The sequence below is a fragment of the Halichoerus grypus genome, chromosome 12 (genome assembly GCF_964656455.1).
Source record: "Halichoerus grypus chromosome 12, mHalGry1.hap1.1, whole genome shotgun sequence".
In the NCBI taxonomy this organism is placed as follows: Eukaryota; Metazoa; Chordata; class Mammalia; order Carnivora; family Phocidae; genus Halichoerus; species Halichoerus grypus.
The window spans coordinates 44,359,337-44,647,694 of NC_135723.1; the positions used below are offsets into that span (position 1 = coordinate 44,359,337).

The 288,358-nt window shown below is 35.7% G+C and overlaps 2 protein-coding genes across 11 annotated transcripts; one reads left to right on the top strand and one right to left on the bottom strand.

The window, feature by feature from the left end:
- Positions 1 to 4,281: 4,281 nt before the first annotated feature.
- Positions 4,282 to 11,713, bottom strand: COXFA4 (cytochrome c oxidase associated subunit FA4). The gene is made up of 4 exons (XM_036098215.1): positions 11,530 to 11,713; positions 10,376 to 10,464; positions 8,837 to 8,897; positions 4,282 to 4,498 (listed from the first exon to the last, which is right to left on the bottom strand). Exons 1-4 carry the CDS (start codon positions 11,569 to 11,571, stop codon positions 4,442 to 4,444), a joined length of 249 nt encoding a protein of 82 aa, XP_035954108.1. The 5' UTR covers positions 11,572 to 11,713; the 3' UTR covers positions 4,282 to 4,441.
- Positions 11,714 to 11,967: 254 nt separating this feature from the next.
- Positions 11,968 to 232,023, top strand: PHF14 (PHD finger protein 14). Of its 10 annotated transcripts, XM_078059312.1 has the most exons (21): positions 11,968 to 12,119; positions 20,978 to 21,084; positions 29,830 to 30,021; positions 30,596 to 31,172; positions 34,635 to 34,745; positions 42,963 to 43,759; positions 50,866 to 51,010; positions 67,353 to 67,512; positions 72,169 to 72,280; positions 75,511 to 75,648; positions 88,691 to 88,837; positions 89,490 to 89,760; positions 90,076 to 90,182; positions 91,308 to 91,403; positions 93,249 to 93,352; positions 95,462 to 95,593; positions 107,293 to 107,461; positions 128,365 to 128,415; positions 128,541 to 128,662; positions 174,657 to 174,774; positions 231,822 to 232,023. In XM_078059312.1, the coding sequence occupies exons 4-21, from the start codon at positions 31,151 to 31,153 to the stop codon at positions 231,894 to 231,896; spliced, it is 2,877 nt and encodes a 958-aa protein (XP_077915438.1). In that variant the 5' UTR covers positions 11,968 to 12,119; positions 20,978 to 21,084; positions 29,830 to 30,021; positions 30,596 to 31,150; the 3' UTR covers positions 231,897 to 232,023. The 10 variants fall into 10 exon arrangements, 7 of the variants coding, with proteins under 7 accessions (XP_077915438.1, XP_035954096.1, XP_077915439.1 ...); XM_036098203.2 differs by lacking the exon at positions 29,830 to 30,021; XM_078059313.1 differs by lacking the exon at positions 20,978 to 21,084.
- Positions 232,024 to 288,358: the final 56,335 nt, after the last annotated feature.

Consider the following 288,358-nt stretch of genomic DNA (forward strand, 5'->3'; position numbering starts at 1 on the left):
AAAGAATTCTTCCAGTATCAGGCATGGATTAACTCATTATCATTTTCAACCTAGAAGAAATGACCTGAATATCAAGATTTTAATTCACTGAGTCATAAGGCAAACCAGAGAAGGTGGAACATTATTATGTCATGCTATGTGGGTAGGCAATGCTTTAGCAAACCTAATTGTGAAACATAAATCACACCACTTCTTAAGTCTTACAGCTCTGGTATAAAGAGTGGCCCACATTGTCCACATGTTAAAATCAATGATATTTATAATAGAGGATCTTTTGATCAAATTGTTGGTAGTTGAATAAGCTTTTATAAAGTGTTATATAATATGGCTTTTATTAGTTTCTCATTAAAGTTTCTCATGGAAGGAGAGGGAGAAATAAACTCCAGAGTTTATAATTACAATAGCTTGTAACTTAAGTAATGCTTATCCTGCCAGGAAATAGACTAAACTTCTTACATATATTATCTTATTTAATTCTAAAGACAACCCTATAAGACAAGTCTAGAGGGTTCAGAGAATGAACTCTTAGGTCAAATTCCTTGGATTCAAATCCTGGCTCCACCACTTCCTAATCATGTTTGACCTTGGGCATATTTTTATGTCTTGGTTTCCTTATTTGTCAAAAAAAAGGGTGGGGATATCTAAAACTAATGATGTAATGTATGGGGATTAACATAACAATAAAAAAATTAAAAAAAAAAAAAAGAAAGAACTTCCAAAAAAAAAAAAAAAAAGGGTGGGGAGAAGTAAAGAGTCTGCCATACAATGTTGTAATTAGTAATAAATGAACACATGTAAGGAGCTTAGTGTGGTGCCTAGCTGAATAATGTTATCTATTATTATTAGTTCCATCCTGTTAGAAGATGCCCTCTTATAACCCTTTCTTGGTTTCATTACGGTCTACATAACCAAGTGGAGATTTCCTCCAAAAATGAATTCCACCAACCACCCCAGAGGAAAGGGACAAACTGGTACAATGGGAAATGTTAAAGGGTAGTAAATGTACATATAATTAATATGTATAATATATATTTTTCATTATTGTATTTCAATATTCATTAACATATATGGTCTGTTTTGCTTAACGGTAACTGTTATTTGTTAAAATAATGACATTCTTTTTTTTTTTAAGATTTTATTTATTTGCGAGAGAATGAGAGACAGGGAGCATGAGAGGGAGGAGGGTCAGAGGGAGAAGCAGACTCCCTGCTGAGCAGGGAGCCTGATGTGGGACTCGATCCTGGGACTCCAGGATCATGACCTGAGCCGAAGGCAGTCGCTTAACCAACTGAGCCACCCAGGCGCCCCTAAAATAATGACATTCTTGAATGCCATATTTGAGCATTTTTGAAAAAGTGGTTACAAAATAGTATCTAACATATCCTCTACACCACAAAAAAACAAGCCTTAGATACGTATTTTCTGTGAATCTATTTTAACTGTGCTGAGCATGCATTGCTTTTACAACTGGAAACAAAAAGGAAACAAAAGAAAATGTATAGTTTTGGCAAGGACTATGGTACTGGGGACTCAAGGACTTTTTTTTTTTATATAAAAAAGAGATCTATCTGGTTTTGTGCCTATACTTTTCTTTTTTTCATTCAGATTCATCTTGATTGTAGTTTGTGAAAGAAAATAACCTTGAAACTCCAGAACAGTAGATACTATTTTAGTACAAACATAATGTTCTAGTTGAAAATTTTAAAAACTTACTAAAAATTATCAACTGGGAAAAAAATTATCAACTGGGGGCAGTGACGAGAGAGCATAGCTTAGAGTTCTATTGTAAAAGGTGTTTCACCATCTCCAATTCTGATTGACTGCCTCCATTAAGAGTCACCTGTACCGACTTAAGACTGGATACTCTGTTCTAGATGCTTAATGAACTGACCCTTTATTTAAGTATCCATTTAACAAGTATTTATTGAACCCCAACTATGTGCTAGGTACCATTGCAGGTGTTATGGATACAACAATTGGACAAAAAATACTTGTCCTCATGGAGCTTAACTTTTAGTGAGGGGAGATACTTCAAACAAAATAAGTAAGCTAATTACATATTAGGACAGTAATAAATATGGGAAAAAAATAGTGATGATGGTGAAGCAGGGTGCAAAATTTGGGACAGGGAAGGCCTCATTGAAAAAGGTAACACTGGAAAAAGACTAGAAAAAGTGAGAGAGCAAGCCATGCCAGTATTTGGGGAAGAGAATTCTAAACCAGAGATCAAATCCCTGAGGCAGGAAATATGCATTGAGGTGGAAAATCGAGGAAATCCACTTGGTGGAGGTGTGTTAGCAAAGTAGAAAATAATACAAAGTAGAGTCAGAAAGTTGAAATATCTGGCTTTTGAACAAAATGGAAAGATGTTAGTGGGCTTTGAGCAAAAGAATGTCATATTCTGACATACATTAAAGATCATTTAGGTTGCTGTGTTGAGAACCATAGACAGGGAAATGAGAGGTTAAATAACTGACATTAGCTGACAATGGCTTAGGACCATGGTGACAGGGGAGAGAAGTATTTGTTGAAAACAGTGAGATTCTGGGTATATTTTGAAGGTTAGAGCAAACATGACTTACTGATATATTGGGGTATTAAAAAAAAAAGGTTAGGGACACCTGGGTGGCTCAGTCATTAAGCGTCTGCCTTCGGCTCAGGTCATGGTCCCAGGGTCCTGGGATCAAGTCCCACAACAGGCTCCCTGCTCAGCAGGAAGCCTGCTTCTCCCTCTCCCCCTGCTTGTGTTCCCTCTCTGTCTCTGTCAAATAAATAAAATCTTAAAAAACAAAAAAAAGTTGGGGCACCTGGGTGGCTCAGTTGTTAGGCGTCTGCCTTCGGCTCAGGTCATGGTCCCGGGGTCCTGGGATTGAACCCTGCATTGGGCTCCCTGCTCCGCGGGAAGCCTGCTTCTCCCTCTCCCACTCCCCCTGCTTGTGTTCCCTCTCGCTATATCTCACTGTCAAATGGATTAAAAAAAAAAAACCTTTAAAAAAAAATAAAAAGTTAATGAAGACTCCGAGGATTTTGGCCTTAACTCTAAGGATGATGTTCCTATGAACTGGTATGATTGAAGATAGTGGGACTGAACATTGTAGATACGGAGTCTGAGAGGTTCACAAATTCAGAATTGGACATGTTAAATTTAAGATGCCCATTAGACATCCACATGGAGAGGATGAGTGAACATAGATATATCCATATATAGTAGGTGTATATGTATGTATATATGTGTATATGTATATGTGTGTGTATATACACACACATATACATATGAAAAAACATTTGGTCTGAAAAATTTACCTAGGACATCCACATCGTATTTGAAAATATGAGACTGGATGAAGACTGCAGATAATGAAGAGGTCCTAAGTGTTTTTTCTTTGGGGTATTCCAATATTAAAAGATCACAAAGATGAAAGTGCAGAACCAAGAAACTGAGTAGAAAAGCCAATTATGTAAAAGAAAAACAAAGTATGTTGTTCTACAGACTACAGGATTAAAATGTTTCCAAGAAGAGTTAGGTCAACTGTGTTAGGTCAAAATGAGTACTGATTATTGACTTTTGAATTTAGAAACATGGACATAGGTAACAGATGACCTTAATAGAATCATTTTTAGAGTAGTAAAGGTGAATTCTGATCAGGGTGAATTAATAAAACTTTAAAGAAGTGAAATTCAGTGTAATTTTTGCTTGGCTCTTTTTTGTTTCCTTTTCAAGTACCTACTGGGAAGCACTTGCAAATTCTGAAAACTGCAACTTATCAAATATACATAAATCCTAACCCAAGACATCAGTATTTAAATGCAGCTTTGCTTGGTGACCTCATTAAGGAACAAAGTAGTCCGTTGTGATTAAATCAGCACAGTAAAAGCATAATGGCCACTAACTCAATGAACTAGATGGACTCAGATCCAACTACAATCCGGGATAACCTTGAAAATCTCCAGCATGGAGTATGCCATGGTAAAAATCACTGACAACACGTTTCAACATCAGTCAGTAGCAGAAATCCAAAGGCTTCCACTTTGCCAATGCCAGACACCTGAATACTCTTCCCGATCTATCTTTGCATATTTCCAGTTCCAGTTGTTAAATATACTTAGTGAAGTTACCAAGTCCTATACAAAAAATGAAAAGTGTTTTGAGCAGCTTAAAGTCTTATTTTCAAATTATACAAATAGATGGAAATTCAGGAAATTCCTTAAATTCTAAGTTTATTTCTTATACCCTAGTTATAAAGTTCAGAGCAGATTTTCAGAATTAAATAGTGACACATATCAAGTTTCAGATATTTATTATTCAGTGTAAACCCCAACACAATACACCAACATGATTTCGTGCATTTAGAGGGGAAACATTTCCTGGATAAGTGGAAAATTGTGCGGATGGCTTCTGGAAGACCTTCATTCTAAGCAGCTTTATAGTGAAACATTTCATTTAGAAGTCTGGACCTTCTTTCTTCAGTTTGCTGTAATCTACATTCACTGAGTAGAACTTGGAAAAGAAAAAAGATATTTTAGATAATCTATCAAACACACAGAGATGATACAGAAGTTTTAAAATTATTTTTATTCAGCTTTCTATAGTAACAATTACAGACATGAATTTTTTATTATGGATATTTAACAATATAAAAGTCATCCAAAGAAAGACACTAAAATTCCAGTCCTTTAATAATGATTTTGGTAAGGTAAAAATATTCAATCTACCTCAGAAGAACAGTGTTAGTATGTTCCCTCAATTTTCTAAATCAAATTGCATCAATATCAAAGTGACTTCTGACCACTTCCGGTACAAAAGTTTTTAAATAATACCGTATTTTTGCTTCTAAATAATACTGTATTTAAATCATAATGCATGTTTGGAAACCTGTAATTTCTAAAAATTTCCAACTAAAATTAATTTTAGAAATCTATGATTGCTTTAGGAAAAAACTGCCTCTAACTCTCAACATCTTTTTTTTTTAAATGATTTGTATTTGAAACATCTCCAGAGTTTCTACTGAGAAAACATTAGGATTTATACATTAAGCCCAAGGCTATAATCTTGGGTTTACAGAATCTTGTGCCAAAGAACACTGAAGAGGTTGTGATATAATTACTTGAAGACTATGTTATTTTAACTCCAAAAGAACTAAAACTGCAGAATCATCATCAACATTTTCTTCAGGGTTTTTAAGAAGCTCATAAATCTCTATCTATTATTTTTCAAATCCTTTTCTTTATTTTTCCAAACATACCCTAACTTCTTTATCTCTAACTGAAGAATTCAAAATTATTTTACTTAAGTTTTAAAAAAAGAAAAATTCCCACGTTGTAAGGCTTATCCTTGAGTTATACACAAAGTTGCATAGACAGAGAAGTACAAATAAGCCAAAGAGCAGTAATCTTTGTTCTGACATTGTTCTTATGAAGCAATTGAACCTAAACAACGAGATTTTTGAAAATAAACTAATTTGTGCGACCTTAACATGTTAACAAAATTAGAGGGACTATTTATAAAAGAACTACAGGCTACATATTAAGAAAGTAAACACTGATTGGGTTCTTCTAATGGATGCCAGACACTGTGGGCATAATGTTTTATGTTTATCTTAGTTATCACAGCCTTACTCATTCTTACTTTATAAAAGAGGCAACTGAAGATCAAGTTACAAGATTCGCCAAACACTGAATGAGAAACAGGATCAAGCCCTTACACTCATGCAGAGTGGAAAGGTCACAGTATCTTTGCCAATTTTGTCAAAACTAAGCAGGCTTCTGATGTATTTGCTTCTATTCAGTTCCATGTGCCAGAATCAAAATTCTCTGAAGTAACGAAGTAATTTTCGAATCTGTTTTATTTTTCAGCTTCCATGTCCCCATTCTTTTTCTCAATTTAATGGTGGTTACCTGGAAGGCCTCTGGAACAACAGTTGGGAAGGCACACATATTCTGATCGTGGCTTTGGGATGTTTTATTCAGTTGAGAGTGTTGCTGGGCCTTTAATGCTTAAATCCTATTTTAGTCCTCTCGTTTGTCTTAACTTCGGCTAGATTTGCAAAGTGGCAACAATCCCCAAAATTTAGTGGTTTACAATAACAAAGGTTTGTTTTTCACTCACATTACATGCCATCTGTAAGCTGACTGCTCCATGTTCTCTTCATTGCAATTCTGGGTTGAATGAAAAACCCTTAACTGTCCATTTTGGTCTCAGGACAGATGAAATAGAACAATGGAGGAAGCACACACTGGTTCAGAAATGGCAGGTATCATTTCCCCTCACTTAGGATTTTCCAGAATAAGTGATGTGGCCAAAAATAAAAAAAAAACAAGTATCTTAGGTGACAGGTAGTGAATGATAAAAATAATCTTGTCTGCCTCACTGTTTAGGTTTAGAAGCAGTAGCAGGCTTCATTCACTCCAGGCTCACAAGTTTCTGGACTTGGTTCCCTTTTATTTCTGCTTACAAATCGCCCAATTCTTCTACAAGTTCATCTCTTGGCAAATACAGCCAATAATAGTCCACTAACATCCTGTTTTCCAAGATCTTTTCCTATAACAAGCTCTTTAGGCACATGGTCTACCTTCCAAGTTACAGCAGGTGATACTTATCATATGTTTTATATCAAATATGATTCATCTTTCCAATCTCTAAATCAGTGTCATAGCTACTCATCCCATTCATGCCACACAAATTAGATTTTTGTTGCAGCAACATTCCATTTCCACTTCATATGTCCTCATACTGGCATGTGTTACCATAGTGCCAGGGCACTGGTTAATTGCCTTCATTATCAGAATCACCTAGGGAGCTTTTTGAACTACACCTACCCAGAGACTCCAATACACAATTTGGTGGAAGGATCAAGGCCTGTTTTTTTCCCTTTTCTTTTTTAAAGTTTACTGGATGTGGAATCATTTTCTTTAGAATGTACTTAATTTAAACAATCTTATAAGAGAGGAAAAATAAATCAGGATGCCCCTTTACCATTTTTTTAAGTTAAAATGTAATACACAGGTTAGGTGGCTCATTTCAGCTTTGCCAGCACATTTTTATCTGTTTCTTGCAGGGACATCCATTTAGAGATTTGGGAGCCCAATTATGATCAGACAATTGAGTGGAAAGCTTGGAATCAGAAAAAGGCAATAATTATCTTAAAAGTTGCTCTTATCAATAATGGTAGCAGCCATCTCCATCTGATGTAGATCTGCTAAGGGTCCTGGACATTCATTGGTCAGAGCACCCCTTCTTGAAAGTGCTTAAGCACACTGCTATTTCTCTTTTGATGAAGCACCTTAGTACACTGGAAGTGCACATGGTGAGTTATACACTTTAAATAGGTAAATTGTATGCAATGTGAATTATACCCTAATAAAGGTGCCCTGGTTTTAGCATTTCCAGAGATTCTTTGTATGCAAAATTTTTACACATAAGGAAGGTTCTTTTAGGGAATTAACAAATGGTCTCAGATTTATAACAACATGGATGGGCTTTAAGAGCATTATGCTAAGTAAGATACATCACACGGAGAAAGACAAATACTGCATAATATCCCTTATATGCAAAATCTAAAAAAGCTGAACTTGTAAAAGTAGTAGAATGGTGGTTACCAGGGGCTGGGGGGTGGGGGAATTAGGGAGATGTTGTTTAAGAGTACAAACTTGCAACTAGTAAATAAATAAATCCTGGAGATATAATACACAACACAGGAATTATAGTCAACGATATTGTATTATAAATTTCAAAGCTACTAAGACACTAGGTCTTAATTATTCTCAACACACAAAAAAATAGTAATTATGTGACACAGTAAGAGTTAGGTAATGCTAATATAGTAATCATCCTGCAATACATAAATTTATCAAACCAACCTTGTATACTTTACTCTTAACATAATTTTATGTGCCAATTGTATCTCAGTAAAATAAATAGGGGCGCCTGGGTGGCTCAGTTGGTTAAGCGACTGCCTTCAGCTCAGATCATGATCCTGGAGTCCCGGGATCGAGTCCCGGATCGGGCTCCTTGCTCGGTGGGGAGTCCGCTTCTCCCTCTGACCCTCCCCTCTCTCATGCTCTATCTCATTCTCTCTCTCAAATAAATAAAATCTTAAAAAAAAATTAAAATTAAAAAAAAATTAATTAAATAAATAAATGGTCTCAGTCCATAAACTCATTCTGTGAAAGCATAGTCGCACAAACCACTTTTCAGGTAAGATGTTAAAAAGTTTAGTTAGAAGGCTCATTGTAAAATTTAAGTTCCAAGTGACTTTCATTTCTTCCTAATTACCCTCACCTGAAATATTTCAACCATACCAACAAGAAAGAAGAGCCAACCAAACCATCCACTGAAATAGTACTACTCAAAGTGTGGTCCATGGACCAGCAGCATCAGCATGACCTGAAACCTTGTTAGAAATGCAAATTCTTACTCTCCACAACAGCCCAACTAAATTAGAATCTCTGGAGATGGAGCTGAACAGTATGTGTTTTAACCACCTGTCCAGGTGAGGCCTATGTACACTGAAGTTTGAAAACCACTGCACTAGACTATTCAAGATCTAAGAAAATGGTATATGATAGCTATTACCACCTCTCCTTTTTTTACTTAGTCAAATCATGAAAACATTATCTTAATCTCACATCCAGAGTCTAAAGTCTGTGAATAAAATCCTTAGAAAAAAATATTTGCTAGGGAAATATGCCATTTTAATTTCATATAACAATCTAGCAATTCCTCCAAAGTTCATCATAATGGAATTTTACATGTATATCCAATTAAAAAAAAAAAAAAAAAAACCTACTACATGAGTATTATACTTTCTAGCAATTCTGAAACAATTTTGTAGCTTACCTTGTATTGATCATTGGGACCCAGTTTGTTCCAGGGTTCTGGGTTATTCTTCCTATCCCAACTAAAAGGAACAAACATTGTAATTGTTATAAAAATAAAACTATTTAAAATATTTTTGTACTTCCTAAGAAGCTAGTATTTTGAATAGATCTCATTTTCTATTAGAATAAGTATGGTGTTGTTTTCATTAGAGTTGAAGCAGACACAGGCTCTATAATTAGCAATTCCATGTAATCAGTTAGAAAAAAGGGTAGAGCACTATTGGGTATTTACCCCAAAGATACAGATGTAGTGAAAAAAAGGGGCACCTGCATCCCAGTGTTCATGCAGCAATGTCCACAATAGCCGAACTGCGGAAGGATCTGAGGTGTCCTCAACAGATGAATGGATAAAGAAGATGTGGTTCATAAATACAACTGAATATTACTCAGCCATGGAAAGGATGAATACCTACCACTTACATCAACATGGCCGGAACTGGAAGGTATTACGTAAAGTGAAATAAGTCAATCAGAGAAAGATAATTAACATATTGTTTCACTCATATGTGCAATATAAGAAATAGCACAGAAGATCGTTAAGGGAAGGGAGGGAAAACTGAATGGGAAGAAATCAGAGAAGGAGACAAACCATGAAAGACTCGACTCTGGGAAACTGAGGGTTGCTGAAAGGGAGGTGGGTCGGGGGATGGGGTAACAGGGTGATGGGCATTAAGGAGTGCATGTGATGTGATGAGCACTGGGTGTTATACGCAACTAATGAATCACTGAACACTACACCAAAAATTAATGATGGTTTGATGGTATGATGATAATGATGATATGTTGACTAATTGAATTTAAATTTAAAAAAAAGAAAAAAGAAAAAAGGGTAGAACACAGGGCCTCTGGGGCAGTGTATCTGTCCCTATCCCTGTCACCAGAAACTTTAAACTTGGCTTTTACTAAAGAAGTGATATATAGAAAAGTATACAGAATAACAATAAATCTCTTTTTGTTGCCTGTTGTTCTCTAACTTCAAAAAGAAGCATTCCTGGGACACCTGGGTGGCTCAGTCGGTTAAGAGTCGCCTTCGGGTTAGGTCATGATCCCAGGGTCTTGGGATCAAGTCCAGCATCAGGGTCCTTGCTCAGCAGGGAGCCTGCTTATCCCTCTGCCTGCCACCCCCCTGCTTGTGCCCGCTCTCTGACAAATAAATAAAATCTTAAAAAAAAGCATTCCTTATTGAGGAAAAGCAGGAAAAACCATTTACATGTATGAGCAACGCTGATTAAGTATTTTATAAAAATACTTATCTCAATTCTCACAAGATTACAAATAGATATTAGTAGTTCTACTCTACCCACGAGAAAAAAGAGACTCAGAGAAATTTAGACAATTTTATGAACCAAGTAGATGACAACAGAACTAGGATCTGAACTTTCTATATACGACTACAAAATTTTAGGCTCTTTCTACTACTTGATGTTGCCTCCCTGAAGACTGTGGCTCCTAAACCAGCTTTAGACCACTAAAGTTATAAATATTTTTAAGTACTTACCTGACATCTGGATTGAACAATGCCAGGCGCAAGACATACAGCGCTGCTCCAGTACCTCCTGCCCCAATAAATACGAAGAGGGGGATCAACTAGAATCAGACACAAAACAGACAAGAATTAACAGACAGCTTCAAATACCTAGCTGCTGAAAAAAAGAAAGGCTACAGTAGTTCCTACACACTAATTCTGAAGTCTCAAACTGCTATTTTTCGGTCTTGTTTTAAAATTTGAATAAAGATAGACCTTACATTGAGGTAAGATCTCTTATAACTGTGTTCAAAAGAAATGGAATTTCTGAAAGATGTGAAGATGAATCTGGTTTAATGTAGAAAAACATATTCAAATTTTTAAATTTCCAGGAAAATATATCCAATCGTCACCTAATATTTATACATTATTCTCATTAAATTTCCCAGCCTCCTTTATCTTGAGGCTTGTAAAACAACTTCTTGGTCTGTCTTATAAGCGTTTTGAGAAACACAAATTCTGTGAAATTAAGAGTTTGAATGAGCAAAAACAAAAGCACGCCCATTACAGACATGGGTTACATGCATAAATCTCTGAAAACATACTGCTACCAATGCTTAAAGCGTAGTTACGCAATGCATTTAAGATAAAAACTGCGTAACTGAGTTTTAGGACCACAACAAATTGATGTGCTTGGGAGAAAATTAAGATGAACTTAACCGCGAGCCACCTCTGCGCTACCGAACTCCCCCAAAATCTCAAGAGGTCAAGACGTCTCAGAATCCTCAAGATTACAGACCTTTGTAATTGCCTGGTGGTGCAATGCAGTGAGCACTAGATCTTTGAGGTGGCACAACAAATAGGAAACCTGACCTGCTGGTCTCCAACCCACACGGCGCACAACTACCCCTGGGTCGGACCAACATACGAGAGGGTGCAACCACCAGACTGTTCCAACATTCACCAGTTCATTTTCCTCGAAGGTATCCCTCACCTTCCGCCTGCCAGCCTAAGCCCCTCAATACCTGGCGTGGTCAGAGCTCAAGGGCCTGGGTAACTAGGACGACAAAGTAAGTGAGGCAGAGTCCACCCCAAGGTGAAGGAGGAAGCCCGCAGGGAGCTGAGGAAGCCGCAGCCGGACACAGGATGGACAACTAAAGACACTGCTAAAGGGGTCACGAACTTACGCTCGGATGCTTCTTGGCCTGACCCACGATCTGGCGTAACATGGTTGCTGCAGAGGCCTCCCGTCCAGAAGGAAAAAACCAAACGTGCAAGGCCCGGGACTAAGTAATCCCTACACCGAGGATGAACGGACGTCCAAAGTCACCCAGAACCTCCTACCTAAAGGACCCCTGGCTCGGAGGGCAGTCTGCAGCAGGAGGGCCCGGATGCGGCTGTCCTTAACAGTGCCTGCCTTGATCCAGCGCCTCATGCGTCCGCTCTAACCTGGCCAGACCCTTAGCGTTCCAGTCCCAAGCGAAACATTCTCATTCCTGTCCTGTATATGCTTCTGACCGGTAAATTTTTGCGTCGAAACTGGAACACTTTGATTGACTAGACAGGCACTTTCTCGGGAGGACTCGCGTTGAGAAATGGAATGGGTGGGGTCTTCTTGGGAGGCGCCTGCAAGCCTGTCCGCGCGCTCTAAGGCGCTGAGGGCGCGCGTGCTGGGCGCGCGCCTGCCGGCGCTGACGGGCGCTGAGGGAGCTACGCGGCACCTACGGCTGCTGAGCGTCTGACGCCTGGAGAGCGGGTCGAGTCTCTTGCTACTAAGGTCAGCGACTGCGGTTTAAGAGGACTGCAGCTGCTTCCTGTCTTAGACTGTCGCTTATGGGCAGAAGTTAAAAACTAGTAAATGACTTGAAGATGGCCTCTCAACGTAATCTCTAAATCCCCAGGTCCTGGCTCTGGATTTAATGTTCAGTGCCATACCCTTGTACCCTGTCCCGGGACCCAAAATTGCATTTTTTTTAAAGGTTTTATTTATTTATTTATTTATTCATTCATTCATTCATTTATTTATTAAGAGCGAGCGAGAGAGAAACGGCATGAGAGGGGAGAGGGTCAGAGGGAGAAGCAGGCTCCCCGCCGAGCGGGGAGCCCGATGGGGGACTCGATCCTAGGACTCCGGGATCATGACCTAGGACTCCGGGATCATGACCTGAGCCGAAGGCAGACGCCTGACCAACTGAGCCACCCAGGCGCCCCCAAAATTCCATTCTTAAAATGTGTTTTGAGAGCGCCTGGGTGGCTCAGATGGTTAAGTGTCTGCCTTCGGCTCAGGTCATGATCCCAGGGTTCTGGGATCGAGTCCCGCATCGGGCTCTCTGCTCCTTGGGAGCCTGCTTCTCCCTCTGCCTCTCTTTCTCTGTCTCTCATGAATAAATAAATAAAATCTTAAAAAAAAAATGTGTTTTGAGTGCCTCTGTGCCTACACATACCTTATAGTATTCTAACACAATTTTCATTTATCTGTTGTTTTTATTATTTTTTTTAATCTGAAAGTTGTAACATGGGACAGGCTTCAGGGGTCTCGGGACAATCTGAACCCTCTCCCATCTCCTACGTAAAGCATTAATCGAATCATCACACCAGTGACTGGGACTGCGAAGACTAGGAAAAGGCTCCTCCAAAAAAGCAACGTTAGACCTAAAGGAGAAGTATACATTAACCAAGTCAAAACGGGTGATGCAGGTGTACAAAATAGTGGTAGTAAGTGTGACAGGCTGAAACTGGAGAGATCCTTTTGAAGAGCTGAAGGAGGTCTGGTATGGTTGCAACTTGAAGGGAGAGCAGGGTGGGGATCAGATCTACTGGGCCAGTGACCACTTACACATCAAGGGTTTTATGCTGAGAGCATTAGTAAGTTATGCCAAAAAAAAAAAGTTGCTGTGGTTGTAAATGATTGCTTTGTCTATGAAGAATGGATTAGAGGACATAAGCATGAAAGGGGAGTAGACGGGTCATGGGGCACTGTAGTAGTCCTTGCGAGAGATAATAGTAGATTGGACTAGTGTGGGCAATGTGATGATGTAGAAAGGATTCCAGACATTGGTCGAATGTGAGGAAGTGAGGAGAAGAAGCCCAGGATAATTTCAGAGGTTCAGTTTTGACCGGCTGTTTGGATGTTGATGCCATTATTGAGAGAAGAAACAATAGAGAATGATGGGATATGTATTTATGTAAAATACAAGTAGAGCTCTGTAAGGGCAGAAGAGAGATCTAGACTAGAAAAATATAGTTAGGACTCAGTTTATTCATGGGAAATGAAGCCATATGACTGAATGAGATTGCTTAGGGAGAGAAGGTAGAAGGTAACGAGAGACAAAAGACATGGAGGTGAGGAATTCCAACATGCAATGTTTGGGAGAGGAGATAAGTTCAGCAAGAAATAAAAAATAAATAAGTGGTGATTATTAAGATGATATATCATGAAGCTTGGAAAGATGGTGTCTTTATAATTCATTCAGTAAATCTTGCATTAAGTACCTACTCAGCACCAGGCCCTGTTCTAACTTGGGAGAAAGCAGTGAATGCAAACATTGTTCTATCCTAATGGAGATTACATGGAAGTTGGGAATACACACATAAATAAACAAGATAACTTTAGATCATGATAAACCAATAAAATATGATAGAGAAGGACATGCGGGAGTGGAGAAAAGAAGATTACTTAAGTGAAAGTAGATAAGGAAGGTCCCTCTGAGGAGGTAAATAAATAAATTTAGCCATAATATCTAAATAAATTAAGGTTACCACACTTAAATAAGGTGGTAACCTGGTGACAATATGGGTGAAGAATGTTCAATTTTCAAGAGAAATGGTTTTGAGATTGAAAAACAAAACAAAACCCAAGGCCAGTGTGGCCGAGCCATATCAAAGGAGAGAAGAAATTGTGATCAGGGAGGTTGTAAAGGACTCTGACATTGACTTTACAGATGATGGTGAGGAATGTGGCTATATTTTTAAAAATCAGCACAAAGATCATGGAAAATACTTAAAAGTGAACACAGAAACCTAACAGCAGTAAGTGCAGGTGAAAGTAAAGAAATTAGAAGGAAGATTTCTTCTTGTAATATTTTATTTTTAATGATAACAAATGATACTAAAATAAGTGATTGGGTATACAGGAATACCACTGTTGATAAGAAAGTAAAATCCAAAGGCTTACCTTTTGGTTATTGACCTAATTTCTAGCAGTAACAATAATACAGGTAGTCAAGTGATGCCTTTGGAAATGTTAACGAAGCAGGGTTGCAGAATATAAATTTCATTAAATATTAACCAGAATGTCAAATGATAAAAGTTTGAATTATGCATATTAAAGTTAGGGGAAAGACCTATATTTTAAGCAGGGATTGGAAGAATAGAAGAGACAATCAAGGAAAAGAAGCCATAGTAGAGGATGCATATTGTAAAAATACATTTTAGCTTTACAAGTGGTTTTTGTATGTGTGGTAGATTATATTGTATACAAATACCTGTTGCCTGCCCCTGGAAGGGGATTATCACTCACTTGCCTCCATGTCAGGCTTGATAAGATGACTTGCTTTATTAGCAAATGAAATGTGAAACGTAACCTGTGTCATGCACAAGCAGAAGCTTTAAGATCCAATATGTGCCATGTTTTTTATTTTCTCTTTGCCACAAGATCAGCAGTGTTCTAGATAGAGGTTTGGGTGTCAGGGTGAAAATTACTTGGAGCAGAGACATTGCTGACCTACAATGAACATGTATTGAGAATTAGAAATAAGCATTTATTGCTGTAAGTCACCAGATTTAAGAGTGGTTTGTTACTGCAGCCTAACTTAGCTTACTCTTATAAAGAATTTGGCACTGAAAGTGTGGTGGTATATTACCATAATAAAAATCCTAAAATATCTGGCATTGGATTCAGGTCCCAGCAACAGGTCACAAGATAACTGTTACCAGAAGCTGGAAGGATAGCAATTATGTTATACAGCGTTGGAACATTTGATGAAATTGTTCTCAATGGAAGGCAGTTAATGTCCCTCATAAATTCATAGGTTTCAGTGAAATGGCAGGCAAAGGGTATGTAAGCTGCATGTGTCCGCTACTATTGGCAACACTTGACAAGGTAATACAATATAGAGATGGACTCAGAAAATAATTGGTCCGTTTGCAAGCTTCAATGACAGGGAATGGAGCATTTAGAAATTTAGAGACTTGCAGAGTTAGAAGATATGGCTGATACTTATCTTCAGCTGTACAAGATAAAACGGAGATTGATGTTTAATCAAAAAGATCAATTAAAAATCTCAAGCTAGTGACCCAATCATGAATGTAGCCATCACACCTTTATTGAAACATCTCAATAAATTAAGGTGTCTTAGTAAATTCTCTAAACTAAACAATTTGAAAGTCTGGACAAAGAGATAAGGGTGTAGCTCTCTCACCAAAGCCTGGCAGGATCAAGGTGACTAAAATTAAATCTCAAGAAAGAAGGAGGTATACTAAAGGTATACACTAAAAAGAAATGTGAGTATAGCCATTGATGGATAGAGTTGACTGGAATAAAATAAAAGAGACATAGACTAAGTACTGATTTAAAAAAAAAACCAAAACATCAGATTTGGTTAAAGACGCTGTGACTAATTGAGATGTGAAATGACACTTGGACTCCCAGTGTTCTGGAGATGAAAAGCAGGTTGAGAGATATACTCATCCTCCAAGGAGAGCCTATTCCTCTCTCTTTTTTAAAAATATTTTATTGATTTATTTCTTGGAGAGAGAGAGAAAGAGCACGTGAGCACAGAGGGAGAGGCAGATTCCCTGCTGAGCAGAGAGCAGGACATGGGACTCTATCCCAGGACACTGAGATCATGACTTGAGTCGAAGGCAGATGGTTAACCATCTGAGCCACCCAGGCGCCCAAGAGCCTATTCTCTAATGCCCCCTTTAGATAGATCTAGGGCAAGACTTCCCAAAAGGTGAAACAGGAGCCACAGAGAAGAACAGACTAGAACTAACCTCCAAATAGCAAATTCAGGACCTACTCAATATTCCGCACTTTCAATCAGCAGCAACTTCTACTTTGTGAGATTTCAGGACCGGTGTGTGCCTCCCATTCTTTCTTTTTCTGAATGGGATCATTCATGGTGGTTATCCAGTCCCTGTTCTACCACTGCATTTTGTGTGTTGTGGGGCAAATAACTTGCCTATTTCATAGGTCTCCAAGTTAAGAGGAGACATACCTAGAACAGAGACTACAGCATCACTCATAGATCATGGGCTTTGAGTTGGAAATAATGACAGTATAGGACTTTTAGGTAATTTCCCTTGGTGAGGAGGGTGAAAGAGGAAAGGAGAAAGATCTGAATGATTGTAATCAGAAGGGCCACTGTGGTAGATTGTCTTTTTGATCACAAATATTTAATGTCCTTACTGGGAAAAGATTGTCTTTTATTTCCCTGTTGATAAGCTTTGTCAGATGACTTGATCTGAGCAATAAGCATGCAAAAGTAAAAATACTGATAAAACAGAAGGAAATAAGACTTTGGGGCCTATGAAGAACTTAATGAAGACTATGATCTTTGTGGAATGATCAGGCCAAAAAAGAGGAAGATTTGCATTCCATATGGGTGAAATAAGGCAGAAGAAATAAAAGTTCATAGTGTAAGTGCATAATATGTATAAGAAATTGAGATGAATTCAGTGTGTTGGAAGCTTAGATTGCATAGGGAGGGGTTCTAGAAAATGAAACAGAAAAGGTTAACCCAGATTTTTGAGAATTTTAGATTTGTAACTTGATCCTTTAGGTAGTGAGGATTCATAAAAGCTTTGTATCTAAACACAGGATAAAACAACTACAAGACATAATGATGAAGGATAGTTGGAAGGCAGGCAGGCAGGGACAAGGGGCCCCCACCCTAAGAGGAAACCACCCTTAAAAGGATTTTACACTATCCTGGAAGGAGTCCTCCACCCTTTCCCATATTATAGATAGGTGACAAAAATCTGATTGGATGACAGGAAAGGGAGGGTTAATCAGATTAAAACAGCCCGCTAACAAAGCCCATAAAAACCCCTAGACTTAGAAACTCCCGGTAGCCGGCATCTGGGTGGCTCAGTCGGTTAAGCATCGGCCTTTGGCTCAAGTCATGATCCGAGAGTCCTGGGATTGAGTCCTATGTCAGGCTCCCTGCTCTGGGGGGAGTCGGCTTCTCCCTCTACCCCTCCCTCCTGCTCATGATCTCTCTCTCTCTCATCCTCTCTCTCTCTCTCAAATAAATAAAATCTTCAAAAAAAGAAAAAAACTTGCGGCAACCCCTTCCGGGTCCCCTCCCTCCTCAGGAGCTTTGTACTATCACTTTGCTATCGCTCAATAAACCTTACTTTGTTGCCCACCACTCTGTCTGGTCTACCTCTTCATTCTTTAAAGCAGCATGACCAAGAACCGCTGGCACCAGGCGGGGGAAAAAAAATCCTGCAACAATAATATCTTAATAAATGAATTGGAGCTGTTTTTTACCATTTAACTCTGAGACTTGTGCCCTCTAGATTTCTTGTTCCATTGTTTGATTTAATTTTGTGAATAATTTTAAAATACAAAAATGTATAAATAGGAGTTTTCTAAATTAAATGTAAGTTGTACTATGAATAGGTCTAAAAACTAAGAGTATATCAATAGCACACCCCAAAGGTGATTTCTCTTGCAGAGTTTCTCTGAAAATTCAAGCCTAGAAAATTCTGGAAGGTATAGTGATTATGTGTTGTTATTAATGTGTGACAGTAAAGAAATGGCTTCTTTAGAGAGGAATAATTTGATAAGTGAGCCGTGGAATATGATAATGCAACTGAAGGCAGAATCTTATGTTTTACTGTTTGCATTTGGGCATTTAATTATTTTTGTAGCAGATATATTGAGAACTGTAGTTGTTTTTCTGATAACGCAAATACAAATTATACCTTCACTTGTTAATGAAGATTCTGCAGCTATCCTTAATCTAAAAATAAATATGTTCTTCCACTAGTATTATAGTTACTTAGCATAAACTGTATTTAATTATAAAATTTCTATAAGAAAAATTAGAACATATTTTCGTCTGTGAAAGTTTACTTCCACTGTTGTAAATCTCAAAGCTTCACATACTGTCATTAATTTAAATTAAATACCTGAAGAACTTTATGTACAAAATTCAATGAATACTAAAAAGCAAAGAAACTCTAGCAATGTATTTATTTATTTATTTAAGATTTATTTATTTATTTGAAAGCGATAGAGCACACAAGCAGGTAGAGGGGTAGAGGGAGAAGGAGAGAATCTCAAGCCGACTCCCAGCTGAGTGTGGAGCCTAACTGGGGCTGGATCCCACAACCCTGAGATCATGACCTGAGCTGAAATCAAGAGTCTGACATTTAACCGGCTAAGCCACCCAGGAACCCCAAAAATCTAACAATTTGAAATACTGACACTCATTTTCACTGAAACCTTCTGGTTAAACAATATTTTAGGAAAACTGCATATTTACAATTTTTGGAAAATTATACCATACACCTAGATCTTCAAATTAGAAATTTTTTTTAGAATAGCTATATTCTATTACTCTTCTGTTGTTATTTATCTCTCTGAAATTTCTGTCTTCTCTATGAATCCATTCATTAAACATATATTAAGTGCCCACTATATATTGCTCCTCATGCTGAGTGCTTAGGATAAGAAGAATAACACATTGCTATCTTTCTTCAACATCTTCAAGTCTAGTGGGGCTAGGGGTATCATTATTACAAAGCTTTCTGATAAGTGCTACAATAGACACTGATATATGAGTTAGGCTACTCGATATATAGTGTCCCAACCAAGATCAAGAATATAAATTCATCTTTGGAAATGTTAAGTCTGGTATACCTCCAAAATATCCAATTAGAGATGTTCTGAAGGCTGGCAAAACATCACTCTTCAGCTCAGAGAGAAGTTTGGTCTAGAGGTACAATTTAAAAGGAAAGGGGATATAAGTGACAGTTATTGGGAACTGATGAGCTTGTCCATGAAGAATATGTGTGAAAGAAAGTGTAATGAGAGAAGAGGGTTAATGCTAAAATCCTAAAGAATATGAACAAAATGGGGACCAGGCCAGGAAGGAGGAACCAGAACAGCAAAGTTAGATCAAGTCAGAAATGGAGGCAGATAAATATTTTATACCAGTCAGGGTTTAGCCAGAGAAACAGATCTTCTAGGAAATATACATACATAATAAGGAATTTATTACAAGGAATTGACATTATACAATTGTGGGAGCAGTATCTTATTGCAGTCTGAAGTCAACAGGGGAGGCAGTAAGGGAAGAGGAACATGTCAGAAGCAAAGATATATTAGAACCTGTGGGGACAGGTGGAACCCATGAGGACAGAGAGACCTTATTTCTAGAACCCTTTGTCACGGAATTAGATATAAATCTAGTTCAAGAATATAGAAACTAAAGGAGGAATTTGACAAGAAAAGGAAAACTAAGAGATGCCCCATGCATTACAGACATATTCCTCCTTGCCTTCATTGAATTGTAGAATTCCAATTTCCCCTTGCTAATCAAAATCAACCACCCAGGCCAATAGAGTAATAGAATTTTCTTTCCTTGAAATTATGACTTCCAGACCAGCAAAGCTACAGTTGCAGGGATGGTAAGTCATAATTTTACTAGTGGATCACTACAGAAGGTAAGAACCACTTCCATATTGTCTCTCATTGCTGTCCTTCAGAGTCAATCCAGAGTGGGATTATAGTGCTACAGCTGTCTACTTTGGAATATTGATAGCATTTTATACAGAACCATCTGTAAAACAGGCTCAAATATGTCTTTCTTAGTTAATTGGCCATAGGCAATGCTCCATACCATAGGTTCAGGTTGAGAGGGGAGTATTTAACATGGGCATGCAACTTAGGCTTTCAGGACCTGCTCAAATCCATCTGGTGATGGTTTCCATTTGGTGGTGAAATGCTGCAGTGTATATTTAATCTTATAGCTTTGTTCATCAGATAAGACCCAGTTCATGATAGATAACTGAGGTAACATGGTAATTTGCTTCCAGCACCAACAGATCTGCTAGGTTATACATCTCAGGTTAAGAACAATTTGCATGGGGGAAGCCTGGGTGGCTCAGTCGGTTAGGCATCTGCCTTTGACTTGGGTTGTGATCCCAGAGTCCTGGGATCAAGTCCTGCATCGGGCTCCTTGCTCAGTGGGGAGCCTGGTTCTCCCTCTGCCCCTCCCCCTGCTCTTGAGCAAGAGCTCTCTCTCTCTCTGACAAATAAATAAAATCTAAAAAAAAAACAAAACAAAACAATTTGCATGGGAGCCCAGACCTGTTGCAGGACCCTGCCCAAAACTAGCAACTTTTCAGGTTGCTCAGTAAATGGATCAGGGTAGCATACACAGATGAGGTAATTGTTGCCTCCAAAATTCAGAGGCCCACAGAGTAGAAAGCATCTTTGTGATAAGAGGAGCCAAATGCAATAATCTGTCCTTTACTTTCAAAGAGCTATGTTGACATGTCCCAGACCACTGGAACCCTAGAAATTTCACTGAGGTGGCAGAAACCTGATTTTTGGTCAGATTTACCTCCTACCATCTGGCTTACCTATGTCCTAAGTAGTTGTTACTTCTTTCTTACTAGGTCCAGTTACCATGATGCCATCAATGTAACTGACCAAAATGAATTTCTGTGGAATAGAGATGATCTAGGAACCTGTAATAGGGCTGCAGAGTTGATGTATGCATAAGGTAAGACAGTCAAAGTGTGTTACTCATCTACAGAAAGCAAATTACTTTTGTTGGTTTTTCATAACAGCTATAGATACGGAAAGCATTCACTGGTCCAAAATTAAGGTGCCAGCAGACTTGGTCCCTAGTGAGAACCCTCTTCCGGGCTTGCAGATGGAGGCCATCCTCACTTGGCAGAGAGAGAGAGAGCTCTGGCCTCTCTTTTTCTTATGAAGATACTAATCCCATCATGGGGACTCCACCCTCATGATCTCATCTACACCTAATTACCTCTCAAAGGCCCTATCTCCAAATACTGTCATATTGCAGGGTAGGGCTTCAACATATAAAGGTGGGGGGGCACACGATCATTCAGTCCATAATAGCTACCAAACCTTCAAGGTATAGATAATTCTCATGCTATTAAATTTGTCCCATATCTTTGAAAAAGAAATCTTCAAAATTCACATTACAAAATAAGCATTAACCTCATAATAAAACTTGACAAGAAGAGTCCACCCATATTTCCTTTAATTCCAACCAGTCTAATAACAGTTTCATCAAAGAAATATCAGATCCCTCAAAATGTGGGGCCCTAGTGAAATATTAGTTAAAATTACTTGATTTAGAAACTTCATAGACTTTCATTTCCAAGATTGGCAGATTACATTATTCAGACAATGCAGACTCTTTCTCTGTTCAAAGACATTGAAGAGTGTGGAGGGTTGAATAATGTCCACTGACATTATTTGTGAACACCTGGAACCTCAGAATGTGAAGTTATTTGGAATTAGGGTCATTGTAGATGTAATTAGTTAAGGTCATACTTAATAGAATTAGTTAAGGTCATACTTAATTCGAATAGGCCCTAAATCCAATGACTGATTTTCTTATAAGAAAAGACACACACAGAAGTCCATGTTAAAACAGAGACACAGATTGGAGTTATGCTACCACAAGCCCAGGAACACCGGGAGCCACTAGGAACTGGAAGAGGCAGGGAAAGATTCTCCCCTACAGTTTTTGGAGGAATTGTGGCCCTGTCAACACCTTGATTTCAGATTTCTGACCCCCAGAACTGTGAGAAAATAAATTCCTACTGTTTTAAGCCACCCAATTATAATAATTTTTGTGGTAAACTTCAAAAACTTAGGCAGATTTTTATACCAGAAGTGAGTTGCTCCTATAACAAATACCTAAAAAAGAGGAAGTTCCTTTGGAATTGGGTAATGGGTAGAGGCTGGAAGAATTTTGAAGTGCATGATAGAAAAATCCTAGATTGCCTTGAAAGACAATTCATAGAAATATAGACATCAAAGGCAGTTCTGATGATGGTTCTGTTGGAAATGAGAACACAGTAGAGAAAGCTTCTGTCATCTTAGAGAATACTCATATTGTCATGAATAGAATATTGGTAAAATTATAAATATTAAAGGTGCTTCTGGTGACAGAAAGAAATGAGGCCAATGTTACTGGCCATTGGAAGAAAGGTGATCTTTGTTATAAGTGGCAGACAACTTGGCTAAATTGTGTCCTTTTGTTGGGTATAAAGTAGAACTTGTCAATGATGAATTTGGATATTTAGCTGAGGAGATTTCCAAGTAAAGTGTTAAAGGTACAGCCTCGTTTCTCCTTGCTACTTATAGTAAAATGCAAGAGGAAAAGAATAAAGAAGTAACTGTTAAGCAAAATGGAGATAGTGCAAGAGACATACGCGATAGAGAGCATCCAAGATACATGAAATTGAAGTCCTGAAGAAGACTAAGATTTTAAGGCAAAAAAATTGGAGATATAATAACAAAGATTGTTTCAAATCTGATGTAGGATATCAAACTAAAGATGCAAAACTCTCGTTAAGTATCCTATAGAAGAGAAGAAAAACAGACCTAAATACATTGCTGATGAGAGTATAAATTGGTACTACACTTTGAAAATCTGCTTGACTTTTTGTACCAAAATTGAATATTTGAATATTATATGATCCAGTAATTTCACTCTGAAATATAAACCCAACAGTAATGTGTGCTTATGTGCATCGAGAGACACAAACAAGAATGCATATAGAATCATTATTTATAATAGCTTTGAACTGGAAAGAGCAAAAATGTTTATCAAGGGCAAATGAATAAATAAATGTAGTACATTCAAGCATGTGATTCCATATTGCAAATGAACTACAAGTACACACAACAACATAAATGATTCTTACAAAAACAAATTGTTCAAAGAAATCAGAAACAAAACAACATTGTGTGAGTCCATTTATATAAAATTTTAAAATAGGCAGACACTTAACCGGCTGAGCTACCCAGGTGCCCCTTTACATGGTGTTTGGAAGGATGTTTGCTTTTTGATGATCCTTTGATCTGTACATTTGTTTATTTTTCACTTTTCTCTGTTATATTTTCCAATAATTTCTTTAAACTGAATTGTTTAGATTTAGAACAATGTTAGGGAGTTAGCTTATGATTGTCACTTAAAGATCTGATGGATTAAAAAAAAGAACAGAAGGTGTCATTTGTGCATTTTTGTTTGTTTGAAAGCTTCTCTGCAGCTTTTGAGTTGATGACATGAAACTTGTCTCTACTAATCTTATTTGTCTAACATCCAATATTGTACATTTTATGATGTTGCTTCACTGATGCTGTCTTTGCCCATCTGCTTTGCTTTCTTGGGACTTGCCCCTTGTGAAACACAGCTCCTAAGACTGCCATTCATATGCACCGAAAAATAATTAAATACCTTAGCTTGTCTAAGAGATCTGTCTAATAAGCAAATATTGAAGTACTCACCTCTTACTTTTATTTTTTCTTCATACAGAACAAATACTGATAAAATTTCACAGTATCATGTTAGTTTTTAAAAAAGCTAAGTTATGGGGCGCCTGGGTGGCTCAGTTGTTAAGCGTCTGCCTTCAGCTCAGGTCATGATCCCAGGGTCCTGGGATCGAGCCCCGCATCGGGCTCCCTGCTCAGCAGGAAGCCTGCTTGTCCCTCTCCCACTCCCCCTGCTTGTGTTCCCTCTCTCGCTGTCTCTCTCTCTGTCAAATAAATAAATAAAATCTTTTAAAAATAAATAAATAAATAAAAATAAAAATAAAAAAGCTAAGTTATGGCGCTCCTGGGTGGCTCAGTCATTAAGCGTCTGCCTTCGGCTCAGGTCATGATCCCAGGGTCCTGGGAGGGAGCCCCACATTGGGCTCCCTGCTCAGCGGGAGGCCTGCTTCTCCCTCTCCCACTCCCCCTGCTTGTGTTCCTTCTCTCGCTTTGTCCCTCTGTCAAATGGATAAATAAAATCTTAAAAAATAAATAAATAAATAAAAATAAAAATAAAAAAGCTATGTTACTATGTGAATGAATCATGAAAACACTGTACTTGATTAAAGAATCCAGACACATGAGACCAACATTTTTTATTGCATTTATATGAAATATCTACAATAGGCAAATCCATAGAGACAGAAAGTCAATTATTGATTGCCAGGGACTAGGAATAGGGGAAATGTGAAGTAACTGCTAATGAGTATGAGATTTCTTTCTGGTGTAAGTAAATGTTCTAGAATTAGATAGTGGTAATCATTATACAACTTTTGAATATGCTAAAAACTGAATTTTACACCACAAAAGGGTAAGTTTTATGGTATGGGAATTATATCTCAATAAAGCCATTATAAAAACTACGCCCTGAGCTAAGCAAGTTTTTTAGTTTTTAGTTTTTTAAAGGTTTATTTATTTATTTTAGTGAGAGAGAGAGAGCAGACCAGGGGGAAAGACAGAGGGAGAGGGAAAGAGGAAGTAGACTCTGATGGGGTCAGTTTCTAGCAGATCATGACCTGAGCCAAAACCAATAGTCAGATGTTTAACCAACTGAGCCACCCAGGCACCCCAAGCACCTTTTCTAAAAAAGTAATCTTGTTATATCTAGAGAGATGATTGACTGGCTAAGGTACAAAGATAAAATAATAATTTATTTTCATGATACTCTTTTGTGCATTTAAAATTTTTGTACTATATATACGTACTAGCTGTGAGAAACTAACTTAAATTCTTTTCAATATTATTCATTTGTTAAATATGTAGAAAGATTTTATTCATGTAATACTAGAGTAGATTTTTGCTGCCTAAATACTTGAAGAAAATACTGTAGTCAGTATATTTTACATAATTTGAAAAGGATGATTATCAGTGAACCCTTTATTACAAAACATTGAAAGAATTTTATTTATTTATTTATTTATTTATTTTTAAGATTTTATTTATTTACTTGACAGAGAAAGACACGGCAAGAGAGGGAACACAAGCAGGGGGAGTGGGAAAGGGAGAAGCAGGCTTCCCGCGGAGCAGGGAGCCTGATGTGGGGCTCGATCCCAGGACGCTGGGATCATGACCTCAGCTGAAGGCAGATGCCCAACAACTGAGCCACCCAGGTACCCCAACATTGAAAGAATTTTAGAAGTTCCCAGACATCCAAAGTTGTAGTTAAGAATTCTGACTTGAACCTGATTCCTATTCCTTTGTAGATATTCTGTCTTTTCTCTAAAGGAACATTTAGAATTCTCTTGAAGTTCAGAAATTTGAGCACAATCTTTTCTTCATCAATATTGTTTTCTCTTGAATATCTCTGAAGATATTAACTTTTTTTTAAAGATTTTATTTATTTATTTGACAGAGAGAGACACACAGCAAGAGAGGGAACACAAGCAGGGGGAGTGGGAGAGGGAGAAGCAGGCTTCCCGCTGAGCAGGGAGCCCGATGCAGGGCTCGATCCCAGGACCCTGAGATCATGACCTGAGCCAAAGGCAGATGCTTAACAACTGAGCCACCCAGGCGCCCGTCTGAAAATATTAATTATGGCGAGATAATATGAGCTATGGACTCTCTGCAGGGGATATCCTTAAAGGATTGTAAATGATGGCTAGCTGCTGGCTTGTGCTGGTTCCAATGCAGTTAAATATTTCTTGTTTTCATCTTAGCATTCTATCAAAACAAATACTTGCTACAAAAAGCTGGCCTTCAACAGGCATCTTATTCCAGGTGATCACATGTGATAATATAAGTAACTCTTTTATCATGCATGCCTTGGCTTGCCAATATCTTATTTTCCACTGGTAATAAAATCACCACTGTCTTTTGACCCACACCAAGTTAAATAATAAATCTTAAATTCCCATTTTGAGGTTTTATTTATTTATTTTCTGAACACCTTTCTGCACTAAACACTGTATCAGACAAGGTTTCAGTAGATGAAACAGAAACCACTCTAAGTATGTTATGCTGAAAAGAAAGTTGGTGCATATGAAGTCATTTGAAAGGCTGGAGGAATGAAAGTCAGGGATCCAATGAGACTTTTAGTTTGAAGATCATACACTTGTAGCTGTGATCTAGAAGTCAGAAAATGAGTGCAGCTATTGCCGCTAACCTTTTCCAGAACTGTTCCTCCAACATAACCTTATACCTTTGAAGCTGGTGAGTAGATGCCAGAATGTGGATTCTACCTTCACAGTTTATGGAGCTTGTTTTGATGCTGCTGCAGCTGAAAGTAGATGGCCTTGGCCTCCCTTTTACCTTCTAAATCTCATGATGTACATAGGAGCCCTGATATATCTGAATTATATAATTGTTTTAAAGATTTTTAAAACTTTAGTTCCTCTCATGTTGTTAGTTTACTTTAATATTTAATGAAACTTGGTTGCCTATATATATCTTTTTACATGGATTGCATGGTATTGGTAGCCAAAATTTATATACCTTGCCTAAATAAGAAGCCCTGTTCACTTGGCAAATAATGAATGCAGGTTCTGTTTATAGACATCCTTGCTTCAACAGTCATAGTGGGTGGGAAGAAGGTTGGTGGTATGGGGAGGGTGCATGTGAATGAGTAGGCTGTCCTTTATGGCTTATGAGTAGTTTATAATGCTAGATTTTTCTATTTCTTGTGGCAGTTGATCGTCACTGGGCTCACTATCATTCGTTCTCTTATAACCTAGTGCCCATTCTGAAAATTTCTGGAGTCAGACTTCCCACTTAATAGAACTGAACTTGAACTTTTTTTCTGGAGAGAAAGCTGAAAACAGGATTGTTGTGTGACTTTTTCCTTTTAATGAATCATCCAGACTGTTGTCCTAGTCTTGGCCCTTTTTACAGGCCTTATTATCTCTCATCTGAGGGATATGCAGGCACTTTGTAGGAAAATCTCACTTCAGTAACTCCTTTTTCACCTGGATGAAATTATTAGCTCCTTAGTTTGGTGGGTTTTGTTGGCAATCCGAGCCTACCTCTGTAACTATCAAAATTCCTCAATAGCCTTCACAAGTTTGTTGGTGACACTCCTCCTGGGTTTATAACAGTACTATGGCTTTATGGTCTTATTTCTATTTTTATATTTATTATGTGACTTCAGTGAAATTTGGGGAGGCTAGAAAGGTAATTCATGTGTTCAACTACCCTTTGTGAACCAGATATATTATCCTTAGATTTATAATAAATTGATTTGTACTTTCCTGGATTAAAAAAATTAATCAGGATCTACAGCTTCTCCCTTGAACCATATAAGAGAATTCAATTTTTGTTTTCATTTCTCTTATTTTACTTTCCCCATGCTTCCCATCTTTTTACCTCCAAATCTCTTGGATTTGGTTATAATCTTTTAGAATTATGGCTCTTCTGGTTACCTATCCTTGCTTAATAATTGTATTAAATTTCACAATTTCATTATCAATAATTATTCATATTTAATTATAACTTTTTTTCCTCTTTTCTTTTTACATCATTATGTGCATTGCATGTTCTTGGGTTTTGTTTTGTTTTTTTTTTCTCCCATTTTTCTGGAGTAATTTTGGAGATAGAGTCCTTTGTCATCTGCTTCTTAAAACTTCTCATTTAACTAGAGAGGTTATTATTATCATGCCCAGATTCTAAATGAAGAATCAGAGGCTCAAAGAGTTCAAATTGCCTTTTGAAGGTCAAACAGAAATTCAGTGGCAAAGCTTGGACTCAAATTCAGGTCTGCAGACTCTCTGTTTGCTGTCTTTTTTCAGTTTGATTCTTTTTCATATAGCAAGTGTCCATACAACACTATGCTGCTTACTTCACCACCTTTTGTAGGAGTAGTTTGAAGGACCATATCTAAATATAAATCTGCTTTTTATACTTGTTGTTGATGATACTTGTACAGTCATGTTCAGCTTGATTAGTTGGAGAGAATTGTGAACATTAAGAGTATTCTTTGACAAAATACTACGTTAAGGCTGTCTGTGGTTGCAACTATTAGGAAATAATTATTCTCCTAATATGTGTACTAATGCGTGGATACCTTGAATCGAATAGAGAATAAAAAGAAAAGCATGCGGGATTATATAACACAAGTATTTTAACAAGAAGATGGCATATCGTTAGGAGATGCAAATTTTTCTGAGTTAAGAATGCTCACAGTAATTTACAATATGTGCCTTCAAGACACATAGAAAAATATTATAGGAGATGCTAATATAGCAGTTCATAAACAATGAAGATTCTTTATATGACAGAAAAATAGTAGCAAAGCAACATCCCTTATGAACATACAAGCAATAATACTCAACAAAATACTAGCAAAACTGAATCCAGTAACATATACACCATGACTAAATGGAATTTGTACCAGTAATGCAAGGTTGGTTCAACATGAAAATCAATGTACTACACCATACTGACAAAATTACAAAAGTATAAAAAACCACATGATTGTTCCAATATATACAGAAAAAGCATTTAATAAAACTCAAAACTCTTTAAAAATGAAAACAATCAGCAAACTAGAAACAGAAAAGAAGTTATTCTTTATGAAATAAAAGCATCTATGAAAACCCACAGGTAACATCAGACTAAAACAGTGAAAGATTGAAAGCTTTCTTTCTAAGATCAAGAACAAGACAAGGAATTGTACCCTTACTACTTTTATTCAACAGTGTACTGGAAGTTCTAACCACAATGATTAGGAAAAAAAAAAAAGAAAAGAGGGCAGAAAAGTGAGGAAATTGTACATACCTTTTCAGCTAGCATCCCATTGGCCAGAACTTAATTATGTAACCACATATAACTTCGAGAAAGTTAGAAAATGTAGTCTCGATTTTTTTTTTTTTAAAGATTTTATTTATTTATTTGAGAGAGAGAGAGCGCAAGAGTGGGGAGTGGGAGAGGGAGAAGCAGACTCCCTGCTAAGCAGGGAGCCCGACGCAGGACTCAATCCCGGGACTCCAGGATCATGACCTGAGCCGAAGGCAGTCGCTTAACCAACTGAGCCACCCAGGCGCCCTCGATTTTTTTTTTAAGATTTTATTTATTTATTTGACAGAGAGAGACACACAGCGAGAGAGGGAACACAAGCAGGGGGAGTGGGAGAGGGAGAAGCAGGCTTCCCGCTGAGCAGGCGCCCCATGCGGGGCGACCTGAGCGGAACGTAGACGCTTAACGACTGAGCCACCCAGGCGCCCCTGTAGTTGCTATTCTTGAAAAACTTGTGTCCAGTGGGACATCTGGGTGGCTCAGTCAGTTAAGTGTCAGACTCTTGATTTGGGCTCAGGTCATGATCTCAGGGTCATCAGATTGAGCCCAGGTTGGGCCCTGTGCTGGGCTCTGGGCTCCTCCCCTCCCCCTCTCCCAGCTTTTTCTCTCTCTCAGATAAATAAATAAATAAAATCTTTTCAAAAAAGAGAAAAACTTGTGTCTAGTTAAAATTTGGGGTTTTTATTTTTTTTTTAATAAAGATTTTTATTTATTTACTTGACAGAGACTCAGCAAGAGAGGGAACACAAGCAGGGGGAGTGGGAAAGGGAGAAGCAGGCTTCCCGCGCAGCGGGGAGCCCGATGAGAGGCTGGATCCCAGGACCCTGAGATCATGACCTGAGCTGAAGGCAGACGCTTAACGACTGAGCCATCCAGGTGCCCCTGGGGCTTTTATTTTTGAAGACAAGGATAATAGGTATTGGGAAACAACTAGCAATTTCTTCCACATTTATTAAATACAAATCAAAAAAGCAATTCGCTATTTAAAATTTTTTTTCTCTCTTTCTCCGTTTCTTTCCTTCCTTCCTTTTTTCCTTTTTGTCTTTTTTTTCTTTTAACTCATGTATTACAAACGTTAAAAAGATTGCTAATTTAAATGCGACATGGTCCTCTGGATTGGATCTTGGAACAGAAGAGGACATTAGTGAGAGAACTAGTAAAATCCAAATAAAGTTTCTGGTTTAATTAATAATATTGTACTAATGTTAATTTCTTAGTTTTGTAAATGTAACATGGTTATGCAAAATATTGACATTAGTGGAAGCAGGGTGAGGAGTATATACAAACAGTATTATTGGTGCATTCTTTCATAAATCTAAAACTACTTAGAAATTAAAAGTTAAAAAAATGATTTTTAATACTCAATGGCCAGGGGTTTGGAAAGAATTCTCATGCACTCTTGGTGATAATATATATTAGTACAGCCTATTTTTAGAGAGCAATTAGGCAATGTTTATTAAATATAAATGTGTTTATATTTTTTTATTCAGAAAATCTATTTCTATCAGTGGCCCATGGCAGCAAGACGGTGGTGCAGATTTCCAAGAAGAGGAAGTTTGTTGCCAATGGCATCTTTAAAACTGAACTGAACGAGTTTCTCACTCAGGAGCTGACTGAAGATGGCTACTCTGGGATTGATGTCTGAATTACACCAACCAGGACAAAAATCATTATCTTGGCCACCAGAACACAGAATGTTCTTGGTGAGAAGGGCCAGCAGATCTGGGAATTGACCATTGTGGTTCAGAAGAGGTTTGATTTCTCTGAGGACAGTGTAGAACTTTAAACTGAAAAGGTGGCCACAAGAGGTCTGTGTGCTATTTCTAGGGCAGAGTCTCTCCAATACAAACTCCTAGGAGGACTTGCTGTGCAGAGGGTTTGCTATAGTGTGCTGCGGTTCATCATGAAGGGTGGGGCCAAAGGCTGTGAGATCTTGGTGTCTGGGAAACTCCTAAATCCATGATGTTTATGCATGGCCTGATGATTCACAGTGGGGACCCTATTAACTACTATGTTGACACTGCTGAGGCATCAAAGTGAAGATCATGCTTCCTGGGGACCCACGTGGTAAGATTAGCCCTAAGAAGCCCCTGTTTGGTCATGTGAGCATTGTGAAACCCAAAGATGAGATATCGCCTACCACCCCCATCTTGGAACAGAAGGGTGGGAATCCAGGGTGGCCTGCCATACTGCAGCCAGTACCCACAGGATAACAGGGTCTCCTTGGCAGCTGGATCTGGAGTCTGGATTTTGCCATGTAAAGACCTTTAATAAAATCTTTGAAGAAAAAAAAAGACAATCTATTTCTAGGAATTTCTCTTACAGAAACTTGAATGCTAGCTTTTGGAGTGTCTTTTCCCTTTTAGATAATTCAGCATAATTCCTCCCAATGAATCTAGGAGGAGAGTGGAATGTTTGGTTCTCTAACCTCAGAAGTAAAACAATCCTTAGTATGGTTCATGTTTGAAATAGAATGGAAATTAAGTTCCTGAAGTGGAGCTGGTCAAATAATTAAGTTGCTAGGCTTTTAACTGGAGGAATAACAGGTCTGAAGGCCAGTGGGGAGTATTAAGGATTCGATGCCACCTCTGGATCTTGAGAAAATGAGGTGTGGGAGGCTGAGTGGCCTCCAGTTGAGAGGGCTGCAGGGTAACTTTCCATTTTAGACAAGGAAGTACATGAATGATCATTGAAAAGGAAGAGGGTTTACTAAGAAGGTTGTAAAATTTTGGAATTTAAGTTTCTACAGCACTGTAGACGGTTTGAGGGGGCACATAGCAGTGGTAGTTTGGATCAGGGGACTAGAGATTCTTAGAGATTGGAGGAGTTTACATTTTTAGCAGGGATAAGGAACACAGAAAGATGAGGTTGCAATATAATTTGTACAACTACTGTTATGGTGGAATGTCCTGGGACATTGAAGTAGTCTAGCTTTTGGGGAATTTAACTAGCCAATCCTTCTTAGCCCTGAGCATTTGCACATGACCTTTCCTTGGTCTGGAACACTTCTGTCTCCTTTTCTCCCTTTCTCAGGTCAGTTCAGACTATGTTTGGCTCTATCACTTTCTCTAGGAAGCCTTCCCTGAGTGCCTTCTCTCCTCTTAGCATGTGTACTCTTTCTCTGGTAGCCTGTCTAACAATATACAGCAATTGTCTTACCTGTTTGTATCCTTACCTGTACCTTAAGTTCTGGAAGGGAAGAGAACTATCTTGCAGGCCGTCCAGCCTCCATGTAATCATTCCATAAATTATACTACTTTGTAGTAAATATTTGCTATTTTGTCAAATTTAATATTATAAAATTCAATTCCAGTTCACAAAATAATCTAACACGTTTCTTTAAAGAGTAAGCTTCACTAAGGCATTATATGATTTGATTCCTACACATTTATTTTCCCATGTTACAAACACTGCCACTCCATGTTTATGTGTGGAATAAACTAATGAACTGAATCAACTTCATCCAAATCTTTCTCAGTCCTTGATATATAAATTTTTGAAAAGTATTAATACTAGTCAGATTCTAACATTTTAATATAATTTAAATAAAAAGTATTTAACCTGTATGTAAATAAATGTGGTGTTTGAAACTGTTGAAGGACTGCCATATCCAGTTGTACATACTGACCTGAGTTTTTATGGATTTAAAAATTCATCTTAAAAATTAAATTTCCTAAGTCAATGCAAGGCATTATTTCACATTCATGTGGACACACACCCTGAGGTAATACACGATATACTTGTGAAATGGAATATTTTCCCCTAGATGTATTCTCTCAGTAAAATTAAATACTGTATTTCATTTATATGAAAATGTCTACCCACAGTACACTCCTTGTACTAATAGTTAATATAACTAAATTAATGCTTTTTTCCCTCTCTTACAGTTGTAATTTTCTTTTTTTTTTTTTTTTAGATTTTATTTATTTATTTGACAGAGAGAGACACAGCAAGAGCGGGAACACAAGCACGGGTAGTGGAAGAGGGAGGAGCAGGCTTCCCGCGGAATAGGGAGCCCGATGTGGGGCTCGATTTCAGGACCCTGGGATCATGACCTGAGCCGAACGCAGACGCTTAACAACTGAGCCACCCAGGTGTCCCACAGTTGTAATTTTCAAAGCAGCAATCAAAGTCTAATGCGATTCTCACATTTCCCTCTTTCAAGAAATAAAATACTCGCACGTTCCAAGGTATTTAAAGCGATGCAATTTGCAGAGGCAGCAGGTAGAATGTTGCTATCGGTATTATTTATGTTTTTGGTAGTAACTTAAGCTAGCAACGCCTCTTTCTGTAAAGTGTTCTCCGAGTAACTCCTTAAGAAACAAACACCAGGAACAAACACTGGCCTCCCACGGATTTGGGCGGGGGGTGGAGCCTCAGTGATTTGTGGGAAGAACCGCTCAGGGCCTGGGAGGGCTCTCTGCTCCCGCTCGTCACTACTCGGCTCCGCTCGGCTCCCTCTCGGTTCTCGCTCGGCTCTGTTCGGCTCCTCCTGCAGGAGAGACAGAGAGCGCCTGCCACTCCGGCGCACGCGCTCAGGCCTCTTGCTGCTCTTAGGGGCCCGCTTTGCCGTGTGTTTTCACTTCCTTCTCTTCCGAGCTGTATCCGGGTCGTTGCTTTCTCTATTGTTTCAGGCAAACGACCTCGGACTTTGCAAATTCTGGGTCTTTTGTTGCTTCTGGTGCAGGCTAATAAAGTTTTTCTTTCTTTTATTTTTTTCTAACAGTTTTAACGGAGGAAATTAAGTCCCCAGAGCTGCCGGGGCCTGAGGGAGCCTCTGGCACTGGAGCGCCGTGGGAAGGGGCGCGAGCGGCCGGGGCCGGTTCGGCAAGGACTAGGGGGCGGGGTGGGGGGCGGGAGGGGACCTCAGCGCTGCTTTCTAGGCGCCCGGGCCCGGTCGGAGGCGCCGCCGATTTTAAGTAGCATCTTTCGGATTTGTTCCCGCGGTATCAGTCCCAACTTCAGCGCTGCCAAGGCTCTCGCAGCCTCTCCCTAGGTCTCCTCCAAACGACCACCTCACGGATTCCTTAGTAAGTGTGTTGGAGGCCTCCGCCGGGAGAAAGGTGCATTTCAGCCCTTCTAGAAGTCAGGGCCTGTGGGAGCAGGGTGGGGGTGGCGGGTTTCTGCGGGAAGCTGGACCTTTCGTGGGCGCTTCCCTTCCAACAGTCTGCGGGAATGAACAAGGCTTCTTTCATTACCTGGGCTTAGCGTTTTCTTTCTGTTGACTGTCTCCGTGTCTGAGGGATTATGAACGAGTCGCAGAAACATAAGAGGATGTTACGGGGGTCAGCTTTGATTTTGGTTGGCCTGGGTTCGCCTTTGCCACACCCCAGCCTGGAGCCGCCTCTGCTGCTGGCCAGCCCTCCCCAGCCCGTGTGCCCACCCCAAGCAAGCTTCCTACACTTTTTGCTGAGAACTGAATTAGACAGATTCCGTGCACGAGGTCATCTGTATCTTCCCTTAGCATCACAGCTGTCCTCTGTGCTTGGCGTGATTATTAATGACAATGTAATGTTTTTCTCTTAACAGTGGATCGCAGCTCCAAGAGGAGGCAGGTGAAGCCTTTGGCAGCTTCTCTGCTAGAAGCTCTCGATTATGATAGTTCAGATGACAGTGATTTTAAAGTTGGAGATGCCTCAGGTAAATGTTTCCTTTTCTTCCCTTTTCCCAGCTTTCTGGAGGTTGGGCTTATTTTCAGACCCTTTTAAAAAATCGGCTTTGATTAAAATGCCAATTTAAAGTTAAAGCACATAAACGTCATTTATTTTGTCCATTTGATTTCTCACATTTCCCGAAGATCCTTTCACTAGATCCTATCATTGCTTCTGTTTATATTGATACTCAGATAATTAGCAGGCAGAAAAGAACTTATACTATAGATACCAAAGCGTTTTCTCTGTTCTTTACTCAAAAATAATTTAAGCTTATTTTATGGATAGAGGAAAAAAACAAATATCCGGAAGTCAAATAATATCCTGAGAGTAATGTGAGCCATGAACAGCCCATAAGCAGGGTTCTTCTCTATTCAGATCACTTGGCACCCTCTGAGGGGAGTTTTGCTTTTTGTCTATTAGCTCCCTTACCAGAATAAAGGTGACCAGAGTAAAAAGTTGTACTTTGTGGTGGGTGTTGGACTTTGTGGATTGAACTCTCTGAAGTACAAAGATACATGTTTACTCATTATATTTTGTGATTTTAAAAACAAACTTTTAAAAAGGTCATACGTTCACATTGTACAAGATTGGAAAACAGAAAAATACGGACGGTTTTCCATGGTATCTTCTGTTTATTTTACTTCACATATATAGGTATATACATATAGTTTTAACTGCAGGAATCTGAGAATGCACATTTTATGTGACAAATACTAAAACACACATGTACAATAAAAATTACTTATAATTTTGCCCCTTCTGATGGAAGTTTAAATAAAGACTTTTCAGTTTCATCCCTTTAATAATTTTAAAGTGTTCCCCCAGAGAGTTTTCTGTGCTTAGTCATAACTTTCCTTTCCCTTTTTTTTTTTTTTAACTTCTGCTAGGGATGGTAAGAGATGAAATAAGGTTGTGTTGCGCTTCTGTTATTTAAATAGCATCAACAAGTAGAATTTACACGGTGATTTACTGAGAACTTTTTATTTCCATAATCTCATTTAACTTTTATAATAGCTTAGTGAGGGAGATATTATTTTACAGATAACAGGGCACTTGAGTTCAAAGAACTTGCATGAGGTCACTTAGGCCATAATAGATGTAAATCCTTGTCTTTTGACTCCAAATTTAACAGTCTTTTTGCTGCAGAAATCCTAAAAGTAAATAGATGTAATCTTAAACTGAAACTACTTGGATGTTGTGACTAATTGAGGTCATTCCCAACAATAAAAAGTTAAGTTTATCTTGATTAATTGTCTTTTAACCTTTGCTTCTCAGCCAGTTTCTCTCCCTTTTATTAGTCAATTTACTGATGTTTGGTACTTCCAAAGGAGGAAAGCAAGGGAAGGAAAAGGAGCCAAAACTTTTTAAGTTCTCTTGGTGAAAATCTTGGTAGATAATATTTTTGGTTAGAATGTAGTTTTGGTCCAGATTGTTAACAGTTACAGTAGTTACTGGGTTTCAGAAGTTACGACTCATTTGAATACCACTATGAAAAAACTCTGAAGCTTAATCTTTAAGTATTCCGTAATTGTTTCTGTGACAATAAATCCTGACTTTGTAGATTTTTTTTTCTTTTTGTTTACTGAATTATAGTCATTCACAGGTATCACTTCTCTTTACAAAGGTTAAAACAATCTAATGATACAAACTGCTTTTTTCAAGATAATTTTTGGTATCAAGCTAAGTGGAGATTCCTGACCTTGTTAATCTTAATCAGAGTTGATGGGAATTATCAATTATGTGTGAAAAGTGGGAGGATGAGTTTTGTTAGGCTGATATTTTTTTTTTTTTTTTTAAGATTTTATTTATTTATTTGAGACAGAGAGAATGAGAGAGAGAGAGAGCACATGAGAGGGGGGAGGGTCAGAGGGAGAAGCAGGCTCCCTGCCGAGCAGGGAGCCGGATGCGGGACTCGATCCAGGGACTCCAGGATCATGACCTGAGCCGAAGGCAGCCGCTTAACCAACTGAGCCACCCAGGCGCCCCGGCTGATATTTTTTTTTAAAAAATCTCTTCAAAGCACTAAAAAATACATACTTTCTATTCCCTCTTGCCATCATAGCTAGTCTGCTCTATTTGTAATTTACTTCCTTGGGCGCTGTGTAGTTCTTGTTATGTTACTGCAAGGGAGATTATAGTAGTAAATGATTTTGTTTAAAATAGTTAATAATAGAAATTGAATCCTATTTTCCATTCTTGGTTAAGGTGCATCGGTGTCCTCCGTAGCTAACACGGTGGCTTACTGTAGATTACCAATGTTCCCTGTTCGAATCCTTTCTTAGCCTGAGGTAGTTGGACTCTTACATGAAATAAAACATTAGACTTATCACTGGTTTTCAGTCATGTTAGAGTTGTGGAATCCCAAACCTACATGTGACTAGATTAAACTGGAGGTGGAGAAATAGTAGCTAATCATCTGTCTGAGCAAAGCTTCTTTCAAAACAATGTCTAGAAATGACTTACTGAATGAACTACTGACTCTCTTAGATTGGTTGGACTTAATTTTTGTTGACAAGATTCTGTGCATCAATTTCTTCATTTTGAAATCAGAAATTCCGACTACAGAACTTCTACTTCTCTTCGGCTTTAAGAATATAGACTTCTGAAAGATATTCAACACCTTTGCAGATAAACATAATTTTATTCGTGTGTTTCTCAGATAATAAAATAGAAAAAGATAAATATTGCTCAAAAAATGACCTGCCAATAAGATTGTCAAGTGATTGATTTTTGATGGTTAATAACTAAAAGCCTCTGACTTTAGAAAAGTACAAACTGAAAATAGATCATCTTTTCTTTCATCTTTAATGTGAAATTAGAGTTAGATTTCTCATTTTTTTAAAGATTTTTATTTATTCATTTGAGAGAGAGAACAAGCTGTGAGAGGGGCAGGGGGAGAGGGAGAAGCAGGCTCCCTGCTGAGCAGGGAGCCCAGTGTGGAGCTCGATCCCAGGATTCTGGGATCATGACCTGAGTGGAAGGCAGACTCTTAACCACCTGAGCCACCCAGGTGCCCCTAGATTTCTCATTTTTGACTGAGGACAGAGTACAACCATATTAGAATTATGGTGATAGTCACCAGAAGAACATTATGTGGAGATGTTAAATTGAACCATATGAAATTACCAATTTTAGATTATTGGCAGTTTCATCATTCGACCTAGTTTAAGTGGTTATATTTGAGACTTGGTCCTGGAATTGGGGTTAGGATAGATTGCATTTAGTTATCTGATATATAAGTGGAATGGTTTTGAAGATGAGTGCATATATGACTTTTATTAAATAAGACAAAATAGCAGTGCTGTGTCCCCTCTAACCTGCTGGCCAAAGTAAGATGATTAACTTTAGATCTTGATCCATAGTTAGTTTAATTAGGCCAGATCGCCAGAAAATTAGCTGGAAAAGTCACGCTGAGACTTTGCTTTGGTAGTATTTTGTACTTAATCTAATTTTGACTAAGTGGATCAAGATAATGGTCATTGATGATCTGTAGTTTTGTTTAAGAGCACTTTGCTGGATATTATGGTGAATTCACAAAGAAATATGATAATATCAGAATAACTAAATAAGTAAAATAACAGATAATACAAAGCATGATTGATTATTTGTATAGTTCAAGTCTAGGAGATAGGACTACTTTAGACTGGATTTATCTAGAACAATTCATTGAGGAGGTAACAGTTGAACTTAGGAACTGAAAGAGAAGCAATCTAGGTGAGGGAAACAATATATTAAGTGTTAGAAGTGTGGAGGCTGGAAAATATTTATACTTTGGAATCAGGATTGAGTAAAAGAATAAAAGAGATGCATCTGGGCAAGTATAATGAGGTCAAATTAAGGCCTTAATTGCTAGACCAGGGTTTCTCAATCTCGGCACTATTGGCATTTGGTGTTGTATAATTCTTTGTAATGATGGCCTGTCCTGTTTACTGTAGAATGTTTAGCAGCATCTGTTTTCTACTTACTAACTGCCAGTATCATCTTCCTTTCCTGCCCCTACCCCCACCTTCATGGCAATCATTCATTGTCTAAACATTGCCAGTGTTCTCTTTAGGACAGAATTCAAAATTGTTCTTACTTGAGAACCACTGGTCTGGATTTATTCAGAAAGTGTTAAATGACACAGTGGAACTAGAGATGATGAGTAGAGGATGAGTTGTGTTGACTGATTGGCTTTTTAAAAAAGAGAAAATACAGGATTAGTCAAAATGGCCCCAAGGTGATAACTGAATAACCAGTAGACTGGTAATCTATTAGGTATTGTGTATATTTATAAATACTAATTACTATTGCACTAGATCAATGAATGGAATTGTTAATTAAGGTTGATAGACAAAGGTGATTATATTGCAAAGCTAAAATAAAACTGAAATACTATTTTATTGTTTAATATTTATCATGGGGAAAACTTAAGCATTGAATATTGTGAAGGAATTCTTGAAGATTGTTTTTTTAATTCTGTATCTAAAAAATTCCCTAACTTCTGTTAGTTGAAATAGCTATTGCTTGGAGAGATTTTGATATATTGTATATTTGAGAAAGATACCTTTTATTTAACTGAATAGGAAGGAGGGATTTCAATTTTAATTTTTTTTCTAAAGAAAAAATTTTATTGTAGAGTTAGAATTACCTTTTTTTAAAAAGATTTTATTAGAGATCGAGAGCATGCGAGCAGGAGCAGGGGGAAGGTGCAGAGGGGAGAGGGAGAAGCAGACTCCTCACTGAGCAGGGAGCCTGATGTGGGGCTGGATCCGAGGACCCTGACCGAGATCATGACCTGAGCCGAAGGTAGATGCTTAACCAACTGAGCCACCCAATCGCCCCAGAATTACTTCTAATGCTAAGAAGCATCTGACTTATTTGAAGTATCTGACTTATTTCTCTAGTCTATTACCTTAAAAAAAAAAAAAAAAAGATGTAAGAGTGATGGATTTGGAACATGACACAGAGTCAGTTTGAATTTGTAATAATAAAGACATTTTTCTTTGTAGCCTACAAAAATAGAATTATAGACAGCCAAAGACTGATTTTTTTCATTGTCATTTTTGTCAAGCTATGCTTGTAACTAAATATTGTTTATCTCCATCCCTCAAGTGCATATGTGTCAAAAAGAAGTGATGACTAATCAGATGAAGTTATTTTTCAGAAATCAAAGATAAAATTTGATATATTCCTGATGCCTGCAGTTGGAGTATGGATAATGTATTATATTTGGAGAATGAAGGGTTGGGTAAGCTACTAGGATTTGGATTTGTGGAAAAATTTCAGATTCATCTAATAGTATGTTAACAGATGTAAAGCATTTAAATATTTTTTTCTTTTCAGATTGCTTCTATTCAGATATGATTACAAAACAAAAACAATCAAAGAGTATCAGTTTCTCCATACTTTTTTTTTTTAAGATTTATTTATTTTTTTGAGGGGGAGAGAGAGAGAGCATGCTCACATGTGAGTCAGGGGAAGGGGGAGTCAGGGTGAGGGAGTGAGTGAGGGAGTGAGAGACTCACAGGGTGAGTCAGAGGCAGAGGGAGAGGGAGAGAGAATCTCAAGCAGATTCCCCACTGAGTGCAGAGCCCCACGTGGGGCTTGATCCCCTGACCCATGAGATCATAACCTGAGCCTAAATCACCAGTCAGTTGCTTAACTGGCTGAGCCACCTAGGTGCCCCCCACCCCCATACTTTTAAAAATGATTGGCATTGGCAACAACAACCAAGACAAAATCGTAACAATTCTTAACATTTTGCAAAATTTACCAAGTAATAGCGAAGTTGGATTGGTCTCAGTTTTGATTAGGTACCCACATTTGTGCCCCAGTTATTCTAACTTTTATATCTACTGTTATTTTCATTGGTAAAAATTATAGAAATAATTATTAGAAAAAATTACTAGAAATAATTTTTAGGTACTTTTATTTTTTTTTTAAGATTTTATTATTTGAGAGAGAGAGGGAGCACGAGCAGGGTGAGAGGCAGAGGAGAAACAGACACCCTGCTGAGCAGGGAGCCCGATGTGGGGCTTGATCCCAGGACCCTGGGATCATGACCTGAGCCGAAGGCAGATGCTTAACCAACTGAGCCACCCAGGCACCCCTTTTTAGGTACTTTAAAAATTATCTCTCTTAATTATGCCATTGCTTCCAAGATGTTCCAGTCTTCTGTAGTCAGTATGCATAGAGACTCTTTTTGCCTTAGAGGTGTTTGGTCGACTCTGCTTATTATTCATTAGATTCTTATCTAAAAAATATCTAGAAATTGTTGATTATTATTTGTTTTTTTTTTTACCAGAAGTAGTTTTTCTTGGTCGGTTGGGTTTAATTATGAGTGGTATTAAAAAAATCATAATTTTCTTAATGATTTGTATAACTGTTGGACTGAAAAGAAGTTACCTAGTTGTGGGTGATACTGGATTCACACTCTGAAATTCAAGAAGCTTACAAATCCAAAGATGTTTCCTAAGTTTGGTACAAACTTGTTTTTGGTAAAACCTAACTGGAAATGATAGTTTATTTGTAGTGTTTCCTTAAATATTTGTAAATATTTATACTTTTCACTGCAGAAATGTGTTTGATTATAGGATAGTGCCATAGATCTCACTGGAGATTTTTAAGTGTAATATATTGTGTATATACCATGCTTCCCTTCTAAAATCTGAAAACAAAATCAAAATTCTGAAAGATATCTGGCTCCATAAGTTTCAAATAAGGTATTGTTGACCTACATGATATTGTTCTCATGTCCTGTCTAAGATTGTTTAGGATGAGAGTGTTTTTTCACAACAGTTTTGAATAAGCTGTGGGTTCCTGCGTGGTAATCTTGAGATTGACAATTATTTTGTAGGGCCAGTCAATATCTATTGTATGTTAGTCTGTATTTTTAATCAATTTAACTTGCAGGATTTTTTTTTGTCTTTTAGCCATTTGTAAAGGATTTTTAGGATATTTTAGATACCAGATACTAATTGCAGCTTTCTTTACTTTTTTTTTTTTTTTTAACTTTCTTTACTTTTAATGTCCATTTAATTATAGTAGCTAAGGCTGGTTGAGTTAATAGAAACTAAAATGGTGTGGAAACAATAGACTTTCACCATTTTATTATTATCCTTTTCTTAGTTATAGGCTCAAAGAATGTATCACCCTATAGGTTTTACTATAGTTGTTGACCATGACCTGACTGTGACTAGTTGTTTCTTACTTCTTTAAGCTCCCCTTCCTTTCTTTTCTCCTTCTTATTATTTCAGATTTTAGATTTTTATTTATTTGATTAGGTGTAAAGAGGATCAGAAGGTTACTGAGTAGTGTTGGGCCAAGATGGCCTGCGCTGCCCTAGGCAGGAATGGAAGAAACTTGCTGGAAAGCTTGTAGTTCTGCATGAACTTTTTAATAGTCTAAGCCTATCTTTTTAGCGACTACCGTGGTTGCTCATTTCCAAGATGGATTCGTTTTTTAAAAAATTATTAATTTCTTTCATTCCTGGGGGCTGTCGTAGTTACTGCCTAGAATTTTTGAAAGTTTAGGTGGCTCTAATTGATATGAACAGTATCCTGATAGCAGGAAGATTGATAACTGCTCTTGCAACTTCCATTTACTGTGCCACTGCTACTGTCTCCTTTCAACCTGTGAACTTGATACTCCTAAAATTGATTAGTATGTAAGGGATGTTGACTATCATAAATAACCTGTGTTCATTTTTGCTGGGTAAAGAGTAAAATAAATGAGACCCAAGTTTTTGGGCCAGGTTTTTCTTGTTCTGAATGTGACTCAACGCTTGTAAGTTCATACAGTTTATGAAACGAAGATGAAGAGAAGAAGAATTTGGTCTGTATTATATCATTAAGATAAAATCAAGTGCCCAATTTAAAAAGAAGCACCTTTACTTTTAGAAAAAAAAAAATTGTTTCTAGGGTACCAAATATAGCATGAGCCATTTGACACAAAATAGTGCTCCTCTTTTTAAAGCATATTTTAATTTAGAGTTACATTTAGTCATCTTCATTAGTGCTATATTGAATTAGAACCATTATACCAACTTCATTGATTTATTATTTAATCAGGTTGGGAATGTCTACCATTCTTTGACTTAAATTTGTTTATATTGTTTTGCAAGTTACTCACAAATTTTGGTGGTTTCATTTGTGTCAGCGTTGTGTGTGTGTGTGTGTATGTATATACATATGTGTGGTTTTTTTTCTCATATTTTCAACAGATTCTGAAGGGAGTGGTAATGGAAGTGAAGATCCTTCAAAGGACAGTGGAGAAGGTTCCTGTAGTGATTCTGAAGAAAATATTTTAGAAGAAGAACTGAATGAAGACATTAAAGTAAAAGAAGAACAACTTAAAAATTCTGCAGAGGAAGAAATACTGTCATCAGAAAAACAGTTAATTAAAATGGAAAAGAAGGAGGAAGAAGAGAATGGAGAAAGACCTAGAAAGAAAAAGGAGAAAGAGAAAGAAAAGGAAAAAGAGAAGGAGAAAGAAAAGGAGAAAGAGAAGGAGAGAGAGGATAAAGAAAAAGCAACAGTATCTGATGCTGTGGCTGCTTCTGCTGCTTCCACCACACCAGCCACAAGTCCTCCTGCTGTTAACGCATCTCCTTCAGTCCCCACTACGACAACCACTACAGAGGAACAAGTCAGTGAGCCAAAAAAGTGGAACCTTCGTCGAAATCGACCACTTTTGGATTTTGTATCCATGGAAGAGCTGAATGATATGGATGACTATGACAGTGAAGATGACAATGATTGGCGACCTACTGTAGTAAAGAGAAAGGGGAGATCTGCATCTCAGAAAGAAGGAAGTGATGGAGACAATGAGGATGATGAAGATGAGGGAAGTGGGAGTGATGAGGATGAGAATGATGAAGGCAATGATGAAGATCATAGCAGCCCTGCCAGTGAAGGGGGTTGCAAGAAGAAGAAGAGTAAAGTTCTTAGCAGAAACAGTGCTGATGATGAGGAACTGACCAATGATAGCCTGACACTATCTCAAAGCAAGAGTAATGAGGTAGATCAACCCAATTTTTATGATATCTGTCTGTCTGGGGAAAAGGGAATTCTTCTCTAAACCATTCTACTCATTATATTAAGTAGCTTCCTTGAAATCCTATTTATAGACAGCTGTGGGAGTGAATGAGCGCCCTAACTGTAACATTTATTCATTTGGTCAACCAGCCTTTATTGAGTATCTACTATTTGTCACCGTCCTCAAGGAGCTCATAATCACCGTCCTCAAGGAGCTCACAGTCTTTGTAGTTAGAGAAATATTTTTATATCCATAGACTAGGAATATGGTAGTTTTCCTTTCCTTTCCCCTTTCTATCCTCTCACCCCATTCTTCATAGGACTGCTGAATGGTGCTGAGTGGAGTATGAAAACAAAGGTCACCTTTATTTCAACTTAGCTATGTCCACATGAAAATTTAGACTTCTAGACTACTTTAGAGCAGGACAACAAACAGCTTAATGATTGCTTCAGACTTTTAGAGATTGATTTTAAGGTTAATTCCTTTACCAGTTGTAGCACTCATCATCTGAATAGTCACCAAGTCTTTGCTTTAGATGTATGGGAGTAAATAAGAACTATATGTTTACATATATTTAGTGAATAAGTTCTCTCTACAAAGAAATGAAAAAGAAAAATCAAACACTCCTATCATAAGACAAACATTTCTTTCCTAAAACTACAGTAATGACTCAGTTCTTCCACTTGAAGTTCTACTACCGAAAGTTAGGTTTCTTTGGGCCCAAGATGCAACATTCAAGATTCTTCAGTCAAACACATTTGTGTCTCTTTGTCTGTGTGTTTATGTATATGTTTTTCTTCAAAAGCAAGATTGAGTTGTCGTCTTACATGTAGATGTACCTGTTACATCAACATGTAGAACTATAATAATTAAGTCTGTCATTTCTGTTAATGCATTTGTTGTCACAGAAATTCAGTTCTTTAGCAAGCACTTATTTTTTGTTTTTTTCATATCATTGAAAAAGGTTAAACTGGTAGAAGGATTTTCCTTCTATGCTGTATTCTTTTACATTTCTTCTACTTACAAGTTTTACATAGCAGTGATTACCTATTTTAAGTAAGTTTCATTTAAAAACTTGGTGATTTTTTTCTTGCCAAAATAATAAGTAACAGGCTCTGAGGGGCTTATATGTCAGTAGTGATGAAACAGCAGGTTATAATAAATATATATATTATAAACACTGGTTAACTTCTAGGTTATCCACTTTCATATGAAGAATGTTGCCTGCCTCCGGTGCTATCCATCTAAATTCTTATCTTTAGGTAATGGGAAATTGTCATTTGGAATATAATACAATATTTATATGCTGTAGCACAAACAGTTCCATATTCCCAGTGCCAATTTAGGGAAATAGAAATACGGAAAAATCAGTTGTTCATATGTGATGTAGGCTTGTATCCAGTTTATTTTATAGCAGTTAGTAGTCGATATCTACTGAATAAGATTACCTTTGGTAGCATTACTTTCTTCATTTTTATTAGCCTGACATTCACAAAAGTAGGCTGGCTAATGATAAAGGCAGAGTTAGATTTTATGTGATGGTGTGGGGAATACCTGCAGATGTTTAGGAATTTGCCAGGTAAAATGTATACATATTATCCATTTGTTAATAATCTGTAATACATAAAATATTGCTTAGGAGGTTGTAGACTGTCCTTTATGATGCATTGGAAGGCCACATGTGCTGTTTAGGTTTTTTTCTACCAGGAGAGACTTTAGTAAATAATGGGACTTCATATATTTAGGTTAAGTCCCAAAGGAATGTGATTCCAGAGCATTTCTTGGAAATGTGCCTCCATAAAGTTGTCAAGAACTTTCTTCTTACAGTAGCTAAATTAATTTCTCTTGTTAATTTATGTTAATTTTCCTTTTGTTCTACCCTATGCAGAAATGCAGAAGAACTGATAGAAAGTTAATTTTAACTCAATAATATTCTACCCAAAATCTTGGTAACTGTTTTTCCCCAACACCAGTAATTTTTGATGATTCTACTTCTATTTGTCACTCAAATTAGATGACAAATTTTAATAAAAACTAATCGGGATTATTATTTTATCTTACATTTCTAAATTTCCTGTTCGTATGCTCTTGATTTTGTAAAAAAGATGACTAACGGTAATTCTTGTTGCTTTATGGCCATTGTTTGTATCTTAATCTTCCTGGTCATTTTAGGTAGATACTTTGGCATTAAGGTATCAATTATCTGTTAGTTAATACAGATATATTTGATTATATTTGAAGTTTTATTTTTCTCTTTTACTTTAGGTTTTCAAGTACTGCTTTGTAGTAGAGATAGCTGAAAGTGTGGTTTTAGAAATACATAATTGAATTATATTTAGTTTATAAACAGCAAACTTTCTTGGCTGTTATGTCAAGTGCTTTTGTAGGGAAATGATGTTGGACATCATGTAAGTGATGTCAGAAGCTTTAATAATTTTGAAGTTTTTTTGGGAATTTGATTTTTTTCTTTTGAGCGGGGGGCCTTTTATTGACTCTTAAGGGACTCAATCCCAGGACCCTGGGATTATGACCTGAGCCTAAGGCAGATGCTTAACCATCTGAGCCACCCAGGTACCCTGTAGGTTATAGCTTTTGTTATTTACCATTTCAAATTAAAACTCAGGAATTTCAAAAATTAAGACATACAGAAGCACACAGGTTGTCAGATTGATGACCCTATCCCCTGTTGTATAGTTCTGGAAGACTACATCATAAATGCATGAGAGAGAGTGAAAAAGGCAAACAACCTTAGTATTAGTATGAAAATAGCCTTTAGCTTGTGGACCCTATGAAGCAGAGTCCTATAGACCACACCTTGAGAACTACTGTTCTACAATTGGACATTTGATAAACCTACATTTTCTACATATGGACACTTTCCTTGGCCTATAGAATTAATGACATTTTTTGAATTCAGTGCAGTCTGAACAATCCCCTTGGAGTATCATTATATGCCACTTTCAAACTTTTATCTTGATGCTTTTGAGATTAACTGATGTTATATTGCTTTTTGGTTTTCTGAAGTAAATCTTTTGGGGATGGGTGTGTAGCATTTTCAGAGAATGGTTCACATTTTCTGAAGTAAATCTTTTGGGGATGGGTGTGTAGCATTTTCAGAGAATGGTTCACATTTTCAGGACTTTGAAACTAGAGCTTTGGTTGAGGATTAATATTTGATGGAAGATAATTTAATAGAAATTTTCAGGTGGAAGTTTTTTGGTTTCTTTTCATAAAAGGCTCTCTTATGTTAAATGGATTATTAGATGTTAAATGGATGTGAAGAAATGGCAATTGTCATCTGATTTTTGGTAATTAAAATTTTTGCCAAAATTTATAAATAGCCACTTCTATTTGGGGTTTCTGACTTAAGTATCAATTGCTTTTTATACATTTCAAAATAAAACAACTGCTTTTTTTTTTTTAAGATTTTATTTACTTGAGAGAGAATAAGCAGTGGGGAGGGGCAGAGGTAGAGAGAGAGAGAGAGAGAGAATCAAATTCCCTACTGAGCAGGAAGCCTGATGGTGGATCCCAGGACCCCGGGATCATGACCTGAGCCAAAGGCAGATGCTTAACCGACTGAGCCACCGAGGCACCCCAGAACTGCTTTTTTTTTTTTTTTTAAAGATTTTATTTACTGGAGAGAGAGTGAGAGAGAGAGCACAAGCAGGGGGAAAGGGTAGAGGGAGAAGCAGACTCCCTGCCAAGCAGGGAGCCCAATGTAGGACTTGATCCCAGGACCCTGGGATCATTGACCTGAGCCGAAGGCAGATGCTTAACCAGCTGAGCCACCCAGGCGCCCTTAAAACAACTGCTTTAATACATAAAAAGACAGTTCGCAATATTGTACAAAAATTACTTCAGATTCTTGAGAATTTAATTTTCTTTAAAAACTTGGAGACCTATTGCTCAAACTTTTTGGTGTACTAAGTTTTTCTCATATTCAGAGCAATAGGATTCTTTTAATTCTAGTTTTGCATGAAGTGTTCAGGAATTCCCTTTTATTAAACACACATAAAACTTAGAATTTACCCTGTTGTATATTATTATTTATAATCATCTTTGTGGATTACATAAATAAACACTAAACCCATGGAGAGCATTGGACAATATCATTTTAGGTGTAAATTTTAAATCCCAAGGGAAAAAAATGAATTAGTTTACTATAGTCATTGGTTTATTACTATAGTGCCCCATTTATTCTTCTAATTGCCCTTAGATTCCATTAAGTTATGACATAATATTAAAGTTCTATCCTAGGTGATACTCTTGTGCCATTCAAAACCTACTTTCCCAATTTCTATTTTTATGTAAAAACCATATTTTCAAATAATACATTTTTTGGTAAAAACTTTAGCTTGACTATTTTGCCCAGAAGCTAAAAAAATGATACACATCTTCAGAAATATGCTGATAAAAATTGTTAATAAATTTGCTTTTATATTCTGATAAGTGTGCTCAAACCCTTATTTGATGTATTAAAGACAACTTAGAGCATAATTTTTTAAGAGAATATGTTACTAAGATTTTCCCACTGAAGCATTATCTGTCAATGGGGCTCAGGTTCCCCCCATTTCTCTCTCTTTGCATTACATTTCTGGTAAGAGTCTCAAATGATGGGGATCCCAGAAATACCAGTTGATTTTGTTTTCTCTGCCTCTAAATGATAGTATGTGTAGAGAGAAATTGTACAGATACACAATTTAGACATTTATTGTTTTTTCTGAGCGAAATGGAAGAACAGGGAAATAATGGAATTAGAACTACCTATTAATGCTTGTTTTTCTGATCCATAGAAATTTACTTGTTCCCCACATGGGTAAACCTTTTTTTAAGGGCTCATTAGTTGTAATTCCACCATAAAAGTATTGACAGAACCCATTTTACACGAGTAGCCTGTCAATCATCAAACTCTGGTTATTGGCTAGATCTTTTTCTAGTTTGTGATTTTTTTTTAACCTAGATGTGGTATTTTGGGAAAAAAGTCTTTTGGGACTTAGCATAGGAAAATATTTAAAGTAGCAGTACTTATTGAGGGTCACAACTTTTGGCGGGATTCCAAGGAAGATTCCTCAGTATAATAAATGGTCAGCTCATATTCCTCTTCTTGAACCACCTACAAAGAATTAGGAAAGGAGAATGGAAATGAACATTATTATTGAGTACCTAGTATATCTCAGGAACATTTTTACCATACAGTTACCTTAATTTTCACAACAGTCTCATCAGGTTCGAGGTTCAACAGTTATTAAATGAGAACTGAGAATGAAACCCAAGAACATTAGACTTTAAGTCAAATGCTTTTAAATTTGAAGCATAGCTAATGGGGTGAACATTTGGGTAGATTTTCGTTTTGCTCAATGTACGAAAGTACTATAAACCATGAGTTTTCTTTTTAGGAAGTTTTTACCTTTATTTGGTACTCATGTCCAAAGCTCACAAACTACTTTGGTTTTTTAACAAAGAGGAGCAAAAAAAAAAAAAAAAAAAAAAACCCAAAATATACAATTTTATTTTATTTTTTTAAAGGTAAGTATTTTTTTTTTTTTCTTCAAGATTTTATTATTATTTATTTGACAGAGAGAGACCCAGCAAGATAGGGAACACAAGCAGGGGGAGTGGGAGAGGGAGAAGCAGGCTTTCCAAGGAGCACGGAGCCCGATGCAGGGCTCGATCCCAGCGTCCTGGGATCATGACCTGAGCTGAAGGCAGACACCCAACGACTGAGCCACCCAGGCACCCCAAAGTACACAATTTTAAAGTACTAGGATTCTCTAGAGCAAGGACACCGCCTCCTTGTTGACTTTGCATTCTTTTCTGATTTGTTTTACAGATAGCTGCAAGTTTAGATGTATAACACAGAATTTAAAAAAAAATGTTATTGATGTGACATTCAGGTGTCATTCAGATGTCATTTACAGATTGCTATGAAATGATGACTCTACATGTTACCTGTGGATATTGGTCCTTTTAAAAGAATATAAAAAAAAGTGGTTAGTTTCTTAAATGAAAACATAAACTCAAGTGCTATCTTATATAATGCCCAGTCTGATAATATAAGAATCATTATATTGTTAATCATTTAAAGTTTAAATCTGTAATGCAGTTTAAACAAAGCAAATTCTTTTCCTTCTTGAAATTTTATCTTTATTATGTCTTCCTTTCTCCTTTTATATTATAATTAGCTCAGTGTCTTTATTATCAGTTTATACTAGATTTTTTTTTTAAGATTTTCTTTATTCATGAGAGACAGAGAGAGGGAGGGAGGCAGAGGGAGAAGCAGGCTCTCCGCGGAGCAGGGAGCCCAACGTGGGACTCGATCCCAGGACCCTGGGATCATGACCCAATCTGAAGGCAGATGCTCAACCGACTGAGTCAGGCGCCCTATACTAGATACTTCTTGATACAAACCTAATAGAGTACTTCACGCTTTAGCAACTAGACAACTGGATCCTTTTTTAGATGGTTTTCTGTACCTGTATATACAGATAGGCCTTTGCAGGCTCTCTCGGATCTATCATCCAGTAGTTTGATGACGGAAACTTCTGAATTCCTCAGCAGTTAAGGAGTATAGAGTCTGTAATTATGCCATCACGTACATATTTGCTTATATGTTATCTTGGATTGATTTTTTCTTGTTTGATATATGTGTGTCTTGTCTCCCTTAAGGCAGGATTATAAGCTTCCAAAGTGTAGGAACCATGTCTTATACTTTTTAAATCCATTGTAGGATTAATCATTACCTGTGGGTTAATTTTTCCTTTCTTCTAGTTTAAGGGTCAGACTATAATCCAGAATGGCAAAGCAGATGAAGAGTCGTCAGTTGTATGCTTGCTCTTTGATTTCTTAAAGGAGGGAGAATATGGAACTTGCAGAGAAAATGAAAAATTAAAGGGTGCTTAGAGGGTCATTTGACAAAGAGATGGACTTTTCAAGTGTTTTGAAATTACTAAATTTCAAACTAAATTACTAAAATAATGGAGAATGCAGCATAATTTTAGAAATGCATAAAACAACTTTGAGGATTATAGTTATTAAAATTATTTTTTAATTTAAATATGTGATTTTCTGGTATGTTTTAATATTAGGACTCGCTGATTCTTGAGAAGAGTCAAAACTGGAGTTCTCAAAAAATGGACCACATTCTGATTTGCTGTGTTTGTCTTGGAGATAATAGCGAGGATGCTGATGAAATAATTCAGTGTGACAATTGTGGCATTACAGTCCATGAAGGTAATTTTGCTTTGTTTTGTCTCCTTTTTGAAACAGCTAATTGACACTGAATATAAATAAGTAAAATCAGCTCTTTTACATTTGTACTGTTGTAAAGTTTTTCTATAGTATTTCATGGTTTTTCAATTGAAGTAGGACATATTGAATCCTCAAAGTATCCTGGGTGTTATTTTTCGGGTTATGTTAATTTAAAATGTGTTTTAAATAACTGAAATAGAAATATTATATGGAAATCACAGTATTTCTTTGAAAGTCAGTGTTATGATAGTTTCCTTCATGGCATTTGTTTCAAATGAAATTTAGATACAGGGAAAAGTCTAGTATGTTAGCCTGGTAGATAATGTATTTAAAAAATTACATTCTGAATCTAGTGATACATAGTTTTTTCTTTTGTGTATATAATTTTTAATTTTAAACTTGAGTATTTAGAGAGATTATCTTTTAAAATCTGAAATAGAAGCTAATATATTGAAAATACTTTTCCCAATTATTTTTGAACCTTTTTTGTTAGGTTTTTTTGCTTGTTTTTTCACTTAAAAATTTTTTTTATTTTGACATAATTTCTGACTTACAGAAAACTTTTTTAAGAGTACTACAAAGAATTCCCATATACTCTTCACTCAGATTTCCCAAATGGTAACGTTTTGCTGTTTTATTTTCTCTGATACAACAATTTCGTTTTCAACTCTTATGAGAATAAACTGTAGACATAACGTCCCCTTCTACCACTAAATACCTCAGTGTGTATTTCTTAACAAGGGCATTTTCTTGCATAACCATATAATTATCAAAGTCAGGAACTTAGCGTTGTTTGAATTCAACTATCTAATCTAATAACTCTGTTCACATTTTGCCAATTATCCCTATAATGTCCGCTCTAGCAAAATAAAATCCAGGTTTATGCATTACATTCAGTCATTATGTCTATTTGGTCACCTTTAATCTAGAATATTTCTTGAGTCCTTGTGTTTCATGCCGTTGGCATTTTTGAAGAATACAGGCCAGTTCATTTATAGAATGTTCTTAATACTAGTTTTTTCTTTTCTCATGGTTAGATTCAGGTGACATGCTTTTGGCAGAAATGCCACAGAAGTTATGTTGTGTTTTCAATGTATCCTATTAAGAAGCATATAGTACTTACTTTTCCCATTATTGGTGATGTTACTTATCACTTGGTTGAGAGGGTATCTTTCAGGTTTCTCTCTGGTAAAGTTATTATTTCTTCCTCTCAGTTAATTTTTTCCTACAGGGCCACGATCACCACAAAACAGTTTTTCTATGGCCTTGTCCTTACCTGCTCTTTTGGTATTACAGCCCTTCTTCCAAATAGTTCTGGGAGTCTGCTGGGCTTATGGAACCTGCAGAGTCTGTGCTTCTTTAGCCAGTACCCTCTTGCTGTCATATAAAGCTGCACTTCCTTGCTGCTAAGGCTCACTATAGAAATGTCTCCTATTCATCCTACTCATTCACTTATTTTTTTCAGTAATGTTTGTTGAGTACCTTCTATGTGCTAGGCATTCTGTAGATTTTAGGCAAGTAAAATAAATTAGAAATTGCTGACCTCATGGAGCTTAATATCTAGTAAGACAGGCAATGAAAAAATAAAACAATAAATAAATATATATCAGGTCATAGTCTGAACTATGAAGAAAAATAGGGCAGGATAAGCAGTATTGGAGATGCTGTGGGTTGGGGTGGGGAGGTTGAGTGGGCAGGTGGAAGTTTGTATTTATAAAAGATGAAAAGGAAAATCCTCTTTAATAAGGTGATATTTGAGCAGTGACCTGAAGGATGTTAGGAAGCAAGTCATGCAACTCTTTGGGGAAAGAGCACCCTAGGAAGAAGGAGTAGCAAGTGTAAAGATCTTGAAGTGGGAACACAGTTGGAGTGTTTATATCATGGCAGGAACTAAGTGAGCAAGCTGGTGAGTGGTGGGGGTAGAGATGGGAGCAAACCAGGTAAGGCCTTGCAGGTCATAGATTTTAGATTTGACTCTAATGGTTGAATTTTGGGCAGAGGCTTAATATGATTTGATTTATGTTTGGGAAGGATCACTCTGCTGGGTTGGGAGTGGACTGAAGTGGGTCTAAGTTGGGAATCAGGGAAACCATTTCAGAGACCATTGCAATGATGTAAGAGAGGAAAAGGTTTTGAGGTAGATAGTAAAAGTTTGGTTTTAAATGGTCTGGAGTTTAGTAATGTTGGGACTAGAGATAAAAATTTGGGACTCATCAGCCTGTAGATGTTATTTAAAGCTGTGAAACTGGATATGCTATCTAGGGAGTAGTAAGGTGGTTCTAGCATTTCAGAGGAGATGGAAATCACATGGCCAATGGGATAGGAGGAGAACCAGGAGTAATGACCCAGAGGCTAAGTAAGGAAAATGTTTCAAACAGAGAAAGTGAGTAACTGTCAAATTCTGTTTCTAGAGTCAGATAAAGACCTATGTCATGTGGCAAATTTTCCTAATGCAGTGGTAGACTCCTGAGTATACTACCAGGCAAGCCATCCCAAAGGTTGTAGGAGAAAAGGTTCATGGACAAAATGCTTATATTACATGGTTTATTAAATAAGAGTAAAATACATGGAGAAAAGCAAGGGGAAAAATACGAGATTAGTTAACATGCTTATGATAGAGTACAAGTTGGTGGAATGATCACCTGAATCCTGGGGTACAGAGTTTGTATTGTATGTCCTGCCTCTCTCTGCCTTTTCAGCCTTCCCTGCTGAAGGTATGGTTATGAGAACCAGAGCCCACATAGGCAGTACCCGGGGCCAAACACGCACTCTCTTGGACAGATCCAGAGATAAGTATGCCTGGTTACAGCTTTAGTTCTCCACTTAACCTACAGAATAGCCATGGGTTTTGTGTTTCTTAGGCTGTGGACACATGGAGCCAGAATAGGTGTAACTGATGGGTGGCCATACTGAGGCCTCATGATCAGAGAGAGAAAGGGATAGAAGCAGTAATATGAGAGAGCTAGTGTCTTTTGTAACCTAATTTGGAAATATACACTGTAATTTCTGCATATTGTTCACACAGACCAATCCTACTTAAATTTAAATGTAGGAGGGCACATTCTAAAACTGTTAATACGAGGGGCACTGATCATTGGGGGCCATCTTAGAAGCTGCCTATCACAGATGCAGAGATTATATAGCATGTTAGTATACTATACTAACAGGGAAGTGACCAGTGGAAAGGGAGAGTTGACAATTGAGATAAGGAGAGAAAAGGAAGCAGTTGCTGGAGCAAGGGCTTTGAGTACAAGGCTAGAGGGGATGGGATCCAGCACCAAGTGAAGAGATTGAGTAAATATAAGTAGCCATCGTAACCAGAGGGAAAAGGATATATGGATACAGATGTAGGTAGGTTGTTAGATGTGGTGGTCAGAGCATGTGCAACTTAGTTTTGAATGCTTCTTGTTGTGTCGGTGAAATGGGAAGCAAAGTCATTAGCAGAGAGTGGAGGTGGGGGAGATGTTGGGAGATTGGGGAAGAGAGGTTGGTATAAAATAGTTATTTGGGAGAATGAAGTGGACTAGGGAAATATTGGCATAATATTGTATGTGTGTGTACATATATATATATTTTATTGACAGACAGCTATAAAGGACCACTTGTGATTAGTGGTAATGAATTAAACAGACCAGTCAACATGGTTGTGTGTATGTCTGGTTTTTTTTGTTTTTTGTTTTCGCCCCGCATGGTTCAAATTCCTTGGAGCAGGTGCAGAATAGGTAAACATCAAAAGCAGCTGCTGTGCTGCTGATGTGTAGCTAATATGTGGAATAAATAAATAAGGAAAACTAGGTGGGGAAACTGAACAGTTTTCTACATCTTTAGGAGAATCTTTATGTTGTGGTATAATTTCTTTGTTGGTAGTATTGGGAATTCTGTGAACTTCAGATAAATTGAAAGTGCAAGTATAAATCAAAAGTAAAACATAAATCTTGAGAGTTTTTTAAAAAAATTATGTTACAACTTTTTCCCTCTAGTATAATTTCCCATTTCCTTTGTTAATCTTGGAGTTTCTGATGTGTAATTGTGATTATATAATTTTCTTTTTTTTTTTTTTTTTTCCCGTGGTTTCTTAGTAGAGTTAGAGCTAATAGCTTGAAAAATTCCTAGTTCTGGTGATTTTTAATTATCTGTTTTGCTTTAAGGGAGAACTGTTAGTTATTTTTTTAAAAGATTTTATTTATTTATTTGAGAGCACAAGCCACTGTGTGTTTATGTGTACTAGTTGCGGGGAGGGGCAAAAGGAGAAGGAGAAGCGGACTCTCTGCTGAGCAGGGAGCCTGATTCAAGGCTCCATCCCAGGGCCCTGGGATCATGACCTGAGCTGAAGGCAGACGCTTAACAGACTGAGCCACCCAGGCGCCCCAAGGGCAAAAGTGTTATTAAAGATTAATGTATTTCTCATAAATACATTACATAAATACATTTTTCCTTTTAACTTAATTTCCTGTAGGTTATGTTTGTCTGACTAGTCTAAAAGATTCCTTTACCAAATATCACTGAGTACTATGTTTGAGAAGGGGTTGTTTTGATAAGATATACTCCTGACTCTCCATTTAAGTGTTTTTGGGTAATACTTGGGTAGTTTCAGAAAGAAAGTATATTGATTAATAGATCTGTGAAGAATTTTTCATCTTCCATTGGCTTTATATCAGTTGAGTCTACTAATAGAAAAATAAAAATAAAAACAAAAACAAAAATCCTGCTTAATATTCATTGGTTAGATGGTTGATTTTCTCTTCTGGTTAAGTGTAATGATGGTAATTCTTAGTATAATAATGTGTAGCCTGATCAGTATATAATTTTCTGGTCCCTTTTTGGGTCATCACACTGTTGCCAGCCTGTGTTAATTAAAGCCTGGGTTGAAAAAATAAACAGTGACATGTGACTTGGTCCAAATAATTTAGATTTTTTGTTTTTTAGTCTCTTTCTAGGTGTACCATGTTCGTAGTCCTTTTTAATTTTTAGTTTTGTTTTTCTCTAAAATGGGGTCAGCAGCTTGTTAGAAGTGTCAGTTCTTCACTATCCTAATGGGAGCTTTCATGACTGCTTAATTATTTTAATTTTTAAGGTCTTTCCCCCTATATAACTGAACTCTTGCTGCATCTAAAGTAATTGGTAGATAAATAAGTTTTTAAAAATGTTCAACTCATAGTATTTATTTATTATTTTTAAAAGATTTATCCATCTATTTTGAGGGAAAGAGAGCGAGCGAGCACGCACACGCGAATGAGCAGGAAGGGCAGAGGGAGAGGGAGAGAGAATCCCAAGCTGGCTCCATCTCAGGACGACCCAAGCCAAAACCAAGAGTCAGAGGCTCAACTGAATGCACTACCCAGGCGCCCCCACAACTCATAGTATTTAAATTAAAATGTCAGTCTTACCTATTTCAGTATTTTTTTTTTTTAAAGTGTTGCTACTCAGAGTAGGGTCCATGGATCCACAGCATTAAGCAGTAGCATTTATATAACCTGGGAGCTTGTTAGAAATGCAGAATCACAGACCAAGTCCCTTCTGAATCAATCTATTTTGACAAAATCCCAAGATGTTTCATATACACATTAAAGCATTAGCTCTGTTGATAATACAAAGAAGTAGCCCTGCAATGCTTATCAGGGTAGCTAAACTTGAATATTTTTAAGATTATCATTGGGCCCATTTAGCACCAGTTTATTCAGAAGGATAGAAGAACAAAATCACAGCTTGCCACCAAGGTAACCTCATGCCTTCCTTTTTGTGAGTCTTTGTAGTAGTCCCTACAGCAAGCAGCTCACAGTCTTTTGGGAGCCATCTTCTTTGGGCTATGTCATTCTCCCCTACTTATCCCCATTTATTGTTACTCTCAGTTCAGATGCAGTCTGCCAATGGGGTCCTTTTTACCATAAGCAATATTTCCAAGTAACACAACTGATACTCTTTATCAGGTTCCCAGAGTAACAAAGGAGAAACTTAAACAAAAATCAGAGTCTAATGAAGCAGGGGAAAGGGTTAACGGAATCACTGGGGATCCTACTAGTTCTCTATACTGAGGACTAAGAGACAAAGGGCTCTAATGCATGAGTCCCTCTTGGACCTACCTTCTGTTGACCAAAGCAATAGCTATTATGTACATAAACCACTGGAAGTATTGAAATTTCTTTTTTGTATCCCGCGCCCCCCCCGCCAGACTTCCCTGTTACTGTCTTTTGAGTCATAGGTCCCATCAGCATTTCTGTCTCTCTAGTGTTGCTCTTTTTACCACCTAGAGAGGATTGAAGAGAGATTTGGTGAGCACAACTTTCTCTGTGATGTTGATGTAAACATTAATTACTATTTAAACGAATTTCTTTTGTTACCTTGATTCTATAAATATTTAAATGTAAGATTTGGTGCTAGCAAACAGGAGGATGTACCAGATATAGTCTCTGCTGTTTTTATATAATAGGGGAAAGAAAACATGTAAAATAAGAGCAAAGAATAACGTTTTTTAAGTGAGTTATAAATTCTTTGCTATGGGTGTATTGAGTGCATCATACCTTATTGGTAAATCTAGGTGACTTGTGAGTCAATTGCATGTTCTCTTTTTGTAGCTGATTTCGAGGTTCATTGGTGCATCAAATGCTAGTGGATACATCATATGTTCAAAAAATGGCAGAAAGCTCCTCCCACAGGAGAAGATTTTAGTATTATAATGAGCTAAGGATAACTTTATGATAACTCAGGGGGCTTTTGTGCAGGTCCTCATCTCCAACCCAGCTCAAACTGGCTCTCCTAAGGAGCTGTCAGGTAAGACACACCTGGCAAGACACACCTGTCAGGTGAAACACCTAGTTGGGTGTTTCCTTGGCTGGAACTGTCGGTTCTGCAAAATAAAACACACTCCTTCCCTGCTTTTGTCCCTTTTCCTTCCTTTCTGCTGGTAGTGTTCAGCCCTCTTATTTGAGTAACTTTCTGTTGCATCCTAGCTAACATTTTGATAAGCAAGCAGTAGGCTGCTAATCCTTGCACTAGAGAACATGCAATTGACTCACAAGTCACCTAGATTTACCAATAAGGTATGATGCACTCAATACACCCATAGCAAAGAATTTATAACTCACTTAAAAACTCACATATATATTTCTGAATATATTGTATTTAGCTTACTGCTTTTTAGTTCTGTGAAATTTTAAGGTATTTATGATTTTTACCACATTTTATACTACTAGATTTATTTATGGGCTATTAATGCAACTTTTTCTTTGCATTTAGAAATCACTTTTTCAAGGCTCCTATTATGTGTTTGCTTTTTAGTGTTATGCTCCTGTTCATTAAAATAAGCTCATCGAGGAACTGGAGGGTATTATGCTGAGTGAAATAAGTCCATCCGAGAAAGACAATTATCATATGGTTTCACTCATATGTGGAATATAAGAAGCAGCACAGAGGATCATAGGGGAAGGGAGGGAAAACTAAATTGAAAGTAATCAGAGAGGGAGACAAACCATGAGAGACTCTTAACTCTAGGAAATAAACTGAGGGTTGCTGGAGGGGAGGTAGATGGAAGGCTGGGGCAATTGGGTGATGGGCATTTAAGAGGGCATGTGATGTGATGGGCACTGGGTGTTATATTGCAACTGATGAATTATTGAACTCTACATCTGAAACTAATGATGTACTATATGTTGGCTAATTGAATTTAAACAAAATAAAAAAAATTAAGCTCATTGAAGCAGAGATTACTTTGTGTTTGTAGAGACAAATTATACTTATGAAAAATATTTTCAGCACAGAATCATAAATTTTGTTTATTTTTAGAAATGGGTGTAAGACAATTTAGAGATATTTTATATATGCATAAAAGTATAATCTTATTTATTTTTTTAAAGAGAATGTGAAGTAAAACCTTGATGAATTTTTTTTTTTTTATTCTGTGGTAAATAATCAGTGGCAAATACTTTTGTCTGTATATCTGTATGCACATGAGAAAGCAAGACAAATCTGGAAGAATACACATCAAAGTTTAAAGTATGTTTATCTCTAGGTAGTATGATCATGGAAGATGTTTTCTTTAGCTCATTTTGTTGCCAACTATGTGAATTAGGGATAATAAGTTGGTTAGAAGTATAGTCTTGAATGATTGAAGCCACTGTACCTATATAAGGATTGGAATCTGAATATCTTGTTTAACAAGTTCCTGTGTTTTTTACGTAGAGTCTAAATCTCCTGTATGTTTCTGTTTCTGCCATGGTTGTGGCTGATATTTGGTGTATACAAAATAAATATTAATGCTTTTTAGAATACAGATAATTGTCTGATGTTCTCTCCAGTGGTCTCAGATTTTATAGTGGAAAAGATTATCACCTGAGGTACTTGATTTTTTTTTCTTTTTTTTTTTTTTAAGATGTATTTATTTTAGAGAGCACGTGTGCGTGCTGGAGGGAGGGGCAGAGGGAGAGGAGAGAGAGAATCTCAAGTAGGCTCCCCGCTCACCAGAGATTAATGCCCCGCTTTATCTCAAGATCCTGAGATTATGACCTGAGCTGAAATCAACAGTCAGTGGCTTAACTGACTAGCCACCCAGAAACCCCCTGAGGTGCTTGTTTAAAACAGATTCTTGGGTACTACTCCTAGTGATTCCCAATTCAATAGGTCTGGGGTGGGGCTCTAGTATCTACAGTTTTAAAAGGTGCGTTGGGATTCTCTTGCAGAAGGTGGGGAAGATCATCCTTTGAGAGACATTGGTTTAGAAGGAAGTAAAATTTGAGAGAGAAAAAGAATGGGTAGGCGGTTGTCATGCCGGAGCTTAAGACAGCTGCAGATATAGGTCATGGAAATGAGCCAGGGCAATGTAGAGTAAAGTATACCTTCTGGTATAAGGTGGGTAAGACTCACAATAAGATTTTTAAAAGTTTAGACTTTTTTATTTCTTATAGAAATGGTTGGGAACAAGGCAAGAAGAGATAAAAACTAAACTCTGAAGACAAAAAATAATGGACCAAGACGGTAGAAGGTTGAGACTCGAGGCAGATGGGAGCTAGGGTGTAAACTTCTAAACAGATGCACCTCTTCTTGCTCTGGTTCTCCTACTGTCTTCAGGGCTGATTTTTCTGAAATTCACATCTGTTCATATTATTCCCCTATTTAAAATTATTTTGTCCCTTTAGATTAAAGTTCGCACTCACAGCAGGACTCTTTTAGATTTCATAACCTGCCATTTGAATGACTTTTCCAGTATTAGAGGGCTTTCACTTACACTATTGCCTCTATCCAGATGCCTTCTATTCCACAAATATAATCTAAATGTATAGGTGTTAAATTAGCGTTTACCATTGTCTTATCTTGTTAGGAGATTTGAAAAATCATTTTTTATTAAAATATTTCCTATTAAATGTAAGTAGCATATAAACACAAAAGTTGCAAATATAAAAGTACGTAAAGTAGAACAATGAATTACTGTCCTTTATCTGAATTCTTCTTTTTGCATAGGAAATTACCGTTAATAGTTTGGTCTGTATTCACATCTTTCCCTCTCTGGTACTCTCTAACCCCAATACAGGTGCTATTCATTTAACTTTATTATATTACATGAATACATTTTCATTGTAGAACATATCAGTATATATGAACTAAAGAAAACATCTTCCATGATCATACCACCTAGAGATAAACATACTTTAAACTTTGGTGTGTATTCTAGACTTGTCTTGCATTCTCATGAGCATTCAGATACACAAACACATTTTTAAAAAATTTAATGGCTGGTAATATGCAAACTTTTTTTTTTCCAAGATTTTATTTGAGAGAGAGGGAGAGAGAGAGAGAGAGCGCATGCACATGAGTGGGGGGAGGGGTAAGGGGAGAGGAGAGAGAATCTCAAGCAGATGCCGAGCTTAGCATGGAGCCCGATGTGGGGCTCGATCCCACAGCCCTGAGATCATGACCTGAGGCGAAATCAAGAGTTGGTCATTGAACTGACTGAGCCACGCAGGCACCCCTATGCAAACTTTTCTTGTGACCTCTATACCTCTGTTATCACTGTGGTATTGCCCTGCTCCTGATCCAGGATCCATTCATGTATTATGTGTTGCTTTTTGTGTCTTAGTCTCCTTTAACCTAAAACAAATTTTCTGTCTTTTTGTGTCTTTCATGACCATGTGTTGAAGAATATAAGCCAGTTTTTAGAATAACTTGTAAAATTTCCCTCAATCTAGATTTGTCTGGTTTTTTTCTCATGATTAGATTTAGTTTAAACATTTTTTGGCGAAAGTACTATCTTGATGATGTTTACCTCCCGTTATACCACATCAAAAAAGTATGATGCCAGTTTATTGAATTTTTGGTGGTAGTTAAGGTGGTGTCAACTAGAACTCCATTTTAAAGCCATTTGTTTTTCTTTTGGTAATTAACAAGTAATCTGAGGTAATAACTTTGAGACTTTGTTAATATTCTGTTCCCTAATAGCTTTTTGCATGGTCGTATTAGGGTTCTTGTCAGAATCAGTTATATATGTAGCTCCAAGATGGGGATTTTTAATTCTGTCATTCCTCTACATTAATAGGCAGCATTTATTTTGTAGAGAACTTCTCCCTTTTTTCCTTTTCAGTTATTATTGTGCTCTCATATGTTATCATCTATTACCTGATTACTCTTTCTGATACTTAAATTGTCCAAATTTGACCAGTGAGAGCCCCTTCATGTAGGCTCCCATGTACATATGTGAACACACACATCACATATGCATATGCTCATGCTCTCTGTCTCTTTCTCTAAATAAATGGGATAAATACCATGGGACTTTTTTCCCCGTTACTTGCTGTATTTCACTCATATGTTAACCTGTTAATATTGAGATTCTTTTCATATGAGTACAAGTGGGATATATTATTCTTTTTAATGGTACATAGTTAGCTATAGAATGGTTCAACCATGATATCTTTATTTTTCTTTTTGTTTCTAGTTTTTCACTTCTACATAGTACTAACAGATAGGTGTCATATATATTCATGTAATAACTTCTGTGGGATAGATTCCTAGAAGTGAAATTGCTGAATCAAAAGATAAGTGCGTTTTAACTTTTAAAAAGACAGAATTGCCAGAATGATCTTCAAAAAGATTGTACCTATTGATATTCTTACCAACAGTGTACAAAGTACTTGATAACTGCATATTAGCAAATTTTCTTTTAATCTTTTGGAAACTCTCACTTTATTAAAATATGCGTTCACGTTATTATGAGTGAGGTTTGGTATCTTGTGGCCAGTTGCATTTTATGTTCTGTTACTTGCTGTGCATTTCCTTTGTCATTTCTCAGTAGGTTTGCTTGTCTTTTTCTCATTGATTTACTGGAATTCTTTTTGTTTTAATGTTAATCCTTTCATTGCTATATGTGTTACAAAGATTTTCCATCCTTGCAAATATTTTTTCCAGCCTTTCATGTACTTTGAAACTTTGTGGTATTTTTCATTGTTTATATAATGTTCATTTTTTATACAATTACAGCTGTAGATCTTTCTGTACTACTTTTTAAGTTCCAAAATGAATTTTTATATAAAATTAATCCAGAGAAGGGGAAATTTTCTAAAGCATAGTGGGAAGCTAGTATTGCTGGTTTCTTTTTTTTGTTTGTTTTAAATTCAGGTGCCTAAGTGACAGACTTCCATATTATTTATTTGAAGAAACAGAGAGAGCACAAGTTGGGGGGAGGGGCAGAAGAAGAGGGACAAGCAGACCCCCCGCTGAGCGGGGAGCCCAATGCGATACCGCAGGGCTGGATCCCAGAACCCTGAGATCATGACCTGAAGTCAGATGCTTAACTGACTGAGCCACCAGGTGCCCCTTCTTTTTTTAAATATACTTACTCTTAAGCATAATAAAGAGAAGTTTTTAAGTTGAGATTTTGCTAAAAGATAGTATTTGAAATACTGCTTATTAAATGTATAACTGTCTAATTACTTTTCAGAGTACTCACTTCATCTAAATGTAGATAAATTTCTTTTTGAAATCAAAGGGTTCCAACTTGTCACTTAGTATAAACACCTTAGTGACAAAATCTTATACTGACTTGTAATAGTAGGGTACCCCTGACTGTGATGTCAGTTATTCCTGATATACTGATTGCACTGTGTCTGAAGAAAAATGTCACATAGGTGTCATAGTACACGATAGAGCGAGCATTAGGTGATGCACTGCCCTTTCCAGCAGTTACCCTTCGGTTTAGCTGTTGTGCATGAAATGAGATAAGGTCTACTAAGAGATGCTTTCCCCCCATTCATTTTCAGTCTGCTGTTAACTAGCCATAGACCATTTTTATTTCGTAGTATATGCAAAAATATATCCTTATGAATGTTTATTGAGTAGTAAAGAATGTTCAAGTTACAACCATTTGAACTTTATAAGTCAGCAGACACTTTGGTTCTCTTACACTTTAGGATATATTTGTTACAGGTATCATACATCTTTTCTCACGAACAACAGTATTACTTTACAATCTTTTTTTTTTTTAGTGAGTAAAAATCAGAGGTCTTAGTGATAGGATGTTAAGAACAGAAAAAATGTTTTAAGTTTTTAAATGACAACTTTTGGGTTCCTGTTTTTTTTCTATACTGAGAAATAATTTAGGAGAGATATTATTAAATACATTTGTAGGTCATTTTAACTCAGCCTCAGAGATGTGGTTTGTCCAAAATTACATAACTCTAAAAGATGGAAGACTGCAGGTCTTTTGCTCCCCCAAGACAAGTTGAATGGGGAAAATTTCCACTGATTTGGATTATCCATACCCTTGTATAATTCAAAACAACTGTTAATACATTTTATATCATTTTTCCTTAAATGTGATTTGTGTAAGTTGCATGTGTTACTCAGAGATTGATGCTAATCAGATGGCCATAGAAACATATTTTTTCTGTTTACACATTGGAAAACATGAAAACACTGTATGAAACAGGTTTTATATGTCTATAATTTTATTTTATATGGGTACCCAAATGAAAAATATTTTTCGTGATCTTATTGAAGATGCAGTTTTGCATCTTCTACTCAGAATTAGGTAGGTAGAAGGAAATAAAAGTTGCTTTTATGTTTTTAAAAAGATTTTATTGATTTTATTTGAGAAAGAGCGAGCACGAGTCAGGGGCAGAGGGAGAGGGAGAAGCAGACTCCCTACTGAGCAGGGAGCCCGATCTGGGGCTCGATCCCAGGACCCTGAGATCATGACCTGAGCCTAAGGCAGATGCTTAACTGACTGAGCCACCTAGGTGCCTGGAAATAAACATTGTTTTATGGTACTTTAAATTCTGTTTTGCATGGAGGAAAGAAAAAGATCTTAAAATGTATTTAGTCATTAATTAAAAGGTATCAGAGTGGTTATAATATGTTATAACTTTGGTCCTGAGGTCAGTAAATTCAATAGGTATGGTAGAGAAATACTGGAAAAGTGGCAAGTGAAGAACTCTATAAAGGTCATAACACTGTGAATCATCTTTCACGGGCATTGAAGCTGAAGAAGAAATACTTAATGCACCTGCTGGTTGCTCTTTGAACTTACATGATACCGATCTTCTAGGTTACAAAGTAGGGATTTCCTAGGAGAATTGCTCAAAAATAATTCTTCAGGTTATTTGTAGGTTTAATCTGTGTGCAGATTTTTGCCATGTGTATAGAATATTCTTTAAAAAATAGAATTGAAATTTTGCTTTATTGTAAAAAACTGCTGTGATTTACCTTGATTTTGGCAAATGAAGTAAATAAAATAGCCCCATGGGGGCTTTGTTATTTTGGTAATTGCCTACTTTGTGTGAATACAGATGAAAGAATCCTTTGAAGTAAAAGGAACATTATTTTGTAAAGAAAATAGATTTTTTTCCTTGTACTATTGCATAAACCTTTGAGAAAGCAGATTAATTTTCATTTTTTTGTTTTGTGATTTTTCTTTGAATACAGTATTTTGCTTACTATTGCGTTTACTGAAAAATTCTTTTTTATTGGTGATAATAACTGCTCCCAAGAAGAAATTTGTATTTCCTTTCATTTTAGGATTTGTCATCTAAAAAATGTATATCTAAACAGAAGTGAAGATAATGATTACCAACCCACAAATTTAATGATATTAAAGAAATTAAAAGTTTTGATTTCTTTGCTCATCTTGTGTACTATATAGTCTAGCTCCTTTGAAATCTTTTCTTTGGCATCCTTTTGTATGATTTTCAGATTACGTTAAGGTTCACTGTTATAAAGCCTTTGAATGGCATAAAGGTGACAATTAATGGCATCTGCTTCAGGCAGCTTATGTAAGTCATAGTTGCAAACCAACTTTTTAGTTTTATTCCTACCAGGCTATTTTAATTATAATCTATAGTCCCTGGTAGCATTGTGTGACTAAAATACTTACACATGACTATTGACCTATTAATGACATCTAGTAAATTAATGTTGATGCTTTAAAATTATTTACTAGTTGTGTATGGTTCTTTTTCTTTCTGGGTGATTTAACTCAGTATTTATATAGTTATTTATTCATTTTAATTTGAGTATTTTTGGTGTTTGTGAGAAGACACTCTCCAGTTTAGGCTCCAATTGTCTGTTTAATGTGTAACCAGTTCAAATAATCACATCTTACATTGGATGCATATAAACTTACCTGTGGGGTAAAGCCTTTTGAGAGATGAGTGTTGCTTACATATGCTTCTCATATAGTGTTTTTTTGTTTGTTTGTTTTTAATGTCTTCAGTTTATTGGAGGTCACTTTGGATGCCCCTTAGAATTTGGGACTTAGATTCTTAGAATAAACCTGGTCAGAAGATCCTGGGGTGGTTGATATTTGGCTATCTGTAGAAGCAGCCTATCTTGGAGAGGTAATAAATGTGTCTTAGGAGATCAGAGAAGTGCCCCAGCCTAAAGATGATGAGGGTGTACATCAGGCCTAGAATTAAGTTGTAGTTTATTTCTATTTATGCATTAATTTTTTTTTCTCTTCAGGATATTTTTATCATGAGGGTGGTGTTGTCTAGGTAATATGAAGTGTTGCGTCAAGCATCATTTAGGAAAAAGAAAACTATTTAGGAGTCATGACTATTGTAGTCGTTATGTAAGTCATCAAGAGTTCAACATGTTTTTTATAGTCTGGGTGAAATGATCTCTGAACTTTTCAGTTGCCCTTTATTGGATTCTATATTTATCAATACTGTGATGGTGCCAATACATTCTTCTTGGTATTTTTATACTGAGAAAGAATTATTCATGATAATGGATGTGACATAACTTTCTAGTGAGGTTGGTTTGTCAGGCACAAAGAGCCTCATCAACACCGAGTTCATTGACAAAATTGAGTTTCAGGAATTTTAATGAGAACCTGATCTTACCAAAATGTTGACAGTGATATTTTGCTTGAATTTCATGTTGGTGTTCATGTTTCACATCTATTAAGTTCAAAATCAAGGAAAATCTTTTTAATTTTATAAAAAGTTTTAACAAATCTGGAAGTGCAAATAGTAACTTTAAATATAATTTGTAATTGCAGATATGTATATTTGCATAGATAAGGAAACATTTTACTCTTAATAATTGAAAGGTAGATGAAGTATAACATGACCTACTCTAAAACGTAAAGTTTGCAGTGAGAATCTTTAAAAATTTTTATCACATTTTCTCATTAAATAATTTAACTTCTCTTAGAATATTGAGTTAAACAGAAAAAGAGTAATCTGTTTTTATTAATTTCAGTTATGGATAAATTTTTATAGAAGATAGAATCATAAATGTTTAAAAAGATCAAATACCTCCTAGAGCTAGAAGTTGGCTCAGTTGTGAATGGAACTCAGTTTGTCTAACTCTAGTCTGAACTATTCAAATTGTCCTATAACCTTAATTTATGTCTGTGTGGGTTTATGTATTTTTCTTTTACTAATACTTAACTTTGTGTTTATGGTTATATGAATTTGTGTTTTATCTGCCATCCCCAAAGTTAGAGACCTTTTTGATTATATGTTTGTTTTGCGTGAGCATGGTCTTAAATATTTAAGTGTCCATTACAAAAGGAGCTCAATGAATGTTAATCAGTAGTTCTTAGATACAATCTGATTTCTTTTTAATGAAGATTCCTATTTTTATGTAATTTTTATTCCCGTAATGCTTTTCCAGTAGACGTAAAATTATTTTAAAAGGTCATTTGTTTCATTGTGCATACTATGGTAGGTGAAAAAGTACTTTTATAAAATGATTTCACGTACATGTTTTGACTTTAATATCATTCTTATAAACCATTAGGTTTTCAGATTTGTTCTCTACTTCCCTTTTTCTTTTGTAATTTTATAAATGAGTTAAAAAATAAACTAATCATACCTTTTTTTTTTTTTTTTTTTAGGTTGTTATGGAGTTGATGGAGAGAGTGACTCTATTATGAGTTCAGCTTCTGAAAACTCCACAGAACCTTGGTTTTGTGATGCCTGTAAATGTGGTGTTTCCCCTAGCTGTGAACTCTGTCCCAATCAGGATGGAATTTTCAAGGAGACAGATGCTGGAAGGTTGATGTCATAATTCTGATGGGTTTATATGTCTGCTTTATAATGTGTCTGCTTCTATTATTTTTTCAGTTACAAACTTTTGTTTGATTGTTTCTTTGTATTTTTTTTGGCATAGGGTAAATGGACGGTAGGCTACAGATCAGGGGAAGGAGAAAAGACTATTTATTGGTTATCTGCATTTGCCTTTATAGCCATAGTCCCATTTAATCCCAGTGATGACTCTATAATGAGACAGTTGCTAAAGTTTTCCATTTTGTAGGTGTAGTACCTGAGCCTTAGATCATTAAGTAATTTTAATTTGATCAAGGTCACAAGCAGGTGAATAGTCAGATTTGAACCCAGATCTGTCTGACTTCAAAAGTATATCAGAAGACAGAACCCATACAGTGGTTTTAGAAGGGGACTTTACAGAATTATTAAGCTATGATAAGAGTAACTGTGATATCACAGCCTGTACCCCTGAAACAAATAATATATGTTAATTAAAAAATAATTTAAAAAAAACTAATGATGTACTACAAGTTGGCTAATTGAATTAAAAAAAAAAAAAGTAACTGTAATATAAAAGAACTCTAAAGGATACCCTAAGGCCGAGGGAGAGTATCCAGGGAATGACAAACTTGGAAGACCCCTCCCCAAGGCTGGAGTTCAGACCTTATTGGAGAAGGTGTAGTTGCAACCTATTGGATGGCAGAGATGCTTACTGGTTTGCCTGGGCCAGAACTGGTCTTTAGTTCTTGGCAAGTGGGTGTCTAGGCACAAGTTGCAGAAGGTACTGGGGCACCAGTATGGTGTCTGGAGTGTGTGGGTCCGTGTTAGGAGGGCCACAGAAAAGTGATCTCCAGGCTGGGCTTGCGAGGGCACAGAGTTGGTAGTTGGTGTATGTGGCTGGGGCAGAGCCCTGGCAGATGCTCTTCATCATCCCTGCTGAGAAGTGCTTTCCTCCTACAGTGCTCTCTACCACTTCTACTAAGACAGCTTAATATCGTGCTCACTGTAAAGGAGAAATGCTGAAGGGATTTTCTCCATTATTGCATAGCAGATATTTGAGGTGGATTTGGAGCTGAGAGGCAATAAATTGATAACTGGCACAAAGATCTATGTTTTTTTCACTACACTCACACTAATCTTTATTATTACATTTGAGCAATTGTCATCATAATAGTGTTGATATTTTTCATGTTTTTGCCCAGGAGACTACCATCTGGGTAGTTTAAGAGTAGTTCCTGCCCTCTTATATTTTATGGATCATTACCTACCCGACCTCCCCACCGCCCCCCCCCCAATATGAGTACTAAAATATATTAAGTTTTTTATTTTGTGATGAAATATTTCAGTATTTTTAAAAATGTTTAATATTGGGACAAATTTTCAGCATTATTTTCCATATTTTAACATTGAAAAGGATAGGATACATTTTATCCCAAAGTAAAGATAGTCTTTAAAATTTAATACATGTTACTTTAGTAAAGTCAGAAATATTTTTCTAGAAGAACCATGAGAGACGATGGACTCTGAAAAACAAACTGAGGGTTCTAGAGGGGAGGGGGTGGGGAGGATGGGTTAGCCTGGTGATGGGTATTGAGGGGGGCACGTTCTGCATGGAGCACTGGGTGTTATGCACAAACAATGAATCATGGAACACTATATCTAAAACTAATGATGTAATGTATGGGGATTAACATAACAATAAAAAATTAAAAAAAAAAAAAGAAATATTCTTCTTATATGTCCCTTGGTTGGTGGAGAGGCCCTTGAGAAATGTTGCCATACAAGGTTGTTGGGATAGCATAGAATCTACCATGGAATCTTGGAGAAGCCTGTGTGTTGATGTCTAGGAAAAATGGCTAAAAATCTTAGCTCTTCTTCCTCATTGCACATCCAAAAAGATGAAATAAAATACAAGGCATAACAAATGATTTGATGTATTGACATGAACCTTTAGTCTCTGTCATAGACCCGGGCATTATGTCATGTTTGGACTGACTTGGGCCCAGAATTAGGGAATTGAGTGCAGCATTAAAAGTGTGTGCTTCCAAGTTGGACTGCCTATATTTGAGTTCTGGTCTTTTTTTTACTAACTGTGATTATAGGCATTTGATTTAACCTTTTAAAACCTCTATTTTCTTAGTACTTTGGAGAGGAATGAGGTGATTCCTATAAAACAGTACAGTTTCTGGAGCATAGCAAGTGGTTAATAAATGTCTCCTTATTTCTACTGCTTCTTCTGCTACTGCTGCTCCTAATGGTTTTCTTACTACCAGTATTGTTCTATTTCCTTAAGGTGATCATAGAGTATCAGCTGCATGAATTCCTTCTGGTAACTATTTAGTCCTGACAGTTGAAATTTTTGGTGAGAAATTGTGAATAAGTAAGACAACTTTGGAAAACACAGAGCTTCCTCTTAGGGAAAATAATTTGTTTTAACTCTTTTCTTGTTCATAATTTAAAAGTTCTTTTGAAAAACTATAAAGTACCTGTCTCTTCACGCTATTATAATCCACAAAATAACTTGTAAAATTGTTTCTGAATGGAGAAAAGAGAGGCCCCTTTAATTAGATTCACTGAGAAATATTTGTACTGACTCCTGTGGATCTTACCTCTACAGACACTTCCCTTGATGGTACAGCCTCGCAGAAGTTCTTCTATAGTATTTGAACATTTTATTTGCATTGAGGCACACACTCATCTGTAGGCTATGGTGGAAATTATAGGTCTTGAAATAGTTTGAAGGATATAGTTGAACCTTGATATACTTTGATACAAGGCAAAAAAAAAAAGTCAAGAAAATTTGGCAAGCCATTTGGTGTTCTAGCTTCAAATGGTAAATGGGGGAAAAAAAAGAACAATGTATGGAAAGAATGAAAAAGGTTTTGAAACTGCATATCACATAGGCTAATTAGACTTTTTCCCCCTCTGTTTCTGATGGGAGCCGCAAGTTCTACATCTAGTTAGTTTGCTCTATTAAAATATGTGAGTTTAAAAGGATATATTAATAGTTTCCATGCTAGAATGACAATTTTGACTCTTCGTTTTTTGGTGGTTTTATGTGGTGCTTGATTTCTGTTTCATTTCCCCAGTCAACATCTGTCCTTATAGCTCTAAGCAAAATGGACGTTAACATAGCAAAGATTGTTCCCTTTTGATTTCTCCATGTCTTAATTACAGAGTTCTAAAGTATGTACAATTAAACAAATGAACAAAAAATTATTTACAAAAGGTATTAAAAAGGAACAAAATTGTCTCAGCTGTTTGATATGCATTTTAATAAAGACCCAAGTTGACATCCTCACATCAGTGGTTGGGGAAATGATACACTTGTGTGCCAATCACACTGAAATGGCAGTTTAAATCTGTAGTACTTGCATGACTTGTACTAAAACATTTTCAGAAGGTCAGTATGAAGCAAGCAGCCAGCTGTTGGGTTTATCAAAGATAAACTCCTACAGAGTACAGTGGCATTTAATACACCAGTGGAGCATGAAAAAGCTGCGCAAATTAAATTGAGAAAGCAGCTGCTTGTTGAAGATGTGTATCTTTATATCGAACTCCACAGGATGCATTTGGGAGGTTGGATTAAAACATTTTATCAAGAAAATCTCAAAATCTTGGATTTTCTTCTCAATAAAAAAGATAATTTCTAAAGATTTGTAACTGTTTTCCCCAGTGCCTCTATAAAATGATTCTTAGTCTTACTCTTTTAAAATGTATAATGTGTCACAAAACACAACCATATAGCAGTCGTAGCCTCTCGAGCTGTGATAAAGCAGAATTTGTTGTTAATATAGTCACAAGGTTAAGAGAGATTTGCTGTCTCATTTTTACCTTCTTTCTTACAGAAGTGATATAGATCTGTTTAAATTTCGAAATCCGGTGATCCCATATATTGTGTGGTTGTATGTAAACAGAAAGGGTTCCTGATGCATTTCAAAAGTTTCAGCGCAGCTTTTAAAAAATGAAATTAGAATCAACTACCTTTTTTTAGTGTACTGAAACTTCGAGCATTCTTTATTTAGTGTTACGTATCATTCAGACTTAATACATGTGGGGCATATAAGTTTTAGTACAAAGGTTGTATGGTGAACAGATGAGTGAAACAGGACTTCCTTATATTTTATAACTGTTCTGGACAGTCTTCGAGAATCAGTTTTAACCTGGGAAGAAAGAAAGGATGAACATTAAAAATTGTTTTAAAGTGTTCTGAAGGACTATTCCAACAGCTTTTAGAAAAAAGTAACAAGGAAGAATAATTTTACCTAATTACTGCAGAATTACTTCACAGTTCTTAAATTAGATCCTTACTTCTCAGAGTGCTTAAAGTAATGAATGTGAATACCTTTCCACGCATAAGAAAATGATGTTTTGTTTCATTTGAATAGTGGTTTTGTGCAAATATTTAAGAAAAACAGGTGAGTGCAAAATGCAGTGAACTGAAGTGACAGGCAATTATAGTTAACTTTCAGCTTTGGCTAAGTGCTAGAAAAGTGCTTATTGCAGTTGTGCTTATTCGATATTCTTCAGTTATGTGAGATTCTGAGATCTGACCATAGAATTCTTTCAGTAGTTATTTGAGATGGCACATATTTTATGTTTATTTTCCTTGTGGGCATTTTATGAAAGGGTTTGATGGCAAAATCATATTTTCTCTCCTTATAGATGGGTTCACATTGTTTGTGCCCTGTATGTTCCTGGAGTAGCCTTTGGAGATATTGACAAATTACGACCAGTAACACTAACAGAAATGAATTATTCCAAATATGGTGCCAAGGTGAGACAAAGTTTTCTTTATTGTCTAAAAGAGAAAAATTTTACTTGTTAGTTTGTATGGCTTTTTACTAATACCATATCATTGTTGAGTACAGAAATGCTTATTCTTATTATACTAATTTGTAGAGTAGTTAGCACTAAATCATCTATTATTGATAGTAATTTTCCCAGGAAGCCCATAATTTATAAATTCCTTCATGTATTCTTTAACTTGTGGGGTAAAATGATAATTGATTCTACTTACATTTCTGTGCCATTTAGCACACTCCCTAGCACATATGAATTCTCAGACTAGTTAGAACAAATACAAACCTAATTTCTGACTTTACTTTTGAAATGGAATTTACCAAAATTACGAAAAGAGTATAAGAAGCACCTATTATTTTACTTAGACTTCAAGGACTGTTTTTTGTTTTTTTTTAATGACTACAAAACCTGTCTAGCAACTGATTCTGAGCCTCAAGTTTATAAATTGGTTTTTATTGCTTGAGCTTTAGGATTATAAGTGATAGAAATACACTTATTAATTTAAATTTAGTTACATGATTACTACAGACATCCCTGTAATATTAGAATGAATTAGGCACTGATACATTCTCTTCCATTGCTGTCTTTTGGGAAATTGGGAAGGAAGACTCTTGAATAGCATTAGTAACACATTAAGGTGGGGTGGGAAGTTTACAGATTGTTGGAAAACTCCGATATTGAAAATTCAAGAATTTGACAGTTTCTGCTGTTATATCCAGAATATCCTCCTTAGGTTCTAACCACCATCTGCATCCCTCACGCTCCAGCCTCACTCCAAAACTCTTGTGCTTTAGTTTGGGTAATTTCTATTGAATTATCTGTAGCATCCCTCTCCAAAATTAGCTAAAGCCCCCAGGGAGAAAAACAGACCCAAGCACCGAACTTACTTTCCTGGTCCTCAGGTAATTCTATACTATCTTTTTATCTCTCTGCCTTTAAGCAATAGTTTAAAAAAAATACTTTGTCCAGATTTTCTAGTTTCTAGCAGGATTAATACAAATTACCTAGTGTACCATTATTGGGAGTGAAAGGTACTGCTTTTTGATAACAGCTTCATAATTCATAAACACAGAGCCTAGAAGGGACTAACAAGTAATTTTCAGTAGGCACACAGTATTATCATAAATATAAATCTACAAGCAATGAAAAACACAGGAACCAGATATTACTTCATATATCTGAAACCAGCAGTGACCTCTGAACCGAAAAAGAGAATCATTAAATATGCAATTGTGAGCTGATTTTTCATTATCACCTGCTTTTGTTTTGAAGTGTGATTAGGAAGTGGGGTAAAAAATTATGCATTCTCTAGCTCATCTGCAAAATCAGTGATGTGAATTATAACTGGGACAGCTCTTCTAGACCTGTCTATCCATTTACTAATCCTGGTTGCTTTCTTTCCTGTGTTCTCAGTTGCTTAGTTCCCTAGCATTTTAAATGATTCAAGCAATTGAGGAAGATTCTCTTTTTCTTGCTAGATTGTTTTATAGTCTTCACAGGACCTTATGGTCAGGAAATTATTTCTTGTATTCACTCTGAAATCTCTTGCTCAACTTCATCATATTACATTGAATTAGTTTGGGAACTATCCTAAACAATTTGGTTCTTTTTGCGCTATTGACATTCTTGAAATAATTTAATTTCTTCATTTCTCTCTCTCCCTTCCTCTTTTCTGTCTCATTCTTTCTCTCTCTTTTTGGTTTCATGTTTAGATTACTATTTGCTAGTATTTTATACCGTACGCCTTCTACTGTTACTGGAAAAAGACATTTAACCAAGCAGTAGAGTGTCAGGATTTGGGTATGTTTTCACATCTCTGCCCAGAGTCCTGTTCTTGCTGTTTTCATTCATTGCTGATGTGACAGTTTGGTGCTGTCTACCTAGTAGATAGCCACTAACTGTTAACAGTGTTAAAATGACATTTTTAGTGTCTGTTGAATTTTTTTCTTTATGTTTCCCTTATATTTAATTTACTTAGAATATATTTACTATAAACAGTTCTTCTTTAATTGTCTCTTGGCAGTCTTTCACAATTTAGCAGGTTTTTCTTTAAGGAAGATTACTATCACTAGTTTATATTTTAAGACTAGATTTTTTTTTTTTTCTCTGTGGTTTAGATAGTGAAAAGGATAAAAAAATAAATTTAGAGGGATTGGGAGTAATTTCAATACTTTAAACTTCTAGTTTTACAGTTTTTTCCTTTGTATTCAGAAAGGATGTAGTTGGCTGTAATATCTTTGACAGCAAATTGTTTACTTAAGATTACTTTTAATTCTCCTAAAAGTATTTCTCTTTAATTTAATTTAATAGTATTTCTCTTAAATGTATTTTAAAAATACATGATTTCTTTGGCTGCAATGCCTAGATTTTTTGGTGAATTTTTTCTGGCTTCTTACTTATTTTCTTAAATTTTCCAAGCAGTAGTATATTGTTCAAATCAGTATGGTTGAATGGTTAAGAGCATGGACTTTAAGCTAGATCACTGGTCTAAAATTTAAAAAATCAACAAGCTTAAAGCTTAAAGCTTAAACAACTTTAAGCTTCTGTGAATCTGGTTTAAATACTGACTTGACAGTTACTTTTTGTGTTATTTTGAGATTTCTTAGCCTGTCTTCCCCTCAATTTTCTCATGTGTAAAATGGAGATAATACCTCTTCCACATATTAGAGTGGAAGATTCCACAGTATGGTTGCATTATATTAATATATGTAGAGTGCTTAGAATAGTGCCTAGCACATAGTAAACCTTCAAATTATTATTATTATTACTGTCATCTATTATATCAGTGGAATTTTGGTTTATTAGAACTGTAGAGAGAATTAACTTTTTTATTCTTTTTTAAAGATTTTATTTATTTATTTATTTATTTGACACACAGAGAGAGAAGGAGAGAGCAAGCCCAAGCAGGGGGAGTGGCAGGCAGGGGAGAAGTAGGCTCCCTGCTGAGCAAGGAGCCCAATGTGGGGCTTGATCCCAGGACCTTGGGATCATGACCTGAGCCGAAGGCAGCCGCTTAACTGACTCAGCCACCCAGGGGCCCCTAGAATTAACTTTTTAATATAAACTCTTTTCTTGCCTATAATTATTGTTTCTATTAATATGCTACTGATTCACGATTTGTATTTTATGGATGCTTTGTATGAGAATGCAGTCTTGTTCTAGAGATATTTTTATTCTGAGAGTTTTCCTTTTATTCCATTGTAGGAGTGTAGCTTCTGTGAAGACCCTCGTTTTGCTAGAACTGGAGTTTGCATTAGCTGTGATGCAGGGATGTGCAGAGCCTATTTCCATGTGACCTGTGCCCAGAAGGAAGGTCTGCTTTCAGAGGCAGCAGCAGAAGAGGTAGGTTTATTTAAACTCATCGTTGGTGAATATGTTCATAAGATGTCTCATGACTGTAAATGTCCCACAACAGGTGTGCATTATAAAAGAAATTAACAAGCTTATTTTAAAAGTCTTTGCCTAGATCACTGGTCTAAAATTTAAAAAATCAACAGTGTATGAGTTTTTTCAGTTGCAAAGCTAGTTAGACATTTGGAAAACATGTTAAAAATTCTTAGAGTGAGATCTGACAGATAAAATGAAACATAATCCAGGTTGTTTTAAAGCATTAAAATGTCAGCATCTTGGATAACCTCACTCTGTTTCTGTAAATAAAATCATTACCTCTTCAGTATCTGTATTTCTATCTCTTTACAATTGTTTTTAATTTTATAATTTTCCTTCCAGGTTTATTGGCTTTAGATTAAGCAATCAGTTGTTTTCAAAATATGTTTTGGGGACTCCTTAATATTCTTTCAGGGGGTTTATGAGGTTAAAACTATCTTTGTAACAATATGAAAGTGGTATATACATTTTGTACTCTTAATTCTCTCATGAGTAATAGTGGATATTTTCAGAGATTATATAACACATAACAATATAACATATTGAATGTGGTAGTTTTGAGAATCCAGCTGTCTTCTTTTATGTGGGCTGTCTAGATGTTAAAGAGATTTGCGAAAATGTAAAACAGTGCCACTCTTCTCACTGAATTTGTATATAGTATTTTTTTATAAAAATATTATTTATCTTAACATGTAATGGGATTATTATTTTAAAATGAGTAAATATATTAAAATTTTATTATTTTAATTTCTAATATGGGGACTGTCTATAAATATAACTCACATAAGCTCTTGCGGGCTCTAATAATTTTTAAGACTTAAGGAGTCCTGAGACTTAAGTTTTGTTGTTTCTTTAAGTTCTTTATGTAGATAGGTATTTGAGTGTTTGCTTGGTAATTCTTACTGTCTATTCATGTGGATCTGTGGTATATCTAAGTCTCTTGTGTTTCTTCTTTTACTGGCTAAATTTTTAGTGTCATATAAAAATGTTTATTATATTGGGTCTTTATCTTATCCCATTTAATTCATAGACAGGAATCAAGTGAAAAAGATAATCTAATGAAAATTGGTTGAGTAGATTTAGAGTGATATATTTTTTTTTAATAAATGAATTCTATCACAGTTATATGTTGGTACATGGTTTTGTACCAGTCTCTGATTCCTATGAATTGTACTTTGATTAACTGATGAAGGGTACTGTGTAAACACAACATTTTCACAGCTCTTAGGCAGACATAGAGGTATAATTAATTATATAATAGGGTTGTGTGGATTAGTTATGACTACAGCTCAGGATGGTGAGTGAAGTGCAGAGGGGCAATACAAGTAAGACTTAGAAGACTAGGTAATCCCAGGTGAATACTTAGATCACAGAATCTGTTAGGTTATTACTGTACCGTGGTAAACTTTGAGCTTTTGCAATCAGGAAGACTCCTTTGTAGCCTTTTCTTTTAGAACTCATTGGGAGCTTTACCTTTCATACTGTGGTAGTTTGGGTTCCTATATATAGCACCATTCATTCACCATTTTTTTTTTGGGGGGGGGTTGACAGTAGGTAACGAAAATGTGTGAAGTTGGGGTTCCTGGGTGGCACAGTCAGTTAAGGCTCTGACTCTTGGTTTCAACTCAGGTCGTGATCTCAAGATCATGAGATCAGAGGCCATGGCTCCACTCAGTGCAGAGCCTGCTAAAGTTTCTCTCTCCCTCTCCCTCTGCCCCCTTCCCTGTGTGCTTACGCAGGTGCCCGTATATGTGCTCTAAAATAAATAAAATCTTTAAAAAAATAAAAAGAAAATGTGTGAAGGAGCCATATCCTGTTCCCTTTTTAAGTGTACTTTTTTTGGGGGGGGAATGATTTAAAATATATTTGCATATGTTTCTGGTGTCTTGTTATAAACATTTATAGAATTGGAAATAAAGATTTCTAAACAATGTTTTAAAACCCAAGAGTTTTTATGAATCTATATCAGTGAGGTTTGCTCTTGGCAGTCATCATTCTGTTAAAAGAAGTTTTTGGCTACTTCTTATGGTTGTACTTCTATAAGATTCATGTAATATAATAGTATATTTAATTAAAAAACAAATTTTAAATTAAAACAGATCTATTTTTTGTAGGCATATCTTCTGTTTCAATTTTATATGACATTCTAGAAAGCTTCTTTTTCCCCTTTTTTAAAGACTTGTTTGTTAAGTGGGATTTCTTCTTTTTTTATCTTTTTTTAAGGTTTTATTTATTTATTTGACAAAGAGACAGCGAGAGAGGGAACACAAGCAAGGGGTATGGGAGAGGGAGAAGCAGGCTTCCCGCTGAGCAGGGAGCCCGATGGAGGGCTCGATCCCAGAACCCTGGGATCATGACCTGAGCCAAAGGCAGACGCTTAACGACTGAACCACTCAGGCGCCCCAAGTGGGATTTCTTCTTAGTGGCTGTTTTATATAGGCAGTAAAAGAAAGGTTGAAAAAGAATTAGTACCTCAGTTTTATCCAGTAACATCATATACCTTACCATATTCTAATGATTTTTTATAGCCTTCTGACAGTACTTTATCTCATTGGTGAGGATCCATTTGAAGTTTCTATTGTTTCTGATCTACTTTGTGAAAATTCCAGATTATTTAGAATATTCAAACCATGTTATGATACAACACATTTATTATTAAAACTGAGCAGTAGTACAGGTTCAATTATGCTGACTGAAATTTATGTGATTATGTTTCACACCATTTAGTTAGCCTTAAGGTTACTTACATTTCATGTAAAACATATGGTAGTTTCTTCTGTGATAAAGTATGATTTGCCACATTCCGTTATCATGTAGAAAATTTTCTTTGAAACAATATAAGATTATAGATTTTATTGATTCTTTTTTTCCCATAACCTTTGACTTAATGGACTGAAATCATTCATGGATTAATGTCAAGAGCTCAAATTAGATCTTTAGCTATTGAACTGATGCCTTAATATTGCTGGGAAAACCAGGATTGGTAGGAATGGGCTCTTGGTTGATCAAATAATTTTTCATGAATTCATCAAATTACATTGCTTAAAACTAGACATTTTATATGAGATCTTCAGCAATACCTTTATGTGGCTGTTAGGCATTTGGTAACTTACATTTTTATTTTAAAAAGTATTTAGTGTTTATATATATATATATATATATAGTAAGGCTATAATCATTTTTTACAATTACAATTTTTATTTTAAAAAGTACTTACTATATAAATATAGTAAGGCTACATTTTTATTTTAAAAAGTATTTAGTGTTTATATATATATATATATATAAATATAGTAAGGCTATTTAGTGTTTATATATATATATATATATATATATAGTAAGGCTGTATCTTTAGAATATGTCTAGAATATGTCTGCTTCTTAACAAATTCATTGCTGCTATCCTAGTCTCAGTAATCCTTTGTCACCTGGATTAATAACATCCTAACTCTTTCCCTGCTTTTCTTTGCCTTTTTAAGGACAGAGGGTGGCAGTTTTTTTTTTCTCTGAAGAGCCAGATAGTAAATATTTTAGGCTTTTTGGGCCTATTGTTTGTGTCACAACTATTTAACTTTGCCATTGATTGTGAAAACTGTCTTAGACAATATGTAAATGAATAGCTATGGCTGTGTTCAAATAAAACTATTTCCAAAACAAGGTGGGCCCACATTGGACTCTCGAGTCATAGTCTACCAATCCTTTTCTAGAGAACAGAGGACCTTTTCAGTAACAACTAATACTGTCCCATTAAGATATAAGTCAGATCTGGTCACTCATCTGCTCAAAACCCCTTCAGTGGCTTTCCGTTGGATTCACACTAGAGGCCAGTTTTGTTTTTTTTTTTTTTACAATGATTATAAAGCTCTGTGTGATCTGGGTTCACATTACCTTTCTGACCTCATCACTTCCCCTCATTAAATCTCCCTGGCCTTTTCCTTGCTTCTGTAATGAATGTGTTGGGTAAGCTCCTACTCTGGGCCTCTGTACCTGTTTCTTTGCATGGGCTGCCCTTCCCTCACGTATGCCCTCATGGCTCATTCCCTCACTTTTTTTTAAATCTTCACTCCATGTCTCCTTCTCACTGTGGACTTTCCTGGTCACCCTGTCTAACGTTGTAACACTTTCCCTCCATGATACTTTCTAATCCCCTTTCCTGCTATTTCCACCCCCCCATCTTTTTAATACCTAACCACTGTCTAATATATTGATCTTTATTTATCTTGTTTATTGTCTCTCACCTTTATTAGAACATGGATTTATGAGGAGAGGGTTTTTTTGTTTTCTCTTTATTTTTCACCGTGTCTTCAGTCATTAGAATACCAGTTGAGGGAGCGGTCCTTTCTATCAGTCAGCTTTTGTTTGATCAGCTCTTTAGCATTATTGGCTTTTTTGGGTAAGATTTTATTAAAAAAATAATTCTAGGGTAAAATTAGTTTTCAAATCATCATTTTGTGTTGTATTTTGCACATTTCCTTTCCCATTTATTTGTTTTGATTTCCTATTTATATAAAGGCATTGCCTGGGGGTATACCTTTGGCATACTTTTTTGTGGTATTGGAATAACTGTTTATTCATACATGTGTCTCTTTATCTCTTTGGTTTACATGAGATGATGTTTCCTGCCATCCCAGCTCAGGGAACTGTTAAAGCACATGTTAGCAGATAGATCACTTTCACTTTGTTACTTTTCTAAGGTAATCTTATTTAAACCTTTATTTGAAGTTTAACTGTAAGAAGTATGATTTATTTGGGGTATATGCAGAAGTATCAGTTCCTCTAAATAGTCTATATAAGCTTTATTATTAGACACAAACCTGGACAAAATTATTTTGATCCTTATGATTATTCCTTTTGCTGATACATGCTTTTTACATTTTGATGTTACATTTTTTATTGTTAAATGTTGTCTTACTGATTTTTTTCTTTTGTATTAACCTGGGAATATTGATGAGCCAATTTTTTAGTACATAGTGTTCTTTTTCTTAGTTCTTAATACTAGGTATAATTGCGAGTTTGCTTATGAACTTATTTGGGTTTTTTTGTTGTGATTTTGTTTGTTTTTATCTTTTGACCCCCTTCACCCCATTTCTCTTCTCCCCTCTCTTCCTCTGGCAACCACTGGTTTGTTCTCTCTATGAGCTTGTTCTTTTCTGTGTGTGTGTGTGTTTTGGTTCGTTTGTTTAAAGATTCTACACTTAAGAGGGATCATACAGTATTTGTCTTTCTGTCTTATTTGACTTATCATGATGCCTTTGAGTCTATCCATATTGTCGCAAATGGCAAATTTCATTTTTTATGATTGTATAACATATATCACAATTTCTTTATCCATTCATCCATTGTTGGACACTTAGGTTCCCATATCTTGTTTATTGTAAATAATGCTGCAGTGAACATGAGGTTGTATATATCTTTTTGAGTTAGTGTTTTCATTTGCTTTGCATAAATACCCAGAAGTGGAATTGCTGGATAAATGGTAGTTCTACTTTTAATTTTTTGAGGAACCTCCATACTATTTTCTATAGTGGCTGCACCAATTTACATTCCCAACAGTGCACAGAAGTTCCCTTTTCTCCACATCCTCACCAGCACTTGTTATTTCTTATCTTTTTGATAGTAGCCATTCCAACAGATTGAGGTGATAGGTCGTGTGGTTTTGATTTGCATTTTCCTGGTGATTAATGATGCTGTGTGTCTTCCATATACTGGTTGGCCATCTGTATGTCTTCTTTGGAAAAATATTCGTATATTCTGCCCATTTTTTAATCAGATTGTTTGAATTTTGTTTTGTTTTGCTGTTGATTTATATGAGCTGTTTACGTATTTTGGATATTAGCCCCTTATCAGATACATGATTCACAAATATCTTCTCCCATTCGGTAGATTCCTTTTCATTTTGTTCATGGTTTCCTTTGTTGTGCAGTCTTTTTAGTATAATGTAGTCCCACTATTTATTTTGCTTTTGTTGCTTTTGCTTTTCCTGTCAGATTAGAAAAAAATCACCAAAACCTTTGTCAGGCAGTTTTCTGCCTATTTTTTTTTTTTTTCTAATTTTATGGTTTCAAGTCTTATGTTCAAGTCTTTAATCCATTGTGTAAGATAGTGATCAGGTTTCATTCCTTTGTGTGTGGCTATCCAGTTTTCACATCATTTACTGAAGAGACTGTCCTTTCCCATTGTATATTCTTGGCTCCTTTGTTATAAACTAATTGACCATACGTGCATGGGCTTATTTCTGGGCTCTTTATTCTTTTTTTTTTTTTTTTAAGATTTTATTTATTTATTTGTCACAGAGAGAGCACAAGTAGGCAGAGCAGTGGGCAGAGGGAGAGGGAGAAGCAGGCTCTCCGCTGAGCAGGGAGCCTGATGTGGGGCTATATCCCAGGGCCCTGGGATCATGACCTGAACCAAAGGCAGACGCTTAACCGACTGAGCCACCCAGGCACCTCTGGGCTCTTTATTCTGTTCCATTGATCTGTATGTCTGTTTTTATGTCAATCTGTTACTAGTTTTAATTACTATAGCTTTGTAATACAGTTTAAAATCAGGATACATGATGCCTCCAGCTTTGTGTTAGCTTATTAACTGGTTTGGGTTTTATCTTATAAATATAATGAATTATGTATTAACTCCTTTAATTTTCTGGAAATTTCAGAGCCACATTTGTAGTCTAATACCAATATGCATGGGGCCTTTAAGATATGTTTTGGCTGTTCATCTTCTTGATGTTGCATCTTACCTAGGCTTTTAGCAGCAAGTAATAGAACATTTACCTGCAGTGGCCTAATAATAATGTATTAACTATCTCATATGACAGGAGGTATAAACATAAGTAGTTCTGGGGTTTTTTTAGTGGCTTAATAATCCAGTCTCTTTTATCCTTCTATCCCATCAACATCTTTATGGTTTCCTTTTTTGTTGTTGTTGTTAAGCTTGTTGGTCTCAATATTGTTGGAATGATCCTAAGCACTTCATTTTAGAATTCAAAAGAAGAGAACAAAGGTTCTCTTCTTATTAAAAATGAAAAATTTTCTCATTTTCACTCCAGTAGATTTTCCCATTATCTTATGTCAAATAGTTGACAGAAAATAGAACTAAGCAAGCATTTGTGGAATATGAATATATAGTCCTTATTGAATTCATGTTCTAAAACCCAGTTATGTGAAGAGGTGACCTATGTATTACTTAGCAGTGAAATGTATATTCAAAAGTAACTTTGTAGCACTCAGTGAAGTCAGTCAATCATGATTGAGGGCCTATGCATATGTGCAAGACAGTAAGCTAGGTACTGGGGTGGAGAAGTCTGTCAGGGAGCATGAAAATAGCTTTAAGGCACAGTATTCACCTACGTGGGGGATAAACAATAAACACAGTGAAATGTTAAACAACCATACAGGATGATATTAAAAGATGTCACAAGTGTCTAGTATGGACAAGAAGTAATATAAATACAGAAAGCAATTTCCCAAGCGCTGTGAATTGTGCAAGACTGTTGAATTTCAGATCTGTACCTCTGAAACAAATAATGCAATATATGTTAAGAAAGAAAAAAAGAAGAAGAAGAATGTAGCAGGAGGGGAAGAATGAAGGGGGGGAAATCGGAGGGGGAGAAGAACCATGAGAGACAATGGACTCTGAAAAACAAACTGAGGGTTTTAGAGGGGAAGGGGTGGGGGATGGGTTAACCCAGTGATGGGTATTAAAGAGGGCACGTTCTGCATGGAGCACTGGGTGTTATGCACAAACAATGAATCATGGAACACTATATCTAAAACTAATGATGTAATGTATGGGGATTAACATAACAATAAAAAATAAAAAAATAAAATAAAAAATTTAAAAAAAAAAAGAAAACAAACACTTAAAAAAAAAAATTTCCCTGGAAGAATCAGAAACTTCTATTTTTTTTTTTTTTAATCTTATCTATAAGGACTTACTGTTTTTTTTTTTTTTTTTACCTTATCTATATTTTACATTTAGCTATTTAAGGATTACAAATTAATGTGTTTTATTCTCATTTATTCAGTATATTTGTTCAGCAGATATATTGACCTACTGGTATTAGGCATTGTTACAGACCCTATACAGATGGCATTGAAGAAAACAGACAAAACATATGTTCTTTAAGGTGGCTTACATTTGAGTGGCAGGTGGGGAGAGGACAGCAAAAAAAAAAACAAAAAAAAACAACAACATTGTGATAAGTACTGTGAAAAAATACAAAGCAAGGCAAAGTATTTAGAGAGTAAGGGAGGTAGGGTAATGCTGGTGAGATTTTATGAAAATATGTAAGGAAGGTGGTAGGGAACATATATTTATTTGAGAGGAGAGCATTACAGGCAGAGGGAACAGAATGTGCAGAGACTGAGATAGGAACATGCTTTGTTTGAGGACCAATAAGGAGACTGGTGAGGCCGGTACAGAGTTAGGGACTAGGGTTGGTAAGAGGGAAGGAAGGCGGTCATAGAATATCATGTAGGACTTGGAAGAACATGGGAAGGACTTTGGAGTTTTTTTTTTTAATGGTAGCAGGGTTTTTTTGTTTTTGTTTTTATTATTATTTATTAGAGAGCATGAGCAGGGCGGAGGGGCAGAGGGAGAGGGAGAAGCAGATTCCCTACTGAGTAGGGAGCCCGACATGGGACTCGATCCCAGAACCACCTGAGCCAAAGGCAGATGTTTAACTGACTGAGCCACCCAGGTGCCCAGGACTTCGGATTTTTACTGTGAGATGGAAAGCCCTAAGAGTTTTTCATAGAGTACATGTGAACCAACTAATGTCTAAAAGGACCACCAATTGTGCTGAGACCATAGGAGGGAAGGGTGAAAGTGGTTGGTAGTAGTCATGAAAACTTGGGAGTGGAATAGAATTAAAGATAGCTAATATGGACAGGCCTTTAGAATTTTACTTTAAAGAGGAGTTTAGAAGTTGAACAGCATATGGGAGCCCAAAGAAGATCTTTAAAGCTTTAAAAAAGATAATTACAGTATGTTTTGTATGCTGTATGCTCAAATATGCTGAAGGGAGTGATCCAGTAGAGAGAAAAAATGCAGGAGAGAAGTTGAATTGCTAGAGGAAAGAAAGTTAATCTTAAACAAGAACAATGGTCAGTTTATCCATAGTAACAGAAGATCAGGCAGAGGATATGGATATGGGTGCAGATACATTGATGTATGTGGTGATTGGAGGATATGGAAGTTGTCATTTTGTTGCTTTTTTCCTCCCTTCCCAACCCTCTCCAGTGAAAAAAGAAACAAGGTCAGCATCTGCAAGTCAGGAATAAGGAGGAGCTATTAAAGATCTAGGGGAGAGATGAAGTTATTCAATAGTTATCTATGAAAATGGAGAATAAATTAATTTGAGAATGTGTTCAGCTGCTCAGGTACAAGTGCAAAGTACGGGGGAGAATTGGAGTTACCTGTGCTTCAGGTTTTGTTAAGTGAAACTAGATGAGGACAAGAAAGAGTCACTGCTCCATGCAAAAGAGTAATTAACTGATGGAATAGTCAGGTAAAGCGGGCAATCATTTGATGTGCATGGGCTGTAGGCAGTCAGGAGGTAGAAAGTCAGTACATTGAAGATCCAAATGTGTTAGAAACTTGGGTCTCAGATGGAGTGACCAGGACAGATAAAAGGTGATGCTCAGAGAATGATATTTTAGGCATTAAATTTTGGAGAGAATGCAGAATGTAGTTACAGTCATGGCAATTAGGTGGTTGAGGTGTGGTAGACAAGAGCATTGATGGTGTTATAACTGGAAGACAAATACGCTCCTAACTTATTGTAGTATTTACACTTTTCTGGTTTCAATACATACTTCAGTTTTATTATCAAGATACCAATAAAGCATCTTTTACTTTCTTAAAAATACACTGTTTTTAAACTTAAGGAGCTTTGTTAAAAAAAAAAAAATTTTTTTTTAAAGATTTTAGACCAAATCATGCAATCCAGAGGCCCACAGACTAAATTTGACCTGTGGATAGATTTTGTTTGATGGGAGGTGTTATAAAATCTTGAGTATGAATGCTTTTATAAGTGGGACATTCCAGTTTGCCACAAGCCCTACAGTTCTCATATCCTCATTATTTTCCCCTTTCCCCCCAACATCATTTACTTTTGTCTTATAATTTTATAGCTTCTTTCAAGCCTCCTTTACTCATTTATGTTTATTGGTACTGTTTCTCAAAGCATTCTTATTTAAAACCTTTGCCTTAGACTTACTGAATCAGAATCTCCCAGAGTTGGGCTTCACTCATCTCTATTTAGAGAGCTCCTTAAGTGCATCTAATCAGTCAGGTAGTGGTTAAAAAAGAGATCTTACTTATTAGCCACAGATCTTGGGTCAGCAACTTAACCTCTCTCATTTTCAGTTTTCTATCCATAAAATTGATACTAAAATAATAACTTATCTCAAGTGGTAGTGATACAGAATAAATGAGATAGTATGTTAAAAGGCACCTGTGCCTGGCACATAGTAGACATTCAGATAAATGTTTTTATCTTTCCCTTTTCCATTGGGAAACTTTCTTGAAAGTTCCATTTCTCTAAGCAGTTTGAAAGGATATTCCAAGTTAACCAATACATTAATCAGGACACTATTTCAACTGGTTTAAAAAACCCAAATAATTAGTGGTTTAAAGAACGAAGAAGTTGAATTAGCTCTAATACAAGATTCTAGACTGATTTGATATTCAGGGGAGTCTGGTTCTAGGGATTAGGTGCTTTTATTGTCGTCTCATCTTCCTTTAGTCTGTTTTACTTTCTTACACGTCAGAGATGGTTTATCTCTACTTTGGGTTCCACCCATTGGAAGGAGGAAAGAGAAGATTAAGAGTAGGCAGTTCCCTTTCAAGGGCATAGTCTGGAATTTTCACCCCTCTCATTTTCCAGAACTTACCACATGCCCATATCTAAATGCAAGGAGGCTGAAGCAGAGAGTTTCTGGCAGGGTAACCATTTACTCAGTAAAAACTCAGAGGGTTCTATTAAGGGGAAGATGGGGAGAATAGATAGTGGAAGACAGTGATTTCTGTCATAGTTACTTGCTTGGTATATCTGTTCATTCTCTGAGCAACATTAATTCCTTGGTCATTCTGGCCTTAGAATTAGGTTTATTGTCCTCCAATCCCAAATTAATTAATTTAAAAAATTACCTGGGTTACTTGTTCCTTTTCAGCTATCTTTTAGACCAGAGATGACTGGTCTTTTTCCTAATTCGGTGTCTTGGCCCTAAGGTTTAATTCACCTATGTAAGCATGAATCCTACTTCTGATAACTCAGTTTCAACCTTACCTACTTTAAAACAATAAAATACTTCTCTAGATCTGGCCATTTTGGCTGAGGTTCAATATAATCTTTATTTTCATTTATCATCATCTGTCACCAAGATTTAGAACATTTCATGAGAAAGCAGCTGTGTGCGTATGTGTGTGTGTGTTAACAATCTCCTACCTACCTTTTTGTTTCTTTACTTTTATAACTATACGAAGTAGTTATTATTAAATCTATTTTACAAATAAGTTAAGAGACCCAGAGATGTGTAGCAACTTGTTTGAAGCTGTAAAACCCATAAATTTTGGAGCTGACCGAAGATTTGCAGGCTTTTGTGTTTCCAAATTCTGTGATGTTATCCACAGTGCTATATTGTGACATCTGTGGATATCACACTACAGAATTAAATCATGTACTTTTTTTTATTTTAAGGATACTTTGGGCGCCTGGGTGGCTCAGTTGGTTAAGCGAGTGTCTTCGGCTCAGGTCATGATCCTGGAGTCCCGGGATCGAGTCCCGCATCGGGCTCCCTGCTCAGCGGGGAGTCTGCTTCTCCCTCTGACCCTCCCCCCTCTCATGTGCTCTCTCTCTCCTCTCATCCTCTCTCAAATAAATAAATAAAATCTTTAAAAAAAAAAAAAAAAAGGATACCTTAAATTTATTGTTGTTGTTGTTATTATTATTATTATTATGTCCCTTTCTGTTCTTTTTCATTTGCTGCTTTTTTAGTGTCATCATTTCTCTTTGGGTTGTAAAACCCCACCTTACTCTAAGACACCCTTTTAACATAACTTATATAAAAACTATATGGAGAGCTTATCTGTATTTCTCCTCCTTAGGACAGATCTAAAGAATGAACTCGCTGTTATTTTGCTGGCAGTTACAATGCAGTTTACATGTTTTGGCTATTTACAAATTATTTTTTTGATAGAGTAAATTTCTTTTCTTTTTTCTCTTCTCTTCTCTTCTTTTCTTTTTACTTTTCCCTCCCTCCTTTCCTTCCTTCCTTCCTTCCTTCCTTCCTTCCTTCTTTCCTTCCTTCCTTCCTTCCTTCCTTCCTTCCTTCCTTTCCTACCTTCCTACCTTCCTACCTACCTACCTACCTACCTACCTATCTACCTACCTACCCTACTCCTTATGAATAAAAAGAGTAACCCATTAGGTTAGTATCATGAGAGATGGGTGTGAGAGACCTCTGTTTTCCATTTGAGGTTTTACAGTTATATAAAGAGTTAATGGTGATACTTAACGTGTTCAGTTGTCCTGGGTGGAATATGTCTATGCATTCATTGCTAGCCAGTTAAAAATGCTCCACTTATCTGTTTTGGCTAGTCTTGTATTTTCTGGATATATTGTCTTATAATATTAATCTGTGTATGCATAACTTTAATATTTAATAATGGCCTCTACCTAAGATTATTAAAATCCTATTTGTTTTAAACAGTGATTATTTTTTAGGTACACAAGGTACAATACATAAGATTTGATTTCTCTACAAGGCCCTTTAAAGAAAAAAGTGGTTGTTAATTTGAGGTTGATATACAAGATTAAGTTTCAAAAGTAGCAATTTTTATCATTATGGGTAAAAATTACTTTTGTAATTTATTTTAGAAATATCAACACTGTAGGAGATTCTTCAAAAAGGAAATATTATCTCTTGTGTTAGGTTGTTTATGACCCTTTGTAGTAAAAATGTTCACTCCCCCCCTTCTGTTTTTTGGTATAGGATATAGCAGATCCATTTTTTGCTTATTGTAAGCAGCATGCAGATAGGTTAGACAGAAAATGGAAGAGAAAAAACTACTTGGCTCTACAATCCTATTGTAAAATGTCTTTGCAAGAGAGGGAGAAGCAACTGTCACCGGAAGCACAGGTATGGGATTCATGCCAAAAGTCATGTTTTTTCTTTCAAGGTTATGCATTTCAGATCTTGTGTGTGTGTGTGCTAATGACATGTGAAGTAAAGTTATGAAATGTTAGTTACCTAGGAAGTGGATTGTAATTAAGGTAAATGGTGAGTGTAGTTTGTAGCTGAGGAGTATCCCTCATCTAGTCAACAGAGCAGCCTTTTATGAAGCATATTTCCAAATACATTGAAAAATGTGGCTTAGAGGAAATTATTCTGTCAGTGCAATATATTGGACGTATCTTTTTTTCAGTCTATTCCATTGTTTGTTTATGTAAAGGATCTGATCAGTTTGCCCATCTTTTAAAATGTATTTCTAGGTAAATTAAGATGAATTTATAGAGACTTGGAGTTACTGAGAAGAGAAATTTCAGTTTAATCAAATTAGTTTCTGACAACTCTGATCACAGATTAGGACATAGAATAGTAACTAGGAGTAGACCTACTTTATTGTAACCCAAGAATAATATAGTATATCTTAATAACTGTGGATAGATATAACTTGCCTTGATATAGGAAATTCTGGTTATCTTTACTTTCTCTAAGCATGCAAGTAGAAATCATAGGGAATATGTTACATTTTAGTATCTTTTAAAATTTGTATGCATTTCTTTTATAGGCAAGGATCAATGCCCGGCTTCAGCAGTATCGTGCCAAAGCAGAACTAGCTCGATCTACCAGACCCCAGGCCTGGGTTCCAAGGGAAAAATTGCCCAGACCACTCACTAGCAGTGCTTCAGCCATTCGTAAGCTGATGCGGAAAGCAGAGCTAATGGGGATCAGTACAGATATCTTTCCAGTGGACAATTCAGATACTAGTTCTAGTGTGGATGGAAGGAGAAAGCATAAGCAACCTGCTCTCACTGCTGATTTTGTGAATTATTACTTTGGTCAGTATAGACACTAATATATGCACATTGTCAATGAGAACAATTTGCTATTGAAAATATTTGTTATACTGTCAATTTTTAGAAATTTATTAGCCATGCTAAATATATTAAGGAAAAATCATGTTTATTTTCCTAGTAAGTTGTGGGTTGTTATAAAAATGCTGAGTTCCTGTATTTGTGAATAGGGTTAAAAGTGTTGTAAACAATGTAAGATTATCCATGTGATCATCTTTATGGCTAGCTTCTTCCTTTGTGTGTTTTGTAAATCAGCTTTTATTTTCTACTAAAGTAAAATTGGATATTTAATTTAAATAGAGAGAAATATGCGCATGATTCAAATTCAGGAAAATATGGCTGAACAAAAGAATATAAAGGATAAATTAGAGAATGAACAGGAAAAGCTCCATGTGGAATATAATAAGGTAAGTTGGTTACAAAACAACATAATATCATAGACCTATGGATGATGTCATTTGTTACTTTAGAGATTTTCTATTTATGTCTCATTTTGAAATTCTTATGAAGTGTTTAGGCCCTTCTCTACACTTCCTATTCTTACTGTCTTCATTATCATTCATAAAACTAAGTACTTTCTATGTGCTAGGTACAATTTGGGCATGTTACATATATTAACTCATACAATTTTCACTTCAGTTTTATAATGTGAGCTATAATTATGGCTCCCATTTTTAGAGGCAAAAACTGAATCTAAGGAGGTGAAGTTACTTGCCCAGACTCAACGTAGGTAGTCAAGTCATAGAGTTGGGGTTTGAGGCCAGTCTGACTCCATTCCTTGTTCCTAACTAGTGTACTATAGAACTTCTCTAAGTTTGTAGAAAACTTAGAAACTTGCTTTAAATTACTGTTTTTATCTTGAATTATTTTGCAATGTTACTTTTGATTTAAGAAAAATACCTCCCAATTTAAATTTCCATTCTGCATCTTCATTGTAATGATGATGGAGATCAAAACAAATACCCTATAAAAGCAAGATGTGGCTAAAATGTTAGGTAATAAGTAACACGAGCATATAAGGCCGATACTGACTTATTGTTAGATAACATTTTAAGTGATAAAAAATTAGTAAGAGGTACGTTTCCAATATCAGCCACACTGTAGTGAAAGAAAAGAGTACTGGGATTATATTCAGAAGACCTGGGGATTCTTGCTAGTTCTATGATCTTGGTCAAGTCACAGAAACCCTATGATCCTTAGTTTTGTCATTGAGAAAATGGTTGAAATGCATCTTTAAAAACTCAAGGATTAATTAGCAGAATGTGTTTGAAGTTATGTAGAAAACTATAATGGAATGATAAATATAGATATCATCAGTAAAAATGCTAACATGAAACAAAATGCTTATATCTTATTGGTGCTGCTTATTCAATAACTGGATAGCCTCCTCTCAGGGTATCATGACAAAATATGTTAAAAATATGGACTATCAATACAGATACTCTTGGACATTTGTTGATAAATTATTTAAATTTTCCCATGTTTTACTATGTATTTTAATGGTTTACTGATTTGGATTATTTACATTGTAGCTCTGTGAATCTTTAGAAGAACTACAGAACCTGAATGGAAAACTTCGAAGCGAAGGGCAAGGAATTTGGGCCTTACTAGGCAGAATCACAGGGCAGGTTAGTTTCTTTCCAATTGCTATCTCCTATTCTTACTCTCTATATTATTTTCAAAGATCAGATTTCTGATACAATTTTCCTAACTAAAAAATTCTGTTTGATTAGGGGCAACTAATCCTCTGGGGTAATGATAATGCCTGAAATACATCTTGAGCATTGAAAACTGCCTACTGAGAACCTGTAGCCTAATTTGGTTGTTTTAACAGCTCTCTTGTTTGCAAAATTTTTTCATTGGTTCTAACTGATCTGTCATTTGTGATGAAACTAAGATTTGAAGCATGAATTACTCCTATCAAATAATTCTAATCTCTAATTTAGCAGTTAGATTCCTTGCCACATTTTTTTTTCTATCCTCTTCTTCTGTTATATTTAGTTTTCTTTTTCTTTAGATGTAAAATTTAAAAAGCAAACTAGAGAGATTCGTTTTTGTGTTGATTTGGTTTTGAGCTGTGTAAGAGATGGGTTTTGAAACTTTAATGTTAAAGTGTAGTTTTTCACCTTCAGTAGATATCACTGTGGTAATGACAAAAATTACTTTATCCTTGAGCATTTTTACCCGGTTAAAGTTCTTGGTGTTGAAAAGAAGAATCATTGCCAAATAGATTTCTTTGAATGTTTTTTTTTTTTTTTTTTTTTTTTTTTAGTACTGTGTATATAACACATAAATTAATTCATTCGAATAATTTCAGTTATATTTTAGAGGATGATGGAGACTCATTGTGGTCCTTTTACAATGAAAGTAGTCTTATTTGTGAAGGAGGCTTATCAAAGAAGAGAGATTTTTCATTGTACTTATTTCGGAGGTTTACGTAGGGTCAAATTTATCATACAATTCGTGTAGACTTAGTAGTTTAGAAAGTAATACATACTGAAATGTATTGTGCTATGCTAGCTTTGAAGATGCTTTTTTTTGTGAACAGGATGTATGTGGCTTATATTATAATGAATAACATAATTTAAGAAGTGAGAATGAGCAGTCACCTATGAAGAGTTGGCCTTTCTTCCTATTGATAGGTTGTTGATGGATTTTTGGAAGATTATGGTGTTTTATATTTAGAGAAGTTAATGTTGAGTACAAGACTATTATTAGTTTATTTGCCAAGCTAGCATTATCTTTTGGATTGATTTGCAAGATCGTCTCGTAAGAATCTCCTACTTAGTGTAAAAAATTATCTACCATAAAAGGGTGTTTTCATTTATTACATGACTTTTTAACAAAAGTTCACACATTTCCTTGTGCAAATGTAAAATACACAGAAGTAGAAATCATTTGTACCACTTGCATGACACTTTTTTCCAGTTGGTTGAACAGATGCCGGCCCACCGGGCCACTGAGAAATGACTTTGATAGATGGTTGCTGTCTCAGAAGCCAGCATACTACAGATTAGTAGAAAACCAAAAAGAATCTCATTCACTTTATGGAGAGTTTGGTCCAATAAGATAATTTTTCTAATTAACCTATGGAGCACCAGTGTAGCTGGGATGTTGAGGAAAATAAACTGCTTCAATATTCGTTTTGTCAAGTGTATTGTGTGTGTTTTTTTTTTAAGCTCTTAAATGCTTGTCCTTGTCTTTCACTTTTTAAAGCCAAAGTAGAAGTTTAATTTTCATAATATTTTAGTGTTCCACTGAAAATTGATGAAAGTATGTAAATATAGGTTTCTAATGGAAGTAACTATGAGACAGAAACTCATTTTAATTCTTTTTGCTGGTATAATAGCTGGTAAAACATTTCTCCTTCACAATTCTAGCATATTTAGTTGACTTGAGTGGCAAATAGAGGAGAATGTTGCTTTATATTTTTTCTTTAAAACAAAATAAACTGCATTTGTTCAAATCAATAGAAGTTGAACATACCGGCAATTTTGCGAGCACCCAAGGAGAGAAAACCAAGTAAAAAAGAAGGAGGCACACAAAAGACATCTATTCTTCCTGCAGTACTTTATAGGCAAGTAATAAAATGATAACAGATTAATATTGTGTTTTTTTAAACTCAAACTTTTAATAACAAGATGCTTCAAATATTTGTGAATGAATTATGTCCATACTAGAATTTATGTTAAATGCATTTGAAATTCATTTTGTGAATATCTTCATCAAAGATGCTTTTTAGGTTGAATGACAGAAGAGATTTTTGCTCCTCTTTTAATGATAAGTGACTTATATCCTTTAAATAGGTGGAGATGTATGTCCATAAGTTCCATGGAAATGAACAGTCAGTCCTCTTTGGGGAATTGGAAAGTGACTTTAAATAATGTAGATGGTTATTTTCTTAAATAATTAAAATGATATATAAATGTGCATTTATATTTTATTTTACTTTAATGAGTTTTAGATCTTTTCATGTGTTTTTAGGTAGTGATAGGTATCATAGACAGTGAATTACTGTCTTTGTACAGTGGTGGATAATGAAGGTAAGTTCTAGATTTGAATCTGTTTTTTTCTGTGCTCAGATGTAATTTATTTACAGAAGTGTTTTTGTTTTTTACTTTTTTGTCTCAATAGTTTATAGTGGTCACCATTTATAGTAATTTTACATAGCCAAGACTTCTTTCCATATATGAATAGGTTAGGATCTTACTTTTTTAATGTAACTGATCATATTAAGTGGGGAAAGTTATATACACATACAAATGTATATATTCACATACATACCTATATATATTTATGTAAATATATAAATATTCTCCCCACAACTTCTTCCTTTCTCAGAAATAGCAGGAATAACAACAATATCAATCTCCATAATTACTTTCCATTCTTGGCTGGAGGCTCCCTCCGTAGGTAATAGCAAATGACTTCCTTGAAATGTAGGAAAAGCCCAGTAGTGTTTTAGTGTGCAATATGAAGACTAGCACATTCTCAGTCTAGCTTTTCTAAACGAAGTTGGTTCGTTTGGAACCATCACACATATCACAGTGCTTCTGACCTATCACTACAGGTCATTTGTTTCAGAATGTATTTTAGGTGATTTTCCTTTTTTACTCTGAGCAACATTGAGACCAAGTACTAGTTGTAGTTGCATTTATATGATCTTTTTTTTTTCTAGGATAACTTAAAAATTCAAATATCATTGTTGTTTCTGTACATGGATGGATGGCTCTTATAGATTCTCAGCTTTTCCTTCACTCTTTATGTTCCCAATACAAAAAAGACCCTGGATTTTCAGGTCGAGGTGCTTGTGCTCTAGGAGTAAAGTTGCCTTTTTTCACAAGAGAAGTTGGATTCCTTGAAAACAAACAAAAATCAAAGTAACAGTAACACCAATAGTAAAACGCCCCATTCTTTGCAATAAATACCAATTGGTAGGGGCACCTGGATGGCTCAGTCGTTAAGTGTCTGCCTTTGGCTCAGGTCATGATTCCAGGGTCCTGGGATCGAGCCCCGCATTGGGCTCCCCACTCACTGGGAAGCCTGCTTCTCCCTCTCCCACTCCCCCCTGCTTGTGTTCCCTCTCTCACTATGTCTCTCTCTGTCAAATAAATAAATAAAATCTTTAAAAAAAAAAAAAAAAACTTGGTATATTTTTAAGACTTAAAGTCAGATTTCGAAAAGTCTTATTTATAAATTTAGCTTATTTTTATGTTCCAAGACTCTTTGAAATGTTTGTAATTAATGGTAGAAAATAAACTGAATTTTGTTTGTAAATTAACTTCTTTTATAGTTTTAGAGTAGTAGAAAATTGGAAAAATTTTTTGTTCAGTAGTTACTTTTCTAGAGAAAAATTAAGCTAATATTAAATGAGTTTTAAGTGATAATTAAAATTAAGATAGTGATGATGTTGAGAATACTATCTTATAGATGCCTTTCTCTGAAAAGTTTGACTCTAGAGCAATATTTATATTAGATCCAGCTATTTTTCAACAGTCTCAAAAATATTTAGAACTAATAAGAATTGATGTTATAAAAAAGCATGTGTTATGAAAAGATAATTGATTTTAACAGAAATTTTAAGTTAATCAAGGTGAGATTTTGAAATTTAAAAAATATGCTATGAATAGCTGTTTCACTGAGATAATTATTATTCTAATCCTTTATTTGCTGCCTTTATTCAAAGTTGTGGAATTTGTAAGAAGAACCATGATCAACATCTTCTTTTATTGTGTGATACCTGTAAACTCCATTACCACCTTGGATGTCTGGACCCTCCTCTTACGAGGATGCCAAGAAAGACCAAGAACAGTTATTGGTAAGTAAAATGAAAGAGATTTTAATGTTAGAACCGGTTCGCTCTGTTTCAGCAGTGTAAGATGAAGTGTTATATTGTATGGCTTCACAATAAAGTTTTCAGCACATTTTTTAAATTTTTTATAAATATTTTTCCAGCTTTGTTGAAGTATAATTGACAATTAAAAACTATATGTATTTAAGATCTACAACTTAATGATTTGACATATGTATACATTGTGAAGTAATCACCATAATGAAGCTAATTAACATATCCATCACTTCGCATAATTTCCATTGTCGTTTTTGTGGTGAGAACACCTTAGTCATAAATATTTATTATAATATATGAATAAACCTGTAATAGTTTTTTTTGGGAAATGAATTTTTAGTTAATTGAGGCTATTGCGGTATCTTAGCAATGGTTAAAGCATGAATTCTGTCTCGTGTGTTAAGTCTCTTTTATTATAAGAATTTCTCAAATGCTTTATTTTTGTTTTGAAATTGAATGAATTTATCAGGAATTTGCCTCCATATTCATCCTTTTATTACTTTTGGTATTTTTCATTTGTGCTAGTTATATTTATGTTTAACCATTCTTTGCAAATCTAGAAACATTTGACATGTTTCTAAATTTTTTTTCATTAACTTAGGTATATTACATTACTACAGATGTTTGATAAAAGCTTATGTATGATGAATTTTATCCTTTCCTTAATTTTAGTCCAAGGGAGAGACAAGTGCTCAAGTTTTAATAGGCTGATTCGATATAGGAAGAATTTAGAACACGGAAAACTTTGGAATAAACCTGTGTTCTTTTTAGGCAAATTACCTTTCTACTTTTAGAAAAGAGTAAACCCCAGGTTCTTAAATGGTAACTTATACGAAAAGTCGTGTTTGTCAAACACATTAAGCATGTTTTTTTGACCTCATTGTTTTATCTCATAAAGCAGTCTCTGTTCATTTTATTAGGAAGCTTACATTCTTTAACCATTTTCACAGGATTGGTTTTTCATAGTGTTCTTTTTTTTTTTTTTTTTTTTTTATTTGTCAGAGAGAGAGAGCGAACAAGCAGGGGGAGTGGCAGGCAGAAGGAAAAGCAGGCTCCCCACTGAGCAAGCCGCCTGATGTGGGACTCGATCCCAGAACCCTGGGATCATGACCTGAGCTGAAGGCAGACACTTAACCGATTGAGCCACCCAGGCGTCCCTCATAGTGTTCTTTTATCAGTTTGTCTTGAGACAGTCCTACTAGTCTGCCCTTTTCAATTATAATGGAGTGTGTATATATATTATATATTATATATATATTATATTATATATACATTTTATATATGTGCTTTTGAAGCCAGAATTTACTAAAAAAATGCTGTAGCTTATTAGAATGTCAGCAGTGTTAATAATCATCCTAGGTGGGTATTTTTTTGCCTTTTTAAAAAAGATTTATTTATTTATTTGAGAGAGAGAGAACGTGCACACGGCAGGGGGAAGGAGTAGAGGGAGAGAAAGTCTTTAAGCAAACTCCACTGAGCACAGAGCACGATGTGGGGCTCAATCCCATGACCCTGAGATCATAAAGTGAGCCAAAACCAAGAGTCAGACTCCCAACAAACTGTGCCAACCAGGTGCCCCATAGATGGGTGTTTCTAAATTGAAAGCCAGTTTGGTAGTCTCCGGGGCCAGGGTACTTAGTCATGATCTTTGACATGGAGATACGCAGTTCTCTCCTTAAATGAGGTTATGAACTTTTCTAATATTGCTCTGCCAGCAGAACTCTGGTTTCCAGTATGTAAGTTTCTGAAAGAACTTCACATACACTGCCTTGCTTAGACTGTTTTAGAAAGCTGTCCTAAAAAGACCTAAAACTACTTAGGGTCCTATGTATTGGTTACAGTGTTTTAAAGTAAAAGAAGCTAATATTGTGGCAAAGTGAAGTCTTCAATATCTTCTTGTTTTTAGTGATCAAATTTCTTTTGGCCTCTGAAATTAACTTAGTTTTTCTTAGCAATTAATTGAGTATATGTTTTGGAGTAAGTTTTATGGAATTATATTTTTCTTTAGTGTATCTCAGTTGGGAGAGGCACTTTATGCTTTTAACATTTTCAGTTTAATTTTGAAGTTATATTAAAGATAATAAATATTAAAGCAATTTCACTTCCCAAATATTTTGTTATTACCTATACTCTTTGCCTAAGTCTATTATATATGTATGGTAGAAAAACTGTAATGGTATGCTACTATGCATCTTTTCCCCATTCTGCATTCTCTGATGCCATATTGGTATTTTGAAATTGACCATGGTTAGTAGTATGCATAATGCGGAAATTGGGAAGTGCTACGAATAATGGCTTTTTCCATAGAGAATTAGGTGTTAGATTAGCACACTACTGCCTAACCTCTGCTTAGTTTCCATTTAGTTCTTCTTAGTGTTTTTCTTAGGAAAAGAGGTCCTAGAAAGGTCCTTTTGTCTTAGGGAAAGGGTTCCTGGACCCTAATCTCATGATTGGGCCCATTATTGGCTTAAATTTATACAGAACCTACTGGTACACATTTCTGAATGTCACCAATTACTCCTTTTGCTGTCTTTATGCTATGTGTACTTGGTAACACCCTTTCTACTTATATACCCCTTATGTTCATTGCTAGCTAAAATTACTATGCAATCTTCCCTTCTCAAATACCATGTTCTGCTTGATAGACTGTTCTAAGCACCTCCTGTCCAGCTTTTTTTTTTTTTCTTCCAGTATCAGCACTGCTTTTGGGAGATACTAGTTTGAGATCTGGATGCTTTCTGTTTGGTCCGTACCACAACAGTTCACTGCTTATTCTGGACTGATTTAAGACATGTGACAGGAAAGAATAAAGATTCAGAGGTAATTATTTATGGAGAGTAGGGAAGTTGAATAAGTTCACATTAGACAAGCTCTGACTTTTCAGTGAAATAGTAGTCTGTGGAAAGGGAAAGGAATTGGGATGATGATGGTGGCTTAAGAAGACAGAAGATAGTTTCCAGTAGTTATTTTGGAAAAAAAAAAATCACAGATGACTTGCTGAGGCTATATACCAAGAATGTTCAGTGAATTGGTTTATTAAGTGTGATTAATTGATTTTTCTCCAGTAATGCTCAGCTGTCCAGGAGCAAGAGAGGGAAAAACCCAGGGACTTCTTAGGTTGGGTTAGGAATGGTCAAATCAGATGAGAATGCTAAGTGGGTGAGGAATTTGGCAAAGGATAAAGAGGCTAGTGAAGGTATAATCTAGGTTCCATTTTGTTTGTACTTACTCCCACTGTTTGAAATGTATTTTGTCTTACTCTTAGTTTATGTTATCTTGGTTTGTTTCTTTCTAAGTATATAATGTTGCACACTGCCTTACATTCTTCTCAGACAAGCCTGATGTGTATAAATTAAATAGTAAGGATTTGATTTATGAGAGTAGCTCACATAATAGATACTTCTTTTAATTTTGGAATAATCTTATGTTTTTATCACTGATCAGAATTTGTCTTGCCTTTTCTAATTAAAGAATATTCTGAAAACAAAAATCCTGAATATTCTGAAGAGTATTATTTGAAAGATAATTGAGTAATATTTATTATATCCTTTTATTCTTTGGATATACCTTTGTTTATTCTTTTAAGAGAAAAGAAAATCTCTAGCACAAACCCTTCAGTGAATAATTTACAGGTTTCTTCCCCTGTTTTTCTTAATAATTTATCCTTCCCTTCCTCCGTTAACTTTTTCTTTTTATTGAGAGATAATTCACATATAACCTTGTATTAATTTTAGGTGTACAACATAATGATTTGATGTATGTATATACTGTGAAATCATTACCACAGTAAGTTTAGTTAACATCCATTGCAGCACATAGTTAAAATGGTTTTTTTCTTATGATAAGGACTTTTAAGATCTATTCTCTTAGGGGCGCCTGGGTGGCTCAGTTGGTTAAGTGGTTAAGTGGCCAGCCGACTCTTGATTTCAGCTTAGGTCATGATCTCAAGGTCCTGGGATGGAGCCCTGCATAGGGTTCCACACTTGGGGGTAGAGTCAGCTTGCTTGTGCCTCTCCCTCCCCCCTCCCAACCCACTTCATGTGCCTGTGCTTGTGTGCGCTCTCTCTCTCTCAGATAAATAAATAAAATGTTTAAAAAAAAAAAAAAAGATTTATCTTAGCAGCTTTCAAATATACAATACAGTATTAACTATAGTCACCATGTTCTATATTACATCCCCAGGATTGATTTATTTAGAGAGAGAGCGTGGGGAGAGGGGCAGAAGGAGAGGGAGAGAGAGAGAATCTTAAGCAGGCTCCACCTTGGGGCTCCATCTCACCACCCTGAGATCATGACCTGAGCTAAAATCAAGAGTTAGATGCTTAACTGACTGAGGCACCCAGGCATGCCCCCCTTTTAATTAATTAATTAATTAGGACATATTTATGTTTTAACTGGAAGTTTGTACCTCTTGACCACCCTTAACCTTTTACACCACCCCCCCAGCTTCTGGCAACCACCAATCTGTACTCTTTATTTATGAATTTTTGGGTTTAAAAAAGAAATACTCCACATATAAGTGAGATCATACAGTATTTGCTTTTGACTTATTTAGTATAATTCCCTCAAGGTCCAGCTATGCTGTTGCAGGTAGCTAGGGTTTCCTTCTGTTTTATGGCTGAATAATATTCCATTATATATCTCTACCACATTTTCTTTACCCATTCATTCATCGATGGACACAGGGTATTTCCATGTTTTTGCTCTTATAAATAATGATGCATGAACATGGGGGTGTAGATATCTTTTCAAGATAGGGATTTTGTTTCCTTTGGATATGTACTCAGAAGTGGAATTGCTGGATCATATGGTAGTTGCATTTTTAATTATTTTGGTTTTAAAGATTTATTTATTTATTATAGAGCGAGAGATCGTACCAGTGGGGGAGGGGCAGAGGGAGAGAGAATCCCAAGCAGACTCTGTGCTGAGTGTGGAGCCTGACTCGGAGCTGATCCCATGACCCAGAGATCATGAACCAAGCCAAAATCAAGAATCGGATCCCCAGCCAACTGAGCCAACCAGGAGTGCCCTATTTTTAATTTTTGAAGAACCTCCATGCTAGTTTTCATAGTGGCTGCACCAGTTTACATTACTGCCAGTAGTAAATGAGCATTCCCTTTTTTCCACATCTTCTCCAACACTTGTTATTTCTTACTTTTTGATGACAGCCATTCTAACAGGCTTGAGGTGATATCTCATTGTGGTTTTGATTTGTATTTCACTAATGAAGTTTTATATAGGCACCTGTGAAGATTTTCCTTGGGGGAAAACATGGAAAAATCTTAGAGATAAGGGAAAAAACACACTATGCTATGGAATCTTTGAAGACTGAAAGCAAAGTAATTTGTAAAGAAAAAAAAAAAAGCAAAACATGAATTTTGTATAATATTTGAGAAATAAAAGTGTCACTGGATTTATTACAGTTAAGAAATCATAAAATCCTTTTTTCTCTAACATATACAAGTAAATTTTTCTATAAACTGAATTAGTGTACTTGTCTTAGCGTTATTATATAATGAAATCATTTTTCCTTAGTAACTGAAAAATTTTAAACCCCCTTCTGAACTTAAGTTGTGATGTATGGTGCAGGAGATGAAGAAGGTATAGCAAATGAGAAAAATCTCTTGGTATTTCATTTCAGTATGAAGGTTGTTCTTTTGCTTAAGTTCCTGACATCAATTTTTATTACTTATACTTTAAAAATTCCTTTTTAATTAATTGAATATTTTGATTACTTAAGGTTATTTTTAATATATTGCATGGGAATTATAAATTATAGGATTCTCTTCCCTTAGTAGAATATATTACGTAAAAATACACAGGATTAAATATACAAGATAGCAGCTTAGTGTGTTATTAGAAGAAGCCAGGTATGTGTTTTGACATTATGAAGATAATTATTTTACCCCCAAGTATTACTTAATCCCATTGAATTGGACAGGCCATAAGCTTTATCCTAGATTATTATTCTTAGGATCTTATGTACTGATTAATGTAGTAGAGATGCTTTTTCACATCTTAAATGATACATAAAAGATAGAGACTATAGTATTTAATAGATTGTTGAGAAAGTTTGAAGTAGTGTGTCCATCTATGTCGACTCTGTACTGTAACTATCATATGGCAGTTTTGAAACAAATAGATAAATTTCTGCACTGGTGGTTACATTTTGTTTTGATTTTCTGTGTTCAATGTTTTGTTGTGGAGTTCAGGGAATAACAATTTTTTTTTTTTTTTTTTTTAAGATTTTATTTATTTATTTGACAGAGAGACAGCAAGAGAGGGAACACAAGCAGGGGGAGTGGCAGAGGGAGAAGCAAGCTTCCTGCAGAGCAGGGAGCCCGATGCGGGGCTCGATCCCAGGACCCTGGGATCATGACCTGAGCTGAAGGCAGACGCTTAACGACTGAGCCACCCAGGCGCCCCCAGGGAATAACAATTCTACTGTCAGAGGGCGCTTTGTGACCTAAATGTATTACTTTTGGTGAGGATGAGAATGAGCATAAGAGGTTAGAGAATGTCCTGACAAGGGTTATTGTTACAAAATGAGAAACAAAAGAAAAAAAATTCAGGGGCGCCTGGGTGGCTCAGTTGGTTAAGCTACTGCCTTCGGCTCGGGTCATGATCCCAGGGTCCTGGGATCCAGCCCCGCATCGTGCTCCCTGCTCAGCCGGAAGCCTGCTTCTCCCTCTCCCACTCCCCCTACTTGTGCTCCCCCCTCACGCTGTCTCTCTCTCTCTCTCTCTCTCTGTGTCAATTAAATAAATAAATAAAATCTTTAAAAAAAAAAATTCAATTAAAAAAAAAAAAAAGCCAAAACAATGATTCATCCTAAAAAGGTACTTGTTTCTATATCCAGAAATTCATGTATGTTAAAAATGGATTGGAACTGTCTGAGAAACTTTGATTACATTTCACTTCAACTGGTAGAAATGATCACTTAAGGAAATAGTCCTTTTCTGTGATATAATTTGATATCTTTCTATAGGCATTTCTGTTTTGATTTTGTTGCATTTGTTATTTACTAACAATATCTAACATTTGTGGGTTTTTCACAATTTAGGATTGCCAATAGATTGTTTCAAAATATACTCATTATTTAAATTAGGAAAACTGTTAGGTGTTTATTGCTCATATTCGTCTTTAATCTTTTCATATGGGACAAACAGGAGCAGTTGGGTGTATTACACTTTATTTGTATTTTAATTTTTTTTTTAAAGCTTTATTTATTTTAGAGAGAAGAGAGCATGCGAGCAGGGGAAGGGGAGGGGCAGAGGGAGAGAATCTTCAGGCAGACTCCCCAATGAGAGCAGGGCCCAACATGGGCTTGATCTCACTCCCCATGAGATCACAACCTGAGCCACAACCGAGAGTTGGGACACTCAACCGACTGAGCCATCCAGGTGCCCCTGTATTTTAGTATCAGTGGCCGTCTGTGAATCCAGGGGATAAAGTGCTTGGTTGTTCTACCAATAGACATATAAAACTTTTTAAGAAACACATGGCAAATTACTTCCTTGTTTTTTTTCCTTATTGGTCATTTTTTTAGTGTTAAAATTTTTCCTCAACAATTTTGGTTAAATGAATGGGTATTTTTAGATATTAAAATCAAAGCCTTAAGTATTAATTTGCATTTTAGCAATTAATGTACATGTCTTATTAACACAAATGGCATGTTGCATTTAACTCTGTTACTGGAATTCAGAATTTAAAGTTATCACTTTTAAAAAATAATTATTAGTTTGATAATGTTTATTAGTGAGAGATGTGAATTTTGATGGAGTATGACTTCAAATGATAAGAAATCTTTGAAAATACTTGGTGAGAGAATTCTAAGATGCATTCAGGGGTACTTATATAAACTAAGTACTGATATAAACTAAGGGTACTGATATGTAAACTAAATATCAAACAATTTTATCTACCGTAACTATTTTTGTAAAGATAACACTGTAAGTTAGACTTTTAAAGAATTACTTTCTGATCATTCTTTTATTTTTATTTTTAAAAATTTTATTTATTTGACAGAGAGAGACAACGAGAGAGGGAACACAAGCAGGGGGAGTGGGAGAGGGAGAAGCAGGCTCCCCGCTGAGCAGGGAGCCCGATGCGGGGCTGGATCCCAGGACCCTGGGATCATGACCTGAGCCGAAGGCAGACGCTTAACGACTGAGCCACTCAGGCACCCCTGATCATTCTTTTAAATTTGAAGAAAATGTATGAAAAAAATTTACTTCTAACAGTTTCTCATGAATTTTTAAATGGGCCTTTATAACTGGCAATATCAAGGTTTTCAACAATCATTTTGTAGACTTTTGCTGTCCAAGTGTTAGCCACTAGCCATATGTGACTCCTTGAATTTAAATTGATTAAAATTAAAATTTACAAATCAGTTCCTCAGTCACACTAGCCACGTTACAAGTGCCCAGTAGCTGTATGGCTAGTGGCTGCTGTACTAGTAGTGCAGTTACAGATAATTCTAACATAAAATTCTACTGGACAGTACTGATCTGATTGAAGTTTCAGTGTTTAATTATCTTTTAATGTTACTCTTGTTTTTTTAAATGTTTTGTTGTGGCAAAATACACATTACATAAAATTTATATCTTAATCATTTTTAAGTGGTACAATTCAGTGGCATTAAATACATTAATAATTATTATATTATTGTATTAGATACTATAATAATCTATCTCTGTGGCATTTTTCGTCTTGTAAAAACTGAAACTCTCTATGTATTAAATAATAACTCCCCATTCTTCCCTCCCCTCCAGCCCCTGGCAACCACCATTCCACTTTCTGTCTCTATGATTTTAACTACTCTTAAGTACCTCATGTAAGTGGAATCATGTAGTATTGGTCTTTTTAGTGACTGGACTATTTCACTTAGACTAATGTCTTCAAGTTCATCCATGTCATAGCATATTGCAGAATTTTCTTCTTTTTTCAAGCTGAATTAATAGTCCATTGTATGTGTATACATTTTACTTATCCTTTTATGGGTCAGTGGTTACTGGGGTTGCTCCCACAATTAGTCATTGTGAACAATGCTGCTATGAACGTGGGTGTATATCTCTTTAAGAATGGATTATATGGTAATTCTATTTTTAATTTTTTGAGGTACCACCATACTGCTTTCCAAAGCAGCTGTGCTATTTTACATTTCATCAACAGTGCACAGAGTTCCAATTTCTCTGCATCCTTGCGAACTTACTATTTTCTGCTTTTTGTTTTGTTAATAGCCATCCTATTGGATGTGAGGTGGTATCTCATTGTGGTTTTGATTTTCATTTCCCTACTGATTAGTGATGTTTAGCATCTTTTCTTTTGCTTATTAGTCATTTGTATATCTTTGTATATCTCATTTATTTATTTATACTATTGAGAGTGAGGGAGTGTGAGCCTGTAGGGGGGTGAGGGGAAGAGGAGAGAGAGAGAATCTTAAGCAGGCTCCATGCTCAGTGCAGAGCCTGATGTGGGGCTCGATCTCATGACCCTGAGATCATGACCTGAGCTGAAATCAAGAGTCAGTCACTTAACCGACTCAGCCACCCAGGTGCCTCTCTATATCTTATTTAAATCTTTCTTCAACATGAATGTGGACTTAAGAAACAGTTATAATAATATTAGTTTTTAGGGTATTAATTTTTTTTAATGTGTTAGTCTCTACATCATGTAAAAAATAAGAAGTGGAGTTACAACCCATTCTTGTAATACTAGCTTTTATAATTGATCATGTATTAACCTTTACTGAGATCTTTATTTCTCCATAATGGATTCTGACACTGTCTAGTGTCCTTTTTTTTCCCCCCACCCTGTAGGATTCTCTTGATCATTTCTTGTAGGACAAGTCTGGTGGTATCAGACTCGCCCAGCTTTTGTCTAGGACTGTCTTAATTTCTCCCACACTTTTGAAGGACAGTTTTGATGAACATAGGATTCTTGGTTGACAGTTTTTGTTTGTTTGTTTGTTTGTTTGGTCCTTTTAGCATTTTGTATATATTGATACACTGCCTTCTGGCCACCAAAATTTCTGATGAGAGATCTCCTTGTAATCTTATTGAGGATCCCTAGTATGTGACGATTCTGAATTTGTCTCTTTGTATTTTCAAGATTCTCTTTGTGTCTTTTTATTTGGAAAGTTTGATTATAATGCATCTTGGTGTGGGATTCTTGGAATTTATTTTGCTTGGTATTTGTTGAGCTTCTTGGATTTTATATTATCTTCTTTCATCAAATTTAGGAAGTTTTCAGTCATTATTTCTTCAAACATTCTCTCTGCCCCTTTTTTCTTCTTCTGGGCCTTCCACAGTGCAAATGTTGGTCCACTTGTTGATGTCCCACATGCCTCTTAGGATCTATTCACTTTTTTTCAAGTTTTTTTTTTTTTTTTTTCCTGTTTGTCCCTCAGACTTTGTAGTTTCCATTGTTCTTTCTTTCAAGTTTGCTGCTCAAATCTGTCCTTTTAATCCTTCTAGTAAATTTTCCATTCAGTTATTGTACTTTTCATCTCCAGAATTTCCTTTTGGTTTATTTTTAGGCTTTCTGTCTCTCTATTGATAATTCCATTTTGTTCATAAATTATTTTCTTGTCTTTCTCCACAATTTCTATTAGTTCATTGAGCATTTAAAAAGTAATTCTTTGTCTTGCATATCTGCCATCAGGTCTTCTTCCGGGACAGTTTCTGTTCATTTTTCCCACCTTTTAATGGACGATACTTTCCTTTTTCTTTCTATACCTTGTGAGATTTTTGTCAGAAACTGGACATTTGAATTTAATAATGTGATAACTTTGGAAGTGAGATTTTCTTTCATTCCCAACATTTGCTGTGTTTTGTTCCCGTTCCCGTTCGTTTGTTTGTTTTTGTTTTTTATTATAGTGTGCTGTCTCTGGCTGAGAATCAGACTAAGGTGTAAACTTTTCTGAGCCTTTCCCTGGGCAAGTGTGGTCATTTTCTAATTTTTCCTGTGTATGCACTTATTTTTGAATGTCCATGTGTTTAATGTCTGGCTCCCAAAAGGGGGCAAAGAGAAAAATGAAGGTGGGGGATAATTTTAAGTTCTAGAAGTCATTTCAGGCCAAGGGGGAGCTCACTCACCTTTTTGTATTTCTGTGATCAGAGCACAGACGCTCAATATTTGGAGGACATGGTTTATTTTGCCCATCGTGGCTCCTAACAGCTGTATGTAAGCTCCTGCAAGAACATGTGCACGACTGCCTGCCATGTGGCTTGGTTGGAAAATGGGTAGCTGTGACTTTGCTGAGAGCTGAAATTGACTGAAATTAATGGCAGCTTACCTGTGCAAGTCTTTCCTTAGAAGCTGCAAGCCTTTACTAGACTCCAGAGTTCCAAAATAATTATATCAAACAGATTCTGCCAGTGCAGTTGTTTTCTAGGTGGAGACACATATACTTCCATTGCTTTGGACTCCGCCATCAGTGCTGAATCTCTTATGTTGGTTCACTTAAACATGTAACATTATTGTATGTGGGTTTATGATACTTACAGGGATACAAGGAATTGCTTTATATATTTACTATTGTCATACAGGAGTGTACATTTTTATATATTCTTCACATACACCTGAATTTTTGTATTAATAGAAACCATAGCTAATGCTAGAAAATAAAAATAAATGTGTGAACTTACATTTTTTTCCTTATGTAGGCAGTGTTCAGAATGTGACCAGGCAGGGAGCAGTGATATGGAAGCAGACATGGCCATGGAAACCTTACCAGATGGGACCAAACGATCAAGGAGACAGATTAAGGAACCCGTGAAATTTGTTCCACAGGATATGCCTCCAGAACCCAAGAAGATTCCAATAAGAAACACGGTAACTTTTTCCCTGTTTATCATAATCATCACAGAAATCTGAGGCCAAAATTTAAGATGTGAGAAAGACAAAGGGTGAACATATACTCAGGAGTCAAAGAAAGAAACCAATATGTTGCTATTGGTCATTCTTAAGAGTTTACTGTTTTACATTATGAAATACACCATACATGTGTGAGAATTTATGGTTTATATATTCAACTTAAAGCATAATAATAATGAATGCCCACTGTATCCACCAACCTGCTTCAAAAATCAAACATTACCAAAGGCTTTGATGTCCCCTGTGAATCCTTGGTAATCACATTCTCATCTATCTAGCACAGAGATTACCTGTATCCTCAACTTTATATTTCTCATTCTCTTCTTTTTTTTTTTTTTTTTTTAATAATTAATCTCCAAATGTGTGTACTCATAAGTAATACATAGTTTTGCAGGTTTTGAATTTTATATGAATGGAGTCAGACTTTTTCCTTTTGTTATTTGATACTTTAACCCATTGATTTGATTCATAAATACTGATCTGTGTAGTTATTAATTTATATTCACTAATGTATAGTTTTTTATTAAAAGAATAGATCATATATTTTATTCTGTAGATTGGCAGTTTTGTTTCCATCTTTTTCCTTTTGTAAACAACTCTGTTTTAAATATTTTTGTAGATGTCTCCTGAAGCATGGTAACAAGGAGTTAGGGTAAATACCAAGGTGTTCATTTGCTTAATTATTGGTTTGTGCATCTTCAGTTTTGCTAGGTAATTCCAGTGTGTTCCGAACCAGTTTACACTCACAGCAATGAATGATCTGTTGCTCTACAAACTTGTTGTGTCCAATATTTTAGTGCTGTCCAATGCGATACATGTAAAATAGTATATCATTTTATTTTGCATTTCCCTCAGTATTAATGTCTTTGAATATCTGTGTATTTTGGTAAGTTGTATTTTCTCTTCTAGGGAATGTAAATGCAATTCTTTTCCAGTTTTTCTTTTTTTTTTTTTTAAAGCTTTTTTTTTTTTTAAGATTTTATTTATTTATTTGACAGAGAGAGACAGCGAGAGAGGGAAAACAAGCAGAGGGAGTGGGAGAGGACGAAGCAGGCTTCCCGCCGAGCAGGGAGCCCAGTGCAGGGCTCGATCCCAGGACTCTGGGATCATGACCTGAGCTGAAGGCAGACACTTAACAGACTGAGCCACCCAGGCGCCCCTCTTTTCCAGTTTTTCTATGAGATTGTTAGTTTCTCATTAAAAATTTTTTGAGGTTAGAGTTTAAAGAATTTCTTCCAGGAGGCATTTATATTTGTTATTACCAGGTACCTGGGAGGTCTACCAACCTAAGACCATTTTAAATAAATTTGGTGTATGTGTCTTTTTCCATTACTCAAGTGGTGTGAATTTCTGCCCCAAACTCATGAAGGCTGGTCTGCAGTTACGAATTCTTAGCGGGGGGCATTTTTTACTTTCTTACCTTGAACCAAGGCAGACACTTCTCAAAAATCTGCCTCCCCCTGAAGGAGATGTAGATATTTTTTGGATTAGTTGTCATCCTTTGTTTTGTTACCTGTTTAGTTTTAGAGAGTTTTTGCTTTTTTCCTTGAAGTTACAGCTTTCTCAAAAATTTTCTTTAATCTGTAGTAGCCGTATTTAATCTAATCAGTTAAGAGATCTTATTTAAGAGAAGTCACCTAGAGTACTTCATTCAGTTTTGTGTTATGGGCTTACTTGAAATTGATGACTCAGATGTGGAAATTTTTTCTTAGATAATTTAAATAGTTGATTTTCAATACTCGGATCAACTTGAAATTGTTTTATTTATAATTCCCACTAGTTTAAAACATTTCATTACGCCTCACAAATACATTTTGTTTACAAATGAACTAAAGAGAATTTTCCTTCTTTAAATAAGCCTGCTTATTTCTATTTCTAATATATTTTGTATAACTTCGATGCCAAGATCTTAGAGAAAAACTATTACTTCATGTGTCTATGTCTGCAAAGATTATCCTTTTATGAAACATTTTCTTCCTTTATTGTTTAAAGAAATCTTTAGGACCAGTGTTATTATCTTGAACTTTGAAGTTCTATATAGAGGGGAAATTTCATACCTATTATAGTGATACTTACATGCCCGTAGTTTAATACTACTTAAGATGAAAGAGGATCCTATATTTTTCTAATTTACTTGTTTGCTCTTCCAGCCTAGAATTATAAGGAAGCTTTTAAGTTTTCTAATTTAGTCCAATTCTTTTTACCTTATTCCTTGTCTCTTGTTTTCTTGTGTAAAAGTCTTAGTCTTCTTATAGATATGGGTGGGTAAAACACAAAGAAGGATTTCATGGCCAGTAATTTTGGAAATATAGTATGATTATTTTCTCTCTCGGGAGGATTCAAATATATATTGAAGGTCTGAGAAACACTACTGTTTAGAAAAATGATTAACTTTTTTCCTAACTTATCAAAGAGCACTTTTTTCAAGACCCTTTTTTTTATTGTACCGTAGAGTTCTGGGTGGTACCAGCTTTAGAAATGGTGTTCTAGAGGCCATGAATTACTTGCATCAGGATCATCTGGGGTGTTTGTTGGAATCTAGGTTTTGGAGTCATCCTAGAGCTAATGAATTAAAATTAGGGGTTGGGTTGAGCAGACTTCTTAGGTGTTATTCTTATATGCAGACTAAAGTTTGAAAATAACTATTTATATAATATTTATGATTATTACTCTTACTCTTTTCCTTCCTTCTTCCCTCCCTTCCCCCCATCAATCCATACAGCAATTCAGAAAACCTTTGATGAGCATGTTCAGTTGGTCAGGTACCTGGTTGAGGAATGTAAGAATGAGAGATGCAGAAGAGAGTGATTCAGTCATTTTGATCTTGATCTTACCATTTAGGCTGAGTTTCTACTGTTATCATAATTTTTTATCTTAACATTTCTATTTCAGCGTTGTATTAACGTTTTAAATTATTAGACAGTATGGTTAAAAATGAGGCAGTCTACTTTCTTTTCTTAGTATACTGTTAATTATGGGATTCCAGGTACCTAACTGCCAACTCATTTGTATAACCAAGTATATCTTTCACAACAAATAACTGATTTATCTCTCCCTCTGTTTAATTTTTTAATTGTTGTTCCTAGTATCTTCCTACTTACACTTTTTATTTTGGTACATATATTACATTTTTGGATATTCTTTTTTTTTTTTTTTTAAAGATTTTATTTATTTGAGAGAGAATGAGAGATAGAGAGCACGAGAGGGAAGAGGGTCAGAGGGAGAAGCAGGCTCCCTGCTGAGCAGGGAGCCCAATGTGGGACTCGATCCAGGGACTCAAGGATCATGACCTGAGCCGAAGGCAGTTACTTAACCAACTGAGCCACCCAGGCGCCCTACATTTTTGGATATTCTATCCTTAAATTTCTTATAATAATTTTGCTTTTGTTCGTTTTTATTTTCCCTGCCATTATTGATCAAAGTTTACTTCATTTCACAATAGTCCTATTGCTCTATCAAAATTTTAAAGAAAATTTACCTTTGTGATATAGGGAGTTCATGACATATATCCTAAGCTTTAATTTCTCATTTCAAAATAATATATCATTTAATAAAACTGTTAAAATGATCATTTGTTCTACAACTTTCCATTTCTGTTAAGTTCCTTTGGGTTATAGTACTAGCACAGTTTTTAGAAAAGTTTGGGCTATTTCATGCTAGTAAAAATGATTTTTCTCTTGTTTCAAAAATCTATTTTGTGGGATATGTGAATTGGTATTCTGTTGGAATAATTTTATTTTTAAAATTCAGACTTTATAGTATAGTTAAGCATATAGCACTTTAATCTTTTTCTTTTTTTTTTTTTTGAAGGACTGTCTCTATAGAGTTGTCTCTAAGAACCATCAAAAATATAAAATGATCATGGCTGCCATAGATTGAAGTCCCATTTTTATTGAACATATTTTCTTCCCCTTGCTATTACTTTCTCACCTTGTATACTTTATATCTTAAAGAAGCAAAGGAGGGAAGGAAGGGATTTACATGTTGGAATATTTGAGTAAATTGTGGTATGTTGCTACTATTAATTTAACTTCTGTTTATCCATACTGCTAATAAACCCAACCATCCTATTGTTTTGTCTTTCTTCCTACTATTTGATCATTGGATATTTTAGTTCATTACTTTCCTCAAAGGATAGTAAGTCAGAAGAGGAAATGAGGGATTAGTCTACCTTTATCTAAGATTGTTTAATAGTAATAATACCTAACATTTATTGAGGACTCATCATATGCCAGACACTGTATTAATCCTCTGGCCTACTCTCCCTTTAAAAAATAAGTTAGTATTTGACTATTATAATAACACTTATTTTACTCAAAATGAAACAGACACAGAAAGCTTGAGGAACCTACCTATGATGTTACAGATAGTAAGCAGAATAGGACTTAAATTCAGATAGCCTGAATTAATGACCTGGTTTTTGTTGTTGTTGTTTTGTTTTTTTTAAGATCTGTAAAAGAAATTTACTTGAGATACAAATGAAGCTGTAAAACATTTGGTTTTTAGGTAGCATAGTTGGGAATGTGATACCAGAAGGTTCATGTGTCTTTCTGTAGCATAGTGTTATCTATAGTAAGGCGGTCACATATCCGCTTACTAACTTGCATACCTGAGTTTGTTCACATTAGATATAAGATTCAGCACTCCTTTTCTTTGCACTTTCAGTTGAGTGTGAAGTGTTTTTCCCCCCAAGCTTGTACAAGAGGACTGATGTCACTCCTTTCAATCGCAGTGTAATAGTGTAGAAGTTAATTAATAAAATGTTTGAAGGTTATTCTACCTTGAGGAAATTGATACTAAAAAAAGAAAAAAATAGAAGCAGCAAATCTGTAAGTACACTGACAGTATGTGTATATGTGAGCCACAAGTATATGTTTATTTTGCTATTCTGTATTGGTTTGCTTTTTTCCCTCTAAATTGTGAATACTGTGAAACTTGTTGTAGAAAAAAAGAGTGCATGCTTTGGTATTGGCAGTGAAGATGGAGAAGTACATAGTAGTTTTTGTTTCCTAACTAGTTACTCCAAATCTGCCTGAAACATTTGGCTTATTGCATCTCAGCTTTTTTGATTAAGCAACAAATACCTTTTTGATAGTTCATTTGATTTGATCAGTGTTAAGAGAGATGGTCCCATGGACTCAATTTTTGTGCTCCGATGCCTGCTTTGTGCCAAATAAGGCTGCTGTTAGAAGAATGGCATCCACTTTTCCCTGCTGACAGACAGTTTCCATTTATCATAGCCAGAGAGTGCAATGGGGAATAGAACACTTTGGCAAGCCTTACTATATTTTTAGTGTTTAGATGCTGAGGAATTTCACTTTTCATTTTATTCTACTCTGATTTCCTTAATAAGGATTTATAGAAATCTGAATTAATATAGCATATTTTGAGACAGTAGATCCAATAAGATATAGATGCTTTTCAGAGTGTAGTCCCAGTATTACTTTTTCTTCCCCTAATTTTTTCCTACCCACAGATGATAAAAGATTAGCCAGAAAAGTTACTTGAAAAAAATGATAGCACTGAAGATTTGTTCTTCAAAAATGATGGGTTAAAAGAGCCATTTTTGAGTTGTAAGAATGAAAATACTATATTTTCAGAAAACATTCCTCTTGTACAAACATGGATATTCTCTCTGATTCATATTTTCATATTATCTCATATCTAATTATCATAATTGTTACAGTTTTTTAAAAATGATTCTGAATGTTAGAATTATTTTTAAATTTTAACCATGAAAGTAATACGTGAATTTTTTTTGTTATAAGAAATTCGAAAGTATAAAGTCTCCTTTGACTTTCCTCCCAGCATTACCCCTCCCCAGCCCAATTCACATGCCTTGAATCTACTTTTATTATAAGGGTATATATTTTGAACTTTATCTGACATTTCTTTTGGTGTATCTGTGAAACAAAAAATACGAAAAAAAGTGATCAGTGAGTCATGTGGAAAAGTAATATGGGCATAGTTCAAGAAACATGGAAATAATGAAGTATTAATAAGCAAAAGAGGAATGATCTGGTTTTAGAAAATTCCTCACATATTGTTCCCTGTTCCAGGAACATAATTTTGTAACATCATCTTAGATTGGCTCACAAATATCCCATCTTCAGTATTTCAGTCTCTCAGGAACCATATTCTCTTATTTATTATTGGGCACAAATAGGAGGACTCAGTCTAAAGAAGAAAAAGGGTTGAAAAGCATAATTTTATTTAACCATTATCTGTTATTTACTTTGTATTTTATATTAATTGTCATTACTGTGCTATGAAGTAGTTACCAATGTCATTGCCATTTTATAGTTGAGAAACTGAGGCAAAACGATTCAGTAACTTGCCTAAGGACATACAGCTTCTAAGTGGTAGAGCCAGGAATCAAACTAAGGTAGCTTCTGAGGCCAAACTTGTAAGTGCTTCATTATGCTGCCTTTCCAGACAGGATTACAGTGATTGTTCCTGGCACTTGTCCTTGGGCCAGAATCATAGGCTCCTCGTGCTTTCAGCAGCTTAGTGGCTAAAGGTTTGGTCAGGGAAATGGAATTCACTCTGTGGGGAATTAAGGACTTATACTAACTACTGTTGGCATACCTGGGGTTGTCGATGTCAAGAAAACTTTCACCATATGTCAGAGGCATTCTGAATATCAGAGAAATTGTCAATGAAATATCTATCCTGAAGCACTGAGTAGGTGGTAGGAATTGCCACCAGGTCAGAGAATTTGACAGTGAAGATCTGAGCCCAAAGAACACTGTTGAGTTGGTAGAAAAATGAGAATTTGTGGGGAAGTCTGCAAAGCCTGCCAGGACTGTGAAGTGGGAGCTGATGGAAAGGTCTAGAAGGCTGCAGCCTATGAAAAAGCCAAGCATCTGAGTCTCATGACCTCCTGAGTAAAATGGCCTTCACTTAAATGTTTCAAATCTGAGGTTACTAACATGGAACCATAGACAGAAGGTGAGAGGGAGGACTTTGGGAAATTAATTAATTTAATTTAATTTTAATTTAAAATAACTTCTATTTATTCAGTTAGAAATATCTTGTTTATGGATATAACTTATAATTATGCTTTAGAAAGTATGCAGTAAAATGTACTGATATTTTCCTCTCTAGGACATTTTCTTTGTAGCATTATTCCCTTTAAAAAGTAGAAGATGGTATAAAATTAACTTCTTGAGTGTTTTCGATAGCATCAAAACCTGTAAGATAGCACAGTGTGTGGTGGAAAGCACCTGGACTAGCACATGGTAGATCTGAATTGTAGTTCATACTCTGCCAATAACCGTTTATGTGGCCTTGGATAAGTACTTTACTTTGTTTATACTCAGTATCCTCATTTATAAAATAAATTAGATAATCTTTTCTAGAACTAAAAGTCTCATCTAAATTCACGTTTGCATTTATTATTTTATCCTTAACACTATTCGGGGTGCCTGGGTGGCTCAGTCGTTAAGCATCTGCCTTCAGTTCAGTTCACGATCTCAGGGTCCTGGGATTGAGCCCCTCATCAGGCTCCCTGCTCAGTGGGGAGTCTGCTTCCCCTTCTTCCTCTAAACACCCCCCCCCCCCGCAGCTCATACTCTCTCTCTCATGCTCTATCTCTCGCTCAAATAAATAAAATCTTAAAAAAAAACAACCCACTATTGATTAGAGGGTTAAAGTACACACACATTGTTATTAAAAGAATCTAGGGATAGTAATACTTTGTAATTAGGCTTCATGACATGTAATAAAAATTGTTTTATTTTTAAAGACCATATTTGTTGATAATCTTATGTTTTCCCTTTCTGGCAGTTACCTTTATTATAATTATTGTTCTTCTGAAAAAATTTTTATGAATGCTTCCAGGAGATACTTTTCAACAAATGAGCTACCAGATGTGTATACTGTATACTCACTTGTTTCCAAGATCTTATTTTTTTGAAATTTTCCTTTTGCTTACTTTTCAAAGTGACATTTGATTGTTTTACTTAGCCAATTTCATACTGACTTCTTTATGATAGTAACTTTCCAAAGACAAAACATTAACAATAATAGAAACATGCTTTCTCACTTTATGAACACTTTTTACCGTATTACTGTTGTAAGGCTGAGTAGGCAGGGGTGAGGCAGATGCTGAAAGAAACCGTACACTGAAACTGTCCCACTAATTAACTAAATTTTAAGAATTCTCATTGATTTAGTTTATTTTTAAAGGAAGGCATGAATAGGAAACATTACAAAGTTTTCCTTTGCCTTACATTGTTTTTCAATTTTTTAGTCTCCTTGAATCTAAGGGTAACTCTTTTTTTTTTTAATCATTTTATTTATTTATTTGACAGAGAGACACTGAAACTATCCCACTAATTAACTAAATTTTAAGGATTCTCATTGATTTAGTTTATTTTTAAAGGAAGGCATGAATAGGAAACATTACAAAGTTTTCCTTTGCCTTACATTGTTTTTCAATTTTTTAGTCTCCTTGAATCTAAGAGCAACTCTTTTTTTTTATCATTTTATTTATTTATTTGACAGAGAGACACTGAAACTATCCCACTAATTAACTAAATTTTAAGGATTCTCATTGATTTAGTTTATTTTTAAAGGAAGGCATGAATAGGAAACATTACAGAGTTTTCCTTTGCCTTACATTGTTTTTCAATTTTTTAGTCTCCTTGAATCTAAGAGCAACTTTTTTTTTTAATCATTTTATTTATTTATTTGACAGAGAGAGGGACAGCGAGAGAGGGAACACAAGCAGGGGGAGTGGGAGAGGGAGAAGCAGGCTTCCCGCCGAGCAGGGAGCCCGATGTGGGGCTCGATCCCAGGACCCTGGGATCATGACCTGAGCCGAAGGCAGACGCTTAACGACTGAGCCACCCAGGCGCCCCTAAGAGCAACTCTTCTTATAACATTCAACTTCTTTGTAAGCCTTCCTTCCTTCCTTCCTTCCTTCCTTCCTTCCTTCCTTCCTTCCTCCCTTCCTCCCTTCCTCCCTTCCTCCCTTCCTCCCTTCCTCCCTTCCTCCCTCCCTTCCTCCCTTCCTCCCTTCCTTCCTTCCTATATACACAGTTTTTGATATAGTCAGCCAGGTCAAATAATTTCTTAAATATTTCCTCCAGAGCCCTTTCTCCTCCAGCTCTAATCTGAACTGGTTTTTCTATGTCATCCTTGGACTTTGCTTCATCATCATCATGGGACTTCCTTTTAAACTTTCATAGGTGGAATTTTTTGTTGCTTGCATTTAATTTTTTTTTTTTCATTTAGTCCCTTATCTTGATGGGACAACTTCTTCAATGATTTATTTAGTAAAGGTTAGTGAGAGGTAAATTTTTGAGATATTACATGTCTGAAAATTAGTTTTTTATGCTCATTAATAATACGGCTGTGTATAAAATATTACATTTTTTTAAAGCACCACTTGACTGACTCCTGGCTGTCAGTATTGCTTTCTGCTTTTTAAACTCATTTTATCGTCTGTCTTGAAACTCTTAGTATTTTCTTTTTTTCCAGTGTATTCAGTGGTAAAATTCAGGACCTTGCTTGGTGTGGTACATCTTTATTCATCTCTGGGAGCTTAGTGAGTCCTTTTTGTCTAGAAACTCATGTATTGTAGTTCTGAGAAATTAATTTTTGTTATTTCTTTGATAATTTTTATCTTTTTTCTGTTCTCTTTTTCTGGAACTTCTACTAATTGTATTTTGGTGCTGCTAGATTAGTTCTCTAATATTTTTTTCTTTTTTTTTTTTAAGATTTTATTTATTTATGTTAGAGCACAAGAAAAGGGGAGCGGCAGGCAGAGGAGGCAGACAGAGGGAGAAGCGGGACTCAATCCCAGGACCCTGAGATCATGACCTGAGCCGAAGGCAGATGGTTAACCGACTGAGCCACCCAGGCATCCCTCTAATATTTTTTTCTATCATATTGTTCTTTTTTTTTCTTTTTCTTTTTTTTTTTTTACTTCTGGGAGATTTTCTCAACTTTATATTCCAACTCTTTTACTAAATTTCTGATTTGGGGATGCATGTGTACTTTCGTTGTTCTTTTTAATAACAGATGTTCTTATTTCATGATGGCAAAAACTTATTTTACCTCTTCAGGAATATTCATTGTAATTACTTCTCAATTTTTTTTTTCCTTCATTGTCTGTTTCCTCTGGGTTCCCTAGTTCTGTTCATGTTTGTCTCTTTCCTGTCGAAGCTTTCAGATGACTGGGGATCCTTAGATGTGCACTCATATATTTAATGGTAATTAAATTTATGTGAGGCTGTTTTCCCTATAGGGCTGATTTTATGATCGGGGGCTTTTTCTTCGAGAACATCTTAAATGTCAGTATCAGTAGTTTTTTTCCACATCCATTCAGTAGAAGTATTCTCTCATCTCCTAACTGGTAGGTATAATTTTGACTGCCAGACTCCTGGACAGGTGAGGAGAAGGGGGCTAAAGATCTCACAGTTCAGAGAGCAGAATTCCATGTAAACTTTCTGGTTTCTGTTTGCTACGTCACTGCTCCCTTCTCTGTGCCTGATAATCCATTGTCCAGAGTCTGTCTGGTTATTTTTCTCCAGAGGATAGGCCTCCTGTGTCTGGTGGGAAAGGAGTAATCTCTTGACAGTATAGAGAAGGAGTGAAATCCCTTATACCTTTATGTTACTGAATTTTAACCCAAAGTAACATTTTATTTCCTACCTATATAGTGATTTCCACAGTGTGGTGAGTGGAATAATGGCCCTCCAAAGATGTCCATGTCCTAATCCTCAGAACCTGTAAATATGTTCTCTTATATAGCAAAAGGAACTTTGCAGGTATGACTAAGGTTATAGACCTTGAGATGGAAGGTTAACCAGAGTTGTCCAATGTGGGCCCAGTCTAATCATATAAGTACTTAAAAGAAGAGGTTGTAAATAAGAGGGAGATGTGACTACAGACAAGGGGTTAGAAAGATGATGCAGCATTGCTTCCTTGGAAGATGGAAGAAGGGGGCCATGAGAAAGGAATGTTGGCACCCTCTAGGAGATAGAAAAGGCAAGTAAACTGATTCTCCCCTTAGAGCCCTGTGAAAGAAATGCAGCCCTGTCAGCACCTTAATTTTAACCCAGTGGCACCCATGTCAGAACTGTAAGAGTGCATTTGTTTTGTTTTAAGCCACTGAGTTTATGATAATTTGTTACAGCAGTAATAGAAACTAATATAGAGTAACTTGTACATTTCTTTTCACATTTAAAATTAAAATGGGACAGTGATTTATAATACTATATATTTTTTACTTGAAGCCATGTATGTTGGAAACGAATGACACATTCCTTCATATTTTTGGAAAGTTCCAGTAGTACAGTAGTTTATTCATACTCAAATGTTTTATATCATTAAATGATATAGAGTCAGTAGGTGAATTTTATAGCGCTTAATAAGTTTTTTCAATACTGATGGATGTTGAAATAATTTTGAAAGGCATTTTAGTTTTATTTAGGTGTAAGTTAAATGTAAAAATTAATCATTTATGCGGTAATGGAGAATTGGTTCATTATTCTTTAAAGTTTGTTACAATTAAAATTAACTTGATCAACTTATGAATGATTTTTTTATAACAGCTTTATTGAGATACAGTTCACATACCATGCAATTCACTCATTTAAAGTTGTGTAATTTAGTGGGTTTTAGTAAATTCATAGAGTTGTACAGCCATTACCAATTTTAGAACATTTTTATTGCCGTGCCCCGCCTCAAATTCCTGCCAAAATCCCTATGCCCATTAGCAGTGACTCCATTCAACACTCTCCCAACCTCAGGCCTCGGCAACTACTAATTTACTATCTGTTACTGTATATTTGCCTATTTTGGACATTCCATATACATGGAATAATATAGGGATGCCTGGGTGGCCCAGTCGGTTAAGTTGTCTGCCTTCAGCTCAGGGTCCGGGGATCTAGCCCCACATTGGGCTCTCCACTCAGCAAGGAGTCTGTTTCTCCTTCTCCCTCTGTGTGCGCGTGTTCTCTTTCTCTCTCAAATAAATAAAATCTTTTTAAAAATGGAATAATACATAGTGTTTTATGACTGGATTTTTTCACCTAGCATAATATTTTCAGGATTTATTCATGTTATGGCATGTATCAGTACTTCATTTCTTTTTTCTTTTTTTTTTTTAAGATTTTTATTTATTTATTTGACAGAGAGAGATAGCGAGAGCAGGAACACAAGAAGGGGGAGTGGGAGAGGGAGAAGCAGGCTTCCTGCTGAGCAGGGAGCCCTATGCGGGACTCGATCCCAGGACCCTGGGATCATGACCTGAGCCGAAGTCATATGCTTAACGACTGAGCCACCCAGGCACCCTATCAGTACTTCATTTCTTTTGATTTTTGTATAATACTCCATTTTATGGCTATACCAGATTTTTAAATTCATCCATTCATCTGTCACTTGATGGACATTTGTGGGTTTGTTTCTGTTTTTTCTTTTTTACCTTTTGGCTGTTACAAATCATGCTGCTATGAATATTCATGTACAAGCTTTTGTGTGAACGTGAGTTTTTCACTTACCTTGGTTGTATACCTAGGAATGGAATTGCTGGGTCTTATGGTAACTCTCATTTTAGCATTTGAGAAACTGCCAGACTGGTTTTTAAACTGGACATATAATTTTCTATTCTCACCAGCAGTGGTGTATGAGGACCCAAGTTTTTCTACATACTCACCAACATTTATTATTGTCTGTCCTTCTGATATAATAATCCTAGTGGGCGTAAAGTAGTATCTCATTTTGACTGATTTGTATTTCTTCGCTGGCTAATGACACTGATTATATTTAAAAAAGAAAAAAAAAATGATGCAGCCCCTTTTCCCTCTCTCTTATCTGTGCCATGTAACAGTGCTAAAATGATGTTTCAAAAAGTTGGACTCTTAAACAAATGAAAAATGACCGAGATTACACATCTGTTGTAAAGCTTTAAGCAATCCTCTATTATTATGGCCCTCATCCCTAATTTTAGTTTGTATGAACTAAGCAAGATAAACCTAATGTGATAATATGATGAAATTCCAGAAAGATGCTCTGGGGAATAATTGAAAGATTATTGCTGGGGTGCCTGGGTAGCTCAGTTTGTTAGGTGTCTGCCTTCGGCTCAAGTCATGATCCCAGGGTCCTGGGATCGAGCCCTGCCTAGGGCTCCCTGCTCAGTGGGGAGTCTCCTTCTCCCCCCCCGCCCCCCGCTCATGTGTGTGTTTGCGCACGTGCTCTCTCCCTCTCTCTCTCTCTCTCTCTCCCCCTCCCTCCCTCTCAAATAAATAAATAAAATCTTAAAAAAAAAAAAAGATTATTGCCATAGCACTATTTTCTTTTGCTGCCCTTATCACAATTGGAATTAATTTTTTTGTAGTTGTTAGTTTAATAAATGGACAGAGACCCTTTACATAATAGAGACCTGGCTGTTTATTTTTAAATACTTGTTACCTGAATGCTAGGTTAAGTTCAGACAGTAAAACTGGGACCAGCCATTAGAATTGTCTTAACTATGGAACATGCTGCCTCGTTCTTTGGAATAGTTGAAGCTATATGACTATGAGGGATATTTTGTGAAGGGTTTTCCAAAATTGGGTAAAGAGAAGGGATTATATGAACAAATACTTAATTTTAATTTTAAGATGTATGTGAAATAACCATGACTAAACCCCAATTCCTTTGACCTCAGTATGTCATGGATCCTTCTTTACATTCCTAGTCTAATAGCCATTTTATTGTCACAATTATCGAGCAGCATAGTTACCCACATACCTCTTGCCTTCACTTAAAATTTCAGTATGTTACTTAGATCCTGTATTTAGTCATTTTAGTAATGCTTTTGCTACCATCCTTGATTCTTTCATCCTATTGCCATTCTGATTTTTTTTTTTCCATTCCTGCCTGAGAGTTGCCATTTAAATGTGTTTTTTGAGAATTTTTTCTTGTTAGGCATTTTCTCTATACCCATCTTTAAGGTGAATGTTGAGTTTTATATCCTTATTAATGGTATTAAAAATGACTTACTCCTAAATTTAAGAACAGTTTTGACTGTAGTTTAGATTTTGAAAGATATGAGTATTATATGATTTTATTTTTATGCTTCACATTAGTTGCAATATACCATCTTTATAAATAATTATTCATGTAATTATTTGGTATCTGTAGACTCATGGACATGAACTCCCATGTGGATAGGAACTGTCCTGTTTACTATATTTCTGTTACTTTCTGCAGGGTTTGGTTCACAGCAGGTACTTAGTATTTCAGTTCTTTCCATCTTTCACCATGGCTATACATCTGAAGCTAGTGTACTTTGGAAGAGTCTTTTTTTCTAGCTCCTTATTGTTAGGAAGGGAATTGGTCCTTTTCTACTTATATATTAATCATATTTCATTGACGAAACTATAGAATTACTCAAAGGCAGCCCGGGATACTTTTGTGTAAGTACCTTGTTATTTAGACATTTTCTCTGCATTATTTTTTCTGTGGAAGCTTTTCACTTGCTTTTATGCAAGGTAATTACTTTTGAAGAAAATATAAATCAGCTTACCTGTGTCCCTTTTGAAGTTACTTTAAAATTGATGTTTGTACTTTTTGGCATATTTTCTAATGACTTTAATGTAACTTGAAAGCTTTCAGATTTTCTTTTCGTTTTCTTTACACTTTATGTTATCTAGTGACTTTTCATCTTTTATACAAGTGCCAAAGGACTTATTGGGACCTGTCTTCTTATAGTCCTTTACACACATGCATCATCATCTACTCTCTTTGAAGTTGTACATCTTTTTTCCTATCTCATACATTTTATTTTGTTTTATAGATCCCCGTTTTTTTTGGAAAATAATGCAATAAAAAGTCAAAATAGCTTTTACTAGCTTTGGCTAAAACAATATTGTCTTTCAGGATGCACCTGTTGTTATAGATCATTTGAAAAAAGGCTTAAACACACGTTTAAACTGTTTTCCATCTGACTTAACAGTATTAAGTCAATAGCCTGTTCCAAGTGGCTTTCTTCATTTGAGAGATAATCAAATATCATAGAGGTTACTTCCATTACATTTGTTTTTAAACTAATTTTACACATGCAAAATAGAGGCCTATTTAACAAAGTTAGAACCTAAGTCCTAAGACTTCAAGAAACTAGAATATGTTTTGTGTGTGTGTATGTGTGTGTGTATGTATAAGTTTTGATGCTAGTTTAGTGGAAACATAGAAATGTTTGGACTCAGCCCTATTGAAATGACTAATGGTTAATGTGCATTGTTTCTTAACTTGTTATCTTTATACTTTTTAAAAATAAATTATTGCAGTTCTGGGAAGAAAGGGTTATATATGGAGGCTTTAGGTATCAGAGTTATTGAGTCTCTTATTAGACTCAAGGTGACCTCTGAGGTACTAAACAGATTATGTAACCTCTGTTTGTTATAGATCCTTAGAAGAAACCCTCGCAATTTTTGTGGTGAACTGGACTATATTTAACTCACTTTGGCTCACTTGGAAGAGATCTACTATGGGTATCCTTAGCTCAAATACTACTATTCAGAGCCTAAAGGCTCCTGCTGTGCTTTTTGCCCCTTGGAAATCTGTCGTTTTTATTTACTTCCTCAAGTGTGGAATAAGGAGAACAAATAATAGGCAAAGCTTCAGGATTTTACTTATTTTGAATATACCATTATTCTTGAGAAGGGTTTTATAGGAATGTTTATTAATTTATAAAATGTATAATTTGTTTTCTACTTTTAGGCTTGTGGTTATTTTAATTGAGAGTGTTAAGAAAAATTGGTCATTATTTTATTCTTCAACATATTTTCCTAACCCTGTTAGTATAAATTAAATTGACAAGAAACGAAAACAGTCACTTTTGGTGATCACCGTTCCATCTGTTATATGCCAGTAGCCAATAGAAACAGATGGTGCTTTATTCACATTGTTTATATGTACATTTTATTTTAAATATTTTATGAGTTTTAATATATGACTGTGTTCAATATATTGTTTTATAATTGGAAAACATATACTTGTTTTTTTAAGGAATTTTATATAAATTTATGTTGAAAAATTAAAAATATGTTGAAAGATTTTTGTATAACTGCCACACAGCTGTTGGCATTTATTCCTCGGCATAAATCTGAATTTTAGCTTGACAGAGGTTTTCAAAGTTTGACCTAATTGTCCTAATTAACATTGAATTTGGAATTTTGTTCATGAAGAAACATTTGTCTTTTTGTATAGAAATTACATAGGGAGGCATTGCTTATGTTTCTTGTAACCACATACAGCTTATTTATTAACTATCATAAAAAAGATCCATTTTAAATTTAGAGAAAACAGTACACAATGAATATGTGAAACCCATCTTAGTGATATCAAAGATGTTGAGGCACTGTTTTTTAGTTTTAAATTTAGTTCATTTGTCAAATGAATCAGTCTAACCTTGAGAAAATCATCATGCATCTAACTTCATCATAAATTAAAATAACCCCAGCGCTAAAGAATTAATTAAAATTTGTTACAGGTTTTCTAGTCCAAATGAGTAAAGTTATTGAAACATTTAATTATTTGTTTCAGATGAATAAACTTATTAAAGTGATGATAGCTAAAATACTTTATTCCTTTTTAACTTATATACATTGTCTGTAATACCATGCTACTGTCTTTGTGGATATTTTATCACCTTCTGTTTTCAAGAAAAGGTACCATAGGCAGATAAAGAGCCAGGTGATCTATGCAGCTCAGATCGTCCTTGTTCCTTAGGCAAATAAAATTCTTACAAAATAACACAGAAAAAAATAGAAATATGTCAAGTTTTGGAGCGAGTTTCAAACTTTCATTCACTCTTAATACCTTAATAATTACAAAAGAAAGCACAATTTGCAAATGAACCCTCAGTCATTTGGAACTTAGAGGTAATACATTTGTGTTAAGTTCTAAAACATACACTTGATAAATAAAATTCTTCCTTTTCCACATGCTATTTTTACCCTGCTGCTTTATTTATTTTTTGCTTCTAAAATAGTGTCAGCCTCAATGTATATCATGAAATGACCACCCAGTTATAAATACTTCTATATATCTAAGATGGGGCAAGCTTTTGGATAATTGAATTTTGTTGGATGAGCCAAACGTTTTTGTTATTCCTTTTTGCATCATTTCTTCCTTCTTTTAATTCCTCTTAACATTTTCTGATTCTTTCAGGGACACCGTGTTTAAGATATCTTGTCTATTGTGATTGTAGGCAGTCATGAGTTGTCATACTTACAGTTGCTGCCACTTTATTAAAACTAGGAAGAAAAAAAAAAAAGGAAAGAAAACCCAGAACTGTCAGTATTTTCCTGGTTGGAGGACTTGGTATTTATGAAAAGTTGTGTTTGGATTAAATCTTCTTTTTCTTTTCTTTTCTTTCCTTTTTTTTTTTTCCTTTGGAAATATTACTGGTATGGTAAATGCCAAAGAAGATGCTTGCTGTAATTTACTTTGGTAATGGATCATGTTAGTCACTGTACTGTATAAAATACCAAACTGGGTAGAATATAGTGTCAATTTAAGGTATTGAGGTCTCCTCTTCATTGGGTAAAAGTCTCTCCTTGTTTCAGAATAGAAGAATTCTTCCTTTAGGCATCACAGTGTTATAGTTTATTTAAGTATTCAAGTCAGAATAAGAGATTTGCTTTCTCGTAATAATTTTACTCATCTCTACTTGCATTATACTATTAACCTTGGATTTGGCAGGCAAGAAAAATCACTGAATTCAGAGTTGAGATACCTGGGTTTGCAGTTTACTTCTGTCAGTTACCAGCTGTGTGATAATTAGGTCACTTCATTGGACTGCTTTTTCAGAACTCCAAGATGCTATAATTTCATATTGCTTTTAACCCTTCTGTTTTTCTGGCTGGAAATTGTTTAGTCATTTAAAATTACCACAGGAATACATCAATGATTATCATTTGATAATAAATGTACTTAATTGAAAATGTTTTAGATAATTATATTCACTTTAAAAATAGCACTTTAATAAGACATACATAGAAGAAATTTATAGAGAAATGTAACTGTCATTGTCACTTATTGGCATTATGCCGCGTGATACTAATTTCGGTATAGATATTAGAAACTTCGAATTAATGGAATCATACCAGAGGTTTAAAGGTTTAAAGTATTAATAAGAAATGGTAGATTATTGGGGCGCCTGAGTGGCTCAGTCAGTTAAGCATCTGACTCTTGATTTCAGCTCAGGTCATGATCTCAGGGTTGTGAGATGGAGCCCCGCGTCAGGCTCCTTGCTGGGCATGGTGCCTGTTTAAGGTTAAGATTCCCTCTCTCCCTCTGTCCCTCCTCTCTCCTTCTCTCCTTCTCCCTCCGCCCCCAATAAAGAAATGGTAAATTATTGTATATCTTCAAAAGAATTGAGAACATGAACTTAGAGCATTCATATCTATTTCAAAAATTAATTCAATGATTAGATGATTCAAAAATTAGTAGTACTTTGCTACTAGAGAAAGTAGTTCAAAAATTAATATATATATACTTCAAAAATTCAATGGTTAGAAAATTTAAAAAAACTAGTAGTAGTTGACTTTTGTGAAAAAAAAAAAAACCACCCAACTAGTAATAGTAGTTTATTACTAAATAAAGTAGTAAACTGAATTGCTACTTCATTACCTAAAGATGCGTTGAATGAAGAGAAATATGAAAATGTGTGAGGCCTTTTGAGCATTCTTAGATGTTTATAGAACTGAAATGAGTCATTTCAATATTCCCCCCCTTTTTTTATAAAGTTTTATTTAAGTAACCTCTGCACCCAACATGGGGGTGAACTAATGACCCCAAGATCAAGAGTCACATGCTCTTCCAACTGAGCCAGCCGGATGCCCTGAATATTTTCCCTTTGATATCGGTTATTTGGATCACCTGACTGAAATGCCCTTATGCATAAATTATGCAAATTGAAAAATAGATTACTGGCAAAGGGAACAGTAATTTATCCATTTTGTCGACTCTTTTATCATTTGCATTCTCTAGTATAATTATTTATGAGTTTTAATTTAACCACTTACTATTTATTTTATTAAAACAAATTTATTGAGCTTTTATGTAATACATACTGTATTAAGATTAATTGGGTCTAGAATGATGAATGTGGCATGGTTCTTAGCAGTTTTATGATGCATTGTGTCGGAGGACAGAAGTTGAAGCATAAAGGACAGGAATGTCACAGAGAGGAAAGATGAATATGTAAAGAGCTAGCCTCAAGGTTTTAGGTAGAACTTGGATAAATGTTGTCAGTATTAAGGACTCTTCTACACTGATGTTCTCAGACTTTAATGTGTGTATAATTTACTTGCAGATCTTGTTAAAAGGCAGATTCTAATTCAGTATGGTGAAGTGAGCATGAGCTTCGATGTTTCCGACAAGCTCCCAGGGCATGCCAGTGCTTATGAGCTATGATTGATTTTTTTTTTTTTTTTAAAGATTTTATTTATTTGACAGAGAGAGACACAGCGAGAGAGGGAACACAAGCAGGGGGAGTGGGAGAGGGAGAAGCAGGCTTCCCGCGGAGCAGGGAGCCCTATGTGGGGCTCGATCCCAGGACCCTGGGATCATGACCTGAGCCGGAGGCAGACGCTTAACGACTGAGCCACCCAGGCGCCCCTATGATTGATATTTTGAGGAGCAAGGCTCAGTGTTGTTTTTTAGAAGTAAGAATAGCCATATGTAGGGCCTGCATTTAAAGCCGTTTCCTGGATATAGTCTTACTTATTCTAACTTATTCCATAATGTAATTAGAACATACTGATTAGCAATACAAATGTAAATGAAGACATAGTTTATAAAATTACTTCTTTTGAATGACTAATTTAGTCAACTGTTGGTTATCTTTGGGCAGATTAAACAGTATGCAATTAGCCATGGTATTAAATAACAAGGGAGTCAATATTATTAAGAGTTGAAATGACAGAAATTTAGGAAAACATCAGGGTACTTGTACTGGACATCAATTCTGTTTAGGATTATTTGGGAATGTTCCTTGATCTTAGCAGTCAGACAAAAGAATTTGTGGGAATGGTGCCTCCTTTCTCTTTCAGTCTCTAAAGATCTATGGTCTGCACACACGGATTATAAATCTACAGAGGCTGTGCAATGTGGGTGGAGATTTTGAACATATTGTATGCAAATACTATTGTATTTTTATTACTTTTAACATTTAGATGTCATCGTTCTAATGGTAAATGTGTTCTGATATATAGGATGTAAAATTTCAACTAAATAGTGTAAAATAAGTCGTTTATACCATGTTTTAGCTAGGTTTTGTTTTTTTGTTTTTTGTTTTTTTTCTTTCTTTCTTTTTTTTTTAAGTCAGCTCCATGCCCAGCGTGGAACCCGAGTTTTAGTTTTATTTCATTTAGGATTTGGGGACATCTGAGATCTTTTACTCCCACTTTTTGATGGAAGTTAAAAATTGGTTATGTTATACAAACATGTATATACTCTACACACACACACAGGAGTACTAGAAGTAGTATGAGTCCAGGTTTAGCATTTTGGCTATAGAAGTCATATAAGTTATGAAAGTTTAAATGCTCTGGATAAATCATAATTGTGTGACATGTGTGAAGTGTTGAGAAGTCATCCCAGCTGATTTTGAAGAACTTACTTTTCCTATCGGATAGTTGTGTAATTTAAAAGTAAAGCGCTTATAAAGTGCATTTAATTTGTCATGTTTTTATCTCTTGTGACATAAATTGTAACATAGTGCACTAGAGCAATACAGTATTAATTAGAAATACTAATTTTCCAAGTGCTTAAGTTAAGCAGTAACATTTAACAGAGAATATTTATTTTTATTATTAATTACACAATAGATATTTTTGTGGAATTTTTTTTTTTCTTAGAGAACCAGAGGACGAAAGCGAAGCTTCATTCCTGAGGAAGAAAAACATGAGGTTGGAATAAGTTAAGCATTTTTTACACAGTCTAAACTTTGAGAAACTTTCTTGCTTAAATTACTTCTTTTTTCCTCATATCCTGATTTTGTTTTATGTTTTGGTTTTTTTCCTTTGTATGGCAGGAAAGAATTCCTAGAGAGAGAAGGCAAAGGCAGTCTGTGTTACAAAAGAAGCCTAAGGCTGAAGATTTGCGAACTGAATGTGCAACTTGCAAGGGAACTGGAGACAATGAAAATCTTGTCAGGTAAATTGCATGCTGAGACTTTGTCTTTAGGGGATTAAGGTTCCATCTTCATCATTTTCTCATCACAGATATAATGGGGGAAAAAAAATCACAGGATAGGACCTTTCTTAAAATCTTATTTAGTGGAAATAGTAGTTCAGAAACAGATTTCATCCACTTATTAACCTGCCACACATGGTTATTCTCTGGCTTTAGGTGTAATTAAGAGTGATAATCTGGATTTTGAACACAAGAAACAATTTTCTCTTGACAAGAGCAGTTGGTAATGCTCTGTATGTAGAGGCCACAAAAATAATTTGATCTTTGTGCGAAGATTATTATTTTATTTCATAAAACAATATAATTACTAACTTGTTACATATTATAAAAGTTGAAGTTTATTAGTAATAATGATAAGAAGGATTCTTTTTTAATGACAAGAGCTTCATTAGCACTTCCTTACCATTTATCAAAACGAATGTGTTAAATGCTTCTCTCATGAAATAAAGAAAGGTGAAAAGATGGCCTAGATAGATTTTGTTTTTTTGTTTTGTTTTCTTCTTTGTTTCTTTGTTTTGCTTTGGTACTTTTTTTTTTTTTATCAGACATAATGCTAATCAGGAATCTCAGCTGATGTTGCACAGTGGCTATTCCTGAGGGTCCAGAGACTGCTAATTTTAGCCTTTGCCTCTTTTGCTGAGATGAAGAAATTATTCAAAGCCCTGGGTGAGATGGAGAGTGGGTGAAGTGGGTGAGCAGCAAAAGGAGATCTAATTTAAAAGTAGTATCATTCTTTTAAAGGACAGTGACACATAGTCTTTTAGTATGTTAAGGAAACCATTTCTGATTTCTTTCAAAAATTGTCTTTTGATAAAGCCGTGAAATTAACTGAGGGCACAGAAATTAAATGTTTCAAAAAGAGTGAGTTGTTAAAAGGTATATTAGCACTGTTAAATGATGTTAAATATTTGCTTCCAAAATGATGTCATTTATTTGTCATTAAAAACTAATTTCTATTTGTTTTAATTCATCAAATAAAGGCGTGCAGTTTTAAATTTTATGAGTTTTTTATACTATCATTAAAGAAAATAAGGAGAAAATAAAAATTCCAGTGAAGAAATACAAAGTGCTTCCACAAAGTTAAGAAGGTCTATCATGTTTGGTCAGTGTTCTCTGAAGTAATACATATAGAATGTCATGAGAGCTCTCCTGGAGATGAAACTCATTTAAATTTAGGATAGAGTAGTTCCTGTATCAGAAGATACACATGAATAATTCTGACCACAGTACAATTTTCTTTCTGTAAAAAAAAAAAAAAAAAATCCCAACCATAAGCATAACATGATGGAATACATAAAACAATAAAAATAAATAAAAGAAAAAAACGCATAAAACAGTCTTATATAATGAACAAAAATTCAATCTAAAGGAAATCCCCTTGGGGTTGAGGGTTGCATCATGGGACATGATCAATTTGAAACAGTAGTTAAAAACTTAGAGAACTGGTTATTTTCTCTTTAATTATTTGAAACTATGTAAATATCAATCCTCTTATTTATTTTTTCAAGATAGGAAGCTGATTCATGACAGTTTTGGTGTAGGAGCTATACATTTTTACCAGGTTTCTATTTATTTATTTTATTTGCTTGTTCATATATTTCAAAGAACCTTGGACATAAGTTCAATTTTTATTTTAAAACTATAACAAGAGCATCTCCAACACATCATTATTTTGTCATTAAAAAAAAGTAGGTACAATCTTTCTTCGATTCTTGATGAGATTTTTAAAATAGTATTAGCCTTTCCTATCATTTAATTAATTTCTGTTATAAAATTTCCATTCCTAATTGCATTATTATAACGTGCCAGTGTCTGGGATTTTGTGGAAAGTCTTCCAGAAGGTAAAGATATTTTTGTTACTCTAGAAATGATGAATATACAAAGTCTTCCTTGGTTTTGCCTTAAGAAGACAACATCACAGATTTTCTGCAAAGGTTTTAAAGAGGTAATGAAGAGGGAATTAAATGTTTTATAAATATATATTAATGTTTTTGAGGATAAAATAAGTTGGATATAAAGCAATGCCATAAAATGTTTTATGGTTATAATGTGATTCTTCTGTAAAAAAATACATATTCAGTTTAAGCACTACTGCTCTTGGGTTAAAGAAGAATTTTTTTTTATGTAGAATTTCATGTGTTTAAAAAGGCAGTCTCATAAGTTAATATTGGCCATGGCCTAACATCTCTTTTATTTTGTAATTGGCACCATTATTGTTTGCAAATCACCCCCCCCAAAGTCTACACTTTCATGATTAAGTTGCATTTTAAATATTATGTACACATGCTATTTTTTAACTTTAATTTTAAGACATTTTAAAGTAGACTTTATTTTTCCTAAAGATATATTTCAGTGCTTAGTCAGAGATACATTATACTTATTATGTATGTCTATTAGGTTCTCTTATAAACTTCTTCGGTGGTAATTTAATATTTTACTGAATATACTATATTTATTTTCTCAAGTTCCTTTGAACTAATGTATGTGACTCACTAGAACCTGCTGTTTAGTAGCTTTGATTTTGAAACCACACTTCTCTATGTAATTCAGGCTATATAAAAAAAATCCTTCTTAATTATTTTCCTGGCTTTTTCAGTTATTTGTATATGTGTATATGTGAATTTACATGTGTAATTTTTTAATATCATTGGGAAATTGACTTCATTTAATACGTTAACTGTGATATTAGGTTCCAGCTGTTACTTTTGGTTTGCCTCTAAGTTTTTCTCAGGTCTTCGGCAAGTAATTTAGCATTTCTGTGTCTCAGTTTTTCTCTTTATTGTACATGATCAAAATTATACTCTGTTCCATTAGGGACTTAAATGAGTAACTACTGAGTGATAAATATTTTTCCATATAAAATAGTAGGGTAGTGGTATTATTTAGTCATACAAAGGATACATATATGTGGGCTCCAAAATAAGGGTTCCAATTGGTAAATATGTTTTAGTAATAATACAAAAATGCTTATTTTTGCCTTTCAGAGAATGTGCATGCCCTGTTTTTGTTGAATTTGTTGAAACATGTTCTCTAAAATGATTAGACTCAACTATTTCCACTAGACATGGGAAATCTGACAGTAATCAAGGTCCTAAATAGAAAGATGGTTTACAGTATCTTACAAATTTTTAAAAAATAGTCCTTCCATTTTGCATCTGCTTTTGAAATTTAATTAAAAATTATGTGGGAAATTTCCAATTCAAAATGCATATTTCTTAATGCTAAAGGCCAAATTGAAACTCTATTTTGAAGTCTTTTTAGGTATTTATCTCTTTGTGATGGATGTTCTTTGTTTGAGGTAGATATGGCCATGTAGTGATATATTACTGGTTTTTGTTTCCACAGTTCCTGGAACAATTAATACTCAGTAAATGCTTGGTAAATGAATGACTACTTTGTATAAGTAATGACTGATCATTCTTTGCTGAATTAATAAAAAAAAAAAACTTTCACTGTTATAATTTCCTAGAACAAATTGGTCATTAAATATAAGTATTTGATGAAGATGTTTAGAAGGCTTAATAAAGGAAAATTGCTTTTATGTCACTAAAAAATAGGGGATGAATTTTTTCTATGTAAAAGGTAAAGAAATAGGAACTACAGATCTTGAGATTAGTTAGTTGATACATCAATGTAACAAACAAATGAAGTGATCTCTCTCCTTGATCATATTTGATTTGCAAAAGATAAATTTTTAGATGTCGCTGTGCCTTTCTTCTAAGTCTTTATCAAGCTATCAGATTAGGAATAAGACCAAACTTTTAGACCTCAAATTTTAGCTTAACCGTGTAAACTCAGTGTGACACATTTTATTACTTAATGGAGATAGGAGAGAGAAAAGAGTTTTCCTAAAACTAAAAAACCCCTAGAATCCATCGGTCTCCTTAAATAGTATCTTTAATTTTATTTTGTATTGTGTCCATTACTCAGAAGCATTGAGTGTAGGAAATGATCTATGAAACTATTTTACTTTTATAGCTAAGTCCACACAATTAAATGCTTACTGTATTCTCCTCCTTATTTGAGTATATGGCAAATTATATAGATACTGAATCACTTTGGTTATAAGATTAGGAGGTCTGTTTGTTCTCTTAACAATATTATTGGCACTTTTATTTATTTCACATTTTAAACATCTGGCTTCCGAGTGCTTCCCTCTTAACTAAATTTGATTGTATCATAAGCTCTTAGGACCACCAGCAAAAATTTATATTTATCAGATTTTTATTTCAGATATTAGTCTCTTTGATTACTCAGGTTTTTTTTTTTTAAATTACCCATTTTGTTCTAATGTGTGGAGGCTTATTAGATTACCTGTGTCATAGTTGAACGGTTGTTTTCTTGCAGAGATTTTATTAGACTATATAGTAAAGCTAAGATTAGTTATAACTTGTTACTATACTCATAGAACATCAGATCACTAAAAATGGATTGTTTTAAATTTCTTTAAAAAGTGGGGCGCCCCAATGGTTGATCATCTGACTCTTGGTTTCGGCTTAGGTCCTGATCTCATAGTTTGTGGGACAGGGCTCCATGCTCAGCACAGAGTCCGCTTGAGTTTCTCTCTCCCTCTCCTTCTGCTCCTTGCCCTCAACCCCCCGCCTGTGCACTCTCTCTAAAATAAATAAATCTTTAAAAAAATATTTTTAAAAAATGAAACCTAGTGTTATTTTTTTTTAAAGCAGTTAAAATTGCAATTGGTATATTTTTTTTTTTCTTTTTTTTTTTTTTTTTTTAAAGATTTTATTTATTTATTTGACAGAGAGACACAGCGAGAGCAGGAACACAAGCAGGGGGAGTGGGAGAGGAGAAGCAGGCTTCCTGCCGAGCAGGGAGCCCGATGCGGGACTCGATCCCAGGACCCTGGGATCATGACCTGAGCCGAAGGCAGACGCTTAACGACTGAGCCACCCAGGCGCCCATCAATTGGTATATTTTTTAAAACAAATAGAATGAGTTATTTTGATTACGCACATGTTAGTTTACTGTTTCTTGTGCAGTTTATCACATAATAATCATTCTTGATAAAATTCGTATACTCATGTAGGAATATCATGATTGTAAGTGATGGTGTTTGTATTATTTGGATAATTATAAATTAAAACCTGGAAACAACTACAAGTTTTAAAATTATTTATGTCTTCTAATAACTTTCAGTGTATGAAAAACAGACATTCCCTGTACAAAGACATTTCTGGACAAACTTCTGTTTTTATTCTTTGCCTCTACCAGCAATTTCAAGGATAGGTTTTAGGTTTTTGTTTTATTTTGTTTTGTCTTGTATTCCTGAGTCAGTGGTTAGTTAGTACTATAAAATTACTTTATTCTAAAGGACTACTTCCAAAGCTTGAATTTTAATTATTTCTTTCGGATATGTGTGGTAAAATGTATCCTCATGTCATGCTTATAGCTTTGTGATATACCTTTCTTCAAGTTTGGCTGCTACTCTTTCTGGTACATGTTTAACTTGGCTTTTCTCTCTTGAAAGTATAACCATCTTGAAGGCCATAGTCTGTTTCACATAACCTCGTACAACTTTACATTCTCGCTCCAAGTTACTGAACCCTCACCCCCCTCCCCTGCCAATCATGGTGGTTAGTGGCTTACACACTTTGTAGGAAGTTGCATTAAGGAATCATTGCCAAGATATTAAATCTTACTAGTTTTTATGTTAGATTTAATATAAAAAAACAAAGTAGAGCAACCTATCAAGATTTCTCAGAAGACATATGGGCTTCCTGTAACTCATAGCCTGAAGAAATATGCTGCTTAACTCCTTTAATAGGGTTCACATCAAAAGGGAAGAAACGTCTGGGATTCTAAATCCAAACTGATGAAGCCTTAGGAATTATTTGAAAATGTAAACAAAGGAACATAATTATGACCTCTTTGAAATTTTATCTTCTTAGATTTTTAACTGTCCTTTTAAATTTTTATATATAATTTTAGTAACAATTATAGAAACAGTTGCTTTTCATGGAAATTCTGGTATGATTAGTGAATAATAACATCATCTAATACTTAAGCAAAATTAAAATTCAGTAAAATTAAGAACACCTATTTTTGCTGTATTCTGGAGTGTTTAACATAATTATGTCCCTGTTTTGAGAATAAATTTCCATTTTGTTTAACACACAGTTGATTTTTAACCTTTTGATGTCTTTAAAAAAGATACTACTTTATGAGGTCGTCTTTAGTTTTGAAAGCTTAATTTATTATTCTTGAAAACTTGGTTTAATTGTATTAACTTTTAAAAAGCTACTTAATTGGATAAGCTTAACAAACTAGGCATAAAACTAAGAATGACAATATTTAATTTAATATATGAATAATGCTAGAATGTATAAAGAAATCAGTCTGATTTACAAAGATGTTTTTCTTTCCCTTGTTATTAAAGATAAGTAGGAAAAAAAGTTTTAAAATACATATCCTTGTTTTAAAAGTAGATGGTTTTGATGAAATACAATGTTAGTTATTTGGATGCAGATAACAGAAAATTAAAAGTAAAAAAATGGCTATCCCTAAATAGAAACTCAATCATACATGTTTTGTTTCAGTGTTTTAAAATCTAGACACTGTCAACTACATAGACAAACAACAATTCAGTGTCCCTAGAATTGTAAATTCTAACATAATAATGAAATGATGAAACAAGCTTAAACAGTTTCATGGAAATACTGTTTCCATTTATTAAAATTTATTTAAAAATATCATGTCCAATAGTTCTCTGTTTGCTTGAGTTTAGAATATACAGGAAGTAGTTTCAGAATTGCCAACCCAAACAACTACAAAAATTAAATCTGCTAAGTTCACTAGTGTGTGTTTATGTGTGTTTGGAGGGTGGTAATAACTTACAATGAAATGCATAAATGTTAGGTGAATAAATTGATAGTTTTCCAGAAAAGTATGCACTCATGAAACTCCCATTTCTAATAAGATCCGGGACATTTTCATCAATTCCAAGAAGCTGTGTCCTTCCGCAATCAGTCTTCTCAAAGGCACTCATTTTGCTATTCTTTTCAACCTTATGTTAGTTTTGCCTCTTGTAGAATTTCATATAAATGATATGTTTAGTTTTTATTTGATATCAGCTGTTTTAATGGGTATGTGAGGGTATCCCACTGTGATTTTAATTTACATTACTCTGTTTTATATATATATATATCATATACAGGGATGTTGAGTACATTTTCATGCACTCTCTGGCTATTTGCATGTCTTTGAAAACTAATTCTTTTGCCCATTTTTTTTTTTTTTTTAAAGATTGGGTTATATGTTTAGTATTGAGTTGTAGGAGTTTTTAATATATTTTGGATGTAAGTCCTTTTATAAATAAATGTTTTTAAACATATTTTCCTTATTCATGGCTTGCCTATTCATGTCTTTAATGGTATCATTTAAAGAGCAGGGCGCCTGGGTGGCTCAGTTGGTTGGGCGACTGCCTTCGGCTCAGGTCATGATCCTGGAGTCCCTGGATCGAGTCCCGCATCGGCCTCCCTGCTCGGCAGGGAGTCTGCTTCTCCCTCTGACCCTCCCCCTTCTCATGTACTCGCTCTCTCTCATTCTCTCTCTCTCAAATAAATAAATAAAAAATCTTTAAAAAAATAAATAAATAAATAAATAAAAAATAAAGAGCAGAAGCTACTAATTTTGCTGAAGTCCAATTAAGCATCTTTTTCCTTTATGATTATTGCTTTTGTTTCCTATCTAAGAATCCTTTGCCTAGGTCCAGGTTACAAAGATTATCGCCTTCATTTTCTTCTAGAAGCTTTATAACTTTAACTTTCATATTGAGATATGTGATCCATTTAAAATTACTTTTTGTTTGTGATCTCAGGTAGAGTTAAGAAAGATTTATTTATTTACTCACATGGGTTTCCAGTTTTCCAGCACCATCTATTGAGAATGCTTGCCTTTCTACATTAAGTTGCTTTGGTGTCCCTGTTAAAAATCAATTGGCCCATGAGAGACGATGGACTCTGAAAAACAAACTGAGGGTTCTAGAGGGGAGGGGAGTGGGAGGATGGGTTAGCCTGGTGATGGGTATTAAAGAGGGCACATTCTGCATGGAGCACTGGGTGTTATGCACAAACAGTGAATCATGGAACACTACATCAAAAACTAATGATGTAATGTATGGTGATTAACGTAACAATAAAAAATTTAAAAAAATCAATTGGCTTTTTAAATGTGGGCCCTTTTTGGGCGCTTCGGTGGCTCAGTCGATAAGCATATGCCATCAGCTCAAGTCATGATCTCTGGGTCCTGGGATCGAGCCCCACATCAGGCTTCCTGCTCAGCAGGGAGTCTGCTTCTCTCTCCCTCTCCCTCTGCCCCTCCCCACTGCTCATTCTCTCTCTCTCAAATAAATAAAATCTTAAAAAATAAATAAATGTGGGTCCTTTTAAAACTGTATTCTATTTCATTAAGCTATGTATTTATTCCTATGCCAGTACCAATTGCCTTGATTACTGAAGCCTTATAGTACATTTTTTTGTGCTTGTAGTTCCTTTGCATTTAATACACATGTCAGAAACACTTGTCCATTTTCATTAAAAAAAAAAAAAAAGAAACGTGGATATAATACCATAAAAGGCACAGGCAGCAACAACAACCACAAAAATAGATAAGTTGGATTTTATTCAAAATTAAACTTTTGTGTATCAAAGGACAGTATCAACAGTGAAAAGGCAGCCCCCCAAAATGGGAGAAAATATTTGCAAATCATATATCTGATAAGGAATTAATAATCGGGAATGCATAAAGAACTGCAACTGATCAACAAAATAAAAAACATGATTAAAAACTAGCAAAGGACTGGAATAGACATTTCTCCAACAAAGATATACAGCAACCAACAAACACATGAAAAGATCATCAACATCACTCATCATTAGAGAAATTCAAATGATAACCACAAGATACCACTTCAAACCATTAGAATGGCTATTTAAAAACTAACAAATTAGCAAGTGCTGGTGATGATTTGATGAGATTGGGTCCCTTGTGCACTGTTGATGAGATGCACTATAAGGAAAACAGTATAGCAATTCCTCAAAATATTAAAAACAGAATTGCCATATGATCTAGCAGTTCCAGTTCTAGGTATGTATCCAAAAGAATTGAAGGCAGGGACTTAAGATACTGTACATCCGTATTCATAGAAGCATTAGAGGCAATAGCCAAAAGGTGGAAGCAACCCAAGTATCCATTTATGGATGAATGGATAAACAAAATAGGGAATATACATACAATGGAGTATTATTCAGCCTTAAAAACTAAGGAAGTTCTGACCCATGATATAATGTGGATGAACCTTGAAGACCTTATGCTGTTTAAAGGGTACAGTTTCAGTTGGGGAAAATGAAAAGTGGAGATGGATGATGATGATGGTTGCACAGCAGTATAAATGTACTTAATACCATGGTGCCCGGGTGGCTTAGTCAAGTGTCCAACTCGAGTTTGGCTCATGTCATGATCTCAGGGTTGTGAGATGAGCATGGGGCTCTGCTCTGGGCACGAAGCCTGCTTAAGATTCTCTCCCTCTGCCCCTCCTTTTCCCCCCACCTCTCAAAAAAATATATAAATCTACTCAATACCTTAGAACTGTGCACTTAAAAATGGTTAAAGGGATAACGTTATGTATATTTAACTACAGTTTTTTTAAGGACCAAAACAGCTTACTGGGATTATGATTAGCTTTTTGTTGAAAACGTGGATGAATTTGGAGGAGCGTTAAAATCTTAACAGTATTCTCTCTCTCTTTTTTTAAAGATTTTATTTATTTGAGAGAGGGAGAGAGAGTGAGAACACACAAGCTGGAGGAGGGGCAGGGGGAGAGGGAGAAGCTGACTCCCCGCTGAGTGCGGAGCTTGATATCGGGGCTGGATCCTGACTGAGCCATCTAGGTGCCCCACTTTTTTTTTAATTTATTTTTTTACTGAAGTATAATTAACATATAGTGTTTTTATATTAGTTTCAGGTGTGCAATTTAATGATTTAACAATTTTATAAATTACTCAGTGCTCATCATGGTAAGTGTACCGTTAATCCTTTATATCTATTCCACTTATCCCCCCACCCACTCCCCCTCTGGCAACCACCATTTTGTTCTCTGTATTTAAGAGTCTGCTTTTTTGTTTTTTCTTTCTCTGTCTTATCATTTGTTTTGTATTTTTTTAAATTCCAAGTATGAGTGAAATCATATATTTGTCTTTCTCTGACTTATTTCACTTAGCACAATACCCATGGTAGGTCCATGGATGGTAGGTCCATCCATATTGTTGAAAATGGCAAGATCTCATTCCTTTTTATGGCTGAGTAATATTCATATTCATTCATTTATATTCATGCACACACACACACACACACACACACACACACACTACATCTTTACCCATTTATCTGTCGATAGATATTTATTTACTTGGCTTGCTTCCATATCTTGTCTATTGTTAATAATGCTGCAGTACACATAGGGGTGCATATATCTTATCAAATTAGTGTTTTTGTTTTATCTGGGTAAGTACCCAGCAGTGGAATTACTGGATCATAAGGTAATTCGGTTTTTAATTTTTTGTGGAACCTCCATACTGTTTTCAGCAATGTCTGCACCAATTTGCATTCCCACCAACAGTGCATGAGGGTTCCTTTTTCTCCAGAAGTGCTTGCCAGCACTTACTATTTCTTGTCTTTTTTATTTTAGCTGTTTTGACTGGTGTGAAGTGATATTTCATTGTTTTGATTTGCATTTCCCTGATGGTGTGTGATGTTGAGCATCTTTTCATGTGTCTGTTGGCCGTTAGTATGTCTTCTTTGGAAAAATGGTCCTCTTCCCATTTTTTAATGAGATTATTTGGTTCTTTGGTGTTAAGTTGTGTAAGTTCTTTATATATTTTAGATATTAACCCCTTATCAGATATATTATTTGCAAATATCTTCTCCTATCCTGTAGTTTGTCTTACGCTTTTGTTGATGGTTTCATTCACTGTATAAAAGCTTTTTATTTTGGTGTAGTCTCAATGGTTTAATTTTGCTTTTGTTTCTCTTGCTTGAGGAGACATAAACGTTGCTAAGGCTGATGTAAAAGAAATTACTACCTATGTTTTCTTCTAGGAGATTCATGGTTTCAGGTGTCACATTTGGGTCTTTAATCCACTTTGAGTTTATTTTTGTGCACAGTGTAAGGAAATGGTCCATTGTTTTTGTTTTTTGTTTTTTTTTGGTTTTGGTTTTCTTGCATGTAGTTGTCCCATTTTCCCAGCACCATTTGTTGAAAAGGCTATCTTTTCTCCATTGTATATCATGACCTCTTTTTGCAGTTTAATTGACCATTTATGCTTGGGTTTATATCTAGACTCTCTATTTTGTTCCATTGATCTGTGTATCCGCTTTTGTGCCAGTACTGTACAGTTTTGATTACTACACCTTTGTAATATAACTTGTACTCTGGAATTGTGATACTCAAGCTTTGTTTTTCCTTCTCAGGATTGCTTTGGCTCTTTGGGGTCTTTCGTGGTTCCATACAAATTTTAGGATTGTTTGTTCTAGTTCTGTGAAAAATGTTGGTATTTTGATAGTGATTGCATTAAATCTGTAGATTGCTTATGGACATTTTTAACAATATTGGTTCTTCTAATCCATGGACATGGGATATCTTTTCATTTGTGTTGTCTTCAATTTCTTTCATCAGTGTTTCATAGTTTTCAGAGTACACCTCCTTGGTTAAGTTTATTCCTCTGTATTTTATTATTTTTGGTCAATTGTAAATGGGATTGTTTTCTTAATTTCTCTTTCTGTTCATTATTAGTATAAAGAAATGCAACTGATAATTATTATTGTGAAGAAATGCAACTGATATATTAATTTTGTATCCTGTGACTTCACTGAAATCATATATGAGTTCTAGTAATTTTTTGGTGGAGTCTTTAGGATTTTCTATATATAGGATCATCTGCAAATAGTGAAAATTTTACTTCTTTACCAATTTGGATGCCTTTTATTTCTTTTACTTGTTTGATTGCTGTGGCTAGGACTTCCAGTACTATGTTGAAGAAGTGGCAAGAGTGGACATTCTTGTTCCTGCACGTAGAGGAAAAGCTCACTTTTTCATCATTGATTATGATGTTAGCGGGTTTTTCATATTATGGCCTTTATTATGCTGAGGTATGTTCCCTCTAAGCCTACTTTGTTGAGAACTTTTATCAAGAATGGATGTTGTACCTTGTGAAATGCCTTTTCTGCATCTGTTGAGATGATCATGTGGTTTTTATCCTTTCTCTTGTTAATGTGATGTATCACATTGATTTGTGAAAAATGAACCACCCTTTTATCCCTGAGATAAATCCCACTTTTTCCTGGTGATTGATTTTTTTCATGTACTGTTAGATTCAGTTTGGTAATATTTTGTTGAGGATTTTTATATCTATGTTTATCAGAGATATTGACCTGTAGTTTTCTTTTTTTGTTTTTGTCTTTATCTGGTTTTGGTATCAAGGTATTGCTGGCCTCATAGAATGCATTTGGAAGCTTTCCTTCCTCTTCTATTTTTTTGGAATAGTTTGAGAAGAATAGGTATTACCTCTTCTTTTAGTGTTTGCTAGAATTCACCTGTGAAGCCATCTCGTCCTGGACTTTTGCTTGCTGGGAGTTTTTTTTATTACCTATTCAATTTCATTGCTAGAAATCAGTCTGTTCAAATTTTCTATTTCTTCCTGATTCAGTTTTGGAATTTATCCATTTTTTTAGGTTATTGAATTTGTAGGCATATATTTTATAATATTCCCTTATAATCCCCTGTATTTCTGTGGTGTTGGTTGTTACTTTTCTTTCATTTCTGATTTTATTTATTTGAGTCTTCCCTCTTGGTCTTTTTTTTTTTTTTTTTTTTTTTTAATGAGTCTGGCTAAAGATTTACAATTTTGTTATCTTTTCAAAGAACCAGCTTCTGGTTTCATTGATCTGTTAAAACTTTTTTTTTTTAGTCTCTATTTCATTTATTTCTGCTCTAATCTTTATTATTTCCTTCCTTCTACTGGTTTGGGCTTCTTTTGTTCTTTTTCTAGCTCCTTTAGGTGTAAGGTTAGATTGTAAGTCTGTTCAATCAAACCCCCCCCACCCTTGATATCTGATCATCCCAGATATCTGATCAGGTTCCTCATCCTCCACCTTCCCCAAGGGTATGTCTCATCACCTGGGCTAGCTTCAGCAACAATCCTGTTTGGTTGGTTTAGCTAGAATCTTCCCTTATCTTTGATGTTGCCTCTTAGTGATTTTTCATCCACTGACTCCCACCCTTTTCCTGGGCCATAAATTCCCACTTGCCCATGCTGTACTTATAGTTGAGCTGCATCTTTCTCTTCCATTGTAAAATCCCATTGCAGTGGTCCCAATATATACTGGTCCTAAATGAACTATACCATCTTTAACAAGTGTGATTGAATATTTTTTTTTAACAAAGGAACTTCTAATTAAAGATATACTAAAATGAGTCTTGAAATGTGAAGAAATTATTCCATTTTAGTTATTCTTCATCTTGATACTTTTTTTAACATTGGGTATTTTAAAAAGAAGCCTGCTAGATTTATGTGAAGAGCCTAAATTTTATTAAATTTCAGTATTTTTCTACATTTTGGGGGACAGTATTATGTAACAAATGATTAGTTTGAGGATTTGTAGCCATTCAGCTGGGTTTGACGCCTGTTTCTGTTATTATTAACTCTGCCCTTATCTTTCCTGTGGCTTAGTTTCCTTATTTGTAAAATAGCAATAATCACCAATACCTACCCCTTAGGTTGTTGGAGGATTAAATGAGATAAATGCAAGTATAGGGGTTGGCTCAGTTGTTAGGGAATTGTAAATGCTCTCTATATGCAAACAATAACAACAACTGTAATAAAACACTTAAATAATATGTACCAGGTACCATATATATGTAATCACTTAATCCTTATCCTATGAGCTAAGGAGTATTATTATCTCCATTGAATTGAGGAAACTAAGCCGTAGAGAACCTGAGTAAGTTCCCCAAACTTGCATAGCTTTGGAAACTAGTGGAGCTGATATTCAGATTCAGGCAGTTTGGCTCTAGAGTCTGTGCTGCCTATATAGTCTCAGTATAATTTACATTTCAGCTCCCTGGTTGGATAAAATGTGCCTTTGATAAATGTGTTTGTTGCAGGCTAAATGGTAACAGCCCTTTCAAGATGATCTGATGTTGTGTTTATTTTATAGTTTTCATGATACTCTCTGAGACTTCAGTGCTATAATCTTTATTCTCCTACCATACTATTTACTAAATGCTTTTGAAGTCCCTCTGTCTTAAGAACAACATACATCATTGTCCTAATTGTAGATTAAAGAAATTTCCGAATGTGCCAGCACAATGATGTGAAATTTTAGAGAGGTGTATTTGTATTAACCACTAGTTGTGCAAAAAAAAAAAAAGAAAGAAAAAAATCACAAGCGTAGTATATTTGCATTTTGTGATTTACATTTGTAGAACAGATATATGTCACCTATAGTCGGCCTCTTGATTGTGATCTGAGGGTTGTTTGTTTGGAGAGGAGGGGGGTCATGTAAATGAGTGGAACAATGCAAGATAATAGAGATTGCAGTCCTTTGAAATTTAGTAAGCTTAGCAAATAAGACATAATTTTAGAATCTTCATGAAATAAATGTTGATTTGTTCATTAATTGAGAATTTGATTCTTATATCAGCATATATGAAACTTAGACTTAAATCTCAGAAATACATAAGCTCAGGGGCGCCTGGGTGGCTTAGTCGTTAAGCGTCTGCCTTTGGCTCAGGTCATGATCTCAGGGTCCTGGGATCAAGCCCTGCATCGGGTTCCTTGCTCAGCGGGGAGCCTGCTTCTCCCTCTCCCTCTGTAGCTCTCCCTGCTTGTGCTCTTGTCTCTCTCTCTCTCTGTTAAATAAATAAATAAAATCTTAAAATAAATAAATAAATAAATAAAATTTAAAAAAATAAAAAGAAATAAAAAAGAAATACATAAGCTCAGAATTATATAACCCTAGAGAAATCTTGCTCAGGTATTAAAATTGTGTGTGTGTGTGTGTGTGTGTGTGTGTGTGTGTATGCCATGCATGTGTTATTTTAGTTAACACTGTGGTATCTGAACAGAAATGATTTTACATCTCTGTTTTATGATTAAGGATAGAGAAGAGAAGCTATGAAACTTCATTTTCCCTCATCTTATTCACACATTCTCTAGATACAGTATGCATCATTAGTATAACTTTAGTATTCCAATTAATATTGTTGACATATATGGAAACACTGTTAATAAGGAAAATGAGGATGAAAATTTTTCTGTTTATTAAAGGAAGAAATCTCCTTTTTTTTTTTGCAGTGGTAGTGCATTTAATATTTAATTTAATAGGCTTGAAAACTTAAGTAACCAGCCAGGAAGAGTGGTAGGGAAGGCACAGAGCTAAAATTGAGAAGTTGGAATTTTTAGGTAAGACTTTGCCAGCAAGAGGCTGTGTCACCATGAGGAATGAAGATAACTTCTTTGGGAACTAGTTATTCATAAAACAAGAGGCATATTAAATCGATTTGAAAATCCCCTTTAATTTTCATTCTCTGATTTTATAATAGTGTAGCAATGAAGAAGACACTCAGAAATATTTAGGTGTATGGAATTCTGAAAAATTTACAGCATAAAACTTTCACCAACAGTACTATTTTTAATTGTATCATTAGCCCATAATATTTTCTTAATTTTAGATTGAGCTATACATTTTATAGATCGTAGCCTACCAAAATATGTGAGTTAATTATAAGGTAGCCACCTTACATTTTTTACTAATTGAGATGTAGGTTTGTGAGAAATGGTTTATGGTAGAAAATGTTTTCTTTTAATCTGAAACATTTTTTGTTAATACTCTAAAACAAAAGATAGGTTGAGCTTTTAAATAGGCTGAAGTATATTTGTACATAAAAATGACATTATCTAAGTAAGTACTTATAGCAGGTTTCATATTTACTCTTCCTTTATATCTCCTAATTGTTTTACATATATGATATATAGTTTCTTTTCATTTTAATTAAGATTTTTTTAAGTTCTTAATTCATTTTAATCCTTTTTGTGAAACAGTTTCAAGGAGCAATTATACTTATCCTCAACTGGAATGATTTAAGATTATCAATTTCTGAATTAACTCTTCCCACTATCGTGCACTTAATAAGATTTAAAGCTAAATATGTATACCTTTATACAGCAAACTCCCATTTAGGAGTTTCCTCTAATTCTGGTCTCCCTGTCTAGGCTGCCTCAGGTGTAATTAAGAAAATACACAATCAAGAATTGACATTATGAGATGACTTGGTAGCTGACTTTCACCATTGCACATAAACAGCACAGTTATTCTAAATCTGTGTATCACTTTCAGCCAGATAACCACTAAAATCACTGCAGTGTGCTTTCCTGAAAATGCCATAATCCTTCAAATGCCACATTAAACCGAGAGAGAAAACCATCAGTATTGCCTGCACAGTTATCTAGAAGGATGAGCCATGAACCAAGTGAAAAGATGTTCTGGAAGAACAGTAACCTTTCCCTTGATGTGTGCATTTCCCATTACATTTTTGACACAAAATGTTGCAAAATGATTTAATGGTGGCATTTTGTTTTGCTGACTCCTTTTTTTCATTAAAAAAGAAACCAAAGCTGGGATAGAAATGTAGGGGAAGGGTGACCAAGCACTGAATTCTATTATAGAAGTCTCTTTTCAAAATAAATTAAAAAAAAATATTTTAGGAGCATGGCTTTTCCCCCTTTACATTGTATATAAACTGTGATACACAAATCATTTAGTTCTGTTATATCTGCAAAAGGATGGCTTGTTTATTCTTTAAAGTTAATCCCTTTCTCCATTGTGCACTTCCTATTCTTTTTTCATCTTAGTAACACTTGATCTTAAATGGCCTGTCAATAAATCAGGAAATCTTTGTTTAGGAAATGCATATGTCTCATTTATACATGTAACCCAGAAAGTGTCCTTTTTATTATCACTTTGCATGTATATTACTCAAGCTGCTTATACAAGGAAACAAAGTATGAATAGATTCAGTGGTCTAAAACATCAGTGCCTGCCTGGAGCCTGGGTGGTTCAGTTGGTTAAGCATCTGACTCTTGGTTTCCGCTGGGGTCATGAACTCAGGGTCAGTCTAGTCCAGCTCCACCTTGGCTCTGCACTAGTGTGGAGTCGGCTTGAGATTCTCTCTCCCTCCCCTTCTGCCCCTCACCCCAGCTCACACTCTCACTGTAAAATAAAAAATAATAAAAAATAAAAGATCAATGTTTTTTAACTTTGAGAGGATACATTTCTAGTGGGACTTAAGTTATAAAGTTGTCCCACATAAAATTAGTGCAAAGCTTATTTGCATCTATGAAAACATGCCAAGAAAGAGAAAGTAACTTCCAATTTTAGTGTATGTGCTGCCGAAGCAAGCACAAGAAAGAGAAAGTAACTTACCAAAATACAGTTTGTAAGACTTTTGCAGCATTGGATTTTCAGTTTTAGTTGATATGGAGTGCTTGGATATGGGCCCAGTCACACAGTTATTTAAAAAACAAAAATAAAAAACTTGAGAATTTATTTGGTACATGCACATTTCTTAGTAGCTCATGTTTTTTAAAAATGCATCAAATAGTGTTTAAACATTACTTTAATTCTCCCTACTCCCAGGATTATAGGAATATTCATAAAAGGTGCAGTATCAATTAAAAGAATGTAAATTTAATGTGAACTTTCTCAGTCCGTATGCTGTCTGTTGTTCCCTTTTATCCAACTGAGTAACTCAGTAGGAGACTTCATTGCTGTCTTTGAGCTCTGTACGTGTAGATTAGATTTAGTTTCCTTTTTTTTTTAAAAAAAAAAGATTTTATTTATTTGAGAGAATGAGAGAGAGAGCACAAGAGGGGGGAGTGGGAGAGGGAGAAGCAGACTCCCCGCTGAGCAGGGAGCCCGACTCAGGACTCGATCCCAGGACTCCAGGATCATGACCTGAGCCAAAGGCAGTCGCTCAACCAACTGAGCCACCCAGGCGCCCTAGATTTAGTTTCCTAACAAACATTAACTCTGCTGTTTTTTCTTCCAAATGTCTCAAAACAGTAGAGTTTACATTGAGTTCAACAATTCTTTATCTTAATTGTATCTTATTTAATTTTTTGCTAACAGCAGTTAATCTAGATCAAAAGAACTAATCAGGACAATATGCAGTATGTATATATATCCCCATGCTTTTAATGAAAAGTGACTGAAGGCCTTTGTTAGTGATATAATTCAAGTATGTCCTACTGAACAAGTACCTTTCTTTTCCTCCCTTCCTCCCTTTTCCCCTTTCCTCCTTCTCTCCCTCTCTCTCTTTCTTCCTCTCTCCCCCTCTCCTCTTCACCCCCTTAAAACTATCATGATCAGAAAGCCACAGAAATTTGTTATAGAGGAAGAATCTGTTTTCTCAAGAATTTTACATAATGGGAACTCTTAGTATAGGATTACCCAGTGAGATGATTGTCAAAAATGAGTGGTATCCAGTAAAAGCAATGGGGCTATACAAGATTGGGTAGGTTTAAGCAAGTAGGGAAGAAAGGAGCAAGGCATTGCGTAGAGAAGAGAGGCTCTGTGACCATAGCCAGAAGATGGGAAGTTCTTTTATGGCAGTAGGTAGATTCAAGCAGAGATCTATGAGAATTATTTGACCTGGAGAATTATTTGACCTGAAACAGCACAATGTGTGGTTGTTTTCTTGGATTCTAACTTTACATAAGTAAGATATACAAGGACATTTTATATGACACTATTTTCAAACTATTACTGTTTGCTAAAAATTTAATTAAAATAATTATAAAACTTAAACTACAAAATGTTCACGAAGAAAATGTATACACACACACACACACACACATATATATAACATATATATTTTGGGAAAAATAAAACCAATAGTAAAACAAATGCTTTGGAATATACAGATAGCTTTTTAAGAGTAATTAATGGCATACTGGATTAGAACACATTTATTAACTTACTAGATTGATTTTTTTAAGTACCAAAGCAATATATGTTGTTTGTAACCATGTAAATAACAAATCTATAGAGCAACATTATTTTCTCCTTACTTAACTCTAAACCCCACTCCTTTGATGGAACATATTAAGTTTCATGTATAATCATCCATACTTCTTTCTTCTAAGTACAAATAATATTCAGGGCCCATTGGCTGACATCCTCCCCCACCCCACAACCTCTCTCTCCCTTTTAAAGTTATAGTAGGCTTTACTCTGACACCTGCTTTTTTTTTTTTTTAACTTGAGAACACATAAAGGACTTTTTTCAATAAAAATAGAACTAAACCAGTTTTTAAATAGCTACAAATTATAAGTGGATGTGCCATGATTTATTGTGATCTTTCTCTATTGGTAGAATTTTTTTCTGTTTGATTTCTGTTTGAAGTGAGTTTGCTTGACCAAAGAATATGTTTATTATACATACATATACATACATGTAGTGTGTGTGCGCTTTACATTTTAATAGATACAATTATTTCATTACTCAGTAGACACGAATGTGTGAGAATATCATCACATAGATTTTTAACAATCCAGTGGATAGCAATTGGCATTTGATTGTATATTGTGACTACCTATGAGACTGAGAATTGATCACATATTGATTAGCCATTAGCCATCTGGGTTTTCTCATCCATGTGTTGTCTTTCCATTTCCTGTGCCTCTTTATCTATTAGGTATTTTCCTTTTTTAAAATGAGTTTATCACATGTCTTTGTATAAGTTGCAAATACTTTCTTTCAGGTTTTTTTTTTGTATGTATGTGCTTTGTTTGCTAATGGTACTTTTTGCCAAATCAGAATTTTAATTCTTTATGTTGTAATATTTATGTCTGAAAAAAACTAATCTGACATGTTAGTATGAAATGGCCAGCTAATATATCATACATTACTTAGCAGGCACCACTTATTATTTGTCTTTGCCTTGTAGATCCCCTGTGTGAAGTTTTGCTTCAAATATTTTTAAAGATCTGCTGAAATACTGTGCTACTTAAGAATAATTTTTACTTTACGTTTTGGTGTTAGCCTAATATAAAAATGTTCTTTTGATTTAAAAACATAATTTGTTAGCTTTCATTTGTTAGCTTTCAGACTCTATTCTAAATTAAAATAAATTTAATCTAATAAATTTCATTTACTAAATTTTATTTATGAAAATTAAATTTTAAAGCATGTTGAAGCTACTCGTTAATGTTTTAACCTTTTGTATAGTGTTTGGTGTCTTAAGTTGAATATATGTTTGGTAATTCATTCCTAAGGCAAAAATTATTTATGTTGAAGAAGTCACTGGTGAACTTCAAATGCTAAATTTAATGGCCTTTTTATTTTTTAAGTACTCGTTGCATTTGGTCTCATTTCAGCATATTACATTAGTGACCAACCTTACTTCTTAAAACTTTTGGTTTTTATATGCAGTGTTTTTTTCTAGTTTCAGTAGCAATATAGTGGTTAAAATGCTTGAATTTTGGAACCAAGTAATTTGAGTTCAAATCTTCCCCCAACACTATGAGTTGTGACTTTGATTTGGTTTTATAATTTCTGTGCTTTAGTTTCTTCATTTGTAAACTGTGAATAACAACTATTTCTCTCTCATAGAATTGCTATGAGGATTAAATGAATGAAAACATATAGTGATTATATACCTTCATTAGCTCTCTCCTAATCTGTTGCATAATAAGCACCTTCATTAGTTTGAATGTCTGTAGACTTTATCCAGTTGTCTGAATGAATTTGTGCATGTACTTGAATTTGTCCAGCAACTTCCTGTTTCTTGCAAGGTAAATCAAGTTTATATCATGGCTTATAAGGTCCTCCAAACCTGACCTTAGTTTAATTTTTATCTTCATTTCTTGTTATTTACAGCTCCAGGTGACATCTGTTCAAACCATTGCAGGCTATTTCTCCTTATTAAAACTTTCGTGTTACTTTCATGCAATCTTCCTTTTACTTTATGTTGTATCCTCTTACCTAATAGGACCTCCCCTTTTTCTCTGGAATGAGGGTTTCTCACTTGCTTGTATTTAGTCTATATGTCTTGGTCAATCCATGATGCCTAGTGTGTCAATACTATACCTAAAAAATTAAAGCAAATTAGTTTTAATAGTCCCAATCCCAAGCTCAGTGCTGATCATATAGTATGCCCTTTACACATCTGAAGAGAATAAGAATCTATAGATTTTAATTAAGGTGGCTCTTATTTAAAATTTTAAAAGTGACAGTCATCAGATAGTAGTGGGAACTTGGCTTAGTTATTTTTATATACAAAACACTGAAGAAGGGGAGCCTGGGTGGCTCAGTCTTTAGGTGTCTGCCTTCAGCTCTGGTCATGATCCCGGGGTCCTGGGATCGAGCCTTGTGGCAGACTCTGTGCTCAGCGGGGAGCCTGCTTCTCCCTCTCCCACTCCCCCTGCTTGTGTTCCCTCTCTCACCATCTCTCTCAAATAAATGAATAGAATCTTTAAAAACAAAAACAAAAACACTGAAGCCTTGTTTATTAGATTGGGATGGTAGTTTCTGTCATCATTTGTTTTAATATAATTTGTGTAGTAATTCAGTTAATTTTTTTTCATGGCTATATTGTTCTATGAGTTAAGTATATTTTAAAATTCCTAGATGAATTTTATTACCCTTAATATTCATGTTGTGTTTCTAAAGTACCTATTTCATTGAAATCTAAAGTATCTTTAATCTGAAAATATGTGTTACCATTACTTTTTGCTGATTTTTAACTGCTTGGGTAATATAGAGTCAGGTAAGTTAGGTCTGACTATATCTTAATCTAGTTTGATCAGAATAGAGGAATAAAGCTAGATAATTTGTTTTGTAATGTGTAACTGGGTCTCCGTTTTACACTTTTTTTTGCTTATTATTTATGTTATATTTATCATATGTGTTACATATCCATATGTTATAAACCTCAGAACAAAATATCTAAAGAAATTTGTTAACAGATTGAGAACTTCTGGGCGCCTGGGTGGCTCAGTTGGTTAAGCGACTGCCTTCGGCCCAGGTCATGATCCTGGAGTCCCGGGATCGAGTCCCGCATCGGGCTCCCTGCTCAGCAGGGAGTCTGCTTCTCCCTCTGACCCTCCCCCCTCTCGTGTGCTCGCTCTCTCTCTCAAATAAATAAAATCTTTAAAAAAAAAAACAAAACAGATTGAGAACTTCTAATTTCGCTTTCTGGAGTAATTCCATGGCAATAGAAAGCATGTGTTTGTTTTTGTTTTTGTTTTTTTCAGGTCTGTTTGGTTTATTTTGTTGATACAGGTACTTTGATATAATACCATATTCTTTTACTTCACTGCAGTGATTGGCTTCTAAGGAGTATTTACCTGTACAGTTACATCTTTCAGTGGCTCTTGCTTACATGAATTATATCTAGCAGCTATCTGTGTAACTCCCAGTACCCTTTATGTTTGTAGCTTCATTAGTTTATGTGTGTATGTGTAAGACTCTAACTCTAGCACTCTTTTCTGGTATCAGGTAAGCATTTTAAATATGTAAGATGAAAATCAACTATGAATAATTTAGGAAAATGATGATTTCCAGAAGTTGAATGGAGGCAAAAAGAATAAAATAAAACATATATCTTTAAACTAGCAAAGATTATAAATCACCCAGAGTTATTTGTAGGACATAATTTTATAAGTTTTAACTTATGGTAGAATACTGCTTACTTCCTTCAGTATAAAATTTAACTTTATAAGATTGTCATTATTATCAACTTCAGAAGGAAATTTTTTATTGGCCACACACATACGTGTGCATGTATACACACAGTAGCCTATTTCCTAACATGTATAATTTACAAATTGTCAAATGACAAACACTAACAACTGTTGCAGGTAACATGATATTTCTGATTTTCTGGCATTTAAAAAATATCTTTTATAAATTAAGTGTATTTCATATATTATTCCATGCTATTTCATTTTAAGGGGAAAAATCAATTCTTTTACTGCTTTGGCTGTGTTAATTACATAAATATTCTTACCTTTCATCGTAATAATCTTCCTCCTCAGAATTTATCACAAAGAAATACTCAAAGAAAAAAAGCTATATAAAAGAACATTTTTATAGTAGGAAAAAATCTCCACCCCCAAAACACACAAATCCCCAAGTAAAAACAGTTTACACATGGTATATAGGAGGTGGATGATAAATTGCAAATCAGGATAATAAAAATATCATTTATCTTTGATTACAATGTAATTACATAGGAATGAAGAAACCTATTTTAGAATGTAAGTATATGCCACTAAATTGTTACATATAGATAGCTAGAGATTGGAAGGGAATAAAAAATGAGCATGGTGTTTATTTAGTATGGTAGGATTATGAGTAAAATAGTAAAAATTTTTTACAAAATTTCAAGTTAATTACATGAATTTAATGTTTAAACAGAGCCCTATTTGACACACATACAAAAAGGCTAATTAAATATAAAAACATGGCTATGATCAGTTGACCATGGCTCAAAACCTAGGTTTAAAATAGGCTTAAAAACCTAACAAAAACCTTTGCTCAGAAATTACCACTTCCTAGGGAAAATTTTATTCAAATGAAATAAACATCAAATTTACTCTCCCACTACTAAGGGTAGACTAAATAGGTTTTTATACTATGTGTGTAAGTTTTTATACACATAGTTTCAGTAAAGAAACAAAATGCTAAATAGACTGAGGTATAAACAATTTATTGATTCGTATGTAAGTATATATTTCTTGACATACCTAATCATTATAAATTAGGCCGCCAGTGTTGTCTGGCAGTCCTTTCATGTTTTCCAAGTCACCTTGAACATTCATTGCTGACAACACCTATTTCCAGTCTCCTTATGCACCTCATCTTAACACCTCTTCTCTTTTTCTTCATGTTTAACCATGACCTCATCTCCTGCTTCACATATAAAACAGAAACCATCAGACAGAAAGGCACAAACTTTCTGATATGTAACCTGTAACTTACCTATAAATGTATTGATATCTATAGGCATCTCTTCCATCACCCTTATCTCTCCTCTTTTAATAACAGTACACCCAGAAAAGGTGGTCCTTTTTCCTTTTGAATGTAATATTTCAACTAGTGCCCTGGATCCCATTCTCCTTGACTCAGAGTATTTCCTACTCCTCTATCTTCAACTTGTTCTTCTCCATTGATTACTTTCCTCAGCTTTCAAGACATGGCATTCCCCTAGGTATTCTATCTCTCTGGATAGTCCTTTTATAGACTTCTCTCCCTCTGCCTTCCCTGCTCATGTTAGTGTTCCTTTACATTCTGTCCCATATCCTTTTTTCATTCTGCAGAGTCCCTTGTGATTTCATCTTTGATACATCATTAGTTTTCCCATTAATGCAGAATTCTCTGAGAATTTTTTTGTGTTCTTTTTTTTTAAATTGAATTATAGTTGACACACAATATTACATTAGTTTCGGGTGTACGTCATAGTGATTGGACAAGTCTGTACATTATACTATGCTCACCACAGATGTAGCCACCATCTGTCACCATACAGTGCTATTGTAGTATCATTGATTATATTCCCTATGTTGTACCTTTATCCCCCGTGACTGATTTATTCCATAACTGGAATCTCCCACTCCCTTTCAGCCATTTTGCCTGTCCTCCTACCACCCATCCTTTTTGGCAACCATCAGTTTGTTCTCCATATTTAAGAGGTAGTTTCTGCTTTTTGTTTGTTTATTTTTTAGATTCTACGTATAAATAGTGAAATTGTATGGTAATTTTCTTTCTCTGACTTAATTTCACTTAGCAGAATACCCTCTAGGTTCATCCATGTTGTTGCAAATGGCAAGATCTCAACCTTTTTTATGCCTAATACTCCATTGTGTGTGTATATATGTATATATATGTGTATATATATACACACCACGTCCATTCATCCATCAGTGGACACTTGGATTGCGTCCGTATCTTGGCTGTTGTAAACAATGCTGCAATAGACACGGATCCATATATCTTTTTGAATTAGTTTTTTCATTTTCTTTGGATAAATATCCAGTAGTGGGATTATTGGATCATCTGGTATTTTCTATATTTAATTCTAGCCAGACTCTGTCTACTTAGTCTGACTGGTATAGCCAGTCACACACATCTCCATAGCAATCTGTACCTTCTATATCTATGCCTTCATTTTGCATCTTCACATCAAAACTTTTGCAACTGCTTCAGTTTTGGCCTTTCTCTTGTCATGTGTGAACTTTTGCAGTTAACTTTCTAAAATTTCTCTCTCCTAATAGCTTCCTTTTCCTCCAGTTAATGCATCCACAGCTCTCTTTCTGTATCACATGCTTATGTTATTGATTTGCTTAAGTACTTTCAGAGGATCTCCAGGAAACTGTCTAGACCCCTGTCATTTATCCACAAGTGCCCTTTACTCCAGTCATACCAATACAATATGGCTTTTCTGACATAACTCTTTTAAAAAATTCCTCTGTACTTTCTTCTGCCTCAAATTTTATTCCACATATTCTCTGCCTGATCAATTCCAACTTACCTTTTAACACTTATTTTAATCTTTTGTTAATCTTTTTTATTTATCTTTTACTTAACCCTCTCTCTCCTACTTCTCAAAGATTGTCTCTTACTACATTAGCAGCTTATGCAGGCTTCTGTGAAAATACTTGTCACCCTGTACTGCATCTTTCTTGGAGTCTTATGCTTTTGCTCAACTGACTCCTTCATCAGACTGTGAACTTAATGAGTTTTATTTATCTTTGTATCTCAAGAGCTAGGATAAAACTTCGCATGCTGTAATCTTTCAGTAATTTTTTGAATGGATGGTTTATAAAAGACACTTGGTTAGTGTGGGTTACACTTAGAACCCAAATCTCTTGACTTCACTGTTCATTATCATACTGTTTCTATAGGTTCTATGTTATTAAGTTCTTTAAAAAATTTTACTCTCTTTAGACACTGTTATAGTGCAGTTTTATCTTTTGCATGCCCTGTCAACAATTTCTTTTTTTAAAATGAATTGTGTGTGCTTTTTAACACTTTTATTCTAGTGTTTTGACTGTTCGTCATTTTGGAGAATACTGCTTCTTCCGTATTAACTGTAGAAGTCTCTTCATTGTTTAAATACTTGAAATAATAAACCTTTTGCGGAGTCATGTCACTGTGTGTCATTGGGTTTCCACATGTCCCTTCTATGACGACAGCTACTTTCTGTAACATTTTATGCAGTTAATCTGATCACTTCAGTATAATTGGTTAACCAATTCTTGATACATTTCTTGAGTTTTAATAATCACAGTCACATTTTTTAAAATTCTGCACCCATTTTAGTAGTAGTAGTATATCCCCTATATAAAACTGTTCACTTAATAAATTTCCTAGACCTTCTTGTTCTGATGTTTGGCTCTCTTAAATTCTTGCAAAAAAATTTTTGGTAACAGTGTGTGATTTATTGCTATTAGACGTGTTGATCTGCAGGCACGTTTTTCAGTCTCACTAAGCCTCTTTTTTTGTGTTGGTAAATAAGAAAAATAACTCTTATGACATATATATGTATGTGTATATATGTATATAATATAACATTGCTCCCTTTGTACTTCATTACTTAACCTGCACTAGTCTAAAGAATTACATTTCACATTAAATTGTCTTCATCTTGTTATTTTTATCAGCTTCAATTTTGATTTACACTAACTTTGTTAGTAGAACTAGAATTAGAAACTAAAACACAAGTAAGTGAAATGACTTACCAAATTTTCAAAAGATTTATTTGCTGTTAAATTTGGATTTTTCTCTTTAAAACCCTGCATATTTTTTTTAAAAAAAAGGTTCTTGCGATCTTGATTCCCTTGAATGTAGTCTTTTCTGAAAATTAACCTATCAATTCCAGAATTTATTGTCTCTCTCCAAAACAATACCTCTTTCATTTTCCCACATCGGTTATTATTATATTTAATTCTGTCCTAGAAAAGATTACACTGCTTCTTAACCAAAGTTGGTTTTTTTTGTTTTGTTTTGTTGTACCCTTACTTTGGTTCTTTGGTGAAAGAGAGAGGAAGAAATTCAGAAAAAAAAAAAAAAAAAAAGTGAATTACCCAGTTTCTTCAGCTTCCCTTCCATAGATACTATATCAGTTATTTAATTCTTCATGGTGTTCTTTGAACCTTATCTGAATACTCCATGGTTTCTTTAAAAGGTAAAATTCAGAACTCTGGAAACTTTTTTTTTTAATGAGGTACTTTATGTATGTATGTATGTATGTATGTATGTATTCCTAAAATACTTAGGCCTAAGTTTGAGGAAAGTATTATGGCTAAAAGAACAAATCAGAATGGTTGAGTATTACCTTGTGAATATACTATTAAAAATGTGACTGCATAATGTTGACTTAGTGTAAAATTTTAGTGCATGCATTCTGTGTGTATATGTGATTTTTTAGTATAAAGATAATACATGAAACCAAGGATCCTGAGTGTGATTTAGTTCATAAATAGGCAACCATTTGAGCACTTGAGAATTGATAGATTGAACTACATAAAAGTAACTCTTTAAGTATGTTCTTTCCAAATAATAGCAAGTGGAGGAGGAGTTCTGCTTTGAAAGAAACTGTTAGACATTCCCTGTAATTGCTCAGTAAATCAGATAGACACAGACAGCTGCACAAGGAAGATAGGCCTAGGAAAGACTAAATCAATGGGCTTCAGTCACATCCAAGTGAAATTACATCAGTCAGTAACTTTCCTTTTAAGTGACTGAAATCTTCCAGACCCAAATTTCTCTTGTTGGGTACTTATTTATGTAATTTGTTAAGGAATTGAAAAATTACCTAGTTATATCAAGGACCTTGTTGTGACATGGCCTGTAAATGTAGATCTTTTTTAAAAGGAAAGTTGAGTTTCATTTCTTTGACTGCAGTCTTTTGAAGCTTTCATTTATAAATAAATTATGAAATCTATTTTTTCTTTATTTTTTAAAATAAGATTCCTGTGTTTAGTCTCAGATTTATTTTCTAATCTGTCTCCTATTTATTAAGGATATTAAAATCCATTCATTTATTCATCCATCAAATTGTTATTATGGAGGTTATATAAGAGACATAAGAATTTAGAGGATCATGGAAATATTCCTAAAAGGATAACTGACTAACCCAATTGACTGACTTTAAGATAACTAATTGGAAAGAATGGTGATACTAGTAACAGCAAAATGAGTAGCCATCTTTAATTTTTGGATACAAATACAACAAATGAATGGTATCATAGGGGATTGTGAGGTTCCTTTTTAGGAGTGTTGATTAGAAATTTTCAGAATGTATTTAAAGTCATGAGATTATAAATAATAGAGAAGAATCAAACTCTGGAAATAGATTTGGTAACTGTTACAGATTTTTTCTATACAACTCAAGTATCCAATCCTAACTTTACTACCTTTACTTTTAAGTAAATGACTGTGTCTCTGAATGGATACTGAAGGGCTAGCAGGAAATCATGTTCTGTTAAGAATGGAGGAACTGAAAGAATTGGATGTAGGTGTCCTTGGTTTAGTTGGGTCACAGGTTGAGTCCAGAGAAATTTTTTTTTTTTTTAAGATTTTATTTATTTATTTGACAGAGAGAGACACAGCGAGAGAAGGAACACAAGCAGGGGGAGTGGGAGATGGAGAAGCAGGCTTCCCGCTGAGCAGGGAGCCCGATGCGGGGCTCGATCCCAGGACCCTGAGATCATGACCTGAGCTGAAGGCAGACGCTTAACGACTGAGCCACCCAGGCGCCCCTGAGTCCAGAGAAATTTAACTGCCAAGTAGGAAATCCTCAAGATGAGGTGGTGTGGTACTCTGTGGGGTTTTTATTTTTTTTTTAAAGATTTTATTTATTTATTTATTCATTTGAGAGAGTGAGAATGAGAGAGAGAGAGAGCACATGAGAGGGGGGAGGATCAGAGGGAGAAGCAGACTCCCTGCTGAGCAGGGAGCCCGATGCAGGACTCAGTCCTGGGACTCCAGGATCATGACCTGAGCCGAAGGCAGTCGCTTAACCAACCGAGCCACCCAGGCGCCGCCTCTGTGGGGTTTTTAAAAATTTGTTTTAGTGACCAAAATATCTCCATGTAAATAAAACTTATCTTCGAATAGTTGAATGTCAGCTGGTCCATCTTAAGTAAAGTTGTGAAATATTTGTAATTTGTCTCCTACCCTCTTTATTATTATTATTATTATTATTATTAATTTAACTTCCTTTCCGTACCTCTTTGTGTTTCCTTCATGCCAGCTCTATTTGCTCTACTTTGAGTGGAAGTTCTAAATCTGGCAGGATTATGAAGCCACAGAATTTTGTTTTGGGTGTCCTAGGGTGGTGCCCCAAAATTTGTATTTATAACAAGATCTCAATTCATGCTGATTCTGATGGTTTGGGAATACTTTGAGAACCACTGTTTTATTCCAGAAATCCTTTTAGCTGAAGCTAAAGATTGTGGTTATAAGTTTGTTAGGGATGCAAATCACCTTTGGAAAGAATTACCAAAAACAACCAAGCAAAAAGAAAAATCCCACTCTTGGAGATTCTGAATCAGTAGATTCTAAATCTGTGGAGTCGAATTTGGGCATCTGTGGTTTTATAAAACTTCACAGGTACTAGCTTCCTAATAGTGCCTATGCCAGTTCTCTCTCTGGCCCGTAGATTCGCCCTTTGATTGTACTAAGTTCTAACTGTTTGGGGAAGATTTTAGAAAAGCATGCATTCAGCAAATAATTCTTCTGTTTCCCCTTTGTACCAGATGCTGGACTTAGTTCCAGAAATTCAGGGGTGAATAGGGGCGCCTGAGTGGCTCAGTCCATTGAGCATCTGACTCTTGATTTCAGCTCAGGTCATGATCTCAGGGTTGTGAGATCGAGCCCTGCACCAGGCTCCGTGCTGGGTGGAGCCTGCTTGAGATTTGTCTCTCTCCCTCTCCCTCTATCCCCCCCTTCCCCTGCCTCTATCTCCCTCTCACCAAAAACAAAACAAAACAAATAAACAAAACAGAGGTGAACAACATAGACATGGTACCTCAGAGTTTAAACACCCCCTGCCTTTTTTTGCATATGCTCACATATTTACTGATCCAACCCAAATGAGTTGGCTTTCTTAAAGTCTTTATACTGGAGCTATGTTTATGTAGGGACCTCATAAGACCAGGAGTCCCATTCTCTCCTAGTTGAACCTGATCATTGACTTTTAGAGCCTTTAGGGAGGAAACACAGTTCTCTTGGCCAAAATAGTATTTTAAAAAGCATATTTTGGGGTCGCCTGGGTGGCTCAGTCATTAAGCATCTGCCTTTGGCTCAGGTCATGATCCTAGGGTCCTGGGATTGAGCCCCGCATCAGGCTCCCTGCTCAGCTGGAAGCCTGCTTCTCCCTCTCCCACTCCCCCTGCTTGTGTTCCCTCTCTCGCTGTGTCTCTGTATTTCAAATAAATAAATAAAATCTTAAAAAAAATAAAAAGCATATTTTGTATGATTTCAATTCTTTCAAATTCATTGAGGTTTATTTTATGGCCCAGAATATGGACTGTCTTGTTCTGTGTGCAATTGAAAAGAGTATATTCATCACTCGTTGAATGGAATGTCCTATAAAAATAGGTTAATACATTGTTCAGGTGTTTTTATACATATTTATTTTCTATCTATTTGTACTATTAATTACTAAGAGAAGAGTATTAAAGTTTCTGGCTATAATGTAGATTTGTATATATCACCTTTCAGTTATATTAGTATTTGCCTTATACATTATTTCTTCTTAGTGAATTGACCCCTTTATCAATGTAATGTCCCTTTTAATCTCTGGTAACATTCTTTTTCTGAAACTTACTTTGTCTGATGTTACTGTAGGCACTCCAATAAGCTTTTGATTGCTGTTTGCATGGTATATCTTTTACCCTTTTTTACTTTTAACTATCTATATCTTTATGCTTAGAATAGCTTTATATTTATAATTAATTATGATATATATATCTCCATACATACATGCACACTCAGATATACAGACTATATTTAAAATGGATTGTATTTCTAGTAAACAGCATATAGTTGGAACTTGCTGTTTTATCCAATTTGACAGTCTCAGTCTTTTAACGAGGTAACATCATTTAGCATTAATGTCATTATTGACATGGTTGAATTTAAATCTACCATCTTGGTATTGTTTTCTATTTATTTCATCTGTTCTTTGTTATTTTTTATTCTCTTTTTCTGCCTACTTTTGCATTGGGTATTTTTTTATGATTCTGTCTTATCTCCATCGTTGTCTTATTAATTAGACTCTGTTTTAAGAATTAATATTTGCCCTAGGGTTTACAGTATACATCCTTAATGTATCACACTCTTCAAATATTATTTTACTTTTCACAATTAATATAAGAATCTAAAACACACACTGAATGCCAGAGGCAGTGAAGGCTAGTTCAGCTCTCCTCTGAAAATCTCCCTTCCCTTTAAATACTCAAAGTTCATTGTTTACTTTGTCTCTAACTCAGAGACTTGTCCAGTATCCTTACACTGAATAAGAATCAATGAAATGTGCACATTCCCAAATCTCAGCATGTTTGTTTCTTCCTCTGTTTCTGTCTGTCATTCTTCTTTTTCATTTTTTCTTACCCCGGAGCTATCAAAAGTGCCCTTTGTATAAAAATGAAGACTTTAACATTTAAATTTAAAGGGAGGGGTGGGGTGTGTGTGTGTGTGTGTGTGTGTGTGTGTGTGTGTGTGTGTAGGAGGGAGTATATGTGAATCTCTGTATATCTACTCAATTTTCCTAAAACTTTGAAAAATAAAGTCTGTTAATTAAAAAATAGTAATAATAAAGGCGGGGGCACCTGGGTGGCTCAGTCAGTTAAGCGTCTGCCTTCGGCTCAGGTCATGATCCCAGGGTCCTGGGATTGAGCCCGGCATCAGGCTCCCTACTCAGCAGGGGGTCTGCTTCTCCCTCTTCCTCTGATCCTCTTCCCTGCTTGTGTGTTCTCTTGCTCTCCCTCTCTCTCAAAGAAAGAAAGAAAGAAAAATCCTTTTAAAAACTTAAAGGCATGTGCATGGAAACGTATTTTAAATTTTGTTCATTATAAAAATATACATACAAAAAAATCCCAAAATAAGAGTTTAAATTCCTTTAATCTTATAGCATCTTAGTATATTTACTTTTATTCATATAATTATAATGATTTTGTTCCAAAAAATTTTTAAATATAGCTGTGGTGTATTATTTGAAAACTAGAAATATCAGAATAATTTGGGAACAATTATCCATCATAACATTTCTTGAAGTCCATTCCCTCCCTTTTTCATTCTTGTGGCTTCCTTGAGATCTTTCTCAACATCTGTTTCACTATGTTATTCTGTTTCACTGTTTCCTACTTAGCTGTTTCAGTGTTTTCTTTTGCCTTCTTTCTGTGTTTCTTACCTCTGATTAGCCCTCCATGGATTCCACTGTTTGCTTTAGCTCTACTCGTTTTTATTGCTAGTGTATAACTGCATTCTGTAGCTCTAATATATTTCAGTTCCTCCAAAGTTTTGGGTCTTTCTCTTGCCCGATAAAATGGCTTAAACCTCAACTCTAGTCATTGTAGGAAGCCCACCAGTATCCTTCCTAATATTCAGAGTAGGCCGTGTGTTCTCCTGCTTTATTCTCCACTTGAGCCTGCTGTACTTTACGTTAGTCTCCAAATGCAATATTCCAAGGCTATCATGAACATTTACTGAACAAACTTAGGGTAACAAAGATATCTTACAGGCACAACACTCTAAAATTTAAAATTGAATGCTTTATATCACCATTCTTAGAAGCTACTTGGCCATCCCTACCACTAAGAATGCTGCCTTTTTGTTTTATTTATTTATTTTTTTTTTTAAGATTTTATTTATTTATCTGAGAGAGAGAATGGGAGACAGAGAGCATGAGAGGGGAAGGGTCAGAGGGAGAAGCAGACCCCCTGCTGAGCAGGGAGCCCGATGTGGGACTCGATCCCGGGACTCCAGAATCATGACCTGAGCCGAAGGCAGCTGCTTAACCAACTGAGCCACCCAGGCGCCCCTAAGAATGCTGCCTTTTTGTTTTAGACCTGGCTTTATAAAAAGCAATGTATCAGTGATTTAAGTTAACGTCTTCAAACATAAAATGATGCTGTATTGTACGTCATAAAAAGGTTAGATCCTAAAGAGGAAATTAGAAAATAAACTGGGTCTGGCAAAGGAAACTAGTTATTTTTAAGAATGTTTTTCCACTAGTAAAAATTTGGGAAGAGATGTTTAATTTTCACGATATTCATATTTGGATAATGAGGGTAACCCAGTTGCTGCTGAATTTTTCTTATTAAGGTGATATTCTGATAAAATTACATTAAAAAAATGTTTACTCAGTATGTTTTTTTCTTTTATAACTAACTTGATTTAATGAATTTTGTTAGATGTGTAGGATGGCTAATTTGCCTTACACATTCAGTATTTAATATGACATTCTTTGATTTTTAAATCTATATTAATTAAAATACTTAACCTTTAAGTGACTTTGTATGATTCCATAAATATTTGTATGTTACATGTTATCAGTGTTTGAATTTTTAAATTTTATTTTTCTTTTTAAATTAAATACATTATAAACAAGTAATTTGTATTTAAAGAAAACAAAAGCCTGAACATGGTATATATTACATAGTGAAGTGTGGTATTTCTGGAGAAAGCCATTTTAGAGTAGTAAATATAATTTATAATTTCAAGCATATATAGCAGTGAAATATTTCTCATTCACTCATCTATTTTTCAGTAAAATTTGTTTTTGAAAACTTTTACTTATTTTCCATTGAAATGTGTCACTATTTTAAGTTACACAGAAAGGATTATCTATTATACATTGAATTGTTTGGAAAGACTGGAACTCTAGCCACAGTTCTGCTTTTGGCTAGATGAATGACCTTGAATTAAGCTATCTCTAAAGTCATTGTCTCATCTGTAAAATAAAGGCATCAATCTTATTTTTTCTCAAAATTTGTAACTTTTGTAACTTGAAGAGATTCCAAAACACTGTACAGTCCTGAAAAGGATCTCAAAGCCTGTAATCCCACCATCCGATACTTGAATCATCTGCCCAGTATCAATACTAAGAGACAGGGAGAGAGCTTCTTTCAGGAATAGGAGTGTGTAAGTAACCCATTTCCTTTTGAGGCAGGTCTGACCGTGGGCAATTTCTCTCCCCAAGTGATTGACATGTCTCTCCTTAATAATTTCAGTCCTTGGAGTCATACAAAATAAGCATAATCCAAATCCTAGTATTAGAAACCAACTATATTTTCTGGTTTTTCTTTCTTTTTTTAATCAAACATCCTGTTTAATCTGTTCCTTCTATAACAAGGTTTTGATTTGCATTGGTTTTGCATAGTTTTGGACATACGAAATAATCATAATATTAATAAAATTAGAGGTGAAATGAATTTGAAAATAACATTGGATATAAATTTTGGAGTTGATAGATTTTTATATCTAGGTAATAATGTGTAAGATTCTCATATTTTTAACGTTTGTAATTGAACCCTAGTAAAATGTTATTTTAAAGTCTTTATGGACTGGGAATTTAAATAATGCTAATGTTAGGTGTTTACTATGTCCAGACTCTATTCTTTGCTCTCCAAATGTATCATCTCATTCAGTTTTTACAACAGCCCTATGAGGTATGCACATCTCCATTTTGGAAATTAGGTAACTGAGGTACAGAGTTACTAAGCATCATGAAATAGAAATTATTCCAATTACATATTGATACTATATAAATTATGTATTAAAATATAAATTTTTCCCTTCCAGTAAATACTTATACTGTTTGATAAATCTCTTCATATTAGTTGCTGAGATTTACTGATGCTTTTTATGGGCCAATGTGCTAGTGCTTTCCATATTTTATTTCCTGTAATCCCAGGAAATAGATGCAGATTTTATCCTTATTTTATGGGTGAGGGAACTGAGAAGAATTACTTGTCCAAGATCACACAACTAGAAAGTGGTGGAATTAGGGTTTGAGTCTAGGTAGTCTTGACTCTGTAGCTTATGCTCTAATCATTAGGTATACTGTCTCTCTAGAGTACACTGTGTTAGCATATTGACTTTGTTGGGTCAGAAGAAGTAAATGCTTCTTGGCAGGCAATTCCAACTATACAAGATACAGACTACTCTTGCATGCATCAGGGAAGCCCTTTGAAAATACTTAATTCCTTTTTTCTGTAGTAATTTATACGTAAGCTTACTAGATAAATATGGAATAAATACGAAGCCACAATTTGATCTCTGATGTAAAAGACCACATAGTCTTTTGTCCTAGGAAAATAGTAGCCAAAACAAGTCACACTGCTTATTCTAGCTTTAAGGGAGATTTGGAATAGTAAGGGAAATTTTAGGATAGAGGAATATTAGCAATAGCTTTTCAGTTTTTTTCAGAGTTCAACTTAGATTTAATTGGGGTTTAAAGCAGATTTCCATGATATCTAATGTTTCTATGTTCAAATTCCTTTCAAAGTTAAATACACATACATCTTTTGGGTTGTTTGCTAGTCCCCATCATTTGTGCATGTAATTAAGATTTAATTATACTTCTCTGGTAAATGGTGTGGTTGCTTCCTCTTGCATTATGCTTATGTAGTAGTTCTTAAGTTGCAGTCAAAGCACTTCTCAGAATATCACATTCAGAATGTGCTTAAAGCTCTTAGAGACTGAAGCACTGAGAAAAGTTAGCACATATGACTATTCGACAAGGGAATTCAGCTCTCCCTATGTCCTTGTTATTTGACAAGGGAATTCAACTCTGTTTATTTCTCATATGTCGATAAGTACATTTCTCTGAAAACTATGTTTCACATTATATTCTTTTTTTTCTTGTACAGTTTTGTTTTTGCTTTCTTTGGAAATTATTCAGCTTGGTGTGGTAGCTCTTCTCAGTAGTGCTGTATTTGTCTGTGATTGTGCCACTTTTCACTTTCTTTTTCTCAATGGAACTTAGAAGCATTAAACACATCTTTCTAGTAAATTTTAAAATGAAGTTTCTCTATGATGTGTGACTACTTTGACAGTTTCACCTCATCTACATAGGAATAGATATCTGAAGGAAATAAATGTCTATGTTTACCACAGTCAAAAAAAAAAAAAAAATGCTCTTCTAATCACTAAGCACCTAACATTTCTCCTCTGAAAATAAAGGCATGAAGGTAGCAAATGAATACATGTTGCTAGTGAAATAAATACAAGAAACACCAGAAAAAGTTTTGAGAAATAAATGGAAGTGAATGAGTTTTGAAAATTTGGCTAAAATTAGTGCATTCATAATCTACCAGGTCTTCACAGTGAGATATATTCTCTGCCATTGTTGTTGCACAGTCCACTAAAATAGCTAGTTCGAGATACACTTTTCACAATTGTAACCAAACATTTCTAGTATTGTCCTTAACAAAGGAAGGCAATGTAAACACAGGGGATAAGAGTCATTTGAAAATGTCCTCCCTGAGACTCTCTAGTTGAGCAGAACCAGCCCTGTAACATGGTGATTAGGTGTGCTTGTTTTCAGCACATTTGCATTCAGTATGCCTTCAGCATAGTTTCTCAAGAATTGCTAAATTGCCATAGTTGAAGAAAAAAGAGCAAACTGCTATTTTTTGAAATATTTATTGATCAAATACATGTTTGCTTATGTAAATACAGACCCTCCAACATTTTTATATATTCTTTTCTGTTTTAGTAAGATAAATTTATTTTGACAACTAAAACTAATAGTAACAATACTAATAATACAAGAGGAGGCAACTCAATGTTTCAAAGGATAAAATGATTCCATTTTAACCAGTAAGAACCTATACAAGATCATGGCATTTAGGTTTAGGGTATCTATCTCTTTGGACCAAATCATATGTTATTTGAATCTACTGTGGTATTGTTAGTATGTTTCATAAGACATAGTACAGAGCTGCTATGATCTTTAAATGTTAATGTTCTTTTCTTATCACTTTACTGTGTAGATACCCTTCATGAGACCCAACTCTGCCACAGCTCATCCTCGGAGGCAATCCTGGAAACCTCTTTTATAAGTGTGATTTTAAAAATGTGGATAACACTCTCAATAGAGTACATAAAGTAAAGGAGAACAGCTATCTTGTCCTTCCCATAAGCTTATCACTGCAAAAAGTTGCCTTTGCTTGTCAGGTTTGGATAGAATGTAATTGACTGGTTTGTTGCTTGGACTGACAAGGCAGTTAATTTGCCTGTGTGGATTTTTTTCTATTTTTTTCTTCTACTTTTTTTTCTTTCTTGCACTAATCAGAAACATTTGATATGTGCATTGTTGAAAAATAGTAGATAATGTCTTGTCAGAATTGTCCTATTAAGTAATGTCTTTCCCTCTTGCTTCTTTGGCAAATGATGATATACAGTGTTTGGACTTACTGAAGAGTTATGGAAGCCTGTGGGACTTAAATGCAATGTGCTACTCACTGTTTTGTTGAACAATACCAGTAACAAGAAAGACAATGCATTCCACTAGTCTGCTATTCTATTTCATCCAACTTAAAACATATATTCATATGTGAAATGTTACATTGGGAAACAACTGTAGACTCTTATATTAAAGGTTATTTCTATTTAAAATTCAGCAAAAGTGAAAGACTTGTGAAGCATATGCCATTCTAGTTTTGGCTCATTAGTCCTAGTGTGAAAGCACTAGTATTATTAGCATGAAACTTTTACAACTTCAGATTTTAAGCTCATTAGTAAAATATATCTGTGTTGATCTCTAGATATTTTTTTAGTAATATCCAAATTTATTCAGTCTTTATTGATTTAATATGAACTTTCCTTGTTCAATATAATTTTATTTTTCGTGACCTTAAATATGAGGTTATGAAATAAGGAGGGAGATACAAAGCTTAATGACTATACAACCTTCCAGCTGAAAGATCTTCATCATCATCTATATTTTTCCAGAGGTTTACAGAATTAAAATTTGATCTTCAAGTTTTAATGATCCAGTTTTAAATCAACGACAGAAATATGTTGAATATTCCATCACTCCATCTTGAACTGATTTAGAAGAGACTCTTGGCTGAAATTGAAATGTACATATATATGTAATTGTTAACATTGTCTCTTGGAATTTCCTGATTCATAATTGTGGTTTGGACATCTTTTCAGGTATAGTGGCAATTGAAAATAGTTTAAACTTTAGGAATAGAGTAGGCAATGTTATAGATAATCAAAAGCAAGTGTAAGTATAAAATTGCTGTATGCTAGTAATCTATAGTTACAGTAAAGAACCATATTATTGGATAAGACGTTTAATAAAAGTAATATGTATATAAAATACGTATAAACTGAGATTATTAACTTATCAAAAGATCTTTTAACATTGGAGGAAAAATATTAATAGCCTGTAGCAAAACCAGTAGCCTTTTTTTTTTTTTCTGGAATAAGGAAGGACTTATTATCTCTACATAAGCTTAAGAGAAAGTTGATAATTATTACTATTGCTTAACTGCAACTGATTATAAGAAAAGTGACAGATTGCCATTTCCTTAAAAGAATATGCTAATGTTCCTGGCCCTCCTTGATATATATATGGTGAGAAATTACTAGCGGTCATTTTATTTTAGATTTTTTGAGGAATCATTAAGCCTTGTGGTTTTGGTGTCACTATTAATCAAAATCCTTTCCACCTTGATTCTAATTAGAATACTACATTATCATCATTCTCCATCTTACAGTCTTTAGTGGTAGATATGCTATTCCATATTTGGTGCTAACACTAAAATCTTTGTCACACATCACAAATACAAATCTCATAATTCATAAGATCATTGGTCCTGCAAACATGTATTCACAGTAAGAGAACTTTTAAAGGGAGTAGAATAAAACATTTTCTCCTAATAATCTCCTAAGTGCTCTCATATTTCCACAGTATAAAATTAACCCTTTTCCATAATTGGTTCAATTGCTATTCAAAGGAGATATTATTAATGTGTCCTTAAGAAAATATGCACTAAATGATGCATATTTCACAGGTGTATAAAATTGCCAGGACAGGTAAATTGATGGCTATTTCTCACAAGGTAGGGAAAGGAAAAATACACTAAAATATCAGGAAGGAAATTAAATGACTCAGAAATACAAGAAGAATGATATAGTAGTATATAGTGGTGGTTCTCAAATTTCATAGTGCATCAGAATCATAGGAAGGATTTGTTAAAACACAGATTGTTGTGTTAGTCCACCTCCTTATTGTCCTCTTCCCTACCTTACTCCCTCCTTTTGTCTCCCTACAGGTTCTAATTCAATAGGTCTGGAATGATGCTTGAAAATTTGCATTTTTAACAAATTCCTGAGTGATACTGCTGGTCAGGGACCAAGCACTTTGAGAACCATTTGTATATAATAGTTTTTAAAAGAATCATTGTGTTGTGGTTGACATTGATTGACTGAAGATGGAGTTAATGTCCTTAAAAAATGCCCTTACATTTTCAAAAATATTTGTTTCTAGATAAGTTTGTAGGAGTTACATCTATAACACATACAGTGTTTTATAAAGTCATTTAAACAATTTTTTTTACTTTTTAATTTTAATTATTATGGGGACAGCACTGTTTTAGGTAACAAATTAGTCAAAGAACATAGCCTTTGTCCATAATTCACTAATTCTTTGTTTAAAAAAAAAGGTTGGAAATTAGGGTTATGTTTGAACATGAAAAGGTTAGCCTTAACCTTTATCCATCTTAAGTTTAGAAATGATTTTTATGTATCACTTCTATACCATCATTGTTCATGTATTTCTTGACGTTTATCTGATTTTACATTTATGGCATTAAAAATAGATTACTGACCAATAAATAATAATCATTTATTATCATTATCCTATTTCCTTGTTTATACATCCTATCACTCTTTTTAAACAATGTTCCTTATTTGACAAAACTTACCACTGTTTTACTTGATTCACAATATGGAAATATTTTATGAATATTTCACCAAAATCTATTCAAGGAGTTGTAGAAGGACTTTCTACAGCAGAGTGAAATGTAATGTTAAAAAAATTTTTTTTTTATTTTCTAAAATTATTTTTGACAATTGAAACTTGTTTAAGAGACTCAGCTTTAGGGTTGCATGCATATGAAGATAGATTTTTTCCTAGCTGTCTGAGTCAGCACTTTGTAAATTTACATAGTATTAAGGATTGTGATTAAAAATATTTCTGAGGTGGACATGGTTTGCAAATACTTTCTTTATAAAAACATAGGCCTCTTTCTCGCAGTGCTCACTCTAAGACTTTCTATAGGCCTGCTGATAAGATTCACTGCTGTTCAGGTACATAAGATAAAATGAAATTGGATGTTCATGCTGGGCTTTGTAAATAAAATGAGATTGACCCCCAGCTATTATCTCATTTATCTGATTTACATTGTAAAAATCAGGATCTACACTATTGATTAGAGCATAATTAGTTAATTATGAACAGGGAAATACAAAGTTATGTGGGGTTTGAGCACAGCAGGTTGTACTGCTGAAAAATTTCCAAGGGCATGAGCAGATGGAGATCAGTTTATTAAAGAACAAAGCAGACGTGTTTCAGGTATGGAAATGTCTAATCATTCTTCCATGCTGTGAGGAGGTACTTGACCTTAATTGTGTATTTTTATATAAATTCTTTTTGTTTCATGTTTTATTTTTTTGTTTCTCTTTGACTCTTGTAACCTGGCTGTTACAGATGTAGCTAACTGAATTGATGTCATTATTTAAGTTATCATTAAATATGAATTTGGATTTCAGTAATTATCCAGATACTTTTATCAATTAATATACTTTCACGGGTAAAGAGTATATTTGTCTTTCTTATCACTCATTTATTCATTATTGCCTGTGATAAAAATAGAGGTCTATAGTGGCGTTAATGAAAATATGTTGAAGATGTCCACATTAATCTTCTATTTGTAAAATATGATATAAGTACATTTTCTAATTATTTTGTTTAGAAAATGGTCATATAGGTGGTTTGCACTAAAATTGTAAAATATAAGGAGTAAAATGTCTTTATTGATATGAAATGTTACTCTGATATTGATAGAACACAGAATTTTGTTCAAGCGTGTATTATCTTAAAAAGTGATTTAACTCATGGGCCACAATTCAGCATTTTCTCCATCTGTTAAAATGAGTAATTGAAATAATTGGCTACTATTCAATGAAAGAATCTATAACTACTGTTAATAGATTTGTTTGGGTGTTTTAAGCTGCTAGTGAGATTTTATTTAAGTAATGTTAGTATTAAAGATAAATTCTTTTGATCTTTCTCATATAGAAGTTTTACAAAGAAATCATGAAAAAGTAAGGAAACCCAACCCATCAGTTCTCTCAATATTTAGTCTGTTTTCTTTTTGAGTGAACAGATGTAATAGTATATATATTTCAATCAGTATTTTACCATATATAGACATGGATCTAAATAAAATGTTCCTTGACATAAAAAATAGCTGTGATTATGGATCAACTTGATCACAAAAAAATGTACATCCCTTTTCAAGTCTCATGTTATGGATTTCTCTTCTTCTGAAGTTTAGCTTATCATCTGGCTATAAGTTATATGCATAGGAGGTGCACTTAATTGTTTCAGTTAGTTTAAAAATAGGTATTTAGTGTATTCTAATGAAATTATCAATTGGAAATTAAGAGGGTTAAAGGAATCCTTTGGAAGACTGGCTTTTAGCCTTTCTCTTGGCACAGGCGGAAATAAATCAGTTGTTTCTTTTTACTTGTATTCGTATTCTCAGTAATCACATAAACCAAGGACTGCTTGTTGTATGGATTTTAGGACGTGAACATAAGTCATTTTCTTCCTCTTCTTTGTCTAGGGTGCTATACTTAACCATATGCTAAGTAAGTATTTTAAATACATATGGAACTGTGTTTATTTGGTCACTGCATTTTGTCAAATCGTTGTGTAAAAGACCACATATATATAGCTGCTTTATTATTTACATCTGTATCATTTATGAATCCGATACCTAGGAAATTGTATTTAGTAATAATCTAAACAGTCAGGTTTCCTTTCATCTTATAAATGGGATTCATTTTATCTCATTAGAACTGTAATTTTAGAATGCCCTATAGTGTTAATGTGTACAATATTTATTAGATGTTTAAAAGATACTTCTTTAAGCATCCAATTTGTATTTTATTAAAAAAAATTCATAGTGTTTCTTTATGGGTTAGTTTAATATTCTCTTTAAATATTTTAAGATACTGCCTTTCTACTTAGTATATGTGCTGTTGGTATATTATAATTTTTTTTTTTTTTTTACATAGACATTTGTGTTCTTTAATAAAGTATATTGTGTTATATCACTATGCTTTTGTGGGTCAATGACTGCTCTTGGAAAAGATTTTAAAACATTTTATTCACTTTTTTGATAAATATGTGTGTGTTATGTGCTGCAGTTACATGTTTCCAGGTATATGTAAGAAATAGAAGTAGAGATCATAAATAATAATTTGATCAATAACTACTTCAACTTTATTTCACCTTTTAGGTAGCAGAATGATTGCAGACCCTTAGGAGTTTCTGATTTTCAATTTTTAAAAAAGATCTGAATTTATAACATAGCTAGAATTTATTGGCTGACAAAATTTGCTAAAGTTTCCAAAGTGGTGTGCGTGCGTGTGTGTGTGTGTGTGAATGAAATAAGTAAAACACTATTTTTACCATCTACATTGTTCTTCGGTTTCTAGGATTCTTGATGGTATCTCTTGCATTTGTCTATGATGTATTAATTCTTACAAATTCTGTTGGAGTTTACTTGTATCATTCAGGATATTTTTGTTACCAGCACATAAAGCTATGGATGTCCTCAATATTCTAATGTAGAAATAACCATATTTTTTCCACATGGAAATAAGTTTAGTCATTTGTAGAAAGAGCTTTAATTTGCATACTTATTAACAGAGCTATTGATTTCAAGATTGATTTATTTCTTTGTGTTTTTCCTCTCCTGGATTTTGACAGTTCCTAAGTATATTAACTATTAACAGTTTTTATTTACTGGTGAGTGTGCTATAACTTGAGAGAATTCTCATGTCACCCCCTAATTCTGACAAGCAAATTTTGCCTTTCGTCGGAGACCCATTACAAATACATTAGAGTTCCATATGGAGACTAAGTCATTCTAAAAGGTATTACTAATGAAGTAGTCAGTAAGGATTATGTTATTTCCAAATGGCATATACTTTCAACATTATCATCTAACAAATCTAGCATATAAAACCTTTCTTTTCCCTGTGCATTTATTCTTGAGCTGGTAACTTGATTTTATAATAAATTGAAATCCGGTACAAACTGGAACTATATCTAAGTGTAGCAAACTTGTTCTTAAATTTATTAGCTGGAAATACATAGATACAACAAGAATCACCTGCATAGATGAAGGTGAAAAATAATAAGTTAAAATTTACCTTTATATTCATGATGTTTGATGTGAGTTATACACTATAAATCAAAAATTCAAGTTATTATGACACAGTTTTAAAGTAAATATGCAATAATTAGGTTGTAATTTGATAAGAACTAGGAAAATCATTAATGCCATAACTCTTCACCTATCAAGAGCCCGGATTATTGGCAATCTGAACTCTAAGGAACGTTGCCCAAAAACCTGAAGTGAAGCAAAAAGGACTATATAGTTAACCAAAATTTAGTCCATGTACTTAACTCAGTCAAAGTACTCATTTTCATGTCTTTTAACTGTCTATTTGCATAGTTTTACTAAGGTTAAAGATCTGTTTTCTAAATCCACAACAAATTACTGTTAGGGAAGTGCTTAGACAAATAGAGTCACAATATCAGAAAGCAGTAGCCGATAATTTTCAAGCAAGTGAGAACCCTGAAAACCTATAAAAGTTGAATACGAGAATTCAAACAGAACAGCAGACGGATAGTACTCCAAACACAAAAGGCCGGCACGCTGTTAGACACACAGCAGCATGTGTTACTTGTATTTATGACCCTGAGATGACAAAATAAAGTAAATTATATTTAATGTATTTTCTTGATGAAGCAAAGAATGTGATTGTTTTAAATTTCCCATCAAAGATGATTGAAATACTAGATTTCATGCTTGGAGGAATATGCACTCAGCTGTTTAGAAGTCTCAACCTCATAAATTCAGAAGTCCTCATATTCTGAAGGTTCCTGTAACTATATGTAATGTAATTGAAGTTTTAACTATTGAAAGGTAAATAAGTTGAATTGACAGGAAAGAACATAAAATTGTGTGGGCTTGCCATTTAGTCTCTTTATGTTACATATTATTATTTTTTCTTAATGCCAGAACAACAGGTATTTGAATATTTTGACTGCTTTTAAATATATTTTGGTTTATAATATATTGGCATAGTAAATAAAGTGCTGTTATTCATATTTGATTTTAGTTTTCATGTAGCTAGGAATTATCATGATAGACAAGTCTGTGTCTTGAGTCTAAAAAAGGTTTTTGGAAAAGTGCATAAGTTTATTTGGTTCATAAGAAGAAAGTTGTAGAGGAAGAAATGCATTAACTTATGACATACTGTGTTTTAAACTTATTTATAACTGAATAACTTAGCTAAAGTTGCTAACTTTCTGAAACTCCTGATTTCCAAAATGGGTCTTTGGACGATTGGATTTTGTAGCATGATTTGAAATTTTTACATAAATGTAGATTTATAGTCCCTTTTATTGTGATGGTTTTTGAAAATCAATTATTTTTCTTTGTGTTTGGTTTATAACACTTGGTTCTTTCCCCCTTGTTTCTAATAAAGGTTACTGAATAGTAATTTTGCATTTTATTCAAGTAATACATGTATTATAAAATTTTTCCCTTGGTTTCATAGTTGTGGATTTCTCAGTGTTTTAAATCAGTAAGAGAAACAATATATAAGAGAATCTGACAGATTGAAGAAAAGTATTTAATTTTAACTTAAAAGAGCACAAAGAAAATGAGGATATAATCCTTTCTATAAGATGTATACATCTTTGTTACTTGTTGTTAAATTTTGGTCTTGTTATTCCAACTGATGCAAATTTTTTTTTTACAAAAACAATGAAATAATGCAGATCTTTCTTCATTGTCAGCAGGATGAGATTGTCTGAAACGAAGAATAGGTATGATAGTTTTCTTAGATTTTGTACATCATAGGTGGCAAAGACACTATCAAAATATTTGTTAATAAGCTTTAAGGTGTACTAGGAGGTACTTTGAAAAACCAAATGCACTGAGAGAAAGTGACAGGTAAATTTTGAGAATATTTATATTTGAGAAAATAATACCAAATTCTTAGGACGGTTTTTATTTGCTAGATGGCGTTAGCATGCTGTAAACATTAGAAAGTGTATTTACAATCTACCTTCACTTGGAGAAAGAGTAATAAGGTATAAATTGTATAGGATTGATTACAGCTTAAGTTTTTTTAAGTAATCACAATGAATTAGATTGAATTCATAATCTAGAATTATCTGTATCTTATATTAAATGTTTTTAAGATAATGGGTAAATGATTAATTCTTGAAGTTCAAAACTGAAATTGTTGTGTTTGTTAGTTTTGAACACATTTGGCTATACACATTCATTCATATGCTCTTAACATTTCTACTATCAAAGTGTTCTGAATGATATTTACTTTGTTAATTTTGTTGTATTTTGTTTTTTCCTAAAATATTTATTTCAGGTTTAGATTGTCTTTGTCATAGACTTTAATAATTTTGTGAACTAAGCATAGAATTAACCATGTTGAAATGTGTAGTAGTTTGCCATTTGTCTTTGAAAAAGATAGTTTTTTTATATTATTTAGATATACCATAAATCTGTTTACCCTGCAGGTGTGATGAATGCAGACTGTGCTACCATTTTGGCTGTTTGGATCCTCCTTTGAAAAAGTCTCCTAAACAAACAGGCTATGGATGGATATGTCAGGAGTGTGATTCTTCATCTTCTAAGGTAAGGAGAAAAAAAGTCCGTAAGAAGAAGTGTTTTACTTCATTTTGATAGCCATATCATACCATCAGCTTCCTAACTTTAAAGATAAGTATAATTGTGAACGACCAACATTTTAATCTAATGTACTTTAAGAATATTTTGCGATGGTGATTTTATTGCCTTTAAAATAAGGAATAAACAGCTCTACTAAATTATAGTAGTTTCTTCCAAAATATTTTAGCTGTTTTGTGTATTTTCTATGTAACTGTAACATATTAAATAGTGTTACTAGCCGCCAAAGAAAGTCACCCTGTGCTAATTTACTACATCTAAGGAGTGGCAGGGGAATTCTGCTTTGGGTCGTAAGAAATTTGTTTTGACAAATACATATTAACATATATAAATGTGAATCAACAGAATAACCAATAAAATCCAATTTTATTTTGTAGATGACTCATTAAGTATATTGTAAATGTTTTATAAAATCTGTTCTTTGAGATCTAAGCAAAATAAGTCAGAGAAAGACAAATACTATATGATTTCACTCATGTGGAATTAAAGAAACAAAACATGAGTATGGGGGGGGAGTAAAAGATAAGTCTATTCTTGAGAAAACTAGTTTTTATATCCTAAAATTTTATTTTTGATATTTATTTAGCTAAGTAAAAAGGATAATAAGGCTGTTTAATATTTTATCTCAAAAAATTACTGAAATTATATCTTTTGAATATCAATATTACAACCTTAAATTACAGTAATCTACAGTTTAAGATTATTGTTTCTTTAAAGTCTGAATAGACTCCTGATACTTTAACTCATTTGACAAAAATATTGAATGTCTTTGAACTAAGACATTCTGGTCAGCTGTAGGTTAATCAAATTGTTCTTCCTTAAATAGACAATGGAAATCAGCTATCTACTGTAATATGGACATGAAACCATCTTTCTTAAATGCCATTTAAATGGCATTTGTGTGTCCTAGAGTTAAAATTGATACTGAATTCCTTTCTAATTGTGGAATCAAATGTGTGTGTATGTGTGTGTATTCTTTTTTTTTCTTTTTGGCCTAATTGTTGCCTTTAGATTCTGAGTCTAATTTTGAATGTTCAAGAACCTTGATATAATGGCCAAGGAAAATGGTATGTGGATTGAGTCTAGTAATTCATTAATGAATGGTCTGTTTTTAATTTGAGATCCTCCAAAGGATAGGAATTCACTGTTTTCAGAACATACCAAAATCATGAATAATCCCAAACGCATAATGGATATCTGTATAAATATTTGCAGTCTTACCTTTTAATAAAGTATAAGCTCTAGTAAAAAAAGACAAAAAAAAATCCCAAAATACGTATTTTTTAAGTTAAAATGATTATCTAGATTACCACAGAAGCCATCTGTAAAAATTTATTTATAAAAAACTGCAGAAAAACATTTGGTTATAGAAAAAAACCTATTTAAAGCATTCTTTAAATAACCAGCTTTATTAAAAATTTTACATATTTGTATAATGATTATTAAAATAGAAAATAATGTGTATTTTATTTAATAACCAAGTATTTTTTCCCAAGATTTTAAACTATACAATATCAAAAATTATTTTCCAGGCATTTTATTAAGACCCAGATTTAAGAGGGAGCATATTTAATAGCAAAGGTTTTATTGCATGATTAAAAAAATGCTTTACAGAAATTGTATTTAAAAATGAAAAAATTGTGGTTGTACTATGGATTTTAGAGAGTTGTCTTATGGGACTCTTTGTGGTGTAATATGATTTTTCTAATACAGTTTTTATGTGGGGTTTCCTCCTACCCTCAACAAGCAAATTAGGAAAGCATCTTTTAAAGGATTTATTGCCCTTTATAAACACACTTTTTTTGCATACATTCTTTTGAAAAGGTTCTGTACTACTATAAATGTGTACCATTTATTTAGTGCTTAAAGAATGGCTTTAAGTTATATAGTAATTCCATTAATGAATACTGAAAATGAAAGAGGAGCCTATTTCACATATGTTAGGAGTATATCATACATTTTGTAATGCACTAGGATGCCAGTAACCATTGAGAAGGATAAGGTATTTTTATTTTTGTTTTTGTTTTTCCCTCTTTACGAGACAGTAAGTCTTTGGATGCTGATGGAAATCCATTAGGAAGGCACATTGTTAGAAAACTTGAATTTCCTGTATTCTGACCTCTGATTGAATACCAGATATAAACAACCAACTTGGTCAAAATTTCATCCAATTATGGTATCTATAATCTTTGGAATATCACAGCATTTTACTGTAAGGTTTACAGCAGTGAAGTGGAGTTGTATTTTTATCATACCTACATGACTATGGTATACTTATACTTTTTTTCCAATAAAAAAATTAAATTTAATGTAATAGTTCAGCTGGAAACTTAATTTATTACCTTGAATATTTGTGTTGCATCCATTCTGTTTTGTTTACTTTTGAAGACTTCCATTCTTGACCAGCAGGTAGTAGATTTCTGTTTACATTTTCCTTTGAAAGATGTTTGCCAGTTTGGGTCCCAAGAAGAATGCATTGATAGATATAATGTCATGCTTTATAATTCAGTGAATTGCTGCAGGAGCTATTTTAAATTAAGAAATCAGTATATTATTAACATCAGAGTCAAAATTAGTATCATCTTAGGGCCTAAAAGAATCCCGCAATGGAAGTTAATATACTCTGCTTGTCCTTCATTTTCTTCTATTAGATTTGGTGGAGTGTCATTTGTTAGGTAATACTGGGTATGTTTGCCATGTTCATATATTTTAATGATATGAAAAGTAAGATAGAAATCGTTACTGCCAGGAGAAGGGAAGTGAATCAGTTGCTAATAAATTTAGGTAGGGGGAAGTGAATGTGTAAAATTGTGACAGCCATAAAATATATATCCAACTTCCTTTCTCTGTGGTAGTCAGGATTATTAAGTCCAAGAAGTCTTAACTTTTATGATAAAAATTCAACTCCCAAATAAGAAATTATTTATTTTGCTTAGAATTTTAGATAAACTACAAGGTGAGGGTATATAGCTGAATATGTGCTTGAAAATGCATTGCATTTTAAATAGTAATTTAACTGTTAATATTGTCTCCAAATTTTTTGTAGCAGGGGAAACTCTAAAATATCACCATGTATACTCTCAGCAGCATAATACATTTATACATGTCTTTGTCTCTCAAGTAATAGGTTTATTGCTGTGGGTTTTATGAAGGCAAAAATCTTCTGTCACAAATCCTGCTTATTACTTTTTTGGAAATTCCACTAAAATCTAAGAAGATTCATATCATAATCCATAATTTTGAGTTTCAGTACATGATAAAATACACCCAAGTGTAGTTAGTTTTAATACTGATTTAGTAACAATTTACCTAAAAGTAGGATAGTTTTTTTAATTAAGAAATAATTGACATACAACATATTAGTTTGGGGTATGATAACATAATCATTCAATATTTGTATATAGAATGACTTTTTATTCTATCCAGACCCATGAAGTATGGCATGATAAGGCTTTCTCTGCCTTATCAACCCATTATAAACCTAGTTAGTTTACTTTAGGCTCCATGAAAAATGACTACATGGATACAGATACATACATGTACATGTGCACACATAGAAACACAAATTTGCACACATGGAAACACAAATTCACACACATACAAACACATGGAAACACATATGCACAAAACATGCCTTCTCCCATAAGCTATGCTTCAAAGACATTTGACTAAGATAGCGGCTATTATGTTTATGTTCGGTGGAGCTAGTTCATTTGCTGCCTATCATCACGCATTAGTGTTTTTCTTTCTGCTCTTTACTGTGTTGTGATAATAGTACTGTTAATGAGTGCTATATGCCTGGAAAAGCAGTTCATTTTATTCTTAATCCTCTTCTTCACCTATCTTACTTTTTCTTCCCTCTCATTCCATCTGTTCATCCAAGCCAAATAACTGGAATCATCTCCAAGCCTTGTTAATCCTTGTCCGGTGTAGAAAATCACTTCCTGAGTCCTGTAAAAGTTTTCTTCCTTAAATGTTTCTCCAGTGTGCTCTTTGTTCCTTTTCTCCGTTGCTACTGCCTTGATTCAGTGTCTCACTTTTTCCTCATTCTATCAGTTTCTCCTGTTTTGGAAACTATCTCAATAGGTCTGCCATACTCATCTATTTTACCCATTGTCTTTACTAGAGGCTTCCAAAATGAAGTGTTTGCACCCTAAGAGATAGACAAGATAACTAATAAAACCAACTTACTTCTATATAACATCCCATTTTAATTTCTATGTCTGTGTTTTATAATGTAAATAATATGTAATACTGTAGTATAAGTATATAACTTCACACATATATATGTTAAGATTCATATTTAAAATATTTTTAGCATGGGGGTACATCAACAATAAGGTTTGGGGACCATACTCCTATGCTGGTACTAGAGTAATCTTTCATAAAGTATAACTTTAATTACTTGACTAGTTTTCTTCAAGTCTTCTCCATTCTCTTCACCTTTTAATTAATTAATTCTGAGGAAGGTCCTTGATACTATGCAAATACCCTATTCCTCATCAAACTTTCATTTTCTGTTTTATTCAGTAGATTATATTGGTTATTACCATTTATTTTGATGTTCAGATTGTCCCAAATTTGGCTAATGGAAGCCACTTTAGGCTGTCTTCTGACACTTCAACCTAGCATCTATGTCCTTTTGACATGATCCCAGCAGTCTTTAAATACTTCCTTACTAAAGATGTTCCAGGCTCAACTATACTTTCCCTTTCCCTATTCTTGGAACCAGCCATTTCTCCAAGGAGCTCCATTTCCTTTCAGTGGAGAATGGTATTTAGAAACCAGGATGTGGGTGCTAGATATGCTCATTGTTACTGCACTATTCCTTCTAGGTTGTCTCAGTAGACAGAGCCAAGGATTAGATGTATGTATACATACACATTTGCATCTATATTTCTGCCTTTATAGACATTGGAAACCATTCCACTTTTCTCCCTGACAGAAAACTGGATCCCATTATTCTTAAATATTATGTATTTTTAAAGATTTTATTTATTTATTTATTTATTTATTTATTTATTTATTTATTTATTTGAATGAGAGAGAGAGAAAGAGAGTGCAAGCAAGAGGGAGCCGACACAGGGCTTGATCTCACGACCCTGAGATCATGACCTGAACTGAAACCAAGAGGCAGATGCTTAACCGAGGTGCCCCACATTATTCTTAAATATTTTTATATGATTAGTCCCCTGATAGAAAACTAATCTTAAAATATTTTTATATGATTAGTCCCTTGATAGAAAACTAATCTCTTATCACTCTCCAATCTCACCCCACAAGGACACCTATTTTGCTTACTATAGCCTGATGGTTTTTGTTTTTATTTTTTGTTTTTAAAGATTTTATTTATTTGACAGAGAGAGACACAGTGAGAGAGGGCACACAAGCAGGGGAAGTGGGAGAGGGAGAAGCAGGCTTCCCGCGGAGCAGGGAGCCTGATGCGGGGCTTGATTCCAGGACCCTGGGATCATGACCTGAGCCGAAGGCAGACGCTTAACGACTGAGCCACCCAGGCACCCCAGTCTGATGGTTTTTAGACTGAATTGTTTGGGAGGAGGTGAGAGAGGGAATGAGGGTGGACATTTATATTTTTTACAAGCTCCCTAAATTATTTTAATGAGCAGTCAAGAATAAAGAATCTCTGTTTTATGTATATTAATTCTTCAGTTATTAAGAAAGATTTTAATCTAAAAATTAATTTTCAGAACTTTAAAACAAATATACACAATGCCTATAACCCAAGTGAAACATCAACAAACTACTTTAAAATTATGTTGTATACTTACATATAAGTTACAAGGTAGACTAAGTATTGTATTTTTTTTTTAAATATAGGGCATAGTTCACTATTCCGTCTTTTTCTAGAGTATACTTGATATAGATCTCAACAACTTCTGTCTGCTAAAACACCCAAAATGAAGGTAATTTATTTTGACATGGTTAAATGAACATGTATAAATGTTTTTTAAAGTGCTTCATCCACATCATATGTATTCACAAATTGTCACTAAGAATTTAAATGTTTATCACATAATTTACAGTGCCTGTGCCAGTTATGATTTTAACTTTTCATCCTTATTTAAGCTCTGAGCTATAGAGTATACATGACAGGTCATTATCTGACTACTACAAGATGAACTCTCTTAGAATGGAGACCTCCATTTGGTTCATTCTTATTTGATCTATCTAGTGTACTACTCTTTTTGAGCAATAGTAAGTTGAATTCATATGCATAGAAATGTCATCTACATCCCTATGTAAGATTTTCTGGAACTACAAATGCAATAATACATGCCTGCTGAGGCAAATGGTACTGTTTGATAATCATTTGTATTAGATATCCCTGAGTAGGGAAAGTATGATTTTATTTTTTCATCTTTATTTTCTAGTTTTCTGCATTAGGCAACTAGAATTCTATAAACGGTACACCTGAGTAAAAACTACATATATAAATATCTATTTTCAAATAAAATATTCATTGTGAATTTTTCCCCTTTAAGAACTGAACAAAACAATCTCTCCAGGGAGTATATTGCCATGATACATTAAACAAGCACATTTAATCTGGTAATATTAGCTGTCTGAATTTTTTATATGATGAAAATTTATGAAAAATATAAAATTAAGGGGTCCCTGGCTGGCTCAGTTGGTGGAGCATGCGACTATTGGGGTTGTGAGTTCCAGCCCCATGTTGGGTGTAGAGATTACTTAAAGTAATCCTTTTAAAGTTCTTTTAAATTTGAAATCTATAACTGACCTTTTAAAAAGAAAAAGATTTTTAAAATATTTTAACTATTCATTTGACCTCTGGGATTTTGTCTAACATTAGGTTAAATTTTAAGTTTCTGGATTTAGCATGGTTGAGAAGTCACTTTCAGGTAAAAATTGTACCATTTAACTGTATTAATTCAGTATTCTTCTAGCATTTGTATGACAAGCATTAAAGCTTAGAACAGTGCTTCAGCAAGTTTTACTGAGTTTCAATTTGCCTTTTTACTGATACAGGTTTGTAGAAGTCTGGAGACAAGTTGTTTATAAACATAAAATACTGTTTATACAGTATCTTAACAGTAGAATACCATTGAACAAATCTGTGGTAGTTTGTAGACATCCTAAAGGTCTGAGAATTAAAACTAGTATGGTTATCCTTGATGATAGTTGTAGTTACATATTTAAACTTTAGATTTCCTCTTTGCTATGTGGGATAAAGCCCACAATCTTCTAGTGGATCTTCTACCTTATATCTAGATTAAGTTCAGGATATTGCCATTTACTCTGGCATTTTCTATGGCAGGCAAGACTGTTTGTATAAATGTCTTATTTAAGCCCTTAGTTTCTGAGTGTTGTAATTTTAGACTAGTAACAATGATTTGTGTATTCAATAAGAAGTAATAGTCATTAACAATTGAACTAATTATAGTTGGTACTGTGCTTTTTTTTTTTAAGTAGAATGTATTTTTTAAAACTAAATATTTATGTACTGAACTGAACTTATTATTTGTCATTATTGCTTGCTCAGAGGTTCTTTACTTGATTGTCCTAGACATTTTCTGAAACCTATTCCAGGTAATATTTTTATCAAGTAACAGTTTTGAGCTAAACAAAGACTGTTGATTATTCTTTATAATAGAATTAGAATCTCTACTGATCTATTTAGTTCTGTAACTTAAGGTAATTTTCATGGGGACTAAGTAATACATGTTAAGCATATTGGTATACTTTGATATGTCATGGGTCGGTATTCCTTAAGAATCTTTCTGAAAATATGATTTCTGTACTCCAGGTAAAGTTTGTCAGTGTTTATGACATATATTTGTATATATTTCAACATCATATTCATAGAAAGAAAATGGAACCTCTAAAATTAGAATTTTTTAATGTTAATAATTTGCAAAATTGAAAAACTAAATCAGTTTTTAGGTTACACTTACTACAAACTGGAAAAACCAAGCTATTTTCTAATTTAGATGGTATGTGGGCATGATGCATTTGCATAGCATGCTGTGGAATACCATATGTGATAAGAAACTAACTCATAACTGAGAGATAATCAAAGTACAGTAGGGTGCCAAACATGGGAATGCCTTTCAGAACTCACCAATTTTATACTATCCTTTAGTTTTTAAATCTTTTTTTTAAATTATATATATTTATATTATGTTGGAGGAAAAAGCCACCTACTAAAAATCTGGTAGTTAGGCTGAAGGATTTTCATTACAGAATTTAAAAAGTTAATAAGAATATTTTTACCCGTTAACCCAGGATTATTAAATTTGGATTATATAATATATTAATGTAAGAATTCAGAAGGAAGGTAGACTATATTAATTACGTAAACTTGCTATTCCATTATTTATATATAATATAACAGTGAGAGACCTTGTTTGCTACAAAGAGATGGTCCTAGTTGAAATAGGGTAGCCCATTCTCAGAGTTGTGGAACTAACCTAAATAATAGGAAAGGCTTTAACTCCTAGCTTCAAAAAAACAGAGTGAGATTTCATGTATTCCCACTGCAAATAGTGTATTCTTTCTAATTTATTAAACATTTATTTTAACTATTTCATCATTGTGTGGAATTACTTATCTGTTAAAAATTATCTTTCTTACCTATGTATTGTGGTTTCAGAAGTACTGTTTATCTACAAGTAAGACTTCTTCAAAACTAAGCTAAGAAAATTCAAAGAATGACTCTGAAAGTTAATGGAATTGAGTTCTGAACTCAAATATATTTAATTATTCTAATCTAGATGTTCTGATAGAATCCTTACCAAGATTGATAAGATATTGTAGATTAGGGGTCGGGGACATAGCCAGAGTGTTATGCCATGTTACTTACATTTTAACATGTTCATTTTTTGACATTTCTGAAATTAGGGTGTATGTCTATAAGCAGTTTGTATTTTTAAGTCAAAACATTTCTTTATTTCTTAAAAATTTGCCATTAAGTTTATGGAGTTTCTTATAATCTTCAGATTGTTGAGTAACAAAACAGTAATTTAAAATATAGGAAAGTCAAAGTATGCAATACATTGTAGAATAAAGAGCTTTATGAGCTTTGAAAAGAAACAGACTGGGTCCAGATATTAACTATTTATGATGCTTGTGACCTTTAGCAAGTTGCTTCAGTTCAGTGAGCTTCAGGTTGCTTATTTGTGAAAGGTTTAATGGCAATACTTGGAATAATAGATATCTCTTCTTATTCTTAAACAATAATTTTAGTTACAGAGAGAAAAGCTCAAAACTAGTGCTAATGTTCTGATTTTCTAATGTAAGAAATGTTTTTAAAAAGTAATCTGAAGAGCAGTTTTCTGTTTTATTTTTTGTCTTCACGTACCAAGTATAAATCTTTTCTTGCCTCTTTCAGAGTTTCACACTAAACAGAGTAAGATCATGTCTAACATTTCCATTCACAAAAAAGTCCATTGTTTTAATTTCTTGCTAGAGTTAAGAGGTGATGAAAGCTATCTTTCTAATTCATCTGTTTTTAAACTAAGGCACCTATGGCTCTCTAAACTTTTTTACATATTATACTATTCCATAAGGTATTTTTTCTGTCTATTGTGTATCATTAGCACATAGTTTTTTTTAATAATGATGGTAATGACTATTTCACATTGAATATAGAATTATGGTCCTCTGTGAATCACACAGATCGATACACTGATGTGTTTATTTTATAAGTAGAAGGCATATTATTTAGAAAGTAAAGGTTTACTGTCATATTTAAAACACTGGTTCTACCAAGAATTGAATAATAAAACAAAGACGTAACTGGTATGGGTATAAAAGGAAACTTGTTTTTAACTAAAGATAGATTTTGTTAATAGGTGAAGAAATACTCAAGAAATTTCCCATAGACTGTGGAGGGGTATTATTTCCTGGTTAAGGTCATGAAAACTATAAACCTGAAACTGAAATCAAAATAGGAAGTAAATAAAATGAAATTTAAAATTAAACGATTGAAGACAGGTGTAAGATAATTATGAGTTTATTTTGTCAAAGTATATAAAGTTTTTGATAATAAAAGATTTCATCAAGCCTAATGAATGACTTATAGAGAACAGGCATATATCAGCAACACATCCTTTTACCATCTAAATGTTTGAAAACTCCTAAGGATGGAAATATAGAAGGTTATGGACTAGTCTTTCACATTCCTTGTGAAGCCTGGAAATTAAGGTTATTAACTTTTAGGGCATACTGTGTAAACATATTTGGAATTTCATAACATGATTATGTGACTTCAATATGTCTTTTTTTAAATTAATATATAATACATTATTTGTACAGGTCTGTGATTCATCAGTCTTACACAACAACAATATGTCTTTTTTTTTTTAAAGATTTTATTTATTTGAGAGAGAGTGCATGCACAAGTGGGGGGGAAGGGCAGAGGGAGAGGGAGAGAGAGAATCTCAAGCTGAATCTCCTCTGAGCATGGAGCCTGACGCAGGGCTTGATTCCATGACCTTGAGATCATGACCTGAGCTGAAATCAAGAGTCAGGCGCTTAACCAACTAAGGCACCCAGGTGCCCCTTCAGTATGTCTTATTTCATTTATGCCAAGCGAAAGCCTCATTCTTTTTTCTTTTTTCTTTCTTTTTAAGATTTATTTATTTACTTGAGAGAGAGCACACACATGCAAGCACGCAAGCAAGGGGAGGGGCAGAGGGAGAGGGAGAAGCAAACTTCCCACTGAGCAGGGAGCCAGGCATGAGGCTCAATCCCAGGACCTGGGGTCATGACCTGAGCAGAAGTCAGGCGCTTTACTGACAGAGCCACCCAGGTGCCCTTGCGAAAAGCCTCAGTAAAGAAATCTGTACTCATTCTCAGATGCTACTAATGTCTTTCTTTTGGAAAAGTAGATCTCAATATGTGCTTTACATGTATGAGTCAAAGGGTAGAGATTTATACATGTAAATTCTTCAGAGCCCTATCTTTACACCCCGTATTTCTTCTCCTCTCTGCCACCACTCCCCTGATTTCCAGTGGAAACCTTTAATAATATATTCTTCCTTAGTCATAGCATATAAATTTCTCTTACCTTCATGCTACTTTAAAAAATGGGTATCTGACTTTCTGGGAATATCAGATATGCTGCTTTTTAACTTATTTTCCATTGGTAGAATGCTAAGTAAGGCAAATTATAAGACTGTGGTCCACACTATCTTGCCATGGCCCTAGCCTAGCCCTGTCCTGCTCCATATTAAATTATCAGCTTCAGTTCTTATTTTGATAGGGACTCAGAACTACCTTTAACTAAACTTTAATAAATTAAGTGAACATCACTTTATTCCTTCTTGTGCTCTGTCAAAAATTTTTCAGTCTTCTGATTTACATCATAATTTGACATTTTCATCACTCGTCAATTCACATAGCCCAAATGCCAGTGATTTTTCCTCAAAGCCTACAAACCACCTGCACCATGATCTTCTAAAGTACTGTTAAATATGCAATTTGGAAGGCCCATACAGACCTGCGAAATCAGTATTTCTGGAATGGTGCTCAAGAATCAGCATTTTTATAAGCACCACAGGTGATAAGTAAAGTTTAAGAACCACTGCTTTTGACCCTAATTTCTTTTAAATTCCTTAGTTTTGTCTCTACTTCAAGTATTCACTTATTGTGCCTATAGACTTTCAACCCCCCAGGCAGATTCAAGGTAGACTGATGATAACCTGATTCAGGTTCAGTACAGTAGCATTCCTGGGTTACTAATATACCATATTCCCTTTCTTCTTTCCAATTTCTGGAATTGCTCAGCAACATCTTAAGGATCTTCTCTGAGCTATAAATTCAGTTTGCTCCCATGCAGAATCTTCCTCAATTACTCTGCTTCATCTTTTTTCTGCTGCTTCGCAGCAGTTAATACTGGTGGTTACTTCCTCCTTTTTACAAATGCCCTTCCCCCCTTTCAGTGAACTTATTTTCTCCTGGTTTTCTCCCTTCTTAGGAGACCATATATATCTTTGGTCTTTTTGATAGGCTTCTTTGGCTTCTTTTTGTAGTCTTCTTTTCTTACTTTGCAGGTGACAGCATCCATACCCGAAGCTGATCCAACCTGAAGCTGTCCAACTCCTCTCTTTTTTTTTTCTCTTTTCTTTTCTTTTCTTTGCTTCTCTTCTCTTCTCTTCTCTTTTTTCTTTCTCTTTCCCTCCCTTCCCCCCTCTCTCCCTCCTTCACTCCCCCCCTCCCTCTCCTCTCTCCTCCCCCTCCTCCCCTTCCTCTTTCTTTCTTTCTTTCTTTCTTTCTTTCTTTCTTTCTTTCTTTCTTTCTTTCTTTCTTTCTCTTAGATTTATTTATTTATTTGACACACAGAGAAAGAGAGAGAGAAAAAGCACACAAGCAGGGGGAGCGGCAGGGAGAGGGAGAAGCAGGCTCCCAGGACCCCGGGATCATGACCTGAGGCAGAGGCAGACGCTTAACCAACTGAGCCATGCAGGTGCCCCAGTCCATCTACTTTTTCTGAGTTAATGTTCATCAAGAGAGACTTTCTGCCTTCTAAAATATTATCCTTTGAAAAAATTAAATATTACCCTTTGCCTAATAATTAAGACATAATTTAGTGATAAATTCACCAAATTTTAGTTGGCCATTTCCACTATCTAGTAGTCTACTGAGGAAAAACTAAAAAAATTTACAGTAGCAACTTCTTTTTTTTTTTTTTTAAGATTTTATTTATTTATTTGAGAGAGAGAGAATGAGAGATAGAGAGCACGAGAGAGAATGAGAGATAGAGAGCACGAGAGGGAAGAGGGTCAGAGGAAGAAGCAGACTCCCTGCTGAGCAGGGAGCCCGATGTGGGACTCGATCCCGGGACTCCAGGATCATGACCTGAGCCGAAGGCAGTCGCTTAACCAACTGAGCCACCCAGGCGCCCTACAGTAGCAACTTCTAACAGGAAGGAGGAGCAGTGAGTTTTGGGTGAAGATGTAAAATGGTGTAATCACTTGGAACGCAGAATAAGTTCTGGTGATCTAATGAACAGCATTGTAACATAGTTAACAGTACTGTATTATATACTTGAAAGTTGCTAAGAAAGTAGATCTTAAGTGTTTTCATCACAAAAAAAGAGATGGTAATTATGTGACATGATGGATGTGTTAACTAACACAGTAGTGGTAATCATTTTGTGGTATATATGTATCAGGTCAACACGTTGCACACCTTAAAATGTACACAGTGTTATATGTCAATTATATCTCAATAAAGTTGGGGAAAAAAGCAAAAAAGAATTACTACAAAGTTTAAATAGCAATTTATCTAAGTAGGAGAATTCTTATCAACTTGATCTCCAAGTGAAATATTGTTCTGGACATACGCTTAAATATGCTGTAATTGAGGTGTCAGACTTTGAGTTGTCTTTAACTTTAAAGCTAGAGAGTAATAATTCAAAATAGCAGTTTTTAATATAATTAACATCCTTCATATAAAATCTTGCTTTAAAAAAATGTATGCTTGTCTTTTTCTCTTTATTTTTGAATTTTCTCTGACTCAGCTTTTCTGGAGAAAATTGGAATCAGAAAAGAAATTACATACATTGTGTTTTTTTTAGTTTCTTACAAATTACATGGTCATTATAGAATATTTGGAAAATTTTAAAAAACATAAAGAAAAATCTTTAAAATTACCTACAGGGGCACCTGGGTGGCTCAGTCTGTTAAATGGCTGCCTTCGGCTCAGGTCATGACCCCAGGTTCCTGGGATCGAGCCCCAGGAATTAGGCTCCCTGCTCAACGGGGAGTCTGCTTCTCCCTCTCCGCCCCCCACTTGCACTCTCTCTCTCTCTCAAATAAATAAAATCTTGAAAATTACCTGCAATTATAGTACCTATAGGCATCACATTTCTGCTCATGTTTCAGTAGTATATCCTACTACAACCTACTCTTTAAAAATTTCAATCATATTATATATTCTGTCATATAACGGGTTTTTTTTTTAAATGTAACTGTGTATGTGACCATTTTCCATGATGTTAGATACTTTTTTCTAACCAGATTTTTTTTAACCGGATTTTTTAGTACTGTACATTTCTTTGCACAGATATACTCTTGGTGTAATTTCTGGGTCAAAACACTGAGCATCTTTAATATAAGAAAGTATAATTTTAGAAATAATAGCAGTTAACATTTATTGAGTACCTCTACATGCCTAGCATTATTTAAGCACTTAAAATGTATCATCTCATTTACTTCTCACCACAGTCTTTAAGGTAGTTACTGTTTTTATCTCCTTTGTGTGGGGAAAAAAGTGAGGTTCAGAGAAGGATTACACACCTAAGTGGTATAACAGTGATTCAGACCCTGATCTGCCTGATTCTGGAGTCTGTGTTTTAGATACTTGCTTTCCTATATTGAAATAGGTATTTTCTATTCCTTGTTGCATGTGATTCTCAAATTAGATTTTGTCCTGAGGTCATTGTAAATTTTCATAATGTAGAAACTCAGATAATTTTGTATTATAAATAAACACCACTATAATAGGAAAAGGAAAAATACCTTTGTTGTTAAGTAGGATCTGTTTTGGTGTTTTCTAGTGAATAGCGAAATGAATAAAGCCAAGAGGTAATTCTTAAAACAGATGAATTAATTAAAGATGGTCCTACTGTAAGGTGTAGAATATAGACTGTAACTTCTCAAGGCCCTTTCTTCATAAAAATTGAATGAAATGATTATCTTTGTTAAGGGAGTTACCACTTCACAATATGGATGATTTATATAGACCCAGCAGAATCTAATCTATTGTATTATTTTTTCATTAGGCACTAAGTACTATATTTTTGCTGAATCAAATACTGTATCTTAATATTTGTCATTAATTGTGAAGTTTGAAAACCTGTACTGTGAAAAGAAAGTAAAAGCAGCCACATTTAGTTTCTTTGCAAAGATAGTTTAAGAATGTTAGGATTTGTGCAGTGTCAGCCATTTTGTGTACAAACTGGAAGGTTTTATATTTTTTTAAAATATCAGCATTCTTTTACAGAAAAAATTCCTCTTATTCAAAAACAATACCTTATAAGTGGATCAAATACTAATTATGCAATTTAGATTCATTTGGATTAATTCTTTTGTTAATTTTTTTGTCAGCTAGAGAGTATGAAATTATTACCTAATTTATAGTTAAAAAATATCTTCCCCCGCCCCTTGGCAGATAAAGATCCATATGTGTAACTGTGTTGTTCTGCTGTATTTCTACCTGTGACCTAGCACAGCCATCTATGTTCTTTTGTGATTTCAGACTTCTACAAGTTTTTTTAGCATTAATATATTGTTCTCTTTTTTTCCTGTGAACTATATTCATATGCTAAATTTAAAGTCTGGTCACCTAAGATGCAATTTATTTTAATGTTTTCTCTGAAGGTTTCTTAAAGGTTTATGTTGTAGTGTTATATCTTCATTGAAGTTAAGTTGGTTTTTTGTTAAATGTACCTTCAATAATGGCTACAAATGATTATCTGGTTCGCTGGCTTGAAATCTTTAAAGTATGCATATAGAGGTTACAATTTTTAAGAATCACTTTGAAAAGTTCAGGCTGCATCAGTGCATTTTTATCAGTTCACTTTTGTGTTCCTGAGGGACTACACTATTTTCTCAACTTTCAAAGACATTACATTATATATAGTATTGTGTAAATTCTGTTTCTAGATCAGATTTCTAGATTTACATTACCAGATATTTGTGAAGCAGTTTCCAAAGCACAGATAGATAGCTTAAAGCAAGTCATGAATATAAGGTATTTCAGCATTATTTCCTTATTTTAATGCAGGAGTTTCAACATATATCCCACAAAACAACAAAAATCATTACTTAATAATTCAGTTTAGTATCCAGTCATTAAATTTACTTATCACTTATTAATTTTTCCTTACTTCAAGTCATTTTAGGATTGTGAATGAAATAGATATTTTCAGAAAACATTCTCCTCTTTTACAAGAAGGTGAAGGGCTGTATAATTTAGACACTGTCTTTTGTCTATCTTTTCCCTGTGACATTTAATGACAATGTGGAAGCTTTAACCTGTTTGCAGCATAATGACTATATTAAGAACCATCTTATTCCCCATTTTTTTTTTTTTTTGAGTGCTCCCAAGTCTACTACTCATGAATCTAATTTTTGCAGTGAGATAAACTTTCTTTATGATTTAGCTGTTCCAAAATGCCCCAGTTTTTTCTCCCCTACTCTTTCTTCCATCCTCATTTTTCCCCTAAGGTGTAATGAATACTCTATGTATTTGTGGTCTTTTATCAGTAAAAACCTTCCCTAGGATAGGAACCTCTCTAATAGGGTCAAATATAGTTAGTTGCTTTTTTTTTTTTTTAAGATTTTATTTATTTATTTCACAGAGAGAGACAGGGAGCCCGATGCGGGGCTCGATCCCAGGACCCTGGGATCATGACCTGAGCTGAAGGCAGACACTTAACGACTGAGCCACCCAGGTGCCCCTAGTTAGTTGCTTTTTAAATTAATATTATTATTTTTTTACTCACCATAGCAATTTGGAAAAAAAAAAAAATCCTACAGTCTGCAACTGACACCTTTAAATAAAAACTCTTCAAATTAATTTTAAGTGAAGAGTATATAAGACAACAGAAGTGGTCTTACCTGTTCTCCGTATTAAATGCTTTAAAGACTATCCAGATTCCTATTTTTAAAATACTAGTCTTTCATTTTTATTCAGACATAAATAAATTTTATTCTTGAATTTAAGACAAGGTACAAACAGGGACACCTGGGTGGCTCAGTCAGTTCGGCAGCTGCTGTCGGCTCAGGTCATGATCCCAGGGTCCTAGGATCGAGCCCCACATCCGGCTCCTTGCTCAGCAGGAGCCTGTTTCTCCCTCTGCCTGCCGCTTTCCCTGCTTGTGCTCTCTCTCGGTCTCTGACAAATAAATAAATTTAAAAAAAGCTTTTAAAAAATTTAAGACAAGACACAAACAGAAAGTAACTTAATTCTTTCTTCCTAGGGCCTTTAAACAAGCTGTGTTGGATCTTCTTTTCTCTAGTGACTCTAGGACATACCTCATGGCTTTTCCAGTCTCCTTAAGGTATTAATAGTCTTTTTTTTTAATATAAAAAGTCCAGTCTAGTTTAATGTCAAGGCTTCATTCTCTCAACAAGTTCAAAGCTTCTCCTCTCCCCAGCTGAGGTCTGCTTCAAACTGGAAAAGCTATAGTTTGATGGGGGCCATACTGGACTTTGATGCTTTTCCCTGCTTTCTTTTGTGGGTTTTTGGTGATCTCTCATTGTTATGGCTTGTCTACCTGCAGTTCCTTTGATGTGAGTGAGAGATGGATGCCTTCTTACTTACAACTCATTTTTAGAACTTAAGTTCTTTTTGTTTCCTCTTTGCTTGGTCTCACCTCATTCCCACTAGGCTGTCCTCTGGCTAAATCCCTTCCTAGATAACCAGAATCTTGCTCTCTTTCACATCTCATTATTATTCCTAGGATAAGCGCATATACACACACCCCTGCCCTGCAGGCTCAGGCAAGCAGTCATCCCGCGTGTGGCCCTGATCTTTTTTCTCCGCTACTCTGGCACTACGGCTAGACAGACGTGCGTCACCATTCCGTCTCTGTGACCCTCAGACTCCTAGGGGCAACTCTCTGAGTACCTTTCAGAAAATCCCTCTCATATAGGGACTCCCTTTAAACTGCCTCTTCTAAAGAAATCTTTGCTCTCTTGTCTCACCTATGCTGTCTTCAGGCTTCTTTGATGAGTTGCCAGACCAATTTTTATATGTGTGAGACTTGGACGTAAATATTTTTTGAAATATTTTATCAGTGCATATCTTTACAAAAATGAAATTTCAAACTGTTTATGATAGAGAAAATTTCACCCATCCCATGAATCCTTTAATGTATGTCAAATACCCTGTCACCATGACTCAAATCATGATCTTTTTCTTAGTTTTTCTACTTCTTCAAATACATTCTTCTAGTTCCTCAACTCTTCAAGACCCCTAGGCCCTCATCTTCCTTCTGATTTTATTCCTCTCCCCTTACTAAACTATTTTTTGGGCATTTAATATTACACTTTCAAAAAAAACATTAGAGCCGGGGCGCCTGGGTGGCTCAGTCGGCTAAGTGTCTGCCTTCTGCTCAGGTCATGATCCCAGGGCCCTGGTATCGAGCCCCACATCGGGCTCCCTGCTCAGCGGAAGCCTGCTTCTCCCTCTCCCACTCCCCCTGCTTGTGTTCCCTCTCTTGCTGTGTCTCTCTCTCTGTCAAATAAATAAAATCTTTAAAAAAAAAAAAAAAAATTAGAGCCTTCTAATTCTCCAGCTTTCTCTGGATCCATTGTACTGTTTCATCGTAACTGTTTTTTGTTTTGTTTTTGTTTTTTGTTTTTTTTTCTGGCCAGAAATAACTGGAGAAATTTATGAACTTAGGTTCACATGTGAGCTCCTTATCAAATTTCTTATAGCAGCTATATCAGATCTTTGCCACATATATCAAGTCTCAGTTTTATGTCCAGCACCCTCATTTTTTCAAGATAACTCTGTCTCTTAACATCATTGAGGAAAAGGGCCCATATCCCCATCGTATCTCCTCTCAACCTGACATAGTCCTTCATGCTTTTCCTAATTCAAACTTTGTTACTTTCCCTACCTTAGTCTCTTATTTCCTGTCTCCAAAGGAGACAAAATGTTGTTTACTTTTGTTCTTTATTCCCCAAATCACCTTTCTCTTCAGAATCTAGGTTTCTATTCTCATTAAGTCATTCTACAATCTTTTCCAAATCAGTCTTTTTGAAAGACCATTTTTCACATGTCTTTCTAGGTTAAAAACTCCAGGAAGGAGTTCTCTGTTGTCCATACTGTAGGACAGACATCAGGGTTTTATCCCTGACTTCCAAGGCCATCTGTAATCTGCCTCCATACTAATACTCCAAATAGCTCTGTCTCCCTTTCTCTCCCTCTTCCGTTCCTGCTTCACTCTGCTCTCTCTTTTATAAGTATGAGTGTATTTTTTAAATTAATTGTTCAGCTTAAGTTCCAGTTTCTCTATAATCTTTAGGATGAGACTGAATTTCTTTTTCATTTCTTTGCTAGACTGTGCATTTGGCATTTAGTAGATGTTTCTTTGCATTCTTACTCATCTTTTTATGTCTAAGTTCTTTTTACCAGCTAGATTACAAACATGTATGGCAGAGAGTATTTCTTTCATACTTTCTTGAAGACAAGGAGTCTCAGCGTTATATATAATTTTTTCTAAGATAGATTTAAAATTGCTTCTAGTATTTCTTCACTGCTAGCTTATTTCCTATTAGTTATTAAAATTATTTTTTAAAGTTTTATTTTGCTGAATGGCAGTAGAAGTAGTGCAGGGTCTACTTTTTGCCTTAGATGCCCAAGGCTATTTGTTGAAAAAACAAATGATGTCTGAAACATAAATTTCTGCCAGCCATGACCCAGATATGCATAAAAGACCTAGAGTAAGAGACATAAAATATCTGTTCAGCAAATTTAAAATAATACCTTTTCTTAGGAATAGTTGCTATTCCTGTCTAGTTCCCTCAGAATTTCTGTTAACATTTATGAGTACCTGTTGATTATTTGTAGTATATTTCTTTGGAATAGAGATACAGTTTTAAATTAAAAAGAAATTGTTTCCTCCAGAATGAAGAACACCAGGGTTGTCTAAGAGGGTAAAACTAATCTGAAAGAAAATGTCCATTTCATATTTTTTGTACGTAAATTAAGAAGAAATACTTATTACTGGTATTTTCTGTCTCTTGATGGCCCTACCAATATGTCTGCAACAATAACCTGATTTTATTGAATGAAAATCTGTATCATATTCAAAAGATATGCTACACACTGTACTAGGTGCTTGAGATATACTAAGATAATCAGACATTGGGCTGCCTGGGTGGCTCCATCTGCCTTAAGCTCAGATCGTGATCTGAGGGTCCTGGGATCGAGCCTCATGTGAGGCTCCCTGGGAGTCTGCTTCTCTCTTTCGCTCTGACCTTCTCCCCACCCCCCGCCGCGCCTTGTTCTCTCTTGCTCATTCTCACCCTCTCGCTCACTCTCGCTCATGCTGTCTCTCAAATAAATAAAATCTTTGAAAAAAAAAATCAGACATGAATCTGGCCCTTAAAAAACTTAACATTCTGGGGTGCCCGGGTGGCTCAGTAGTTAAGCATCTGCCTTCGGCTCAGGTCATGATCCCAGGGTCCTGGGATCGAGCCCTGCATCGGGCTCCCTGCTCAGCAGGAAGGCTGCTTCTCCCTCTCCCACCCACCCCCCCGCTTGTGTTCCCTCTCTTGTTGTCTCTCCCTCTCTGTCAAATAAATAAATAAAAAATCTTAAAAAAAAAAACAAAACTTAATGTTCTATTAGGATAGATAAGACATGTATGCATATAATCATAATACAAGATTTAAAGTGTTAAATGCCATTAGAAGGTATAGAGAAGCTACTCTGGGAATTTAGAGACTAAGAACATTAGTCTTTCAGCTCCAAGAATCAAAAAGAAATTGGTGGATAATACATCATTTGAATGGAATTACGAAAACTAAGTAGGATTTGATAAGAATATAAGTGAGGATAGGCTAAGTTATGCAACATACACCCCCAAATCCCAAATTTTTAGTGGATTAACACAAGTTGAATTCTCATACAAGTAACATGTCATTACAGATCGGCAGAGCTACTTTGCACATCATACTAACTTGGGGACCCAAGCTAATCATAGTTTTATTTTAACATATATGGTCCTTGGCACTGTAGCAGGAAATATGGCAAATTGCAGAATGGCTTTTGGAAGCTGACACATATCATTTCAGTTTACCTTCCACAAATTACATAGTTAAACCTACCTTTAAGAAGCCAGGGAAATATAATGCTACCATGTGCTACCACACTTCAAAGGCCTTTCTGGTATTTGAAGCAGCGTAGGGGAATCCTTGGAGAGAAAAAATGTGTGTACGATTTCTGTGGAGGAAACTGCATAATAGTTTGAAAAGTCATGTAACAGTTACTAATATGTTTTTTAATTTTTTTGTTGTTTTAAATAAAATATTTTTCGGAGCAGTTTTAGGTTTTACAGAAAAACTCAGTGGCAAGTATAGAGAGTTCCCATATGCCCCCTCATTCCTGCCCTATTATTAACATCTTGCATTAATGTGGTACATTTGTTAACCTCAGGTTCACATTAGGGTTACACAGCTAGTTAATGGCAGAGTTATGACCAGGTTAGTGCTAGTTAGTACTCCTACAGTCATTTGTTAATCTATCACTGAGCACTTCAGAAATTATCGTATGTTGTCATTAAATCTGTTCAGTGATTAAAAATAAGTTTAGTGCTAAAATATATATACCTAATTTTGCAAAAACATAAGTCAACTCAAACTGTATAACAATATACAGTGAATGATTAGGGAGAGAAACACAAATTCTTTTTAAGTAAGCTTTGTCAGAAGACTAATTCTTGCATTATATGAACACTTGCACATACATATCCTGATTTCTTTGTGTACTGGAACTAGAACCCACCTCTTTCCTCACTTGGCATACCCTTCTAAGGCCTGTAAACTTGATTTTATTCTGTCATCAGTGTCCCTCATTACTTCTTCTGGCACAATGTTTCCTGAGAAATTAGTCTCTTAGATGTTCTCAGTGTTCCTGTAATTTTAGTCAAATAGTCTGCTTCAAGAACAGACTCAAAATCATATTGTCTGGGTAAGTGTATAAATTTGGGTAAGTGACTTAATCTCTCTGCCTCATTTCCTCATTTTAAAATGGAGACAATAATAATACCTACTCATCAGGGCTTTGGGGGGCTATTTTATCTGTGTTTTAGAGTCTGATAACAATGTCAGCCTGACCAGTACCTGATTCACTCTTCCATTTAGTTGCATGTCCACAAGAAAAAGAAATGAAATGATTTTTCACTAAGATAAAGATGAAATATATATATATTTTCTGTCTATTTCCAAAACACTGAGAACAGCACATGCCTTGTTTTCATTTTTTTCTTCATTTGAGGACCATCTAAAATTATTTTAATAGAATGTTGGCTATAACTATAATTTTTAAAAGACTCCATAAAAATTTAAGTTTAAGCAAGTGTTAATATTTTTGTACATTTTTCACGGTAAAGAAATGTCTTTTTTTCCATTTCAAGTCCAACTTTGTTAAGGAGCACAGTTTCCTGCATTGGTGATGTTAAATGTAACTTTAGCTTTCAATTCATTGCTGTGGTTGTGTTTCCAGAGCCTGCTGTAAGAGATAAACCCATTGCAAATGAAGACAGCATTCATTTTCTTCCACCTCAGGCCACACAGAATTGATTGAGGTAATAAAATGACAGCAACTTGTAATATACTGAAGGCTCTTTAATTCGAAAACGAGTTCTAACCTGATTCAGAGCTTGTTTAAAGCTAATTTATAGCTTGCATAATTTTTAGCCAGCCGACCAAGGTAAAGGATGATACATGAAAACTAATAAAGAATTAACTTATGATACATTCACACAAACAAGTGGGAGCAGAATGGCAGAAATAATAATTGGTAAGCTTTGCCTCACATAAGTAGCATTGTTGACAACAGTTTAAATTTTTCATCATCTCATTTCAGACCTAACTTCTTGTCCTGTCTTTGTAAAATCAGTTCTCTTTGCATTTCTTGTATTTTAAGGTCCTTCATTTCTCATCACGTCTATATTAAGGTCAGTGAGAGGCTGGGTACAGTTGGTAGAGGCTGTAACTGCCACAAGGACAAATGTACTGTAGGCCGTGGTGACAGTGCTGCTGCTAACTAGTTCTGTCAGCATTTGATCTTTTTCAAGATGCAAGCTGAACGGAATTAGAACTCTTCAGTTTTATTTGGGCTCAAAAAAAATCCATAGGCTTTTGGCCTTTGTGGGCTGTTTTTCTCTCTTTATTTGAACATTTTTTGACCCACAAATAATATAACTACCATAGTAAAGTATTTTGTACTATGAATGAGGCCAGATTTTCAGAAATTTCATGTCAGCATTCATGAGTAAAAATGGATTACATTTTTCTTTTTTGTATTTAAATCCTTTGCATGGTAATAACTTTTACCCTTAAAAAAAAAAAAGACATGGAGGATGAGCATGTCTTTTGTCATATGCTATTATTATAGATCCTAGAAAATGATGAAAAGAATTTTTTTAAGATTTATTAGCGAGAGAGAGCAAGAGAAAGAGAGCATGAACGGGGGAGGGGCAGACAGAGAGGGAGAAGCAGACTCCCTGCTGAGCAGGGAGCCTGACTCGGGGCTCCATCCCAGGACCCTGGGATCATGACCTGAGCTGAAGGCAGACCCGTAACTGACTGAGCCACGCAGGTGCCCCAAAATGATGAAACTTTGAGAAGAGCATTTACCATCCTTAACCATATGTATCACACTTGTACATTGCAAATGTTTTGGCTATCTAAGCTAAAAATGTCAGTAAATGTATATAAACATAGGTTTAGATATATGAGACTATACTCTCATATTCTGTAGTTTCTTCAGTGAAGCTTGTCTAGATAACTTGTAAGGTATTAAGACAAAAAGATTATGGTTAATCTAATTCTGACCATAATAAACATGGCCATAATTATTTTAATTACTCTTTTGAAAATTATAAAGCAGTACGTGCTTATTATAGAATAATATAGAAAGATGAAAATAAAAATCATTCAGGGAATAACCATTGCTCGCATTTTGTTATTTTTTCTATGTGTATTTTTAAAAATCTTAACATAATATGACATATGCATGCATTCTCAGTAGGGGCAGTGTTGCTCCAAGGGGGCAAAAATTGGTTCTCACAGGAGTAAGAACAAAAGAGGGTTTGTGACCCTCCACTCTTCAACCTTTTCTGATAAAATCTTACTCTTAGTATTTAATTTCTTTCAGGTTTTCTTGGGTATCACACAAGTAGTACTGTCATTAAGATTCATGAAAAAATATACAAAATGTATAATGATCAGTAATACAGAACAATGAAACAGATGGTTATGATCACATGACATTTCATCAATTGCTTGATCTTGAAGTTATTTCACACAAGGTAGCTACACGTGCCTGTTGGCTGCTATTGGCTGTCTTGTGGATGTTGTTTATGCTTGATCTTCAGTGCTTTTGTGTATAACAGGCTTTGAGAATGAATAAAAATAGATTATTTAATATTACAAAAATTATTTAATCCGTCATTATATCAGTTGCTGAAATGAGAACATACTGACAATATATGAATGATTATTTAGCAGCTAGTTATATTCTCTTATCAAGTGAAACCTAAAGTTCACTAAAATTTTAAGACCTACTTAATTTTTTTGGTTAGTTTTGCTGGAAATATAATAGTTTGAGTGACTTAAGACTTGATTTTACATTGTTACATGTAAAAGAATTTTACATTCTTACATGTTTATATGTAACGACATTTTAATTTTTAAAACTTGTAATGTTTTATAAATTTTTGAAGTATAGTTGACAGTGTTACGTTAGTTTCAGGTGTACAGCATCATGATTTGACAGGAGTATGCAGGATGTTTGCTCATCACAAGTGTCGCTGCATCTGTCACCATACAGTGCTGTTGCGGTGCCATCGACTGTTCCCTGTGCTGTGCCTTCTGTCCCTGGGACTTCTTCATTCCATAACTGAGAGCCTGTTATCTCCCACTCCCCTTCATCCATTTTGCCCATTATCCCACTCCCCTCCCATCTGGCAACCATCAGTTTATTCTCTGTATTTATAGGTCTAGTTCTGCTTATTATTTGTTTATGCATTTGTATTTTTTAAAATTCCACATATAAGTGAAATTTATGGTATTTGTCTTTCTAGGTCTGACTTGTTTCACTTAGCATAGTATTCTCTAGGTCTATCCATGTTGTCACAAATGACAAGATCTCATACTTTTCTGTTGCTAATATTATTCCATTGTGTGTGTATATCACATCTTCTTTATCCATTCATCTATTGATGGACACCTAGGTTGCTTCCATATTTTCACTATTGTAAACAGTGAGGCAGTAAACACAGGGGTACATATATCTTTTTGAATCAGTGTTTTTTGTTTTTTTCCTTTGGGTAAATTAAAAAAAGTCTATTTTTAGTTTTTTGAGGAACCTCCATACTGTTTTCCGTAGTGGCTGTACCAGTTACATTCCCACCAACAATGTGTGAGAGTTCCTTTTTCTCCATATATTTGTCAACACTTGTCTTTTTTATTTTAGCCATTCTGACAGGTGTAAAGTGATATCTCATTATGGTTTTGATTTCGATGGGATCAGTGATGTTGAGCATCTTTTCATGAGTCTGTTGGCTATCTGTAAGTCTTTGGAAAAATGTCTATTCAGGTCCTCTGCCCATTTTTTAATAGGATTTTTTTGGCATATAATTTATATAAATAAATTACTCAGCAGTTATAGTTACACAGTTAAGTTACATGTTAATAACTTCTAATTTTTAACTTCTGTTAAATTACAAAATGATAAAAATTTATATTTAATCATTCATAACCTTGTATCAAAAAGTTAAGCTCTTTTTAAGCATAAAGCTTAACTCCTTTTATTATATAAAGTACAGCTAGCTATACATACAGCACATAAACAGATACACAGTGTATCTGTGGCATTAAAATTTCATGGGGAGGCAGTTAGGAAAAAAATTCTAAAAAGACTCTGCGGGATACTAATAAAACAGTTGAGAAACACTAGCATAAACAACTGTTATCCTGCTCTTTCCCTTAATATTACATAGTAATTATTCAAATTATTTTTATGCAAAGCCAGTTTCGTGCCCTGCACACAATGGGTATAATAAATTAAGAAAAAATAGATTCACTTGTGACATCAGTTATAATCAGTTTTATTTGAAATTTCATTTGAGATGATAATCCATAAATTCTAGTAATCCACAAATATCCATACAGCACTAGATCATTTTGTGATTGTTGGAGACAGAATCGTAAATATCTACTTAGAGATTGAAACATCAGTCTTAATAAATCTATAAATTTCAGTAGGATAGGATTCCTTTTTAACATTTTTTATGTGTTATTGTTTGAAGTCTTTCAAATGATCTGACCTTTGTATTTACTATAATCCTTCTAGTTTGTATGCATATTATTCTTTTATATAATTCTAGGGTATGATTTATGACTGTCATTTACAAACATTAATGCCTTTGTGCTGGCCATTACTGTGCTATGAAGATTAAAAAGCTAGTAAGACATTTTGTCTTGATTACTTAAAAATGGGAGCAAGACAGAATTCTTCCTCTAGGTAACTCTATCTCATTGGGAAGATAGGCATGTAAACTGAGGAACTAAGGACTTATTAGTGCTTTAGAAGTTTAAGTAGGAGTGCCTGGCTGGCTCAGTCAGTAGAGCATACAACTCTTGATCTTGTGTTGAGTTCAAGCCCCATGTTGGGTGTAGAGATTACTTAAATAAATAAATCTTTCTTTAAAAAAAAAAAAAAACTAACAGTACCAGGTATTTGATATTGTAGAAAATATAGAAACCATTGTTTTATGGAGCCAAGCAAGCAAATATTTGGCAGAATGAAGTATGACAATAACAAATGTTTTACCATATAAACTATATATTACACTCAATACTGTAAGAGTAGTTTAATTGCTAAAATTTATCTCACATCTGTATTTCCATCAACTATCTTGAGAAAAAAGATTGAGAGACAAGCACTCGAAGACTGAGAGTAGTATATTTTTTTATTGTTTTCTTATGTTTATGGCCTGAAGACTTTTTTTTTTTTTAATTCAGCTCCATTCTCATTTAGTTCACACTAAAATTTGAACTTCTGGACTTGAACCATATAATATAAAAACTTGACTTTTAAAAATTGCACTCCCTTTGGGGCGCCTGGGTGGCTCAGTTGGTTAAGCGACTGCCTTCAGCTCAGGTCATGATCCTGGAGTCCCGGGATCGAGTCCCACATCGGGCTCCCTGCTCAGCGGGGGGTCTGCTTTTCCCTCTGACCCTCTTCCCTCTCGTGCTCTCTGTCTCTCATTCTCTCTCTCAAATAAATAAATAAAATCTTTAAAAAAAAAAAATTGCACTCCCTTTTAAGTGAATTTGAAGCCATTGTAACAAGTGATTTTGGAACCCAAGTAATGTAACCAAATGCAAACATAGGGTTCTATTTTTCTTGTTTTTATAGTTTTGGGAAGATGGTGTTTTTAGAGGGAATATTTTATTTTTTCCCCAGTATGTTTTAAAAATCTAATAAAAACAAAGGCCTTGGAGATATTCTTATTACAGAAGTTTCAGGGAGTAGGATTGTCTGCCAAAAAAATTGTTTTCATATATACAACATTTATATAAGAAAAAAAATTTGTTTTACCAGTGAACAGCTTTTTATATATGTTCTTCCAGTTGCACTGCAATTAACAATAGAAAGGAGTTGGTTTCAAAATAATTTAAAGCAAAATTTGTCCCTAGCATAGAACTGATTTATTAAATTTTAAAATAAGTGACCTATTAAGAGAAAATGTTTAAATCTGTTGTTTCTGTTATCAAATATAAGGCATTTATCTGTATTTAACCTTTTAGAATCATTGTGTTTATTTCAATGGATACTCATTTTTTCTAACATTTGGAGGATATTTAATACATGACTTAGTACCATTTGCATATAGGAATATTCATTTTAGAAGTTCTGTTCTCCATTTTAAGTTTTACCTATTGACCCAGGTAAGAGAGCATAATCAAGTTAACTAATTGTCACAGTCTCATGAACTTCATATTGAGAGGAAATTAAAGACAAATAGAAGAGTGCCTGGGTGGCTCAGTAGGTTGAGCAGCCGGCTCTTGGTTTCAGCTCAGGTCATCATCTTAAGCTGACATCAAGCCCGGTGGTGGGCTCAGTGCAGAGTCTGCTTCAGATTCTCTTTCCTTCTTCCTCCAGCTTGAGTGTGCATGCGCTCTCTCTCTGTTTCTCTCTTTCAAATAAATAGATAAAGACAAATAGAAATCATCAGCCTTTAGTTTGATATCAAACTTAAAAGATTTTTAATCTTAAATATCTTTAATAAAAGATATTTAAATGAAGAATGTATATATTTTACATTAGCCCTGAAGTGTAAGTAATTTAAAATGTTAAAAGGCAAATGTATGGAACATACCAAGCATTTACCTTTGTTTCTGAAAGAAATGAAATTACAAAAAAATGAAAAATTACAAAAGGTAATTAAGGTACCTTAAAAGATACCAAAAGTTACACTAGGTATACAAAGGTATAGTAAATGTTTCTAGAAATGAGAGTAAAATTTTCCATAGAATACAAAGTACGTACTATTAAAAATAATGTACTAATGCATCATTATGATCAAGTTCATATAATAATGGCATTGACTTCTGGATTCCTGTCTGGGTATGGGGGTGACCTGGCCCCTGAGGCCAGTTATTTGAAGACCCACAATTCTCTACCCATTTCTACATACCATTCTACACAGATCGCTATATATGTCCCTAAACACATTTTTGTACTGATTCTACACATACCTCTGTACACCAATCTTTTTATACCCCTGTTACATCCCTACAGATGTTCCTACATACTCTACATGTATCCCTACACACTGATCCCCTACAGAGCCATTTCCAAGACCCTTTGTACCCTCACCCTGTGTATACACATACACACTGAACACTAAAACAAAAAAACTTACCTTCCTGTCCTTAGTATGTGTGATATACCCTTATTTTTTTCTCTTAAATTTTACTATTAAAACCAAATTTTTCAGAAGTCACTAAACCCACATTTTGTTTAGACTAGAACATACTTGCTCTTCTAGTACATCCAGACTGATATATAGGTCAGTATATTTTTGCTATGTGTCTAGGCATATGAATACAGATAAATGAAGCAAATAAAACTTAGGAGGAAATAATATTTTGCTTACATTCCAAATTTTGTAGACAGTTTTTTTAAGCTTTCATGTTGTGATCTCTCATTGCTCAGCAGTGATTACCTATGGATTTATAATTTTTTTCTCACCATATGATACACAAACTACAAGAATATCTTATGTAGAAATATTTAAAGAAACTAGAAGTTCAAGCAAAAAGGTTTAAATGTTAGGATTTAAAAGAGCTTTATATCATAGGATTGAAATTTCTATACCTTATGATTAAATGATAGGCTTTATGCCAGTAGAATGGCAGTAGGTTGCAAAGTTTGGCATTATCTGAAATTGTTTTCAACTATTTACCAACATTGAGAAATGTTTAATTCCTGGGAAACATCTTTGATGTATGGTCAGTCTTGTCATGAAACTGTCAGGAAGCCGGTATGTTTTCTGTTATATTTATTATCTGTGAGGTAATAAATGTCTATTTCTACAAAATTGAAATTAAGTGAAACATGCCTGAGGAGTGTCAGGTTTATGGTCAGTCAGACCTGGATTTGAATATCTACTCCTCCACTGAGTAGTTGTGGCACTCTGGGCAAATTCCTTAACCCTTCTGAGTTTCAATGTCATCATCAGTAAACTTACTTAATAGGCATGTTCTGAGGATCAAAGAATAGCATATATAGAATGCCTAGCACAATTCCTGGCCCGTTAAATCCTCCATAAATGGTAATATGTATCATTGTGATTATTATTACATACCAAAAGTTATAGTAGGTATACAAAAGATAATAGTAAATGTTTCTAGAATTGATGAGAGTTGAGTAAAATTTTCTATAGGATATGATGTACTATTACAATAATCTTTTGTTTATCCTATTTGTGAGCAAAGCTAAGCTATTTTGTTGCATCTGTGTTTGATTTTTCATAACTCAAAGGTAGGAATGCCTAAAAACTTACAGTAGTTCTTTACATAATTGTTAGAAAGATTCCTTGAGAAAAATAGTATCATGTATAAATCTGGGTATAGACTCTTTTTTTCTGGGTTAATAACGGAATTATAGCACAGTACTATTTCATAATTTTTTCAACAAAGGGTTATATGAATATTGTATTTTCTAGGCATCTCAAGTTTTAATTCAAGGTATTAGTGTTATTTTTCACATGCTATTAAATTATTGCTAATAACAGGTCAATAGGTACTGCAAATGTGCTCAGGATAAGTAAAGTCCTCAATAAGTAATGTCTGCCTTAAAAATTCAGTTGGTTAGAATTAAAAAGCATTTACCCAGGAAGAGAATTGGTTCCCCAAGGTTATTTGAAGAAAATACCAGCTTCACCTTGAGTTCTATTCATAATAATATACTTCTCATTCATTTAAAATAGTTGGAATCTTTGAATTTAAATCTAGAATTGGCTTTGCAGTCAACTGGTCAAATGCTCTTAGACCTCATCTCCTTCAAGGTTATCTCTGTATTTAAGAAATCTGGGGTTCCAGAAGATTTGTGAATGAATTGTCAAAGACCCATATGATTAGCAGGGCCCAGCTAAGGACTTTAACTTTCTAAGTCCATCAGTCTTTGCCCTGTATAGTACTGATGATCAGTGTTCCTTTATGGATGTTTGTGGTTAAATCTCTTACAGTGCCTACACATTTCCCAAATATTGTATAACTTCTGTGATTATCTAATTCGGCTTATTGTTTGGCATATATAGACAAAACAATATTTTCTTACCATTTTGATGTAAAATAAGTTATTTAAAATTTTTTCTTGCATTGTGGTATATAGTAGTCTGAGTTTCATTAAGAGCATGATTTGATATATGGTTCCTACAGAGAAGTTTAATCTGTGTACAAATTTTATTCCTTGAAATTATCAGCTTCATTTTGCATCAGTGTAGTATGTGAGTCTCTGATAATAGGTATTTTTGTGTTTCATTTTTTAACCTCATTTGAAATTGTTCCTATAAGTTTTTATACTTACCACTTTGTTAGTGATACTGCTGTTCCTAATTGATACTTCCTTCTCGTTACCATGTAGTCTCCCAAAATTTAAAAATACTGCTTCATGAAAAAAAAAAAAAAATACTAGCATGTTTTCCTCAAATTATCAGACTGTGAGAATTTTTGCCTACAAAAATTTCGGTGGCTACCTTTTAAATATCTAGATATCAGAAATGGCAAAGTAAAAGAAAGAATTTACTTAAAAAACTTCACTGGTTATTTTTTTTTTTTTTTTTAAGATTTTATTTATTTATTTGACAGAGAAAGACACAGCGAGAGAGGGAACACAAACGGGGAGTGGGAGAGGGAGAAGCAGGCTTCCCGCCGAGCAGGGAGCCTGATGCGGGACTCGATCCAGGGACTCCAGGATCATGACCTGAGCCGAAGGCAGTCGCTTAACCAACTGAGCCACCCAGGCGCCCTGGTTATTTTTATTTTTACACGTTAGGATTTTTTAGACTTTTTTGTTTGTTTACAGATGCTTTTCAATCAAAGCCAATAGTTTTATTGTATTTTGACAAAGTGTGCTATAGACAACAGTGTTAAATTTATTATCATTGTAAATTCATGAGCCATAAATGCATATCCCAAACACATGAAATTGCAAAATTTACATTTTCTTAGTAACCTTAGGTATCCTCAAATTTAAAGCTGGTAGAAATACTTGATGCCCTTTTCCATTCTTATAGTGATAGACATTGCAATTATTCACTGCTCTATAATGGATCATTTTTTATCTCCATCTTGTGTTCTGTTTATATAGAATATTTATGTTTTCTCATTTTTCTGAACTAAGAGATACACATAAAATAGGTTTGAAGTATCCACTATAATTCATTGCTTGAAAAGAAAAACCTTACACTGATACTGTATGGAAGAGAAAACTAAATCATTTTAGCAGCAAGCTTATAACCAAGATAATATCAGCATTTTCCTTCTTGAAAATGTATCTTCCATATAATAAAGGGTACAGTATTTTATTAAAAATAATATGACAAATTTAACCTATCACTATCACAAACCTAGCTTAAAGAAGGTCCTCTTATGTTTGATGGAGGTAAAAATAGTAAGATTTTGTTGTAGTCACATGTTCACTATACAAAATCACCAAAAAAAAACACTAGAATGCAAAAAAAAAAAAAAAGTGAAATAGTTCTTATGTTAATGATGTAATACTTCACATATTATCCTCTATAAATATACATTCATATTGCTGCTTACCTATGGTGTGTTTAGTAAGGAATTTCGTGGCAGATTACTTTAATAGCTGCATTTTTAAAATGTATTATTATCTTGCTCTATTATACAAGTAATGTATGTTCACTAAGATCATCCAGAAAATGCAGAAAAATGGATAAAGAAAACAAAACTCATAACCTACCTTTCAGAGGTTACCACTGTTAGCATATTGGTATATCCCTTTTTAGCTTTTCATCTTGCCTTCATTTAACAAATATGTACTGAGCATTTTATAAGGGTAAGGCCCAGTAATTGTTGCTGAGTACCGTGGCATCCGTGGCCGGATATAACCCTGTCCTTGTGATTCTTGCTTAGAGTCTATCAGAGAATATAGACAAATGGGATGGAAGGGATGGGAAAAGCCCCCAAGGTACTGTTAAAACCCATAGCAAGGGAATTAACCTGGTCGGCTGGGTCCCGGCAAATACTCTTGCTATTCCTAGAAAGTAGGAGGGGTGTTGTGATGTCAGTGCTGTCAGAGGCTTATGTTCTCATATTTTAAAGATTTCACTGGCCATTTCACTGAGGATCTAGAAGAAAATAACATTCTTGTGTGCATAAACCTTCATATCTGAAAAATTCACATTATTTTAAAAACCACTATGGTATCATTATCACTGCTATAAACTTAAATAGACTGAAAATGAGCAAATCTCCAAAATGTCTCTTAGGCAATTTCTTCATTATGGGCTGGAAAGAATTCAGCATTTCCAAATTAATTTTACGATAAAAAGTTGCTGATTCACTTGTTATAATTTATGGAAGTATTTTATTTTATCCAGCTTTAACACTGCTATTGTCCTAAAGCAATTAGCACAGTTTTATAGCAGTTTTGCAATATTTTATAGTAATATACTTAAACTATTTAAAGACCAGTTTTTCTAATAAAATAATTATGTGCTGTTTTTACCTTTATGAAATATGCTAATAAATTTGAAAAGTAACATGTATTAGATATATGAACAGTACCATAATTCTATTTCATTAAAAACAGTAAATTAATGTCATAGAATGCTATAAGCCTTTTGATTTTTTTGTTTTATTTCTATTTTCATTCTATTCTGTATGTTATACATTACCATATTTTAAACTTATATTACAAAGCAAACTTAGGAAAATATGAAAGCATATTAGATATTAAAAAATTTTAATAGTGGCAAGTAAGCTCTTGAATATGTTGAACCTAAATTCTTCATCATGAATATTAAATTCTATTATCTTAAAATGTTTCATTGGAAAATCTAGACTTATAACAGTAGTTTCATGACATAGTTTCTAGTGCTTTACAATCAAAACATGAAAATTCCTATAATAAAATATTTAAATATTATAAAATTAATTTTGAAAGCAAATAATTTTGTTATGATTCAAGACTTCATTTTAGAAACTAATACCAGAGGACTGAAATATTTTAGTTCTTTCAAGAAGAATTTCATTTATTTAAATTTTCTTTGGCAAACATGTTTTAATATCTCTTCACAATCTTTCAGATCCTCTGTCTTTGACCTTATCCTTTCTCCAACTATTGCTCATTTCCAAACTACTACAACACAACTTCTAAGTAGTTGTCTGTACTCAGTACCTTCATTTTCCTTTTCCTCCAAAATTAGAAATGTTTATAAAAAATAAATGAAACAGTACAAAATATTATATATCTCCTGACTACAGTCATGTAGTGATAATTCTCAGACACTAAATTGAAGTTGGGAAGATCACTCTGATTTAACTGTTTATGGTTGGGTGTATAAAGCAACATATAGGCACATTAAAAAAAAAAAGCAGTTACAAATCTCTGCTTTGAAAGTTTTTCTCTTTCATACATACATTCAGCTTCATATGGTCATTTTGAGGATAACTAGAACATACAGACTTAAAAGGAGATGCTGAAAGATGTTCTTATTTACAGTAAATGCAGTGAATTTTGTGCAAATCAGTGCTGCAGCTGTATTTTGTTTCTTACTCAAATTGAAAGTCTTAGAGACTAGGATGGAGAATATACCACATATTGTTTTTAGAAGGATATTTTTATGCTGCAGGAAAGGTTTGATTAATATAGAAGATATAAAACATAATGCTTAACAAGCCCAGAAATAGTATTGTCAGGAGCCCAGGTGATCAGGAGTAATTGTTATCATGATTCTTTTGGTCTTTCTACCATGGTTCACAGATTGCTGTTATAACTCCAATCATTACATCCATGTTTGAAATTAAAGAGGAAGGATGAAGTATAAAATGACATGTTCCATTCCCTCTTTAAACTATTTCAACTAGGTTTTGATACCTACCACTCCACTGAAATGATTCTTGTTAAGGTCACTTACAGTCTCTTTCTTGTCAAATTCAATAATCATGCCTTTGTTTGAATCTTACCTGACCTCTCAATATGATTTGACAATCTATTGGCCATTCCCTCTTTCTTGAAAAATTTTCTTTACTTGGCTTCTGTGACCCCATCATCCCCTAATTTTCTTCTTACAAAACTGGCAACTCCTTCTCAATCTTCTTAGCTAAATTCTCCACCTGCACCCAAGTTGTATTACCATGGCTTAGTCCTTAAGGCCTTTTTCCTCTCAATTTACATATTATTCCCTAGATGATTGCAAATAGTCTTATAACTATATGTTGACTTCAAAACTTCTAACACCAGCCCTTAATTCTTCTTCCAAGATCTAAATTCATATACCCAGACATTTGTCTGACATTCCCATTGAATACCTAAAGATTGTCTTAAGCTTAATATTGCCAAAATATAATTCTTGTTTTCTAATCCTTCATCACTCCATCACAACTACTTCTCCCATAGTTTTTACCAGCTTAACCATTTTTGGTGGCAAAAACAGGGAATCGTTTCTAATTACTCTTCTTTTGTTTATTCAGTAATTATTTAGTGAATACCTACTACATGCAGTATATTGAGGGTAGAGAGGACAGCAAACAGAGCTGATCCCTGCTATCAGGAAATTTATACACTTGGAATGTAAAGTGTGTTCAACTCATGCTTATGTTCTTTATACCAGACACCTGGTCAAAGACACCTCTCTGTTTCTTTAGCAAATCAAATTATTTTGTTATAAAATGTTGTAAACATAACAGTAATCATAACTTGTAACACTTACTGAAGCCCTTTGCATATTCCTTCCCCATCCATTTCCCCTTCCTTTCTTTTTACCAGATGTGACCATATTAATCATTCTCTGGTATGTTTTTATATTTTAACATTTTATATGAATGGCATATTATGGATCTTCTACAACTTGCAGTTTACTTTCAACAGTACATTTTACATGTTTATATTAAAGTTTCTTAAGAGTCAAATATTTAGCTCAAAAACTAGCTTCATACACTTAAAACATACCAACTAAAGTCAAAGTGGTAACACATATACCACTATTATTTAATCTTTTTTTGGATATATTAGCCAACACAATTAGACAAGAGAAAGACACAGTATAAAATTGTAAAAGAGGAGGTAAAACCATTCCTAATTGTGTATACCCAGATAGATATATCAAGAGAATCAACTGAAACGCCATTACAAACAATCAGAGAATACAATGAGAACTTCTATTGATAGTATTAGGAAAATCAACAGTAGATAACAATAAAACAATATAGATTATTCAAGACAACCCTAAATTCTGCATCCGTATTCTTTTAATTACCTCCCTAAATTTCAAGAGTGATCAAAGCAAGAAAACTTTCCACTGTGTATATTTCCAAGAAGAGCAAATCAATATATAAGCAGTTCACATTCAAGAGATAAATTAGATATCAAGATGTTACAACAGATTTCTATGGTCTTTTCCAGACCACTCTTCTCTACTAAGAGCTGTAAGATTTTAGAGATAGGAGGTACCTTACACTTAGAGGATGGATCATTTGTTCTTTTTAAGCTGCTGAAAGAATCCCCAGGATCCCCAGGATCCCGCGGCTAATTAATAGTAGAGCTGGAATCAGAATTCAGGTCTCCTAAGTCGCTGTCTGGAACTGTCTTTCATGATGAGCATTGACTGCAATGAAGCAATATGATTTTAAATAAAATGTTGGCGACATTGTGTGTGTGTACATAATCTGTGAACTCAATTGATCTTATACTGAAAAACAGTTGTGTGATGTTCTTACCCAAGACATCTACATGCGCACAGTGGACAATGTCTAGGCTTTGGTGTCAGACAAACCTGTTTGAATCCTGCTTTGGCACTTACTATTAATGTGATTTGGGGAAAGGCACCCATGACCTCTTAATCTTGGTTTCCTTACCTGCAAAATGGGAAAAAAACTAACCTCAAAACCTAACCAGAATAAAAATGATCAGTTTTGCTTCCTTTTCTAACTACAATTTTAGTATTTCAATACAAATGATAATTGTTACGCTAAGAATTACTTAAACTTACAATATAGAAATGTTTTCTATTTGTTGATTAATCTACAAATGTGTCTACTATATGCCAGGTTCTGTTCTACGAAATGGAGAAACGGCATATCTATCCTCTTGGATCTTAAATTCCAACAGGGAAAGACAGACAATAAATCATTAACAAGTAATTTCAAATTTTGATGTAGCAGAAGAAAACACAGGAAAGGGATACAAAGTGTGTGGGAGCACACTTTCTTAGACAAAGTAGTCAAAAATCCCTCTCCTAACGCGGTGACATTCCTGCTGAGACCTGAATGGTATGAAGGAGCCACTTAGGTACTCATCTGTGGAAAGAGAATGTCCAGGCATAGAGAACAAGAGCGAGGCCCTTACAGTACAAATGAGTGCAACGTGCATGTGCACCAGGAAGGCCAGCATATTTGGCATGAGATGAAATGTTCCATATTACTATGTAGGCCACGGTGGATATTCTATTTGCAATGAGAAGCCATTGAGGGGTTTAAAAATTTAAATAATGTGATTTGATTTTGAATTTTATGCTTGTTTTTTGTTGCAATATAGATAAAGTAGAAGATAGGTAAGATGCAAATAGGAAATAAGGCAGAAGGCTATTGCAACAGTCCATATCAGGAATGAGGGTGTGTTGAAGACCTGTCGTAGTAGTGGGAATAGAAAGTATGATATACTTCCGAGTACGTTATAGTTCAGAGTGAGGGCAGGTTGATAGGTAAATATGGGAATCTGAGTGCTGAAGGAGTTTCGTGCATAAAGTTAGAGAACTCTTCATTGACTAAGACCTGTATGACAAAAGTAAACTAAGCATACAAAATCAGATGCAGAGGAAACACCACCATTTGTCTAGAAATCAGAGGCAAGATGAGCATGTTTGGAGCCAGGTAAACAAGCTGGAAAAGTGTACAGATGAAGCTAGAAAGGTGAGAGGGACCAGATGATATCAGACTTTATAGGCCATGGCAAGGAGTTTGGATTCCACTCTAAATCCGGGGCTATAAGGAGGACTTCATTCTAGGGTGAGGTGTGATGTCATCTGTGTCTTAGAGATGGCAGTCTTTATGGAAAATAGTTTTTACGAGTATAAAGTGGAAGCAAGAAGTCTGATTAGGAGCTGTTGGAGTAATCCAGGCAAGAAATATGATATCCTGGACTAAGATGGTAACAATGGAGATGGAAAACACTGGACAGACTTCATATACCCCTTGGTGATAGAGACAGCAGGCCACGTGTGTGAAATTAAGGACTGACTCCTAGAGTTTGGGTTTGAGCAATTGGGTGAATTGCAAACCAAGAGAGGTATAAAACTTCTGCAGGGGGTGGGAGGGTTGATAGTGGTTGAGAAAGAGGAATCAAGAATTTGGCTTTAAGGGTGCCTGGGTGGCTCAGTCGGTTAAGTGTCTGCCTCTTGGTTTCAGCTCAGGTCATGATCTCAGGGTCATGAGACTGAGCCCCGCGTCGGGCTCCATGCTGGGTGGGGAACCTGCTTAAGATTCTCTCTTTCTCTTCCCCTCTCCCTTTGATCCTCTTCCCCCTTGACCCTCCCCTCTGCATGCACGCTCTCCAAAAAAGAGAGAAAAGATAAAGAATTTGGCTTTGTACATGGTATGTTTGAGGCGCCTATTAAAAGTTCACTGAAGGCATCAAGTAGCAGTGGGTATATGAGTTTAAAGCATGGATATATATGTCAGTGCTGAAGATATAAATCGGAGAGTCGTCATAAAATAGGTGGAATTTGAGGCTCTTCAGAGCCATCTCCAGATAAGGTTATCAAAGGGTAACAGAGTGCTACAGACAGCAATAAAAGGAGGTTAAAAGAAAGATAGGAGGAAAACTGCGAGAACTAGGAGAAGAAGAAATTTAAGAAAGATGCCAGTGTTGTATTGGTAAGGATGCTTTAACTGCAAGTAATAGAAAACCCAACTACTTTTACCATTTCATACCCTGTATTTCAGAATTGAGAAGACTAGGTGGTTATAGGACTAATTAAAGAAGATATTTTGTCTTCTGGAATTATCAGTGTGTTTACTTTTGGCATTAAGCTTGTCTCTCAGTGATCACAAGATGGCTTTCGGAGCTCCAAGTATTATGTCCTCACATAAGAATACATAAAGGCAAGCCAAAGGAAGTGATCCCTGTCTTGTGTGTGGGGTTTTTGTTGTTTTTGTTTGTTTAAAGAGTAAGGAATACTTCCACAGAAGTTCCCAGTAGGTTTCTCCCCATATTTTATCTAAAATCAGTTCATGTTTTTAAACCCCAGTGGGGTCTACCATGACAGTCAAACACATTTTTAAAAACTAATAAATTTAACCAGGTTATTTTTATGGAATTTACCTTGCAATGAGGACTCATTCCTGTGGCATGGACTATTTATTCAAATAATATTATATTTATAATAAGGAATAATCGTATTTGCCATGTATTTATACAGGCCTCACAAATATATTGCCCATTATAGTATATCTGTATATATCTGTGTATATATACATATGTAAAAGAAAAACAAAATTTAAATATTACTTAAGGGAGGTGAATTAAATTACTTTTAGCTTCTCTTCCAAGATTCCGTATTTCTAAAAATTAAAAAATTTATCTGTAAGATTATGGCCTATTTTTTTGAATGATATGCCTAAAAGTTTAAGTCAGTTCTATAAAGAACTATAGTTGTCTAACCTCTACAAATCGTTATTCATTGTTCTTATGTATTGGACCTATCTAGATCCCAAGATTATTTTCATTTCAGTTGGACTACACAATAAGATTGTTGCTTTACTCTGGGAGAAAAGCATTAGTTTACATTTGTCTACAATCACAACATCATATAGACTATAAGGTAAATCTGGGAGGAACTTCAGTCAAAAATGATAATCAAAGGTCCTTGTAATTTTGAAAAATTATTTAATTATTTTGCTTTTCCTTAATTATTACTATTTTTGAATGATTATCTTTGGGAGTAATCATTCACCTAATTAACAATTTACTTACTCTTTTATTTACTATTGCTTTGAGTCTGGTAATACAAACAATTGAAATTGCAAGATCAAAAAATTAAAGAGACACAAATGGAACAGAGTTCTACTTAATATCATAATGATGGAGATTTAGCTAAGTAACTGTTTTTGAAAAGGATCCCCACTACTTAACAGCGTATTAGTAGGCCATTGATGATTAAACTCTGTCATAAAGTCAACCCTGGAAGGAAGCAGGAATAAAGCTTATTGAATGCCTTCTGTGGGCCAGTATCTGTGCTAGTCTCCTCACATTTTATTTGATTTAATACCTTTAGCCATTAGTAACAGTTATTATTATTTTACAGAGGAGGGAAACAAGTTAAGAAAGAGTAAGCAGTTTTTTTTTTCAGAGTTGCATAGCTTTGGATAGTGTGTATGTCAAAGTTAGGATTTGAACCTGGGTTTGCTAGTCACCACAAAGCCCAAGTTATACATCCACTACTACCCAATTTCATAGAAGAAACAGGACACATATAAAAGTACATCTAAATAACCATCTGTGCAAAGTGTATAATGCTAGAACCAGAAGATGCTAGAACCAGTATTGTCTTCCTTTTCATGTCATTTCCTACTCTTTTCCTCTCTCTTACTGGACTTCAGCTGATTTCACCTTCTCACTGTTTTCCTTACCTGGAATGCTTATCCCTTCATTCTTTAATTCTACTCCTTCTTATCCTTCAGATCTCAATGTATTTGTCATTTTCAGGAGGGTGGAGAGCTTCCCAGAAACTTTCAGATCCTTCTATTAAAAGTTTCGTAGCACTATTTTTTCATTGAACATATCATAATTGCAATTATATAGTTACTCCCGTGATCAATTGTTTTAGTCACAGATTACAAGCTCCATAAAGCAGGGACTATGTCTGTCTAATGGATCATAATTTTTGAGCACCTAGCACAATACTTAATACATAGTTAATAATCAGAGAGGATACATAGATGGCTTATATAGCTCTCCAAGTATCTTTTTTTCAAATAGGATATTTGAAAATGTCATTGTATGAATTATTTTTTCTAATGTCCTATATCCTAGATTATGGAATACTGAGAAATACTTTATACTTACAGAATGACTAGTTGGTCAAAGAAAAATATTAAATAAGTGAGTGCATTTTTAGGCAAGCTTTCTAAATGATTTGTCCTTGCCAAGAGGCCTACTTTTTTGAACGTATCACTGCATGGTTTTCATTATGGTAACAGTTTAAAACATTTGATCTTTTTCTTAAAAAAGCAAAATAGTAGCTAAGCGGTAATCTACAAATTCAAGATGTGGAAATGTGGCTATTATTTTTGACAATGATTATGAAATAGTGCCATTAGAGAATTTTTTTGCATGGAATTTTCTAAAATAGTATTTTTAATTTTTCTTGAAGCAAAATCAGTGTTTTAATCCATGAAAAATTAATGTGCCATAGGAGATGTGTTACTTGGACATCTAATGAGCTATTAATTTCCAATAAAACTGTGAAGATTAATGGGTTCACTCTGGGGAAAATAGTATTCAACTTGAAAAAGAGATATTTGAGGCAACTTAATCTATTCACTTGGGAGTAAAGTTTTTTAAAATTCACTTTCTAAACATAAGTCTATTTCTGAAAGATGTCCTTGAAGTTGAATTTATCTTAATAGAAAAACAGTGTAAGTTATATTGAGAAATATTTGTTTTAAAGGTTCACAATACTAATCTTTGGGCACAAGGGAAGGTTTATTATTTTGATGACATAACCCAACTCTGTAGGATATTAATCATTAAAAAAAATACTCTCTTATGTATTATCGTGGTTCAGTTTTCTTCTTTTCACATTTATATGTCTGATGTACTTTCTTCATCGCATTGTAATCATATGCATGCCTGTCTACCAAAATGGAATATGGACTCCTCTAGGCAGCAAGACCTTTTTATTCATCTTTGTTATTTCCAACACCTTGCCTAGTGTCTAACACATGGTCGTTGTTCATTAAATTTTTGTGAGAGAATAAAAGGAAGGATTCTAGGAATAGAATTTACTTCAAGAGTTAAGATCATCTTAAAAAAATAATGTTTAATATGAGTCAATGGATAAAATATATTCCAGACTCTTGTAAAATGTAAAGATTATTTAATCAATACAATCAAGTCTATCATTGGGTAACCAAAAAAATGGATAGATCAATTGATCAATCTTTGGGTTTTGGCTTACTAACATTTTTACTTTGTTTTGACATTTGTACCCTATTAAGTCAGTCTCAGGTCAAATGATATTTTTTTGGAGAAATTTCTTTTGTTAAACAAGAGTACCTCTTTTCCTCTAGATAACAGTCAGACATCATTTTTGAAGGCTCTGATTAAAGGTTACTGAAATAACATGTCAGTATTAATAAGAACATCTGCTACCCAAAAAACTATCAAATGAAATAATAAAAACAAGTCATATTTTACCATATTACAGTTGAATATTGTTCTAATGGTTCTTAAACTGCATGAATCAGGAAAACATGACAATGAACTTCATGTGCGAAACACTATTCTGTATTAATGTATGATTTTACTAGCACTTTTTTTTACTAAAAGCACTACTTTATAGTGTAGAGTTCATATCACAGAAATGCCAGAACCTCTTTATGTATAATTCTGATTACCTTTGCATACTACTTTGGTGAGAAACTTTACAGTATTTAAACCAAAGGATACTTATTTCTAAATCATCCTAAGAAAGATTTTGTTTATTTGCTTATCTGCTTTTGCTTTTTGTGTTGAGATAACTTTAGATTTTAAGAGTTGTAAAAATTCTATGGAGAGTATACAGTATCCAGCTTCAAGTTAACATCTTAAATGAACATAGGACAATTATCAAACCTAAACCCTAGTATTATAGTAGTTTTAAGTAAACTATACAATTTATTTGGATTTTACCAGGTTTGCCACTAATGTCCCTTTTTCTGGTGCAGAATCCCCTATTTAATTTTGTCATGGATCCTCCAGTTTGTGGCAATTACTCGCTCTCTCCTTGCTTTCAAAATCTTGACACTTTTGAAGAGTATTATTCATTTATTTTGTAGGATATCCTTCAATTTGGGTTTGTCTGGTATTATGATTAGATTGAAGCTACCACAGACCAGAGGTGATGCTCCTTCACCTCCTGAGAAAATAGGATGTCAATGTTTATTACTAGTGAGGTTAACCTTGCTCACTCAAGTTAAGTTAGTGTTTGTCAGGTTTCTCCATTGTAAAATTATTGTTTTTCTTTTAACAATGTAGTTTTAAATCATTTGAGTTTGGAAGACAGTTTGGGGAGTTGTTTTAAATCACTAGAAAACCTAGTGAAGAAATTGGTTTCATGTATTTTTCTATCTAGTGCTCAGTATTTTCATATATATATACATATATACATATGTGTATATACATATATATGTGTATATATATATATAATGGGGGATTAGATAAGATCTAATAATCTTTCAGCTTTAATATTCTGGGACTTAATTACCCTGAGGAGAACTGAAGTGAGTTAAGAGATGTCCCATACATAACATGGTTGTTTTACAAATTAACCTCAAGTCCATCTTTGAATTTGATGTGGCTTTTGAGATAAATACTTCAACAACTTCCTGCTTAACCAAGGACATTATATATTTAAAACAACTAACTGCAGGTCTACTATCTAGACATTTTAATACTTAGATATGAAATTATTTCTTAGTCTGAAAATTGTCAGTTTAAAACATTTACATTATCTAGCCTCAGAAACAGTAACATTAAAAGAATTTTAATTAGTGAAATACTGTCAGCTTATTTTTTTATCTTAAATCAAACTATAGTTTTCACTTTGATAAATTCCATTCGGTGAAATCAAATTTTGTAAATAACAGCAAATTATGTAGATAATATAATTTTCATTAAGGGAGTTTTTGGTACCTTTTACTTTTTGAATGTCTTCTATGTAGCTTTAAAGTAATATTAAGGTTGTAACATTGCCATTTATGTAAATTCTATTTGTTTCTTTGACAGTGATTTGATACATATGAGCTATAACTATCCTTTCTTTAGAATGTCAGAATTCAGCAAAGGAAATATAAAATGTATATTCTTTCTTTCTCTCTCCCTCTCTTTTTATTATGGTTTCAATTAAAATGGCCAGAGATTTTTCTAATGGCAGTATAGAAGTTAGTTTTGGCAAAAAGTAACCTTAGGGCCTTACTAAGCAAAAAAAAAATTTTTCTTTTTATAAAGTGTCTTTTAAAATCTGTGTTGCATTAAACTCCTCATTGTATTGTGAAGGATAAACAAAATGATGTCACACCCTGTTAAAGAAGACACTCTTGTAGTGGCCAATTCCAGTATCATGGTTATTGTTTATGTTAATGAATAAATAAATATGCTACATATAAGTATTTTCCAGCTTTTATAACAAACTCAGTTATTACTGAATCATTTCTGGTCATAGTAAACAATGCATGTATCTCTGAAAATTTTAATGAGCCAATCACTTTTTTTTTAATCCAACATGGAAATCTCTTGACTACTATACTTTGGTGATCACCATATCTCCTATCTTGCATATTTCAACATTTTTAGACACTATTTTTACCTCATTTTAATCTGATAGAATTTTTTTAAACCCCTGGGAATTTAAATGTGTTATATTTAGGGTATGTGTTATATTTAGGGTAAAAAGTAAAACAGTATAAATTTAGAAATGTCTCTTCTCCTTGAGTATCTGTGGGGAAAGTAGAAATTTATAGGTAGTGTATTTAAATATTAGCACCTTTGGGATTTTTTTTTTTTTTTAAAGGTTTTATTTATTTATTTGACAGAGAGATAGAGCCAGAGAGCACAAGTGGAGAGAATGGCAGAGGGCGAGGGAGAAGCAGGCTCCCCACTTGAGCAGGGAGCCCGATGCGGGGCTCGATCCCAGGACTCTGGGATCATGACCCGAGCCGAAGGCAGACGCTTAACCATCTGAGCCACCCAGGCGCCCAGCACCTTTGGGATTTTTGAAATACTACATTTAGTGAATAGTAGACAATTTATATAAAAAATATTTTCTAAAGAACCTCTTTAAATATATCTTATTATAAACTTTAATATATACTGAACTTGTGAATGTTCTACCTGGAGGGTAGAAATTTGGCAGAGTAGGAGGATCCTGAGTTCACTATGGATACACTAAGGAAACAACTACATGTAATGCAACACACTCTGAAAACGACCTGAAGACTGGCAGAACAGATCTTCCACAGCTAAAGAAATAAAGAGAAGGCCACATTGAGAAGTGCTGGAGACACAGAGACATGGTCAGAACCCAAAAACCACCAATGTGGCAACCCACAAGTGAGAGGAATATCACAGGCACAGAAGACTGGGGGGATCAAGCCCCACATCAGGCACCCCCATTCCTGGGGACCTGCACTGGGAAGACAAGCCCTCATAAGGTCTTTGAAAATCAGCAGGACTTAACTCCAGGAGAGCCAGAGGGCTTATAAGAAACTTGAGTCACAGTTCTTAAAAGGTTAGCATGCTATATCACTGAGTTCAAGACCCAGCACAGAAGTAGCAGTTTGAAAAGCACCTGGATTATATATGAGGATTTATTGACTAAATGGGTACCAAAGAGGCAGGGATCTGTGGGAGCTTTCTCCAGAAACAGAATGGTTGGTGGGCACCATTTACTTACTCCCCATCAGCCTAGATGGCCAGAGGCTTGTGGGAGCCAGTTCTGACAACCTCTACCTTGATAGGCCCACTGCTCCACCCCAACCTTCCCCCTATGGACCTGCCCTACCCACCCTGGCAGGTACTCCTCCAAAGTGTCTTGCACCCCACCACACCCAGCAGGCAGCCTCATCTGGGACCAGCATTCCCCCCACAGCAACTACTGCTCTGCCACACCTGGCAGGCAGCCCTGTCCTGGACCAGCACTTATCCAGAGCAGCTCCTGCCCTAGGGAGAGGGGAAGATAGCCCCACTCAGCAGCACACTCAGAGTTGTTTAGCAGGTTCTCTCAGCCAGCTGCATGGTGAAGCCATGCCCACCAGTGCACCCACATAGTCACAGCTGGTCATTGCGGAAAAGCAGGCTGAGGGCAAGCCCTGCTCACCAGTGCACCACAGTGGCTTCGGTCAGGCCTCTCATCCAGCCATGCTCAGGGCAAGCCCTCCTTACCAGTGTGCCCACAGTAGTTGCAGCTGGTCATTGCTGACCGCTGGGCTGCAAGCAAGTCCTGCCCAGCAGCATACCCATTCCTGCCCCAGCCACAAAAGGAGGGCATATGCAGCCCACACAGGGGACACCCCTGGAGCACCTGGCTTTAGTGACCAGAAGGAGCTATGCTACTGGGCATCTCAGGATGCCTTCTACATAAGGCCACTACTTTCGAGACCAGGAGATGTAGCTGACCTACCTAATAGATAGAAACAAACTCAGAGAGTCTGACAAAATGAGGAGACAGAGGAATATGTTCCAAATGAAAGAACAAGACAAAAACCCCAGAAAAGAGCTAAAAGAAATGGAGATAAATAAACTGCCTAATAAAGAGTTCAAAGTAGTGGTCATAAAGACACTCACCAGACTTGAGAGAAAAGTGGATGAACTCAGTGAGAACTTCAACAAAGAGAAAGAAAATGTATATATATACAGAGCTGAAGAATACAATACTGAAATGAAAAATATACTAGAGGGAATCAACAGCTGATTAGAGGATACAGAATAGATAGCAATCTGGAAGACAGTGTAATGGAAAGCAACCAAGCTTGAACAGCAAAAAAAAAAAAAAGAATTTTTAAAAATGAGGATAGGTTAAGTGATCTCTAGAACAACACTAAACAGTTAATGGATCAATGAAGAATCAAAGAGGAAATTAAAAATAACCTGAAGACAAATGAAAAAAGAAACCTAATGGTTTAAAATCTTTGGGATGCAGTCAAAGCAGTTCTAAGAGGGAAGTTGAGTGATACAGGCCTACCTCAAGAAACGAGAAGAATCTTAAACAACCTACCTAACTTTACGCCATAATAAGGAACTAGGAAAAGAATACATAAGCCCAAACTTAGTAGAAGGAAGGAAATAATAACGATTAGAGCAGAAATAAATGAGAGACTAAAAACAATAGAAAAAAAAATCAATGAAACTAAGGGCTAATTCTTTGAAAAGATAACAAAAATTGATAAACTTTTAGCCAGACTCATCAAGGAAAGAGAGGGCTCAAAATCTGAAATGAAAGAGAAGTTGCAACCAACTCCATAGAAATACAAAGGATTACAAAAGACTACCATGAAAAATCATATGCCAATGAATTGGACAAAGTAGAAGAAATGGATAAATCCCTGCAAATGTAGTCTTTCAAGAGTGGATCAGAAAGAAAGAGAAAATCTGCATAGACTGATTACTGGTAATAGAACTGAATCTGTAATCGAAACCTCCCAACAAACAAAAGTGCAGGACCAAATGGCTTTATAGGTGAATTCTACCAAATATCAAAGTAGAATTAATACCTATTCTTCTCAAACTATTCCAAAAATCAGAAGAGGAAGGAATGCTTCCAGATTCCTCTATGATGCCAGCATTACATTGATTAAAACCAGACAAAGACACTACAAAAAAGAAAATTACAGACCAATATCCCTGATGGACATAGATTCAAAAATACACTAAAAGGATCATTTACCAATATCAAATGGGATTCATTTCAGGGATGCAAGGATGGTTCAATCAATCAACATTATATCCTTAATTTTGTTAAATGTGCTATAAAAATCACATGATTATCTCAACAGATGCGGAAAAAGTATTTGACAAAATTCAACATCCACTCATGAAAAAACCTCAACAAAGTAGGGATAATGGGAACATACCTCAACATAATAAAGGCTGTATATGACAGGTCCACAGCTAATATCATACTCAACATTGAAAAGCTGAAAGCTTTTCCTCTTAAGATCAGGAACAAGACAAGGATGTCTACTCTTAGCACTTTATTCAACATAGTACTGGAAATCCTAGCCACAGCTATATGATGAAAAAAGAAATAAAAGGCATCCAATTAAAGGCACTCACATTTACAGATGACCTGATACTATATATAGAAAACCCTAAAGACTCCACCAAAAAACTCTTAGAACTAATAAATGAATTCAGTAAAGTTGCAGAATATAAAACTAATATACAGAAATCTGTTGTGTTTTCATAAACTAGTAACAAATTAGCAGAAGGAGAGATTAAGAAAACAGTCCCATTTATAATTGCATCAAACACAATAAAATACCTAGGAATAAATTGAACAACAACAACAAAAAACCAAAAAGGTAAAAGACCTATACTTAGAAAACTATAACATATTGATGAAAGAAATTGAAGATGACACAAATGGAAAGATATACCATGGTCATCAGTTGGAAGAATTAATGTTAAAATGTCCATCCTACCCAAAGCAACCTACAGATACAATCTATATCAAAATACCAATAGTATTTTTCACAGAAGTAGAACAAATAATCCTAAAAATCTATATGAGACCACAAAAGCCTTCAAATAGCCAAAGCAGGGACACCTGGGTGGCTCAGTTGGTTAAGTGTCTTCCTTCAGCTCAGGTCATAATCCCAGGGTCCTGGGATCAAGTTCCACATTGGGCTCCCTGCTCTGTGGGGAGTCTGCTTCTCCCTCTGCCCCTCCCCCTCCACTCCTGCTCACTTGCTCTCTCAAAAATAAATAAAATCTTTAAAAAAAAGTAGCCAAAGCAATCTTAAGAAAGAAAAGAGGTGGAGGTATCACAACCCCACATTTCAAATTATACTACAGGGGCGCCTGGGTGGCTCAGTCGTTAAGCGTCTGCCGTCGGCTCAGGTCATGATCCCAGGGTCCTGGGATCGAGCCCCGCATCGGGCTCCCTGCTCAGCGGGAAGCCTGCTTCTCCCTCTCCCACTCCCCCTGCTTGTGTTCCCTCTCTGGCTGTGTCTCTCTCTGTCAAATAAAATCTTTAAAAAAAAAAAAAATTATACTACAAAGCTATAGTAATCAAAACAGTATAGTACTGGCACAGACATAGACACATAAATCAATGGAACAGAATAGAGAGCCCAGAAATAAATCCATGACTATACGGTTAGTCTTCAACAAAGGAAGCAAGAATATGCTTGGGAAAAACAGTCTCTTCAATGAACGGTGTTGGGAAGATTGGACAGCTACATGGAAAAGAATGAAACTGGACCACTTTCTTACATCATATAAAAGAATAAACTCAAAATGGATTAAAGACCTAAATGTGAGACCTGAAACCATAAAAATTCTAGAAGAGAGCATAGGCAGTAATTTCTCAGATATAAGCCGTAGCAACATTTTTCTAGATAGGTCTCCCAAGGCAAGGGAAACTAAAGGAAAAATAAACTATTGGGACTGCATCAAAATAAAAATAGTTTGCACAACAAAGGAAACAATCAACAAAGACAACTTACTGAATGGGAGAAGATATTTGCAAACGATAAGGGGTTAATAAAAAATATATGTATACATACTCAGTACTAAAAACAAAAACAAAAAATCCATAAGAAATGGGCAGAGGACCTGAATAGACATTTTACCAAAGAAGATATACAGATGGCCAATAGATACATGAAAAGATGCTCAACATCACTGATCATCAGGGAAATGCTAATCAAAACCACAAAGAGATACCACCACCTATCAAAAAGACAAATAAGAGTTGGCAAGGATGTGAAGAAAAAGGAACCGGTACACTGTTGTTGGGAATGTAAATTGGTGCAGCCACTATGGAAAAGAGTATGGAGTTTCCTCCGAAAGTTAAAAATAGAAAAACCATACAACACTGTAATTCTACTTCTGGGTATTTACATAAAGAAAAGAATTAAAAAAGATACATGTATCTCTATATTTATTGCAGCATTATTTACAATAGCCAAGATATGGAAGCAACCTTACTGTCCCTGGATAGCTGAATGGATAAAGAAGTTATGGTATACATACACAGTGGAATATTACCCAGTCATAAGAAAGGAATGAAGTTTTGTCTCTTGTAATAACGTGGATGGACCTAGAGGGTATTATGCTAAGTCAGACAGTGAAAGATAAATACCATTATGATATTACTTCTTTGTAGAAACTAAAAAACAACAGATGAACACACAAAAAATTCAAACAGACTCCTAAACAGAACAAACTGATAACTGCCAGAGGGGAGGGGTGTAGGGGAATGACAAAATAGGTGAAGGGGACAAAGAGGTGCAAAGTTTCTGTTATAAAATAAGTAATGGGGATGAAAATTACAGAATAGGGAATATAGTAGATATTTCAGTAACTTTGTATGGTGACAGATGGTAACTATACTTATTATGGTGAGCACTGGGTAATGTATATAATTACCAAATCACTATGTTGTACAACTGAAACAAATACTATGTCAACAATGCTTCAATTAAAATAAGTAAATAAAAACAAATAAACAAATAATGTACTACATGGAAAAACACGGAAAAATGTATATATAGGATTTGTGCTGTCCTCACTTAAAATATATTTATGTTGGCCCATTATAGAATTTGAGGTGTTCTGTTTTTATTTTTTTCTATAATCATTGCTGACTACATTCGAACTTACCAACCTAAATTCTTCAAGTAATATCTTTTAAAGCAAAAATGGGGCACCTGGGTGACTCAGTTGGTTGAGTGCCAACTCTTGATTTTGGCCTGGGTCATGATCTCAGTCCTGAGATCAAGTCCCATGTTGGGCTCCATGATCAGTAGGGAGTCCGCTTCAGAATCTCTCTCTTTCTCCCCCTGCCCCTCCCCCTGCTCGCACATGGGCTCTTTCTCTCTCTCTCTCTCTCTTTCAAAATAAGTAAGTCTATCAATCAATAAATAAAGCAATAATGTTATAAATGAAGGTGAGTTATCAAGGTAGGGGCTTCTAATACAGAATCTAGTATACACTTCCATGTTTATTTCCCAAATATTAGACTTCTACTAGAGAAGGAGAATTTCTTTTTTATCTTCAAGACCATAAGTTCCACCTGTAGAGAATAGTGTATTCTTAGCCCTAGAAATATCTTAAACATATCTGAAATACCCAAAAATTCAATTTATGGAAGTTGTGCTTTTTTCTGATGTTTATGGGAAGATACAAGGATACAAGCTTATAGAATTGGGTTTATGCTTAAGAGTCTACCCTAGCTCACATTTACCATTCGTCACTCATTTCATTTCCTTTCTTTTATCCTACTTATTTTGCCCAAGTCTCACCTTCCACTCACTGATCTTCATTTCCTTTACTATAAATACACCCTTTTCTAGATGGTTGTGCCAGTCCTTAGGGCCTTTCTTTCCAGAGAGATTTCCAAATTATATATGGGAAATGCAGTGTTTTATTTTTTAACTTTCCCATTTCCATGCTGCCAGAAGCAACCACCAAGTAAAAAGTGACAAGAGGAACTAAAGACTTAGAAAAGCAAACCTACTCCACTAAATCTGCTCCAAAATCACGAATTGGAGATAAGGGCCCAACAAATGAAATAGAACTGTGCATATATTCTTATACATGAAATTAGATATACTGCCCTTTTATCAATCTTACTTGCTATTAAAATAAAGGGTATGATTTTATAATTTTAAATAAAGGGAAATTTCCTTTATGATTTCTTGTTTGAATTTAAGTAGAGAGAAAAGGTAGAAATTTACAAAAATAGCTCCATTCTGTGTAATGACATAAGTGTTTGAGCTAGGTTTACTAAGAACCTCCCAAGTTACTTTAATTTTATAACACAGCCTAGACTTTCTAATTAAATATGCAACTTCTGTCTTAAGAAAAAAAACCATCGTATGCTTTTTACAGTATATTTAATTAAGCATTTCTTGTAAGTTCATTTCAGTATCTATCATGGACCACTAAAGTTGGAATTCAGTTGTAAAATGGTAGATTAATTGCCTTTTGTATTAAATGAAATAATCTCAAATATGCAAAGTCAGGAAATTTAACTGTGGCCTTCAATTGCTTATTCAATGCATTGGAAAACTGAATGCAGAAGTACAGAAAAAAAAGCCAAAGGTTGTTAAATGTAGCACATCACACACATCTTGCACTTTACTTAATGATCCAAGTGTTTATTACTATGAAGTAAATGCACCATTTAAAGAATTATGGTGGAATTGTAAAACATTAAAAACTCTAATTAATTTTAGTCTGAAGCATGCAGCGTGCCCATTTTGTCTAAAACATTTTCATTATCATCAGTATTTTCCAGTTATTAAGATAAATTTTTTCCTCATTGTGCAGCACTGGCATATTTTCTGTATTAAAAGCACAATCTTAAATGCTGTTGAGAATTATATCTGGAATATGCTTGAAGTGAATAAAAAAGTTTTTGACCACAGATTTGAACAGTATATATTGCTTTTCGACACCTATTCTATAACTAACATAACAGGTTAGGTGTACATAGTTTTTTGCCAGAAGACAGACAGATAGATAGATATAAACATAGCTATATATATGCTTATTAACATAGCTATATATATATATATGCTTATTATTTCTATGCTTATGTATATTAACATAAGCATACAGATAATTTTGACTATTAATTTGAATCTAACTACAATAATTCTTCTCTGGCCAAAGGAATATTTAAAATCTAAAGATTATATATGAAAATGGAAATAAGTTAGTGCTTAGCTGCACCTTCTCGCTTCACTTTATTGTTCTACTACCACGTACCTGTCTGGTATGAATAGCAAATTCAGTGACGTAAAAACAACTGAAACCATTCTCTTTGTAAACATTGACCTCCATTATGCTTACTTATTTCTGGAAATAGTTCAAATGGCCAGATTATAGAGGGATTTATTAAAAGAAAGCTTATATTCTCTGTTTGTAAAAATAATCCATGCTCAGAGTGGAAAAGTAAGAAAACACATGAAACAAGGGAATAAAAATTAAGAACACCATTATGAACATTAGAGATACTTACGAAAGGAATTGTAAGTAGAACAATGAAAAGCAAACTCTTAGTTGTATATTTTCAGTGTAGGCAGCTATAGGTGCCTTGAAATTTTTTTCCACATAAAATCTTTGCGCATACATGATACTTATTTTGGGTTTAGAAAACTTTCATTGAGTTGCCATTTTTTGATCTTATTTTGAAATAACTTTAGACTTGGAGAAAAATTGCAGAAAATACACAGATAATTGCCATTTGCCCTGCATCCAGCTTGCTGTAGTGTTACCAACTGCTCTAACCAAAGTAAATTACTGAAACCAGGAAATTAACATCAAGACAATACTATTTACTAGTGCATAGACCATATTTAAATTTTGCCAGTTTTCCCACTAATATCCTTTTTATGGTGCAGGATCCCACCACTGTCTTTAGTCCTCATGTTCCCTTAGTCTTCTCCCATCTGTGATAGTCCAGGCTTTGTATTTTCTTTCATGACCTTGACAGTTTTGAAGACTACTGTTCGATTATTTTATAGAGTGTTTATGTGGTGTTTTCTCATGATTAGACTGAGGTTATGCATTTTTAGGAAAGATACCACAGACCAGAGTTGTGCCCTTTTTAGTATATCATAGCAAAAGGTTAGTGTTAATATATATTGCTAGTGACGTAAACCTTGATCACTTGGGTACGGCGATATCTGACAGCTATCTGCACTATAAAGGTATTCAAAGTCATCTTTAAATGTGTAAAGAATCAATGGGGAAAGTTGTCCCCTTGTATAATATTACTTTAAAAGAAGTCATTTAATTTGGCTGTCTCTAGGGTAAAGGCAGAGTCATCTGTACTCAGACTAATTTGAGTCCAAATATTACATAAGCAGTAGAAATTCCAGCTGCTGAAATAATTGCCCTTTATTTGGAGTTAGTTATCTCCTAAGAAAAAGGGAAAGCAGGATGGATAGATTTGATTAATTGGCATCAGTTCTTTGAACTATTATGAGAACTAAGGCAATTTTGTAAATAAGGAAAATTGAGAGCGCCTCTGTTCCAATTGATGGGGGAAGCTTGAATAGCATTTAAGCAAAATCTTACAAGTTGTATTCATTGATAAGAGGGATTTAGTTTAGATAAGAATGGCAGTGTTTTTACTGATTTCTCTGTTAGAATAACTCTTTCAGTCTTATGTTGCCACCTAGAGCATTAGACCATAATCCCATGGTCTATATATGCCTAGAAATGATCATTGTCCTTACTACAAGAATGCTGTCAGTGTCAAAAGAGCAAGAAGGCTAAAGAACCACCTTAGTTATTTGGAGTTATGAGTAGTTGTTATGTGAGTGGGTATTCTTGAAATTCCACATGTAACTAGCAGGTCTGCAAGATTGTTACAAACAACATGTTTTCTGGAGTATGAATTAACAAGCTTCAAAGTTAAGAGGTAAACCTGTCTACACTTTCCAGTGGCCCCAAAGGGTACATTTTCTTGCTGGCTGCTTCAGAACACTTCATGAAACAAATGTCAAAATTGTCAGGACTGTCACTAAGAAAATGATCCATGTAGCAAGGGTCTTCTTTCACTGGGAAAAAAACAGATGTCTTATCTCAGCAAAGAGTAACAAAAACCTGCCATTTATCAGAAGAAATTTTTGCCTGCCCTTAATATCTAGTAGTGAAGAAATACTTTGATAAAAGGTTCCTTTCTTTGCAGTTTCATTCATTATGCAATCATTTGTCAATATTTGATTTGCTGCCTGAGCTATTTTAATGATTTTATTAATCTTAATTGCTTATAAAATTCTTACACAAATTGACCTGTAATGTTAGAAACACAAATTAGCACTTCCAAAAAAACCAAAAAACAAAACAAAAGCAAAGCAACCTCTAAAATCCTTTCTGGAGCTTTATTGTGTCTAATTCTAATGTTTTTATTTATAATGATAAAATCTGTTACTGTTATTTTCATTTTTCTGATGATGTTCTACGATAGCAATTACAATGTGTTATACTCTAGCAGTTAGGGTTAAATGCCTTTTCCTCCCCTTCATAATCCTTTTCCTCATCCAAATCACAGTTATCCTTGTACAAAGGAAAAAAGAGATTGGATCTTATTACCTATGGGAATGATTTAAAGGCATAGAAAGGCAATATATTGTAAGACATGTCTTCAGCATAAAGAAAAATGTGGAACAGTTCTTCACCTGTCCTGAACAGGAGGCAATGTTAGAAGAGACACTCATTTATAAACTAAGCAGTTGAACCTTGAATAATGCAGTGGGGTTAGGGGTGCCAACAACCTGCATGTGACTTTTGACTCACCCAAAATTTAACTAACAGCCTACCACTGACCAGAAGCCTTAGTGGTAACATAAAGAGTTGATTAACACATATTTTGTTATGTGTATGGTATACTATATTCTCATAAAGTAAGCTAGAGATGTTGAGAAAATCGGAAGGAAGAGAAAATACATTTACAGTACTGTACTGTATTTATTGAAAAATATCTGTGTATAAGTGGACCTGCATCGTTCAAACCTGTGTTGTTCAAGGGTCAACTGTATATACTTTATTGCTAAGAAAAATTCAACAAAAAGACTGGCATTACAAGAATTTTAGTTAAATATGAAAAGTTTATAGATGCTTCCTATTATTATTAAGCCTTTACATTTCCATTTTGACTTGGAGTATTATTGAAGGCTGCTGGGGAAAGTGAGATAACCAAGCTCATTAAACCAGTACGTCATATCAGTGTGGGAACTTAGGCTGTCCACATGATAAAGGTTCCAATCCTGTCCTTCAAATTAAAGGATAGCTTGATAATGGCCATTTTGGCTAATGTTGCTTCAAACATTTTTGTTTTTAGTACTGTCCTGGAAATTGTAAGATTTTTAGAAGTGTGACTCTTGGATAAGGAAGAATATTATGCTTTTCCAAGTTACATTAGTTTAGGCAGCCTTCTCTTTTATTCGTTTTTTATTCCACTGTTACACATAATTCAGAAATCATTTATTGTACTCCAACTATATACTAAATGTGCCCTGTTGACGGTAAGAGTATAATATAAAAAAATAAAGCCCTGCCTTGAGGAACATATAAATTCAGTGCTACCTAGCAAAAAATTCTTTCCACCTTTACCTGCTGATTTAACACTTCCTGTCAGTGTCTTACCCAAAGAAGACAGTGGAAAGAATAGAGCAAGATTTGGTTTTTATTGGGATCTAATCAGAATATAATCTCTAGAAACTCTTGTCCAAAAGTGGAAACTATCTTATTCAAGAGTCAATCGAACATAATATCTCTGTTCAATAGAGATAAATTGGAAAAAAAAATTAAACAGCATACAGTGGCTATTATACTTAGAAAAAGATGTTAAAATTTCATTGCCAAATGATATTCAAAACCCCATCTCTTGTATGCCACATATTTATAAATGGCCCAAGTTGGATGATAATATTGATAATTTCTCCACTTTTCTGGTGTTGACAAAGTCTAAATCACGGATGGTGGTGAACTTTGAGAGAGACAAAGTATATAAAGGAAGCTTTCTCCACCTTAATGCTTACAGGCAAGGATGTGGTTTTTCATGGGAAACAAATATATATGCCTTGATTTGCGTTTACTTAACGTTAATTTACTAAGCAGAGCTCAACAATTATTTAATTGAATTGAATTTGGTTTTATATGATTCAGAGATAGAGGGCGATGTATTTGGTGATACTGGTATTATTGTTGTCTAGAGATACTTAAGAAATTGCTACTCATGCTTTAATTCAATAGAAGAGACAATGCTTCTTAACTTCAGTTAGTAAAAATGAAAGATCATAAATTAGAAATATTAGGAAAGCAAGACTGCTTTATACTTGGTATTCCTGAAGGAACATAGATGATGAAATGGGTTACAAATTCTAAGATGAAATACTTTTCCAGACTCTTCATTATTTATACTTTGGAGGTCACCATAATATTGAACACAGATGCACTTCATTCCTATGGAGACCGACATTATGAAGTTACTTCATTTATTCACCGTGTTCCACAGGAACCTGCTGTGAATTATGAAGCCACCACTTAGAATCGAAACTGTAGAAGGTTGTAAGCATTCGATAGCCTGACATGCCCATGTTTCCTATTTTAGAGCTGACTGATCTTCAGATAACATATGGTGGTACAAGTAATTGGAAAATTGGCAGACCTGTCAAGAAAGTATGCTAGATGAGACAAAAACACCATGCTGGAACACATAAAGTGTCTCAGAAGTTAAATTTATTTTTATCAAAAAGTGAAGTAAAAATACCTGATTCACCTCCTAAAAAGGACACTTTTTATGGGCAGGTGTTTTCAAAAGTAATTTTTAGGTCATTAATAAAAGAAGTTGCTTTTAAAAACATAGAGAAAACTTCAGTCAATGTGTAGTGTAAAAGAAAACCCACTGTAAACACTTAAATGTTACATAATTTTACCATATTGTTTTCTAGGATTACCAGAATCACAATAGCTAATTCTTCAGAGAATAGAATTAAAATGTATTAAGTACAGCTGATAAAAATGCCCTAAAGTTTATATTTTAATGTTTTCTAAAATTTATTTCACAGGAAGATGAAAATGAAGCTGAAAGAAAAAATATATCTCAGGAGCTCAGCATGGAACAGAAAAATCCAAAGAAATAAAGGATTTTCTGTAGTGTTTTGAAAAGTTTGCAACTTATGTAGTAGCAGATAAAATTTCTAATTGTAAAATGTTAAATTGTAAAATCTAATTTGCAAAATGTTCTCAATAAAGTCGTTGAAAATGAAATAGGACCTTGCATTTGGAATTTGTATGTTTTCTAAAGCAATTTAAACTTTTACATAAAAGACCTTTAAAATACTATTTTTAATTCTGAACTGAAATCTGAGAATAGAGACAGAATTTTCTCTTATCTATAACCTGTAATCTGTAAGTATTAATACAGCTGGATGACCTAAACAACAAATCTCTGACAGTCGTTTTTCCCCTTAATAGTCTCTGTTGTCTTCTTCAGGGGCCTTAACAGAATTCCAACTATTAATATCGAGAAAAACCAACATAGTTCAGAAATGAACAGGGAACACTTGCATGCAAAAACACTTAAAATCAAACAGTGCCACAAGATGAAATACCATTTTGTGATTTCATCAACTTATGTATGACATACTACTCTAGGATTGCAGGTAAAGGCTAAAAAAATAATTTAATATTCTCTGCAGCAGAAGTAGTACCATGATTTTTAATTCATAAAATATCAACTAAGGACCTACTATTTACTGTGCCCTACACACTCTTCCTGGACGTTTCAAGAACAGTTCCCAGCTGTATTTCTTTGGCTTAGGAATTTTTTAAAATCCCTTTGATACCTATCTTTATCAGAGAGAGTTCTCATAACAAGACATTTTACTTCCCCTGATTCTAATTCTTTAGCTATCATTTGCCAGCTTATAGCAGGAGCAACAAAACTACTTGCTCTTTGCAGATGTCTTTATTGGATTATTTAAGGCAGAGTTTCTTAAATGAGAAGCAGAACTTTGGAGGGCTTGTAAGAGAATGTCAGCGTACAACTTCTTCCCCGTGAGAATGTGTACTTGCCCTGGAGCCATAGTTTTATCACATGCATCTGACGAGCTCAATAAAGGTGTGACAGTGGGACGTGCTGACAGTTACCATGCAGTGAACCGAAATGGGAAAAACTACAAGTAGGCAAGATAGAAAATTCACTGATATATAGCCTCAAATAATGTAACTGTGGATATCAGGAAAACAGTCATATCCCACATATTGGACTCCTTGGATGAATTTTGGGACAAAGACTTTGAGGCAAATGCCTGAGAAAGGCAGGTTAGCTAAAGAGGGCCTTGGCAATAAGCAAATATAAAAAATTATTTTGACATCTTTCCCCATTTTTTTCTTTCTGAGTTAGATATCCATCTATTTCAAAATACCCAAATTGACATAAATTAGAATTACATTAGTAGGGTCACTTTTGAAAAGAAGCAATGATAACGTGATTCATACCATAGGTAGCATTTATTATATTTATTATGTTGCAGGTACTGTGCTAAATGCTTACAGTACATTATGCCACTAATCATCCCTGTTAACATGTAAGATGGTTACTATTTTCCCATTTTCCAACGATCAATCTGAGGTTTAGATAGGAAATAAAGTTATGTAGCTTGTAACTGGCAAAGCAAGACTTCAAACCCAAGCAGTCTCACCCCAGAATATCACATTTAATTATTGTGGAAATACCTATTAACTACCATACCCCTTTTAATCCACCGTCTTCCCCCAAAATGGACAGTCTTGCTTGTTAGCACCTCATTCATCACTTGCTACTTCTCCTTTAGTTATTTCTCCTCTCCAGCTACTCAGCCATGCTTAATTTATTTTGAAGACTTTGGCTTTAGTGAAGTAAGTGAAACAGTTTCAACTACCATTCCACCTGCTCCAAAACAGGAGAGTCCTGCTTTATCTTATACATTGAATTACAATGAGACAAGTGTAACAAAATGACTTTTTTTTGGCTATTTTTTTCAGTAAACTGTTTATTCAATTGTTAGTGCACTGCCATCTCATCTCTTACTACTTTCATTCCTAAAATAAGTTGTTCAATAGTATGAGAGGCACAGTGACAGCCACCGGACAGGCATTTTAAATATATATATATATTTAAGTGATACCCTTAATCATTTAAAACCCCAGTTTTCCTTTTTAAAAAGGATGTACAGCGCAATAAATTTTGGCAAATGTATATATGTGATCACCACTCCAAGATAAAAAAAAAAAATTTTTTTTTAAAAACATACCCCTTGGTTTAGGACAGTAAGTGATAAAGTAGAATCACTGTAAATTTCCTTTAGGGATAATTTACCATATGAATTTTTCAAATTTTTAGGGTCCATAAATTCATGCCATCAATACATACACCTAAATCCTGTTGTCACCCTACAAGGCTGCCCACATTATGTAACTGATTATATTGGTCACTTTATTTGAATCAGATTATGCATATTTTATATTTTTTAATATTTTATAGAATATTACATATTGTATTAGCTCAGGCTGCCAAAACAAAATACCCCAGACTGGGTGGCTTAAACAAGAGAGATCTATCTTTTCATAGTTCTGGAGGCTGCAAGTCCCAGGTTTTAGTTTCTGGTGAGGACTCTCCCTGGCTTACAGATGGTCCTCACTGCATCCTCACACGGGCTCTTCTTGGTGCATGCATGAGGCAAGAGAACAGGCAAGCCCTCTGGTCTTTATAAGGACACTAATCCTAATCATCAGGATTCTAACCTTATGAGCTCATTTAACCCTAATTACTTCCTTACTCCAAATACAGCCATACTGGGGGGCTGGTTCTTCAGCATATGAATAGGGGGGGCCGGGGGGGACACAATCAGTCCATAACACATTATTTTAAGTAAGTCCAAGTGCCTCTGTTAATAACTATTCTAACTTAAAAAGCACTAGAGCAAACTCCCAGTGAAATGTCTATGACAGTATGGATTATATATATTTATAACTACTATTCCACCTGCTCTGAAACATGAGAATTCTGCTTTATCTTCTGTACACTGAGTTATGATGGAACAAAATATTAGAAATGTTAATAACTGGAACATGATCTAGAATTGATTTCTAAAAAGACAAACCACTGCATAATTACATGTACCTGTTTTATCTCTATAGATCCCCATTACTTAAGCTTGTTTCCTGACCCAGATTAGGTGTAACACTACCACTATAAATCAGCCTGTGACTAACAATACAGAATACTTAAAGGACAAAATTCCTTTGTACTTTATGATGCCTCTATCATCTCCACCCGCTCAACCGAATTGTTCCCGCTTCATGTTAGTGACTGGGCTATATTTCTTTCTTCACGTCCTTAGAAAATTTAAAAATAAAACAACTTTATTCAGTATTTTTCTCTATCATACTTATGACCAGCATTTAAAAAAAAAATGCATTCAGAATTCTACTCTTTCCTCAGGTCTATGAAATAAACAGCAGAAGTAGGAAAAAGTATTAGGCTTTTCTCAAATGGAAATTGCTGAGCAGTAAGATCTTAAATTCATTCAACAGAACTGCATTGGAACCTTCTATATGCCGTGCACCATCCGTTACCAGGAATTCAATAACAGACAAACTCCCTCTGCTGTCACTGTCTTGAAATTCTTAATACTTTTTAAATAAGGGGCCCCACAGTTTTACTTTGCACTGGGCCTGCAAAGTACATAGCAAGTACTACTAACACGTATTGCTTTGACTCTTTAAATCAACTGTACTGGAGTAGTTTACATACATTATCATGCACCCCTTTTAGATGTACAGCTCAGTAAATTGTGGCAAATGTATCTATCTATGTGATCACCACTCCAAGATACAAAGCATTTCCATCACTCTACAAAGTTTTCTCACACAATTCTGCAATCATTCACACACCCCTATTATAACCACTGATCCGCTTCCTTTCTTGATTAGTCGGCCTGTTCTAAAGTTTCATGCAGGTGGAATTACTCCAGATGTATTCCTTCATGTCTGGCTATGTTCATTCAGCATAATATTTGAGAGTCATCCAGGTTATTGCATGAATCAGTAGTTTTCTTTTTTTTTTCCATTGTGTGAGTATGCCACAATTTGTATATCCATTTACCTGTTGCCGGACATTTGAACAGATACTATACAAAAGAAGATATACAAATGACCAAGAAGTATATGAAAAGATACTCAACATCATTTAGTTATCAGGAAAATGCAGATTAAGACCACAATTACCACTGTATACCTACTAAAATAGCTATAATTATGTGGCCCAATACAGCAACTACTAGCCACATATGGCTAGTCTGAATTAAGTTATGCTGGAAGAATACATGCCAGATTTTGGTGACTTAGTATGAAAGAAGGATAAAGTATCTCATTAATTTTATTCTGATTACCTGCTGAAATGACAATAAATTTAAATAGATTTGGCTAAATAAAGTATACTATTAAAATAAACTTTAGGGGCTCCTGGGTGACTCAGTTAAGTGTCTACCTTTGGCTCACGTCATGATCCCAGGGCCCTGGGATCGAATCCCACATCCAGCTCCTTGCTCAGCAGGAGAGCCTGCTTCTCCCCCTGCTTGTGCTCTCTCTCTCTCTCTCTCTTTGATGAATAAATAAAATCTTTAAAAAGAATTTTTAAATAAACTTCAACTATTTCCACTGTTTTAATGTAGTTGTCTATGTGGTTTCCATTGTATTTCTACTGGATAGTCCTGGGCTATAATTTTAAGTCTGATGAAATGCTGGTGAGGTTATGAAGCAACTGGAACTTATACAGAGGACTCAACTAACCCATGTTCAGACTCATGCCCCATAGAAATTCTGAAATAATAAACGTGTGTTGTGGTATGCTGCTAATTTTGTGGTAATTGGTATGCAGCAATAGAATAATGAGATACCGCAATAAGCAGTTGGGGATAGGCTGCTACTGTTGGCAAGTCAGGCATTCAGCAGTGGTAACCAAATCTCCTTTCAGGAGTAAACGGTAATGTTAACTGAGTCCATACATAGCTCCATGCCTTCAGGATGGGCATTTTATTTGTGAGTCTATTAAGAAAGTAATGATGTAGCCATGGAAAGAGGCTGACTGACAGCTAAAGTCCACCTGATTATCAGTGCAAGTGTACACTTTGAAAAGGAGTTTGGAAGTTTTGTATGAGGTTAAACATACTCTTAATACGTGACTCCGTACCTCCACTATAGATTTTTACATAAGAGAAATGAAAATATATGCCCACACAAATATTTGTTTACATGAATTACATGTAAGTTACATGAACTACACGTAGTTACATACATGGATTACATTTGTTACGTGAATATTTTAAACAACTTTATAATATTCATAATTAGCCAAAAACTGGAGGCATTTTTTTTTTCTTTTAAGTAAAAGCTGTATTTCATAATGGTTATTCTTTTCAGAAACTATTTGTCACAGTAAGCTGTAGGGTATATGGTTCACAAAATCCCTTGATTTTCTTTCAGGGAAATTGGATATATTGTGCAATAGATTTGTAACAACAGTGTAAAGGGTGGGAGTAATCACTATCTACAAAAGATGCTAATGAAAATTTAAAAAGAAATTAAACAACATACCAAAAAATTCAAGAAATTCAGCCTTCAAAAAACAGTATAATGTCTTATTTGAAAACATTTAATGTAGTTAAAGCTTCTTAATGACTCCATGTTCTGTTTTAATGATTTGTTTTGAATGACCTTTGCAGTTGAAAGTACACAACCTAAAATTTTAAAATCGTAACTATATCTTCTGGATAAATTCTATCCTTTTCCCTTGGGATCAGAAGGCTTGAGTGAGGGGGGGAAGCAAGATGTGCATGCAGTTGCTCCAACTTTAAGTGTCTATGAAATGCTTTGAGTTTCAAGCATCCATGAACATCTCCGAGTTTTACTTCCACACACGCCTCACAGGACATGCTCTTTCCAGGGTGTAAGAGTTTTTCATTTGTAACTTTCTGATCATCCAGATGAAATGAGGTGAGTCTAGGCAGTTTTGCTTCTCTAATACTTTTTTTGAAAACGATAATTACATTCTTATTGCTCATCTTGTTTTGTATATTCTTTCTGTAAATCACTAATGGCTTTCCTTTAAGCTTAAACCATTAGAGGCATTTGACATTTCCATACTCTTACCTCTGTTGTGATTTGTCTTGTTTTCCCCAGATACGACAAATGGTTGCTCTTTAAGTTAAATGTATATAAAACAAAAACAGAATGTTTCTTATAAATGTTCCTCTCACATGGCTATATAAGATTTATTACAAAGTCCATTGAGAAAAAGAAGTAAGTTCAGTTCATTGCACTCACATTTATTTCCCAATACCTGGGGTCCCTGAGGCCTGCATGCATTTCAATCGGTTGGTTGCTGACACTGCGTGGGGCTGGAGCAACCTACTCCCCCTCCTAGTAGGCTAAGTAAGATTCACTCTGAATAGCGAAGGTTGATTAGAAACCTACTCCATTTCACATCACCTCAAGAAAACAATTTATACCTAGCCATGATTGAACAAATTTCATCCCCATCACAGACTCTCCTGAACAAACATAGCAGGTAAGAAATGTTTCCCTGTGGTGAATTCAATGTGGAGTCCCTGGTTTTGTTATCTAGAGAGGAAGTTAAGTGCTAACGGCAACAGCATGAAAACACATGCAACAACTATGGCATAATTCTGATTTGTTTTAGAAAAACTATTAATTTCCTTGTTACAAAGCCAAGTTAAGTACAACCCTTTAAAACTGCTGAACCATGAAAACCATTTTCCTTAAGGGTTTTAAATTTGGGAACAGACTCATGAAATTTATAGCTTTAATGAGATATTCTTTGCCTGCAGTCAAGATGAAAGCTAGACCATTGGTTTCCCAGCACGGCACCTATGTGTTCTCATGTACTTGATATCATTAGCCTCATAATAACACAGCCAACATCACATTAATGTTTGAAAGGTTCACTTTTGTCTCTTAGTTTATCTTTCATTTACACCTACAGCATGTTAAATATCTCTCTAGACAATAAGATATACTCTACCTTTATTGATACTGTCATGGGAGTAAAATAAAAATCACTATTTTCAAATCCATGTTTCAAGCCACAAACAATAGATATGGTTTCTACAAAACAGTAATTGAATCAGATGTTGTATGTGTGAGTTTGAAGATGATAATCTTCCTTGTTGTTATGTAAGGAGAAGAAAATGTGGATCTCCATCATGCATGCCAGTTCCAACTACCATTTTTAACATTGTGTCTAATTCTAAAGGTGACACAAGATCATTGTTACTTCTAAAGACAGATGAACTCTTTCAGAATATTCAGATTTCAGGGCAGTGAGAAAGGCAGCTTATTAAATAGCAGCAGAAAGAGGTAATAATCACTGCAGGACTCTGTCATTCTATGTTCCATGGTGAAAGTAACATAGTGAAAGAGCTCTGAAGAAATAATCAAACCTACTGTTTGCAAAATACTAGTTTTTGATATAACACAATGTAATTCTGTGATTAAGAAACCTAGTTCTGTAAGTTGTGCCCTTAAATTTGTGCAAATATTTGAAGGTATTTTATCTGTAAGTTTATGATCCCTCTACTATTTATTATCATCAACAATATCAGACATATGCAAAAGTAGAGAGAAGGTTACAATGAATCCCCAATCTACTCATAACTGAGATTCAACAATCTTTGAGATTTTGCCATCCCTGCTTTATATATTTTTTCCTCTTTCTCTTTTGCCTAATTATTTTAAAGCAGATCCCAGACTACAATGCCTTTTAACATATATTCTCCTTTAAACAATTTACTTGTGATTGGATATGTTTAATTTATACATGTTTTTCTATGACAGATGTACATTTTGTTGTTTTTTAATAATGTGAGACTGTAGGTTAATATGATTATGGAAGATTGGACAACAGTATACTCTGCCTTGCGCATCTAAGGCCACACTTTTAGTGAGTTTCAAAAGAAAATATTTGGTCTGAATTTTTTTTAATGGTGATGATGTAAGAAACAGAAATTACACAGAATCTCAATTCACCTTTGCATTTTCGCACCTTAATCAGAGCTGCAAATCATAAAGGAGAACACGTTTCAACCTCCAGAGCACTATTGAACCAAGACATCCTTCTGATTATACTAACAAGGGACAAAACTGGTGCATTCAGCAATGTCTTCAAAAATGTATCTTGTTAGTAAAAAATCAAATTAACAAATGGAACATCTCTTCAGGGTTATGATTCTCTCTCTTTTTTTACACTGTATCTTTTTGGCAAGTATTGATTTGGGATTTGAAATTTTACATTTGGTTACATCTAATTCTGGAAGTCAGGAACAGTCTTATGTAAAAATGTTTTATTTTTTTTTATTTTTTTATTTTTTAAAGATTTTTTATTTATTCATTTGAGACACAGAGATACAGAGAGAGAGAGAGAAAGCATGAGCAGGGGGAGAGCAGAGGGATAAGGAGAAGCAGGCTCCCTGCTGAGCCAGGAGCCCGATGTGGGGCTCGATCCCAGGACCCTGGGATCATGACCTGAGCCTAAGGCAGATGCTTAACCATCTGAGCCACCCAGGCACCCCTGTAAAAATGTTTTAATAGGTCGTTTGCTTTATGTGCCCTTAGCTACAACCAATATGTGAGTTCCTTCTTCCCTTGTCCCAGCAGCCCAGGTCTATCTTCCCTGGGGAACCATTTTTGCTCAAGATCTTTCCTTAAACCTGTATCTTTCCTTGATCCTCTAAAATCAAGCTTTTCTACTTGCCCTCAAACCCAAGATCTCTTTCCCATGGAGTTCCACATTCTCCATTTAGTTATATCACAAGATTACAGCTGGTGAATATGATGAATGAATTCTTCATGAGTGTATTAGTCAGGCTAGTCTAGGCTATGCTGTGGGAACAAACAGTCCCCAAAATCTCAGTGCCTTAAACCAACAAAAGTTTACTTCTCACTCATATCACTGTCTGTGGCTCTTCTTGCTAGTTCTTCAAGAACTGCCCCGTGGACTTATATGTTCACATTGCAGCTTCACCATTTGAGTGTTCAGCACTTGAGAGAGAGAAAGAGAGGGAGAAGGAGAGAATCTGGTGGGAGAGACAAAAACAGACCTAGAAAATTGTCATGAGTAAGTGTTCCAACAGAGGATCATGAAAGGTGCTATAGATCACAGAGGGGAGCAGCTAAAGAAGCCCAGAGGTGGAAAAAATACTCCATAAAAATAATACCTGAGTCTGGCTTTGAAGGCATGGGATTTTATCAGAAGTAGTAGTGGGAATAATGTTTCAGAGAGATGAAATAGGAATATGCAAAGATAATTAGTTTTCAAAGGTTAATGATTCAGCATCTCGGGATCCAAGAGAAAACAGGGCAGGAAGTCATAAGGACTTCCTAATCACATCTAGGAAGAAACAATGAGGTATTCTTATGAGAGGTTTTGGGAGTTTCCGAAGGTAGCCGGATTTAATTCTGCAGAATTGGACATGTATTAAAATCATATAGGGATGAGGAAACAATGGTGATGGCTGTATAATATTGTGAATGTAATTAAAGCTACTGAATTATACCCTTGAAAATAGCAAATTTTAGGGGCTCCTGGCTAGCCCAGTTGGTAGAGCATGTAACTCTCGATCTCCGGGTTGTGAGTTTGAGCCCCATGTTGGGTGTAGAGGTTACTTAAAAATAAAATCTTTAAAAAATATAAAAAAAAAATAAAATGGCAAACTGTGTTACAGATATAATACACATTTAAAAAATCAATAATGGGGTATGCTAAAAACGATTTAATTGTACACGTTAAATCCATGAATTGTATGTTACATGCATTATATCTCAATAATTTTATTTGGAAAAGATTTAAGCTTTGAAAAATGAAATCCTATGAAGAGCTTTTAAAGAAAACTGACACTTGAGCCCCATCCAATGATCAATTAAGTCAGAATCTCTAGGGGTGGGCCAAACATTCAGCATCTTGAGGCACTCCAGGTGATTCTGATGTGCGGTCACGGTACAGAATCACTCCTGTAGGCAATAAGGAACCAGTGAAGAATTTTAATCAGGGGAATCACATGATCAGATTTGAATTTTAGGACTGTAGATCCCTGACTTTTCTGCTCAGATCCTTCAGTAGCCACACAAATGTGTATAGAGACTATAACACTGAATCTGGAAACAACTCCAACATCCCTTAGCTGACAAACGTCAAAATAAACTCTTGTATATTCATACAATGGAATACCGATCAGCAATAAAAAGCCCCCACCACCTTAACCATATTAACTGTCTGTATTTCTGCTGCCTCAACTCTATTTGCCAAGGCAGAATCTGCCCTTATTTCCTTTCGGGCTTGTCTGCTGCCCAACCAGGCTTTCCTATTGACCTTAGCATGCCTTCTCCAATTGTCAGAAACCTCAAAAGCCAGAAACCTCATTACATACAGTAAATTTCACACTTTTAATGTGCAGTTCTTTGTGTTCTGACATACCATACAGTCATGTAAACACCATCACCATTAAGGTAGAAAACAATTCCATCACATCCCCGAATTACTTTATGCCCCTTTATAGCCAACGATCAATGTCTCCTCCCCAACCCTAACCTCTGGCAACCACTAATCTATTTTTTGTCCATACAGTTTTGCCTTTTTCAGAATATCAGAAAAATGGGATGCTACAGCATGTAGTTTTGGGGTGGGGCTTCTTTCACTTAAAATAGTTCATTTGTGTCATTTCATCTATCAGGAGTTAATTCTTTTTTTATTGTTGAGTAGTGTTCATTGTATGGACGTACCACAGTTCATATTATCCATTCACCAGTTGAGAGAAATCTGAGTGGTTTCCAGGTTTTGGCGATTATGAATAAAGTTTCTATAAACATTTGTGTCTTTGTGAAAACATAATTTTTATTTCTCTTGGGTAAATGCCTAGAGGTGGCATTGCTGGGTTATGTGGTAGGCATATAATTATTTAACTTTGTACTATGCTACCAAAGTGTTTGCCAAAGTGACTGCAACATTTTACATTCCCACCAACGATATAAGATGGTCCCAGTTGCTCTACATCTCCACATTCTCATCAGCACTCGGTATGTTATGTTTTGTTTTGCTTTGATTTTTTAGCCATTAAATGGGCATCTCATTGTGATTTTACTTTGCGCCTCCCTAAGGACCAATAATGTTGAATACCTTTTCATGTGCCTATTTGTCACCTGTATATAATCTCTACTGAAGCGCTTGTTCAGATCTTTTGCCCATTTTTCTATTGGGATGTTTGTTTACAAAGATGTTTTTTAATATCCCTCATTGCTTCTCTCTATGACCAAGTCAGTCAGTTTTTCCTCTATTAGAATAATCAAATTTTCTTTTCCTATCATTAAATATCCTTCTAGGTCCTGCTTTCTGGATTATTAGCCTCCTCTTGTTGTATTTAGCCAGCTATCTTCCCTTATCTCGGGCCATTCTCTCAAAAAGCTGATGTCTTCAAATTCACCTCTTTATCTAATGAAGGTTTTGTCTCTGTTCTATGTCCTGCTCTGGGCGATTCACACTTCCTTATAGACACCCATACCTCTAAACCTGCATTTAGCCAAAGCTATCTTGCATTGTCTCTTTTTCCCCTTTGTTCACCTAAATATCCTTTTCTCTCTCTTTGTTCACCCAAATATCCTTTTCTCTCTTTTTCTCCCCTTTCACGTTGAAGGCTTTCCTCAAATGTCTGGAAATCCTTGATAGCCCACTCATTCTTAAAGAATGGGCACTATGTGTGCTATGTGCAGGGGGCAGGTTGTAGGCTGGTGAGCTTCACCCCAGGAGGCATTGATAAACTGATAAGAGAATCCACCAAAAGCCAACACTCCTCTGATTGTGTGTGTGTGTGTGTGTGTGTGTGTGTGTATGTGTACGTGTGTCTGATCATTTCCTCCAAGAAAAATGCTACAGCCTCCTTCTTTAAACTATGTGTCTCAGGACAGTGTGCCAACGGTGAAATAAGGGTGAGAGAGCCAGGGCTCCAGTGGGGCTAGAGAGTCTCATGGCTCCACGTGTAAACTCACTCAATCCCCGTGTGACCAGTAGGGAGCCTCCCCTTTGTCCTTAGAAGGACTTGCTGTCTCTCTGTCTAGAGACCCTCTGGTCTTTTGGTAGGGGATGGACGTCCTTCCTTTAGCTGGAGGGACACTCACCTGATTGTGTAGACTAGGGAAGTGAACCTAAATATCTGTTCCTCATTCGTGTTCTTTTTCAGCTTCACTCTTCATTCCAGCCTCCCACCATGCCTGGTGGTTCAATCTCTTGGGTTTTTATGGGGTTTGGAGACACATACTAGTCTGATCCTGGCCCTCACCTTCTCTGCTGAGCTAAGAGTGACCACTCATCATGCTCCTTCCATTGTTCCAAAATTTGACTTTATTCTTCTCCTTGTCCCTGTGATTTCAAATCCTTTTTATTTCTTTATTTCAGTTTTACTGGGTCTTAGAGAGGAAGCCGAGAGAAGCACGAGTTCAATCTATTATTTTTTAAACAAAAATCTGCCCTAATTTTTAAATGTAATTTTCGCACAATTGTTAAGAAATTTCTTAGTCATATATAGCTTGTTTGCAAGTAATAACAATCCACTCAAGCCTACTTATATAAAGGGAGATTTCATGTGTGAGCACAGGGATGTCTCACAGAATCCAAATACCTGAAAGCCTTAGGCTGGAATGGGGAACTAGAAAATCTTCAAGAATCAGGGTAGCTACTTGGCAGCATACCTTTCTGGCGTTTCCCCTCTTTTTACCTAAAATCGGTTCCCTTCTCTCTTCTCTTTCCTCTCTTCCCCCTTCCTTCGCTTCCTCCTTCCTCCCTCCCTCTAAAAACTCTTTTTTTTTTTTTTTTGATTCTTCATCAGCATAGGGTCTAAATGAGCCACAACACAGGCTCCTGATCTTCCAACTCTAGGAACTTCCATGAACTAACTCTAAAGTCTCAAATGAGGTAATCCAATTGGCCTCGTTCTTGAGTCACCTGTTCTCCTGTATCTAATCAGCTGAGGGCAGGGAGTGATAGGCTACAAACACAGTGACACTTAGGGCCATTGGAAGGAGGCATTTCTCCTGGACCAAGAGCACTAGGATTTACCTACTACATAATGATTAAATAAGTAGTGGACATTACAGGGTTCTAGTACAAGGTAGATATTAAACTTTTTCTCAAATAGTTCCAAATTTATGGAATATCTTCATCTTTTATAATTTCATGAAAATCTTTCACTCCTAAATAAGCTTAAAAGACAATATAATCTAGTAAGAAAAGAAAATGAAAGCTAGTAAGGTTAGTCAAGTGGCTCAGAGAAGCTTCATATGGTGATGGAATCTCAAAGCATGAAGAATATGACTGTCTACAGAGACCTTGAATGAAAAGGTAGTTGAGGTGCAAGATTCTAGCCCAGAGTCTACAACTCAATGACCAACACTCAGAGCAAGACCTGAAACTTCTTAATGTAGTCAGAACAATGTTAAAGTGAAGAATCTATAAACAAACCACTAATGGATTAAAAATATAAAAGAGGTTGTCCATATGAGAAGAAACAAGTTTTACTGAAAAGTAGGTCTCAATCTCAGGGGAAAAAAAAGAAATATAAAAGAGGAGGCAAAAATCTATATAGAATTTAATTTCATTTTAGAACTGTTGTAGCTTTGGAATAATATTACTTTTCCCAAGAATCATATTTTGAAGGATACTATATAATGATATTGCAATGAGAGAAATGATTAGTTTGGAATACTAAAGATAATATAAAAACTAGGGAAATAACTGTTGATTTAAAACACTCTTACAGAATTGGAACCAATTAATTTTTTAAAGGATAAAATCAAGAAGAATGTTATTTCCAAAACTTTGAGAACAAAAAAGTTAGACACAGATTGGTCTTTAAATATTCTAGGCACACACAAGTAAGATACATTTCTCTGGCTTGGAAAGGTTTGCATTTTCTGCAGTTCACTGAACGGACAAAATGTCAAAGGGAAATCTCAGCTGTTCTTGTCCATAGTTTACATTATAAAACATAAAAGAAGCTGTGAGCGTCCCTCAAGAAACAAAACAAAACACCAGCACCTACAAAGCCTTCTTGCTCTGTACTCATTCAACACCTGTGCAATGTCTTTTTCCTCCTGGCTTAGTGAATCATGATCCATGAAGTGCATTTACCCTTTGACAAGCCGGGCAGGAGATACAGGCTCCATGCAAAGAAGCTGGCTCAATAGGGTCCGAAGAGAGATATGTGCTAGAAAGTGATCCACTCCTTGCAAGAAACCACAAGAGGTGGCCCCTGCTCTCTGGTTGATTGTGGGCCTCTGTAGAGGAGGCCAGAGGGAACATGTCCTGTCTCCACTTCTGGATCCAACACTACCTCAAAGAGATTCTTGAACTGAAGGGCTCAAACAAATATCCCCAGACCTTTGCTTGGCAAATATCCTATAAAGCCCCAAGTCCTTTTCACTGTGTATCAATTCTTCTGTGCTAGGCTTGAGCTGGAGGAGCGGAATATTTCTCTGCTCGGGAGTCTCCTGACTCCTTCAAGAGAAAAGAGTGAACTCCCATTGTAGGGCTGGAGTGAGGAGTAATGGTGTGTTACCTGACTCCAGCTTAGTTTCTCTGTTCCGGCAAGGCTGAGACTATTTTTTTTTTCTCCAAAATGATCATACCTCATCACCAAGAGAATTCATTTCTGCCTACTAACCAGCTAGACTAGCCTATGTTAGAGCCAGACCTACAAGCCAGATGTAATTCTCTGCTTGTGCTTCTTTTCAATATCAAAGTCGCTCGTCGTTTAACTTTTATTAATTTATTTTGAAACAATTACCATTCTTTAGGAACATGTCTATTATATAAAAGGAGAAACACCCGAGTTATTCTGCAAACATGTAATCCAAAAATGCTCATTGAAGCTCAGCTTTGCTAGACTAGATGTGTTAGAATGAAAGCGAAATGATTCCAAAACCTCTGGGAGATTGTGGAAGATAAACTTTAAAGTTGCCCCTGTCAAAGAAAAGAGTCAGACATTTGTCAAAGGTGGCAAGACAGATTTTATTCAGGTTATGGCAGTAAGGGACAGAGACCCCCGTATAAACTGATTCAATTCCACTGACACAAAAGGGATGCCTTTTAAATGCTGGGTGTGCTAAAGGAAAAGCACTGAATGACATTGTGGGGGGAGGCTGGCCAATGTGATCAGGGATCTGTGCCTGCTAACTGGTGTTTATTGGAGTCAGGCTCATTCCTTCCCAGGGAAAATGGAAACAAAGACCCCATCTCTCTTAATGGTTACCTTTCAGAGAGATGGCTCTCAGGTCCTTGAGAAAGACCTTCCTGGGTTGCTGAAGACACATCTCAAAGAGGCAGAGTAAGGTTTTACAAATGCAAGTTTTCTAAAGTAAATGCTTTATGAAAAAGGAGATTGGGGACCTATAATCAGATTTTAGCTAGAAGAAACAGTAAATTCTTTTGGCAGCACTGAGCTTTTTCAGGCAGCCCTTTTAAGGGGACAGGGCTTGTCATCCTTGGGACACAGCCTTGAGCTGATAGAAGATATGCTAGAGTTTGTTCAGGTGTCTTAGTGTGGGTAGTGGACAAAGTCATTTGTACTGATAGTTTTGCAGTTCTTACCTCCATGATTCCTACCTCTTGATATTCATGCCTTTGTGTAATCGTCTCCCTTTGAGTGCAGGTGAAACCTATAACTTGCTTCTAATCAACTGATTTCCATGAAGATGACAAGATGAACATGACTACACTTCTGTAATTACATAAGATGGCAAAAACATCTTGTGAAGAGACTATCTGCTCACTTATTGGTCTTGATGAAAGGAGACCCAAGTGGCAAGGAACAAAGGATGTCCTCCAGCCAACTGCTAGTGAGATCACAAGGCCCTCAGTCCCACAACTACAAGGAAATGAATTCTGCCAACCACCTCATTGGAATGAACCTTTTCCCAGTCAAACATTCAGATGAAGTCCATCCCAGACAACACCTGGCTTGTGCCCCTGCAGAAAATGAATCAAAATGTATCCACATTCCTGACCCACAGAAACTGGGAGATAATAAATGTGCGTTGGTCTAAGCTAAATCTGTGGTAATCTGTCATGCAGCAATAAATAGCTAATGCAGTCCAGGTTTCCAAAAGCATGTGTAGTTTAACATTATTCTCATATCAGGCTCCGTGAAAAAAAAAAAAAAAAAATTCACATCCAGATCAGTTTGGGTAATGTTGCATTCTATATCCGCTGCCCCTTGAAGAGTCACTGTCTTCTGAGACACACAACAAAGAAATATTGTTAAACCAGAGTTACCTGAATTTTTTTCCATTATGGAGCCCAGCCTCATTTTGATTTTTTTTAAACTTCTAGTAATACCTTATAAAACCAGTTTTCAAATTATCACACCACGAAGTAATAATTGCAAAGAGCAATAACTTTCAAGCTAGGAAGCTCATCCCATTAAAGGTACAGTAAGACCTGCAACAGGTACATGCCTATGGTGATTTTAAGGAAATCAATTTCCAGATTCCCACTTCCTTATATCGTTTTCCTAACTAACCTGCCAGACAATATTCATGGGGAAAAGCCTTCAATTTTCCTTTCCCACCTTACAAAAGAAAGGTGTCCTTCCCATTCAACCCCAGGAAAGCTCCAGATGACAAACAGAAGGACAATATGAAACACTGGTGTCCATGTTTAGAAAGTGAATGACTACAAAACTGGGTATTAAATCCTTTTAGAACCCCAAATTTTCCTTTCTTTACTTTCACACTTCAGAAGAGCTTATGGGGTGAGAGAAATCATTGTGGTCATCTTTGGAAAATACAAAATGTCAGAAATGACCAAGTAATTCCTTAATGAAGGTTTCCTCAGAGGTTATTAAGGCAAAGTGAAGGACGTCCAAGGGTAGGGCGAGGATGTTCCCTGGGGACAGGGTAAAACCCAAAGCCCTGAGCTGCTATTGCTGCAGCCTGCCTGAGCATGGCGGCCGGCCATGAGGAAAGAAAGAGGCTCCAAAACTCTAGAGTTCACACATACAGACTTAATTCCTACTGCAAGTCAGGGAAGGAGTTGATGATGAGGGAAACCTGTTCCATGCCAAGCATGCTCACATGGACTTTTCACAACCACTTGAAGGGTGAGAGGAATTTTTACCCATATTTTATAGGTGCAGGAAACTATATACTTCAGTGAATTGCAAAACTAGGGCTTGAATCCAGATTTGGGGCTTCAGGTCCAGTGTGGTGTTGGTGGTGGTGTTTTAAGAGAAAGGAAAAGAGTTTTATTCCAGCTCAAGTTAGGACAGCTGCCCCAGAAACACACTCTTCATAAGGAAGAAAAGTGTCTCCTAGTCCAGTGTGTTTTTAATACATCATCAAAGGGGCTTTCCTCACAACAGTGGGGAGGCAGCTAAGCAACCCTTTTGTTTCTGCCTTTAAGGCAATACTTGATTCCTTTTAGGGAGATTTCACCTCTGTAAAGGGATCTGAGGACCACTGGGCTCCCAGGGTGATTTAGATGTAGCTTAAGTCCCTGAGTTGTAAGCCTGTTCAAGTTGAATTCTTAACCTTTAGACATAATGGCAAGCCATCTTCTAGCTCTCATGAGCTGTTTATAGAAAGATGGATGAGATTCTGATGATCAGCAAGTACTTTTCTAACAAATAATGATATGTCTTAGAAATATTTTAGAGACTGAAAATACATCATCATTTAAACGATGTGAATCATTGTAGGAACTGAGACATACCGATTGACCTTACTATGACTTTGTCCATTCCTGAAGTGTATACAATAGTTACATAGCATATGGACTACAGAAGTAAAATACCCAAGTGCCTCCTTGCTCTAAATGAAATACACCAGGAAAGAACAATGACAAAGGAAACTAATTTTTCCAGGAATTACTCGTAAGATTGAATACAGAGGCATTTATAATGTACCTGTGTAAACATTTTCCTTTATATCTGGCCTATTCCCTAAAGAAGTAGAGATGGCTTATGAAACATTAACAAAAAGGTAGAAGAAACGAAACTTAAATAAGTAAAATCAGTAGCAAGTAAAATATAAATAAGGAACCAAGGTCAAGACCGGAAAAGGTAGAATGAGGATAGGTAGGTCCTATTGAGTTATTAAAGTTGAGTCACAAATTTGGCTCTGAGCTTCCTGGAGGCTAAGCAGCTAGATATTAATGGATAGACCAACAGATTTTTGATACGTTATCAGTAGGAAAAATGTAATTTTCACTAGCCTTCTAATTCTTTAATACTTCACACTAAGTATTCTTTGCAGATAAAGTTTATATGTGGAAATATTTGTGCAAAAACAAAGGTTTTGCTAATTAGAAGGAAATGCAAAGAAGTGTGTTTACAAAAATGTTTCTCATTATGAAAACTGATGGTTTCGAAAAACAGAGTATAATAAAGAAGAGAGTTTCAAAGTGTTCCCAGGTTAATCGGGGAAAAGTAACCAAAGGCCTGCTGCTTTGAAGGTTTAATCCAAGGTGCTTATCCAACCTCTCTGTTGAACAAACCTTGCAAATAAGGCCTTCTCAGAAAATTCACAGCGTTTTCTGTGGGAGCTTGAAATGTCAGCAGAAGCAGCTTTCTGATGATATTATGCCGGCATCACCACCCTAACAGTTGGGGTCGGGGAGGAAGTGCAAGATAGGAAAATCATTTCATTGCCTAATTTTTAAGCCATACTACGTAACAGCTTTTCTGGCAATGCTGGTAGGTGTAACAAAAAGAGAAAACAAGGGGCGCCTGGGTGGCTCAGTCATTACGCGTCTGCCTTCGGCTCGGGTCATGATCCCAGGGTCCTGGGATGGAGCCCCGCATCGGGCTCTCTGCTCAGCGGGAAGCCTGCTTCTCCCTCTCCCACTCCCCCTGCTTGTGTTCCCTCTCTCGCTGTGTCTCTGTCAAATAAATAAATAAAATCTTTAAAAAAAAAAAAAAAAGGGAAAACAAAACAAGTAAATAAACCAAAGAAAGAAAGCAAAGCTTGACAAGAGCCAGAAGCACAGATCCCTGGTTCTGAGCAATTACCGGTATTAAAGGATACATTTCAAAAGAGGATAAAATTATAAACCTCATGCAGATAAAAAGAACACACATTAAATATTTTATTTAACTTACTGTTAACAAAGGAACCGGGCAGATGTTAAAACCGGTTTAAAGGAGAATCCAAAGAACAGACACATTTACCAGGCAGGAACACTGAACTGAATTTGTAAATGGACCCATACGTGTCCTTTCCACAAAGAAGAGAGCAGTCCCTCCACCAGACAGAATTCATTTGCATGTCCACAGACATGTATGATTTGCCTCGCCATCAATTGTAAAATAGCTCAGAGGCAATTAGAGGCTATCATCAGACAACCCTGGAAAGGTGTTTCTAAACAATGCATAGTCTGCCTTTGGAGACACCTCGTCATCTTATTTGCTGTCTGAATTTCCTTCCACTGGTAAGTGAACATGACCCCCCTCCTAACAACCTGCTGGTACTAGCAGCACCCACCTTTGAGACATTTCAAAGCATATGATGCTCCTTATCTCCTGGGATTCATAACAGGGCAGGGGTCCTCATTCTACTTGCAGTAAACAAAAGAGAGGGTTCTGAACAGAGTCCTACTGTTCTGTGGACTGTCAAATTTGCTCTGACAGATCTTCCAATGGCTGTCTTTAATCTGAGACTAAGGCATCTGATGAATGGATGAGATTAGTTAATGTCCCTATTTCATCAACATCAACAAAGCTTCTTGTAAGAACAGTTACGCTAATGCCACAATTTCAAAATAATGCTTTAGCAAGGACTTTAATTTTATATACTCAACAGAGAAATAAAATTCATCAGAATTCTCTTTTGTTAGGTCTTTCCACTGGTGGCAGAGACACTACCCCTTCACCAAATCCATCTCCTCCTCCAGGCACACAGCTAGACCGTGTTCCAGCTTCCTTCACAGTTAGGCGCAGCCTTATGGCTGCTTTCTGGCCAAAGCAATGTGCGTAGGAGTGATTGCACGTCTAGGCCCATGCCTCCTCAGCACCCCCAGCTCTGCTAGCTGGATGCAGAGAACTCTGAGATATACTGGAGGAAGGAGACCTATTTTGAAAGAAGCGTAGGTCCTGAAAGACCATTCGCTTCTGGACTTTGTGTGAGTGAGAAATGAACATACATTGTATTAAGCTTTTGAGTTTTGTGATTTATTTTTCACTTGCAGCTAGTATTACCTTAACTAACAAATACATATTCCAAATTTTGTTTGAATTTGAAATTTTAAAAATAGGCTATATATTCCTATTGTTTAACAATCAAAACAATATAAATATAAATATAAATATGAATATAAAATATGTACATTGACGGTCTCACTCCCATATCATTTCTGTACACAATGCTCCATGCCCTCTCCCCTCGGTCTTAGAGTGAACTACTTTAATAGTTTCTTGGATATCTTTCCAGTGTTTCTTTATACATACAACACAAAAGGACATAACAATGATATATGTATATATATTCTTTTCTTTCCTTCTTAGCCCAGAGGTAGCATACTATTTAAACTGTTTTGGGGCACCTGGGTGGCTCAGTCAGTTAAGCATCTGCCTTTGGCTCAGGTCCTGATTCCAGGGTCCTGGGATCGAGCCCCATGTCAGGCTCCCTGCTCAGTGGGAAGCCTGCTTCTCCCTCTCCCTGCCCCGCTCATGTTCTCTCTCACTATATTGCTCTCTCAAATAAATAAATAAAATCTTAAAAAAAAAATCAAGTTTTACATCTTGCTCCTTTCACATAACAAAATATCTTGATGACCTATTATACTATACAAGAGCCTACTCATTCTTTTTTTTTATAGTTGCATAGTATTTCACTGGGTCGGCTACTATAGATTAATGATGGGCATCTACTGATGGGCACTTGGCAACCCATCTTCGCGAAGGTCGATAATACAATTGGAATGAATCAGTTTGTGTTTAGGATTCAAGCCCAGTCCTAGCTGACCGCAGGCCCCAGGCCCTACCCCACCTTCTTTAGGAAGACGGGTACCTGAAAGAACTTTTTCTTTTACTCACAAAAGACAACAATATAACCCACATAGGGAGTGTCAGATGACTAAAATAAAGTGAGGATGGAGTTGAATGGAATTGTTCTCATCACACCAGGTGATGGGAGAAAGGAAGGCATGGCAGCCTCATCGAGCTGTCCACCTCGTATTCTCTGTGTCCACAGAGCATTAGAGATGTGTTTGTCCCCCAATGGCCCCCCTCACTTACTCCTTATAAAACACCATTGGTAAGGCTATTGTTAATCTACGTGTCCAAGGCAAATTTTTTTAGCTTGTAGCCCTCATTGTTGAAAGGAAAAAAAAAGATACCGTTTTTCCAATTTAAAAATCTGTAGCTCTTGGCCTCCATTCTCACTTCTCTCTCTGCTTCCTGCACATTTTCTCTTGAGTATCTAAAAGCAGACTCTTCATACCCACCTTCCTACTTCTCCCAGACTCAAAGTCAAGGAGCCATTTTTGAGTGTCCTATACCAGAAAGGCAGGAGCCAAGTTTTAGTGATTCTTTGTTCACAATGTCCCTCATACTAGGCAATGTGGAAGAAGCATGATTTGAACATAGATCTGTGTGATTCCAAATGCTGGGTTCTAAATGCTCTTCTGTGCTGTATAAATTAATTACTGAGGATGGTTTAGTATATAGACACTGTTCCCACACCAGTGTTCCCATCCTCCTAATAACAAAGCATACTGAGAACCCATCAATCCCGGAAAAGGTTAGGATTTGGGCATTCTAGTGAAATTGTACATTTTCCAATGTGTAAAGATTCTTAGAGATTAATTTGTCCAACTGGTGCTTTTCACAGATGAAGAAACAGAATCAAAGACGATGTGTCTTGCTTAAGAGCACACACAGAATGAGCATCAGAGATTTGGTGTCCTGATGTCCACTGCTTTTTTCTTTATGTTTCATGCCCCCCTTTCAAAACTCTGTATTATTAGCCATGCTTTTAACTATTCTCAACTTAGCAAGTGTATTAATGGGCTGTTTTTGACCTGCCAGAGCAGTCCCTGGTTTAAATAAGGCTGAAAGAAATCACAAAAAAGTGCTGACCCTTTGTATCAGTGAGTCTATTTTGAAAGCAGTGCTGAGTTTCTCAGGTAGGGGTGGGAGTAAGGGAAGAGCAGCTGCCTGGGCTGGGATCTGGCCATGCTATTCCTCATTCCACCTTTCTCTGAGCATCTGGAATGCTGCTGATTCCAAATCTTCCGTGTCAGTATTGTAAGATACATGAGTGCCTCCCCAAGGGAGCGAAGGAGATAAAAACACACCCACTCTCTTTTATCATTTGATACTCAGCCAGATCTTTCCACCTCAGTATAAATTTAGCATCCTACCCACAGGGTTGACCTTTGCAGACTTAATTTATGACCTGTCTGAAGGCTTACTCAACCCATACCATTTCCAATCATGACTCAAGAAAAGCAGTGCCAGACTAAACACTGTTTGGCTGCTCCATCCTTCGGAAAGGGGAACAGTCCATGTCTAGGCTTGTGCTTTTCAGGTTCAGACTCAGTGTCCTCTATTAGCCTGGGGACCACTGGACATAGGGCCTAATTGGTTCACAATAAATAAAGGTAGAAACAGTGATTTTTCTGTCCAAGAAAACACCCATCCCTCCACTCCTCAAACTTTGGAACAATATTTTCACCCACCTCTAACCACATGATCCAGAACTGGACCAACTGTTCTATTTCATTCCTTTGGCATCCCTCACGAATGAACACATCATCCAAATCTGAACAACAGGAGGCATCCTTTAAGATTTTCTCAACTGGAATGAGCAAAATCATTTCTTTCTTCCTTCTTGCTGGTGAGCTACAAAAATACACTCTCAGAGAGGTGTCTTTCCGGGTGGAGTAAATCTCAAAACCACGATGACAGCAGAACAGGGACTTCCAGCTTCCACGTTCTGAAGGCCCTCAAGTGGCCCTGGTACCTGAAGTCACCCCCCCTGCCCCCCCTCCCCCCCCCCGCCGCGAGCTGAATGATAATTCTCCAGGAAACTCTTTTTGTTTAGCTTATGTTGGGTTTCTGTAAAATAAAGAGTCCTGACTAAACACTCAAGTCCCATGAGTTTGCTTTATAAACTAGGCTGTCAATTTAAAAATTTATGCTAAGAAATATAACTGTCAAGTGGATTGGAATAATATTGTAGGTTAGCTCATTCTCTTCCCTAGAGGACAGCTTATGTGGGAAACCAAATTATGATGAAAAGGTTGCTTCCCAAGAACAATATCAGGATGAAAGGAGTGGGACAATCTCAAGGGCCCCTTTCTATACCCCATGGCACTTTGGGGACATAATGCCTGTTAAGTAAGGCAGAACATGTTAGTCAGCTAAACAAGGCCCCAGTCCCCTGCATAACCCTTAGGCGCACACTGACTAATTCTTCTTTCCAATGTTACACTTAACGATTTCTTATCATTCACCAGGTGATTCCGATCCCCCCTTCATCTGATATCACGTAGTTTTATACTTCAATGACTTTGCACATTGTCCTTGCTTCCTATCTCCCTATGGCAAGCACACCCCTCACTGCCACCTCTTTTCTCTGATTGTAGAAATATTCCTAATCTCCCAGGACTTGACAGAACACATGGGTCCCTCTGAGTCATTCCCATTTTTGCCTAAATCATAGTTTCATCCCACCTTCTCTAGTGTTTTCCTTTAGGGGCAAACTGCACTCATTTTGTAGCATCACAAACCATGCATGTGCTGTGTTTTCCTCCAGGTGATATGTTCTTTGAGGACAGGGATTCAATCTTACCCATTCTTTTTGATCTTCAGTTTTTAACATAATCCACTGCAAATAGTAGATGCATAAAATATGTTGAATGTTAGATATCTTAGCATGAATTACTGCAGATTGCTTGACTGATTTTTACTTACAGGATGTTACATTGTTTAGGACATTTTGAGTAACATTTGGCAGAAAATAAACCTAAATTAGATGACTTTGGAGTGAGAACCTCAGAAGCAGGCTTGAACCACCAAATGACAGGAAAGGCAGGAACACAGCTGAGGCTTGAAGAGAACTAGTCTTAGGGTCATGAGCATCCCTGGGACTTTCTGTCTTGTGTCTCTACATACCATTGTATGCAGACCAACTTCTTCCTCTCTGGGGAATGTGGGTGCTGACAATCTTAGAGCTTCATTTCTCATCATGTCAGCTACCAACAAGGACCTGAAATTCCCCAGTTTGAGATGGAACATCCTAATGAAGTAAATGGGATTATGCGGGAGATTGTGGCATTGGCCCCTATTCTTCACTTCTCCCAGAATCTTTATTTTTGTCTTCGACTGTGAAGTTCTCTTCACAAAAGACAGACAACATTTCTCACTTCTTTTTTTTTTTTTTAAGATTTTATTTATTTGTGAGAGAGAGAATGAGAGACAGAGAGCACGAGAGGGAGGAGGGTCAGAGGGAGAAGCAGACTCCCTGCCGAGCAGGGAGCCCGATGTGGGACTCGATCCCGGGACTCCAGGATCATGACCTGAGCCGAAGGCAGTCGCCTAACCAACTGAGCCACCCAGGCGCCCCAACATTTCTCACTTCTTGACGATGTTTGGATGAGGTGAAGACAGCAGTGTGTGGATTCTGAGCCCAGGCCTTAGGAGGCCTCTTTAATTTCCATCTGTGCCCTGGCTCTTTAGCTGTTCCTAAGAAGGCCATGCCAGGCCAGCCCCTGAAGTCCCCAGAGACGCATGGGGCCCAGCCAGCTAGCCAGTCCAGGCTGTACATGCTGATCTCAGCTGACTCAACTGCACGAGTGATCTCAGCCAAGATCAGAGCCACCCAGCTGAGCCCGGCCTCGGCCAGCCAACACTTAAGTGACCCCCAGATCCAGGACAATACATGATTGTTGTTTTAAGCCACTGAGTTGTTATCCTAGCATTTTTTTGTGGCGATAGCTAATTGATATAAAACCAAATCTCAGTTTTGCAGCTTTCCAGATATGTGACCCTGGGCAAAATGCCTAACCATCCGGATTTCACTCGCCACCTCTACAAAACGGAGATGGTAATCGTACCCATATCACAGAATTGTTATGAGAAATAAGATAAGTTAAAATGTAAAGTGTCCGGCACATGAAAAAAAATACAAATTTTTAAAAATTACTATTACTGTTTCACATGCCCGGCCACAAACAATTGTAGTCAGGGAGGTGGGAAGCATCCTAGAGATTGGCCTATGGACAAAGGAGAAGGCAGTTCTCATTTAATGAGGTGGTTAGATATGGTGGAAGAAGCCTTCCCCGGAAGCTGCGGCTGCTGATGGCACGTTATGATGGGAGGCAGGCTGGGCAGACAAAACAAGAAGAATGTGCCCAGGACCTTTCCTGAATTCGTTCCATTGCTAACTCTGAATCACAAGAGATGGTTTCACACACCTAGCACAGAGCCGCATGGGTATGTATGCCGTCTCTTCCATTCACTAGGCATTCAGTCTTCGGGATTATTCCGTTAGCTGTACTTAAGTTCTTTGCATATTGGAGAATGAAAACACTGACTCCCCTCTCCCAGCACGGCTTCGGGCATTAAGTGAGATAATGTATGGAAAACAAGCGCTATGGTACACGACACAGAGGAGCTACTCCGGAAGTGGTGGCTCTGGGCTGCTGCTATTCTTCCTGGCTCCCTGTGTGACGTGCTGTTTCTTGTTAGCTTCCACTGTAGGAGGACAGCCTTCCTGACTCGGCCTCTTCTGCTTCTGGAGCTCTCTCCACTGCCGCAGCCTACAGCACATCCTATGAAGATCGTGTGTGTCAAGTGTGAACATGAGCAAGGTGCATCCATCGCAGGGCAGTTAATGCTGAACACATACATGGCCCTAGTTTTTCCAAGGTGACAGGCTTAGAAAAAAAAAAAAATGTGATATCTGATCTGGAAACCCTTTTTAGTGCAAAATCTGAATTGCAAAGTTGTCATTAAAAACTGCAAGTGATCAACAGCAGTAAAAGTGTGATATTAACTGCCTCTAACCCTCTTCGTCTCTCCTTGGCTGACACTGCTGACCGACACTGGGAACTGGTGAGCCGCCCCCGCCGAGCTGGGTTGTAATTAGTGTGTGCCTAGAAATGCACGTTGTTCACAAGCAGACCTTTGCAGGGAATTGCTCATTATTCCCATAATTTCAGGAAATAAAGAAAGACCCCCAATCACTTTCCAACCCCAAGAAAGAACCACCGGCAGTTTTCCTCTGGCAGCAAGAAGGGGAGAAGCTGATGAGACCCGGCTATCTACCCAGGATCCCGGTCTGATGGCGGGCATTTGCTCCTTCTGACCCCCATGCCCTGCAGCGGGAAGACACACCTCCCACCTTGCCCAGAGGAAGATGAAGGTGTGCTTCAGCAAGCTGGCCTTTCCACACTGAAAGCATCTGCCCTTTGTCACACCACAGGCTAGTGTCAGGGATGTGCTGGGGGTTGGGGGTGGGGGGAGAAGAGGAGTAGAGTGTAGCACTCGAATGAAAGGATTTACCCCAAGGATGACAGGGACAAAGAAAACATATCAGGTTTCTATGTGGAGTTTAATAAACTGCCAGTCATGGTTATAGGTACAGTCTCCGGAAAAACGAACAATTTTCATCCTGGCATGTATACCTTTGAACATGCGGTACGCTGGAGTGAGGACAGGGAGGAGGAGAGGCTGAAAGTGGAGCACAGTGGGCTAGAATGTTCTGACATGTTGCTGAACGTCAGGAGAGTGGGGATCGCGTGCACGATGGGTTGTCCTGGTGCTTGGCTGTTAGTTCATCAAAGGAGATAGAAAGATGTCAGGGGGCTCAGGCATCTCAGTGCGTCCACAGAAATGCCACTGCCCTTGCTACCCTTCGGGGAACATGGGGAATTCTCTCCCTGGGGAGGGCTGCAGTGAACCAAGGGGATGCTGTGATCAGACAGGACCGGCGTGTGTGCGGGTGGCTTTGCAGGGAAGACGTGATCAATGGCTGTTTTCGAAAGATCTTGATTTTAGGTAAATTTACTTTCCCATCATGAGTGCCATGCCATCAGAAAGACAAATTAATTTAACGAGTGACTTACTGCTCCCTTATGAATTACTTTCCAATTGTTTTTAATAGCATCTCTTTATCTCCAGCACAAGGGAACACAGTTGACCTTTAACAGCCTCTTTTATAAATGAACCCAACTGCAGTTCAGCTTTTCCACTTTCAGATCTTTATCTCCTGGCACCTTGAATCCCAGCTCATCTGAATGCAGGTCCAGCTGTCTCTCCAATGGTATCTATCCATTAATTAAACACTCGGTGCTTAACAGCTTGCATGCCAGCAGCGGTAAAGGATGAGAAGGCAGTTCTCCTTTAATCTACAAATATTTATTTTCTTTTAGGGGGATTGGTTGGGAAAAGATTAAGTATATAGGAGGATAACCAGCTTACGGAGACTGTGCGTGTTGTGGTGGAAGTTTCCTGCCGAGTCACATCAGGTGCAGTTAGTAAGCAGGAAGGCTGGCTCCTAATCCCTGCAATCATAAATTATAAAGTACTGTTTAAAACAAGTATCTTCCTCCATCTGGGCTGAGGAATGTGTCTGTGTTTTCTGAGTATTTTAATGAGTGCATGCGAATGAGTTTCCAGAGAGGAGTGAATATAACTCACACAGAATCGGACTCTGATATTTATGGGATCCTGTCTGCACAGGAGAGGGGGGAGGGGGGTCATGGCTTGTGTATTCTCACCCAGCTGCAGTGCATTGTGGGACCCTCCTTGGTCCATTTACATTTTTCTTTGTTTCTCAGACTCATTCATCACTGAACTGTATAGAAACTGTCCTAGAATAACAAAGTAACAGGTTGAAAGTTGGACATAGCTTTAGTTTTTTTAAAAAATGTTATTTTAAATACAGAAGCAGTATGCGTGTGGTAGAATATTAAGAAATACTTACAAGCAAAACTAAAGGAATAAAAGGATTATATTGCAAATACCTAGAGACTGAGCAGTCAATCCCTCAGTATATATCTTTCTGGATTATTTTTTAATTTTTGTATGTCTTAGGGGATGTATAAAATTTTGTTTTGAAATCTGCTCCTCTAGTCAACAACGTCTATTTTTCCACTTCAGTATATTTTTTATCTCAAGTACCAAACCATATTCACATTTCTACAATTGTCTAAAAACTGTCCTTTATATCTGGCTTGTCCAAACTAGCATCCAACCTAGAAACACACATTGTCTTTAATTGTCATGTGTCCTAGGTCTCTTTCAATCTAGGCTGGTACATCTTCTCATGCACTAATGTTTGAGAGAGAGTGTGGATTGTCCAGGACAAGGTCCCATGGCTTGGTTTAGGTTCCTTGAAAGCAGAGCCTGAGATAAAGACTTCTGTGCAAGTAGTTTCTGGAAGGCGAGCTCAAGAAGAAGTAGTGAGGGAGCAGGAAGACAAAAAGGAAGAAAGGAATGCTAAGAGGGGCATGTGTTATTGACACTGTGACTGTAAGGAATGGGGTTCGATTTGGCCAGGACTGCTGAGAAACACCCAAGGTGCCTCTGAGATTGCCCAACCAAGAGACAGGAGTCTGAGGCACTGATCTGCCACCTCATCTTGGGATGGAGGGCATTCACTGCCCTGTGCTTCCAGCTGTGCTTACGTAGGCCTATTAGAGAAGGTCCTGGGCAAGAATGCAGAGAGGCTCGGGGAACATCTGTCCACTCCAGCTGCAATCAAAGGTGGGCCAAGGGGATGGGATGTGGGCACCCGGAGCTATAGCCCATGTTATGGCTCTCTTTTCTTCCTCATTTTTTGCCTCCATGTAGTATTACTCATTTCGTTATTCTACAGGAGTATTTCCTAGAAGCAAAAAGTTATCTAAGGCCAGATAGAGTTAAATTAAGCATTTGGGGGGAAAGAATGTTTGATTACTTTGATTTCCCTATGCCTGCAAAGATGTGCTAATACCTTTTGTTTTCAAGAGATGAGTTCATCAAACTTTTACTGAGCACCAGACACCGAGGAAAATGCTGATAAAACAACTCTGCCCTTAAGTTTAGCAAGTTTTGTAAAATTAAATATTATGGTGATATGGAAGAATTTTATATGGAGTATGGTATTGGGTCAGTGGAGAAAGTGATCAACTCTTTCAGGGTGGTGAAGGAGGAGGCAGAAGGAGAGAGAAAAATCTTCATTAATGCACTGATGCTTGACCTGGGTTTTGAGACAAGTAGGTGGAGAGGAACGTATTCGAGGGTGAATTATATTGGGAGCAAAGGTTATAGGCATGAAAATAAAACTTGATTGGGAAACTGAAAGTCATTTGGTATGACTGGTGAGAGGGTATAAAGGGGGTGAAGCCAGAGTTGGAAAAAGAGGAAGGGACAGATCATGGAGACTTTGTACATCAGACTAGATAACTGTCTTCACTACTGAGCTGACATGGAACATTGCTGTCAGGAACATGGAATGCTGAAACGTGTTCAAAATTGTGAGTTTGGGAATATACAAAATTGTGACTTAAAAAACCAAGAAACTTTTCTAGAAGGCAACTCCAGTGGGTAGTTACAATTTAATTAGTAATGACTCTAATTATATAAGCATGCGTTTCACATGATTTATAAAATGCAGCTATGCATGTAACTTCTTTTGGGGTCAGGGAATTGCATTAGAAAACATGCGAAAAAGCAGCAACTTAAGAGGACTGATGAAACAGTAGGACTGGGGCCCCTAGGCCTCTGTGTGCAGGAGCTGAGAGCCCTTTATCTCTGCTATGTTGTTCCTCATGCCTGTGTTAAAGGTCTCGCTCAGGTCTTCCACTCTCTTCTCAAGTCCAGTGAACATCATTCAATCATTGCTTTACATTCTCTCTCAGGCATGTTAGTAGATCTGTTTCAGATCTCTGGCTGGGGCCTTGTCCTCTCCTCTCAGCCGGGATACGTCTCTCTGTCTCCTCATTCTGTCTGCCTCTCCGTGTCTGTGTTTGTGTGCTAAGACTGTCAGCTGTGTCTTTTGCTCTTCAGAGCAGTGACTTTATGAAGAGGAGGTCCTGGAGCGCCCTGCAGAGCACTGTCCCCTGTTCACTAGCACCTGGCACTTCAGCCAAGTGTCCTGTGTGTGTTGCGTAGGCCCTGCTGTTGTGTCTGAGTCGCTGTTCCTTCCAGGGCAGCCGTCTGCGCGGACTCTGCCTGTTGTGGGCAGCGCTTGCTCTCTGCGGTGTTGGTGGGACCCGGGCAGTCCAGCTCTGAGGGGGCGTGGGAGCAGGACCACGGTGTTAGCAAAACTGCTCTCGGCCACTGGTCCTGCGACAGACCCCCAAGCGCTGTGACAGCCGGGGCGGCACGCCAGGTGGGGCGGGGGCGCAAGGCTGGGCATTGTGTGGCAGCCCTGAGCTCTGGGCCCAGGTTACAAGGGTCTGTGCAGCCCTGCCCCCTGCCGGTGGCTCTGTGTTTATGCGGGGGTGAAGGGGGTCGGGGGAGGAAAAGGGTGCCCGCCAGCGCCGTGGTTTTCAAAGTCCCGAACACACTCTGAAATCAGTATGAACAGATCTGTCTCCCATGTGCCCCTGGCGTTATGTAAACCGTCATTTTTATGTTGCCTCTCTGCACAGGCTGTGTGGAAGCCCACTTCAGAGAAGTTAGAAACAGGAACATAGGGGTCCAAGCCAGGGCTCCTGCTCCTGATGGCCCAGTTCTAGAGATTTCTGTCGAGTCCTGTAAAGAGGGACTAGAGGCCAAGATTCATGGAGCTGTTTTTATGAGGGAATGTGAGGCAAGCGGTAGAGCTGCTTTGGTAGCCAGGTGCCGAAGGGCAGCAGAGTCTTGGGGAGAAGAACATTCTTCTACTTCCTCAGGAACCCGGGACCACACTAACTCTCTGAAGTTTGGAAAGATCAGGAGACTGCTCCCTTGACAAAGACGTTCAAGTTCTCACAGCAAGCGTGGCTAGTAGGACAGCATCTGCAAGGGCCTCTGCAGGTAGGAAGTACAGGTACAAAGGAGGAGGCTGGAGCAGACCGGAGAGAACATGATCGATGCTGCAACGTGACTCAGCTGGAACTGGAAAGTACGTAGGTATGTAGGTATGTATGCAGAGTGATTCCATGGAGACTCCCTAAAATAATTAGGCCAGACTTTATAGCAGACTGCTTAGTAGACGGAGGTAGATTGAAACTAGTGTGACCTAGATGGTGCGAGTCCCATTTGTTTCCACATATGGGTAAGGTCTGTAAGATTTGGGTTGCAAGTAAGTAATGCTAGATTCTGGAGTACACCCGGTTGGGTCTTGCGGTTCAGTACCCTTAGCCCGTTATGTGCGCTGTGATGGTGCCCATCTTGTGGTCAGATCTTCCTAAACGTGCACTATTTTTATGGATTACACCACAAAGGGTAGATATCCCTCAAACACGAGATAGAATCATGGTAAGAGCCAGTCCCTTTGCTCTCGTTCACCCTTTGTTGGTTGGCTTACCTCCGTGCAAGTACTGATAACTGCAAGGGGAAGAGGCTGCATATTCAACCCCTTCTGCCGAAGTAGGAAGATTTATCTGAGTAGAAATAATAGGAGGCGGCAAGAAGAGGGGAAATATGGCCAGGAATCAGCTACATTCAATGAGACAGTGATGTCTGGAGGAGTCAGTGACAAAAAGGAGAAAAATCAAAGCAGAGTCCCTCTCGAGAGCATGGCCCGCAGCACCTCCAGGTGATATATGATGATACAGGCTGTTGATTGCTACCTTCCTAACTGGGCTACGTCAGGCTCTCATGAGCAAGCAGATTTATCGTATTGTCATTGGTGCATCATCGAGCAGAGAAGTTGCAGGGAATTGTGGGTAATAGGCTTTGGGTTTTTTTTTTTTCCTGGTTGAAGCTAACAACCTGCTTCCTTTATCTCAGCAAGGAGGAGACTCAGAGACAGAGCAAACTGGAATTTATACATACATTGATTATGTTCTTATCCTTCTACATTGTGCTATAGCATGTATTTGACTTTTGTTGTTACAAAAATAATGTAATAAAAGTAACACAAGCTACAGTCATATATTATGTGTGAAGACTAAGCTTTATCTTCTGTCTTTTCTGCTATTACTATATTTTTACAAATAATCTGTCATTATATGATATTTTAAATAATTATGAGTTAATGATAAAATGCACCTGGGGTTTCTTTTTTGAGGAGCCACTTATGACATGGATGGATGCTAAATAAAATAACTCAGACAGAGAAAGACAAATCATGTATATGTGGAATCTAAAAACAAACAAAATCAAATACAGAGAACAGACTGGTGGTTGCCAAAGGCAGAGGGAAGGAGAGGGCAAAATGGGTGAAGGGGGGTCAAAAAGCACAAACTTCCAGTTATAAATAAATCCTGGGCATATGATGTACAGCATGGTAACTATAGTTAATAATACTGTATTGTATATTTGAAAGTTGCTAAGACAGATCTTAAAAGTTCTCATCACTGTTTTGGGAGGTAGTTTAGATACCTAGCAAAATTTAAAATATGAAATTTCCTTTGATCCTACAATTTCATTACTAGGGAAATTTCCCTACAGATATACCCATACAAATGTGCAAAGACAGATGGAAGGATAATCACAGAAGCACGCTTTAGAAGTAAAAAATTGGAAGCAATCTAAATGTTGGTCAATAAGGGATTTGATTAAACAAATCATAGTGCAACTTCATGAGGAAATATTACTTGGCATTAAAATGAGTAGTGTGCATTGAGAAAGCCAGCTGTAGACCAGTGTGTGGAGTATGATTCCATTTGAAAAACACATACATGTATGTGTATATGCCTAGAACAGTCCTACAAAGGAATGAAAACTCTGAAAAATTCTTCTGGAAAATGTGTCAGAGGGGTCGAAGTTAGGTACTGTTGTACAAGGTAAAAAAAAAAAAAAAAAAAAAAAATATATATATATATATATATATATATCAGCAGCATCTTTTACTAATGAAAATTTAAACATACTCAAAAGTAAAAAAAACAGAAGGGAATGTAATTAGCTTTCAGGATTTTTGTGAACACAGCCTGCCTCAAGATAGGTGGGGGACCCAAATGACTAATCCAGGTACATCCCTGTCTTGTTCAATGGGGTTTTTCCTCTTCCTTTTCTCTTTCACTATGATTTCTAGCAACTGCAAAGTATGTCAAGAAAGGGGGAAAAGATAAATTGAATAAAAGTGGTTGCACAAAATTACAAAAAACATCTAGAAATGGTAGGAAAAAATCCTTGTTGACAGTCATCAACTAAGAGGAATACACTATTTACTTTCTATTACTCTTTGTGACTCTATTTCTGTATGAGACTACTGACAATGATGGTTTGAACAAACTCATGGCTATTTCAACAACAGTGAATTCCCAAGGAGTTGGGGGTTGGAGTCCTTAATTTTCTTTCCCGTGTAAAGCTTGCAGGTGAGGAGAGCCAGTTTGTTTCAGGGGAAGAGCGTCTTCAATTCTCGGTAGGAATTTGAGCTGAGAGACAACCACATCCTGAGATGTCACCCACTGTTTGTTATTACTTGTAAAGAAACTCTGTGCATGAAGTCTATACATAACTGGTTAAACTGAACTTTTCTGATTGAATGTCCATTTTATTAAACTGACCACTTTCTACTAGGCATCGTCAAGCACTTTCTACGTATCAGGCCCTGCTAGACACTGGGGATATAAAGATGAAAGTGCATATTCTTAGAGTTCCTAATCTTGTTAAAAAGTAAATATAGGACAGACAAATTACAATATAGCAAGTTAAGTGCAATGAAGTAAGTAGATCCAAAGTATAGTCACCAGGAAACACACACACACAGATATTTATAACTGGAAAACACTTGCCCGCTTCAGCTTCTTAGCAGCTGAAGGAATCTATCGTTTAGATTTAGACATCATCCTAAGCTTTCCTGAGGATGAACTGTACAAAGTTGTAAAATAACAAGCTAATCGTGGGGACAACAGTCTTGGGGGAATATAAACCATGACAGAGTTTTGTGACTGTCCATTTATGAAATGAATCCTGCTTTCATTCTTGAGAGGTTCCCTGTTTCTCCAATTAACATTGCAATAAAAATCAGGGTCCTCAAGCACTTTTTCCAAATCTGTTCTTTGAGAAAAAATTTTCCTTCTGAATATTGTACAAGAAACAGATTTGGGTTGTTTACAAAAACTTCTTAGGAAATTTTGAAACAAGAGGTAGCAGCTATCAATAAATAAACAAGAGAGCTGTTGACATTCTTAAAGGCAGATTTTTCTTCTATTCTAACCTCTTCCACACTTGTCAATTCCATTTATTTTTAATTATACCACAATGAGTAAACCACATGAAAAAACAACAGACCTGTGTGTGTTACATATTGAAAGATAAATAGATCGAGCTGATTACACTGAACAGAATAAGTATGTATATATTCTTTAGTTATTTTTGTCTGCCTGTTTTAATGAGCACTACCCAGATTTACTTTAGCAATAGTATAAAGGGAGAGCAAAAGGAATACACAGGTAAATCTAGGATTATGTTCAACTAAAATAATGGAATTAAAAATAAAGAGCCCAAAAGTTGTAGACAGTAGTACAGTGGTCCCTCCTTGGCCGCGGTTTCAGTTACCCTTGGTCAACCATGGTCCGGAAGCAGATGACCCTCCTTCTGACATATCATCGGAAGGGCAGAAGTAGCCTAATACTACGTCACATTGCCTACATGATTCATCTCACTTTGTCTCACCACATTGGCATTTTATCATCTCACATCATCACAAAAATGAGGGTGAACACTGTATAATATTTTGAGAGAGACCAGTCACATAACTTTTATCAGAGTACATTGTTATAACTGCTCTATTTTGTTATTAGTTATTCTTGTTAATCTCTTGCCATGCCTAATTTATCAATGCAACTTTACCACAGGTATGTATGTCCAGGAAAATCACATGGCCTATACAGGGTTTATTAATATCTATGGTTTCAGGCATCACTGGCGGTGTTGGAATAGATCTCCCAGGAATAAGGTAGGGCGGGGCGGGGGGAGCGACTTAACAATTTTTGTTCTGTAGTTTGACATTTAGGGCCCTCTAGGATATGAACTCTTTCTTAATTTCTAGAAGGCTTTGGAGTTTTCCCCATGCAGGGTTTACATATGCACTAGGATGAAATCAGGAAAGACTTTCAAATTCATGTTTAATGTCTCTTGTGCTCCTGGCCATGGCAGAGTACCCTTTTCCAAACCCCAAGTATTTTCTTTCTTTTTTTTTTTTTTTTACAGCATTCTGCTGTAAATATGTTTTATCTTCCTTCTGTCTTTGCTGCCAGAAAGATCAACCAAATTAAGAAAATTCCAGGGACACCTGGATGGCTCAGTCGGTTAAGAGTTTGCCTTTGGCCCAGGTCACGATCCCGTGTGGGGCTCCTTGCTCAGCGGGAGCCTGTTTCTCCCTCTGGTTGCTGCTCCCCCTCCCCGTTTGTGCTCTCTCTCTCACACAAATAAATGAATAAAATCTTAAAAAAAAAATTCCATTTATTTTTCAAGACTGATGTGTATAAAATATGGCATTTGCAAACAAATGAGTTTTAGGGGAAGAGTGATTGAATGCCTAGACCCGAACCTCCCCCTCATATGCTTGTCTGGGTGGTTATATCCTTAAGCAAGGGATGAAAAATGTCGTTGGATAAACTGATCTACTAAAGAATTGTTTTTTTCTATTCTACCAAATATCTTGTAAATAAAGGTATCCCTATTAGTTTTGTTCTGACAAATAAGTTCTGTTTGATGTAAGAAAGAGGGAATGTGTTTTAATAAAGAGAAAGGAATTGATAAAATAATGAATATTTAAAATTAGGTTTATGGAAAGATCAATGCTTGAAATTGTGACAGATAATTTCTTTACTGTTCTAGGATAACTACACTGACTTTGAAAGCAAATCATTGCCTTAACACCTTATGAAACTGTCACAGAGTGGAATGAATCAAAGACTATTTCATCATCACATATAAACAAAAGCAAATAAGCAAAGCTGCAGGAAAAAGTCCAAAGGACATTTTCTCATTAGATGAACATGTGAGGTCTTCCTGGTCATGGGTTAACTAGTTGGAGTATCTCAGATTTTGAAATTGCTGGACCATTCACACAGGAAACAAATGTGACCACTCTTTCTGTGGTAAAGATTTTCCATCATTTTTGTTCTTTATCCTTTTTGCCATTTCATATCATCATGGTGCTTGTGGTAGGGTGGTACCTGTATTTCTAACTGCACTTTTAAGCCTAAAAAAAACTAGGATTTGCCCCTTGGCCAACCAGACCCACCTCAACAAGTTAGGGAAAGAAATGCACTTGAAACACCAAGTCCCTATCTCACAAATTGTGGCACTTCATGGAAAACACTGAGCTAGACAGCAAGCTAGCATTATTCTTTTATGGAGGAGCTAAGAGGTCAGCAGGATTGCAGCGTGGGAGGGAGTGCCAAGGTCAAGAGACTGGGGACATACAGAATGACAGCTTGCTGCAGTCGTGATATGCAAGATCAGTTGCTCAAGAATAGATCTGTTAATCTTGCATTTACTTCTTGTCTGTCACTGGGTTGACCACTCTAACAGATGCAGATGACAAGAGGAAGGCAACTGTAACAAAACAGAGTCTTGCATCTCAGGGAAAACATCTGTCACTGCCCTTTTCACTTAACCTCAGCACTGGGGCCATTACACCAGTCTGCCAAACACCTCCTTATCTCTGGGCCCAGCTGGACCCAGAAAAGAGTGAGTTCCGTGAGACTTGGAAATAGAAAATAGGCACACGAATACCTATGGCTGGAAACTCTTGAACAAAGCCACTTCTAAGAGTTTATTATTACAAGAGCCCCTAACTTATTTAGAAGAGTAATAGCAATGAAAGCATAGGAAATACATTCTACCATCACCAAAAAAACAGCTGCCATTGGCAACTTTTAATCTATAGTCATGGTTCCTTAGAGGGCTCCTTATTTGTACCAACAGATGATGAGAATGAAAATATTGCCTTCCTTCACCAGATACGTATAGTAGGCCCTCATTAATCATATATTTTGTATTTGTGAATGTTGAGGAACACGGAAATCTGTATTTTTAACAAGCTTTCCAGGTGACCCCTACATGATAGCATTTTAGAACACGGTTTTAGGCTCCAAAACAACAGCTTACCTATTGGCAAGCTGTGGTCAAATGGGAAGATTGGCTGAAGCTCCTCTTACTTCCCCCACCCCTCATTCCAGAGGCTTAGTCGATCTGTGAACCACTGAGGCAGAAAAAGGACCAAACGTTGGGAGGTGCTCTTCTTGGGAGTCACTGTAGATACTCTAGGGCTTGCCTTTGGGAAGGCCTGGAAGTGTAAGCCTGAAACAGTGTTTAGCCCCCAACTCCTCCAGCACTCTGTCTGAACAATCCCAGTACAGTCAGTTCATCCATCGCCCCTTACACAGCCCTTCAAGATGTTCCCTCTAGCCTTCACCTCCTGCCTCCTCTAATACCACTCTCCCCTCACTCACTTCACTCCACATGCATGGGTCTGCTGACTTGTACCTGAATGCAGGAAGCCCATTCCGGCCGCAGGGCCTTCGCACTTCAACTTCCCTGGATCTTCCCACGCTTGGTGAGAGCTCTCACTTGGTTTAGCTCTCTTCTCCTATGTTACCACTCGAGAAGCCTTTGCTGGATGCTCTATCACTCTCCTATTATGCTGTTTTATTCTTTTAAAAAAATCTCTCTCCATACATGACATTATATTATGTGATTATTTTTTTAGTTGTCTCCACTTCAATACCCCTCCTCAGAATGTTAACCTCATAAGGATAGAGACTTTGTCTTGTTCATCTGTGTATTCTTGGCCTACTAGAAAACACTTGAGGGGCACATGGGTGGATCAGTCTGTTAAGTGTCTGGCTCTTGGTTACGGCTCAGATCATGATCTCATGCTCAGGGCAGAGTCTGCTTGAGATTCTCTACCGCTTCCTCTGCCCCTCCCACTCATGCACTCTGTGTGTGTCTCTCTCTCTAAAATAAATAAATCTTTAAAACAAAAGAAACCAAAAACAAAACCACGCGGTATATATAAGTTCTTAATAAACTTCAGACTAACTGAATAAATATTTGTCCATAAAGGGGTCTTTAGAAATCTTTTGGCCCCATTCTTATTGCTGTTCACCTAGTAAGGGGAATCCAAAATTTGATTAAACAATAGTCACTTTATATTGCACTAACACATGTTTGCATTTAGAACACATTATACTTAAAATTAATTGCAAGACACTAACACACAACAAAGAGAATACAAAGCACATTGTGAATGCTTCCTGGGGAAACATTTATCCTGTAATAGGAGGGTCTGGAAGGGTGGATATTAATTCAATATATACATCTAGGGATTGGAGGTGCTTTGAGTAGTCATAGGGTATTTTAGAAGCAGGAACAGCTTGAACAAAAGCAAGTTATATTTTTGGAAACTGGGAGTAAGTACAGGTGACTAGAGATAAGGGCACAAGCAGGGAAGTGGAAAGAAATGGTGGAAAGATAGAGCCAAGTTATGAATAGCTTTTCCTATTATACAAAATACTCTATTCTCAATTTTGTTTTGAAGAAATGGGAAAATCAAAAGCCTTAATATGGTGAAATAACATAATTATGTCTGTATTTTAACAATACCAATGGTGGGTGGCATAGGGATTGGAACAATCCTGTTGGAATTAGTGAGAAGAGTTAGGAGGAGGAGTCAGGGAATATGGAAAAGCATGGAGTGGTGGCAATGAGGGAGGGGAAATAGATATTTTCCTGAAATAGAATCAGTAAGATCTGAAGATAGTACGGGTGTGAACAGAATGCGTTAAGCAACCCATTTGATAGTTCTGTCCTTTGGGTGTGGGGTGGATGGAGAACGCTACTGAACAAGGAAGTGCTTTAGAATGATCAAAGAAAGGGAAAACCACAGTCCCCAGTCCTGAGGAATAAACAGTAGGAATACAAAAAAAAAAAAACAATTGTTAATGTATCAAGGAATTTAGGATATTGCACCAGGATTTAGACTCATTCAGGCACTGGATAGGTTTCTCTGGTGGAGATCTATGATAAAATGAATACAGAGCAGAGATGTAAAGGGAGATGTCAGAAGATTATTAACTTAAAAGCAATGAGAGACACTTGAACAACAACCAAAGGGAAAATGGATTTAAAATTCGCAGTTATATCAACTGACAACATATACCTATCCCACCTTCATTAAGATAATTATTGTTAGGAATACCTTCTTTAAGCTAGCCAGAAAGTTTCCTGTGGCTTTTCTCTAACTCAGATCTAACAATAAAATTAGGTATCCAATTCCAGGCACTTAAAAAAATGAAAAAGGAATAGAGACTTACTTGATAAGCAGCAAGGGACCAAGTGGAAATATTGGCAGCAACTGCCCACCCTCACCCAGTTCTTCTGCCCCTGTCACATCTGGGGAACTTTTCACTAAAGGTCATGAAACTGGTGAAGGATGCACGATTAACATCACCTCCAAGACCGGGACTCAGTAATGGCAGCTCCCCTTCCCAAGGATCCTATTCACGAAGCAAACAGAGGGGCACAGAACAGCAGAGCTGGAATTCCAGGCACGGGCCTATAGCCTGTCAACTGCAACAACTTCATTCTGTGATCTAAAAAGCTCCCCCTTCCAGCTTCAGAATATTGGAGATGTGAGGTTTTCCCTCAGTGATCCATGCACCCTTAAGAACTACTTACAAAAAGTAGGGGCTCAAGTGATTGCTCTTACTCAGGAGGATCAATTTCAGTAAGATTTAGGCACCTTGTACTAATCATTTTTTTTATGCCTAGGTTGTGCTCATCATATCAAATGTATCTCACATCCACCATAAATTTTAAACAAAAATGAACTCAATATCTAGAACTAAATATGTCCAATACGGTTTTCCCTTTCCTTCTTTGGTGAGATAATTGCATCAATTCTTTAGAGAATTCTTCACCATGATTAGACTGATCCCAACTTTTCTCACCTCCCCAGTTGAGATCATCACATAAAATCTTGAAAATTCTCTTCAACTATTAAGTGTTGCTTGCATTTTTGGGTGGCCAAATATAAAATATGGAGTGATAAAGCCTTCAACTTCAGTTTTCACATGTAAATTGTTTTAGAAAACGTTTTTGTTCATCTCATCTGACCTTTACAAAGAAAATGCATGCTCAATTAAAACCTACATTCAGTGATTTCCAAGCCAGTCTTACTCATCTTTGGCTTCATAAAATATATGTACAAGATACCATATAGCAATCAAATAAGTATTCAGGAATAGCTCTTCTTTAATTAATTTGTTTCATAAATAAGTTTTTATGCTTTTTCTACTCTGATATATTCATCAGCCATCTGTAGCTAGCCTCAGAAATTTTTAAAAATCTTCTACCTACATATACACATATGAGCATATCCATAGTTATGTATTTTCATAATAATCTAGTGCATACTTCAGAGTTCCTTTGACTACTATTGCTAGCAGTATTCTAAATGGAATATTTGGCTTGAAATTATTTAGGAAGATTGTTCTGAAGGGCTTAGAGATAATAAGATTGACGGTAGGACTATGGATTAGAAAAATAAAGGGCTGAGTTAGGTCAATAGGATGACAGGCATATTTGTCTAACTTGTGTCTGAGTATATTGGTAAGTGAGGATCATTTTGCAAATGATTCAAATGTTAGTTTTGCATAGAACAGAATCTAGAACAATGAACATCATGCGCAAGGGATAAAATGGGATAAAGCCCATATGCTACCTCAGGAAGCTTATTGTCCAATATGGGCAGCAGACTTTAATATATCAGACTGTAGTAAAACGCATTACATGGTGATTATCCCCAAATGAGGGATAAACAGAGCCCTATGTAAAGGTAGTAATTCTGAGCAATGTAATTAGGAAGGGCTTTAGGGAGGAGACGGCATTGAAACAAGGCTTTGAAAGACAAGGGAATAAGAACTAAGGTCGATGGACTAGCAACAACTGTCATATCCAGGTCAGAGATAATGAAGGGCTAAAGGAGGCCACAGGGAATTGAGAAAGAATCAGAAGTGGATTCAGGAATGGCCTATAGTTGTATGGGGCTGGTGTGTGGAGTATCGATGATTAGACTTTTCATCACACTTGAGAGGAAATCAGAAGCCAACTTTTGTGTGCCAGGAATAGCAAAGACAGGATCGAAAGCATGATTCCAGGTAATTCTATTTAACTTCATAATTCACAGTTCTATATGTCAATCCAGAAAGGCCTACTGATGATGCTGAATAATTTTCTAATCCCTACTGATATTGTGAGAAGGTAGAGTTTCACATAATTGCATGGCATCCATTATGAACATTCATTTCCTTCAGATTTTTTAATTGAGCAGCTGCTAATTGCTCTCCTCACACCGAGGTTCCAGGTGTAATCACTGGTGGTGGTTCTCATTCATCAATAATGCTCACTATATTACAGTGAATTAGTCCATGAATATCTTCTGAAACTCTTTATTAGGTTTCTCTTATTGCACTGGGAAGACCAGCACCAAGAACAGATCATGTGCCTGAAGGGCAATCACTCATTTTGCTCCTGTTGCAGAATCTCTGGGATTCTTTGTAAATTCCCTGTGTTATCTGAGCTTTCACCATGGTCTGACAATTCATTTAGAGGACCAAAGTCTGCATCTGAAGGGCTCCATGCACTTCCAATATACTTTTTGAAGAATGATGGTATGGGTGGTCATCCCTTACTCATGTAGAAAAATCAGGTTCTGTTTAATAAATACATTAAAAAAAATACATGTCAGTGGGAGTGGGAGTAGAAAATGAAACTATTTCTCATCAAAACCATACAGCCATGATGACATAGTGTTAAGGAAAAGAACAAATTCAGGGAACTGCCTGTAAGCTACTGCCTCAGGGTAAAGATGAATTGAAGACTGTGGTTGTATGGCCCTTTGCTGAGACTCCTGAAATGATTAAGGTGCCTACTAGATCCTCTTACGCCGACAAAAGAGTTCCTACAAAGATTAAGGTTTTGGTCTATAGATGCCTGAAACCGCCAAACTATCTGTAATTGAGTCTCGAGAGAGAGAGAGAGAGGCATGTCTCAAAAAGAATTATGGGTGTCATAGATTTTGGTGCCACGATGTTTGGAACTTCGAATGTTTTTGAGAAGAACCATATTGGGAAAAGCACTGCCAGCCTGAACTAAAGACTGAAATCATTTGAGATATAGAAAGTTCTTGGGACTTGCTTTCCTCTGGTAGGAATCAGTGTGGGAAAACTGTTCACTTTTCTAATGGGAGTTATTACTTCTCCCATCCCTGGTGTGTGTTTGTATGTTGGATGTGTACTGGGCAGATAACTTGTCATTTTATTAAGAGACCTCTGGATCAAGAAAAGCTACATTTAGATCTGATGTAGATCACAAGGCTCTAGACTTTGAATCTGATGCTGTGATTAGATGAGACTTCTAGAGGATCTTGGGATGGGGATGAATGTGTTTTGCATATGGGAAGGAAATAAATTAATGTAAACAGAGAGTTGACTGTAAAAAAAAAGAAAAACACCTTTCCCTTGCCTCCCACTGCTTCATCGGTGCTGAGCTTGGCCAACAGGATGTTAGTGACGATTACATAAGCAAATGCCTGAATTATGCTCCCATGACTGTGCTTCTGTCATTGTCATTAGAACATGCCCTGGGGGGCCCACTGGTGCCAGGAGAAGGGAGACATGTGCATCAGAGCCTGCTCAGTTTCCCTGCACACTGGCGGCTTGAAGTTACCACCTTAGTCAACTCTAGACCTGTGTGGATGAGAATGAAGCTTACTGCTGTCATGCCACTGAATTTGGGACATCTTTGTTATATATCAATAGCTAACTGATACAATGCTATATCCAAGGCACCAGCCTAAGCTCTGAATCATTTGTCAGCCTTGTGAGCTATATTATTAGCTCCATTTTGCAGGAAACTGGAGTTTAGAGAAGTTCTATAAAGCAAGTGTAGTTTAGAGCCAGGCCTTACTAATTATAAGTCATTCCTCTCTAACCCTATCAATACCTTTCATTGTTCTAGAAAATTCAGGTTTGATCCTTTTCTCCTGCTTTCCCTTAGCCTGCTTTTGGATGAACATAGTGGGGAGGACTAGAAGGCCTTCTCTCTCTTGTTATCTCTCACTGTTTTTGATCTGAGTAGAAATGACACTAACAAGGGCCCAATTGTGAAGCTGGAAAATGTTCTTTTGGGGCCATGCAATTGCCCCAATTTATGTTGCTATTTCTTCTTCCAACGAAGTATACTACTCTTTCCTTTCAGGTATATGTTTTGTTGTTGTTATTGTTTGTGGTTTTTTTGTTTTTTCTGTTTTGTTTTGTTTTTGCTTGAGTCCTCAAAGAGAAAAAGATCTGAAATATTTGCTTGGTGAAAAAAAACTCATCAACACTGTGTGGTCTTGATCCTACTTACTTGCATTTTAATCTTATTTCTAAATAAGAAATTTATTTATTTTTAAAGATTTCATTTTTAAGTAATCTCTACACCCAATATGGGGCTTGAACTGACAATCCCAAGATCAAAAGTCCCATGCTCTAGCAACTGAGCCAGTCAGGTGCCCTCTCTAAAAGAGGAATTAGAGCTTTGTATTTTTTTTTTTTTTTTTTTTTTTTTTAGGGCTTTGTATTCTTTTAAATATATTGAGGTAAATGCTAGTAGGTTACAAAGATTGTTGTGACTAGGTAGAACCTCTTCAGTCCTGAAATACTATGGTAAATAAGTCTAGCTCGGAAGGGGAGGAAGGAAAGGAATATGAGTGTAGTTTACAGGAAAGAAAGAACAAAATGTAGATCTGAGCTCACTTTAAATGCTGGACATTTTACATATGTTCTGATGTAGCTGGTAGCCTACCTGGATAGAAACTGCCCTACTGAAGACATGTTATGAGGTGCCACATACCCCTTTCATCTTCTTGTGGGTTCGTGGACCCAATTCCAATGTATGGTTGGGACTTCTCACACAAACCAAGCAATTTTTGGATGCCAGCAGGATGTCTGAAAATTCAGTTCAATTCTGACACTATCTGACACCTGGAGAGAACATTAGAGTCTATAGGTTAAGGGTTCAGTCCAACAAGAATGCACGGCCCTCCCCACTTCAGATGCCAGTCACAAACCCAGGTTGGTTGTTACCTGTGCTTCTGACCAACTGGCTAGAAATCAGAGGTTCCCATGACTCCCTCCTTGGGTTCCATTAACTTACTAGAGCAGCTCACAGAACTCACAGAAACATTTTACTTACCAGATCATTTGTGTTTATTATAAAAGGATAGCACTCAGGAATAGCCAGATGAAAGAGTTGCATGGGGAAAGGGCACAGAGTGTCCATGCCCTCTCCAGCACCTCCCTGCATTCGTCAAACCAGAAACTCTCTAAACTCCATCCTTTTGGGGTTTTACGGAGGCCCCATTACATAGACATAATTGACCATTGAGGATTGAACTCAACCAATCTCCAGCTCCTCTCTCATCTCTGGAGTCAGGGGTGGGCCTGAAAGTCCCAGCTCTTTCTCTTTTTTAAAAGATTTTATTTATTTACTTGTTTGAGAGAGAGAGCACGTGCATAAATGGGGCAGAGGGAGAGGGACAAATAGACTCCCTTCTAAGCATGGAGCAGGACTGGATCCCAGGACTCTGGGATCATGACCTGAGCGGAAGGCAACCACATAACTGACTGAGCCACTCAGGCGCCCTGGCATGTCCCAGCTCTTTAATCAAAAGGTTGGTTCTCCTAACAACCAGCCCCTGTCCTTAGGTGGAGTCCAAAAGTTACCTCATTAACATAACATAAAAGACATCTTTATCACTCTCCATCACAGGAAATTCAAAGGGTTTTAGGAGCTATGAGCCAGGAGCCTTGGACTAAGACCAAATATAGATTTATTATTATAAATCACAATATCACAGTTTTCTCTGAAAAGTTGAACCCTGACTGAAATATATAGTTGTACTCTCCTGTAACCCTTCCCACCAAGAGAAAACGACTTAAGGCAATTCTTGGGGAAAAGTCCTTTTAACTGTTTTACTGCAAACTATGCCTTATATTGTGTGGAGTCCACTTTCAGATTTCTTCCTTTTTCTTCATTAAGGAAACTGGTGAAGATCCTTAGCCAAAGAAAAATTTCCCCAAACCTCACTGGAACAGAATTTTTTTTGTGAAATGTAATTCATGACTCCCTTCTGGAAAGATACTGGCATGGCTAATAAAATACTAAACATTTTTCTTTTTCTTTCTTTCCTTCTTTCCTTCAGAGAGAGAGCAAGCGTGTGTGAGAGAGAGCATACGCACAAGCATGGCAGGGGAGGGGCAGAGGGACAGGGAGAAAGAGAACCCCAAGCAGCTCCATGCCCACTTGGGGCTCAATCTCAGGACCCAGAGATCATGACCTGAGACGAAATTAAGAGTCGGATGCTAAACTGACTGAGCCACCAAGGTGCCCCACTAAGCAATTTTCTGATAAATTTCATGAGAATTAATAAGGATAAAATTTATTCTTATGAGTCCAGTGATATTTTGCTCTACTGTTCTTTTTGTATTTGATTTAACAAATGCAAATTGGCCTCCTAACAGCAAAATTGTAACCAAATGTTTGTCTATCAACAGCAAGATGATAACCAAACACAAATCTATAACTCTATTAATACTGGAAAAAATTTTAAAACATGTGTGGGCCAATTTGTCCTCTCATTTTGCTGCTTGAGGCTACTTATCCTTTGTATCTAAGACAGAGGAGCTGAAGTCACCTGTGGTGAACCCCATATCAGAGTGGACCCCAGGATAATATTTGCAAAATATTGCAAAAAATATTTGCAGTATTTTCTGGCATGAAAGATCTACTCAATGTTGACTTCCTTTCTTCCTTTCTCATTCCCTCTGTTCAGAATAACCATAACTGTCAAATGGTTTTAGGGCAAGAAGATTTGCCTCCAAACACCAGGCCCTTATCTTCACTGTCTGCTCATGACTTTTCACAATTTCCACTTGAAGTACTGCCTTTATGTTTTTAACAGAAATCTGTTCTTTTTTTTAAGACTTTTTATTTATTTGACAGAGAGAGACACAGCGAGAGAAGGAACACAAGCAGGGGGAGTGGGAGAGGGAGAAGCAGGCCTCCAGCTGAGCAGAGAGCCCCATGCAGGGCTCAATCCCAGGACCATGGGATCATGACCTGAGCCGAAGGCAGACGCTTAACGACTGAGCCACCCAGGTGCCCCAGAAATCTGTTCTTTCAACATACTCCATTAATCACAGAATGATTTACTGTATCTGTGTGGCTGACCCTGAAGGTTGCCTCCATTGAAATTGAGTGTGCTTGTTCCTATCCTATGGATGGGAATTGTATCTGTGTGGGGATGAAACAGGTGTGGGGGTTTTGTTCCAATCCCTTCAACTCAATGAACAACTTCATGGCTGAGGTCGAGCTGAGAATAGATCCCTCCCCACGGGGCAAAGCCAGGACACTGTCTGTCTGGTATGATTCAAGCCTACCCCTGACAGCAGAAGCCCAGGGTTGTCCTTTGTCCACTTCATGCCCCCCGTGGTGTGTGCAGGCTAAATATCACACTTAGTCACGGCAGGAAATCTGAACCGTGGGGACAAGTATCTTTATTTCGTAGAGGAAAGCAGATTCTCAAAGAGATTAGCTCAGTTTTCCCAAGGTCATACGTAGTGAGTGGGGGAGGGAGATCCCCAGGCTGGCTGACTGTGGAGTCCCTGGGCTCCCAGTGCACATTCAGTACCGGCAACACCTCCCATGTTGCCCAGAGGCTTTCTATGCAAAGCACGGGCTGCACACCAGCAGCCCTGGCATCTCCACCAACTCCTCAGCAATGCAGATGCTCAGGTCCCACCACCCAAGAGGAATCCGAATCCTCATTGATACTAAGATCCCCAGGTGGTTCGTATGCACATGGAAGTTTGGGAAGCACAGACATAGGGCATGATATGCAGTGATGAAATAAAGTCATAAAGAGTATGAAAGAAATTTTTAAACTATGTAGGATAGGTGAGGAAGTTCTGGTACCAGTCAAGAAGGAGATCTAGGGCGCCTGGGTGGCTCAGTTGGTTAAGCGATTGCCTTCGGCTCAGGTCATGATCCTGGAGTCCCGGGATCGAGTCCCGCGTCGGGCTCCCTGCTCAGCGGGGAGTCTGCTTCTCTCTCTGACCCTCCCCCCTCTCATGCTCTCTGTATCTCATTCTCTCTCTCAAATAAATAAATAAAATCTTTAAAAAAAAAAAAAAAAAAAAAAGAAGGAGATCTAGAAGGCACCACAGAGAATGGATGGAAGGCAACATGCCAAGGAGAGCAGACTTTCTCTGCAGTAAATGTCAGACTGAATGGGCTCACTGAGTGCTAAGTAGGACAAAGGAAAAACAACATCAAGTGACACTAGATAAATGGAAGACACATTTCAGAACACTTAGGATAAGGAAAAAACTGGTAAGACTTCCAGAGAGAAGAAACAGATTTACTAGGGAATGAGAAGCAGGGATGTAAGTCGCAAGAAGAAAATGGAATCATAAAGAAAGTCTGAGGGAAAATGTACCTGAAGCTAGCATTTCATACCCAGGGAATCTATTATTCAAAGACAAGAACCAAAGAAACATTTTCAAACATAAAAGTTGATTCAGTTAGGATTCTTAGTGGCAGATCACAGAATTGTCCGTCTCGAGGTTGAGCAGAAGGGGACTTATTAAAGGCTTTTAGGTAGATCACAGAACCCCTGGGCACCAGAGCACCAGGCCAGCAAGCGGCACAGCCGGGCAGGAGGCAGCCAGAGACTGGAGAGGGGACGCAGACCTTGGGGTGGAGCTGTGGAGAGGACCCTGGGGACACCATTCGAAGTCATCCCTCCTCCCCCTCCCACCACCCCATTGTCCTTTGGAAGCTGGCTCCCACTCTGCTTTTAGGGCTGTCTCTCAGCCCTGGGGCCTGGGAGGCCAAGGAAGCCCTCCATTTGGTGGACCAGCTTGCAGGTAGGACTGGGTGGCTGCCAGTGGGCGAATCAAAGGTCAGTTGGCCTTGCAGGGTAGGAGACAACCCAGTCTAGCAGCACCTGGACGCCAAGAAGAGAAGTTGTACAGCGCGCCAGTCTTTCCCGGAGCCGGGGAGAGCCCGTCGAATGCTGGCTTACTACAGGGTCAGGCCTGTGCCACTTACCTCTTAGCAGGCACAAGAGTGATCATTTTCTTAGCATTAAGGATAAGATTTTCTGAAGAATACTGCCTCATGAAAAAATGCAGGGAACAGATATATGTGTAGAAAACTCAGTGGTTAGGAGTCAAAATTCATAGCCTCTGGGTTTTGGTACTAACCTAGGGGGATATTGAAAAACAGCCAGTAGATTCCTTAGCCTCTTTATTTCAGATTACCTTTTAAGCCTTAAAGATTCTAATTCTTTGTAAATTGCATTTTCAATTGTAATTTAAAAAAAATGAAAATAACTTTATTTGGGGGAATCTATGATTAAAATATGCTCATATACAGGGGCGCCTGGGTGGCTCAGTTGTTTAAGCGACTGCCTTCAGCTCAGGTCATGATCCTGGAGTCCCGGGATCGAGTCCCGCATCGGGCTCCCTGCTCGGCAGGGAGTCTGCTTCTCCCTCTGACTCTCCCCCTCTCATGCTCTCTATCACTATCTCTCTCAATAAATAAATAAAAAAATCTTTAAAAAAAATAAAAATTAAAAAAAAATATGCTCATATACAAATACTCAGGCAATAACATAATTTTAAGGTAAAAAGGAAAAATCAATCATAACCCCCACCATCCAATAAATTTATTCCTAGCTTTACTTTATGATCTTTCCTGATGATCATTTTTGGTACAGAGAAAGGGAGAGAAATTTAACAATGTATTTGTGGATGCATTTTTCTATATTTACAAAATGAGATAGTACTATATACGTTGCATTTATCGCATGTACATGCATACATCTTTTTTCATCTCACTATATTGTGGCATCTTTCCATATTAATATACATGTAAACACATTCCCTCGTATAAGGATGTATAAGGATGTGTTTAGTTGATTTCATATTGGTGGTTATTTGAATTATTTCTAATCTGGGGCTATTGTAAACAATAAGATTGTTATGAATTGAATTATGTGTCACCCCCCCCACCAAGAAACACACACAAATTCCTATGTTAAAGACTTAACCCCCAACATGACTGTTTTGAATGGGGGAGCTTTAAGGATGTAACTAAGGTTAAGTGAGGTGATGAGGGTGGGGTCCTAATCCCATAGGACTGGTGTCCTTAAGAGGAGGAAGTACAGAGATTTTTCTATTACATGTGCGCACAGAGGAAAGGACAATGTGAAGGCACATCAAGAAAATGGCCATCTGCAAGCAAAGGAGAGCAGCCTAAGAAGAATCCAAATGGCCAACACACTGTTTCTAGCCTTCAGAACTGGAAGAAATAAATTTCTGTTGTTTAACCATCCAGCCTGTGGTATTTTGTCATAGTGGCCCTAGCTAACCAGAACCATCCTAATGGGTGTGAGGTGGTATCTCATTGCGGTCTTCATGTGCACTTACTTGCATTTTCCTAAAAATCAGTAATGTTGAGTATCTAACACAAATTTTTAAGGCTCTCGATTTATATATCAATCATCTTCACAAATTTTTTTACCAACTAAATCTCTTAACAACAGTGGCTTATTTGCCCTCTCCAACATCCACAGGTAATATTTATCATATAGCTTTGACACAGCTCTGATCACATACAAGGAAAATGTTGCTGTAAGCTCCTTTGATTGCAGTTACAAGGTGCTACATTTCTTCAGAATTATACATGGATTTAGCAGGCTTGGCACTAAAAAGATACACTTACTGAACTGAAAGTTACATTTTTCAATGTACATTCAAAAAGTTACATTTTTAAGAGACAATTGACCTTTAGAAAGATTATATGAGATTAAATACCGGATTTGATTCTGTTATATCTGCATTTTCTCTGCCTCTCCTAACTCCTGCTACCACTAATTGCCAAGGAGTCCATGTCATCTCCCTGCAGACTCCTTGACGATATTTAAGTTTACTTATTTAAGTTTACTTATTCAATCCCTACTTCAGTTCACTTCTCTTCTGTTGACATAGTCAATAAATAGCAGTTATCCTTTTATAAGGAAGAAAGGAAAGGAGAGCAGGAAAGTATATTCTTAAGTGAGGAAGCTCCCGTTTCTTGAATGATGGCCCAAGAATCCACTGACATGTTGTATTGCACCCTTTCATTACAGTTAACACTTCCCTTTCTCTAGCCTATTAACTTTAAGGTGGCAAATCTAGTAAATCCTCTATTACCAACATGCCCTTTCTTTCAGAGGTAGATGCAGCTGAGCAGCCTTCTGCTCATGTCTTGCCCCTTGAATCTCAGATTTTAGTGACTCTTTCACTATAACTGTAATTCGTTGATAATACCATTGATACATAGATGAGGAAAACTTTCAGATTTTGACCTTATCTGACCAAATGCCCTGGCCAGTGTGGAAATTGCTTGGAGATTTCCTTCTCACCGAGCACTGTACCCTACTTTGGCTTCTTTTGCTTTTCTAATCAAAACAAGGAAGAGCCATTCAGTTTCTTTCTTTCTCAGGAATATAAAATAAATATACATGTTCTATTGAAATGAATAGGGAGCCATAACATGGTGTAACCTGCAGGCATACATAAAAACATAAAAAACAGACAACCAAACAAAATCTTTGAGGGGGTATTTAGAGAATAATCACCATCCATCCACCTTTACACAGGTAAGAAAAGAAATAAATATATAAATGAAATCATGCAGTATTTGTCTTTCTGTGATTAGCTTATTTCACTTGGCCTATTGCCTTCAAAGTTCGTCCATGTTTTCACATATTGCAGGATTCCTGTTTTTAAAGGCTAACATTCCATTGTATGTATATATTACCTTTTCTTTATCCAGTCATCTGTCTATGGACATTTAGTTGTTTCCACGCTTGGCTACAGTGAAAAGTGCTACAAATGGTCAACAGATATATATGAAAAAATGTTCAACATTACTAATCATCAGGGAATACAAATCAAAACTACAATGAGATATCACTTCATACCTGTCAGGATGATTAATATGAAAAAAAAAACAAGGCAGCAAGTATCAGTGTGGATGTGGAAATCGAAACGCCTGCACACTGTTGGTAGGAATGTAAAATGGTGCAGCTATTATGGAAAATAGTATGGAGGTTCCTCAAAAAATTAAAAAGAGAACTACCAAGATCCATAATTCCACTTCTGCATATTTATCCAAAAAAACTGCAATCAAGATCTTGCGGTGCCTGGGTGGCACAGTCAGTTAAGCGACTGACTCTTGGTTTTAGCTCAGGTTGTGATCTCAGGATCATGAGATCGAGCCCCGCAACAGGCTCTGCACTCGGGGCGGAGTCTGCTTGACAGTCTCTCTCCCTCTCTCTCTGCCCCTCCTGCTTGTGCGCTCTAATAAATAAATAAATCTTAAAAAAAAATCGCAATCAAGATCTCAAAGAGATAGTAGCCCTGTCATGTTCAGAGGTGAGTCTTAAAATGTGAAGAGATGGAATGAGGTCAGGCAGAGACCCAACTGGAGCAAAAGTCCCAGGGACAAAAGTGTTGTATGTGGGGGGCAACCATAAACTGTACATTGGTTAAGCGAAGGGAGGCAAAGAATAAAGTAAGAAACGGTTAGATCACCTGGAGTGGGCATGGGGACTTCTGTATTATGTTATGGCTTTTTTAACATATAGGATAGATGTTCACCAAAGTCATGTAAAGAGTATACTGACACACCCCATCCAAGGATCACACACTTGACTGTGTGGACTTTTATTGATGAAGTGAGGGGGGGGGCAGGGAATGAAGCTAGAGGCAGTATCCAGCAGAGTCCATGGCAATGATCTAGGAGGGAGAATGCGAGGGCATGAAATAAGATAGCAAGGAAGGGTAGAAAGAAGACAGAACTGAGAAATTTTTAGGTAGACTGAGTATGAGGAAGAAGACAGAAAGAGGGAGGAATGACTATGGTTATCTGAGTTTTCCACTTAGGATACTGTGTACCTGGGGATGCCCTAAACTTGGTCATGACATTCAGGTCTGCAGATGACAAGCTCCATTATGATGCCCAGTATGAAGAATCCTTGAAGCTATGGAAAGAAAAACTCTTGGTCAGCGCTTCTTACTGTATGCGAAGAAGGGCCTATCTTGTTTGTTTGTTTTTTTTAATTTCCAGCCCATCAAGGACTAAGAAAAATAACTAGGAAAAGTGGAAAAAATGAAAGTAAAAAAAGGCATACAAAATAAAAACATAAAATGACTGTCAAATCACTATCAAAGTTTCTAACTTCTTACTCTTGATTTGTGACTTTGTTATGGGCCTGTAACAGTTTGTCTTTCAACAGGGACTGGCATTTTTTTTTTTTTTAAGATTTTATTTATTTATTTGACAGAGAGAGATAGCGAGAGAGGGAACACAAGCAGGGGGAGTGGGAGAGGGAGAAGCAGGCTTCCCTTGGAGCAGGGACCCTGATGCGGGGCTCGATCCCAGAACCCTGGGATCATGACCTGAGCTGAAGGCAGATGCTTAACCGACTGAGCCACGCAGGCGCCCTGGTACTGGCATGTTTTGCCTAGCCTGAACGAGGTCTAATTGGTATACAAAACACTGCACATAATTAATATATATAATTGATGTATGCAATTTGATAACTTTGAAAATATGTCTATATTCATGTTACCATAATATGAGTGGTAATTTTTAAGGATAACATGTACAAGGACCTAGGTAAAGTAGGTTTCTAGAAACCAGAAGTTATGGCTAAAAATGGGGTTAACATATGTTCTGGTTTGTATAGTTTATGGCTGTTACCATCCTAATTTATAGTTCCCCTTCTCACTCTTGAAAATTTCCTCATTTGGGGTGAAAGATCTGTACTCTGAAAACTATAAAACACTGATGAAAGAAACTGAAGAGACACAAAGAAATGGAAAGACATTCCCTGCTCATGGACTGGAAGAACAAATATTGATAAAATGTCTATACTACCCAAAGCAATCTACACATTTAATGCATCCTTATCAAAATACCACCAGCATTTTTCACAGAGCTAGAAAAAACAATCCTAAAATTTGTATGGAATCATGAAAGACCCCAAAGAGCCAAAGCAATCTTGAAAAAGAAAAGCAAAGCTGGAGGCATCACAATTCCGGACTTCAAGTTGTATTACAAAGCTGTAGTGATCAACACAGTATGGTACTGGCACAAAAGCAGACCCATATATCAATGGAACAGAATGGAAAACCCAGAATGGATCTCACAATTATATGGTTAATTAATCTTTGACAAAGCAGGAAAGAACATTCAAAGGGAAAAAGACAGTCTCTTCAACAAATGGTGTTGGGAAAACTGGATAGCAACATACAAAAGAATGAAACTGGACCACTTTCTTACACCATACACAAAAACAAATTCAAAACAGATTGAGGACCTAAATGTGAGACCTGAAACCATAAAAATCCTAGAAAAGAACACAGGCAGTAACTTTCTTGACATCAACCATAGCAACTTCTTTCTAGATAGGTCTCCTGATGCAAGGAAAACAAGCAAAAATAAACTACTGGAACTACAAAAAAATAAAAAACTTCTGCACAGTGAAGAAAACAATCAACTAAATTAAAAGTTAACCTATGGAATGGGAGAAAATATTTGCAAATAACATATCCAACGAAGGGTTAGTATCCAAAATATATAAAGAACTTATGTAACTCAAGACTCAAAAACCCAAATAATCCAATTAAAGAAGTGGGCAGAAGACATGAAAAGATATTTCTCTAAAGAAGACATACAGATGGCCACAGACACATGAAAAGAAGCTCAACATCACTTATCATCAAGGAAATGCAAATCAAAACTATAATGAGGTATCACCTCACACTTGTCAGAATGGCTAAAATCAACAACACAAGGGACAACAGCTGTTGGTGAGGATGTAGAGAAAGGGGAACCCTCTTGCCTTTTCGGTGGGAATGCAAACTGGTGCAGCCACTCTGGAAAACAGTATGGAAATTCCTCAAAAAGTTAAAAATAGAACTCCCCTATGATCCAATTGCACTACTAGGTATTTACCCAAAGAACACAAAAATACTAATAAAGGGATACATGCACTCCAATGCTTATCACAGCATTATCTACAATAGCCAAATTATGGAAACAGTCCAATATCCATCAATTGATGAATGGATAAAGAAGATGTGAAACAAACACACACACATACACACACACACACACACACACACACACACACACACAAATGGAATATTACTCAGCCATAAAAAAGAATGAAATCTTTAGTTCTTAGAGTATAGATCCTTTACCTCTTTGATTAGGTTTATTCTGAGGTATCTTATGGTTTTTGATGCTATTGTAAATGGAATCGTTTCTCTAATTTTTCTTTCTATAGTTGCACTGTTAGTGTATAAGAAAGCAATTGACTTCAGGTGCCTGGGTGGCTCAGTCGTTAAGCCTTCAGCTCAGGTCATGGTCCCAGGGTCCTGGGATCCAGTCCCACATTGGGCTCCCTGCTCAGCAGGAAGCCTGCTTCTCCCTCTCCCACTCCCCCCTGCTTGTGTTCCCTCTCTTACGGTGTCTCTCTGTCAAATAAATAAATAAAATCTTAAAAAAAAAAAGCAATTAATTTCTGTGCATTGATTTTGTATCCTGCCACATTACTGAATTGCTGTATGAGTTTGAGTAATTTGGGGGGTGGAGTCTTTTGGATTTTCCACATAAAGTATCATATCATCTGCAAAGAGAGAGTTTGACTTCTTCTTTCCCAATTTGAATACCTTTTATTTCTTTTTGTTGTCTGATTGCTGTTGCCAGGACTTCTAGTACTATGTTGAATAGTGACGAGAGTGGGCATCCTTGACATGTTCCTGATCTTAAGTGAAAGGCTCTCAGCTTTTCCCCATTGAGGATGATATTCGTTGTGGGTTTTTCATAGATGGGTTTTAAGAACTTGAGGAATGTTCCCTCTATCCCTATACTCTGAAGAGTTTAATTAGGAAAGGATGTTGTAATTTGTCAAATGCTTTTTCTGCATCAATTGAGAGGACCGTATGGTTCTTCCCTCTCCTCTTATTAATGTGTCTATCACATTGATTTGCAAATGTTGAACCACCCTTGCATCCCGGGGATAAATCCCACTTGTAGGAACTACAGAACACTCATGAAAGAAATTGAAGAAGACACAAAAAGATGGAAAAACATTCCATGCTCATGGATCAGAAGAATAAACATTGTTAAAATGTCTATGCTACCCAGAGCAACCTATACCTTCAACGCCATCCCGATCAAAGTTCCAATGACATTTTTCAAAGTGCTGGAACAAACAATCCTAAAATTTGTATGGAATCAAAAATGACCCTGAATCGCCAAGAAAATGTTGAAAAAGAGAAACAAAGCTGGGGGCATCACGTTGCTGGATTTCAAGCTATATTACAAAGCAGTGATCACCAAGACAGCATGGTACTGGCACAAAAACAGACATATAGACCAATGGAACAGAATAGACAGCCCAGATATGGACCTTCAACTCTATGGCCAAATAATCTTCGACAAAGCAGGAAAAAATATGCAATGGAAAAAAGACAGTCTCTTCAATATATGATGCTGGGAAAATTGGACAGCTATATACAGAAGAATGAAACCCGACCATTCTCTAACACCATATACAAAGATAAATTCAAAATGGATGAAAGACCTCAATGTGAGATAAGAATCCATCAAAATCCTAGAGAAGAACATAGGCAGTAACCCTTCGACATTGGCCACAGCAACTTTATCAAGAAGGCTAGTGAAACAAAAGCAAAAATGAACTTTTGGGACTTCATCAAGATAAAAAGCTTCTGCACAGCAAAGGAAACAGTCAACAAAACAAAGAGGCAACCCACAGAATGGGAGAAGATATTTGCAAATAACACTACAGACAAAACGCTGATTTCCAAAATCTATAAAGAACTTCTCAAACTCAACACCCAAAAAACAAATAATCAAGTCAAAAAATGGGCAGAAGACATGAACAGACACTTCTCTGAAGAAGACATACAAATGGCTAACAGACACATGAAAAAATGTTCATCATCATTAGCCATCAGGGAAATTCAAGTCAAAACCACATTGAGATACCATCTTACACCAGTTAGAATGGCAAAAATTGACAAGGCAAGAAACAACAAATGTTGGAGAGGTTGTGGAGAAAGGGGAACCCTCTTACACTGTTGGTCAGAATACAAGTTGGTACAGCCACTTCAGAAAACAGTGTGGAGGTGCCTCAAAAAATTAAAAATAGAGCTACCCTTTGACCCAGCAATTACACTACTGGGTATTTACCCCAAGGACACAGATGTAGTGAAAAGAAGAGCCATATGCACCCCAATGTTCATAGCAGCAATGTCCACAATAGCCAAACT

What these genes read in the sequence shown, in the direction of transcription:
- PHF14 (XM_078059312.1), top strand. Translation starts at nt 31,151, where the DNA reads ATGCTTCCTGGGGACCCACGTG. An exon ending in TAAAGTTGGAGATGCCTCAG is followed by an intron (nt 34,746 to 42,962) that starts GTAAATGTTTCC and finishes TATTTTCAACAG; the next exon opens with ATTCTGAAGGGAGTGGTAAT. An exon ending in CTGAGGAAGAAAAACATGAG is followed by an intron (nt 128,416 to 128,540) that starts GTTGGAATAAGT and finishes TTTGTATGGCAG; the next exon opens with GAAAGAATTCCTAGAGAGAG.
- COXFA4 (XM_036098215.1), bottom strand. Translation starts at nt 11,571, where the DNA reads ATGTTACGCCAGATCGTGGGTCAGGCCAAGAAGCATCCGAGC. An exon ending in TTGTTCAATCCAGATGTCAG is followed by an intron (nt 8,898 to 10,375) that starts GTAAGTACTTAA and finishes TGTTCCTTTTAG; the next exon opens with TTGGGATAGGAAGAATAACC. An exon ending in GTCCCAATGATCAATACAAG is followed by an intron (nt 4,499 to 8,836) that starts GTAAGCTACAAA and finishes TTCTTTTCCAAG; the next exon opens with TTCTACTCAGTGAATGTAGA.